The sequence below is a fragment of the Filicampus tigris genome, chromosome 20 (assembly GCF_054856515.1).
Source record: "Filicampus tigris isolate MCC_2025a chromosome 20, RoL_Ftig_1.0, whole genome shotgun sequence".
Classification (NCBI taxonomy): domain Eukaryota; kingdom Metazoa; phylum Chordata; class Actinopteri; order Syngnathiformes; family Syngnathidae; genus Filicampus; species Filicampus tigris.
The window spans coordinates 12,976,298-13,219,893 of NC_141236.1; the positions used below are offsets into that span (position 1 = coordinate 12,976,298).

Sequence of the window (243,596 nt, forward strand, 5' to 3'; positions counted from 1 at the left end):
GTATCAGGAACGATATGAGAGAGTGCTATTTTTCTCCTTAAAAAAACTTTTTGTTGGCGTTGTTGTGAGTGGGGCCGCAATGGTTGAATGGTGTGATTTGAGAAATTTGAGAATTTGAAAGATGATTTGAGATTTACCGCGGCTGGACTCAACTCGCAAGGCGCGTTTGAAGGCTTGTTGACGACGTGCGTTTTGAGATTGGGCTCTGCGGTGTCGTTTCAGCACAGCGGGTCCGGCTTCCCATCTCACTGCAATGTCGGGACCAGCCAGGCCCAAACATCCTGACACGGAGCGCCCCCACCCCTCCTCGCACCTCCACAGCAACCTTATCAGGCAGGAAACACCGCTCCTCCGCCACATCCTCTTTACAAGAAGCACGACTCAAGCTTTCCCAAAAAACCCAGGAAGAGCAGCCAGACTCCAGGATTTGTCAAAAGCCCCCCGCCAACACCCTCCACCCCGAATTCCTTTTATCGGAAAAAATGGGGCGAGTTTTGCGAATATAAACGACGTGCTTATTTACGTATTTTCTGCATGGACAAGATAGAAGGGGGTGAAAGAAACACGGAATTGTGGGAAAACAAAAGGACGGTGGTAAGGGGACGGAGGCGGGCTCGCGTGGCTTTGTTGTCATCTCTAATCCTCGGGGGGGAGGAGGGGTGATGATGATGATGATGATGATGGTGGTAGTGGTGCATGGTGGTGGGTGTACGACGAGCACAAACAGAGCAAAACATGTTCCAGTATGCACCGGCATTGGCTTTTATTGACAAGTTTGCTTTGTACAGGAAATGACAATCCATCAGTTTTAAATTACAATCTAAATCAGCTTACATTTCACCCTAGCTTTATCATAGACGTGATTATATTTATAGAGATATTTATATTATTAAGCATTTGATAGGGGGCGTACTGGGGACTAAAATCTTATCGGGGTGACAAGTAGCGAGGTAAGACTCCGCAAGAGCCAGGATTACAAAAAACATACAGGTTCAAATGAGCTCCTGGCGAGCGGCCGTCGGTGGTTCTGCATTTACAAAGTCCAGTGTCTGAAATGTACACGGCAAGTGGAGGGGCCCCGATAGCCTTCCCTGAGGTGCCCCGTTTCAGCGGGCCTCCCACCAAGGTTTTTGCGACACCAGCCAGTCGGATATGTCGGTCTGCGGCGTCGCTGCGGCGCGGCGCGGCGCCCTCGTGGTTGGCAGGTCCGCCTCGTCGTCAAACAGATTCGGGTTGGAATCTGGTGCTTTTTTGTCCGCCCACGCTGGTGTTCTCCCACATGCGTTTGGGGAATTCAAGACTTCAAACTGCTCATATGTGTGAATGTGAATCGTTGTTTACGTGTACGCTGTGATTGATTGGCAAACAGTTTAGGGTGTATCAAGCTTCTTTCACCGTAAAGGAGAAGTCTCTTGGGAGAGTGACCTGCTACCTTAATGAGCGGGTGGAAAAAAACGGTTGGATGGATGTCTTTTCATCTACAGTACGTAAGCGTTTTAAGTAACAACCAACCGGTCCAGATTTGACCCTGCTTCTGTCACCAAAACTGTGAAGTCAGCTTGGGGAGCCTCCAGTTACCCGCAACTCTGTAAGCGCGGTGCCAGACCGGCAACCACTTCTGCGTGTACGCCGCTTCTCTCGCCAAAGGTCTGCCGGGATGGACTTCAGGCTACTCGTGACTCCAATGACGACAATCCATAATCGTTGGCTGGATATGTGTGCTGTATCGGGATGGCTACCAGTTCGGGGGTTGCCCCACTTCTCTCGCCGAAGGTCTGCTATGATAGGCTCCAGTTACCCGTGAGTCAAGGCGGTAGAAAATAATGGCTGATTGTTTGTGTACAAGTGCCTTCTGACAGACTTGTGACCAATTTAGGGGTTGCTCCGCTTCTCTTGCCAAACAGTCTCCAATCTGCTGGGACCCTAATGAGGACAAGCGGGATAGAAAATGGATGGCTAGTTCTCTGTCTATACGTGCATCATGTCGGGTGTACCCTACTTCTCACACCTAAAGTCGGCTCAGGTAACCTCCAGTTCCCAACAAACCTTAATGAGCACCGCGGTATAGAAACTGGATGGATGCTCTTTGTCTATACAGTATGTGCGCTGTGATTGGCTGGTGACCAGTTCAGGGTGTACCCCGCTTCTTTCGCCAAACTCTCTTGGGATGACCTTCAACCTACCCGTGACCCTAAACGGGAGCAGTGCTCGAAAATGGACGGACAGATGTTGTTAGCGTCTTTGATCGCGGTCGCCCCCGAGTTCACGAGATGCCGTAGTTGTTGTAGTAGGCGGCGGTGGCGTCGGCCAGAACGGAAATCAGACTGGTCTCTGTGGTGGTAGTGGTGGCGGACACTTGGATGTGACCCGTGACGGTGACACCCCCGACCCCGCCCCCGCCCCCACCTTGCTCAGGATGGAAGCCGCCCCCTCCGGAGTTGAGGTACTGGTCAAACTCGTTGCGGTCCACCTCGCCCAGGAGCTCAGCCTGGCTCAGCTGATCCAGAGTCTCCAGGTGGCCTTGTGTTTCCGGCGGCGGGGACAGCTGGCCCACGTGGCCGTGCTGGAGGCCGTGGTGAGGCAGGGGGAACGGCGAGGTGCCGTAGTACGAGCCGGGGATCAGGCCGCCGTTATGACCGGGGTTCATGTGGGACATGTGTGCGCCCCCGCAGTGGATTTGGGTCTGAGCATAGTCCAGGTGGTACGGCGGCGGCGGCGGCGGGCTGCCCATCTGGCTCTGGTGGTGGTCGTCGGGCGAAGAGCAGGAGATAGTGGGATAGTACGACGGAGGCGCGTGCTCGTGATCTACGGCGTCCAAGGGGGACATCTCGGGAGGGGTGGGAAGGCCGTAGGGGTACGTGTCGAATCCGCCGGATGCCGAGGGGTCCCGGAAGCTTCGCACGCCGGGCAGGGCCGGGCCGGGGCCGGAGAAACGGACGCCCACTGCCGGGTTGCTGCCGTCGTCCTTATCCAGGGGGCGGCACAGGGCCCGCTGCTCGGGCAGAGCGTTTTGGTCGGGGGCCAGGCCGCCCAAGAGGAAAGCGGGGTCCACACGTTTGCAGATGCGCTTGAGCTGCTTCTTGCGGCGGGGCCGGTATTTGTAGTTGGGGTAGTCCTGCATGTGCTGCACACGCAGGCGCTCGGCTTCCTCGACGTACGGCCTCTTCTGGGGTGGCGTCAGGGCCTTCCACGACTTCCCTGATGGAAAACAACCACAAGCGTGATTTGACTGTGCTAAAATACTCCACAAATGGCCATAATGTGTACAGAACACATCAAAACTCCCAAAACTAAATTGCGCAGGAAATGACCATCTATCATTAAGTTGTGAAAAAAGCTTGAAAAACCCACGGCAGTAATATGACGCTGGGACATGAAGAACTAAAGATTGAACTTTTAAATATTTATTTGCATTTATTTTAGGTGTGAGTTCAAACTACGACTAAATGTCCACATTCATTTGAATACAATTGCTGCTCTGGAATTTGTGACAGCAGAACATTAGGTCATTAATTCAATTGCAGCCAAAACAAAATTGCAATCTGTATTTATAGAAGTCTTAAGTAAACATTCCGTTTTCACACTTCCGACACTTATAATGCGAAAGCATAAAATTAAGGAATTTGCTCAATTATGGCTTGAAAGGAATATGCCATTCATATAAGTCTTTATTCTGTGTAACATTCACTCTCCAAGGTTTGATTTGCTTTTAGTTCTACAACTTCAATTTCACTGATTGGTTAAATATAATATGCTATAGAGATTTCTATAACAACTGCATAAATTCAGGGAATTTGTCAAAATAATACCTATTCATAAGTCTTTATTAATTGAGCGAGTTACAAAGTGACCAAGATCACTTTTCCATCGAGAGCGAGATTTGTCAATTAACAGCATAAAATTGAGGAATTAATTTAATGTATATGTCATATATTAACATTAACGGTATTTTATTCATGTGTAAATTTAACTTTTAAAGATTTAAATTGGATGCTTTTTCACAAAAGTGCCCAGGATGAGTTTTCCAATGTAAGCATAAAACAGTGGACGCTGATTTCAATTGTGAAAAAAATATATGTATATACACATATTCATGTCTTTTCTACCTATATGTGAGGTAAACCATTTAATCTCTAAATTGGATGTTGTGCACTAAAAGTGCACAGTGCCCAAGATCACGTTTGTATTTATATTACGCTTTGCGTATGTAAACAGAAATAAATAAAGCGACAGCGTAAAATTAGGGAATTGATCTATTTACTGCTTACCATTTACAAGTCTTAATTCATGTGTAATTTTCCAAACATGGAAATGGGAATTTTTTCCCCCACATAAAAATTGTATTTGAACTCTGGATTGCACAAGCTCTTTGATTGTTTTATACCGTAGACGCTCTAAATATAGAGATACACACACTTAATGTTTACTTTAAACGAATATTAAACGAAAAATCTTGAAGTAATAGTTACTTTAAACAGGCCTGATTGAGGTAGAAACGTCCTCAACAACAGTTGGGCTATTCTTTTGAATCATAATAATCATAATAATGACAATAATGTTGATGGACTTACCGAGCATCTTGCTGAGCTCGGCGTTGTGCAGGTCTGGGTTCTGCACGGCCAGCCGCTTGCGCTCGTCCTTGGCCCAAACCATGAAGGCGTTCATGGGCCGTCGGATGCGGGGCTCCGGCGCCTTATCCGCGCCGACACCGGCGCCCCGGTGCGCGTCGGCGGCGGCCGAGGCCACGTCGCCGTCCGCCGCGGGACACTCGAACGACTCGGGCCACGACGAGTAGGCGCTGATGAGGGCGGCCATGTGCGCGCCGCCTGCCCGCCAAAGTTGCGGAGTTGCGCTCTTTCGCTTCCAATCAGCCACCGTGTGACTCGGATTGGGGGGGGGGGGGAAATGAAAATGACACAAGTCGGTACTCGGTGCGAAAATACGAGTTGCTGGAAATCCAAAGGACTACACTGAGGTGTGAGCTCCTCCTTCGGCGAGGTGTGCTCCAGGTTCTCCTCCGGCGTCGCGAAGGGGGCTTTATATTTGAGGAGGGGGGCTCCTCTCGACTCCTCCTCGGTGAGTCCGAAGCCAAAAAAAAAAAAAAAAAAAAAAAGTGACGCACGCACCAAATATGCACACTGCGCTCACTTTGCTCGAGTCCGTTTCAGAGCGGAGGGGAAACTTCTTTTTCGGTTGACATTCCTCTTTGGTCTTGGTGGTTGTGGCTGTGGTGGCGCAAGTCGCGACGCGCCCAAAAACCTATCAGACCAGTCGCTGTGGGCAAAAAAGCGCCAACCTGCACGTGCAGCGCACATCAGGTGGCGTCCGCTGTTGGGTGGAATCCTCGCATCTCCAAAAACCATCACTCTCCAAAAGAAAAAAAAAAAAAAAAAAAAAAAAGGAAAAGAGATGGCCACCGATATTGGCAATTGCTCAACATGAACCCACATTTGTTAAGTACAGTATACTGTACAGGATATATTCAGATATTTTCAGTGTTTCATACATTGAATTTATTATAATACCACAACTTTCCATTCTCAAAAGTTGCACCAAGCTTCAAAGCTGCACACTCAGCCTATCATATAGAGTGAAGGATTTTGTGTGGTTAGCTTATTTTTAGACTTTTGAGAGATAAAATGCTGAACATACACACACGACACTAATCAGCTTCCTTCTGTGGCTACAAGCGACCGTGTATCAAATCTGGGAGTTCCTGTTGACAGGATACTCTTAGGTTGTCGCCAGAGTACCTCATACACACACACACACACTCCAAGCTACTGCTGACAGCAGGTCAGAGGCTAGCTTGGTTGACAGATTTAAATCACAAAGATGACTACACCAGATGAGTCTCCCAACATTTCCAAATCAAATGAATATAAAAGTGACTGAAAGACATTATATTGGCAGCATGACACAAATCCATTTTTTGGGGGTGTTCAATCCAAAGATTTACTTTGCAAGTTTTAATGAATGTTCATCAAGAAGCTATGAAATTAAATTGCGGTGTGCCGCAGGGCTCCATTTTAGATATACTTTTACTCTACTTTTTTTCCCTCTCTCTATATGCTGCCACTCGGCGACGGCTTTGGAAGACGTTAAGTCATGGATGGCAGAAAATTTTATGCAACTCAACCAGGACAAAACGAGGACGGAAAAAAAAAAAAAAAAAAAAACATTTCAAACAAGAAGCACTACAATTGCAAGTATGTGATCAAGTTAAGAATCTAGGTGTGGTGTTTGACTCAAACTTAACCTTTACCCACCACGTCAGATATAACCCAGAGTGCATCAATTTTTGACTAACTCCAACGCAGAGACAATATTTATTAGCTGTACAATTATTCCTGGTCTTTCTAAAAAGAATGCTTGTAGCATTACTCCTCTGCACAAGGGCAGAGACAGCTCACGTTGCGATTGTTAAAAGTCATTCCATCCCAATGACATATTTATATTTCATTTCACCGAGGGTTTGAAAAAGTCTGCTACTGAATGCGTTAATATAGTAACCTGGGCGCACCAACGTGGCGCCGCCGGCCCGCTCCACAACGAGCTCATCAGTGATGGGCCATTGTGATTTTCTCAGAACGATCATTTGAAAACGTAAACACTGGCTTGGTAGATTGGGTACGTCATACTTCAACTTCAGAGCATTTTGAGAATAATGCAAGTGCATTTCTTACCTGGGAGCTGACTAAGGTGCACTTGTTGATTTTTGACAGACATGACAAGACGATGCGGACGACTGCATAAGCTTTATCCAGTTTCGGCATTTATCTGGGTTTCCGGGTTGGAAAATGGAATAAAAGTCAATGTTACAAACACGAAAGGGCAAAACGGCAAACAAACGTCAAACTCTTAGTTAGCACTACTGATTTCATATTTTTTATGGGCAAGTAATTCCCATACCTTGGAGCCGATGAATGCGTTTCGGTTGACTTTCGAAGGATTTCACCGACTATGCAGACAAACGCTTAGCTTGACCCACAGCCTGGAAAGCAAAATACAAACAGGCCTATGCAAATATCGCTCCAGTGAGCATGTTAACTGTGGTAGCATCGCTGGCTAAGCTTGCCTACTTCACATTGGTGGCACATAACATTAGCCTTTTAACCAGGTAACAACATAGCAGAAAAAGTGAAAATGTTGAAAGATGGCACATTTATTTCTTTTCAGCATGAATGTTTCTAGAGATCACACTTTTTTTTTCAGCCCAAAGTCCGGATTTATTTGTGTCCATTTGGGGTCTGTACACACACACACACACACCAGAAAAAAAATGTGGCCATCTTTCCCAGAAGAGTGTAAGCACACACAGAGGAAGAGGATACGGCACCTGACGCCCCAGATTGTGCCTCCCGCAGACACATCAATGATGTATAGCCTCGCATTTCCTCTCAACACACTCATTTGGAGTGAAAGTCAGCGTGTCGGCCACATTATGCAACTTGACCATCGGACCGCCCCCACAGAGCTACAAAACAATAACATCGCTCGCTTCATCAAAGGGCACGAGGGGCGAAAACAACAACAACAAAAAAAGAAAAGCAAAAGAATGCAAACATGAGTCAAGTTCAGCATGAAATTTCATTAAAGGAGGTAATGCGTTTGCTGGCATTGTTTTGGTCTGTCTGCAAACAACAAAAACTACTTGAGTAGGTTGAATGGAGCAAATGAAGCACCAGCCAAAAGGCGGAGGTCACAGAACAATCATCTCATGAGAAATGAGTAGAAAATCCGGCAAACCTACACGGAATGCTTTTGGGTCTCGGGAAATTGGCAGAAAATGAGACGAAAAGTCTAGGCCTGGATTTTTATCAGGAAAAATCAGGACGAAATGACGGCATTTTATTTTTTCCCCATGAGAAACGTTGAAGTGAGACTGAAACATCAACCCTGTTTTTTTGTCTTATCGTGACAAAATTGTCAAAAAATTGATGAGTTTTTGTAGTTGGGAGAAAGCAGAAAATTGGCCAAATTTGGGCCTGACACTTTTGCTTTGTCATCAGAAACAAAGAGAAAAGGACCCATATGGTTGACTTTATTTTGTCATGAGAAATTGGTTGAAAATGTGACTATATTTAAGGCTTATCTATTAATTTTCTAACGGGCAATTTGTAGAAAGAGTGGACGCTGAGCCTTTTTGTTTCTTCATGGGAAACTTGTAGAAAATGTTGACAAACACGAGGCAAAACTTGAGCCCTATATTTGAATTTTTCCCATAAGAAATTAGCACAAACCCAAAATTTCTTGAAAAGGTTAAAAAAAACAAAAACAATAATTGGACAAAACCATGAGCCCTAAATTTGAGTTTTCTCAATGAAGAAACAGGGCCCAAAAAACGAAGCCTTCTAATTGTGGATATGTCACGAGAAATTCAGGTGGTTGAGCTGGATATGATGATTTTTTTGTTTATTTCATGAGAAACGCATGTCAAAATACAAAATATTCGGATTCCAGTGGCTCGTCCCATCAACCGGATCTGGGTGCAGCATGTTTTTTTATGTGTTTTTTTTGCACATATAAAACCTGACTGCACCAAGTCTGTTCATGGTGGTTAGCATCTCAAGATAAAGCATAAAGGAAAAAAAACTTCTAAGGCATTTCCTTGATACCGTAAACGATTAACGAGTGGCGTTCTTTTTGGAATGAACCTTTCCTCTTTCCTCGTTTGACTCATCCCGACCGATAAACACGTCAGTCGTGTGTACACGAGAAAGGATTTCCTCGTTACTGCAAAGTTGGTCGATCACGATGCATGCGCTCGTGACTGACACAAGTGGTGGGCGTCTGTCAACGGAGGGAACCTGGGCGACAACAGCCGGCATCAACCACAACTTGGATTTACAGTACAGTGGTGCCGTGAAATACCAGTTTTTCCTTGACCACGCTCGGAACTCAAATCACTTGAAGTGCAAATCATCTTTCGTCACGGAAATGAATGGAAACGCCATTAACTCATGGTCCGAAAAAAAAAACTAAAAAAAAAACGTTTTTTAATGAGATCGTTTAGAGGTGCACCATTCAGCGCTCCCATCTCAAATTTGCGCTAGCACGTGAAAGCAAAAATAAATAAAGTCCGCCAAATGACTGCTCAGAAAATGTTCACGTTGGGTCACTTGTTTCTCAAGGAAACACTATTTTTGAATTGTTTGTTGTTGCTTGAAGTCGGCTGGCGACTAGTCAAAAGTCAGCTGGGATGTTTGCGGTCGCATGACAAAATTAGTCAATCATCCAATCAGTTCATAGTGGTCACAATTGCGTGACGTGAATTAAGTGGGTGCTAAAATAAATGACGATTAAAAAGTGGTTATGCGGGTGGATTAAAAGTTGTTTGAGTGCTTCATTATTTCAATTAATGTAATCAGTTGGGTTTGGCTAATATGATGACACTACGAGTGGTTGAAGCCACGCCCCGTGATAATGCTTCTGAAGTGGCTTAACCAGTCTGCTCGTCATCACAGCCAACAAAATGTGTAAAAATGTGATTCAGTTCTTTAAAAAAAAAAAAAAGTTCCCATTTTTTATGGCTCTGGTTGATTTCACAGATTGGAGATTTTGATTCCTAAATTCCTCACAAATCTCGCTGCTTCTTTTTGTGCTTTTTGGATTTCTTCTGCACTACAGCCGTCTCCTCCTGTTCCTCGACCGACGTCGTCTCACGTTCAACTGCCGTCGTTTCACTCTGCATCTCCATTTTGTGCTTCTTTGCCTTCTTCTTTTTCTTTTTGGAAGGTTTTTGCGCCTCACAGTCCTCCTCAGTTGAGTTTTCATTCACAGTGTCCTCATTTTCTCTTTTCTTCTTTTTTGAGGGCTCACTAGCTTCCTCCAAACCGTTCAGCGTTTCCATCTCCTCACAAGCCTTCCTGTTCTTCTTCTTCTTCTTCTTTTTGGGCTCTTCCGACTCATCCGCGGTGGCAGTGGCCTGACCGCGGCCCATTTTCAGCTGGGCCATCCTCTTTGCAAAGTACTCCTGCATGGTGAGGGTGCTGGTCACCGTCTTGGTGATGGACTCCGCGTCAAGTTCGTGAGAGGAGGAGGCGGCGGCGGCGGAGGCCGGGGTGTTTGGACACTTGCCGTTGTTGCTGTGAGAATCGCCGCTACTGCTGCTGCTGCTCTCCTGAAGAAGATAAAATTAGGCCGGTCAACTTGTGAAGTACATAATGGATTGATATGTGTTCAAGGATCATGTTAAAGCGCACTGGTCCTATCTGTCACAAGACAGACACATTGGGCTGGATGATAACGTTAAATCTCCAAATATCAAAGTACCTGTAAATGTACTTTGAAAAAAAACAAAAAAACAACAACAACGCAAAAAAAAAAAAAAAAAAAAACAACGTCAAACTATGAAAACTCAAACCATTGTGTCAGCTCTCGAATGCTGAATGTTCAAACAGCGTGTGTGGGCTGCTTTTGCAGTTTTACAGGTAAGACGGGTGATCCTGGCAAAATGTTTGCGTCTTGGAAACAAATCAAAAGTGCCGAACGGCGACAAATCACCGATTGTGCAACGACGATGTTTACACTGGTTACCTTTAGTTAAAAATATTACAATTTATAGTTAAATAGTTTTCTGTAGGCCCACTTTGACCATGAAACATATTTTGAATTTTGCATTACTTTGCTCTTGGGGAACATTAGGGCCAAACAAATTTTTTTAAAAATGCCTTTGAATGTTGTATTTTTAATGAGCTATCTTATGATGAAATGCGCTGTATGAACAAAGCTGCCTTGCCTTGCATCTGAACCTGCACTACTCGTTTGAGAAGAAGCAAAACTTGCTCACAAGACAGTTTGATGTCCTGCATGGTGACAGTTCAACAAATGTATTTTTGACTTATTTTCCACAATATAATGGAGGAAGGCAACCAAGTCCAAAATGACCGTACAGCATTTTGTAGAGATTACAGGAGCATATGTAAAAGCTGCTGTCCTGCAAAGTGCTTCTCTAAAAGTGTTTTTGACTGTAACAGACATACCTAAAATAACTGAAGACGTTTTGACTGAGTGCAATATTCAAGGATGGTTGACAATTGGCCTGATAATATTGTCCTTGATGACAGTTAGTGTATTGGGGCTAGAGCACAACCGCAAAATGGTCTCAGCGCCTTAACTCAAGCGCTTGGGGCTATGACGGTGTACATTAAACCTGGCCGACTTCATAACCGGGCAGGTCGATTTGTCACCTGGCGCTCGTGACCCATTTGTCTCCATTTTCCTAATAGCCTACTCAATGCATAATGATTTGCGCAGAAGAATACGCGACTTCCTCCTGAGGATCGCGCCAAACAATGCGGCCGCCGAGGCCACTTACCTCGGGCGGCCTTTTAGAGATAAATTGAAAAACATCACGTCGTGTCCAGTCACCCTGCTGTTTGGCCTTTAAGCTTTTCTCCTTCTTTACACTGCCATTAGACCACTTTGACTCTCAACGCTGATTAGGACGGACAAGCTAACGGATGGGCTGCTCGCACAATATGCACGCACATTCAAAGCGGGGGCCTGGGAGACTGAAAGGGGCCACACAATAGGTAGGCGCATCTGAGACGTAACAGAACCGTTGCCGTGTCCTTTTAATATCAAAACAATCATGTCGCAATTTAGAGAAATATGGCAGGCAGCACACAGCTGCGCCACATACATCAACTGAAGCAGTTTGGAATCAATGGTTAACGAAAAGACACGGCGCCAGCCAAGTGAAATGAATTAAAAAAATTTTTTTTTTTAAAAAGTCAAAATTAAGGCACTGTAATGCGCTTGCACATGAGTGCCACAGTCCTTGAATCACTTCCAGTAGTCAAGAATAACTACAAAATGAGAACAAATGAGCAACTGCGACCACAGCTCCTGGTTTCACTTGCTAGGCCACGCCCCTTAATGGCACATGTCCGACACAAACGCTACAGTACGTATTGTAATCAAACGTTGCAAAATCCGTTCAAAAATAAAAAGCTAATTTGGTATTTTTTAAGAGCTTGAACCAATGAATGTATAGCGAGTTGGCCATGAAAGGAAAAAAAAAAAAAAAAGCATCAGTTGTATTCAAATGGCCACAAGGGACTTGGACGAAAGCCTCCAAGCTATAAATCTAAAACACACTAAAAGCACATGGTGGCCAATACATTTCCATAAGGGACGAACCATTGTTTGATGTTCGGATATATTGATCAAGGCGGCGCAAAAAAAAATAAAAAATAAAAAAGATAGAACAATTGAGGGATTCAACTGAAAAAAAAAAATCCAATCAAATCAAACATTTCATGGCAATGATGATTGAGGTTACAGAGTTCCTCGAGGTGAACAGCAAAGTTTTCAGGCTGACCAGAGAAAACCTTCGGACTTCTTCAGCCATTAAACAAAACTTTCACAACTTGAGAGAAAAATCTATACTCGCACAATGGCCGCGGCGACGGGGCTTTGGAGCGAGCTGACAGCGCCAAACGACGTGTTAACGGGGATTTGGGGGAAAGATGGCTGGGGGCCACTTTACAAGTGCCTGTGAAATGACTCGCTCTCCAGAGAGGGCGGGCAGGCGGGAGGGCAGTGGAGGGGAGGGGAGGATAGGGATGGAAGCCGCGAGGGCGAACGAGGCAGCACAAAGGAGAGGCGAGTGGCTGAGAAACATCTCCATCAGGTGAAAAGTGGCTCCAAACTTGGTATGTGGTCCTCGCCGGCTGCCTAGGGAGCTCCATTAAAAAGACGCACGGGGGAAGAGCTGCGCCGGGCATTGGACCTCCACCAACATTTGCAGTCAGCACTATTGGCAGCCTGACAGAGTGTTGATGGCAACAAGTTACTAGGAAACATGTTGGCATGTCACGGTTGGAGGATCTTGTTTCCTCCTTTGAGCAGGTCTACTGGTTTCCTGTGACCTGTAATAAGCAGTCAAGACTTTTGCTAGCAACAAAATAAAAAAACAAAGACAAAAAAAAAAATAAAAAAAAATTGGAAATGTGAGTACCGTACTGTTTATAATACCGTAAGATCTGTGCTAATTACCTTGAACCCAGCTGCATTGTGTGTAAGCTTTAAGATGGCACTTTTTTTTTTTTTTTTTTTTTTTTAGACAATAGTTTGAAGCAAGCACACCTTGCCTATGATTTGGAGAACTGTCAGAGGGTGGTGACAACAGGCGCCAAGGCATACTTTCAAAAGTGTGTTTGAATACAGTCGCGTGTGTTTTGACAACTTTTAAAAAGTGTCGGGACACAAATGTTTTTTTTTTTTTAATAAAGCTTGCTGATTTTCACCTCCAGCAGGTGCGTCTGAAATGTACACTCCAGCAGTTCAATTGAGCAAAAGCATTCCCAGATTAGTCACATTTTTGGGTGAGGATTGGAAAGGTTCGAGAAAGCGCCCGAGTCAAACCACCATCTTCCTCCTCCTCCTTCCCGGCCCTGAACCCCAGGAAAAGGATGCGTTCAGCGCACCGCGTGCAGCCCTGAGATAAGGCTCCTTCGGCAGAGGAGCGCCCTGGCTCGCTATCGGCCCTTCCTGCGCCGCGCTCTCCCCAGGTGGGGGCGGCGGGCGGGCGGGCGGGCGGGCGGGGCCGAGGCAGGGAACACATGGAGGGCCCGCGGAGGGTCCATGAGAAAAGGAGAGCGGGCGGGAAGGCATTCAACAGGCCGCCTCCGACAAGAACATCCAGTTTTATCTCTCGCAGCTAATGAAGCCGAGGGTACGCCAGTCGGCGTGCGTGCCAAGAGCATTCAAGGAGGCGGGGAGCGGGCCAGCTGAGGGACGGTTTGGCTGCCGCTGGATAGCGTTTAGCACCCGTCACGTCAAACCTTGCCCGACAACATGCGCACGGTGGAAACGTCTTAAAAGGACAATATGTAACTATTGCAAACTCATTCACTGCCTCCGACATTTATATTCGTCAACTGGAGCCCGGCCGTTTACTGCCAACGGGGGAACACATTTGCCGTATGTTTGTGACGAGTGGAACGCACGAATGCGCCGAACGCCTCCCAATTGCCGCGTTGTCAAACACATCGCAACTACGCACATAGCAACTATTTTTGTTTGTATTCAACCTGTTTGAGCAATTTCCCCCGTGCTTTTTTTTTTTTTCTTGTTTGTTTTTAAATATCTTGAGCATCCCACACTTCTAACTGTACACAGGAAGGCCAGGGCCACGATTCAAACCCAGAACTTGAGAACTGCGAGTCGGACGCGGTAACCACTCACTCACCGGCTACATGTCCTGACTCGTCTTCCTGGTGTCAATTAAGACCTGATGAAGTCGCGGTTGCCCATTTATTTGCTGGAGCGGAGGGAACAAAAATGCTTTTTTGCAATACTTCCTGTTTTTCCCTTTTTCGATAATTCGCAGCCAATATTGCTCGGGTCGGTAATTGCGCCGAGGTGCCCTCATTGTCCTGCCACAATAATAAATTTGGCGATACTCGAGGTCTATGGATCAGGCCCTGATTAGCCAGCTGTCTCTCCCTGATGAGCGCCAGGGTCCAGCAGCCCCATCCTTCACGGGCTTGATGTGGGCGGACAGGAGGGACAAAAAAAAAAAAAAAAAAAAAAGCAGTCGGATGCTTTACTCCCCGGTAAATAAGATAACCTTTCACCGCATCGCCATCAATATCTTCACTGTAACGTTCCCGTCACTTTGGACATTATTTACACAAAGTACATGGAAGGATTCCGCAAAGCGCGAGTGTGTTTTCCAACAAAACAAATGGCTTTCGGATAACGGAGTGTTTATCATAAGCTAAACAAATGAAGACGGCATTATGCATGCGGCGCGTCCACCTCATTTGCGCGCGCCGTCGCAAACGCTTGGCGAAAAACGCCCACCCCAGCCCGCGGTGGGACGGCGCGGAGACCGCGACGCTCGGCCGTGATTTATTCAAGTCGGTGATTAAAGCGGGGGTCTGGGAATCTTTGGCCAGTTAGCTTCAGTAGACACTAATTAGCCTGGCCCCAGCTTAACTAAGACACAGAAACCTTGCTGGGTTTTTTTTTTTTTTCCTTCTTCTTTCCCCCACTAGCACTAATCTGTAAGTGTCAGCGAGCTGGCGCGGCCTGCCGAGGGCGCTGGCAGGAAAGTAGGCGCTAAACGTGCGGCTCATGTACGACCGGCGGCGGGGAGCGTCGTGTTGATATGTTGCGGCGCGACGGGTGATTGGGGGGGGGGTGCGCCGGACAAAAGGTTAAGCCTTCAATTAGATGTTATCTGAGCGTGAATTAAGAGTGGTTCACTTAAAGCATGACGCACTCGTCGAGAGCGCTGGATCGAGTGACTGCCATGGTGCTGATGCCTTTAACCACGCAAAACTTCAACACGGGAGGGGCGATGACATTCTGCCACATATATATGTACACGTTGTCATGTAAAAACAGCAACATTTTAGTGTTCTCCTCACTTCAAGTGATTCACCTCAGTCATAACGCAGCTTTTGGCTTGCAACACAAAGCCACAAAAGAAATAAAGATACTTTAAAAAAATTTTTTTTAATGTTTTAGTTTTTGGAGGTCTTTTGAATTGAAAAAAAAAAAAAAAAAAAAAAAAGATACAAAATGTTGCTCTGCATTGGGCAGCCACGATGGTTGACACATTCTTTACAATTGACAAATTTCTGTCATTAGTCATTCAATTGATGTAAATCCATTCCAATAAAAACATGACTGAAAATTTGAAGAGTTTTGTCTCAAATCCCAAAGAACAAACGTGCCATTTAACAAAAATTTTTTTTTGTAATAGTTAATTATTGAACCACATCTTTGCTGTCCAATAAAAACAATTTACTTGCAAATTCTGAGAGTTTTTGTCTTGGTAGTCAAAACAATTTTGTTGGTATGCTTTTGATACAAAAAAAAAAAAAATGCGTAGATGACCTCATTCTTTTGTGGCTTGTCAAATGTTTTCTTCCACTACAAAAATAAAACATTCAACACACAAAAGCTCACTTGAATGAGGCCAAAGTGACTAACTATCGTAACTTGAGCTTAAACATATGACGACAACATTTTCATGGCCCGAAGTTCCCAAATAAGTCATTGCCGGTGGAAGACCCCGAAAGCTAACCGACGCTGACACGTGGGTGGCGGACCCTCGCAACAGGTGCCCCCCGACGGGGCTTAGCTCTCAGTCCTTTGTGACCCAGCAGGCGTGGGAGTGGGAGAGGCCGTCGGGTAGGGGAGGGAGGGGGGGGGGTCACGCTGACCCCGAGAGGGCTGGGCGCTGCGCCGACCGTCTGACTCGAACGAGTCCAAACAAGGCCTGTGCCAAATCATCTTTGAACCACTTGAAAAGTGTGGCACAACTCAGGAACAGGTCTTAGCAACAATCAGGTTACTTAATACAATTTTGGTATACTTTGGTATCAGTCGGTCGATTAGTTAAAAGTCAGGAACGTGTTCGTGGCATTTTAGAGCACAAATCAAGTTATTTTTCAAACCAGAGGAAATGAAACTGTAGTCAACTAAAAATGACGCCCTTTTCCTTAACATGACAATTAAATACAAACGAAGTGCGAACAAAGAATTAGAATCTCATGAGAAATATTTGAGGAAAAAGTCTTATTATCGGCCAGATTTGAGCATGTATGAGAAATGTGTCATCACAGATAGATAAGAACGTGTAGTTGGGCAAATAAAACCGTGGCTTGTTTCCACCTTTCAACTGAGCTGGCGCTTTTAAAAAATGACTAACTTTTGCTGATGTATGAATCGGCGGGGAGTCTATTTATCAGCAGGCCCCCTGCGCTCGCCCGCTTGGGTCCCTCAAGTCAGCAGCCGCCATGCTCCCCTTTGACTGATTAATTAGCCAATCAGAGGACATTTTTCACTGGGCGGCAGAGTGGTTTATTTCAGCTAATGCCGGGCTTTCCAGCCGGGGGCCCGCCGGAGCCTCGTCGGCTTTTTCCGCCGGCCTGAGCGGACCGGGCAAGAGGTGCCGGGGAGATAAATCAAGCCGGGCCGCAAGCCTCCGAGCGGCTCCTCTAACGAAACCCCCCGAGGAGGTCGAGGTGGGCCGGCGGAGGGATACGGGACGGCCAGGGGCGCTGCTCGCCCGCCGATAAGCACAGGGGGGGGTTGGGGAGGGTCGACTGCCAGAGCGCCTTCATTTAAAAAGTGGCCGCCTCGTTTTTGAAACCTCGCCGGCCTGTCGTTTGTCACGCGGTGAGTAATTGTGTTGAGGGGGAACAAAAGGGGGAGGTGTGAGTGCGTGGGACGGGTGATGGATAGCAAAGTGGCGCAGATGGACAGATGCTTCACCATCAGCCCGACCGGTCAGGGACTGGAAATGATGTCAGACATTTGCAACATGAAGGAAAGTGGAAGACATCCACATATCACGGATTTCATTCTTACTAATGAGGGTGCAGACATATACCGGCCATAACGAGTGTAAATACGGGTGATGAGGACTTCATGGTTGGAATAACATTTTAGCAAGTTTGGGTTCTTTACTGGTAATTCATAGTCGTCATCACCATTGAAAGTTATGGATGTCTCTTTACTGTACAGGTGAGTACCTACACTTTGGGTTGGGCATCGTTTCAATTTGAACAATTTCGATTCCGGTTCCAAACGGTTCTTGATTTTGATTCTTTTAGCGAGAAGGGTCAAAAAAAATCATAGTTTAAATTAGGGGTGTCCAAAGTACAGCCATCCATTTTGTATTGTTTTCTATCCTATAAATGTTACTTCTTTCAAATTTGTTGTTTTTTTGTTTTTTTTTTACATTATTTTATATGGTCTCTCTAGATCGCCGATTTTCTCCAATCGTGCATGAGTCTGGTACGCATCCCCCGGTTCACTGTCATCAAACCGGAGCATTGGCGTTGTTATAAAGGCAAATTTTTGCAGGATCTCAGGTGTACCTAATGTTGTGGCTACTCCAGTCCGTCTTTCCTTTGATGAACAGAGGCGTGCGTGCGTGTTTGTGTGTGCGTGTATTTCGGGGGGAGCGTTGCGAGCTGCGATAAGAGGCGAGCAGGAAGCACATCACTGCAGAGGAAGGAAAAGCGCCCAGCAGTGGGCGAGTGGACAGGAGGCTGGAGCGGGACAGCAGTGGGCGGAGGGGTGAAGCGCTTGAAGATTCATGAGGGGGGCGTCCGCGGGTGGATGGCTTGGTGGGGTGGGGGGACCCCGAGAAGCCGACCTAGATTCGGCCGCGTCTCCTGGCCTCACCTCGTCTGGATGCAGTCGCGCGATAAAGCTCTCGGACGGCGATAGGAAAAGTATTTTCAATTTGGTGAATACACGAGCGGGTCGTGCATCACCCGTGTAGCTCAGACACTGCCAGGCTCAGACACAAGGCCTCGCGGGACGCCATTGTAATTGTGTTGAATTTTTTTTCGATACGGTCAATGGCATCCCCCCCTGGCTGAAAAATAACAAGCCATAACCAAGCGATTAGGGAGCGAACGCCGTCGTGTGTTTCCAATGGTAATCAGCCGGGGAGCAGCGGCCATTGTGATGCGCCGGCTCGACACCTGCGAGGTTTTTTTTTTTTTTTCCCCCTCCTGCAAAAAACACATTTTGGGATTTACTGATGCCAATTTCTTCAAGACAAATGTTGGAGATAACAAATAAAGCCAGCGAAAAAACATGTGCTATGGTGCCTGTGGATCCTTCGACATTCCAGGAAGCCGTCATGTTCCCGTCATGGCTTCTCATGCAGCTAAATAACTTATTGAATTATTAGAATTTTTTTAAATCATTAGTGCTCATTAAATATCATGAAAATTTGTGAAGGGGTGCAAGGCAGAGTGCATTACATTTTGGTGTAGGTTAAATCTTTTCACCCTTTTGCTAATTTACTTAAAAGTTTTTTTCCTGCTACATTTTCCTTTATTTCTGTGACCAACATGACAATGAATAATCTGGAAATTGAGATGACAAAGGTATGCATATTTCTATCAATATATGCCATACGGAGGACGGTCCATGTCAATAAATAAGAATCGCATTGAAAAAGTAATTTGAGGACCGTAATTCAAGTCCAAAAGTGAAACGTACTGTATTTCATAGAGTCAAGTGATTTAAGGGACAGCTTTAAGGTCGTGTATCAGTGCTTATTTTAACCTAAAATGTGCAACAATATAAAAGATGTATAAGGACATATAAGCTTATTTTTTTTGTATTCTGTTTAGTGCATTGTATCGTCCTTAAAATGCTCTGTAAATGGTGACTCACTGGTTCACATAAAGAAAATGTATTATTTTCGGTTCGTGCGCAAAAAGAGCCGTCTTAGAAGGGGTGTATAAACTTTAAAAACTGCCCAGAGCAGTCATAAGAAACTGTTTTGCGCAAGCATTTATTTATTTTATTTTTTTTGCAGAACTAGACCATTTTCATCAGACTTTAATAACGTCGCACCTGAGGAGAGGCCTCATAGACACGAGTGTGATGGCAGAGGATGGACGGCCAGGTGGGGTGTTGACGGTTCGGAGTGCAAATCCTTTAAGTGGATTTAGGGCGCTGTGGCCACCCATCAGCGGCCCGCTGCTGGCGACGTTAAAAGCCGCACGCTGTGACCAGGCTAATCCCGGGCCACGGGCCGGCTCATGAGGGGAAACACTTAGCGCAGCAAACTCGGCGCCACTGGTCATCACCGGTAATTACTGCCACCCGCCACCACTGCACTTCAGCTCAGTTCTGGCCAGGTGGTCGAAGGGACGCCATTTTGTGTTGACAAAGATCAGAGACCAGATGAGGAAGGTCACGTTTCATGTACAGTCATTCTTTGGCTTAAAAGTGCACCAATGTATCAGTTTGACGAGTTGAGAGTCGTAGCTTTGTCGATTTTTTTTTTCAAGTTTTTTTTTTTTTTTCCAACTTCAAGCAAGCAAAAATAAATAAAGGAATGTCATATGAACCACGCCAATGTAAATCCTGAAAATTAACTCATATTACTTAATAGATTTGACCAGTGAAAGGTCCTGCACATCTATCGATGTGCTACATTGGGAAACTTCCACCCTCTATCGGATTGGATACTCTACCGTACTCGATTACTTGAACTGAACCACAATAACATGGTGTGCTCTTTAAAGGAAGAAGAAGGTGGCCTCAAAGAGAGGTGCAAAAGTAAATTGCGCATTTGGGCGTCTGAGACCGCACGCTTCATCATCTCAACCATGTCAAATTATGATAGTTAAGTTTTGTTGTAAAACAATATACGTACATAATACTGTATTTATATTTGTCTGGCTCCGTGCCACCACGGCAACCCAGAAATGGCGGCCGCTCATAAAAACTAGATGCCGAACGACAGTTTATTTGGGTTCGGCGGAACCGTTCTGTGAGTGGCGGGACTTAAATGAAGGCTTTCATTTTTAATTGAAGTGCTCTCAATTAAAATGACTTGCGTGACATACCTGCTCTGGATCTGTGGCAGATTTTGCTCTCTTTCCAAATACACAACTGAGGTCCGTTGCACTTCGAGAGGAGAGGTCCTTCCCTGAAAGAACACAATACGTTTTTTTTTTAAACATATTTAAGAAAGAAAACATTTGCCGTGCCTAAGTGGACTTAATGAAGCCTGCCATAACTTTTTAACTTTGCAGGGAATGACAAACAAAAGGACAGATTTAAAAACAAATTTTATAAAAACATTGGTGCAAAACAAAGCTAATAACGCAAGTTTGGGCGGCGGGGCGGAACTGAAGTGATGCATCTCCTGTGGCTATTAAGCGCTGCATATCCCATTTACGAGCATGTGAAGTGCGGAAGGACGTCGTCAGGCAACCGCGTCTGTCGCCAATGTGGAATTATAAAAATGCACACATCTTAAGTGAGTGTGCATGGGGGGGGGTGTAGTTGCAAACTTGAAGAAAGGCAAGCTTTGCTTCTGTCTCGGGGGATAAAACGGCAAAGAAAAATAAACTCGGGCCACGCCTCCAGACTCCCACCACTCTCGGGGCCCGGGCCTCAAAGACTCGCGGAGCGCACACACTCGCCCGTCTCGGGCCCCGGGTCCTGTTCGTACAGCTGCATCCTCTTCCTTCAGCGCGCCTCTGATAACATTTGGTTATTTATTGCTCTACCAGCTCTATCTCCCCGCACACCCTTTGGCTTTTGGAAGTCGGCGTGCACATGCGAGAGCCTGAGAAGCTAAACCAAGAAAGCGAGGTAAAAATAATAAATAGGCTGGGAGGGAGGAGGGGGACGCGGTGGTCAAAACGGGTCCAGCGTGACCTGTCGGGAGGTTTAGGAGAGGAAGAGGCTGTCAAAAATGGCTGGCTGGCAGGTGAAAGTGCAAATTATGTCGTGATAAAAAGCCCACTTTTCCTTTGTGCGTTCAAAAGGTGGCCGAGAGCCCGACCCAGCTTGAGGGGGAGCGTGTGTTATTCAATACATTCGGTTGCCAAGGTTTCCGATAGGTAGTCCGACCGGACTTGAAGATCAGCGACGGTCTTACAAAAGTTATTTAAAAAAAAAAAAAATAAAAATTAAAGAGGTGATTACACAATGTTACACAATACACACAGCAGCAAGGAAGAATACAAGCCAGGCCACCGCGGCCATGACAGGTGACAGATGGAGGTGGCAATTAAAAGTGGGTTATGCTGCGGGCCTGCCACTAAGCAGCAGAGATTTGAGTCTCCCCCGCCCCACTACCAAACACACACAAAACCACCGCAAACAAATGCCATCAATCCTAGCAGAAAGCGAGTGCCAGCGCCAACAGGAAGTCGATACCGAAAAAAAAAAAAAAAAAAAGCTGCAGAGTAAAAGTGGAAGGCGGCCGCCGAGACAAATGGAGGCTTCTCTGATAACTTTTGGCATTTTCACCTCATTTCCAGTCAACATTTGCTAATCAGTCATTCACGAATCAGGTGAATGCAAAGAGATCTTGCCATTAGTGTAGCAATTCATACACCTCAAATCGCAATTGGCTAAAATCCTCAATATGGAGACAATACAATTTTCTTCCTTCCACCTACATTTTAATTTACACACTTTTGAGACACAATTTAAGTTTATAGAACACACACCAAAAAAAAACAAAAACAAATTGCATGCAAAATAATGTACATATTGTAAAGTTTGTTTACATCCATATATGCCTTTAAAACTTAAGGAAAAAAAAAAAAGTAAGACGGTTTTATTGTAAGGAAGGCAGTGAACATGTCCCCCCCTACGTTAACGTGTAAATAGGTTAAGTCGTTTTTGGTCATAATCCCGCTGACTCGTGGACATCAAGCAAAACATAACCTCTCTGGCGGAGGTAATTAAGACTTCACCGCTCGGCTTCTGCATAGCAACGCACAGTAGGCACAGCGAGCCGCACTTGACTCCACCGACCTCCCGTAACGAGCTTAGCAACCGCAAATCTTTTAGCGCGCATGAACTTGGCAACGGCTCCGGGGTGGGGTGGGGTGGCGGAGCGGCCACCGTTCAAAGAAGGCATGCAAGCGGGCACGGCGAGTTTCCAAGCCATTGATGCAACTCTGGATTCCCGTAGGTGATCCAGAGTCCACGTCAGAAATAGACAGTTAACAAATTAAAATAATTACCAAACACACGAAGGCGGTAATTTGTTTTTGTAGCGGGCAGGGCAACCCTCCAGAAGAATCACACGAAAATCAAGTCAGTCAACTAGGGAGGACGGTAAAGAAAAAAAAAAAAAGAAAAAAACATTTGCACATTTCTGATCACGTTAGAAGGACAAACTGGGAGCGAGCGTCTCCCGGGTTGCCCGACAACGCGACATCCATCACGTGTGATGCCGCCCGCAAAAACTGGAATCTTGTGAACGCGCGCAAACTAAATTTCCCATGATGAGCCTTCCGTTCTCGCCACGGAAGACGAAATGCTTTGACATCTGCCATCAAGTCAGGTGCTTCCTTTTTTCTTGATGGTCCCAAACAGCTGCTCAAGAGGGTCTCCTCCAATGGATTACTTCGAAAAAGTCCCGGGGGGGCATCACGATGATGACAAGTTGGGGGGGGGGGGGGGTACAAATGTGTCCCGGGGCAAAGACAATGAAACGAAATCAACACAAAGTGGACATGCACATTCATCACAGTTCAAAACTCATGAGAAGGCTATTGTTAGAGGCACTTGTCACGGGGACTATTTTAAGGGGGAGACAAAGATGGAGGTCCCCTATAATGGGGTTCATGATTTCATCCAGAAAATATAACATCAAATCGGAGCGGACCCTCGCGCAGGTAGCCGACATGCAGCGGACACAATCCGCTTTTAATCAGCTGGGGTCATCTGCTACGTTCACATAAATGGACACGCCAGATGCCCCAAACAGGAAGCAGGAAGCGGCTGCCGAATGACGTGGAGATGTTCCACATCCAGATGTTTACCGGCTACCGCGAAAATCAGCGCTGATGAATGACTTTCACAAATGTCAAATAGGCCGCAGGATTGCGGCCGTTGCCAACAGAAATAAAAACACTTTGCTTCGGTATCATGACCTTGTATAGTGAGATGTCCGCTTTGAGAAGAGGTTATCCCGTTGACAGTGCCCCTCAAGGTGTCTGACAATGAATCTTGAAAATGCGACCAGTCACAAAATAGAAAATAAAGTGATTTCTTTTCAAATGATGTTACGCAACAAACTCATCCTAATACAATATAATGTGATTATTTATTGATTAATTGAAGATTTATTGAGGAAGGTCCGACAGCTATTACGACAACTACATTGTAATCATGCGAAATCAATTATTTAATGAAGTCTGGAAGTCGGAACTGGAATACAACCACTTATTAACATTGATTTATATTTATGTTAAGTAATTTTTTTTCCCAATGGGCAGGCATGGAGGTAGGAAATTCAGATTTGTAAACCACGTGCGGACGTGGCAGCATTGCATCACTTCGGATTTGAGCTAAGCACAGCTTTTGAGTGGTCATCAAGAGTAGGCAGCGAACCTCAGCTTGTCACGTCGATTATGCGAGTGAGAACCGACAGCTCGATGGAAGTCGGACAAGCTTTGACGCCTCAAAGTTGAACAGAGTATACATAGTAGAAAGAGTATGTGTTGCGGTGAGGTAGTAGAATGTGTGTTGTAAGCCTGAAAAAAAGATAGCGCATCTCATGGCAGGCTAAATGTCATTTGCATCATTAACGTGAGGCGGTTTCTGACATATTTTCCCCTTGAATCTGGACCTCAGTCAGCCCTTCATCTCGCAACTATGTGCAAATGGTAAGTGGCTTTGTGATGAAATATGACCTGGCGCTTACTCATTTTGCTCTCCAGTCATCCTTAACACAGAGTTCCTCCTTGTGCCTATCACTGTGTCGGCCTTGTCTGGCAAAACTTCCTGACATGCAAGAGGAAAGTTAAAAAAAAAAAAAAAAAAAAAAAAAAAACTCCCCTGGCAGTGACCGGGCCGAGTGACCTCGCACGGGCCGACGGAGTCCTGATGAGCGTCTGAGCCGAGAGCCAAGAGAGGGGGTGCGTCTGAGCGGATGGCATCAAAGTTTAACATTCATAATAAAGAAAAAATGAGTAGGGAATCAGTGTGAAGTGCAGCCAAAAGTTTTTTTGGGTCCATGGTGGAATTGTAGATAAACCGTTTTAAATCCAATTACTGAGAACTAGAGGGAAAAGTAGAAATGCAGCAAAACCTCACTATATTGCACTTCTGCTATCTCGGTTGTAGCATATCGCAGATTTTTCTGTTGAACATGTTTCCAATGTGTTTCAAAGGTGTCATTTAAAATATGTGGGAGAGGCAATTCAAGGTTTACACTATGACAACAGAAAGTCACATCGTCTCCATACATTGTGGACTTTAGGTCCAAACTGCAATAAAAGGTCACGCACCTTTTGCGAATTTCATGTAATGGACTCGCTTTTTGGACGTCTTGGATTTCTCTTCCAGGCTGAAGCCTTTTTGCTCCTCTGGCTGAGTTTCTGCAGGTCATCATACATGGGGAGTGGGAGAGGGAGCATCAAAATTAACAGTGTTAGTCTCTTCCTGCGTAACAGTAGCCGGGTTTACATGGAGCCATGTATTCCGATTAGAAAGGATCCAAATGACCAAACGGAATGAAAACGCTCCAGATGAACACTCCAATCGATATAAAAAGGCCGAATCCGAATGGAATTTCATTCGAATTCCAAATTCCGAAACTGAACGAGAGTCATGTAAACTGTTCAATCGTAATGGCCAGGCTGCGCCCGGTCCGCGCATGCCCTGTCTTGACGTAAATGCGTAGTGATGTCATTGTATACGCAATTTAAAATGGCAGCGTCTAACCAGAGCTTGTGTGCGACGCGAGAACTTGTTTCCTCCTAACTTGTTTTTATCAAGATGCTGCTTTAATAAAAGTGTTAACACAATAGCAAATACTGTGCTAAATACTGTAGATGAATGAACTCCATCTTGATAGATCATGTGATGTTTACATCGATGCCCGCCTATCACACGGCTGATCTGATTAACAGGGTGGTGCAAGTAAACGGCCGATCACATCACATGTAAACAGGAGACCAGCGAGCTTCATTCGGAATGATTTCATTTCCGACAAAAAAAGTCTCCATGTAAACCCAGCTAATGTTCTTCATGCACTACAGTTCCTCACAAGTCCCATATTTTGTACTGCAGTACCCTCTAGTGTCCCAAAAGGGTAAGATGTAGGCTTCAATCTCAATTCTTCTCATAAAAAAAAAAAAAAACATGAGAATGTAAAGAAATCAACAGATTTTTCTCTCTCTTTACTGGGGCTGTGGTGTATCTGAAGTCTGCCAAATTTTGACTCACAACACAAAGCAAAGCAAAATAAAAGTGTCTTATTACCAGTGTTGTTTTGGCCATGACAGTTATTGAGCTGAGCAAGGAGGTCATTGAAATCATCCTGGTGTGCGATCCACTTGTCCTGGAAACACAAGTACAGGCCATTAAATGAACATCATCATCTAAAGTGGAGAGTGCGATTTGAATTGGTTCAGAAATGCACACTGGGCCATTGCAAGACAACTTGCACTCACTAGAGATGATTCGTTTTCATGAAAGGAACACAAACAAAAGTCCAACAAAATAAGCTCACCTCATAGCTGGTATTGGCTCCTAGACCATAGCTGTTGTTTTTCACTTTGACTTTGATATGGTCGGTGGCGCCTTGCTCACTTCTGCCGAGGCCCTACGTACAGTGGGGAATCAAGTCTAGTCAAAGTAAATTTATTTATAAACACACATTTAATTATTTCAGATTGGATTCAAACTGCAGGTCCAACAAGTGTCCAAAGACATTTTTAGACAATTTATCGGTAATGTTTTGAGTGGCATACAGCATAACAACCCAAACTGCCATTTACACTTTGTTTTTGGGTTTAAGTGGACCTTATTTGAATATCAGAGGTGGGCATCTTATTAAATTTTGCTGGTCCGACATTTGTCATGCATGATGTAAACGTTGTAAATTTTATTTGTATTCAATTCATGGATTATTTCGCATACCACTAAATAGACCCCGATTGTTTTTAATAGATGACTTATTACAATTCACTTACTTACTCTAACGGCCACACATGTGGGAAAGGAGAGCCAGAGTTGCCGATGAACTTTTTCAAATACATAGTGCCACTATATGAGCCCTAACCCTAAACCCCCCGAGTCATCTTTAGTCGGGACACGCACCTTGCCCTTGGACCAGCCCATGCGCTCCAGCATCTTCTGCCCAAACTTGGACTCGTCATTGCTCCAGGCACTGTTCCGCGGGTCCACCGACCACTTTTGTTTTCTGCGGGCTGAAAAACAGCGCCAGTTCAATACGAATTAAATCCCTTTATTTCTGTGAAAGTCAACGCAAGTTATCACGGGGGGTTCAAATGTTTTGTGTTTAGTCGTGTTGTTTTTGCTGTAATCAAAACGTGTGTTGTATGTAACAAAGTGAAAACGCATATTTTCCATGTGCATTTCATTTTTTTTTCCACATTTCAGTCTGTACTTTGACTTATTGATTTAAAGTACAGACGTCTTGACGTCTTACGTCGTCTTTAATATCAACCTGTAACAATTAAGCAGAGTTGAGTAACTAGTAAGATAATATAACGCTGTATCCTAGTAAGAATTATGAAGGTATTATATAACAATTTTAAACTAGTACAGCCGACTTCCAATGACAACACACGTGCCCACTCTGACAGCAATGCTAAGTGCTAATGTTAGCTTTAGGAACTTTTCAGGGCTTTGTCGACAGACAGATACTATTATTGAATTAATCTCAACTTTTCCCACGAACAGACACACTGTTAAACGAAAGAAAAATGTAAAGTATCCATGAAAATAGCGCATTCTATAAATACATTTTCTTACGTTCGGCGAGCATGGACATCCTGACGCGGCTTCAGGTGTAGGAGTCTCACGAGGTGCCTGACGAGAATAACACGGTGCCCTGTTGGTTGCCTGTTTGAAATCATGTTTGCAATACGTATTGTTGTGTATTTAGCATAGAATGTCTGGTCATTTTAAGTGTTGTGTGTATTTGTACTTAGATTGGTTTTTAAATACATGACATTGTTAAATGTTTGTATGTTTTATTGAAACAAGCAGCAGAGGGTGCTGTAATCCAAGAAAAGAGAAACGCTTGTCAACATTAAAGTTCAATGACCCCGAAAACCCTTTTTTTTTGTCACATATGCAACTTGTTCCAACGTTTGTTTGTTTTATTGAAACAACAAACAGAGGGTGCTGTAACTCTAGAAAAGAGATACGCTTGTCAACAACAAAGTTCAATGACCACAAAAACCTTTTTTTTTGTCACATCTGCAACTTGTTCCACTTAAAAGTCCACACATTTACTGACTCAAAAACGATCTACTACTTTTGAATTAAAAACAACTAAAACCGACAACTTTGGCAAGCGTTCTATAATTTTGAAGCAGTTTATTCATTGAAGACTTGTACTTTGACAGTTTACAAGCTGCACCCTGAACGTGGCAAAAAAGTCCCTTGGCTCACAGCGGACCAGCCGGATTTTTGGGCAATATTCCTGTCCCCCTTTTTATGTAAGTGACTATTTGCAAGGCGACATGTTGGCAGGCTGGCAGCAATTATTATAATTTAAAAGTAGTAGATTCACAAGGCCAGTCCGAGGCTTATCCGTGGGAGCGCACTTTTAGTGAGACATATAATTTTGTGTTGTTTTGCAAGTTTGCGAGTCGAAATAATGTCTCTGAGTGGATGAAAATAAACGGCACCCTTGAGTTGTTCCCTATGAAACAAAAATGTTGTGGAGCATCGTACCAAGAAGCAGGTGGACAACAATGCTGCACAAAAACGCTCTTTGACAACTGAAAAGTTGGCTGTCGGTGGGAAAGACAAGTCAATGGAGCAAAAACACTTTCACTCTTCTCTTCTTCTTACGCCTGCAAAGAGTAACAAGGTCTTGACCTATTTTGGAGAGCTTTACCTGCGGTCGGATTACACTTTCTGTTCCCGTGTTAGAAACAACTGTTGCGATGGCAGTCCAGACCGGATATTATGTGAGCGACAAACTGACTCCAGATCTGTTTTTCAAACGGTCTGAATGATGGGATTAAAGCCACATTGTGTAACAAACACAATGCCATTGGAGCATTTTTTTCAATATCCTTGCTGTCACTCTTTAGGTCAATGTACTATTCACAAAATTCAACACACTGGTAGATCAGCTAGATCTTACTACTAATGCTTTGTCTACTACTATCCCATTAAACCTTCCTATTCTGTGTTGCACTAGTGACACTTCTTGCTCCATCTAGTAGACATGGCACATACACTAGAGCCTTCCAGCACCACTAGTATTTTTTCCTCACTAAATGCAAATGCAAAATGTCGTGCTGCATGGGCTAGATGTTCTACTAAAGCCAGTTATTCAACATTAAGGTTTATGAGCTAGTATACTCTTTGTCCTCACTATAAGACAGTTTTGGCATATTGTCATTTGTGAGGCAAAATTGTGTTGGCACTAGTGGCATTTTAAAATGTTGTGCAACACTTGGCAGTGAATCAGTGAGAAAAGGTGCCTTCATTTTGTTGCTTTCATAATGAGCAATCTTCTGTAACAATACAGCGCACAGGTCCTGAAGCAAAGACACATTTTTCTGACCTTCACGCCTTCTTCCGGGCCACAGCAGTCACCCAAAAATCATTATGACCTCGCCACAAATAGTATATAATAAAAGTAAAGTCCAAAAGAAAAGTGATGAAAACTCCTTGGTGGAAGGTCATGAAATTAATTTAAATGATGTGAGTGTATTGCACCATAAAATCTAGAGCTGCAATTGTGGGTTATTCTCTCTAACATGCAGTATGCTTTTACATGCAAACGCCTTAGGGGGTGGCGGTGGCCTCCGTTGCCATGGCAACAGGTCCAAGGCACACAGTTAATGTTATGGAGCTCTTGGCCCGCTGCTCTCCGCGTCTCGTCCTTCACCCCCTGCCTGCTCACATGTAAGCCTCGGCACACAGTGGGAATCTTCTTACGGCCCCCCCGAATGCTCCCATTGGCTGACAGGAGGCAAGCCTGCGGGTTATATAAGAGGCTTGAAAAGAAAGGACTCCCCCAACCTGCCCCCCTGTCAGGATGGCCTTTGTTGCTGTTTGAGAACAAAACCCACCTTTGCATCTTTACTCGGAAACCTACAGGACACATGTCTTGAGTTTTCGGACAGAACTCGAGTCCATTGGAAACCCGAATGCATGTTGGATTTTAGTATGTACAGTGAACCCCCGTTTATCACAGTTCCAGATCCGCCGAGAGGTAAATCCTTGATAGAGATGCAATATCAAAAGTCATTTTACACCTTTCACTAATTCAAACTTGTTGAAACGCAGTTTTATAGTTTTCCGTAGCACCTATTGTCACTCTGTTGCCGTCTAGAAATGGGACTTTTCTATAACATCACTTTTAAGAACTGAAAAGAAGACTCTTTTGCTCGCATAGTAGTCCAAATAAGATGCACAGCATGCTTGCTTCAAGCTATTCATTTGTTAATCCGTGAATAATTGATGCTCCTTGTAATTGCCATTTTAAAAAAATAGGCCAAATAGTCAATAAGCGTGGCACTGGGTATAATAAACAATAAGCGGAGATTTCTGCGAAAGATGGGGCTAAATCCCTTCTTCTCCCCCCCCCCCCAAAAAAGGGAAATTTAAACATGAAAATGTTCAACCAAAGCATATAATCTAATCAAATGAAAGTGTACTATCTTAATGTTAACACAGCGCACGAAATATATATCAACACACATACAGACAGCAGAAACACAAACAAGAGCATACAACAATACTCGCAGGCATTTATTCTCACTTTTGTGTGGGAACTATGACTGCCGTTTGATTGGGGACCTTCTCTGCATTGTGTTCTTTCTGTTAATTACGCAAGACGTCTTCCAGTCGACATCGGTGCTGCCCAGCCATTTAACGTAAAAAAAGTTGTAATATGTATGCCAGACCTCTAGTTGGCAGTGTTTTCAATTTTTGACTTTTTTGTTTTTTAAACAAAATGGTGTAAACCTGGTGGCGCGACCCCATCAGAACATGATTTTGTTATCATTCTAAACATTTTTCAAACATTGGTTTGGTCCAATGGCGGGAGACCACCGTCTTTGAGACAACCCCTTTGGGTTCACAGAGTTTCTTGGTCTAAACAACTCCCAACTCCCCACCCACATGCAGCGACTTGACACCGAGGAACCGAGAAGCCACGTCGAACGACTCCACTTGCTGCAAGTCATTCATCTGCTACTCGTGGATGCTTGGCTTGATATTGTGGCCATGTGGTTGGTGTGATACGCAAGTCCACTTTTTCACAACAGGAATTTGATCAAACAGTTGGAACAGTGGGAAATAAACACTTTTAGAAAAAAAAAAAAAAACATCTGACAGGTATTAAAAAAAGGGAAGGTAACCCAAATTCCTGTTTTCTTTCTTTTTTCAAAATTTCTAGATATTTGATCTTCTTTACATTTTTTTTATAAACTTTTATGGTTTTTTTCCCGGTCAGTTCAAGGCTTAGGGGGCAAAAAAAATAGACAAACATTTAACATTACTAGACTTGTCAATTTGTATTTATGTTTTGCTTAAAATGTAACCTTTTTATTCCGAGGACAAGAAAATAGACCCTTGTTGCTGTTGCACTCTGTGATATTGCATTATCACGTTTTGTGGTCGCAGGGGGGCCGCCAGTTGCACGAGGCAGATAATAAATATGACCTCGCCTAACGAGAAATAGACAAGACGCTTCGTAGCAGCAGTCATCCTGATAAACTACATTGTTTCTACATTTTTCGAGAAGTTTTGGGAATTCAAGGTGTTGTTCTTTTTTTCCCACACGTTTAGCTAAGTCCATAGTTGTCATTTCCTGCAAACTCGTCTAACGTCAAAGTCTCGTCTAACAGCATTAGTGCACATGGACTTCCATTTCCCTTTCAACTATTGCCGCGGTCACACCCACGTTTTGTTCTCATCCGTGGCGCGCGTTCCGTGTACTGCTATGCACACACGTGACCATGCAATTAAAGCCTCCAGGGATTATACAACATGCTCTGATTTGACTGCCAACTGCCACAAGATCAAAATAGCGCCACATGCTAAACTTTGTCAAAACAAGTTCTTGCCTGTTATGGAAAATGCGTGTAAGACGCACACTCACATGTATAGACACAAAAAAGAGGAGGGAAAGTCATGTATGGACAAAAAAAAGGGAGGAAAAAGTCAGGCTAAACTAAAAAGAGCATTCCATCGTTAGCCCAAGAAAGTCCTTCAAAGTGAGCAGTGTCAATTTTGCCACAAAGTCCAAATTTTGCAACTGAATTTTATTGATCTGTAGTAGTTCTATTCTAAGAAATAATAATTAAGAAAAAATAATTAAACAGGTATGCATATAAATAGCAAAAGGGCACGGAACTAAGTGTCAGGAATGTTTCCAGTGCAGTGAGTTCACGTCAGAGTAAGATAATCCGTTTATGTGCATATTATATTGAGTAATGTCTGTTCTAGTATTTCTGTTATGAGTTATGAATTTGTCTTTTTTGTCATCATGAATGTATTGTGACAGCTTTAATTTCAGAAAAGATGTCAACAGTCTTTGCACCATCTTATGAATGAGGTGGGAAAAAATTAGAAATAGGCCCAAAAAAATGCAGAAAAAGTGGTTTATTATCAACGCAAATGGTGTAACAGCAGAAAAAAATATAAAACCCAAACCAACACCTCATTGGTAGAATGTTGACATGCGGTGGCGCATCGTGCCGCGTTTTCCTTTCCATGTCATCCCACTATGCAATAAAAATAAAAATTCAACTGGAAATATTAAAGAAACGCTTTCACTGGAAACCAATAGAAAGAATAAATTATGTTGTGGAATAAACAGAAGAATTCTCCAAAACAATTTCTCACCACACCCCCTTCCTTGCACATGATTTGATTTCTAAAGGCTGCTAAAGTGTATCCAAGGGCACACTCGAGTTAGGCATAGGTTTGCAAAGGGTTGCAAAATTTCTGGTCAATTCCCACTAAAGTCAAACTGGGGAAATCTTTTTTTTTTTTTCCCTTTATGCAAAGTTTCCTACTTTGAAAATTGCCATAATTTTGCAACCCAAGTTAGGCAATCCTTGGTGATGCAGCGAAAAAAATGGTTTGCTTTCCCCGTGTAGGCGACTGGTTGTCCCGCGACTGCTCCCCACCCACTTGCGTGACTGAGCACAAGTCTGCGGGTAACTCGGCAGGCAGGGCGGCGTGGAGCAAGGACAGCCCTCGGGGGAGAGAGCGAGAGAGATGACTATGTACACAGTCCACCTAAAGTCCAATCCCTCTTTGGTCATTCTATACACTATGTACAAAAAGCTGTTAGCTTAGCACAGGCGTCCCCGAGCTAGTTGGCGTGGGCCATGCGCGTGTCGCCGCTGAGGAAGTTGAGCATGGTCTGCACCAGCTCGGGCAGGTCGTAGTCGTGCTTCCAGGCCCAGTCGCGCTTGGCGTTGGAGTCGTCGAAATTCATGGGCCAGGAGTCGGCTGCAAGGGAGGAACGAGAAACTGGTTAAGCAACATTTTGACTCTCGGTTAGCCTTGGCAAGCGTGGCGCGGTTGTGGTTATAGAAAGTCTGGCTCACGTGTTCTGGTTTTGAATGTATGGAGTTTGTCAACTTAAATGTGGTACACACCCAATTAAGGCTTTTGAAGCTGATGATCAATAATATCAATTGGAGATGGCCGTGTACAGGCGCCGGCCTTATTTTTAAAGAGTATTGGGTCCTCGTGGAGGCTGCCAATCAGATTTTAAATTCGTCCTCACAGGACCAGAGCGCTGGCCCTTGATTTCAGCATTTTTCTGTCCGCAGACTGGTTGGTCAGAGCACAAGTTCGACTAGCAAAACATATGATCTTGCGGTGAGCACCAAATCCATGGCCCACCACAACCGCGAGAGGCTAAGCTAGTTGAAACGGAGTCCAATTTACCGATGGCTTGCCGGACGGGGTCCACGTTGTACGAGACCTCCAGCTCGGGCATGTGCTTGCGCAGCTCCTGCGCCAGCTCGTCGGGCGTGAAGCTCATGGCGTTGATGTTGTACGTGCGCATGCTGAGCGTGTCGGCCGGCGCCTCCATCACCTCCAGGGTGGCGCGCAGGCAGTCGTCGATGTACATCATGGGCAGCCGCGTGTCGGGCCGCAGGAAGCACTCAAACTTGCCCGTCTTGATGGCGTCGTGGAAGATCTGGACGGCGTAGTCTGGAGGGCGGCACGGAAACGGCATTGATGATCGAAATGTTTGAACTGACTTGAGGGCGCACTGGGTTACGCCCATTCAAAAGCGATAGCGACAATTCATCTCTCACCCGTCGTGCCGCCACCGGGCATGGAGTCAGCCGAAATGATTCCAGGGTAGCGCAGACAGCGGAAGTCCAGGCTGTAGCGGTGGTGGTAGTACTGCAGGGAGAAAAAAAACCCAAAAACGTTTACACTGTGTTAAGCTGACAGATCAACATTGTAGGAAGATGATAATACTTCACAAAACCAACATTGTCTTCCCTAAACAAATATCTTAGAGACATAAATGATCCAATAAAGACACAGGTGAGCTGACTACGCCGTTTAACTGACAATAATAAATCTGCACGCACTGACCTTCGTGACTGACGTTTCCTTCTGCACTGATGCATTACATGTTTAACGTAAATAAATCTGCACGCACTGACCTTCGTGACTGACGTTTCCTTCTGCACTGATGCATTACATGTTTAACGTAAATAAATCTGCACGCACTGACCTTCGTGACTGACGTTTCCTTCTGCACTGATGCATTACATGTTTAACGTAACAGTCTTACTGAAATGCATCTCACCTAACTATTTTCTGTCATTGTTTACGCCCGACGACATTAGTTAAAAATCTGACCAAAATGTTCACTATAAATAACTCCCGTGAGCGTTCGCCATAAATTGCATTGACCATTTAGGAAAATGAGGAAATTGCTCAGTCATCTTACTTCGCCCATGAGCTCGGCGTGGACTTTGGAGACGCCGTAAATGGTGCGGGGCCTCTGCACGCACAGATCGGGCGTGGGGTTGCGCGGGGACGTGGGGCCGAAGGCGCCGATGGTGCTGGGGACGAACAGACGCAGGCCGTGTTCGGCGGCGATGTCCAGGATGTTGTGGAGACCTGATGACAACGACGAGGAGGAGCCATCAGGCAAAACTACCAACAACCAAAAAAAAACAAAAAACTTTCCCAGATTGCACATGAGAGCGCCCGTCTCACCAGTGATGTTGACGGATCTGGCCAGGGACACGTTGGCCTCGCCGACGGCGCTGAGCAAGGCACTATAGTGGACCAGCCAAGTGATGCGGTTGTTCACCACAATCTCCCGCAGGTTCTTGTAGTCCAAAATGTCAGAGTAGATGAACGGGCCTGGTGGTGTATATGGGAATTTAAAAAAATAAAACAAAATTGGTGAATTTTGCTTCATTAGGACGTTTTAATTGTGTTTGTGTTCGGGCCTTGAAGGATGCCTTGCTTGAGTATAGAAATGTATTAAGTTGCCGGAGTATATTAATTTTGTAATTTATTAAAGTACACATTTTATTAGACAATATGAAAACATACACTGTTGTATTAAAAAATCCATAATAAATTGATTGGACATTTATTTTGAATGTATCAAATTAGATTAAAGAATTCTATTATGTATTAAATAATGCACTAATTTTATCAAACCATAGAAGAACAATTCAATGATATAAAACTACATTACAAAATTAAATTGGTAGGATATTTATTCAAATGATAGAAAACAATGAAGATGCTCTAAAATATAATATTATAAAATATTAAAATAGATAAAGGATTTGGGATATAAGTTGTAAAAAAAATACAATACATTTTATAAAAAAATATACTAGCTCATCAAATACTTATTTTAAACAAATTCATAAATGCTTTGTATGAATCTTTTCGATATTCAAAGCTTGTTTGAAATGTCAATATTCAAATTCAAGCATTTCCTAGCATTCCAAATACCTGTTTCATTCGTATGAGCTAGTTTCATAATGATTAAACCGAATCTGCCATGTCATAGTTAGTTGTGCATTTCTGTGCGCAACTACCAGTAACCATGAATTGAATGACTTGTGCTGCTGTTTGTTGTTCTTATTAGTCACTGCACTTCGGTAACACATTAGCCTAATATGCCAACCCCCTTGTGGTCTTTGGGACACATCGGCTCACTAAATAAATGTCACCTTACTGACTGAGGTGAGATGGAATGAATTGCTCCTTAGACCACAACGACGTCAACCAATAGTGTGACAAGTTGGAGGCCGAGCTTACGTACCGCTGTGGAAAACGTTGCTTGACGGCTTCCTGATATCGGAGAGAATCACGTTGTTCTTTCCAAACTGCTTCCTGTTGAGCGATAAATCAAGTTAGACGAACCAAACACACAAACCCCACCCCAAAACCCAAAAAATCCCGTGAAGACTTCTTACCGTAAGAGTTTAGCGAGCCCCACGCCGAGCTGCCCCAGGCCACCTACAATTGACAGAAGCGTTGATGGTCAAGCTGCAATAGCTGTCGTGAAATGTGCTACATAAATAAAATGGTATTGTATTGTATAATCATTCCACATCATTCAATGTCTTTCAGCTTTCAAATGCAATTCATCCAGAAATAGCATTCTCTAGTTTGCCTACGTAATTCCAATATTTGCAAAAGAAAACACATTTAATCCTTCAGATGCTTGTCGCGAACGTGCCCACTCACCCGTGATGAGCACCTTGGGGTGGTCCGTCTCTGAGAAGGACACCGAGTGGAAGCTGGCGTCGGACGTCACCTGGCGTGGCGAGAAGCTGATGCCGCGCACTGCCACCGCCAGGGGCCGGCAGCCGCACGCCGGGCCGCCCAGCATCGCCGCCTCCTTGGCTACCTTGCTCAGGGTTCTGATGATGGGCATACTTGATACCTGTGAGGGTTGATTCATATTTCATCACGTCTCATTTTTACGCCCGAAAATATATTTGACTGCTACCCAATGGTGCTTGGAGTCTCTGCATCTTTTAGGTCAATAAAGCCTCTGTTGTGTCCATGTTTTCCACACGGGATATTTTCCCGTCTCAAGTCTCAAAACACTTTTTCCGGGAATGCAAACACTGAGCTATTGATGATGCACAGGAAAAAAAGGAAACATGCACATCCACAAATGGCCAAGTAATGAAGAGTAGCAAGCAGTATTTTGAGCATTTTAACACATACAAAATGGACTCCAAAGCCCAAAAAAAAACTCACAGATTAGATTTGAAAATATGAATGTCAAAAATATGGTAATGCTACAAAAAATGCACAAAATTAAGTCACGCGTATACTACTCTTGATTTGGTGAGTTCATTTATATTTACACTCACTGTCACTGTTTTTCCCCAGAAACATAATTTGAATTGAGACATCCAATCTCTCAAAATCAAGTAATGAAATGTCATGTTTTTTCCCCCCCACAGTATGACGATTTCTAAACAATTATATGTTCATCTTGGAAATTTGGTGTTACATCATGTGGTAAATTACATACTGACATAGCTTCCTGTATTTCACCCAAAACCAATCAGGGATTTCTATAATCCATCCAATTCTTTATACAGGTGATCCTCATGAGACTAAATTCAAGTGCATTGAAAGGACACATGAAAGGAATTTAAGAGTTTTCCATTCTTTTCACATTCTAAATTTATACTGACAACATTAGTCGACAATACTAGTAGTATAACTCGTATTTATAAATGTAATTTCATGCATATTTTTTTTTACATTCAATACGATTTGATGATAATTTTTGGGGAACATTTAACATGCCTTGAAGACTTTTCACGCATCACATCCCGTGGCGTTTACACGGTTTCTTTGGTCGGACAAAGTACTCACCGTGCAGCTTTCAAAGAAGGAATGAGGGGAGCAAACTGGGCAGTTTTTATACAATGCTGCCCTGCCTTCAGCAGCGTCCAATCAGCAAGCCAGGGCGTTTTTTGAATCCAGTCCCTTACATTACGCACGCTCTCCCTTTGTGTTCTTTACCGTTTAGTGGGGCACAAGCCCGTCTAAATAAAAGCCTGACTCATATGACGCACGAAAGAAGATGACGTGCACCCGAGCCTGCTTTGGGTTATGGAGCATCTGTAACGGACACCACCTGCCCCCTCCACGCCATGTGCGCCGCATTGTTATGCCAACAACTCGGCTTGTGCAACGAGCTCCTCCTCGCGGGATGTTGGGGAGACGTTGCATGTTACAAGACTGCCGACGCGCTGCTGCTTTGTATGTGGAACGTAATGGCGAGAAATGTTGACGTAGACAACTCGGAAGTGGTTTAAAATTGTGGTTAAACGGGTGTTGGCTGCTCAGGTCGTACTTGTCCGGAGTGGGCGCGGTAAAACAAATAAAATGTGAATCAAAAAAAAAAAAAAAAAAGGCAAATTGTATCTCTCGGTGATATCAGGGTGTGTTAATATCAAGCTAGCTCACGAGCACGCGCGTTCCAATGCGGAAATGGTCCTCATTCCATTTAATTTTGACTAAAAAATAAAAGCTTTCTTCTTGAATTTCGGTGTACTCACCAGTTTGACGCAGTCCGACTGGCCTTGGCGAAGCTTGGTGGGTGGCCTGCCTGTGGCGTGTTGTGACGCGAAGTGATGCTTGTGGTGTTATCTGGAGCCAGTGTTGCATCAGCTGCATGCTATATATCCGAGGTCATCTGCATTCGGTGAAAGCCGGTCTCGTCGCTGATTGGTCAACAGCCGGAGGTGCGGCGCGGGCTTGGGCGCTGGCCGCGCCCATGTGACGTCACTGCAGAGTGGTGCGTTTGCTTGTTTACCCTTCGCGTCCGCGTGGCTGCCACGGGGGCTTTCTATTGGGTTAGCTTGCTCCTATTTAGGTCTTGGGTTATTTTCTCTGCTGTCAGACTATTTGCGTAGACAGAAGACCACTTCTTCGCCCCACGTATTTGTGTTTCTACTTTTTCCATCTACACACACACACACACACACATTCAAAACATTCACTTAAAGCCGTAAAGTTCAACATCCTGCCAGCCATTTTAAAGCGTTTTGACCCAGTTCTAAAGCGGAAGTCAACGCAAACATTTTTTTCCAAGCATATGTTCGATGCAAGCTCACTAGTTGAAAGAAGGCATTCTGATAAATATTGCATTTGTGGAATAAGTGTTAATCCACTCGTTTTTAGCCATCTCTGGGGGCGGCCATTTTGTCTTGTCGACTGAAAATGACATCACGACTGCTCACAACGACCAATCACAGCTCGGATTCAGAAAACAGGTCAGCCGTGATTGGTCGCTGTGAGCAGTCGTGATGTCATTTTCAGTCGACGGAAGACAAAATGGCCGCCCCCAGAGATGGCTTAAAAACGAGTGCATTTTGCTGCTTAAATTGTATTCCACAAACGCAAAATTAATCAGAATGCTGTGTTTCAACTGGTGGGGCTGCTGGGAACATATTCTTGAAAGAAATATGCTTGGGTTGACTTCCGCTTTGAAGTCCCACAGAACGTGCTCGATGGCGGAGCTACAGCTCTGTGAAAAGAAACCTCAAGCAGAATAGAAGCTTTGATGTGTTTGCATTTGTGACACCTCACATTATAAAACAACAAAAATAAATATGGTGAATTTCATATTTTTTCATAAATCGATACTATTTGTCCGTCCACACGTCCTCTGTCGATCTTACGCATTAATATAAAGTGTTGAAAATATCTTGTGAACAAATCTATTGACTGTTGAACACTCCACTCTCTGAGGCGTGTTGTAAAACTTCACCTCTTCCCTCACTTAGTGGGAGCGGTGCAACATTATATCACCTCAAGATTGAAAGTCTGGATTGATAAAATCGTTTTTGTTAAAAATGTAACACTGTAATGCTTTGGTCAAACACGAAGGCACATGCGTGCAGATCCCTTCGCTTGTTAAGACAGTTTAGTCATTGTTTTATTTCTTACATCACGATAAGTCCGTTGAAGAGTTTGGGAAGATGATGTTTGAAAAATGATGCCTTTGTGAAGTAATAAAGGCTTTTGTGTTGTTGGGGCATCGGCGTGTACTCCACACATACGGTATCTGTCCAGGAAAAAAAAAAAAAAAAAGGTTTGACATTGCTGGTTTGTTTGCACGTACTAGAGGACGGCTACAGAAGCGTGACATGTGGGTGAGTGGAGTGAACGAAAAGGGGCGGGAATCAGTTCCGTGCCAGCATGTGAGTGGACGAATCGGCACACCCATTTCCTCTGGTAGCAGGAGGAGGAAACAAGCTTGTCGTAAAAAAAAAAAAAAAAAAACCCTCAAGTTAATAACTAAACTGACACACTTTTTGCAAAAACAAAGTTGTAGAACAGTTTCCTATCATGACCTTCACACAGTCACTCCTTTGTTGTATCTGCAGAACGGATGTAAACAGCAGCCGTCACGCGCTCCAGCGCGGCAGCTGATACACGACTATTAATTTTACCGTCACCTTGTCTGATGTTTCGGTCGTCACACACAGAGGAAAATATTTGGGGTGGTGTTTCAATCACATGTCGAGCTATAAAGGGACGTTTGCTATTGTCGCAGGTATGGAGCGACAATCTCCCCCTCGCTTCATCACATCTCAATGTTGTTCATCATAGATTTTTTTTATGCGGCCGTTTTATTGTCAGAGTTTTTAACAGCTGAACTTTGCTACTTAATGGTGGCTTGTGTGAGTAAAAATGGTGGCAAAAGTTTTTAAATGATTTATGGTCTATGTGTTTTAAACACAAAAATGGCATTTAAACAGGAGTGTGTAGACTTTTTATACAAAAAAGTACTATATATGTAAAGACGTTTGATGACGTCCGTGCAGCTTTTCCTAAACTAAAAGAAACATTCCTCGACAATTCTCATCACTTGATGGTTTTATTAGCTGTGACAAAGCCAAGAGCATATGAGACATAATTACGTTGCATATAAACACATCACTACATTGACTTCTCTCTGTTCCATTAGTGTACTAACAAAAACAATTTTGGAAAAAACCTGATGTGCGTGTAGGAACTCCAAACATATAGTTTGAATTTAGAGTACGACTTAACATAGTGGCTCATGGAAATAAACGGAATGTTGTGCTACAATATTATAGTATTTTAAGTGTTTTTGCACCAGACAGACAATGCAATTCAATTCTATTTTAAGCTACAATATAAAACACACCAAAATTTAAATAGTCAAGTTGCAACACCAATCGCGGGAAAAAGAATCATTTTGAGACTTTCTTGTCGAATGGCCTGAACAGGTCAAACAAACAATAATAAGGACATAGTGTTGCACAGTGATGCCTTGAGATACGAGTGACCCAACGGAAGAGTTTTTCAAGGTACGAGCAGTCATTTGGATGTTTTTTTTTCTTAGACTTGAGAGCACAAACTTGTTAAAAAAAAAAAGTCTTTCAGCGGTTTATTACAACACTAACTTGAAACTTATTGTCAACCTACAGTGTACATCAAACTGCCAATTACACATGCATTTTAAACAATTTACCTTAAAAATGCCCAGCTAGCATAACGCTAACACGTAATGAGAAACGCCATCGACGGGCTCAAGATTAGCATCGATAGTCTCTGTGTTTTAACAACGGCTATTTGAACACAAACGCGTTGACAGACAATTTCACAATATTGGAAAAAAAAAAGGAACAATAATATTGCAGTTTACTGAGTCATAGTGTAGAGTGGTAACTCATCTGCCCCCTGGTGGCTAAGATATGCATACCAGAAGGAGTCACCATGTTTTGTTCACATTCAAATTAATTATGTTATTACTCACTTTTTATTAAATACAATATCATAGTATCCTATTTGCCTAATTAAAAATTCATTTTTGTTTTCTGGGAGAAAAACTGCCTGGAACGGATTAATGGTACAAGTATTTGGAGTGACGATGCCGAACTCGCATCTCATGGCACCCCTGTATAATGCAATCGCTTTTTATAAAAATTATAAAGTGAATGAAATCAAAGTGCATTGTTTTGCAAAATCAAAGATTACACTGAAGACCTTGATGTGTTACCATGGCAACAACTTGTCCTCCACTCATTGGACAATTTAGTAGGAACACCTAATGCGATCGAATACAAGAGGTGCATTAAGAAAAAAAAAATAGCGTGACTGTAGACCACAATAAGAGCCATATTGTGAGAAGAATACCTTAAAAGTAAGCATTCGTATCTTGGTAAAGGCAGAACATTTGGATGTAGCTCTTGTATTAGCTGTGGAATGTGAAGTCGTGGCTGTGATTAACACTCAACAATCAAGTTGCAGCATAAATCCACCCGCTCCCACTCACGGCGTGCGTACTGACCCCACCTACGCTTTTTATGCTTATCATTATGCCACTGCAACGTGCCTAACAAGTTGTCTTCTGCCTTATGGCAGGCACTCTGCTAGTTGCCACAGCAACCATGCGGCGCATAAACATTCAATAGGATGGGTTACACAATTGGCGCCCCAACCACTATTCAGCGGATACAGAGAGGGTGGGGATTTTTATTCATTTTTGTAGCCTATATACGTCCTGATCAGCAATACACATATTCATCAATCCGTACATATTTTTGTCCGTCCAGTGTAATGTGAGGAATGTATGGCTTTTTACAGTGGCAAATAAACAGCAAAGTTCATTTCCTCAGCAACGTAAAGTTCAAGGACACGTCAAAGAGTGGCCGTATGATGTAAACATAAAACGATCCGATGTATTTTGCCGGAAAGACCGATGATGCGCGTGCGTCTGCTTTTCTACCTGGCGGTGGTTCTAGGGCGTTTGCAGGAGCGGATCTTGGGTCTCCAGCTGGGCCAGCTGCCGGCGCAGGACGTTGACTCGGTTCTGCAGCTCCTTGTTGTACTCGATGATGTGCACCATTTCCTCGTGGGCCTCGTCCAAGCACTTGGACGAGCGGTTCCAGCGGAGGAACACTCCTGGGATTCAAGCCCACAACGGAGGTTAGTGGGACAGACACGTGTGGACGAGTCCATTGACTTTGGCGGTGTTTGATCAAGAATAGACGTGATGAGAACTTCAAAGTAGGCAATCCAGCATCAGAAAAACTTTTTTTCTCCCCTTTTTTAAATGTATTTATTAGTTATTAGTAACAAACAAAAATTAATAAATATATTTTAGATCAATGAAAAATGAGTACCAATTAATTCATTAACCAACCAAATAATTAATGAAAAAAATTGGCCACGAACAAGCTGAAAAAAATCAAACAAGGCCTGATAGTTAAACCTTTCTGAGTGTCAATCCAAATTATGTTGTACAAAAAAAAATAATTATCCCAATTTTATACATTACAAACACATCGACCAACGTAGAGAGTCAATAATCAGACAGTAGTGTGGCGTTTTATGCAAGCGGTCATTAATTGCACCTGTAAGTCATAAATTTGAGTAGAGAGCTATTTTCTATGTGGCAGCCGTAAATGTCAGCATGCGTGCGCTTTAAGGACCTGATCAGTCACACGTGGCAGAGGAGTCATGCCGGGTCTGCCAACAGGCAGCCATGTTTTTGTGCCCGCCACGTGCGGGTGAGAGGCTTGCCACATCTCAATGAGTGTGATGCAAGTCAAAATCAAACAACACAACAATAATTTCCATTGGGCGGGTGTGCCTTTATAATGACTTTATTGCAGCTCGCAGACCCACGACAGTCGCTACTGTGTTTTTCCAGCAAGTGGTGTGTGCCAGGCAGCGCCTTATTTACTCACAACCAGAATAAACACACAATAAATTCAGTAAAATGATACTTTGCGCAAAGGGTTGTGCATTCCTAGTAACGTTTTTTCCGCTACTGTCTGACATTCTGCACATTGAAAATCCTTACCTAAATTACAATTGTTCTTCTCTTTAAGACACTACAAGCATATTTTTTTCAAAAAATCCCTACAACAATAGCTGTATACTTAAATATATAATAGCCACAATTTTCCAAGGATTCAATGTTTAACCTGCCTAATATGTAAATAAGATGCAGATAAGACCCTGTTAAGGCCTGTTCTGTGTTTTCTTTCCATTTGATTTTATAAAACAACTGTGGTAATAATCCATCCATCCATTATCGATACCGCTCATCCTCATACGGGTCGCGGGGCGTGCTGGAGCCTATCCCAGCTGTCTTCGGGCAGTAGGCTGGGGACACCCTGAATTGGTTGCCGGCCAATCAATAATCATCAATAACATTGGCTCGAGGGACAATACTGACCCCTTGTGGAACATTTTCCGCATATCAAGCTGACACCTGGTCTATACGTTCTTGATGAGATTCAAGTATAAGTCGACGTGGGTTTTCACGTTTGGGCCTGCCAGTGTTGAACTGACTCAGCTGAAAAAGTCTTGTACATTCCACAAATGCTATTTTATGATGATGATTGACACGCGCACAACAGAATGCAAGAGCACCTGGATTGTTTTGTAAGGGACACGTGACGGAAAGCTGAATTTTAACTGCTTGTAGACAAACACAGCAGTCACTGCTGAGAAATTATATGGCCGTGTGCATTGCCGAATGCTCTGCCTATGGCTTTTCGCTTTATATGTTAGCATTAGGCCAACAGACTTATATTAGCCAAAATTATATGGTTTGGTCGCACCTATCACGAGTTGGTCTGAAACATATTTCCCGTGGTAAACCGGTGGGTTCGCTGTATGTTTTTTCTTTAGTTCATTATGCATCATGACAATCTAACATTGGACTTAGTTTGTGCCTTACCCTCCCACAGCAGCAGGCTCTGCGGGGCCACCGAGGGCCAGATGACCAGACCGTTGGCCTCGTAGAGCAGGTTGGTCAGGCGCTCCAGCTCCTGGGGCCGATTCACCCACGACCACAGCGAAACCGTCTTGTCGGACACGGACAGTTTGGCCCTGTGGGGAACAGTGAGGAGGAGGCGTGAAGAGAACAGAGTTGCAGCTGGCGATGGATAGCCTGCAGTGTGATTTAAGTTGGCTACGCAAAAAGTTGACTCAAGACAAACAGGATAACCAGTGACTTATTAACATGGCGATAGCTTGTGATTACTCACCAAATGTTCGGGATAGGTGAACTTTATGTCATGTAAACATTTGAATGCACATGTCCAACTGTTCACTGTCACTTTTTGGCACAACTTGCTGTTCTCCAAGCCAGCATGTGAACCGGGACTTTATACTCAGCGGTGGGTCAAATGACGGTGTTTGTTACCAACTCCAAATGAACCAGGAAGTGTACTAGTCCATTCATGGATGTAGGGGGCAGCTGACAACACACTTAAAGAATTCGGAACCCTACCTCTCGGCTGCACTGTTGCCCAGAAAAGTGCCAAATTGGGAAGCGTATGAGTGCTCAAACAGCAGCACCAGGAAGGCCTCGCCAAACTCGAAGGAACACGGAAACTGGCGGAGGATCTGCCACACGCAGTCCAGGAAGAGCAGGAAGACGGGAGCCTCCTGGCGAGGTTTGCCGCTCGAATAGGCCGACTGGGCGCAACGCTGCTGGAACGGGTGACCCGCCTGGATACGAGAGAAGAACACTCCCGTGTAGTTGCTTGGACGGTTCTGCATGGCGACTTTGGAGAAACTGGAGCTCACCTGGAGCCACTCGCGCTCCACCAGGCCCTGGAAGCCTCGGATGGTCCTGCAGCCGGGATCCAAGATGATCTGAGCCAAGGAGGTGATTTGGAGGGTGGAGTCTGTGCCTTCTGTGCCGTGGACGAGGACGGACGCTCCCTCCCTGGGACACAACACACGTCGAGTGATGCAAAAGCAAACCCAAAATCAAGATGGAGTCCACCCCAGTGGGACTTTGGAACCTGTCGATGCACTGGGCTGCCAGGCAGGCGGTGGTCAGGATCTCCTTGACGTGCCCCAGCCAGTTGGAGGCCTCCAGCTTGCTGAGCCAGCGGTCCATGTTGTGCGACTGGTCGTTACATGCCTCCACCAGCTTGATCAGACTCTCCTGCAGCACGCTGGATCTGATCAACCAAAGGGTGTTTCAATAAAGCTTGTTTGTTCATTTGGAGCCAAATGCAGCCAGCGTTTTTCAGCTGTTGATTTTCCTGCTCCGTCTCTTTATCTATAAAACAACTCATTGGCAAGACTCAACTTTGTTTATAGAGCACTTTAAAAACAACCACAGCTGAATACAAAGTACTGAACATAAACCAAAGATAGTTAAATGAACTAGCTTTTGTTTCGGCAAAAGTGGAGCGCCCGGCACCTTTCGATGGCCTTGTGGATCCTCCTCCACTGCGGGTAGTTGGCCTCGGACTCGAAGCCTCCTCCTTTGGCTTTGGCCTGCTGGGCCACGTTGATGGCGCGCGTGTCGATGACGTAGCCGCGCTTGCCCGGCCTCAGGGTGGCGTTGATGAGCTTCTCGTCTTCCTTGCACCGTCGCCCGTTGGTGCCGGTGAGGGGCTGAGCCGCTCGCATCATCACCTGGGACGCACATCCGGACGGTCAATTCGACGCTTGAGATGGAGCGCAAAAGAACTCACACTCTGTACTTTTGTAGATGCTCGCCATAGCTTTGCTAACTTTGTGAAAAAATGCTAAATTAGCATTAACACCTAAATACGGCCACAAAGCAGAAAACTGTGGTGCCTTGAGATTTCAGTGACCCAACTTTTTTTCAGTTTTTCAATCAGTCATTCGGTCCAAGTGTGGTGTATGGTGGTAGTGCATGAACTCAACTCTTTAAGCAACAGATATCTGAACAGTGGAACAAGACATGGACAATATAACGATACTAACAGCCATATATTCTTTAGCATTTGCAAAAATCAACTCATATTTCAGTTGACTGACTTATTCATTTGGGTCTGTATGACTGTGTTATACTGCCCCCTGGTGACCAAGACAGGCACAAGTATGTACAGTAATTACTAAGATGACTTGAGTAGTGTTTTGAGTTACAAGCATGGTCACGGGACGAAATTACACTCGTTATCTCGAGGCACCGCTGTACTAGAAGATAACAATTAGGCTGGATATCAAGGATAGCGAATACATGCTTTCCGCGGGGAGAAAAAGGTGAGATGTTACCAGAAAAATAGACAATCAAGTAAACGTCTAAAAAATCTACTCAAGCACAACAACAAAGTATTTGTAATTGGTTGCTTCTCCCCACTAGTTTGCTCACCATGCCGTTCTTCTTGTGGTAGTAGCTGAGCACGGGAAAACGGCCGCCGTGGCGGAACGTCGCCACCATTCTCAGCGCCTCGTCGTCGATGCCCTTGGGCACCGCCACCAGGGGAGGATAGGATGGACACACGCTGAAGTCCTTGTTCACTTCACTAAGCCGCCACTCGTCTGTCTGAGAGAGGAATTCAGTGGAGGAGTGTACTCCCGCCCTTAAAGGATTTTAATTGTAATATTTCATTGCTGTGTAATGCAGCACCTACCATGGACTCAAGGTCTTTAAAAGCATCTTGAGGACGGAAACAATTCCATCCATCATTGGCAACCTCAAACATAGGCCGGTAGAAGAAAGGGTACATCAGGGAGACGGAATCAAGCGTCGAGAGGGCCTTGAGAGCAATAAAGGATGACATAACAACACTTAATTCAAGTTTATTTTTATGAAATGTTTTTTTTTTTTTTTTTTTTACCTCTGTAGAGCTGACAATGTTGATACACTCCTCCATACCAGGAATGTCTAGCTGGATCACTCTCAGGTCTTTACATTTAACTATGATCCTACCAAGAGACCCCACAAACCTGCAAGAAGTCGTCAATATTTCATGTCATGAAATCTTAAGGAGAATTCAACCCATATTTTTTTCCAGAATATGTTCTATGCAGGCCCACTAGCTGAAACACGGAATTCTGATTAAAATTGTGTGTGTGGAATGTGAGTTAAGCTGCAAAATCCACCCATTTTTAGCCATCTCTGGGGGCGGCCATTTTGTCATTTCTGTTGACTCAAAATGACATCACGGTTGCTGTGACGTAATTTTCAGTCGACAGAAGTGACAAAATGGCCACCCCCAGAGATGGCTAAAAACAGGTGGATTAACTCTTATTCCACAAACGTAATATTTATCAGAGTGCATTGTTTCAACTAGTAGGCCTGCATAGAACATATTCTGGGGAAAAAATATGTTTGGGTTAACTTCCCTTTAAACAAGATATAGGCGAACCCTTTAAAAGACAATGCTCGGTTTGGACACTTCCAAAGAAAAGGGCAAGTGGAGAGTGGGGCTAAGAAGTATTTCTACAACCACTGTTACCTCTTCTCTATGGAGTCAATGTTGGAGTGAAGCAGCCACAGCTCCTCCGTGTTGTCCTTCCTGGAGGAGAGGATGAGGTGGTGGCCCGTCAAGCACAAAGTTCCCTCCACGGTGGGCATAAAGGGCCGGTGGAGGACCACCCCGTCCACCCGCGGTGTCTTGATCAGCTCGGCGAATTCCATGATGACGCCTGGCCACCGACTGGTACAAAAGACACACTAACACAGTGTATATGAACTAGCAATTACCGCTAGCTACAAGCAGGGAGCGAGGTGGCTAATGCTAACCAGCTAGTTAGTAGTGACGAAAACGGGAAGTAGGCGGCACAAATGGCCTAAAGTTTACACGTGAGGCTAAAATCACGCGTGTCGCTAACGTCCACGGCAAACACAAGCGCTTATATAAATGTTAAAGCGCATTTAATGTACAATTGCCACCTGACTGTTTTCGTTGTTTGCACAAACGAGTCAGGTGCGTCCGTCAAAAACAACACACCGACTGGAAACAAGTGCGGAACCGGAAGAAAATTCGACGAGGAAAGAAAAACGGTTAAAATATGAATTAGCGAATTTAATTACTCATTTTATATCCATCTATGATCATTCGCTATAGATAATTTTTTAAAAGCATGTTTATTACCAATTTCTTGTAACTCTGGCGATACCAATTATGGACACAAGGCAGTAGTATTGCACAACCTTTGTTATTATGACGGCTGCACTGATGAATTTGAAAATAAATGCACATTTGTGTGATGGAGACAAGTGGAAACATGATGTTTTAGTCCATTGGTTAGCGTTTTAAAAAAATGGAATCCATTTTGCAGAAAGCAATAGGACCAGAGGGGCAGCACAGTGGTCTACTGGGTGGCTAACACTTATGCCGCCTCATTTCTGAAATTTGGAGGGTCAAATCCAGGCCTTCCTGCATGGCTATTCTCCAGGTACTCCTGCACTCCCACTTTTCAAAAACATCCTTTTAGGTTACCACTCACTAATGATCCTAATGAGGACAGGCGCTATAGAAAATGAATGCAAAATGAAAAGAATTGCGCAAAAATCTTAATTGAATAAGAGAATATGAAGCCTCTTGTGGGCCTGTCTTCAGATCCACCATTAGGTTTAATATGTGTGAGCATTTGCTTCACTTGCAACCTATCTACGCTCCCCAATACCAATTGATTCATCGCACCGCTTGACATTTATTCCGGAACAGTGGGATTTGAAAAAAAATGCTGACAGTTTGCCCACATAGACACGCATTTGTTACTTGCCTGAACTCGGCTTGTTCTGTGTGAGTCACGTCTGTCCATTTGGCTGCCTCCTGTACTGGAGGTGATTCTGTTGGTATTTTTAAATCCTTTTTTTTTTTTTTTTAAAGGAACAAATTAGTACAGTGTGGTGGCGAAAGAATCAAATGCATTTAGTATCTAAATGAATCATTTTTTTCATCAATAAATCTTCCTTTTTCAGTAAGATTTTGGCTACAAAAACTACAAAGGTGCATGTGAGGTAAATTAGCGTAAAAGAACAATAAAATGTTGATGTGAATGAAACATTTTTAGTCAGGTCAACTAACCCCCCCCCCCCTCCCAGTTAGTTCGACACAACTGATGATGATTAAAGGAAGACTTGTCTATTTGAAAGATGTCAAATTCAAGGTCAAAGGTACAACATCACAATCCATCCAAAGTGACAAATTGTACCACTAAAAGTACTTGTTTGGGGGTGTATCATAGTGGCCAGGCGTGCTCTGATGCTGCATATGGACTTGAAACGAGACACTAGATGGCAACCACGTTGAAAGGGAGAAGTGTGTGTATGAGAGAGGGGATGGGAGGGGGCAGAGGTAGGGGATGAATTACGTCGGCGAGGGCCAGTGGAGGGACGCGGTGGTGGCTTGCAGCTGGAGGAGGGATGCGGGGAGGGCTGAAGCAGCAGCAGCGGCAGCAGCAGCATCAGCATCAGCACCAGCAGGAGGAGGGGGTCGACGAGATGGACGTTTAAACATTGTTCGCTCCCACTCTAAAGTGCTCGAATCCGCAGAGGGGCCAGCGGACCTGGGGTGGGTGGGGGTAATGCGCTGCGTCCGCGGCGGGGCTTGCGGCGGCGTGCGCGCGCCTTCCGAGCCCGGAGCCTGGGTGAGCTGCGGCGGCTCGTAGATGGCTCCGGGGCTCCGGGTGCAAAACAGGTGTCCGGGAAGTGTCGTCAGGAGGGGGACGAGGACGAGGAGGACGAGGGGCCAACGACCGGGGGCAAGATGGCAGCGAAGTCCGACGGCCGCGGGGTCGTCACCGGCTTTGCCCAGCTGCGCAACCTGGACGAGGTGGTGGGCACCGGGGAGGAGGGGCCCGACAGCGGCAGCTCCTTCCACATCTGCCACTGCTGCAACACGTCGTCGTGCTACTGGGGCTGCCGGAGCGCCTGCCTGCACTACCTGCGGGCCAGGCGCAGGGAGGCGGCGCGGCCACCGCACGAGGAGCAGCGCCTGTGGCTGGACTGCCTGTGGATCGTCCTGGCCCTGCTGGTCTTCTTCTGGGACGTGGGCAGCGACGTGTGGCTCGCCGCGTACTACTACCGCGGCCGGGACTTCCTGTGGTCGGCCGTGACGCTCTTCTTCGTGCTGGTGCCCTCGGTGCTGGTGCAGATCCTCAGCTTCAGGTGGTTCGTGCAGGATTACACGGAGGGCGCGCTGGGCTCCGTGCAGGGGCTGAGCAGCCGCCGAGCCGCTGCCAGCCTGCAGCGGGACCGATGCTGTCGGCTGTCCGTGTGGGTCTGGCAGAGTGTGCTGCACGTCTTTCAGATGGGACAGGTGTGGAGGTAAGAGCCGCGTCGGACGCTGCGTGCGCCTGCATGCGCTCCTGTCACCTGGAATAACCCGCACCGAGGTGCATATCTAAATCACTATAGAATAGAATAGAAAGTCCTCTTTGTGCTTGGATCGTGCAGAAACAATTCAACTGCAGATGGGAAGGGGGAGACTTGCATTTGTGTTCAAACACGAATGGCGACTTCACCACAATGCGCCATTGCGCTTGTGCGGGGAGTAAAAGTGCGTGTGTGCGTGCGTGAGGTGTCTTCAAATCCCACTGCCCCCCCCCCCCGCTCCCTTCCTCCCCTAGCTGCATTCAAGACTCCAATTATAGGTATTGCAACACTCCCGACGGAGCATCTGTTCTCACGCAGTCCACTAAACTACACTACCCCGAACACCCCACCTCCCAGCCACAGACATGATGTCATTGTGTCTTTGCAACACTCGGTATTTTTGACCCCCCATTCCCAAATTTGCCCACCCACAACTGAGGACAGATGTTGTGACACTGGTGGACAAGGTCTAAGCAGACATCTTGCACCCATTCAAATTGGTATGTAAATACAGCCCCTCGTGCCATCTCAGTCCTGACGTATTTCACATTATCTTCTTTTCGCCACTGATAGTTTTCGGCTGTTTGGTCCACCACTGCTTTTCCCGCTGTATGTTTTGTCGAACAATTGTGAGGACGTTTGTCGCCTTTTGATGGCGTATAGGTCGGATGAGCGTTTAAACTATAGGGTCACATCCGATACAAATCCAATTTCTAGGCCTTGGTCAGTTTTGGAAAAAATCGCAATGTAAAATCGGAATTGAGTTGCAGTATGAACATAACTTATACGTGCAGGTGCGATGCGGCACACTTGTGTATATGTGGGCGTAATCCCCCCCCCCTCTTTAATACCGTATCGTTTGCCGCCTGGCGTGGTGGTGGTCTCGCGGCCGGCCAATAATCTCCATATCGGCTTGTTAGCCTTTTGCTGAACTCTGGCCAAGCTAAGATGACACGAGCAGCTTTTGACCCTGCAGTGGGCAGCCAGGCGGATCGTGTCTGAGGGGCAGACAGCGGCCCTGGCAGTCATCCCCTGTGAGTGACCCTCTGTCGTAACACACACACACACACACGCACCCGCACTAGCCTTTATGGAAAACCGATTGAACGTTTGCGCAATATCCTTGAGCTCCGGCGTAAGGCCCAAGTACTAGTATGCTCGTCATCTTCACAAATTACACACTTCAGTGTACTCGTAAAACAACTAGGAGCACAACTGTTTCTTACTTGTACCATTTTTTCCACTTCTGATGCCAATTTTGGCCTACTAGCACACAACTAAATCTTACCAGTAAACGAATGTGCTGCACTCGGACGCTACTCGGCCCAACTGGTAGGCATGGTTCACACACTACTATTACTAGTGAGGACAAAGAGCATACTAGCACATCATTCGCATTCGCTATTTTAATTTTTTTTCATGACACTTTGTGTTCTTTTTAACAAGGCCTATCAGCTAATATGACAAGTGTCGCATCCACGTCCTGACATGCTCGCTCAGTATTTACAAGCGCATGCAGTCAGAAGTTGGACGTGGGGTGAGGCAAAATGACAGAGAAAAGACTAAATGAACCTACAGACGTTGTTTTGTGTAGGCGTAAAAAGCAGGATTAAAGGGAATTGCACATTCAATCATCTTCAGCAAAAACTAGAGTAGCTGAGCTGAAATGCTTCCTGTTTTCCTCCTCCTTTCAAATGTAGTGCCAAACACTGTAGTGTGCCTCCATCTTGTGGTTGACAGTGGAATTACACCAAAAAATAAACAGGAGGCAGAGCCAAATTGTTAAACTGCACAAAAAAAAAGGTTTATTTTCAAGTGAATGCGGTATGCTTCTGTAAAACTGGCATCAAATTTGGATGAAAAAAAAATGCATTCATTCTTAATAAAATAGTAAATAAATACATTGTACAAACAAAATAAAAATATCAATACACGTAAAAGCGAACCAATCATTGATTTTTCAGAAATGTTTTGGTCATCTTAGCATGTCTGCACGAGAAAGTCAAAATATTAGAAACATCTGTCAGTATGATGCAATGCAGCATATTGTGTCAGTTTTGCAGCCGGCTGTTGAGAGTGCAGGTGTCCCTAATATTGTGGCCTGCCCGCTTGCTGAATGGGCTCGTTTTCCCTGCCTGGATTTGCCACTTGCATCTCAGGTATCAGCATCGCTTAGCGGGAACGTTGCAACTTCATTAGGAGAGGAAATCACGCTCAAGAGCTGACAGGAGTCATGTCTCATTATTCACTTTTATCTTCACCTCCACAATCAATTAGCCGCCTTCCCAGCGTGCATTGCGGCTGGCCCACAGACTGGCATCACCCTTTTTTTTTTTTTTTTGATGAGCGAGGATTCCACTGGCGTCTTTTAATCCTGCCATGTTGCACACGGCTTCATCAGTGCAAAGTTTGAAGGGAAATCCCCGGCAGAACGGCCCCGCCCTGGGAGTCGTTCTTTTCTTCCCTTCCAATTTGTCACAATTGGCCGGAAACGCGGAATAATTGGCAATTATAGCAATTTCGCCACCAGAGGCTCAGTGGGCGAGCGAGTGGAGTCGGCGACGTCTCTCCTGTAAACACAGCGTGCTGCAATTTCACACCAAATAAACAAGCGCGCGCACCAAGCCCGGCCGATTGCTTTTAAAAAAGTCACTTCAACGGCACGCAATGATGTCAGCAATTAGATGGCTGGCAGGCCTGCAAGTGCCCAAACGAGTAGGCAGACTTTTGAGGCTGTTGACAAAGACACAACGTAAAGAATTAAACAGTTTCTGCCACGTTTTTTTTTTTTTTTTGCTTCAATTCAGCGGTCATTATGCTGCTCCTTCGAGTGTGCGCACCTTGGCCACCTGAGGGCAGTACAATCCAGACACACGCACATACATGGAGACGTCACAACTCCTCTGTAGTAATATTAGTCGTTCTTCGCAGAGGATAGAGAATATATGCCAGGGAGGATTGTTACGTTGTACATTGCGTCCCCTGGTGGTATGATATGGAAGGGCACACAAGTCCCTTCATTTACTTGCAAATGACTGCACACATTTGTGTCCCATCCAAAGTCACATGTGAGATCACATTCAATCCCGAGACCCGATATTTAGATACGACAGATCGACAAATTGCACATTTGTTTTATAGATTTGTGAATCTGGTTACGTATGTGTGAATTTTTGGCGATGCGTTTGTGAATCTGGTTTGGTGTATTCGTGACTCTGGTTATATATTTGTGACTCTTTTTACATATTTGTACTTGGGACTCTGGTTACACAGTTGCAAATGTTTCGCTACAATAATGGCATCGTACATTATGTGTTAGCATTAGCATTAAGGCAGCGGACTTAAAGGGCGAAGCTATATTGTTGTTTTTAAAAACACACAATGTACATCTGGCTTTTCTCCGCTTTTTGGTCTGAAATCGGTGCTTTTGGTGAAACCAACCCATCTTCTACTGCTGATTATTAAGGAACAGAAAAAGCTAGAAACAAACTTTGTTCGTTTTTTAGGGCGAAAGAAGAGAGTATACCCTTCCTTTTGTTAGGTTTGGTGCTTATATTGTGACAGAACACAATCTTCTGCGTAGGTGGCAATATTGGGTGAATTTGGGACTGCGAGAGGTGTTATTCATCAACAACACACACGCGCGTGCATTGCACCAGTCATTTAGCCATTAGCTACAGCTGTAATTACATGACTGAGGAGCCTATCAAAGTGGCAGGAAAAAAAAAAAAAAAACGGAGCGAGTATTCCCAGGGAAGCGAAGATGTCGCAGCTGGAGGCAAAGACGCAGAAAGGCATGAATGTCACCGTCAGAATGTGTGGCTCGGGAAATGATTCCTTCTTCTCTTCTCTGGAAAACATTTGCTCAGTTTTGATTGACGCTGTGACAGAGGTTCACTACTTACTTTTTTTTTTAGGGATTATTAACGTAAGGAAGCATGGTTTTTGTTGGTCGTTTAGTGGGAGGATACCAAAATTCCAATCACAGTAATAGTCAAAATGGTGTCGAAGTGTTTATACTTGTGTACCGATTCTGAACCAGAAAAGAAAAACAAAGGCTGCTGATATTTTGTCCCACAAACCTCCCCTAAGAAGAATACATTTATGCACTGTTCTATGATGTGCTTAAAAAAATAGAACTAAATTGAATCTGGACCAGATCCAGATTGCCCAGTTTCACACAGACAAAGTTGTTTAACACATCTCGATGTTACATTCTCAGGCAGAGCTCTTCATTTAAAATATAATTAATACTTAAAAAAGAAATACAACGTAAAAATATTATTGGAGTTATATTCTGTATTTTTTTGTGTGTATAAAGATGATTTTTCAATGCAATCAAAATGAACCAGTAAATCATTTGATGATTAATACAGAGTTGATGAAGACAATGCCGCTGTCTCTCCAATCATTGTTTGACACCTCCGTGTTTAATTCTGCCTAGTAACAAGCAACCAAACAAATGTATGGTGACTAATCAGACAGTAACATTATGTTCCAAAAACACAGATCCAGTAAAGCAGATCCCGTGCATTGTCCTATTTCCAAAACCAATCAACCCAAATTGAATATGAATATGAATCCTATATTTAATACAGAGTTGCTTCTTATCACGGTTCCGTTCATATGTTGTTGTTTTTTTTTGTTTTTTTACTTCAGGTGTAGCCTTGGCCAAGGTGTGTTTGGCTTGCTATATTTAGCCAGTGTGATTAAAGCGCTGATTGTAGACGTCGCCTTGACGCTGCACTCTCAAGCCGAGGCCAGCAGACAGACGCACAAGCGGCAATATTAAGCACAGATGGGCCTAGCAGACAGACATTAGCATGCGCGTCACATGCTTGGACTGTGTGTGCGTGTGTGTGTGTGTGTGTGTGCGCGAGTGTGCGCACACCTCATAGGTCAGGGATGCAACCGTGTGATCCACGCTCACAACACACGCGAGCTTTTCTCGGATTTCACATTTCCTCGCCCTGTTTCTGGAGGCGTTTGACATCAGAGTGGGAGGTGGTGCACAAAATGGACAATGAAGCCCCCATCCAAGCCCCCCCCCCCCACTTGCTGACTCCGGCCTTTGGAAAAGCAAGTCAATATGCCGCTTGCATAGCCCCGCATCATCCCTCAATTGTGCGGTGCAAAAGGGGCATGCGCAGTTATACTTTTGGAAAAAATGCGTTCGAGGTCAATAGACGGCCGCATTTGCCGTATTTGAAAGAAAGTAATGTAGGTTTGACAAAAAAAGGGGGTCAGCTTCAATTTCGTGGGTGTTATTTTTGTTCGCCTTATTGTCCAATATGAAGGGTTGAAAATGGCTTCCTCTCTTTGACGATGCAACGTTAATGGCTCAACTGACATGTCAGCGATTTTTTTTTGGGGGGGGGGGGCTTCCTGAAAAGTGATGCTTTTGGAAATACGAGTTCATCAGCGCTTTTTGACGTTCTGGTCCCCCCCATCAGTGCACCAAAACGTTCCCCCTCGACTCAATTTACCCCTTAACTTTCTAAATGTTTTTCCTAGCCAATCAGAAGCTTGGAGAAAGTCGTTTCTGGGAAATGATTAAAAACCACGTGGAATGGAACATGTTTGTGATTGACAGCGGACTAACTTTGTTTCATCGTACAGGCGTGAAAGTATTACGAGGCAAGCTCGCCGGTGTTTTCCAAACAATTCACTCGTGCATTTTGACTGACACATACGTGCATATTTTCTCAATTGGCTCGTGTGCATATTAGCGTGCTTACAGCAGCTCTCTGCTCTCATTACATTTGTCGCATGCACGCTTTGTGGAACTTGGCTGGTGATTTATTGACTTTGTAGTACGTGCTGTTTGTTCCGTGCGTGTGTGTGTGTGTGTGTGTGTGTGTGTGTGTGTGTGTGTGTGCGGGCCTGGTTGGCAGCTGTAGCGACTGCATCACTTCCATCCTCCGTCATCAGCAAAGCTATTGGTGATTCTATTTCCTCTCCGGGCTAAATCTGGAGTGTGATGTTTTTCTACATGAGTTGACGACTTCAACTGTGACTTTTCACTCATGCTGGTGCGTAAGTGCGCCCCCCCAAAAATCCGAAAACTGGAAATTGTGAAAAAAAGCTAGCTGTATCCCCACCTGGGGAACGCTGGCCAGATATCTAAATGCTTGGTCCGCCTTTGTTTTTTTATCCCCAAAAATGCCAGTGGAGAAGATAATGATCGGGCCCGGCGGATAGCTGCTGAGAGTGTGAACCCTTGCGCACAAAGGCAATTTTTCATGCTAGTTGTACTCGTATTATACATCCCATAATATGCTGTCTTGTCTGTTGAACGAGGTGCGGCTTGCACTCCCAGGTGTGCTCTCTGCTATGATTGTACCTCCTCTTCCCATCCATTAGCGCTTAAGCTACGGCGTTGCCATGCCGCCACGTTAACATACAATCGCTACCTGGGCTATCACTTACAGCTATTAATGTTCTCGGACTTTTTTTTTTTTTTTTCATATCATATCTGCCTACGTGTGACTGTACTGTACATCCTCCATCCTGTCTTAACCGTCCGTGTCTTATATTGTCCTCTCTCCACAGGCGTTAGCGCACTTGACCTAGGGCGAGCTGTTTGAGCATTTATTTAATACTCTTGACATCCAGCTCAAGGTCAGCGTACTAGTTTCCTCCTTGTCTTCACTAGTAAGACAACTTTGGCCGAACAGGACCATGAAATGTGGCTGGTGAGGCGAAACTGTTCAATCGTTGACAATTGCATGCATGCTAACACTCATCGTCAGACACAAATACAGCTTAAGTTCGGTTTTCGTCAGCCGTAGCATGCACTGTAATAACACAGTTTGGTCACACTTTTTGGGGCCACGTCATTGCACTCTATAAATAGAAAATACTTTGAGTGAAATAAGCTGAATGAAGTGTTTTGAAACTGTTATTATACTGCCATGTTTTTATTTTGAAGGCCTGACTTTTGACAGTTACGCTGATGGCGTCCCAACCTGTCCAAGTGTTGGCGAGCAGACCGGGAGGCTTGTTGTTATTATTGCTTTGAGTTGTTAATAAAAGAATGCTTTGTGGAATACCATCCGTTAAACCGTTTTTTTCAACAATATGCCGGAATGTTTCGAGTGGCAGCCATTTGATAAAGAATGTGAGAAACACAATAGAATTCGAGAAAGAACTCGGAAAATATTTCCCTTTTTCCCACTTGGCGTCTGCAATGGATTAGTTGGATTTAAGGAAATTCTGCGTTGGTTTTCATACAATTTGGTGACATGCAAACAAAAGTGCAAGGTTAGCAGAGCGGCGACCTCCGTTGACGAATCAGCTTTTAACGGCCCTCCTTGATGTTCCCTCGCGTCTTTTAAAAATGACTTCAGAATAGGCCGAGTCGACGGGAAATGTTTCCAAAAGAGGCGAGGTTGGGTGTAACATTTGACGGCTCTTTGATAAGATGTTTGATAAACGCGCCAAAGGAATGCTGGCGCTGCAACATGCAGGGAAGAGGCATCGCCTCACTTTGCAAAGATGGATTTTTTTTTTTTTTCCTTGGCATCTGGATGTTTAGGACGGGAATAATACAAGCTTTCATGTGTCTTCCGGCAGCGGAGCACAATGTGGCTCTCACGACGTATCGTTGTCTGTTACGATGCGTATCCATTTCACGATTTCAACGTCGTCTGCTACGACGCGGTAATTCCCGACGTATCGCTTTATACGTAATTGAGCCGTCAGTTGCCGCACTTCACAGCTATCTCCTCTCATTTTGGTACGATTAGCATTGGCGACGCTCCTGCGGGCGAGCCGTTACGCTCGCCGAGAAATCGCCAAGGTGAAAATTGGCCGCATGCGGCGTTAAGAGAGAGCGCTTTGATTTGGGCTGCATGTCTCGCCCCTCGTTGCCAGGCTCGATCATTGAAGGGCGAGCGCGGGTTGGCCCATTTCTTTATATGTAGGCCAGCGCACATTCTGGCCCGCATGCATCGTTCGCTCTTTCTCGTCAACCTTGCACTCATTTCCTCTCCTTTTTGGCATTGAGCAACTCAACTGACGGATTCTTAAATCTTTTTTTTTCTGTTTCATAGGAAAGGAAAGTGCATTGGCATTTGTTATTGCTTGGAGATATCTTTTGAAATGCCCATTGTCAAAAAAACCCAACTCAAATCTCTTCTCTTTAGGAAAGTGCAACATATAACGTATAACTCCTTTTAAGAAATGAACAATGGAGACACTTATAGACACAGTATACGGTTTCTCCGTGTAAAATTTTGGGAAAAAGTATGAGCAGTCAATGCAGTTCAAAGACAGGGGCCAGTGCTCTTTCGCTTAATGATTCCTCCACAGTGGCTTAAGGAGTAAAAAGAAAAAAATAAGGGAGAGAAAAGCATCAGGGAGATATTTTCAGCAAGCGTGTCTGAGTGGATTAGTCCGGCATTCCTTCAAGGGATATGACGGACCAAAACGGTCATTCCTTTCCCTGCATATCAATTAGTTAGCAGGATACAATTAAGAGAGGACAGTGTCAGCGCACTGGGCTGTCCAGGAACAGTACAGCACGCTTGTGCCAGGACGTATTTCAAGGTCGTGCGCCGTTCTGCTGCCAAAATGACCCATTTTTAACCTCCCAGTGCTGGCACATTCTCATTTTGTGTTTTGCGCCCGCACTCAAAACATTGGGCAGTAAGTGGATTTAGACTCTTCTGGGTTTCCGTGCGCCCAGATTAGCGGGATGTCTAATCAGGGCGCCTTTTGAAATGAGCTTAATTTATCGCAATGCTATCCCTCGCCTTGGAAAAAAAAGCGTTCTTTTGGGAATTGGATCATCCACGGCAGTATTGTCAAATGTCTTTAGTGCTACTTTGACTTACAAGTTAATTCCTTCCGTGACCAAGTTCGTAACTCAAATTTAAAGAAACTTCAACTCTGTGTATTTTAAACAACCACACACAGTAGCTTCGTCTTTCAGTCCGCTAGCTTAATGCTAACATAAAATAGCATCTATGATGTGGCGCTGAAACCCTTAAAGTGAGGGGATGAACACAAATGGTGCAGCAACACATGCAGACAGACAATTAGCATTACTCCCAGCCGTATATTCTTCATCCTCTGCAAAGAACGACTGATTATTAATGCTGTAATAATGAGCTGAGAGGAGTCGTGATAATAAACAATATAGTATATACAATGGCTATTCAATTGATGCAGTGTGATGATTTCATTCTGTAGAAACCACTTAGGTCGTTACGGTATGTTTTTATAAATTACAGTTTTACAGAGTGCTATTTTTCCTCATTAAAATATACATTCAAACATTTTTGTAGTTTTTTTTGGGGGGGGGGGCTAGACTGCATTTATGGCATTCCTGTGTTTTGAGTTACATGCATGGTCATGGAATGAATTGAACTTATATCTCAAGGCATCATTGTCTGGCGAATGAAATTGTTTCCAGCCCCCCAAAAAAAGAATTTTGGGAGTATTTTTGGAAAAAAATACAACTTTTGAAAAATACAACTCAATAATATGAATACTTAACAAACTTTAATAACTTATGTTTGTTGTTATGCACAAAAATAAACAAACATAAAAATACTAAATGTACTGTTACATGCTTTTTGTTTTAAATGAGCTCTAACAATAACATGAGCAAATATTCTTTCATATTGGATGGAAATAACAAAGATAGCTGTTAGCATTAGCATCATTTTTGTGCACGTTTTAATCTCAGAACTGAATTGTGCTTTTGACACTAATTGGATGCGCTAGTTTTCATTACACGCGTCACAATCATGATAATTTTGTTTCCCAGCCTAAACATCAGTCGATTTCCGACAAACGCGAGGCAAAGAAACGGGAAAGGCCGGCTGTCTGAGTCGATTACGAGGAGACGAAAGCGCCGACGGCTTTGTCTCGATTACGTGACTTGTACAGTAATAACGCCACGCCGCCTCGCTTTAATTAGCTCGCTGCGCAACATCTGCCCTTCAGAGTTGCAATTAAAATGATCTGGCAGCTCATTTTGCCGGCGTCACAATTTGCTGCGAAAAAATACAAATAAAAACTTGTCAGACATTTTTACAACACAGAAACACGTTTTCTTCTCTCGAGATGCCGATTACGCCAGGCGGAATATCGCTTTTCAGTACATCCCCGATTATTGTGATTGTCCATACATTTAAAAAGAAAAATGTTGTTTGTTTTATCCAAAACGCAATAACAATTGTATAAACGGTGTAAAAAATGCTATCAAAAACATGAAAACGTTTTACACATTTTGCCCATTGACTTCATAAGCATAAAAAGACGTGGCTGGAGTTAGCCCACTCTCGCAGCTCAATTACACTCACGCCCTGGTTTCGCTCGTCAAAGGAAGGCTAATGAAGACGAAAGACACGTCGGCCATTTGCAAAGGTGACCGCGGCCGAAGGCGGCCGAGCGCGTCGTCTGTTCCCGTCAAGCCGTCCGGCCTCGATCGGCCTTGTCGACGGGGCGACCTCTGGGCCGCGTCTGAGCTGGAGCGCTTCCGTCCCGGGCGACGTCTGTTCCGTATGTCTGCGCTCCGCTCGGGCCCTCTCGTTTCCACGACGCTTGACTGTGGCGAGGTCACTTTGGCTGCGGTCCCAACTGAGAGTTACAGCAAAGAAAAATAAAAAGGGAGGAAGGGAGGATGGTGAAGCGCCGACATTAGATTTACAAATTTATGAGCCGAATAGCAAGGCACATTTGCAATTAAATCAGCAGCCTGATATTTAAAAATAGTAACCTGATATTTTCTGACCTGATTTTGGAAGCATGTCTTTAAGCTACAAGTTTGTTTTCCTTGATCTTCATTCCTCCTTCTGTGCTAATTTGGCGCTCTGTGCGTCTTTTTTTTTTTTCATTTAAATTGAGCTTTGGGGCACAAATGATTATGCCCCATGGATTCTAGTAACTTTCAAACTCCTGTACTTTCTCTGCTGTGAGGGGCAGCAGAGCCCTCTGCCCCGAGTTGCTCGCAAAGTAACTTTGTATTGTTGTGTTTTGTTTGTTTTGAAATTATTTTACACTACACGGCTAGAACACCAACTGACGGGGAACTAGAAATAGTGTCTGGTTAAAAAAAAAAAAAAAAAAAAAAAAGAAAACGCCAATATCCTAGAAGAGCAAAGTTTTCCTCGCGAAACCCGGCTAACGCACTTGTGGCGAATGTTACTCGCCACTTTCACATGTTGTTGCCATAGCACCCTTTTGTCAGCTCTGAGGCCTCCCGCCGAGGTCCAAGTGGAGAGGTTTTTGAAGCCCTTTGCCCGTCTGGTCATTCCGAGACGGCGCCCAGCAGGCCGCCGATCTGCCGCCACTTACCCGACAGCCGACATCGACGGGTGGATTCTTTTGTTATTCATCTTGGTGTGCTTTTAAAGCAGAGTGGTGAAGGGAATAGAGCTGTCCTTCAGTTGTACTTCTTCTATACTCTTCTTTATGTTGACACGATGCACTACTCCCTATTTCCAACTGCGACGTAGCGACCAGAGTCATCCTTGCATCTTGTGTGTTGCCGCCGACAATTAGTGCCGTGGCGACTTCCGTTCTCCCAAGGTGAGCGCGGACAAGCGAAGCCTCGGCTAATGACTTATTGACCAGACGCTAGCGAGCATGCTCGGTCCGCGGCCTTCTTCAAAGCTTTGACGCGTGTGGGTCAATAGGACGCGTGAAATGGCGAGCCTCGGAAGAAATGTGGAAGAGTTCGGAACCCAGCAATTTATTAGGAATGATATTCAGGGTGAAGGAATGTAGGAAAAATGACAATTAGAAAGGCACGTCCATTAAAAAAAAAAAATGTGATTGCCATGTGATGTTTCATTACTAGTAGTAGTCATCGCATTGGTAATCGCTACTCGCTAGTTGTTGTTGTAGTCATAGTTGCAGTATAGTAGTAGCAAGTAGTAGTTGCAGTGGTAGTAGAAGTAGCGATCGCAGTATTTCATAGTTAATCATTGCAGTAGTTGGTACGCGTGGTTGTAGTAAAGTAATAGTAGGAGTGGTAGTGGCCATAGTAGACTGTGTTCAAATATCAGTTGTTTCAAGGTTTATAAGTTACCACAGCGATAGCGATGCTAGTTATGTTAGCCCATTTATGGCACTTTGCATTGTGCGCTAACATTAAGCTAGCGGACTTTTGTAAGACAAAAGTTATACACACAATAGAATTATCGCATCAACTTAAATGGTGATAGTGCCATTTAGAATTGATTGATTGACATTATGAACAATGGATTGATTATTTTGCCGATTTATTATTGCCAGCCCTCGTATAGGATCCCATTTGATTCGATTGAACTGTTATTATTTTCTTTTAAGAAGCAGCACATGTGATTCCCTTTCTGACCTGCATCCATTTCCTGCCTGCATTTGGGCTGTTTGCAGCGCTTGCAGGCCTACTTTAGTGAAGTAAGTGAAGCTTTCAAAGGCAATTTCTCTCCTGCTCGCTCTCGCCCGCGCGCTGCCTTTGATGAAAGTGTGTCACCCACCGCTAAGCTATTTGATGCGGCCCGCTCCCAAAAATTTGGGGAGGAGACCTCACGCTCCAAACGGCCTCATTAGCCTCTGGCAGATGTTTAGGTGCGCAAAATAGGCTCGCGTAAAACACATCATTATTGAATCGTTTGCGTAGCTGCCGACATGTAACGCTGAAGGCGCGTCGATTCAACTGAATACATTTTTGTACGGGCAATAGCAATAAGGGCGCAGAAGTTCACAGCTTTCTCCACTCCATAAATGATGTAATGTGCAAACGTTGTAAACATGTTTGCCGATGCGCTTGACCAATCAGGTGCCGAGTTGCCGCGTGGGTTCATCAGAACAGATGGCCAATGTTGACTCACGCTCGCCATTCGATGGAAACACTGTATTTGCTTCGTTTATTTTCATTCGGTGGAAATATGTCCCTTTAATTAGGATTTTTTTTTTGTCATATAATACATTGATTATTTGCAATCATTTGTATTGTTTGAAATGATTATTTGCATACAGTAGTGCTAATAGGACCGGCCACTACTAGTTAGTCGCGCTGCTTGTACATAGTTGGCAGCTATGCCAATAGTAGCAGTAGGAGTAGTAGCTACTAGTTAGTAGTTGTGGTAGTTAGTAGCGGTGGTGGTTGCGGTAATTAGTAGCGGTAAGTGGGTAGTAGTACCAAAATAGTTGATTTAGTGGTCGTAACTAGTATGAGTACCGTGTCTTTGCAGTTGTGATAGGAGTAGTCACTACTAGTAAGAAGTAGTCATCATAGTAGTAGTTGAAGTCATAGGAATAGTCACTACTAGTTAGGAGTTGTGTTTGTAGAAATAAATAATAGTTTTAGTTACAGTAATTAGTAGTGAGAAGTAGTAAGTAGTTGTCACTGTAATTTGTAATTTGCTCCATATGTCTTTGACTGATTTGTGTTGTATTTAGCGGCCTCACAGATTCCTCCAATCCGTCCGTCTCATCAGCCGTCCGAGCCCCGCTACGCACAGTGACTGATGCACGTGGCAGCCGTCAAAAGGCCAAGCTCGTCGCTCCCGCCGCAGCCTCGCGACTCATCGCACTCTTATCTTGGAATCAAAGTGCCACGGCTCACTTTTTCAGCGCACATCATCGCTTTGCCGTCCTCTGATGGGGTTGGTGCGAGCAAAACTCGTTGCAGCCAAGTTTGACGAGCAAAACATCCAACATTGTGTTTTTGCGTTTGATGGTTTTCCCTAATCGCAACGTGAGCTCGGTGGTCTGAAGAGGCGCATTAGTCGGGTGAGGCCACGCAGAAGGCCCAAGTACCAAATGCACCGCCCGCCGCTCAATTTATGACACCGCACACCCTCTCCCTCCTCCTCCTCCTCTTCCTCTTCCTGGAAGGTGAAGCAAAGCATTAGTATGGGTCTTGACCACCATCCCCAAGAGGACAGTGGAGTAAAATCAGCTGCTGGCGTCGTCCTTCCGAGACCAGGCCACGCCACTCTCCCTGTCCTACTTTTTACACTCTTACTCCAGGAGGAAAAGAAGAATTTGTATGATCCAGGGGCTTATAAACGTTGCCTTGCAGATATGTCTCACATCCAAGTGGAGAGGTGTCGAGATACAAATTACCCGACTTGGGTGTTTTGAGATACGAGCTGTCGTTCGGCCAATTATCTGCCGTCAAACTAAACATAAAACAAAGAAAATTACGTGTGTGTTTAAAACAAAAATACTACCCCCTGATGGCCAACCGTTTGTATTGCAATTGAATATTTTTCCGCTAATACTTACTTTATTGTTTGTCTGGGTCTGGGTAGCCGTGTTTGGTCAATGAAATGGATGCCTTGGCTCCGCGCCGCTTACATTACATCCGCCGCCGTGCTTCCAATTCATCACGTTTCCCAGACTGCAACATGTCGGAGTCCGATTACCACCACTTAGCAACCCCCGGGGGGGACGCTCTCGGCCCGCCGTTAGAACACAACGTTGCGGTGTTGTCCCACCGTTGGCCCAGCCACTCTTTCCGCTTCCATTAGACCTGAAACATACTTATTCTCTGCCATACTCCAAAAAATAAAACAGTCGGAACTTGACTTTTGAGTTTCATTTGTTTCTCAATCAGCTTTCGTCAATGAAATGCGAAGAATGACTACTATTACTGTTAAAGAGTCTGCTCGTCTTCTTTGTCTCCATGTTTATCCATATGTCTGTATTATACTGCCCCCTGGTGGCCAGGATATGGGCACCGAATGGAGCAGCATAGTGACCATTGAATTGAAGCAAAAAAAAATGTTTCATTCTTTACATTCTGTTTAAAGCAGTACTGTGTCATATGTCCGTTTTTGTTGATTATGGCGGCGCCATGTGGACAAAAGCGGTAGTGTTTTGACAAAAGTCAACCACATTGTCGTGTCGTGAAATCCTGAGCTCTCGCTGGCCTGCAAGTTGGACTGAATGACATTTCTATTTCCATTGGCTGTGTGAAAGATGAATAGCGATGAGGTAATGAATCTAAATTTGTCTAAAGAATACTTTTGGGTTTTTTTTGCCTGTTTTAGGGCTTCTGCCATGACACCAGTAATAGCGCGTAGACGTTCGAATCGACTTCCGTCCCTATAGCGAAGGGAGGAAGTGAGTATGCCGTAAAGCAATTCAGGACATTTGTATTTTTTTTTTTTTGGGTGCCAGGGTTGCTTCCATCCTCCTCAAAGTTGCTTAGTGCCTGTAAAAATGATACAGACCCCCCCAGGGCATGTCCCATTCAACTACTTGTAAGTCAATGTTTCATCAAAAGAGTTGTGAAAGAAAATGTATTAAGGTCGAATTCTTGCCCAGTGCTGCTTTAATGATTTCATGATTTTATGTACACTATAGAGTGCTTTTGAATGGCAATGCAAGAATCCAAAATTGAATGTCCTGAACTCCTTCTTCACAAGTCGACAATCCATTCCGCTGCATCGACAGAATTCCCGCAGCTACGGAGCCCGGCTGTCCCTTTTTGGCCCCGGCAAAGGCACGGTTACCTTGGCAACTCCTCCTTATTGCTCCTGCATCATTTTTTAGTACCCCCACTGCGGCGTGAACTGCGCGTGACCTCAGGCAACCCCGCTTCATCTCCAGACGTCTTCCTCACCCTCTCGCCACAGACTTTGTTGAGAATCGGGCTTGAGCTCACACGTAGGTTTTATGTGTCAGCGGATCCCCTCGGGTCAGCGCCGGCCTCTGGATTCCCCGGGGGTGGCGCAGTGTGATGATGTGTTACACCCGGGCGCATGATGCGAACGACAGGAAGCAGACTTGGTGCGTGACAGGGTCGTTTGTCGTGTTTTCAAGTGTCACATGCAAGGCTGGTGAATGCGGCGCACTTGTTTGACTCGAAGGGGACATCCTATGCAAAATCGACTTTTTTATGATTTGCATAGTGGTGCCTTACCTTGTTGTCGGCTGCGGAAGAGTGAGGGGAAGAAAAAAACCAAAGTCCGACTCTGCATCCAGAATGTGGACCGGAGTTTTGGCTTGGCATGGCCACTTTAGAGAGCCTCGTTGTTGGCCATGGGTGTGCGCCCATCATGAAAAATGAAAGAAAATCCAATGTGACAGCCAACGTGTGGACAAGGGCATCGCACAGGCATGGCCGATTTAGAGCGCCTCGTTATTGTCCCACGACAATCCAGTGGGGTCATGTGAGGACATGGCCACAGCGTCCGAGAACGGAGAGAACGGCATGATTTTGGTGGAGTTAATGCTTCCGTTGTTCCCTAAGATAAAGTCTTGTTTTATTTGCCGGCGGCTGTTAAAAAAGTGTTTTCGCGTGATTTTGAGCCGTTGTTTTTCGTTGTTAGTAAGAACTCTGAATGGTCCAATTCTACTTTTAAGGTTGTGCTGCGTTATCAAGCGTGTCCTTTGGAGCCTCCACGGCGACACTGGTGTCAATGATGATGGATGGGCTGACTTACACTGCATGTCAAAGTGTAGGGGGGCACACTGGCGTCTTGCTAATGCAGTTTGACAATGACGTCGCAGGTCTCGCCATCCTTAAACAGCGTTGTTATTACTATCATGATTAGGAATCTAATCTACCTTGAAAATTGTTGGTTATTCTTCTTCGTCAGATTAATCTTGTCTTTAGTGGTGTCTCCAATTTCTTTGGCAAACTCCTACCCCAAATGTTGTCATTCTTATTTGAATTTAGGTAGGCCCCAATCAGAATCCTGGACAGATGAGCGATGCTAGCTCACCAAACAGTTTTTCCGACATCGTTTCACGTGGTGAATCAAGGCCTCAAAATGTTATCCCCCATTGAAAAAAGGGGTGTGAGCACCCGTTTACTGCTGCTATTATTATAGCAGAGGCTTGTGTGTCTGTATTGTGTTTGTGTGTGTTGTGCCTGCAAGGGGCGCTGCCTCCTTGATTTGCATATCTGGTGCGAGCATCGATCATCATCACCACGCCGCTGCAAACTAGTGAGACAGGCGGGCGGGCAGGCTCGAGCTATCAAACGCTCCTCTAGGCCGACACACACCTCTGGAAAGCCGTTTTAGCTTTTATACGATATTTTTGATGCCCATCTCGAGGTCCATGTGCTAGTATGCTCTTGTTTCTCACTAGTAGATCATTCAGATTGAGAAGAATTGTGGGATTTCACTCCCCTCATCAATACTGCTTGTCGATTCGATTCCTTTTCGATTCTCAACGGGTGTGGGAATGAAATAATACAATGGATGTACAATATCATTGATGTTGTTCTCAGTTGAGGATAAAGAATGTAGTAGCAGGCTACGTGGACCTTAAGGTGGATGTTGAGGATAACCAAATAAAAGCTCAAATGGCTTTCCATAGACGCCGGTGGATTTGGCTTTTGCTTTCTACTCACCGGCTCCTGTGACTCGATCACTCATTCGCATCCGAACACCTCGGCGGCTCGATCCATTTGGGTGGAGCCGGGGGGGGGGGGCCTGCGTTAAAAAAAAAAAAAAAAAAGGAATGGGAACGGGGCGGCGGAGAAATGGTACGGCCTGATAGATGGAGCGGGAAGAAACGGCGTTTGTGAGCGGAATAGTAAGAAGACGACGACGAGGCCCTCAAGACGTGAGGCGGCGTGGTGGGAGGAAGCCGAGTGCGAGGCACAGAGCCAGAAAATTGCATTGCGTGCTCAGTGATTAGTTTACCTACTCCCCCTCGTCCCCGCTCGTCCCCCCTCGTCCTCCCTAGGCCTCTTTTTGTGAGCGTCTACCGCCGCCGCCTCCTCCTCTCTCGTCCGCTTCCACTGTCACTACATCACACTGTCACTTCTGCCGAGTCGCACCCTTGCCGCTTATCTCCGCCACACTCCTCTTCCTCCTCCTCGTGGTGTGCTGACTTGGCACTCGCCATTCCACTCTCCTGTGTTATCGCCAGGCACGGGGAAAGAAAGAAACAGGCACCAAAACTGCAAGTGAGGCACACAAACTACTAACGAATCATAAAAACAAAGCGAATTACACGTTGTGTATTCAAAAGAACCAAACAACCGCCTAAAGAAAGGCCTTGCTAGCTTAATATTAACACACAGTGTAAAACACCATTGACATGCTAACGATTAGCATCGATAGTGGCGGTTTTAGGAGCCTTTCAGCAGCTCATATAACAACAAAGATTATATAACAATACTCACAAGCATACAGGTTTTAAGTTTCTTTTTTCAGGCATTTTTTTTTCCAATAGAGAGACAATTCTTTTACCTTGCAGACAGTTTCTCTGCGCCTGAAAACGTCTTGCCTATTCACTGAGCTACGGCTACAAATTTTGGCTCAAAACACATAATTGACCGAGCGACGGCTCGTAACTTCAAAAACTCTTATTTGTAGACAAGACAAAAGCAGATTTTACATAACATATAAGAAGACATATTATGCTGAGTGTGAACAAAAGCCAGCTATCGTGCATTTTTTTCCCTTTTTTTTTTTTTTTTTGGTCATGCTCTCTTTGAAAAGCAACTGGGTCAAAGCCTTTTCTTCTTAATCCGCCACATAATCTGCTCCTTCCTCCTGTGGTGGAAGAGCACTCGCCAAACTGGAGCATGAAGGGAAAGATTTCACTCTTGGCTGTCCCCGACTGTTTCGCTCCAAAAGAGCAAAGAAGAAGGCTGGCGAGAGGCTGTGGTAGCTTTATGCTTTTGCAGTAATAAGACAACATATAACAACACAGTTGTAACGCTGCGATATACACAATATCAAGAGTCTCCAGCAAACTTCACCTTAGTCACAGAAACATCCCACAAAATAGCTGTTGCAAAACTTGTTCCATAACATGCCATATTCTATCTCTAACTCACTGTCATAATTAGAATTTTTTTTTTTTTTTTTTAGAAATACAGAAAATGTCAACTATAGCACCATAGCTAGTTATAACAACAACAATGCTGTCTGTGTTTATTATAAGTTTATCTGAATCAAAACATTCCTCTGAAATTTGCATAACAATCATGCACCTAGTTATGTTGCCCTTTAGGTCAATTTAATGAGGTTTACACCCCTATATTCTACGTATCGTCGCTGTCCTGTGAAAAACACATGTCCATTCGTTTCAATTTTCTTATTTTTACATGAAATGTGTTTCCACGTTACAGGCATTGCATTAATAGGAAAATTAAAAAAAATATCCCAAATTGCACATAAGTGAGTCAAAGCAGTGTTGGCATAACAACCAGGCACTTGGTTATGGGGCCTTGCGGGACAATTTAGACAGTTTTACATCCTTTTTGCCAATGAATGCCGTGTCAAGGCCACTGTGTGTGTGTGACATATTAATGGTACTGTACATGTAGTATGTTTATATTAGTCAAAACAATGAGTTGGCATAATAACCATACACCTGAGTATATATGTTATGCCAAAGGTTTGTGGGACGTAGTAAAGAGTAAAGGTTACGTGTAAAAAGATTATGCGAGTCAAAACAATCCTACTTGTGGGCATAACAAAAAGGCTGTGGTTTATACAGTTTTACACCCTGCAATGTTAATGTACTGTATGCCATGTCAAGGCTATATTTAAGATACGTGTAGTAAGTTTACGAACGCCAAAACAATCTTTCTGAAAGTGATGTGTTGGCATAACAACCAGACACTTGGGTTCGTGGCTTTATGAGATATATTATGCTACATCCCTGTTGTCAATGTGGTCAAGGCTACTTACTGTATGCGTGAGATACAGTATTGAAGCTGCGTGTAGTAAGTTCATAATAAGTCATTCCTTTGTTATGTGTTGGCATAACAATCAAACACCTGGGTATGGGTCTGTTAGTCATCACTATGGTATACAAACCTGAATTTCATAGACAAGCCGGGTGAGGGTTGATTGTATTTCTTCCTTTGGTTCCTAATCGTCTTGAAGAGTTGACTTTGGCTGTAATGTGGTGACAGGGCTAATCAGAGCTGCGCTGGGTTTTTTCATGTGTCGTAGGAAATCAGTCATTTGATTAAGCCTGACCGTCATTTAATTACTGGTGTGGATATTGGACAGCGCTGAGCCGTTGCCTTTGATAGCTCGTAATGACTGGCAGACATGATCAATCGCTAGAGAGATAGAGAGATTTTTTGGGGTTGTTGAGTGTCCTTGTCCAATCGGTGTTTTTCATCAATGACGGCAATCTGCGTTCTCAGATAACTGGCGATGTTCCCTCCTCGGCTTTTTTGTCTTGCGAGTCGATACGGTTTGGTTTGAAGAGATAGCAGCGGAGGGGCGCCCGCAGAGGCCGAGGCCTCATTTCCATTCGCCTTAACTTAAGCGTCACGTGGTCGCACGGCTTCCCGAGTGACGCTACCTGAGAGCGGTTGCTAATGGTAACAAATGAGCGGCTGGGAGGAGTGGGCGTGAGCGTTCTGCGTTGCTGCTCCTGAGATCAGGCTGAGGGATACAAGTCGGTCCTGAGCCACCCCAATCCAGGGCGTTTGGTTGGTGGGCTCTAGATTTTTGAAAAATTGTAATCATTGTAATAATGGATGGACGGATATTTTTAATTTTATTTTCAATTCATTTTAATTGTATTATTATTGTTATTATTTATTTTAATTAATAATAATAAGCAAAGCAGCGTTTTGTCATCCAAGTGAGTCTTATGGCTCATTCCGTTAGCGCTGAGTGTTTGCTGTTGTGAAAATAGCAACTAAACCAATATGTAATCGTATTTAATGATGCTGTCATTTGTGATTTATTCAACTTGATTCCATCAGTCATTTATAGTTGTTTTTAATTTTAAGAATAATCCCATTTTACTTACTTGTTTTTCGTGCAGTTACTGTGCATTTAGCAGGACACTGACTTGGTTGCTGTGGTGTAGTTGCCGAGTAGCTGTCAAGGCTCGACGCTCCCCATCATCCTCCCTCCCACCCTCTTTCGGCTCACATCACGCCCGCTCCATTCTATCTCTCCATCCATCCATCCCGCATCCCGCCGATGGCCCTTAGGCGCCGGTCACAGATCGTTGTGCGTTTGCCTGTGTTGGACTGACTGTGAGATTTGGAGCCGGGCTCAGCCAGTGTAGCAAGCATGGTCTAATCGCCGCCATAGGGAGGATGAAGAAGACGTATCTGATCGAGGAACAGCGGTACTATTAAAAAGGACACACGCTGAGCCACAAAGGCTGGATTGACACTGCAGGTCTTAACACCCCCATTACGATTTAGGGCCTGGGTAGCCGTAGGGTTAGGCTTAGTCTACAGTGTGGTCTATGCTAACATTTCACGGGAAAGGCAATTGACGAGCTAACGGAAAGTTGCATAAATGTCACGTGGTCATGGGTGGAGTTTTCTTTCTTTGGGGATTTTCGTAGACGGGCACAGGTGAAAATGGGCGTTTGTGCTTTGTGGGAGTGAACACGGCCGACTTGATTTCCGCCTAATCGAAGCGGCTCCCCTCATTCGCTTTAGATTCAGTGCAGGTGAGGTGCGCAGTCTAAATGGTGGAAGCGTAACGTGCTCACTGGTGAGAATCCATGCAGGAGATTGGTGCACACGCACTCCTGCAAGATCTCCACTTGCGGATGATGTAAATTTGGCTGCTGGGAAGTGGGGACTTGGACAATGTGACCCTCCCCCCCATGCCCCACACACATCCCAAGAGCGCACAATCTGTCTGCCGGCGCCTGGATCAGATCCACCAACATCGCCTTACACTGCCTGCGCCGCAACTTAGACCTACTTCCACCTGATCTAAAGTCGAGTCTACTTTCTGTCACCAAATTGTCTGGTGCGCTTGTCTGCCAAATTCCCCAAAACACTAAACTAGACTTGCCCCAACATGAAAATGAAGACACGCCAGTTTTTACGCCGAGTGCATGTGCGCCTGTCTCCAAAAAAAAGGGCCCATGTTGCTGATTTTGGCTTGGTGGTGTGCTCTGAGAATTTTCAGATTTGATGATTTTGCTCCTGCGCGACAAGTAAAAGGATCTCCTTCCTCCTTTTGAGGTTGAGTTTCAGACATATTGACGACCTTTTGTGAGGTTGCACCGCATTATCGGTAAACATTGTCGGAAACAGACATCCGGCTTATGTAAGAAGCGCTCATCCCAGCGGGGAAGGCGGTTCAAGCCCCGGGGCGACTGCCGATGTCTAGAATCGTTGCTGATGGCGGCGCTTACGTTAAACACACAAAGTTTATTCACAAAGCCTCGGGGCTTGCGTGCGTTGCGGCCTTTCAGATTGTACGTGGAGTCGGTTATGGGCTTGTGAATTTGTTAGTGATGTGAAAGGTTGTCAGCTCCTACAAGCTCAGCACAATTATAGTCGATTTATTTGACTTAAAAAAAAAACGTCATAAGAACAAGGCTGCAACTTCCAATCAGTCACTCGACATGGAGACTGGCTAACAGTTAGCCAGGTAACAGCCAGCCAACAATGTAACCTGATCCAACAGCCGATTCTACATTCTCATTTGTTGACTCCCACGTCACTCACCAGGCCCTGCCTTTTTAAAGCCACACACATTCAAAGTCACAGATACTTCAGTGGAGCGAAATACATTTTTATCCAATGACTTGAATAACACATGGGATAAACACTAGAATAATTTGATATCTTGAATTGTCTTCAAACATGTACTGTATAATGTATTTTATTTCGAAACAAATCTTTGAATTCACTTCACAGGGTCTGTGAACACGTAAAGTGCGGCATGCAAACAAAGCTTGTGTCGGCGGAGGTGTAGTGATGACGATGATGATGATGGCCGCCGATGTCTCGACAGCAGACGGCTGAGCATGGAGCACCGAGCTGTTACCACACTCACACACACACACACACACACGCACATGCACACGCACTGACTACGGATTTAACGAGCCGTGAGCAAAGGGCTACAATCGCGGCACAAATAATTCATGAGGCGCTCTATGGAAGAGCGGGCGAGACGGCGGGAGAACGGGAGGGGTGGCGTCAAGGGGGCGACCGCATCCAAGGAAATCCCCTTTTTGCCAAAAGCTGACAAGTGAGACGTGTGTGTCGAAATATTTGCGGGCGGCCATTTGGGAAAAGACACAGCGGGAGTGTTAACATGATACCATGGTGTTTGTGTTTGTGTTTGTGTGTGCGTGTGATGGAGCGAGTCTTGATTTTTCTGGCAGCATTGAAAGTGTTGAACTGTACAGCGTACCTCCTTTCTTTACCGTACGGTATTGTGAACTGCTGCTTTGCTTTTTTTCCCTTGTCATATTCTAAATGTATTATAATAATACATTTGATTTGTACAGCACCTTTAAAAAACATGTTTACGAAATGCTTCGACAAGACAACTGGAACGCAAATCCCGACGACCTAATCCCATAAAAGTAAGAGCAATAATCATCACAACAAAAATGAAGCAAAAGCCTCAGGCAATACATGAATCCGACAACCCAACTGAGACCAAAAGGAAAGATGTGGACCGGAAGGTAAAAATAGTTTCTGTCAATTCATTTTAAAATACAAAGTCCCAAAATAAAATCAATAAGAAAATAATTATGACTTGAGTCCCGCAAAACTATGTTGTTGTTTTTTTTCTCATATTATTGCTTTAGTAGTTTAGTCTCATCAAATTCTGATTTCATTGGTTTCATCAAATCTTTTTCTCATAATTTTATTTCGGTACATTACCACTTTTTCCACTCATAATGCTACAACTTCATTGTCGTCTTGTCAATATTCCCTCACACACGTCAGGAACGGTGTCCTCACTTTTGCACTATTTGCATACTGCGTAGAAATGCTTTTGCCAACGCTAATCTTCCGGGCCTACGACACTTGCCGTGTCAGACACGGGCGGTGGTACGGAGCAGTTGAGCACGCTGAGGCTAATGGAACTTAGTGGGTGGCGACAACGGGCTCATGTAAGGTCTCTATGGCATGTCATTACAGACAGGAATTGGGGTGGGGTGGGGGTTGCTTGGCTGATTCCATCTGACATTTACCAGTCCCAATGAAAATGTCACAGAATACCAGCCTTCACCTCAGCATACAGTGCCTTTCGCAGTCTGGAGCTACAGTAATAATCCCTCAAATTCGAACCAACCAGAAGCATGTTTTGCGCTTGTAATTGTTGTGGTTCCCACAGAACCGAGGGAATATATTCCTTACCTATTCTTGGCTTTTTTACCGTTTCGTATTGTGTAAAGAAGACGTTTTCTACAGTGCAAGCCTTCATTAACAACTCAAGGCAATAACAAGACTCCCGGTCTGCTCGACAACACTCTGACGAGTTAGGGCAACATTGGTGTGCTATTCTGTCAAAATTCAAGCCTACAGGCTTTTATTTTGAAAGCTTGACTTTTGGCAGGGTGCGTTATGCCGTTGTGTTCTGTGTTTTGCAGAGCAGACCAGCTGGCTTGTTAACTTGAGTCGTTATTCAAAGCTTGCACTGTGGAATGCACATTACGCACTGTCAAACGAGCATCGATTCTGAGAAACGAATGGCCAAGTCACGGGTTGTTATTGTTGTTGTTATTGTTGTTGTTTCGGTAGAAAAACCAAGCCGATGTACGAAAAGTGGGACAAAACGTTTATGGCAAAGATCGTCGAAAGACAAATCGAGTGCATATGAAAACCCGGGTTCCACTGTGTATTATTTTTCATCTGAATGGACGCCATCACGTTGGAGTGATCCGATGGCTTGTGTCTGTCTCCACAGGTACATCCGCACCATGTACTTGGGCGTCCAAAGCCACCGGCAGAAGGAGAACCAGCGGCGCTTCTACTGGGCCATGATGTACGAGTATGCCGACGTCAACATGCTGCGACTGCTGGAGACTTTCCTGGAGAGCGCTCCCCAGCTGGTGCTGCAGCTTTGCATCATGATCCAGAGCAACAAGGCCGAGTGGCAGCAGTGTAAGACCAGGGCGGGCGAGGGTGTCACCGTGAAGCGCTGTTGCTTTGGATAGTTACAGTAAATTGAGATGCGGATCTGATCTAGATTGGGTACGGTTGCTACCCTAAGGGACGGGTTAGCTCGCACGTTGCTGGATGGCAGTATAGCCCTCGCGCGATGGGTTAAAACAAACTTCGCGGGTTGTGGGTAGCATGTCGGCCACACAGTCGAGAGGTCCTAGGTTCACGTGGGCCAAAATCTGCTGGGTGGGGGATCCAGCTCACCAAATGCTCACCAAATGAGAAGAAGCTATGGAAATTTGGCCCATGTGACAAACTGAAGTATCTTTGTCTTGTTGTGTTTGTCAGGTTCTTCGGTCTTGTCCTCCCTCCTGTCCCTGGCCTGGGTGCTAGCGTCCTACCACAAACTCCTGCGCGACTCTCGCGACGACAAGAAGAGCATGAGCTACCGCGGCGCTCTGGTGCACCTCTTCTGGCGGCTCTTCACGATTTCCTCCCGGGTGCTCTCTTTTGCCCTGTTTGCCTCCGTTTTCCACATCTACTTTGGCATTTTCGTGGTGCTCCACTGGTGCGCCATGGCTTTCTGGGTCATTCACGGCGGCACCGACTTCTGCATGTCCAAATGGGAGGAGGTGCTGTTCAACATGGTGGTCGGGGTGGTCTACGTCTTCTGCTGGTTCAATGTGCAGGAAGGGCGGACGCGCTTCCGAATGGTGGTCTATTACACCGTGGTACTGTTAGAGAACGCCATCCTTAGCGGGCTCTGGTACGCATACCGTGACCCGGCCACCACCGACGCCTATGCCTCTTATGCCCTCTGCAGCGTCTTCCTGTGCTTTGCCTCAGGTGTGGCCTGCATGGTCCTCTACTACGGGGTCCTGCACCCCATGGGCCCCCGGCTGAGGGTCCTGGCGAGCTCCTGTTGCGCAGAATTGCTTTGGGGGCTGCCTTTACCCCCCGAGGCCGAGCCCATGGCGCCCACGCCGGGCCCGCGCGGCTCTCAGGCCACGCCCACGCGGGGCCTGGTGGGGGAGCAAGACGAGTCCGACGAAACCGCCGCCGACTCCTGCCTTCCGGTTTTCCAGGTGAGGTCCACCGAGCCGGTGGACGCGTCTGGCCGGCCCATCCAACCCGAAGGCCCCCTCATCAAAATAGACATGCCAAGGAAACGCTACCCGGCCTGGGATGCACACTTTGTCGATCGGCGCCTGCGCAGGACCATCAACGTGCTGCAGTACGTGAGTCCCAATGCGGTGGGCATCAGGTACAGGGATGGCCCCCTCCTCTATGAACTCCTGCAGTACGAATCGTCGTTCTGAAGGGCGTTCCCGTGCGCATTCTTTTTGACACTCATCCCTCTCGTCCTCCTTCGATCCTCAGCACTCAGTCCATTTTTGTGAGATCTGACAGTCGTGATTTATTTTTGGAGAAACAAAACAAAACAAAACAAAAAAAACAAAACAAAAAACACCAACTAAACACAAACACAGAGATAATATTACAAACCTCCAGTATCTTATATATAAAGAATCCCTCTGCGACTGTGTATGCGTGTATAGTTAACAAATGAATGTTTCATTCTGAATTTTGTCTCATGCATTATTCTGTATTGCTCTGATTGACTTGCGTATACCTGTGAAGGGCAAGCCGTACGCTCCCGTCGCGGCGCGTAAGCCCGATGGGAATGTTGGAGGAGCACGTCAGAGGGTGCAGGTCTTTTGCACATCCCGACTTTTACTGCCATTCTTTATGTAAATAATGCAAACATTGATCGTGTTTACCGAGACCCTTGGGCCGCACTGGGGAAAAACACCACGGTATCGCAAATGTGAGCTGGTGAGCTGGTCTAACCCGTCCTGTTGCTATTTCCGTTCCAAAATCCTCAATCGTAATCACATCATGTATGGTGAGAGAGTGGGGCTGTGGGGGGGGGGGAACAGAAGCACACTGACCTTCAATCAGTTCCGCCCATTCATGAAATCTTTTCATTGCAGACTGCCCTCTAGTGGAGGCAAGAGGGCGACAGCACAATTTACAACACAATGAAAGGGGGTGTTCAATGTAACAGAGAGAGCACATTTTCTGAGTGAGAGGTTGGGAACCATTATGTAAACGCCTTCCAAATGGCTTCGTCAGGCAAAGACGGCCTTCCGCAAAGCCTCCACCATTCCCTCCTCCAGCCTAGAGTACCCCCTTATGGTATTGTTCCATTATTGACAACCAAAAATAATGTAATATTCCAACTAAACAGTCAAATCTCTTGCTGTATTTTGCTGTATTGGCAGAAATGCAGCCACTAAACGGTGAGCTTCATTGGTCCTGATTGACGGCTCCTCTGCTTTTCCATGGCCACACGTGCCTGATAACATCGTACTGTAAAATGGCAGATGGCGTGTAAGTTTGGAGTGAACGGTGAGAGGGTTTTCTTTTCAAGCCGGGGATGGAAAAGAACTGTGTTAAAGGACCTGACTGCATACTGACAGTATCCTTTGAGGTCTAGAGACTTGTCACTAGGCTGGCACCTTAAGAAGGTCTTCTTCATTTGTACCCGTGAAATGTAAACCTTTAGAAGATACTTGGACCATTTTGGAGCCTGGTAAAGGTACAAATAGTAGACATTGGTGTCCGATAAGAGTCCTGCGGACCACGTTGGTGTCACTCATACCGTGAGGTGTCTTGACACAGAGGTGATAGTTTAACGGGTTTTACTGAAAGCTTACAAAATAACCTGTCCCTTTTTGACCAGGGAAATGGTATAAATACTTGACCTTGATTGAAAAAGCAGTGCTACCGGACTTGCATCTTCGGAAGTTGTACTTCATACTGCGTCAGTTCCGCACACTTCGCATTGTTTGACGTTTCAGTTTGAAACATACCTGGCCTAGTTTCCTTTGGGCGAATGCAACCCCATTGGGGGTTTATCGATCCGAACCATACCTTGGACAAGTGAAGTGTAATCTAGGAGCCCAGTAATTAGCCCTGCAAAGTACATTAGCGTCCATTGTTCCTGAGGGGACAGAAAGGGATTCCTCATGGATCCCAACTTATGGGTTTTTCTTTTGACGGGTTCCTCAAGTCTTCTTGGTCCTTTGCCACAGTTCTCGTAGATGCAGGGCCTTGCACTCTACAGTATCCCTGGTTGCTGCTGTATCCTCTCGCCGACTGATAACGCACCCCCGTGAAACAATTCCATGTCTCTGCCAACTGGGTTGAGACTGCATTGAGGTCCACTGCCAGAAAACTTTGTCTGCCTTCACCCAGAGGTTGAGTTCAGACCCGAATAATTGAGAACTGTTGAGTCACATATTTGGGATTAAACATTTAAGATACCACACAAAGAGCTCTTTAAGCATTCAATGGCCCGGTCGGCATTGAGGTAGAACCCTGTCAGTTTCTACTTTTTCTTTTTTTTTTGTTTTAACCATTGACACTTTTACAACACACCTGACCTGTACCTTGAGGTCCGGCAAGTTAGTCCAGAGAAGGCCCCCGTTTCAAGTGTAGCAGCCCAGAGTTGTTCCCACATGTTGCAGGTATGTTGTCAGTGAATGAGTTGTTAGTGGGTGACTGGTTTCATGAGAGCATTCAAGTACAAAGTAAAACAGACAATACAGGGGTTCCTCAGGACCAACAACCAAGACCACTAAAGCAGCTGACTCAGGGGTGTCTCGATGCAGTTGTCACCCCTGAGAATGTGCTCAACACGCCACATCTTGGACGGCACTTCGCCTGGTGCCCCTCACCTTCGTTTTGCATTTTTCCTTTTGGGAAAATTTGTGGCAATTGTTTTTTTGTTTTTTTTTGGCAGATGTTAACTCCCTGGCATATATGATTCATTTACAAACAATGCTGATGCTTTGCAGACAGGGACACATGTACAAATCAGGTGCAACTACACTGTGATTCAAGGGTTACTTTTACGAGTGTGAAAAAAGATGACTTTCAACATTTAACTCTCTCGGTGCTTCATGTTTTTATTCGTATTTTTTTTTAGAACGGGATTAATTCATTCAACTCTCTCGAAAACCGGAGTTTTTAGGACTTATACAGTATTTTACACAGTTCTACAGTGCAACCTTGTGACAAGGGTTCCAACAGTCAGAAACCGAGCACAGTATGCCCTTGACTTATGAATTCTATTCAAAAAGTTACGATCTTGGTCACAGAACAAATTACACTCCTAGGTTTTAGTTTATGATGTGTTTTACTCAACTGATTTCAGTGATAAAGGGAATCCAAGAGCTAAGCAAACGACAATAGACTGCGAATTGAAGCTTCTTACTGTACATGGCGTAAGGTTGAAGTTGTCGCGGTGATGGCGTTATGTTCACAAAACATTTCCAACGCCTCTGGGCAGCAGCTGCAATGCACAGCAAGAGCGTTTCTACAAGAAGCTTGTTCTTCTCAGTCCTTGTTGTGCCTTCTAACTTTCGGGGTGCTTCAGTCTGGCCGCGGCAGCCGCAAACTGCGAGGCCACCTTCTTTACTTCACTTTCTTGTGTCCCCGCCGAGTCTCATGTGGTTGTCTCCCTGAATTCGCCCCGAACCAGATGACGCCTTGCTCGAAAACCCTGTCGGCTTAGGCAGCAATTTGTCGACGACCCGAGTGTCTCTTGTTTCCTTGAAGGGTCATTTGCAGATGAAGAAAGCATGTTGTGTATCTGAGTTGAGCTTTTCCAGCTTTTTCACACATACAACGGAGCCTCTAAAGTCGATTCATTCTAGGATGCTGGTCAACCACTGATTTTTTTTGACTTCATAATAATACCGGTAATTGTAACTTATATGGCACCTTTCAAGGGACCCAGGACGCTTGAAGTTACTACCGCGTCGCAACACGATCTAACACGCAACTGTGCTAAGTGCATTGTCTGGATCAGGCAGAATCAATATTTACTGTATTTCATTAAAAAAAAACAAAAAAAACATAAAACATTTCAATACGATACATGCTCACCACAATGCTGATACAAATCGCTACAGACGTGTTTTGCTAGCTGAAGTTGGCTGTAACCAGTTTTGCGCTGACCAACCCATCAGGCGACCGACAAATGCTGAGGTCATCGAAGGCTGCCTCTGTGAGGATGAATTGGAAATCGGATCGGTTGAAGAAACAGCCAAATAACGGAAATAGTTTAGGTTACCGCCAGCACAACCAATTCTAAAGGCCTTGGCAACACAAAGACGACAATTTTATTGGAGAACGAATCTTAACATTCACATACACGTACTGGAAGCACAACATTGGTCCAAATTTAGAGGTTCCATTATATGTCTGATCAAGTAAAGATGATCCATTATAGTTGTTGTTATGTTATTTTCTCATACCAGATGTTAGCCACGCACTCTCAGTCAGTGATTGTTGACTATTTTTTTTTTATGCGTTTGTCTTTTTCTCCCGCTTCCAAAACAAACATTAGATCAAACAAGAAAGTGGTTCGCAACAACCTCATTTTGCCGCCATCTCTCAGCATGCATCTCCATCACCCTCTCTGATTTGTGCATTGATGTGCAGCAGCGGGGCACGGTGGATTAGCGCCACACTCTGATGTCACCACTCTCTCTCTCTCTCTCTCTCTCCGTTACAGTATAGCAAATAGTGCATTTACAACCCGGTGCTGAACAAACTCATCCAGTGGTGCTAACGCTGTGGACCGCCGAGTTCACTTTTGGGGCTTTCCAAAGAGCAACAAAAGCGAGACAGTCCCAAAAACAACAACATGTAATGCTCAAAAGCGCCAGCACCTCAATCTACACACACGATCTACCGCCAAACTTTATATGGTGCCGTTTTGATTTGCCACAGCTAGTCTTCACATGGTGTTATAATGTTCTCAGCATACAGCTGCTTTTTTTGGGGTTTGTCTGGAACAATGAAAAGTTAGATTTTGGAGCACAAACTGCAAATGGAATAAAAAAAATTAAAAAAAAGTCTATATATCTAGAATGTGATTGCTGTGTTGTAACTTCCTGTCATCTATATGTCCTTTTATCTGTGTGTATCTCTTTGTTTTGTTTTTATCGTAGACTTGGCTGTGACATTTTATCGGAACATGGATTTGATATTGCAACCGAGCAACTATGGGTGTGTGTCAATTGCTGCTAATTTACAAATTGTTATGGAAAAATGTTGCTTTTCTTGATATTCCCTTGATTTCTAGGTTGTGTTAGCTTGTGGGTGTGTATTTAAATAACCTCGGGGTTATATATGATTTTTATGGATGCCGTATTACAAAAAAATGGTACAGTGTGGGAATTTCATTGTGGTGGTTAAATATAAAACATGAGTAAACAATTAATGAGGAGGAGGCGGAGAAAAAAAATAGCAAGGCTGATGTCCAGTATTGTACCTTTTTGCCCTGTTTTAGGGAACAATATGAATATAACTAATAACATATGGTGCTAACGTTTATTTTGTATGTTTTTTGTTTTAGAGGAAATTACAACTATTATGCTGAAAATATAATGTTAAGCCTTACTGTAGATTCATATATGAGACTGTTCATCCCAGAAGAGAAAAAATAAATATGGTATTTGAAAGTGCAATACAGCCACAGTGTGTATTTTCACATTTTTATGTCCCAGTGTAACTGAAATAAAAATCTGACTTACATTGTGAATTTATAGAATACATTTTATTTGAAGTATAGATGAGGTCATGTTTGCGGGATTGTGATTTGTGTTTGTACACAGGGGGTGACAAGTTACCCCTGAGCAATGTCGTTTCAGGTTGTTGAACATCTTCAGCTTGAAGCCTTTGAACAAGCTGGAGTTGTGACGGGTAAAGCGTTCTCACGCTCTGAAGCATCCACTGAATGGAGCTTTTGTGGATGCTGAGTTCCAGTGCAGCCCTCGGGAAAGACTTTTCCTGGCTTAAGAGTTTGATGTTTTCACCAGTGGTGGTAGTAGCAGGCCTTCCGCTGTGTGCTTTGTCCAGAACAGACCCTGTCTCAAGAAGCCTGCCATGAAAAGCGTAAATTATACTTTGCAGTCAAGCAGAGTGACAGGCCGGCCACAACAAGCTTTTCAAACAGCTGCTGAACTGCAGTCGGGGAAATAAAATAAATGGGTAAAAGGTAGCTCATGTTTTGGAAAAAAATATATATTTTACAAACGTTATAAAAGACCATAATCATAGATATGGGGGAGAGCATAATTTTTATCCTGGATTTAATGTTTCATTTTTGTATATGACAACACTTGACGGTTTCTCGTGTGTCTCAAATCTTGAGCGTGCAGTGGGTGCGTGTCGCCACTTGACCACAAGGACGCGCTGCTGTGCGTGCTTGGCTGCATTCGACGCCCAAAATGGCGGCACGGTTGAAAAGTTTGGATTGTTTTGTCCGACTTTGTTACGCGAGCATTCAGCGCGGTGTGTAGCTAAACAGACGCCCGTTGGATTCGGTTTGGAAGACTCGTATGGCGCCTCCCCGCCTAAGGACTTCGGGACACGTCCAAAATTAAGAATGGCGCTTATCGCTCACGCCAAATTCGGGCTGACTTCACCCATGCTAGGCTAAGAAGCTAAGCTAACGTCGGAAGGAGTTACCACAAAAGCTTCGTTTTGGTTATGTCGCGTCGCGCTTGGACGCAAGAGGAGGAGGAGGCGGCGAGCAGAACATGAGGCAGAGGACTTCATCGTAGACATGGAGGAAGATGTGAAAAAAGTGAAAAAGGCAAGTCAACACTTTTTGGGGGGGTTGTTTTTACAGCCAGCCAGCAACCCATCACTCACTCATCATTGGCCGGCTAGCATGCTAACCCGCTTTTGCGCGTCGAACCAAAGTTAAGACCGTCTCGTAAAAACACTAATTAATGCGTCATGGCGTTCCGCTTGTACCAAATAGTACAACATTAACCGCGTGCACATTATGAAATAAAAATTGGGGTCTAGTACTGTGGCGCTGAGATTTAGCGTTACTTAGCTCTAGTAGCATCACACTCATCCAGCTCAATAACACAGTTATGTAAAGTTCTTCCCCGTGTACTGTAGAAATAATCCATATTTCCATCGGGATTAAAATGTATTTAATCGGTTGTGTTTTGTCTGCAGTCCATTGTAGTGATGTCACTGGTCCTGCACTTCTCGTCTGTGCCACTTGAGGGTGATAGTGAGTTGTGCTTTTTAGAAAAATGACCAGCCGAGGTAATTGTACAGTTAAAACTATGGTTTGAGTTGTGTTCTGAATTATTTAATTATTCTTTAATCAATATCAAATTCACACACCGGTCGAATGTAAAGTAGTTTTCAACCACTACTCTGGTGCAACGGATGGATGGATTTTTGTCAAATTTTGTGCCGCTGCACTGGCTCAAATGGAACCGTCGTGAGCTCACATTTCTCTAGCAAACATACAATGTTAATGCACCTGTCGTGTGAAGCCACACTGTTAAATAATGCAGTGGTCATCTGCAGAGTTGTTCCTTGGAGTCTGCAGTCAAGTTTGAGCGCCAGTGTCGTCACAGGATGCTGCGGCAGTCCACTTCCTCTTCACGCGTTATCGTACGGCGGCGAGGCGCTTCCCCTTTTCTGTTGTTGTGCCTCACGTGTCGCGCCGTGAAACATTGTCACTTTCTGCGAGCGTAGCGCGAGGTAACAGGTGATAAGAGTAAAACAACTAAACAATCACGGAAATCTGCTAGCATCTGGTTGCATGGAGTACGAGGTAGGGTCTTGAAATTCGAACCAATAGACTTGTTGAGAAGCTTGCTCGGAAGCTTTTATGGTTAATGTTTTGATACAGTAGAAGAGAAAACTGCACTTCGTTTCCCATTGCATTAATTGGCCGATAATCGGTCTATCCCTACCGTGTATTACCGTAAGCGCCTCAGTGTTTTCTGAACTTCCCCTTTGCGCTTACCCCCTTAGCCTGGTATCGTGTCGCCCTTCAAGCGGGTCTTCCTGAAGGGTGAAAAGGGACGGGACAAGAAGGCACAGGAGAAGTCCGCCGAGCGCCGGGCACTCCACACGGTCTCTCTCTCACAACCCGACCACCGCATCGACCCCGACATCCTGCTCAACGACTACATCGAGAAGGAAGTCAAAGTGAGGCAACAACACAAAGAAGGGTTTTCTCTCATACTAAACTTTATTGACACTGTTCGAATCAACAACTCGGCGCTGTGTTCTCTCTAGTATTTGGGGCAGCTGACATCGGTGCCAGGATACTTGAACCCATCGAGCAGGACTGAAGTCCTCCAGCTCATTGACAATGCAAGAGTAAGTCATCTGAATCACCGGCTTTAGAATAGGTGGGGGTGGAATCGTTCACGTTTCAGGGCCCCTTGTGATTCTTAAAACGGGCGGATGCACAAGGTAAAATGGCGATGTCCATTTTTTGTAAATGTCAAGTTAATGAGGGCAACCGCTATAGAAAGTGGATGGCAGTGAGGTACCGGATAAGCAGGACTATCCCGTGTGCAGAAGTCGCATCAGTTGGCGGGCCAGCTGACGTCGGAGCAGGACGCCGTGGTGAGCTTGTCGGCGTACAACGTCAAGCTGGTGTGGCGCGATGGCGAGGACATCATCCTGAGGGTGCCCATCCACGACATCGCCGCCGTCTCTTACATCCGGGACGACTCCCTGCACCTCGTCGTCATCAAGACGGGTACGAGCGAAGAGCGCGAGTGCGGAAACCAAGAAGGGCGGATATGTTGAATGACGGAGCCTTTGTCCGCTTCGGCACCGCAGCCCAGGAATCCGGAGGCTCTCCCTGTCCTAGCTCCTGTCCCGATCTCAACAAATCTCAGACGCTTAGCTCCTTGTCGGAGAGCGGGGCTGTGCTGGTGGAAGTGTGCTGTCTGCTCGTGCTCGCCGTCGACGACAAAGTATGCTGGATTGGATTCCCTGGTTATCATCAGTTACCATGGGGGGGGAGGGGGGGGTTGTCAATATTATTCATTGCTGTTTTGTGTGTCAGGCAGCTGCAGAGGAGCTGTGCCTTCTGCTCAGCCAAGTCTTCCAGATTGTCTACACCGAGTCCACCATCGACTTCTTGGACAGAGCCATCTTTGACGGAGCCACCACGCCCACAAGACATCTTTCCCTCTACAGCGGTAAGCATTAAAAACTGAGTGTCAGGAATGAAATGGCTAGCTGATAAATAAATGTTCAAATGTTAGTATCGCAGTTTCAAATTTTGAGGACTAATACCGCAATTTCGAAGAACGCATGTGCCCTGTGGCTGCTTTAGAGCGCCTCGCCGTCTGCCATGAGTGGGCACATGTTAGAGGGAAAGAGTGAGGGGAGGGAATTGTACTAATTGTAACTTTTTTTTTGTCTAACTCAGATGACTCGTCAAGCAAGGACATTAAAGAAGCATTTGAAGGCGAGGCCAGCCCTTTGTAAGAGCTCACCTTCTCGTTTTTCCTCACATTGTACATGAAAGTAGTTGATGCTCTTGTACAACTCCCCCCCCCCCCCCCCTTTTTTTTTAAGTCCGTTCCAGGCATCGATGGAAGCAGACAGCAGCTCCCCTTCAGCGTCCGGCCCCGCCTCCCCTCAGGCCAAGACGGCGAGCGAAGGGGAGCTGAGCACCACGGCCGCCGAGCTGCTACAGGATTACATGACCACGGTATGCCTTCACTCTTAAGTAGGCCACATTATTAGCATTATGCTGTCGGGGCAAATCTTTTGACAGCTTGCAGCATCTCATCGGTAAAAACCCGTGAAGAAGTTACGTCACGTTAAACCAGCAGGGATCGAAGCGTGGCGAAGAAAGTAGCAGCTTATAGTGCGGAAAATACGGTAAATTGCATTCTGTAGTTATAATTAACGTGCTCGTATTTCTGTGCCGTCCAGCTGCGCACAAAGCTGTCCTCCCAGGAAATCCAGCAGTTTGCCGCACTGCTGCACGACTACCGCAACGGCTCCTCCATCCACGAGTTCTGCATTAACTTGCGGCAGCTCTATGGAGACAGCAGGAAGTTTCTTCTGCTTGGTATGACTTCTTCTCTTTTTCTACTGAAAATATTTCCATGTTAAAAATTCCACTTTAGTGAGTTTGGAAAGGCTGTTAAAAGCTACATCGTTCCGCATTAAGCCGCCTCGGCACTTTACACAGAAGCCAGTGGGGAGCCATGCAGGCTTTTCGGAAAGTGCCGTAGTTCTTTATCACGTTAGTACAGTCATAATTACAATAAGTCTTTGTTAGAAAAATATTTAGACGTATTGTTACACTGCTGTGAAACTAGTTTATTGCACACCGTTTATAACCTCAATGTTGTGCAACAACATCTGTGGCAGCTAAGTAATGCTGACATACATTTATGTATCGAGCCTAGCGGAACACCACCAGTTTCTCACTGGAATGCCAAGTAACATTTGTGAAATTTAGATAAGGTATATTGTAGAAAACCTGAGGATCTAGCATAGAGCTTGGTGGAACACCACCAGTATCTTTCTACTGGGCTACAAAGGAGTTCCTCTCCTATGGCAGTGACATAACCCAAGTCGAAAGTTGCTGTAGTCCATCACTAACCTACGCTAATGTAGTAGTAAAGTAGCAACAAGTACTCCATTTTGTGTGCCTTCAACATATATTCATGTTGTTACCCGGCCGTCATAGGCCTGCGTCCCTTCATCCCCGAGAAGGACAGCCAGCATTTTGAGAACTTCTTGGAGACCATCGGTGTCAAGGACGGCCGCGGCATCATCACCGACAGCTTCGGCCGCTACCGGCGGGCGGCCAGCTCTGCCTCCGACTCCGCCGCCAACGGCAACGGCGCAGCGGGAGGCGGAGACGGCGCCGCCTCCGACGAGGGCCCAGAGGACGGGGGGGAGGCCTCGGAGGGCGACGAGTGGGACCGAATGATCAGCGACATCAGCAACGACATCGAAGCGCTGGGCTGTAGCATGGATGGCGAAGGCGCTACGTCGTAACCCCTCAGACTGAACTGATTGATCACATGATCACACTGAAGGTTAGTCGTCATATGAAGTCAATCAAATGCACTTAGGGCGACATGCAGTCAATTTGTTGTTATTTTTGTACTCACTTACGGGCAGTATCTGCCACTGCTGTCAGCAATGTAGCGACAACCCGTTCCTCACAAGTTTATGGAGTCATGACTGACGCTTTTATTATCTATTATTGCTGCCTTACTTTTTGCCGATGTGTGTTGTTGATTTTCCGCTTTATTAGTGTACAACATTCCCCCACCTATTTGCAATTGGTGGATTTTTGTGTTTTCAAACTATTGCCCCTTTTGTGCTCTCTGAAACACCCTAAGATGCCTCGAGATGCTGCCAAAAGCCATGGTTTAGTGCCAAGGATATGGTATTTAAAAAAAAAAAAAAAAAAAACACTTGTAGATGACATATTTATATATGTTATCTAAGTAATTTTGACATTTATGAGGATGGACCAAGCTTTGAGCCTTGTGGAACACCACCAGTTAAAGAGACAATTATAAACATTTTTAGGGATTGTTAATTACTTGTAATCACAAGTTGGTTTTTTTTTTTTGCTATTACAATGCTTGGTGCTCTATCGCCAAAATAAGTCAGCCTGACTGCAACTAAAAGTTTGTAATTGCCTATTTTATTAGTTTAAACCGCAATGCACAGTGAACCCCTGCATATTTAGAATTTGTGGATTATTCTTTCTTTGAGGTGGTGGAAAACCTGTCCTCTGTTATTCACACACAAAATAAATATTTTTTTCGTGCTCAGGCCATAACAATGTCTAATATAAAATGTGTGCTTTGGCACCATCCGGTAGCATCTTGGTGCCAAGGCACGACAATAAAGTTATGTTTATAGTTTCCTATACTCATTGTTTAAACTAAATATACCAAAAACAGTGGTCCCAAAAGAGTTTATTACCATTTCAAACTGATCTTACATTAACCTTAAACATAAATGGCTTCTAGATGATTTGATTTCTGAAATATGTGCACAAAGACTCTCCATAAAAACCCAGGCTAAACTTAGCTCCTCCCCAACATACAAAGCTTATCTGTCAATGGAGAGCTATCGTTTCAACTTACGTCCTTGGACCAATTACTGTGCTACTTTACAATTTCAACAGTGCTTTGGCGTTACCTTGTGCGTAGGTTGGTTCAGAAAGCACAACAATTGCAAATAGGTGAAATGTCAGCTAATTGTGGAGGTTCCCAACAAATGCAAATTTGTAAATTTACAGGGGACTCCCATACTCCATCCTACTTTGGGAACAGACCACCAAAATGCTGCCAACAACAGCCCTTTTTCGTCCAAGCGGTAATTCCCAAATTGGGGCACGGGGAACCCAAAATGGCCGCTTGATCATCAAGCAGCTTTTCTTGACGTAAAGGCTTTTGGATTCTGCGCGTATAATCAACAGTTGATGTAAATGTTTTGGCAATATTCCACTTATTTTTTTTGTCCGTTAAGGGAAGATTACCCATTTTTTTCTGGAAGAATTTGGGAAACCCTGGGTTCAAGTTTTGTGTTATTTAGCTGGCGTTGATCCACAATTGTGCCTTTAAAACTGCAGCACAGTCGCCCCTCACAAGGACACGCGGTGGAATCGTGCAGATGTTCATTAAAAAAAACAGCTACTTTTGGAACATTTTTTTGCAACACTGTCATTCATATCGACTTGAGCACAGTTCGCTTCATTTTGGCGGTGTGATCGCAACGGTGGCGGTCTGTGCGTTTTCTACCCGGGCTTTCCGCGGGGGCTGATTGTGATCGCTTTTGAGCGATCATGTGCTCGGACAAGCCTGGAACGTCACTCGGCGTTCCGTCACAGGAAAGCTTCCTAATGCCATCAAAGTTGGGAAAGTTTCCCGCTTGACTGGAGCACATTCCACCCGGTCAGACCCTCACGGGGTCTGTGCTACATTTGTTGAGCCAATCTCATCTCAGTAACGCGCAAACGTGGGCCGCTGGTGTGCTACCGCCACTTAACCTAGCCTCCGACAACGACAATGAAGAATTTCCTGCTGCAAGTGCAACACGTTTCTTATCGCACGCAATTTGCCCGCAACCACGCATCTTAATTGGATGGCGAGCGATCGTCATGAATTATTAACAACGCGGCGTGAAGTCCTTGAAAGCATCCTAATTGGCCTCCCGTAACGTTAATCCTTAATCCCATTTGTCTGCGTTGACGGGATTGTTCTGGCACTTTTATATTGCCGCAACTTTATTAAAATGATCACCCGCTTGGACGGACGGGATCCTGAAAAGAGCCTTTCGTCTGTGTTCGTGCCCCCCCCCCCCTCGTGGGGCGCCGCTGTCAGTTGGCGTTAGCGCGAGTGTTCGCCGCGTGGTTATCCAACCGCAACTTGAAGTCTGAGTGTTTGTTTTTTTTTTTAATTTGCAAAACCAAACACAACTGAGCTAACTTCTGCTGTAGCTCATATTTCTAAACACCGGTAATTTGTAGCAAACGCGCAAGCAAATAAGGCTTGCGTTAGCTTCTCTACGCCACACGAGAATGACGAGCTAGCACAGCGAGAAACGTCGCGAGTTGATGTTCATCTTGGTGACGCCGATGAGCCGCAGCGGCGCCGACAGGCCCAGGCCCGGCGTGACGGGGCACTCGCACAGCAGGTCGGCCAGCTCGTCGCGCTCCTCCAGGCCGTAGGTGGCGTCGTTGAGCATGCGGCGGTGCAGCTGGCACGCCTGCTCGATCCGCAGCTTGCTGATGTCGCCGCGCAGACCAACCAGCTGCCTCGCCAGATGCTGGTCCTGCGCGCGCATGTCGCTCTGAAAGACAAAACCCGTGGAACGCTTGCTTGTGAACTCTGCAGCCATTTTTATTCCTGCCTAGGTGGGCTGCAATAAAAACGGGGGGGGGAAAAGCATAAGGCTGATTAGTCGGGTCTGTCTTTAAGAGCATCATTAGGAGCAGGTTTCGTGGGGTTTTTAATGATCACATTTCAGAACTTGGAAACCATCTCACCAGTTCTTTCCTGAGCCAGCCGAGAGCCTCGTCTACGTTCTCGAAGGCCTTCAACACCCCCGAGCGCAACCTGCACCGGATCACGCCCGAGTCCTCCCGTTTGCGGCTAGCTTCCGATTCCGCTCCTCCGCTACTCGAGCCTCGGAAACTTTCTGTCTCCACCCTGGCTTTCCACTCCAGGTAGGAAGGTCTCCTGGTCTGCAGTCTCAGTTTCTCCGTCAAGGCCTTCAGGGTCAGGAGATGATCGCCCGAAGACGAACGCTCGTCTTCCTCGCGTCCCCCCGCCTCCGCCTCGGAAGTGATCGGACTGGCTTCCATTTTTGGAGAGCTGCTTCTCCACACTCTCTAGAACATTCTGAAGAGTTCCTCAAGTTCTTTGGAACTCTAGACGAGGGAGGGAGAGAGAGAACACAAGTCGTTCAACGGCCAAGTGAAAATAATTATCACGATAGTTAGTGGCTTGTCTTTCTCCAGTTTGGTGATTAAGCCAATTGACTTGTCACATATCAAATGATGGCAGCTGCGCTTCTGTTGCCATAGCAACCGCATTGGCAATGCATGGCTCCGCAGTTAACCTGCATTCCCTATGTCAGGTTTGTTGCTCACTTTGCTGCACTGCGTTTAACAGTCAGTCAATGTCAACATTTCTTGACAGAAAATAAACGTGTCTCCAGATTCGTGTTTTATTTTGGTGACTAAACAGGCTGCCATAAAAGAGGTTTTGCTTCTTCAGAAACACATTTGATATCTGTCTTATTTCAAAACCGACGCATTCATTTTTAAACATGACGTTTTCCTCCACGCTAGTTCAACATTAATGAACGAAAGCAGTCATTCAGACCCAACTAGTTTCCTGCGTGAATAGGCTGCCGGACAAAAAAAGAATCACAAAGTAACGGCAGACGGAATATTTGATCCTTGTCAACGATCACCATATCAATCAATGTTATTAGCTTGACTTGTTCGCCGCCTCAACGGGTTGCCAACTAAAAATGGAAAGAAAGTGAAAATTGGATTGCGGTTCTGCTGTCGCCAAATTCAATGCCTTGCTTGACTTGGTATTTGGAAAGACGCATGAAATCCACATCGAAGCCAGCCCAAACAATGTGCATGTTGTAGTAATAATAATAATAATCAGTCAAAGTGGTCCCATAATCCCATAATTAGCCATAACAGGCTTGACCGGCAGTGAGCTCATTGCATCTAATGATAGGCTTGCATTAAGACATCCAGCCGATTATTATGGGTTGCCAAAACCTGACTGCTCTGACCGATGTCTTCTAGGAAAGTTTGGCTCATTGCATTCTTTTATACAAAATAACTTATTCAGCATATTTCCCCATAAAAGAAATTTATTTACAGCCATCCCTCCGTTTTCTGTCCTGCTGATCCTTGTTAAGGTGAGCTGGAGCAATCCCAGGTAACTTTTGAGTTGAGAGTTGGGGTACAATTTTGAGTCGTCGATTAACCTAACATGCACTTTTCTGGAATGTGTGCGCCAAGATTCGAGCCCCAAAACTATGAGGCAGACATGCTAACCACGGCTAGTTACATTTATTTCACAGGCGTGTGTTAATAACGTTTCATGAATTGTATCATTTTAATTTAATTTAAATGACAAACGCTTAAAAAAGAAATATATCATACTTATCATTCAAGCAGGCGATTTTTAACATTTTGTATTAACAGCTGACAGGTAGTTCTTACCACGTGACTCGTCTTGGTGAAGCGTTCAAAGGCATCAAACGCACTTTCTCGAATGGAGCTCGTTCAAATGTCCTTTCATCGTCTCGACCGTGTCCCTAACTTGTCGGAAGCAAAGTACTGTACATGAGTGAAGGGCATCGTACGGAGCCCCTCTTTTGGGGGGAAAAAAGACCCACTCGCTGCGCTTAAATTTAATTCCCTCCCCTCCGTCCCACTTCGGGTATTTGCTAGGAGGAGTCCGCTTGTTTTGGAGCCGGCAGCTACCGGCGGAGGGGTGGGGAACGGTTGCCCGGGGATACGCCGCCGCCTCGAGTGGGTTGGCCCGTTGCTGGCGTATGACAGCCTGTTCGCCATGTTGGGTGTGTCAGACCGGCCCTGAAACTTACTGCATGTCAATCGAAGATATGCGTTGCTAGCTTGCTACTCTACGTTGGTGTTTCGCCATATTGAATGTGTCTAATCGGCCTTGCACTCTCAGGATATATTTTCGGAAACAGGCTGACACTAAAACAATGTACGTAACTTTTTCTATCAAGTAATTAAAAATGATTACTCCCATATATATTTTAATATTTATCATAACCGTCACATACATTGGTAGCTGTGGACACACATTACTCACACATGACTCTTCTTGGTGTTCACATACTGTATAGCCTAAATTTTGTTTAAAGCATCTGGGAGGTTTGAACCTATTTTTAAAAAGTGTGTTCTCTAGATCATGGATTCGAGTATGGAATGTATCTCCCACGATAAACTGGTTCACTGTTAAATAGGTTTATTCATAGTTTAGCCACCCACCACCCACCCCCGTATACACTTAATTTTGGTCTACATTTTATTCTAGTACAAGCATACCTAATGACAGTCCCATTATATTTAATGAGACTTTGTCCTCCAAAAAACATATCAACACGATCATTGAAAGGGAGTATATTTAATCAGGAACTAAAAATACTAAATGTCACAATAAATACCCCCCCGCCCCCCCCAAAAGGAGATGTGAAAAAAAACACACTTTGTCCTTGTTTAGTGTGCCATGTGCAATAAATTACCCGAAAAGTGCCACTAGCACTGACAAATCAACAACTAGAAATCTGATTGTTGGAAACAATTGAAATATTACTCAATATATTATTGTCCATGAATGTCCGCTCATGAAAAAAATAGTAGGGTGCAACTACCATTAAAAGAAAAAACAAAACGCAAATTAGTCATCCACCTGAGTGATCCGTCAGCTAATGTTCAAACCCGAGCTACAAGGTGAGCTCCTCGATGTCGTCGTCAAAGGAGGGGATGGCGCGGACGGCGGGCCGGCTGTCCACCACGTGCCGAGCACTCAGGGAAGCGGCCGGCGTGCCGAAGCCGAGGCGCCCCGCTGCTCGCGAACCTTCCCGCGCGCCGCCCTTGCCCGTCATGTCGCCCAGTAGCTCCGCTGTCCGGGTGTCGCCCGAAGGCGCCGCCAGAGAGCCGAACAGCTGCTGCATGAGCGCCGACTTCTTGTTCTTCTCCTCCGCCCCCTTGAAGCTGAAGACGCCGATGGCCTCCAGCGCGTGGTCGCCGTCCTCCCTGACCGCGCTTTGGCGGGGGTTCCCGATGGAGGGCGCGTAGCTTCCGAAGACCAAGTCGTCGTCGTCGTACTTGAGGGAGCACAGGCTCCGCCGCCGGCCTGGCGACGGCGTCAACGACGGTGGCGTCTCCGTGGCGGCCGCGTTGGACTCGGACGAGTTGACGAAGACGGGGTCCCGCGTGTCCTCGTTCTGGAGGTCGATTTCTCGCATCTTTGCTAGCAGCTGGTCTTTTCTGCGACGCACCTCGCCGACGTCCACGCCGTCGTGGTGGTTCCTCCACCGGTCCGCTTCCTCTTGGACGTGGACGCTTTTCCGCGGATTGGTCAAGAAGCTGCCTATCACTTCCTCTTCCTTTTCTTTCTCCCAGCCTGTGGAAATCGGATGCGCAACATCAAGTAGGACGGAAACTTTGACCCAAATTTTACGGGAAATAAACCGCCAATACAGTGGTCGGTGCATCAACTCAACAAGTGCCCTAATTTACAATTTTGGGGAAAAAAAAGTGGAGGGAAAAAAAACCGGAGCATTTAAGGTGGAGTTGTACCTTGAGTGTGTCTACATTTGACCCGTGACCGACTAGCTGCAAACGCTCTCAAAAACATCTGGTTTCCACTTCTTACCATCCATGAACATCTTGGCCTTCACTTCGAGGAAATCCTGGGTGTTTTGTTGACGTTCCTCCTCCGTCTCCTTGGCTTCCCTTGAGCCTTTTACGCCTTCGCTCGTCGTCTTCTGATGCTCCCGGTTTGGTTTGGGTCCACTGTCCACCCCATCCGCTTGCTGACCCTGTCAAAGCAGAGAAACAAAAACTTTGGAATGGCTCCCTGCCCACAATATACTTCTCTATGACGTGAATGATTCTAAACGCAATTTATCATTCGCTCGTTCCCAACTTCCTGAATCAGCAAATGGAGATTTTTAGGGGACTTTTTTTTTTTTAGATCCAAGACAGTATATGAAAATCTCTATAAAGTGATATGGTTGGATGTTACCTTGAGTGACAGGTATCCGTCAGGGGCCGGATCGCTGAACTCCGCGAAGGTGGGTGGAGGCGAGGGGAAATCGGGGCCGCTGCTGCTGCGCGCGCGCGTCTGCACCGCCTTGGAGTGCGTCCTGCTGTAGACTTTTTCCCAGACAAGAGATCATTTCAGCGACCAATTCTCTTTTGTAACCGTCTGGTCGAAGGACGTCTCCGCCTCACGTTTGTGTTTCGGGTCGCCGTCGGTGACTTTCCGCGGTGAGATTTTTCCAATGCGGTGAGCGTAGATGTTGCGGGTCTCTAATTCCCGTTCTTTTTCCTGGAAAAGATGACAACGTCGTCGCTAACGTAGCCTTTCTACGTAGTGTATTTGTTGTGTTTCAGTGGCGGTGGTCAGAAGAAACAACGAAATGAAAAGAATAAGACTGTTGGGAATACATTGTATTGTAAGTATGTATTTGTGTTTCTAGCTTAGCACCCTGAGTTTATTGGCCAGTTGCTCCAGCTCTTTTTGCAGACTCTTGATCTCTTCCTGTGCGCTGAGCGTCTTCTTCCTCTCGGCAGCCAGCTGCCTCTGGTGGCTGCCGTTGCTCAGCTCCATGTTCCTCTCCAGCTCCTACGCGCGCACACACGGGACGAGGTGGCACAAAATCGCAGTCTTGACCACCAAACTACATGTGAAGGTAACGGCTCTTTTGGCACACAACAAGCGCCGCGAATTGTGATACGTTGTAAATAACAACTGCCACAGGTTCAAAACCACATAATGAAGTCATGCGGTTAGATTTAAAAGACACAAAACAGACTCGCTGTGATTTGCCCTGTTCATAATCTGCTTAAAATTTAGAAAATTTCAATTAAGTCACTGAAAATTTGGAATTGTAATGATTAATTACTTCATTTGTTCTCTACTGCTTGCCTATTCAGAGTCACGGGTAAAATTGCATAAAATAAATACTAAGAAATGTTCAGCTAAATACTAAAAATAATGAAAATGATATAAAGACAATAGAAATGTGATTCGATTGTGCAATTTCAATTTTCTTTTGCCACTTGTTCCAGTCGCAAGTAAAATACAAAACTATTCTAATTTACTCATTAAAAAAAAAATCATTCTCAGGTAAAAAATATTTTAAAAATCTGACAAAATATTATAGAAAAATTACAAATTTTAATGCAGTTTACATAGTTGTGCCCCTCCTCTGACTCATCATAAAATGTATGTGGTTTGACTGTAATATACTGCCCCCTGGTGGCCAAGGCGTGCAGACAGTACAGTACTGTAGCGTGCTATTTCTTAATTAAAAAAAAAATGTTGTTGGTGTTTTCAGGGGGAGGGAGGAGGGCATACCGGTTTAACGGTACCTTAATTTTGAGCTCGGCCTCATGCGTGCGCGCCCTCTCCTGGTCCAGCTTGCAGCTGAGCTCCTCGCGCGCGCCCAGCTCGCGCTGCTCCACCAGCTTCTTCATGCGTCCGACGGTGGCGTGGCTCCTCAGCAGCTGCTCCTCCTTCTCCTTCAGGCGGCGCTCGGCGGCGCGCTCGCGCTCCCGCGTGCGCCGCAGCCGCTCGCGCAGCACGTGCGTCTCGTTGGCGTGGCACGACAGCATCTGGGAGATTTTGCTCTCGGCGTCCGTGTAGTTCTGAAGGGCCTTCTCCTGACGCGTCTGAAGCTGCCAGCGCAAAATACAATAAAGTCGTCGGCATCCGTAAATTGTATTCGTTTTTACTTGCTGTTTCAAGACGAGCGCACCTGCTTGAGAATCCGATTCTCCTTCTGCAGCTCGGCAATGCGCAGCTGCAGCTCGCCGTGGACGTTGCGCAACTCGTTGATTTTCAGCAGGCGGCCCGACAGCATTTGCTTGGTCAGGGGGTCCAGGTCTTTGGGAGGGAGGGACTCTTTGCTGTGCGACCGCGTCGCGCGGCTGCAGCCCGGACGCGGCGGACGGGCCCGGATCCGCTTCTCCATACCTGACACGCATGTATTTAAAAAAAAATAAAATCAATTAAAACCAAGGATAAAAGATATACAGTATGTTCAAATAGTCAGCTTCTTATTACATGGAAAAAAATTGTAAAGTAAAAATAATTACTCAAAGAATTACAAATTTTACTTAAAATTTAGTAGTAGTAGTATTTAGTAGTGTGTGCAACTGTGCATGTGGTGTGCCACACGTGTATTTATGTACATTACATCATCACTTCTACTTCTAAATTCGAACAATCTCCATGTTGTCTCTCTTTTGTGACACTGTCTGCAAAAAGATTTAACGTGGCAAACACTTTGATCGATAACCAGATGCTTGCAAGCGTCAACAGTGCTCAAGAGTTAAAATGACAAAAATAAATAAATAAACTAAACAAAAAGCACACTAAAATTGAACTTCAAACATCTCCTATAGAGTAAATTGTTTACCATGAAACACCTTTTTAACAATGACGTCAAATGTAAATGTGTAAAACGTTGATCTCCTTCCTAAGCGCATGGCAAACCTGTATTGTAGGGCGAGCTGCTGGAAATCAGGTTTGCGCGCGCCGGCGGCGTCGGCGACCGCATCTGATCTCGCGAGTACGGCGAGAGCGAGCGCTCTGAATCGTTGTCATAGTCGTCCGAGTAAGAGCCCTTGCTGCGGCGCCCCTCGCCGTCCGACACCTTGTCGCGGTCAGGATCGCTGGGGTAGATTTCGGTTTTGGACGCCACCTTTTCATCGTGGATCCTGTCTCGGTAGTTCCTGTAGTGCTTGTGCTTTTTGCTGGAGGTCACTCGGCACTTCCGGATCCTGAGGGAGCGTCGGCTCCCGTTGTCATCCCAGTCGTCTTCGGACACGTCGCACTTGGACTCCATTTTGTTTTGGCTTCACCAATGCAAGACTGTCATGAATGGTTTGGGGAGGGGAGAGGAAGCAAATGTTTTTTTTGGGGTTTTTTTTTTCCCCCCCACAGTTAAAACCTCTCGCTCACAGATACACGTTCAGAAATAGGCAGCTCACTAAAGATGAACATTGATTAGCCAACCTCAATGTTGCCACTAGGCAACTGAGGCGAGACACTCGATACAAATGAGATCAACAGGTTGCGTTGACGACTTCCTGGTTGCAAAATATGGTCTCTTAGCAACGACACAATGCGCTAGAGGCTTAAAAACCATCAAAACAACTCTTGCACAAAGTGTATTTTTGTCGCTATGCAGAGAAGGTGCATGTTTGATCTTGGGGCTGGACACACAAAATGTGAAGCCACTTTAGAATGGCCATTTCGAAGGTGCATGTTTGATCTTGGGGCTGGACACACCAAATGTGAAATCACTTTAGAATGGCCATTTCGACTTGAGTACAATGCACCCAGAATTCAGGGTCGTACCAAATTGTGTTGCAACATGCCTGGCCGTGAGAGGGAACGTATTACTTGCTTTATAATTACCTCAACACCTGTGCTTATTTCCATTAGCCTGTCTATGGCATTTTGCATTATATGGTAGCTTCAAGCTAGCAGACGACATCACTGTGTGAGTTTGAACCTTTTCTTATTCAAATGTACAACGCGTAAGTGTCTTTTCTCTTTTTTAGCATCCCCAAATTGATCTCATATGATTCACTGACATCGAGAAAGTGAGAACCGATGCAAAAGAACATTTTCTCTCGTTCTCAGGTAGGTCGGGAATTGCATTCCCCGCAGTAAACTGGGGTGCACTGCACATGGTACTAGAACAAAATCGGACGTGGGCAAGCGATTCGAACTGCGATCCACGGTGTTAATCCAGCCAAAACAAAACAACCCCCCCCCCTGACAGAGCAGCGTGATGGGCACGTTTCTATGGCAACGCAAGCCCACAAAAGCCCAAATCAAGCTTGTAATCACCGCGACGAGCCGTGCACTTGTCCACCTCGGTGCAAACATTCATTCCTAGCAGCACGATTTAGTTAGCTTGCTATTAAAAGTATCTGTAGTGCATTTGCAAGCATTGGGAAACTGCCCCATCTTTGACAGGATTAGGCTTAACCTCGCCGCCGTCTGCTCTTGTCGGGTGCATTGTTGTCACCGCTGACACACACAACTGGTTCTCAAGCACCGATTCGTCCACGTTCAATAAGTAATGTGTGTGTGATTTTTTTTTAAGTCACCCCCACAGAACATTTGTATTGGATGAGCTAACGGAAAGCTAACCGGGCTCCACCGTTAGAACAACAAAACACTGCAACAGGTGAGGCGTGTCTTACCGTTAGGTGCCTTCGTCTTCCACCTTCACGGCCATGAACCCCCGCAGCAATGCTCGAAGTTTCTACGTTAAATGTGACATTGCTGGTGGACCGTCTCGGGAATGGGAAAACTCGCCACAAAAAAAAAAAAAAAAAAAAAGGCTACAACTTTTGGCTAAGCTAACACCGTTAATGTGCAACCAAGCCGGGCCAGATAGCGTGCCCACCGTGTTTATTCGTCAAATTTCAACAATAGCGTCTTGTGAGCGTGGGTAGTTTGCGTGGATCTGCCGAGCTTGTCGATCGAGATTGAACTGAGGCGGGAGGACGCAAAACAGGAACGACGGCCATCGCTGGCTGACTGCCGTTGCATGGGAACCGCTTCTATGACGTCACCAGATCGTCTTGCAATGCAAGGGATGGGCGGATCGATACCAAAATATCGATATTTCGATCCCATCAAGGTGCTCCATTTTAAGTATCAATCCTAAAGCTAAAGAATCGATGTTTTCAATGAAATTATATTTTCTTTATCTCTATCTTTTGCATAATTTTCTGCATACTAATTACTTATGCTTTCCGCCTCCTGCACGACACGTAGGCACCGGCGTCTGCTCCCGCCCACTCTTCCTCTTCCTCTTATTTTTCTAGAACGATCTACGAGTGGAAGCAAAGTAAAAATCCAACAGGCGCAAATACGAAATAGTTTAATCTCCATACACAACACACGCACAACATGTTGATGCAGTTTGTTTCCTTATAAACACGGTTCGGCGCGACACATTCAAACGACACACTTCCTGTTTTGGTCACGTGATTTCCCCCCCCTAAAAGCGATACATGCACCGATGCGGGGTTTCAGACTTGTGTACTCGGCACAGTGCTGACGCACCAGTTTGCTCGTCCCATCACTACCTGTCAGCATAACGTGACTGTAGCTTAGTTTAAACGCTGCCGTCGTCTGTCATGCAATAAACACTTGGCCGTTCAAATGTTGCGCTTCTTTCGCTGTCTTTGAGCGATAACGTCGGTTCATCTTGGTCTTCTCTCTCTCTCTCTCTCGTCAAACCCGTAATGTGGGATTAAAAATGGTCATCATCAAGGTTTACATCGCCTCGTCAAGTGGATCTGTGGCGGTGAGTTATTGGGGATTTCCTTTTCTTTTTTTGTACTCCAATTGTTGGTGGATTATTGATTAAATGCAACAAGTAATTAGACTTTAAACAGCGCAATGTCTTTGATCATTGACAAAATATTTGAAGTTCATCGCAGACAAGGAAAGTCCAGTCCAGTCAGTCACTGTACGACTGAATAAGTTGACCATTCGGGTCAGAGATGCGCGAGCGAGGCTTTTGAGTGCAATAATTGGCTCTGAATGCCTTTTGAATTGTGACTGAATACAGGGGGGAGAAAACGATGGGGCCTGCGATGCGTGAGTGGCTTGGAAGTATTCCTGGGGAAATTACATTTTTTAAACAGCCTTTAAAAATGACTTTGGCTGAAGCCATGAATGGGCAGTTTGAAATTGTCAGCACCATAAATTGTTTATCAAGTGCCCAAGCAATGTTTAAAGTAACGTGACTAACAACATGCTTCCATGGGGTGTGTCAAATTTACAAGACATTTATTTTCACTTTACAGCAACTTTAACTGTCAAGTCAGCAAAGCAATGTTTTTTGTTTTGTTGTTGTTTGTTGTTTTTTTGCATAGTCCATTTGTCCTCAGCAGTCGTGTTTTGTCCTCGTTCGTCCTGTAATGAAAGGATTAATCCAAATTAATCCCTTCATTCAGAGTGCAAACAATACACTTGCATACTTGTATGCAGCGTGCTACATTTGTATTCATATTTAGGGGTGGACTATTTTTGTAATTCATCCACAAGTGTTGAATCTGGCACCTCAAAAAATCACACTCACTCACTCACTCACTGACTCACTGACTCACTCACTGAATTGTTTCCCGTCAGACTGGTTTTGCTGTCACTTGGCCACGTTGCTCTCGAGCGTGCACTGTCGGGTCACATTTGTTTGGGTGGTGTCTGCGTGAGTGTACCAATGGATCCCCGAGTGGCAAACAAAGGCACCATTGTGGCCGCCGTCCCTAAATGCAACACGCACGTGCTCATGCCTGGATATCTGCTTTACTATTGTTTTGGCAGTGTTAATGGAAGAGCACCCAGGCTGCTCTCTAGTTTGCTGCAGGCAGCAAAGTTCAAGCTGCGGCTGATTTTTTTTTTTTTTTTTTTTTTGAGATTGGCTAAAACTATCAATGTTTTATGTCTGTGCTGTATATGCCATTTAGAGGAATGCATGACATGTTTTTGTAAATGTGTGTCCGCTCATGTGTGTCCTGGTAGGTGAAAAAGCAGCAGCAGGCGGTGGTGGGCTTCCTGGAGGCCAACGGAATCCGCTTCCAGCAAGTGGACATCGCCATGCTGGAGGAGCAGCGGCAGTGGATGTACCGCCACATCCCATGCGACAAGCGGCCGCCCAACGGCAACCCGCTGCCTCCGCAGATCTTCAGTGACGATCGCTACTGTGGGGTACGACGGAGAAATAACGCTTAGAGCAACGTGGAACAATTGTTTTCGATGATGGTCCTTCAAAGAGAACTGATTTGAATAATATCCGATTTGGTTTATTTTTATGGATCAATGTTTTGATCCCATAGTTTAGGCTAGGATGTCGATTTTTAACTTGATTACATGCCAGGTATGAAAAAAAAGAGCTTTGTGTGCGAATCGGAAGCGATTCTAATAGGTCCCCTTGTGCTTTTATAGGCACATGAATGAATGAATGAATGAATGGAACGCGTCCAGAGGGACATGACGGCACAAAGTAGGTCAACGGCCGTTGAGCTGAGTTCAGCGAGGGAGACCTTTTTACTGGCTATTGTGACTTTAGGCTCAATCATGTATCGAAACTGCACGCCACCTCTGTAATCCCGGCGTAATCCCGGCGGGGATTACGTGGCCTCACTCTCGCTGGCGTGGCTAATCCATAGCGACATGCTGGTCAAATTGGTTCCAGAATGGCAGGCAACCTTGACAAGATGAAAGGGGCGGTGAAAATCTTCTAAGACACCGGCCCCCAAGGGTTCAAAAGGAAGCTCTAACACACCTTTCCCGTCCCGGCAGGACTATGAGGACTTCTTCCAGTCGAAAGAGAACAACACTGTGTTTGCCTTCCTGGGCATCACTCCTCAGGCCTCGCTCAAAGTAAGGGACTTCCGCTTATTGCAAACATTACAGTCCTCCTTTTTGCCGAATCGCACATTTTTTAAGCCGTCGTAAATCGTTAGCTAATTTAATATAGGCTACCACCACTGGTTACAACTAATTGTTGTCCGGCTACAGAGGGTCAAAGATAGGCACAGCTGCAGTTTGAATCACTTTATACAGCGAATGCTTATACAATTAACACGTAACAAATCTCAGCATTGGCTACAAATGGCGCCAAATCACTCAGTTAACAGCCAGCTAACGCTACGCGTCACTCGATGGGCCCGCCCTCAACCTTGCAAAGTCACAGATATCACAATGTAGAACAAGAGGATGGCGACCCCAAGTGGACAGAAACAATGCCTGTGCCTCACATGCATATTTTGTATCGGTACAGTAAAATATAATCACATCGATATAACGGTTGCTGCTTTTCTGATTTATTTTGTTTATCGCAAAGGGGATGAACACCATTCTGAGTCCTCTCTTTGGTGGCTATTTGACTTATTTACTTCCACATCTCATCCTTACTGTCAAATTGGATAAGGGGGTTTGTAGAGATTTGATTACATGGCCTTATCTGGTTTCGTGTCACTTAACGTGATAAGACAAAAGAGTATCTGATTGATTTCCTACTCTGTCCAAATAATGAGCGTGTTTTTTTGTTGTTGTTGTTGTTGTTGTTGTTTTTAATCGCAGGAGTCTTAGAGGCCAGTACCGAACAGAACGATCAAAGCTCCAAAGCTCCTCTTGTGTCTTCTTACCATGGATGCCAAACGTGGGATTCCCTCCAAAAACGTCTTGTTTAACAAAGAGACTTTTTGACCCCAGAAAAGGGGGAGCACTGACAATCCTGTCAATGTTTGCGACCTCGCGTGCTCAGCAGCCACAACATTAAGCACACCCACACAGTTTCAACGCGTCCAATACGAGGGTTACAAATTCACCATTTTGTTGTTTTCTCTTCTAATTGTGACTTTTTTTAACGTTAAAGGCTTGCTAAAACTGCAATTCAGTAACTTGGCCTCTAGGTTGCGCCACTGCGCTTCAGTCATAATCATTCGTGAGCTCTCAGTTTTCCTGGTTTGGATGTCGTTAGATTAGGTACAGGTGTGCTTAATGTTGTGGCCACTCAGCATGCGTATGAGTTGTCCATTTTTGCTACTGTTTATCATATTTTCCAAGTGCTGTGCAATCATGATCAAGATATATCACTGTGACATTTTGCCGGATGATGTCCTTTTGCCACTTTGCAAAATTAATAAAGTTTATACATTTACCGTATGAATGTAATTACTCAAAATTATGATTAAGTACGCATTTGGAAAAAAAAAATACCCTAACCAGTTTTACGCTTGTGTGGCAAAGCCTCCTATCTGTCATGAAAGGGTGAGCACATTTTTTTTTTAAAGACAAATTGACATTCTTACAATGCACAGGCACCACAAGTTTGGCAATAAGTCGCTTGCACTTTGACTGGCGCATGGCATGGTGCCCTCTTGTCCCGCAACACTCGTCATTTCCCATCAACACACGCGTTTGCAATGATTTACCCGCAAATCAATACAGGAGTAAATATTCATATATCACAATGAATTTGACGGCATTTTGATGAGAAAAAGTTATTTAATGTGACAAAATGTCTTGAGTTTTCCGAGAATACATTTGAAATTTCTCCAGGGAAGCAATTGTAATACTACAAGAAATACCGTGTAATTTTATACGAATGAAGTTGAAAATGCTGTTGTGATTTTAGGAGAATACAATAATTGTGTGTATATATGACCATGTCGCATACAGCAGATAAAAATCCGAATTCAAAATTGGGACAAGGACGACACTTGGTGGGCTTCTCCGTCCGCGGGGTGCAGATATTGGGTCCCAAAAAAAAATCCCCTGTCCTGGTCCGCCTTTAATGATTGATCTTAATGTCAACACGCTTTTGCGGTCCGAGTCCACGCTCTCATTTGGAACAATTGCTGTATGTTTATGTGGGGCGCCCGTCCCGCAAATGATTGGACTGAACAGGTATGTTTTCTACTTTTGACTTTGCACTAATGCTGGCAGTCGTGCCTAACTATTTATGCCCGAATTGTGGCAGGCTATCAACTACGTTGAATACACATTATGAACTCCATTTGTGACAAAAAACTTCTTTATCTGTCAATAGGTAAGTGGTTTTTTTTTTTTTTCTACCTTTGTCTCCATCTCATTAACTGTGACTGCAATAATCTACATTGTAAGCTTGTAAGTAAGGAATTTTAGGAGGGAGAAATGATCCCAATCTTCCCAAATCGATCATGAGAAATCACTAATTACATGCAAAAAATGTTGAGTATTTTTACCGGTGTGTGAGAATATTGGATGTCACGAGATGATGCAGGTGTAGCTAAACTTGAAAATGTTCAAACTCATGTAAACGATGAATAACATCTCAGTTTGTCATTTATTTCTGCCTCAGGTATTGTACATCTGTTCATCTGTGCAGGTCAGTATTTGCCTGAAACAAACAGTGAAGCCGCGTTTATCACGAGGGATGTGATATGTTCCAGAGTGACCGAATGATTTAAAAAAAAAAAAAGAAAATACAGTTTATCAAATAATTTTGTCTACCGAAAGTCTGCTTGCTTAACGCTAGCAAATGATGCAAAATGCCATTGACAGCCTAACGGAAATTAGCACAGAAGTTCGGGTAATTATAGAACTTCAAACGGCGGTTATGCAACACATTCTCGCAACTTTGTACGATCACCATGCACCTGATTCCAGATCTTCAGACGGCACTGGAATTATGATGTCTATTTATGTCTGTGTTAAAAAAAAAAAAAAGACTTCTATACATACTATGTAGAATATTTCCTCTGTAGGTCAATACAATTTAGCTACTGGAGCAAGCTAGCTAGCTCACTGGGCTTCTTGCTCGGTAGATAGCTAGCTCGCTATCTATCAATCTTGCTATCTTGTTTATGTATTTTCTTAATTGCTATAGTTTACTCGAAGACCTTCTTTGCCTCTTTTTCTTGCTTCGTAATTATGCTGCATCTCTTCCAGTAGAGCTCAGTGCTGCCCGGCACGTTGCGGCGCAACGTGGTACTGCGCTGAAGGCGCGCAACTCTAAATTCGGACTTGTAAACTGTTAAAAAAAAAAAAAAAAAAAGACGATCCGCGATATAGCGAGGCTTCCCCGTATTTCCCTAATAGCCAATTTGAATTCCCAGAATGCTACAGCGGCACGGTGAGGCTGGCGGGCCACGCGTCGTCACGTTGCTCCGGCCGCGTGGAGGTCCTCCACAGCGGCACCTGGGGCACCGTGTGCGACGACGAATGGGACCTCGCCAACGCCCAGGTGGTGTGCCGCGAGCTGCAGTGCGGTTCAGCGCTGGCCGTCCGGAAAGCCGAAGCCTACTTTGGCCACGCCGGTGACCAAATCTGGCTGGATGACGTCCAGTGCACCGGAAACGAACTGTCCATCCTCAAGTGTCCGCACAAGCCATTGGGCAAGAACAACTGCGGTCACAGCGAAGATGTCGGAGTGGTCTGCTCGGGTAAGACTGGCCTTGCCATTGCACGCTTGGCGCTTTATTCGCTGTGTGTATGTTCAAGTCACATTCAATGCAAGAGCCATATCGAGATATAACTTTCAAACGATAAAAATGTGCTTGCAAAGCCAGCTGTTGCTAGGCAGACTTTGTGCTGACATTTTACAAGGTGAAAAAAGTTCATAATTTCAATCATTTCAATGGACATAGACATCATTTCACTGGAGTAAAGTTGTCATTTTACATTCCAAAATGACGGAACCGTATGAAAAGTCATAATTCTGCGACAATAGGTGTAATAGTACAAAAAATGTTTTAAAAGCATTCCATACAAATAAAGTTGTCGTTTTCCAAGTGAATAGATAGCCATACATTAGAGGAAAAAATGTCATTTATTTTCATAATGAAGTTGTAATTTTGCAATGAAAAATGTTTATAATGACGAGTAAAACAGTCATTTTTGCTGGGGGACAAAAATGTTTGGAGTGAATTGACCTGGGGGGGGTCATGACTAAACTATCAATACTACAGTTGGTGTTTTTCACCAGAGAAGCCGAGAATGTCGTCATATTTCCTCCTATGAAATGATGCCGCTTGCAGAGCACATGCGAGTGAGCAACGGCAGCAGTCGGTGCAACGGCCGACTGGAGGTCTTCCTGGACGGCCACTGGAGCAAAGTTTGCAGTGAGCTGGGCCTGGCCGAGGCCAAGGTGCTCTGCCAGGAGCTCTACTGCGGTAAGCCTCTGGTTTCCGCCGAAAAGCTGGATTTTGGTCAATCCCGTGAAGTCTTGGCGGTGAAAAGCACATGCTTGGGCAACGAGAGCTCCATCTCGCAGTGCTCTCATCAAGAAGTCAAAGAACACTGCGTCGACGCTACCGTTTCCTGCTACAGTAAGTCCACCGTCTCGACAGTGAGAGGAGAGGCGCAGTGGTGCCTTGATTTACCGCGATTCGCCGATAGAGGGCGCCAATAGACAGATTGTGAATCGTCAAATGGCTTTTTTTTTTTGGATAGACAGCCAGCCGGTTCGTCTGGTCAACGGGACCAACCGCTGCGCGGGCCGAGTGGAGATCTCGTACTTTGACCAGTGGGGTACGGTGTGCGACGACAAATGGGGGATGCAGGAGGCGAGCGTGGTCTGCCGCGAGTTGGGCTGCGGGGCTCCCCTGGAAGTCAAGTACAGGGCCTTCTTCGGCGCCGGCGAAGGCCAAACGTGGCTGGACGATTTGGAGTGCACGGGCCACGAGAAGTCGCTCGCCGAGTGCTCGCACAGAGGATTCGGGGAGCACGACTGCAGCCATTCTGAGGATGCAAGCGTTATATGTTCAGGTGCTTACTACGCTCTCCCACCAAAAGTATTGCGACACAAGACAATAACTCGAGCTGCAACCAAAAATAATTTGGATCATCAGTCTGTCGATGATTTTGTCAATTAATTAATCAATCTGATTGAAAAGCATGTTTTGATTTCCATACATGGGAGAAAGTTGGCAAAAATGTTGGCTTTCAGAATAAAAGCAGATGTTTGCAAATGTCTAATTTAAAAAAAAAAAAAAAAAACGCCAATATAATCAAGCTGCTTGACTACAACAGAAATCTGAGAACATTTACTGTTGAGTGGCAGAAATTCTGAGGATTTGAGGAATTTTACATTAAACAAGGTAGCTAAACAGTTCATTGAGTATCAGAATATTTATTGGCTAATTTGCTGATCAATTAATCGCTGATAAATCGACCAATCGTTTCACCTCTAAAATAACATAGCCTTTTTTTTTCCTTTTTTTTTTTTAATCATCTTTTTCCATCTTGTTTTGGCAGAAACACTCCGACTGACCAACGGGAGCACACAGTGCTCGGGCCGCCTGGAGGTCTTCCACCACGGCGCGTGGGGCAAACTGTGCGATGACAACTGGAGCACCAAGGAGGCCAACATGGTGTGTCAGGAACTCAACTGCGGAGGTCTGTCCAAATCCGTGGAGTACTTTGGCGAAAGCCAGCTCAGGAGCTACAGGGGCTCCTGTCCGATGGGCGCCGCCTCCTTCTCCCAGTGCAGCCTCCAGGAGACCTCCGACACGTGCCGAGGGGTTTCGCTTTCATGCGTGGGTAAGACGCATTTTCGACTGCCGAGCAATAAGACGTCACCTGCCGTAGAATAACGCAAATCCCTTTTCCCCCATTGAAATGGATTGAGCTTCAAATCGTAATTCAAGGAACCGCTAGTATCCAATCGATGGAAAAACTCAATTTCACGCACGCGCCTTTAAGAGTTTCCCGCAACCTTGTGGAGTCAAACCAATAGGTGACTGCGTACACGCCGTCCACAGGCACTCCCACGCTACGGCTCGCCAACGGCACGGACAGATGCTCGGGCCGAGTGGAGTTCCACCACGACAGCATTTGGGGGACGGTGTGCGACGACTCGTGGGACATTCGAGACGCTCAAGTGGTGTGCCGGGCCATGGACTGCGGCACGGCCATGACGGCCAAATCGGGCGCCTATTTCGGCGAAGGCGTGGGAGAGATCTGGCTGGATGATGTGGAATGCGTGGGCAACGAGTCGTCCTTGAGCAAGTGCCCGCATTCGTCCTTGGGCGATAACAACTGCAATCACGGCGAAGACGCTTCGGTCATGTGCTCAGGTGAGCAAGGTGCCCTCGGATCCGTTCTTTGCATAAGCCAGGATGATCCTGTTGATAATTTGGACCCGATTTCCTAAATCTCCCATGTTTGAAAGGACGCAGGAAGTCAGACGTTTTAGGGTCATTTTCACCACCACGCTAAAGACGAGTGGATTCAATCTTATTCCACAAACGCCGTATTTATCAGAACGCCTTTGTTTCAACTAGCGGGCTTTGCATAGAAAATAATCTTGGAAAAAAAAAGATTAAGTTGGCAACATGAAACTTATTAGCCGCATCTATCATGCGTTTCCCCACAAAAAAAAAATCTCAAGAACCCATGCCTGAAAGGACACACAGGAAGTCTGCCATTTTGGCGTCATTTGAGCTTTTTCGAGGGTCCCTGCAAAACCCGTGCCTGAAAAGGCGACCATTTTGTTGTGAACCTCCCGGTTTGAGCTCATTTTGTCAGCTGTATTTTCAGCCAACTCATTCCCAGTGGGCCTTCTCTGTCTTTCTAGCCACCATCAGGCTGATAAATGGTAGCAACCAGTGTTCAGGCCGGGTGGAGGTCCACCACCAAGGCCACTGGTGGTCGGTGTTCAACGTCCAGTGGGGGTTGCACGAAGCGGCGGTGGTGTGCCGGGAGATGAACTGCGGCGATCCTCTTAAGGCGGCGGGGTCTTTCGGGCAAAGCGCAGACGTAAGCGGGTACAAGATCGGCTGCAACGGCAGGGAGACTTCGCTCACGCAGTGCTCTCTGCGGGAGTACGTCCGAAGCGGCCACGATCACGCCGAGGAGGCATCTGTCCAATGCTCGGGTAAATAATCATTCTTGAAGTACTTTGTGTTGTGTGCCTCCTGTCGTTTTACTCAAACTTGTGGTATTCTTGAGACCAATGTGGTTTTTTTTAGAAGATAGAATAGTGCGGAAAACTATTTTATTGGAACGAAATGAAGGAAGAAAATAAGAAAAGAATCGGACTTTTGTATTGTAACAATGGGCTGTCGCTTTTCTAAAAGTATTACTTTTCCCACTTACGGTTTGTTTGTTTTTCTTACTCTTAAACATTTTGGATTACCAAGGCGATGTAAATATCTTCACAAAGAAACATAAGTAAAAACAAAATGAAGTTTCTAAATGAAAACACCTGGGCCAAAAATAAAAATCTAAAGGTATCCTATCGCTGTTTGGAAAAGAAACTGCATTTTGTTTTGACTTGGGTTGCTCATGTTAGATGTTAACTCCTTTTCAGACCCACTTCAACACTAAGGTTTGATCAAAAAATAGAAATAACTTCCTGGGATTAAATGTCTGGACCGGGAAAAGTCAATTTGTCAATGGCAGCGAATGAGTTCAAATTAGCTTGATGATCGGAAACGAATTCATATTCATGGGTAATATGCCGAGAAAAATCGGGGAGAGGGCATGTCACGCTACTGTCGGGCGTCTCTTCCGCAGGCAACGTTCGATTGGTGGGCGGCCACAACCGCTGCGCCGGCAGGGTGGAATTCTACGACAAAGGCCGCTGGGGGGACATGTGCGGCGAAATGTGGGACAGCAGCGACGCGGCCGTGGTGTGCAAGCAGCTGAATTGCGGCAAGGCCCACGCCATCACCGCGGGGACCGAGTACGGCCACGGCTCGGGACACATGTGGGCCACGCAGATGGAATGCAGCGGCATGGAGTCCACCTTGGCGCAGTGCACGCAAAGATCCTTCCAGGAGAGCTCGTGCAACACCATGTCGCTCGCCGGCATCATCTGCTCAGGTGGCGGCAGACGTCTTGAGTTGCCGCATCTGGACGTCGTGGATCTTCATTCATTTGCTCCTGTCGTTTGCGTCCCGCAGACAGCTTGGAGGTGCGCTTGGTGAACACCGACAACGAGTGCACAGGCAGAGTGGAGGTCCAGCACGACAACGTGTGGCACTCGGTGTGCGACGCCGACTGGGACCTGGCCAAAGCCGACGTGGTGTGCGATCGTCTGCAGTGCGGCCACGTGGTGGGCGTCTACGGCGGCGCCCGCTACGGCCAAAGCAGCGGGCCCGTGATGGGGGCCGGTGACGCCTGTTTCGCCAACATCACCTCTCTGGAGCGGTGCTCGCGCAAAGGTTTCGCCGGCTCCACGTGCGAGCACGATCGCGACGCCGGTGTTTCCTGTGCAGGTGAACTAGTAGTTTGACTCGTGAGCCATCGATTTGTCCTTTTTTTTTTTTTTTTTTTTTCTCCCCCTCAAAATTGAAAAATAGAGATGTTTTTTCGACAGTAACCGCTTCACTTACAATTCACGTCAATTCAACTGCTCGGTTAGCTCATTGTTTTGGTTATTCGCTTCATTCGTGGCGCCAAGTCCCTGAGAAAAAGTTTGGAAAGATGATGTCACCAAAGTCGCTTGCCTTGGGGAAGTCATTCAAATTGTTTTTGAGACGGAATGTGGAACGTGCCCAATGACGGGCAGGCACGTTGAATGTTGTCAGTTCAATTCCATGCCGGCAAAGCAATCTGGATGAGGATCCGCTCTGCTAATAGTCCGTTTGTGTTCCCACTCACAGCAAAACTTCAGCTGGTCGGCGGCTGGAGCAGATGCTCCGGCCGGGTGGAGGTGTTACACGCCGGCCAGTGGGGGACGGTGTGCGACGACGAGTGGGAGCTGAGCGCCGCCGACGTGGTGTGCCGACAGCTGGGCTGCGGCCACGCCGTGTCGGCCCCCTCCAGTGCGCACTTTGGGCGGGGCAGCGGCCCCATATGGCTGGACAACGTGGTGTGCGAAGGCCAGGAGTTGGCCATCACGCACTGCACTCACCAAGGATTTGGCGAGAATAACTGTGGCCACTCCGAGGACGCCGGAGTCATCTGTTTGGGTCAGAAGCTTGCAAAACAGGACAAATAAATAAGTGTGGACATTTCCCTTTTAACGTGGAAACTCGCGGGTCGAACTTTCAAAACAACATTCGTACCTGAGGACGCCTTGTAGATACTGGTAGTGTTCCACATGGTTCTGCAGTATGTTGGCTCCGTCATTTAAAAAAACACAAACCGCATAAACGTCATAATTGCCTGCTGTTCTTGTCGAAAACTGGCGGGGGTCCACAAGGCTCCCTACTCAGTCCAGATTTTTTTTTTTTCGTTTCCTGGCAGTACAGGAGAAAACTACTGTAGTGGTGATCCTCAAATCTCAATTCTTAGTCCGCTTCATTGCTACTAGGAATAGCAGATGAGCGCGATCATGAAACCGCCGCGAGACGCGAGTAATCGGCGAAAAGCATGAACTGATGACCGTACCTCTCCCCGTTGTCTAAGGTGCTCTGGAGAAGCCTCAGATCGCGGTGAGTCCCTCGGTGGAGGTTAACTGGGGCGAGAACGTGGAGTTCACCTGCACCATCCTGAGCGAGCACTTCGGCGGCACCTTCCTGCTGAAAAGGTTACAGGGCCCCTTCAAGCTTCACAAGTACAGCGGGAGCGAGGCGGCCACCTTCACCCTGCCTCGAGTCAACTTCAGCCACCAGGGCTCGTACTTTTGCGAGTATCAGAAGAAACTGGAGGGTAACGTCATGTACTATCCTCAAGGGGAGCCCGTGGAGCTCACCGTCAAAGGTGCTCGCTTCTACACGTCCATCTTCTGGATGCGAGCTACCTTCGCTGGAACAAATGTCTCGGTCTTTCTTCCCAGTGTCTCTTGAGAAGCCGCACATCGTCATGACCACCTACCAGGTGATGGTGATGTACAGCCCGCAGGAGGTGTCGGTCACGCGGGGCAGCAGCTTCTCCGTCACGTGCTCCGTCCATTCCCTGTACCCTCACGGCATGTTCTACCTGAAGAACACCAACACCAACGCCACCAGCGCCAAGGCGGCGTTCGGACACACCGTGTTCTACGTGGCCTTGTTTGAATTCCCCGACATAGAGGACGAAGACCAAGGCGCTTACGTCTGCATCTACTCCGTCAACTTCTCCTCCAAGGCTTTTTGGTCCACTCCTTCCACGCCGCTGTATATCAACGTAGCCGGTAAGAACCCAAAGAGCTCCGAACGGTACACACACACTTTTCTCCCTGGCTCAAATGTGTGTTCCGATGGACCGCAGCAGCTGCGTCTTCATCAGTGGTCTCTGGAATTGTGAGCGGGTTGGTGCTGTTGCTGCTAATTCTCGTCGTGGGTTATCTGGTCTGGAGAAGAAGGCGGCAGCATGCTGGTAAGCACGTGTGCTCTCATTTAGAAATGAGTACGCTTTTTTTCAAGAATATGTTCTATGCAAGCCCACTCGTTGAAACAAGGCATTCTGATTAATATTGCGTTTGTGGAATAAGAGTTAATCCACCCGTTTTTTTTTTGCTATCTCTGGGGCGGCCATTTTGCCACGCCTGAAAATGACATCGCAGTTGCTCGGGTTACGACCAATCACTGACCTGGCCTGTTTTCTGAAGCTGAGCCGTGATTGGTCGTTACCTGAGCCCTGAGCAATTGTGAAGGCATTTTCAGTCGACACAAGTGACAAAATGGCCGCCCCCTGAGATGGCTAAAAACGGGCGGTTAACTCACATTTAAGTGTGGACAGGACCAAATGTCATTGCATCTGGCTCAGCGCATTTTTTTAGAGTTTGCTCCATTATCTGCCGCTTAAAACGAACCCGGTTAATGACTTTCAGCTGGTTGTGATGTTTTTCTGTCCTTTTCAGGCACCTTGATTCAGTTCAGCAACCAATTCGGAGGAGCCAGGAAAGCCGACTCGGAAGACGCGGGCAACGGCGGACTCGAGGGCGGGTAGGGAAAAGAAAAGATGCTTTCCAGCTAGATCTCCCGTGGCTGACCAAAATGTCACCGTTTTTTTTTTTTTTTTTTTTTTTACCTCCTCAGAGATGGCGGCACTGCCGCCAGCAAGGCAGGTGCGCGGAGCCCCCCGGCGGACATGTCAGCCGAGGTGGACTCGGAGAACTCGTTGGAGACGGTCCCCGAGGACCTGGCCGGCCGAGTGTGTTATGAGCTGGAACCGCTCGTTTTCTCCTGATCGCTTGCCTTTAATCATGCCGCATTAAACAACACAAAAAACATTAACAGAGATGTTTGCTTAGCTTATGATATTGTCTTTATATTGCTGGATTGGTTGAAAGAAAATATTTTATTATACTCTTATCTTCAACGGTCAACCCCCGCATACTCATCCATCATTCAGATTTGTTTTTTCAAATTTTTTTTCTCAATATTTTTTAAATATTTGTTTTAATATTTGGTTTTTTTTTTATGTGGTTTTCTTTTCTGTCTTTGTACATGCCCAAAGCAATAAAACCTTATTTCTGACAATGAAGCACATCTTCGTGTGCTCGCGTGTGTGTGTGTGTGTGTGTGCGCGGGTATGTCAACAAGCCACAACTGGAAAGAGAGCTGCACACAAAGTGGGTGTGCCTACTACAGACACAGGTTAATCATGTCCAAACCTGCTTACCTTGACTGCTTTCTGACACACACACACACACACACACACACACACGCATACGCATTCTGCCACTGGACGTGTTTTCTTGAAATCATTTTTTTCTGGGTTAAACTTGCAGCCATGACAATCATAGTGTATTACTCCAGTGTGAGCAGCAACCTTGAGGTATAGTATTGTTCCCTTTTCACGACTTATGCCGACTTTGTCCCCAAAATGTACATTATTGGTTTCAATTGTGTTTTCTTCCAGATGAAGAAAAACCAACAGAAAATCTTCATGATCCTTGAGAGCAAGAAGATCCCCTTTGAGAAACGTGACATTGCAGCGGATGAAGCGGATAAGAGTAAAATGAGGTTAATTGCACAGGACTCAAAAGCATTGCCACCGCAAATATGCAATGGGGAAACATACTGTGGGGTAAGTCATTTTTTTCTTTTTCTTTTTTTCTTTTCCTGCAATTCCTCCCCAGTAGTCGCATCACAGGTGTGGCAACATAGAACTAAAATCAATATTTGAAGTATTACAGCACTGCACAGACACAGTAGTGACACACACTCTTAACTGTAGTCTTGTCCATCAAGCATTTCCAGTGGTGCCTTGAAATACCCATTTAGAGATACAGGACATCGTTTGGGCTATTTTTTTTGCTTTGACCTGCGAGCACAAACTCAAGATACGAGTGCTGCGTGGTGGAAGCAAACTTAATTCACAATAAGCAGCGCTTTGGCAAATAGTACACAATGTGTCTTCAAGCTGTTTAATGGCACTCCCATTTCAAGTTTACTGTCAAAACTAAACATAAGGTAAAGAAAACTGCTGGTTGTGTTTTGAAATAAATCACATAACTTGCTTACAAAATGTCACTAGCTTAATTCTCACATGTTGCAAAACGCCACAGATGGGCTAACAAATTGGAGCAGTGTTTCAGTATAACCCTTTGAGTAATGATATACAACTAACAATCACACGCATCTATTCTTTATCCTCTGCCAAGAATGGCCAATATTACTGCTGTGTGTTGAGGAGCTGAGAGCGCCCCCGTGTACAGGATGTCAGTATTTCTGTGTTATACTGCCACTGGTGGCCTAGGCGCACGCAAAGTGAACTACACGTGTACAACAAGCAAATTACTTTGCCTTAAGAATGATGTCTGACCCAAAATAGGATAGTAAAAATAAATGCCTCCTCCACAATAAACACTTCATAATAAATGCCCCATAGGCTACTATCTGAAGAAAAGAGGTGAGAAATAATTTAATACATGTGTGTAAATGACAAGCATTGTGACTCGTTGTTCCATGTTGTCTTTTTCCCCTTTTCCCCGTTCAGGACATGAATGCATTCGACGAAGCCATTGAGAGTGAACAACTGGAGGCTTTTCTCAAAATCTAACTCTGAGAAGAGACTTGACCTTTCCACGGGACTCCACTACTTTCTTGATTTTTTTTTTTTTTTTTTTTCTCAAACACACGTTGTGTTGAATGATACAGTGATGTTTCCATTGTGTTAGGTGCTATCACATTTAATTTGGCTACTTAATGACACAAATCAATAAAGAACAATTAAACACGACTTGATCTCTGTCTACTTCATCCATATTTTGGTTTACAAGTATATACAGTATAGACAAATGAACTCTGACCAACAAACACCACCCCACAGTGTGTACTTTTTAAGATGTGTGTCATACTTTCTTCAAACAACCCCATTGATTAGTAATTCTAAACAGATTTATTCTTATTTATTTTTAAAATGTATTATTTTTTTTTCAACCATGGTAAAATTGGCTGGTTTTGAGAGCCATGAAGTAATTGCAGGTGCTTAATTCATTCTATGACCAACCTTGTCTTGTACATCAAATCAATTTTCCCCGTTGTAACATTCATTACATTTTCAATTTAAAGGTAGTGTAAAGAAAATAAAGTAGTTTATAATGTTTAGGCAGTGCTAATTTTGTGTGCATTTAAGGTGCATTTTGTGTGGAACTTTATTACCCTCCAAATTCCAAAATAAAATTTTTTGTACAACTTTTTATATCTCAGAACCACCTTTTCTTCCTCATGCTTTCAAAGTAAAATCTTTCTACATGCAGCAGAGGCAGCTGAATGTATTTTGTTTCCCTCCTTGGTCAGCAGATGTATGTATATGCCCATTGTAAATATAATAAACATGATCAAAGTCGCATGTTTAGTTACATATTTATAAATTAAATGTGAATTTAAGCAGGCAGTCCCCGGACGCCGCTGTTTGTGGGGGCCTTTCTAGCGCCCTTAAAAGCGTGTCGCGGACTGATTACGTCCTCTTCACCCGCTACCCGAAAGGAGGAAGGGTGTGTTAACTCACTTGCCTGACACAATCCATTCGATTAGTCTTCCATCCTGATTTCTGATACCCCCAAAGCAACTCATCAGCGATGGAAAATAACTACTATGTGTTATTTGTGCTTTATTGCAGAAGTTTAGGTCCGCCGTCCATCCCTAATCAACAATGGCCGAGGAAGGGTAAGCATAGCGTCGCGCTCATGTGAGATGTACGAACTGAGACATTATAATTGGAAGGTGTGTGTATAATGTACTACATAGTTGGCTGTGTTTCGTCCCCTCCACCGTACTGGTATTGTTTTAATTCAACGGAGAGCTTTTTTGTATTTGAACGAGGCTATTCGCTAGTGTAGCCGCATCACGGAACATGTATGCCAACTAATCCAAATTCATATCGTTACTAGTTATGTGTTGTGTTGTGTTATGTTACACTGTGAAGGTGCACAACTCTGAATTCAGACTTGTAAAACCCCGTTGAAAATGATTGCTTTCAAATTCATGATATATTAGGGGATGGCGTGAGCGAACAGGGATGGGGGGGTCACTCCTAGTTTTCTAGCATAAAATTCCAAAGACAACTCAAATGAAGCAGTCAGTCCTCTTCAACTGAGCTTCCACGTGCGTGAATGATGACTTTGCATCTTTTGTCGGATACCCCTTCACTCTCCAATGGGTGACATTCCTCGTCTGACAAACTGGAAGCTCACCACTGACTTTCCCATCGGATGTTTTATATTTTGCATTTGTTGATGTTCTTCCTCCCTTCATTGACAGCGTTGCCGCCGGAGGTGTGATGGATGTCAACACCGCTCTCCCCGAAGTGCTCAAGACCGCACTCATCAACGATGGCCTTGCCCGCGGTATCCGTGAGGCTGCCAAAGCTCTGGACAAGTACGTGTGACATTATAAATGTACAGTGGTACCTTGACTTACCAGTGACCCAACTCACCCAATCCTTGGCCAATCGACATTTCCTCTGAGGCGAATCAACAAAATCGTGTTGTTTAGGTAACAAAAGCACATAACGTCTTATGAAATTGTCGGTTTCACTGTAATAAAACGAAAGGCTGTAGGTGAGCTAATGAAACTAGCATCAATATTGTGGTAGTTGGAAAACTTAAAAATTGGTTTACCACCAACGGTGAAAACATAGCATGTGCACAACAGTACTTAAAGGCCTATAAATTTAGTCCCCCCTGCGAAATACTCCTCCAACTGTCTTTTTTGTGTTTCATCGAATTTGTATGCATTATACTGCCTTCAGTGGCCAATGTATGCACATAAGGAGGAGCAGCACAATGCCAATTGAATTAAATGAAAAAGTTTAGCACTTTAAATTTTATGCGTTTATAAATTCGTTATTATACAGCACAACACTAAAATACTATTATAATAAAAAGTTACCCAAAAAAATTTTGAGCGGCCCGGAATGAATAAAAGCTATTTCTATTGATTTCAGCGGCGAAAGTTGATGAACGCACAGCAACGAATGAAACTGGTAGGTCAAGGTGCCACTATTTTCGGCCAGTGCAAGTATCAGTGACGATATCTTGGCTCCCTCTTCTGAACACCCTGAGGAGAAACGCCATTGTTACCCAATTCTGTCTGAGATGTTAGCTGTTTAGCAAAAGTATCTTTGAGACTTTTCATTGCAATTTTATGGACTTAATGCTTGTACCCTTGAATGAAATTCAGGCGCCAGGCCCACCTGTGCGTTCTCGCCGCCAACTGCGACGAGCCCATGTACGTCAAGCTGGTGGAGGCCCTCTGCGCCGAGCATCAGATCAACCTGATTAAGGTGAGCTTGCCATATTCAAAAAAGGTGACAGTCTACACAGTCAGAGAAAACACCATTTTTAGCAAGCACTTTTTAAAAAAAATTTTTTACGTAGCGATAAGTTAAAAATGACAATGTTAAATTGTGAAACATTTAAAATGTGATTCCAAGGATTTTGTTTACCAGGAGGAAAGACTTCCAGATGTTTACAGTTACGAAAAAAAGTTATTTATAATTCTGGAATTTGATGCCAATGTGTTTTCCATGTAAGATTATTGGGGGGAAATGGATTTAAAATGTGAAGATGTTCTTTTGAAGGCCTCAGCCCACAGCCCTTGGTTGCATCACTGATGATAATCTGGCTCCCTCTACTGAAAGCCGTGACGATATTGCCACTGTTACCCAATTTGTGTCTGAGATGCAGCCAAGTTGCTACGTTTTTCCATTCTGCTACATTGTGGTTCACACCTGCTTTGATTGGATGATATGCAGATGATAACTTTGCTCGCACTCTCTCAGGTTGATGACAACAAGAAGCTTGGCGAGTGGGTCGGTCTGTGCAAGATTGACCGTGAGGGCAAACCCCGCAAGGTGGTGGGCTGCAGCTGCGTTGTTGTCAAGGTAACGACTATGCATAATCCTCCATTTTAAACCTAAAAATGTGAATATTTTTGGGAAGTGTTGAAAAAAGGGTAGGTTATGGCCTTATTTTTTGTTCAATGCATCTAAAATTCCATAATTTTGCCAAAGTATGCGTTTAACTCATGAACAAAGTCCATGAAATTGTCAAAGTTACGGAGAATCTAAATGGGGGGGGGGGGGTGAGCATAAACCACATGAAGTTGTCTTGTCCAACGTTATGGAGAATCTAATTTAAAAGGAGAAAAAAACGAGCATAAACCGCAAGTCAAAGACTGCAGATTTTCAATTGCTTCCTGCAGAAAGTGGACAGCGTAAACCGAGGTATGGTGCTGCTTGTTGTATACTGTCAATGATGTGTATTCATCCAGTCATGCTTCAGCTGTGAAGCTTAAGTTTTCAAGACGTCATAAAGTATGCACATGCAAATAATGATCCAGTCTCAATTAACTCATAAATCTAACTAATGGTGTGACGTGATGGGGTCTGTTTAGTTAAACACTACGTTATTCAGTTGTAAAATGTGTAATTGTTCTGTCGGGCACTTTCTGCAATAGAGCAGAACTCATGTCAACATGCATGATTGTACCGGTGGACCACGAGCATCACCATTGTCATGTACGTCGAGCTTTCTATGCCAGGCAAGTCCAGGTGCTTTGGCCCTGCCATGCCACGCAGCTGTTGTTTAAACTGGCTACAAGGACCGCCACGATACGAGCCCCGTCTCCTCACCTGTGGTGACCGGGGTCCCTGAAAATGGCGACAACCTATTGGAATATGGCATCTGCGTGATCTGTGGCACTTGTTTGTCTATCCGTCCCTCCCCAAAGGCTTCCGTTGGTTACACAAAAGAGCAGCACAGTACTAACAGCCCACCTTTTGGATTAAACGATTATTTTTATTTTGACGTTCTTCTGAATTCCCGCCACAGGACTATGGCAAGGAGTCTCAAGCCAAGGACGTCATTGAGGAATACTTCAAAGCCAAGAAGTAAAAGGAGACAATAAAACTTTGGAACTGATTACTTTTGCCTAGTGTATTGTTTCACATTCATTGTGTGAATGCTGAAGAACATGTTAAAGTACGCTGCTCCCTCCCAAAAATGTCCTTTTTTTTTGCCATAAAACAGAATATGCAGATCTATTTTCTACATTGCATAAATTCTCAGTTCCACTGTTCATAAAATTTAAAAAACATGAGAGATTTGACATGTTAATCTTTCCCCATTTCAAATTCAAGTTGTTAAACACATATTGGGAACTATCCCCAATTTCCACAAAATTCCCAAATTTATGAGTGTTCAGATGCACCACTTGATTTCTTGACCGATACTATGAAACCTTCCAATTTAAAATCTCACTTTTTGCCTTTTTTAAAACTGTTTACTACTACATAATCTATTCAGCATTCATTCAAGTAATTTGTACTCCTAATACTGTTCTCAAGTTCAGTGTTGCCCAAACTCCAAGCTGGCGGACATTTGTGGCCTGCCAGCCATTTTTCGAGGTCTGTTGCAACATTTTTACATATAACATTTACGGATATGCAAAGGTGCAAATGTATTTAAAGCGTAAGCCAACCCAAACGTATTTTTTTCAAGAATATGATCCCAGCGGCCCCACTAGTTGAAACTGCATTCTGATTAATTTTGCGTTTGTGGAATCTAAGTTAAGCAGCAAAATGCACTCGTTTTTAGCCATCTCTGGGGGTGTCCATTTTGTCTTCTGTTGACTGAGAATGACATCACAACTGCTCACAACGACTAATCACGGCTGACCTGCTTTCTGAATCTGATCCGTGATTGGTTGTTGGGAGCAGTTGTGATGTCATTTTCAGAAGACAAAATGGCCGCCGTCAGAGATGGCTAAAAATGAGTGCATTTTGCTGCTTAATTTATATTCCACAAACGCAAAATGAATCAGAATGCTGTGTTTCAACTAGTGGGCCTGCTGGGAACATATTCTTGGAAAAAATGCGTTTGTGTTGACTTCCGATTCAAAACTGAAATAATAACAAAGTCTCTCTTTGTAACACCCCAGTGTATAACAATGATTCATTTTCAGTAGTAAAAGTGGTTTCCTCCACCCGTTTGTCAACTTCAGGTTTGGGAACACGTGACCTTGATCCTTGAAACTGCTTAAATAATTGCCAGCTTGGTACAAATTTCTTGTTTTGGTTCTGAATGTGGATATGTGCTCAGTGCAGGGACGGCTCTTTTCTGGCATACAGCGGCACGGACCATCCCATCCTAAATTATTTGCCTAAACATTTAACAGTAAGTACATTTTCCAAATAAGTAATTTATAAAATTGCTTGGTGGATTGGTTTTAGCATGTTTAAGGATTTCGAGTGGCTTTTGCAACTTTTCATTTTTCTGTACGTGGCCCTCGAAGGTTGAAGTTTTGTACACTTATCATAGAGCTCAACCATGACTCCGTTGTTTTGTCCTTGTTTTAATATTTACACTTCTGAAAAGAACAGACATGAAAACACATTAAGGCACAACACATGATGCACATACTCAACACCCATTAACCACACCCAAAAAAAAACCCACCCAAAAAAAAAAAAAACAAGAACAGAACTTCAATAACACACCACCCAACCTCGCCCCTTCACTTTTATTGCAAATAATTTACACAGGCGTCTGCATCGGACGAACCAGAAAGAAACGATAAAAATGAGCTGGCGTGGCTACGTGCTGCCTGTACAGAAACCCCCAGCTTGAGTCTGGACAGTCCTTTTTCTTTTTTGTCTTTTTTCTTTTTTATTTTATGTGGTTCCTCGACCACCTCTCAGTCCTCCATTGCTGCTTTTAAGACCATTCAGTTTGTAAATCCAGGCGTTTGGAAACAAAACAAAATTGCAGTGTATAGTTTCTTCTTAAATAGTTTTACAAAAAAAAAGTATGGGCATGTCCATTGTGACTAGTCCTTAGTGAGCAGTTACAGGTACTCGAACTCCAGTGCTTGATGTAACGCCAGCAGGTCAGAGTGGCTCGATATCCTCCAAAAGGGCATGTTGTGCTGCGGATGACATTTTAGAGGAGGAAAAAAATTAGTTTGCTACAAAATCCTTGCAGTAGGACAGACACTGCAAATGAAATCCATGCAGAGGTGCATGTGGGGGTGGGGGTGGGGCTGAGGGGGGCTGAATTTGCTTTCTTGTCAAGTGGTTGAAGCAAAGTGGACTGCAGGTCCCCACCAAGGCCTCATGTTGTACTTTGTTGTCAATAATCCTGACATGTATGAGAAATGTGAATTGGGGAAAATTCTGAATGTGTTGTAAATGTATTTTTTTTTCTTTTTTTAAATAAATGTACATACAATCTCTACCTATACTAAAAATTAATTTTGGGGGAAGAGTTCAGACAGGAATGAAACATACCCCCTCCCCAAAATCATGTTGAAGATTAAAGCCACATCAATTACATATACCAGATTTTAAATAATTTTGAATTTGATAATGGGGTCAAAATCCTGAAACCATTATGAATATTCAAATGTTTCTTCCTTTTTTTTTTAAATATATATTTTGATCGGAACCAAAAATAAATTCAAATGACTGAAAATGTACATTTTCCATAATTTTCATTGGCAAGAAAGCAATCCAGCACTTTCTTTGAAACACTTAACTACTCCCAACACCCAACAACTAATTCAGGTCTAATCCTGAAAGTATTCTATTGAATATGAAATGCAAATATTTTCTCTACACAAGCTACAAATCAAGAACCCGCAAAGCTGTAGCGAACAGGCATTGTTCAAACAGTGGAACCTCCCAAGTCGGTACACAAAATACGGGGGGGAGAGAATATGGGTCAGTATCTCAAACCAGTACTTCCACAATGGTTTACTATGGCTTTTGAAAACCTCAGAGGGATACTCGTGACTTTCACAGATCTTGAATCAAGCAAAAGTGTTTGTCTGCTTAGTATAATATCAGCAATGTAAAAAAAATGTGAAGTACACAAGTTTAAGCAAGCAGATGCTTAAGTGTATTTGTCTATTCCAATAATGCCTATAATACCACTAGATGGTACTGTTTGCTTTGCAAACACCTCTCAAGCTTGGGGAGTTGAATTTTACTTTAATGCACACAAACGGTTCACACCTCTTAATACGTGTATGGCAGTTAAGAATGTCCAAAATTTACATGACATATTTTGAGGTTAAAGGCTTTATGATGCTGGTTGGTGACGATGGAAAGCTCTTTGGAATACTCACATGACAACTACATTTTTACAGTGAGGCAAAACTGCTTTAGTCGACGTCACAGTTTTCCCTTAACTACTAACATGTAGTTGTCCCACTAGTGAGGACAAAACTTGTACATGGACATCAAACATATTGAATAAATGCTCTAATGACCTTATAGAAAGGTCCGTAAACGTACGCGCTTTGTCCCCTCACCAGTTAGGCCGTAGTAAGCCAAGGGAAATAAATATTGCTAATGAGATGAGTTGTCATACTAGTGAAGACATGCTAGTAGTATGGACCTTCGGCTGGATATCGAAAAAAATCCTCAAACAGCTTTCCATAGGTGACGGTATTAGCCTGCAATTAAATTTGATTCGATTTATTTTGCTTGGTAAATTGCTTTTGAATTCGAAGATCTAGTCAACAAGTCAACCGTTGGGATTGTTTTGGACTTTGGAGCTTTCGTTTCACTAAACCTTCACTGTAATCGTACAGACTTGGAAGAAACCATCCACAGCAAGGACCACCAGTTAAAAACCTCTAGAGCAAAGACAGGCAGGCGCCATCCAATCAGAGAGCTCACACTGCGCCAAGTCGAGTGGGCGGGGCCACAGGCGGCGAGGTCCATTTACCTTTTTGGCCGCCTGCTCCTCTTCCGCACCGTCCCCCACTACAACATACACTACTTTCCTGCCAAACCTTTGCATTATGCGCTCAAAGCAACTCTCTTTTCCTGCAGAAGAAACAAGGAGGAAGAAAGGGTTGGGTGAAAACAAAAGGAGTTGAAAAGTCATTTACCTGACTGGCTGCATGCTCCTCATCCTTGCCATCGCCAATCACAACATATGTAATGTTAGTGCCAAAGCGGGACACTATACGCTCAAAACAGCTCTCTTTGCCTGGAGACACAGAATGGCTTTCACATCTCTGCCTTGTTGTTTGGCTGATAATTCCATTAAAAAAAAAAAAACAGAAAACAAAACAACAACCGTGACATCTTTACAAATACGTACGGTGCTAATTGTATAACATTGTAGCGACGGTGAAGCCACGCACTTCCCGGCATGCTTGTAAAAGTTGCTCTTTATTTGCTTTGACATAAGTGTGCAGGTGATGCCTTTGAGATGGAAAAACAACGCTCCATTGCAGATGAAAGGGTAGAAGTGCCATATAAAAACTTGAAGGTTGGCTTAAGCAGTCAGTCAGTGTGTTGGGTGACTGGGCGCTAGCTGTGGCCGATAGCAGCTCCCGAATGAATGTGCATTCTGTTACCGCTTGTGGGAGTAAAGCAACTGAAGAGCACCTGCAACTGTGTCGTCCTTTAAACACAAACGAGGGCGTTACAATTATGCACGTCAACATTAGCCTGATTTCTCAACCGAGTTTGGACCGGCTTCTTTGTTTGTTCCTCATCATGACTTGTGCTTATCAATACGTTCACACGTCTTACCTATTTTTGTCGCGCTGTAGATGTTCTCGATGGGGAATACGGAGCCCAGACTGTACAGGAGAATTTTGGCCAGTGCCGGGATGAGCTGCGTGGTGGTCACCAGCACGTTGACGCAATTGCTCCTGCGGCACCGGAGCACAATTGAGTCACAGTAACGCTCACAGTTCCCAAGCGCAAGGTCGGAGCCGGTACCTGGAGCTGATGATGGAAAGCGACTTGAGGGCGTGAGTGAGCCACGAGTCGGTCAGAGCCTCCACCTCGGCTCGCAGTTGCAGCCAAGCGTCTCTCTTGGCGGGACCCAGAAGACCTGCGACACGGCGTGGACGCATTACGACCTCGGGGAGTCAAGTGCACGGGTAATGTAGACAATAGCACGTTCGTTCATTGTATATATGATTGTACTGTATACACAGTGGATCCCGAATATACAGTGTCAAATGTTGTGCCCGTAACAAATATAAGCATCCCCTGACTTCACGTCTGTCTGCCGGTCTTACCCCCCACATTGTTTTTGTACGTGCTATACAACTCTTTGACCCGTCGATAGCGGAAGGCCAGCTTCCTCATCCAGTCGACGCCGCCGCGGACGCCCGTAGCGAGGCACAGGTTGGCGCTGGTCGCAGCTGCATGGAAGCCATCAGTTGCAAAACTGTAAGTACTGCCGGTAACAAGAACGACAACAACCAAAAATAAGTGAATTATATAGAGCAGCATAGGGACCAAATTTTACATTAACTACTGTTCGTGAATTTCAACATTCAATAGGTTAAAATGTGAAAATTTCCCCTAACTTATATTATCATGAATATTATGTGTGGCAAAAGATTGCAAACTTATTGATGCCAGTGGGAGTTATCCTCACCTTAAGTCCTGCCCGTTATCATCAGATGATACATCATCAATATGTACCTGATCACATTCCTACACAATGACATGATAGCATTTGATTACAAGACGAACAATAAAAAAAGGGCATTTAAAAATTCACGCACACAATTTTTCTTTTAGATTATTTGTTAGATACCAACCTTGTTTCCACTCAGAAAAATACAACTTAATGTATTATGCTTTGTGAATAAAGTTGACTTTAACCCAAAAGTCACAACTCCTAGTGTTTAAATTTAGGAGTTGAAATTTCAAGATTACGAAAAAAAAAAAAAAAGACAGATTAAATGATTAGTCTGTATTGTGGCATAAATGCATTGCATTTTTGTGCAACTCAAAAATCACGCTTGGGGATGATAGTTGTGTCGCAGTTTCACATTTCCCCGCTAGGTGCCAGTAATGGCTTTGTTGCTCTCCTGCTGCTGTCACATTGAATGAACAGTTTGCTTGAACCAAAACCATCACAAACACTTTGAAAGTGCACTTCAGCGCCTCACCTCCAAGTCATTAAAGAATAAGTGCGAGTCAGCCAAGTTGAAGATCATCTCCTCCATCCGTAGGCCCAGCGTCACCGCCATGGGGGGGTCCTGAGCGAGGACAAAATAGCACCATTTTGAAGATTTTGTTCACACAAATGATTTAGAGGCACGCGCGCTCACCACCACGGACGATGACAGACAGGTTGCACTTGTTCTGTCCCATCAACATTCCCTCTGGCTTGCTATGTGTGTGTGAGGCTCAGCTGCAAAAACCATCACGCGCGATAGGTCGGCGGGGGTGGGGCGGGGCGGGGGTGTTTTGTCAGTGCACCAGAATAGACGCAAGCCAACTGACGGACAAGAGTGAAAGTGGGCAAGAGAGAGAGGCTGGGCAATCCCAAGTGTGAGAAAGTGACATAAAAAATGCTCCATTAAGTTTTCCAGCTTGTCTTCATCCCCGTTGAATCTGTGTGACACCTCAAACTATTAAACAACAACAACAACAAAAAGACAGAGAAAGAGCTTCTGGCAGCAAAACTATCATTTATTTACACAACTATACAACTAAGAAACGCACCATGAGCGACACTACCGCTGCATGGCAAGTGTGGCTTTTTTCCCATGGCGTTGGTCATTCACTCCATAAACCGTGTCACCCTTTTTCTTTTCAACATACAACATTCTCTTCATCAAGACCGACGGGATAAGCCGAGATTCATCTCTGAATCTTTCTCTTCAACTCAAAAGTTGTGCTGATCCCAAATCCAAAGCAATACCACGCCGCCACCTACAGGGATCTGTTAGTCATTGCAGTGCTCTACAAACTCGGTATTCAGTTCCGCCGTAATGGCAGAGTGGATAGATTTGTTTTAACTTCTTTTGATAACAACTGGAGATCATGACACAGTGTGAGAGTGGCGCTCGTCTCTATTTGTCCTCATAAAAAGGGAAACGTTATACAGAGCCAATGCATCCTCGCGGCCCGTGTGAGAGAGGCTACTCAGGTCCTGTGGTTGCTATACCAACAGCATAAACACTATTTTGGGAGAGGTGTGAACAGACACAGCTGCCACTATATCTCATGCAAGTGGGTAGGTGGGGTGGGGGGGATGCTCTTATTTTAAGGCAAACATTCAGGCGCATTCGTGCAAATTGTTGGCCAGCTCCCAGCCGGGAGACGCTAAGTCGACTTTATCAGAAGGACGCGTTGTAGTGATGACATCATGCGACCCTTTTGTTTGTTTACAACCGAGACAGGACACGCAGTGTTCTCCACTTTTGAGCCATGACTTGACTTGTCTTATTGTCCTTTGTTATCAAGCGTTACTTTAAAACACACACTCAAGCACAGATCCAATACAAGAGCAGCATCCGTGCTTCCAACCTAAATTTAATTTTTTTTTTTCATTGTATTAATTTACCCAATGGTCTCTTCTCTTCATTTTCTCATTTTTCTCTTGACTACACTGCCTCCAGTACATGTGGATGTTAGATTTACTTATTTTTTTGCCCAATCACAGGTGTTGCCAAGGCAATTTAATCTGACCGGGGCCTTATGAATAAGTAGTACTGGCCCATGTACCTTAAAATATATCAGCAATCGGAATCCATTGCTGATATATTTAACATTTTTGTCAATCAATCCGATTTTAAATGTATCCTCACAGGCATTTTTTCCGTACTCTGGTTGGTCAGAGCAAAACTGTTCGGATGCAAAACATGTCTAGAGTGATCTGCACACGTCAATACATTTAAAAATCAGCATTTGTTGTGAGTAGCTATTAATGTATTTCATTGAAAGGTTTTGTTTTGGTCATGTTATTAGATATCCATTCCAAACGGTTGATGTATGCAGCACAGTTGCGTTCTGTTAAATTGCGTTTTCGTTCATGTACTACCAAAGGGCAAGTTACCAAATGCACTGACCCATCAAATGTTGTCAGGATGTTGATTGTCTTACCTTGCCGTATTTCTGTGCATAGGAGCCTGTGAGCAGAGAATGGAAGACAATGATGGTCTCGTCCAGATCCCACACAAAAACCCTCTGCGAAAACAAAGCAAATATGCACATTACAAAACGGCAGCCATAAAGAGGAGGTAAGTGCTCTTCAAAGATGCCCTTCGCGTTACCTCCAGGTCGCTGTCGGGCGGAGGCGAGGGGTTGTTCTTGCGGCTCCTGCCCCGCGACTTAGACCCGCCGCTCCGGCACGCTCGCTCGTCCAGGTCCTTGATGGGTGTCGTGGGCCTCGGCACTGTGTCAAAGTCTCCTGAGGTTGCATACGAACAAGTCAGATAATGGCGCATGACTGTCTACTGTCCAAATCTACAATATGCATGCTAGCATGCGCACACAAGCAGCAAAGGCCAGATGCTTCCCACCACACTGCGGTAACTCGAACCCGACCGAGCTTGGCCTCTCTTATTGTTATGTCTCAATCAGAACGGGGGAAAAGAGGGGGGCGGAAGGCACAAGAAGAGAACGAGTGAAGAGCGCAACGATAAGCTCAGCCAAGATAAACGACAGCGGGTCTGCACGTGTTCAGATGGGCAAAAGTATTGGGACACATGGAAGCGATGATGGACGAAGAACTCCAAACCAGACAAAAAGTCTTTTATACTTCACAAATCATCTACCCCAAAGTCTTTTAACAAAACACGCTAACTCAAATGTATGTAACCCATTTTCACTTGTCGTGATCAATAAAACATGTGGATCTTGAGTACAAACATTTGCCCAAGCCCGCGATAAGCGCTACAGAGAACGATTGGAAACCAGCGGCACCCACCTGGGTGAAGTTCTGCCGCCTGGCCCGTCATGGCCGGCGCGGGGTCCTGCAGCTGGTAGGCGGCAACGGTGGTGCCGCTGCCGTCCACGCTGCTGGGGGTCATATACGTCCCGTACGTGGAGGCGGAATAATACTGGGCGTACTGGTTTTGGCCAAAGCTTGTATATGAGGGATATTCCTGCAGCGAGAACAAGATCACAAGGGAGGCTTTGTGGCTTTTTTGAACAAGATAGTGTTCCCCACGATCTTATCTCGAGTTCCCTCCATTCGGATTTCTTTTAGGTGCCCAAAAGCCCGGTTTCGATGGCTTTTACTGACCCGGTGGAGAAGGCGCTTTTACGAGTCCTCCCACTAGATCTGCAAGGCTTTGTAAACGAGTGCGTGCCACACAAACACGCGCACATTAAAACCCCCATTTGAAGCCCTTTTACTGCCAAAGATACAATCCATCCAACAGACACGGCCAAATATTCCCAACAAAGTCTGTGTGTCTCTATTGTAAAATCGTTGTATTATTTGATTTCCGCGTCTGTAAAAATACTTTTTGGGGGGTGGGGGTCTTAACTGCTATTGCAAATGTGCCTTTGAGGAAAAACAAAGCTTTAGCTCGTCCTATGACGTTGCTTGGATCCACTCGTGTAACATCTGCTGCGACGCTGACAAATGCCAAGGAGAGTTGCGTGGGAAAGTTCATTTTTAACATCTTATTTAAGTTATGTTTCAAGCAGAAGTAGGGAACAATTGGTTAGTTTTTCTTTGTATTAGCGCTACGGCTCAATTTGATATTAAGCCACCGTGGTGATTGATTGGTCAGTGTTAAGAGACCAACATGTGCTAAAGAAGCTAGAACCTGGTACCTGCTGAGTTGAGGTGTAGTTGGCGGGACTGGACACAGAGTTGTTGGTGGCATAGAGGCCTGAGGAAGGTGTGAAACTTGAACCTGGAAAGAGAACCACAAAGACAATAAGTGGGAAAAGAACAGAGCAAGGCCTTGTCTGATTTTGTTTTCTTTTCTTTTTTTTTAGGCAGTGTGACCTGGCATCTGGTAGGGCGAGTAGGCCGTCTGTCCGGGCTGGGGCGTGGTGAAGCCGGGGCTGTAGCTGAGGCCCGTCTGGAGAGGAGACTGACTCTGGGCCAGGCCACTCTCCGTCTTGATGCCTGGCAGCATCACACCCAGGTCTAAAGGTAAACAACAAATGAGAGACAATCTGTCATTCCGTCATTTACTCAATGGCCAAATCAGAGTGTGTGTCATGTTACCATAGCTGGACAGTCCATAGGCCTGTCCCGTTTGCGAGTATGTGTAGACGGTGGACTGCTGCATGTTGCTGAACTGCGGCTGACCCGCGTACGCTGGCATGGATGAGGCGGGCGGCGTGGACAGGATGTGAGGGTACGGCCTTAAGTAGGAAATGAACCAGTAGACCATTTCATAATGTTTGTAAACAGTTGGCACTTAGGCACTTAAGAGTGGCAGAAAGATAATTGACTTCTGCTGATATGGACTGAAATGGTGGCAAAACTAGTTGTGTTTGGGCTTGCGCCACCAGACAAACACCAAAAGGTTTACGTTTGTTAAAAAAAAAAAAATGAGTCAAGGCGAACGTTTGGTTGAGGGTGATAAATCAAGTGGATTTGGTAACTAGCTGTACCGAGGAGATCGCAAGACAGCCTTGTCAACAAGAGGCTACTTACTTCGAAGGGTACAGGGGAGGAGAGTACTGGTGCGCCGAGCGAGGACTGTATCCACTGCTAGTAATGACTGCAAACAAATAATAATAATAATCAATATTATCTTTGGGTCTAATGCACGGCGACTAAAACAATCCGTTTAAAACACGGAATTAGCCATTAAAACCTAGTATAAACCATGTCCCTCTAAGACTAATATAGCTGACATTTACAGGTGTTTATCAATAAAATTGAATGTTGTGAAAAATATGACTTTTGTAGTTCAATTCAAATTGTGAAACTCCTTATAAAGAACCTGATTTACAACTACTACTAGGTGCAAACTTGATTGCTCAAGCAATCAGTTGTGGAAACTTATTTGCGAACTGGGTGGACGCTGTGTTGCCACGCAGTTCATTTTGCATGTTCTGGAAGGACCGTATGCAAAAAGATGAACCCGGCGCATGGCTGATTTTGCATCTTTAAATAGTGTGTCTGACAATTTATGGTCACACCGATTATTTCACAGTTTTTTATTTAATTATTATTTCAAATCAATCAACAAATAATTGAATGAAAAATGATTAAAACAATAATCCACTACAAATGAAAAGCTAAACGTGTAGCCCATAAGCCATACTCCGTTCATTACGCCGACCCCGTTCATTACACAGTTACAATAGGATGGATAGGAATAATGCCAAATTATTCTCTTTATACAATCTAATATGGGCAGAAGCTCGCCTTAAAATACAGCATTATATACGGCATCATTAAAATATTATACCAGTAATCTGTCTGTATGTATTAGCTAAGTGCTATACAACAGAAAAACAATAAGGCTACACTGGTCTTCCCTTTTGGCCACCAAGTAAAAAATGTTTGTCATCGAGATGTCACACTCCATATTGTGTGTGTGTGTCTCCCCAAATGATAAAATGTCTGTGCTCCCTCTTAGCAGCACTGTGGCCGACGTTATCCAAGGCCGAGGCGAAGCGTTTCGGGATCAAAGTTTTCAGCGAGGCTGCCGCTCGGCTCCAATTGATGACGATGTTTGCGCGTGCGCCAGACGACACCTCGCTTGATGGTAAGTTCCTCACACCCTTGCAAAAGTGTGTGTGTCTGTGTGGGTGTGTAGACTGTATGCGTGTGTCACCTGAGCCGGCGTACGAGTCCAGTACTACGTCGCCTGTCGTGGTCACTGCATCGCTGTTGTTCATGGGCTCTGTTTTCACTTTGAAATAAAGTAAAGTTAGGAATTCAAGTCTTTGGCGAGGCACGTATAGAGGAACACAGACAAACACACGCGCACATTCACATGTTCAGCCACATTTCCACCAAGCAATGCCATACAATTTACAGAAGTTTTGTATAGTCCTACCTATACTGAGAGTGTTCTCATTTTTTTTTCCACATTTTTGTGTTTGATTGTTTGTGCCATTCAAAAACAGCTGAGAACCAACTGTGGCTCTCCTTGCCCACTTGCGAGTGCATTAGAGTATCTTAATTTTTATCCGTTTTTTTCACTTCACTCGCAACACAAAGCAAAAAATTTACCAAGTGAGGGCTCACAAGTTGGGGCATGTAAATCAAGGTACCACTGTTGAACAAAAATGTGAAATTATTAGATCAGTGGTGGGGAAACCTTTTTCTCATCTGTCGGCAAAATTATGTTTTTTATTTTTGATACAGCAATTAAACACATTAAAATGACTACTTTTTCAAGGTTCTTATAGATTTTAGAATAACATGGCGGGCTGCACTTTCCTCACCACTGTCCTAAAGTCATGATAACTGTGCCAATGTTTCATTCCAAAACACATGCACACAGTATCACAGTCAGCATACAATCCAAAAAACGCTTCCCAGCAAACTCAAAAACAATCCAAGCCAATTCAGCAAAAATATACACGCAACATTAAAAGTACAGTCTGAACTGTATGTAGGTAAGGGCTGCTGTCACTTCACACACATGCACCTCTGTACCATAGTCCTTGGAGGTTGGCGCTGGGGGCGGGCTGCTGCAGCCCAGCAGCCAATCCGCCGTGTTTAGAACGGTCATGTTTTCACCTACGAAATGCAAGGCGGGGAAGACTGTGAGGACATAATGTCGTTTTGTAACTGTATAGTGAGCCACAGTTTATTGCGGGGTGTTGCTTCAAACCCATTTGCGATATACAGATTACAAAGAGAACATCTAAAAAAAAAGAAAAACAAATGTCAAGAAATGGTAGACAAATGTATAACATCACTTTGGGGAAATGAAAAGACTCAAGCTGTTAAGCTCTTTTTGTCACTGAGTCCCAGTTGAAGTTCACTGTGAAACTGTCACATAAAATCTATTGAAACACTAAAATGTTCGAAAGTCTCTATGTATAACACTAAATGCCAGAGACGGGCAAATGGAAATTACCACGAGGTTACGGGTTGCGGTCCCCCACCCCTCCCCACGCTACTTCCCATCCAGCAGGCCAGAGCCGGCTGATGTCAGGTGAGGGGAATGCGAGCGATGTTGTTTGTTTTGGCCGCCGGTGCGCCGTCCCGCCTCGGTTCGGCTTCGGCCCCGCTAACTGTGAGCTCATCGCCAAATGATTAAAACGTGTCGGAGTAGGATGCAAAGGTCAGCGGCGAGAAGGAGGAATGAGTTAGGGGGCCTACAAGAGGAGAATATGGTGGTCTGAAAGAGCTGAGGCGATGACGGACATGATGCTTTAATGCTCTTGTCGGGGAAATAGTTTCCAGTGGGATTTTGGAGCGTTTCATCCGCGCCCGCTGCCAAGTGGTTAGCGGCAAAAGTGCCTCAGTGTGTATTTACACTTCACTGCTTGTGCCAGCGTTGTTGGCACGTCAAGGGAACGGCAAAAATGCTCTCCGACTGATGACTTTGCAATGGATTTCATAAAGTTCTATTGTTTCAATCACATGCTTTGGTCCTCAGCAGAGGAGCAGGAGATGGTCGTAAAAAAAAAAGAGTATTAAAGTAGACATCAAAAGTAAAAGATGGGCCCTAAAACTGTAGCAACAGTGCACCAGATGGCACTGCTTTGGCACTGCTTTTCTTACATTTTATAGTTACCGAGCAATGCGAAATTACCAAAAGGCCATAATTGTACGGACCAAGTACGTGATGTAGTTCAATGTAATCATGTACCGTATTTTCTGAACTGTAAGCCGCACCGATATATGAGCCCACCCACTCTATCTAAAAAAATAATAATGAAAAAACGATATATAAGCCGCACCTATCTATGTTGAAAAATTTGATATTTACTGCATTTACAGAACGATGTTGAACTGAACAGATTCTTTCCAAACAGTGCCTTTTAACATGGTAGCAACTTTGCTGATTAAAACGGAACAGAACCAAAAGAAAATAAACAGTACTTATCTTCATTTCCTTGCCGGTTGCCACTCCAGTTTGTCAGTTAACGTCCACCTTTTATTGCTCTACTTCCGCATATCACCTAATGCATAACATCGCCCTCGCCTGTTGAACTCCTCCAACTGCAGTCACATCCCGTTAATGGCTATTGTACAGTATTGTATTGTAATTCCGGTTAGAGCGGCCCTTAGCGGTGGAAGAAAAATCCACAGAATAGCCGAACCTTTATATAAGCCGGATGGTTCAAAACCTAGGAAAAAAGTGGCGGCTTATAGTCTGGAAAATACGGTAATGAGTGCCCATAGAAAAGAATGGCGTTCCACAAGGCTTGCTACTCAGTCAACAGAATTTTACAGTTTACCGTGACTGAAATGTCAAAATTGCTTGGTGTCGCCGGTCTTAGAAACACAACTCCGTCATGAACCGAGCACTTCATGTAGTTGGGGGAACCCTTGGACCAAATGACCAACAATGCTGTTTAAATGCGAATATATGATGAAGTGTCATACAAGCAGCGTATTTTTTTTTCCTAAGCGCAGTCGATCTACTGTCACAGCAACACGGCCGCTCACCTCCTGTTCCATTGGCGGTGACTGCGGCGGGGCTGCCGAGGTTGTTCTTGTCCAGCTTGGAGCCGCTCGAATCGCCGCCACCCACGCGATTATGAGGACTGGCTAGGTCCTGCATTTCCATAGACCTGTAAGGGTTCGCAATGATAGGAGACGACAGGTGAAACGCTAGCAACTGCACTAATGGATGATATGCGTGTCCGTAAACCCTTTCGTCCAGCAGTTTTGTTTATAAGTCAGAAATAAACATAAAAAAGAAGTAGGAGAACAAACATAAAACACTTGCTGATGACTTTCGCGTTACACGTTGCCGCAAAACCCGCAACCACTACGTGTGCCATGGCGGACTGTTGACTCAAGTGTGTGTAGTGGGTCTGTTCGGCTGGCTGCCTGTGTGTGTGTGTAGTGAGTCACGTCGCCCGCAGGCAGGCTGGTCACACTTTTTTTGTGGCACATCAAAGGCAGCAGAAAAGATGGTAAAGATGGAGGGAGAGTTCAAACAAACGCACACGTGTGTCGTGGTTCAGGAAGGCGGGTCCAACCCTGCCCGTCTCGTCTCGGCCCGGCTGACAAACCCGCAAGTCAGACTGACAGCTTTAAACATTTCACTCGCACCAGACCAGACTTGGCTCGGCTTGAGAAAGTTAAACATTCCAACTCGGCTTTCACTCACTAAATTCGAGTTTTTTTGTTTTTTTTCCGCGAACGTATCTAAACGGTACATCTTAGAGCTAATCAGTGTTCCGGACCGGCTCTTTCTAATGGGTCAAAAAGTGCTTTTTTTTGTCTTTGTCTTTCAACAGAAGGAAATGACTCTTCTCCATACTTAACCTTCTTTTTTGTGATGGCAGCGGTTGGTGTTTCATAAACTCTTCTTCTCTGCTATTCACATTAAGAGCGCGTATTGAGACGCATTACTTGATATTTACGTGTGCAGATGTGGAAAATGGACCACAAGGATTAGTGTCAAAAGAACGTGCCCGCATCCCACCCTTGGCACAGCACACACTGAGGTCTTTGTGGTGAGCAGAAAAGTGGAGATTCATTCCCTTCATTCAAAAAATGTGGACTTGATGTGAACCACTATTTTTTTTGTGTGTGCATACTCTTGCTTAAATGTTCATTTACCTGCTGTCGGAAGGGTCTGGAACATGAGAGTCACTGTTTGATTTCTTTACCTGTAAATGACGGAAGAGCAGAAACATTCGGTTATTCAACATTAAACAACAAAATCACTTAACCTATTTAGATTTTTTTTTTTTTAATCCTTCCTGACCTGCTAAATTAAGTCCTTCTCTTTGGTTTGTTTTTTATTGTTCGACCCTTCCTTTGCAGAAACGTGCTTTTCTGTCTTCCTTCCTTCAATACCTGTCCGATACTACTTTAAAAATCTACTTTTGACTGTATGCACTGTAGTATTTGTGTTGGATCTGTGCCTTTAAGGGGCGGGGCTTAGCGAGGCGATTTGCTAATTGGCCAGTTAGTCTGCGTGTGAGCGTCTGGGTGTGAGCTGTGACCTACAGCAGCTCCTTGCAAGTGTTCTCATTTTGTATTCACGCTTGACTGTTCCATTCAAGAAACAGCTGGAAGTGCACTGGCAACTGTGGTTGTCCTTGCCCACATGTGAGGGTATCACAGTACCTTAATTGCTTAGTTTATTTACTTCACTTGAGTGGCGGCGTGTAAGCTCACTTGTACCTTCAAAATTTGGCTCGCAGCACAAAAGCACAAACATGAGGTGAAAAACTCGTAATCTTTCCCATTGTTGGATGTATGTAAACCAAAATTGACAGAGGAGTTAAGTGGCTTCTACGTTTGGACATTAACTTTCTCTTGTTCACCCTTGACCCTGAACCATGCCCGCTTCGAGCCCCTTACTCTCCTCTTTAAAAGGCTGAAAGGTCACGGTGGGGTCATGTCAGGTCACTGGGAGCGGGGGCCTGTCTTTCACCTCTCTTAGGCACCGGCACTATAATGAGATGTGGCATTCGCTCACGTCAATCAGAGCGCGCCGGAGCTTGTATACTTTATGAATGAAAAAAAAAAAGAAAATGCAGCCAAGCCTTAAAGTGCACACAGGCCGCATGTGTGCGCGTGTGATTGTGTGTGCGCGTGCAGCTACCACAGCGGGTCTCTATTAAAATTCCTCCCTCTTATTTGGAACAGGAACTAATTAGGACAGTAAATGGAGGGAGGAGCCACAGGCAATATGTACCAGCTGCCCCCTAATCACTGTGTCAACACGCTGCTGAGGTGTAGGCCACGCGTGCTGGACACACACGTGGAGAGACACACGCACACACACGCACGCACACACACACACACACACACAAAATCGACATAGGTGGCGTGTGTTGGAGACATTTGCAAATGAGCGCAATCACGGTCTGTGGGAACAAAGTGCCGAGCAAAGCAGCAATCTGGAAAACCGGAGCTGCACATTGTCAATAAACATCCACATTTTCAAAAAAAAAAAAAAAAGCCTTTGAAAACATCTTAAAACATTTCTAAATTACACCAAGTTATGTGCAACCTTCATTTCAGCGCACATTACAAAACGGATGGCATTGCTACTGTCCGTGCGCTACGAGTGCTAATGCTAATAACAGCGCTAACCAACAAAGCTTGTGCTTCTCAGGCACAGGCCTGTATAGACACACAACCACTTAAAAAAAAAAAAAAAAATTCTACTGCTACCAACCAATTTTAACCACTCAAACTTGAGTGGATTCACTAAATTCTGGACGTTAGGAAATATTTTTCCTATTTGCCAGATGCCAACATTTTCATTTTTTCCACATTTTCCGGGACAACGTTCCTAAATTCAGAGACAATTTACCTCCACCTTCCACATTTCTGACTGATTCAAACCATTCCTTTTTCAAGCTGTTCAGACAATTCAGAACATCCTAGGACGCATTGATCACATTCCTTGAATTCCCAAAATTTCACTATAAAATTCCCAAATGCTGCAATATTTTATATACAGAATTGACCTCATCCTTGTTCATCTCATTAAGTACATCTTGGGAACAATTGATTGCCCAAAGCCCTACATTTTCACAATAAAATTGCATTAATTGTGAGTTCAGCATACGCTCTTCAGCACTCACATTAATTTCTGCAGAAAGTGCATCCTTGTTTGTATGTACTTTTTCTGTCAGTGTGAGTGTGATCGTCAATGCTGTTATTATTTGGGTGACATGTTTCTGATTAGAGGTTCCACGCGGAGAGCCCAATAAGAAGCGGCACTTAGCTGTTTAAGACGGCCGAAGGGGCCGACGGGGCGAGGGGGCCCTCGAATGGATCACTTTACACGCACTTTCATGTCACGTTTCATGCTTTGCTGAAATTTAACAAGGCTGTCAGTCACGGCGTCGGCGAGAGCGCGGCCGTGAGAAAGTGAACACGCACACACGCATGCACGAGAGGGAACAGGCAATCCTGGCTGTTTCTGTCTCGACACGACAACCGCGACAACACAAGCACACTTTGATCCCCGGCAAAGCTTATCGTTCATTGTGCGTGGACACTTTGGCCTCAGTGACAGCATCCCTCAGACACTCACTCTTAGATTTAATTCTAAATACAGAGCATGCGAACGTCTGCCTTTGCAAAGAGGGAATAATTCTCTAATCATTTAATGCTTTCGAGTGTGGTCGTAGAAGTGCACGCCGTCAATACTGAGAGGCCTTCTAAGACTTTGACCCTCACGTTGAGCTAAATGAGGCAGCCAAAATACTTGAATTGGCTCTCGGCCCACTGTAAACTGCAACTACAATAATACATGTTGTTAAAGTAATACCTCTCTCACTGCAACCATATTTGGTACTTTTTAAAATCACTACGAGGCCGCATACATAGAACCATGGGAATGACTAAACAAAATTTTGCGGTGTAACAAAAATGTAAAAATGTCTATGTATATTATCAATCTCACGATGAATAAGAACTACATGCATGAGATTGAATTGTCACAGCTGCAAAATTCACCCATAGACTTGCATTAAAAATGCAGTACAAAAAACTAAATCCATGGGGACCTTTGAAAGGTGATGCGTAAATCTAAGTTTATATTTTTAATATAAAAAATTGAGCAAGTTGAAATTATAGTACTTTGTCCACAGCATTGTACAGAAAATATACTTTTTGGTGTTTATTCAAAATTAAAAAGGTCTTAAAAATGAGGTTGCAGAGCAGGCTAGTGGTTGGTGCGGCGGCCTCCTAGTTTGGAGGTACAGAGTTCGAATCTGGCGACCAGCCTTGGGTGTTTGATCCCCATAAATGCTATAAACAAACGGATGAATGGTATCAAAAAAGGTCCAAATTCTGATTCCGCAGTGGTTATTGATCAATGAAAATGAATGCAAAGTGTGCTATCAAAGAACAATTCTCCTTTGCATTATCTTCTAGAGACGACCACCAGGCCTGAAAGAGCCATCTGTGTCACCTGAGCCACTTGGAAAAAAAAAGGGTCGACCTTTGAACCCGACGGCCGGGTGAGCGCCCGTGAACACAGCATGCCTGATGCTGCGTGGAGTCCCTCAAGGGAAGGAACAACAACAAAAAATAACTCCAGGTAATAAGTGCTAAATTAATAAGTAGCATTTATTTAGAGGAATGACTCATAATTAGTTTAGTGTTGCTGTTCAATGTTAATGTTTGTCCGTGTGTGTGCGTGAGAAATGTACTTTGTCTTCATCTTATTTTTTGCATTTACGTGACATGTTAAAGAATTTAAAACACAATCGGGAAGGTATGAGGCGAAATGAGATGTTATGTTGTTGCTATACACACGCGCACTTTTAGAAAGTTACGAGAAAAAGAACCGCAATTTACCCCCTTTACCACCTCAAGATGTCATGCCACCTTTAAATGTTTTCCCCCTTTTTAAAATTTGGACAATTTACATGACATACACTCTACACTTCATCATGCCTGTAATTGTAAAATATGATTTCATATTTCTTATGATGGACACTGACTGACCTGCGCAATACTATGAGATCCAATGCGAATAGTCTGCCTACAAATCCTGCTCATTTTTGACAGAGATATTAATTCAACGTTATTACTGCAAACTGCATCATACTGAGAGCTACTTCTAATATGTTGGCTACTGGACTCAGCAACACGAGGGGATCAAAATATTAGGAACGGTAGATAGATACCTCATTCATCCCTAAGGAAATTTATGAACAATCTCTCAATAATCGTCTTGTAGCCTAATCCTAGAAATCCAACTTTTAAAAAAAACAACAACAAAAAAACCCTTTCAATTTTAAGATGAGAACTACTAGACCAAAAACATTAAAAAAAATCAAAACTATTTCACATATTGCCAAACATCGACATATTCTGTGCATAAACCAATTAAAAAAAAAAACAATAAAACAACAACAACAACATGAAAGACCTGAAACGACTATACAAGCGAGCGTCTTACCTCGAGAGTGAAGTCAGGTCACTTTGCAGTTGTGCACTTCTGCACATTACAAAGCGGTGTCATCCGCCGGTCTGCTTACACACACACACACACACGCAAGTGAGCGCACGCACACAGACACACAAACACTGGGTCCAATTAAAAGTGTGTTAATGGTCCCGCAGGTGCCAGCTTGGTCTGTATCTCGTTTTGCGCTACAAACAGCCGTTAATTCCCTCCTTTCGTCTTTTCGTACCCGCTTTTCTTAAAAAGTCCTCCAAAGTTTGGAAGCCCTCAATAAAAAGGAAAAAGGCAGCGTTCAAAGACGCTTTTGACTCCACGTCCTCCCAGGCGGTCCATCCATGCACAGCTGCTGTCTTCCTCAAGTCCACTAATGGAGAGCGTTTCACTCACCCTTGCTATCCCCTCCTCCTCTTCTTCCTCTCTGGTGCTCCGTCCCTCCCTCGCTCCTCCTCACACTCGCTCTCTCACCTGTCACTCAATTCACATTTTTAGTCACTCAACTTTCTAGGCATTCAGTTCAAGAATGGACAACCGAAATGGCCAAGTTACTTCAACTGTGTTTTAAAGTCCCTGTAAAGTGAAAATGAATGTCTTTAAAAATGTGACATGGCACTGTTAACATCTCACCCTCATTTGAATGATTGAAGAAATGATATATAAATGGGGTTTTGAAGTGTAAAAAAAATCAAGCCATTCGCTAAGCTCTTGAATTCTGCAAGCGCCTGCTGAATGCGCTGAAGCCACGCCCCGCTCAACTGTCACCATTGTCAATCAAATGCCACTTTTTACGGCCTGGAAAAATGGATGCTTCTTCATCCAGCATTTTTCTCATGCCTACACATATCTACATGTTTGAGTAGTGAAAATATATCCGCTTCAAGGCTCCAGTGGCTGGAATGTATGATCAGTTCTTCGTGGGGCTTTTCCACACTACGACAACGAGGCGCTCTGATGCGGCCTTGTCAACCCAGCAGAAGACGCATTTTTTAACTGCACGTCACAATTGCGCTGGATAACCGCTAATGGGATCGCTCAAGTTCTTATACAGTGGGGGAAGGGTGACTCATGCCAGAGCCCAAGTCTATTACTGGGATCTGTTTTAGCCACACGTACAAAAAAATCAGGAAAACTGAAATGCAGAAAACCTCTTTCATTAATACCTCTACAGTTAAGTATTATATATTTCTTAGTCTTTGCTTCGAGCAATTATCTTTAAACATGTCGAATGTATTTAGAAACAAATCCCTGAAGTCAATTTACAGGGTCTTGAAGTTGAACTGTATTTTGTGTGCGTGTGTTGTGTGCGTGCGTGTGCATGTGCACATAATGTACTCGCGTGAATCTCATCCATGCGATTACAAGATCTCACCGTGTAGTAAAAAAGTGTAGGTCAAACAATGAAATTCTCACCATGCAACACACAGTCTTTTATGAGCACCTGAACACCCCACACACCAGTCGGTGTTAAATGTAGCCACCTGGGAAGCATGTGCGTGTGCGCGCGCGGTATGTGTGACCACCAACTACAATACAGTGGTACCTCAAACAAATTTGTAGTTGTTTTTAAATAAAGAAAATTAGCACTGTATTGTATAAAATCATAAACCAAAATACAAGTGACTGTAAAGAATAGAATTTTTTTTATAAAGTGTAATTATCGCACATAACAGTTCTATTTCTGTTGGGTGTGTGCCTTTAAGGGGCGTGGTCTCGTCAGTTATGTCAGGAACTGAAGTCGGGTGTTATGTGTGAGCGACTGGCCGTAAGTCGTGGACGACAGCAGCTTTTGTCGGGCGTTCTCAGTTTGTGTATTTGGTTGTCCCCTTAATTGAAGGCTCAATTCTCCAGAATTCCTCAAGCTTTATTAGCGGGCTTGGAGGGTTTTTGGTTGCGCTCCGCCAAGAATCATGTGCCTCCGCCTAACAACAGGATCACCTTGGAATTTTCGGACAGCATACTTGAGGCCTAAAAATACTGATGTCACTCTTGTGTGCTGCGATGAATAGCGAGTCACAATGAGGAATCGGATATGGGTTTTTAAAGCGACCATTATTGAACTCTATTGTGTTTTTCTGCATGGGATGTTCCCCAAAATTCCGTTCAGAGTTGAATAAGTTCATGAGAAAAAAGCAGAAGTTGGTTTGCAATCTGAGAGCCCTACAAAAAAAAAAAAAAAAAAAAGAAATCCACTGCAACTGGCTACTTTTTTCAGTGTCACCTTCATGCCCAGCGCAACTCATGCGCAAAGTGCAACGTAACTGTGCACGGGGTGGCATTTTTATTGTTTTGGTATTTTTGTAGATGGGGGCATGCAGAAACGGCCGGTGGTGCAGTTGTGGGAGTGAACACAGCCGACTTACTAAGTGGCCAATGAAAGCGTCAATGAAAGCGTCGTCACTCATTGTTTTTAAATTCAGCGCAGCGCCCACATGGAGACCGCCTTCACCCCAATCGTTCATATCTGTGTGTGAAAGCGAACCCCCCGTTTATTGGAGGGCAGTGATTCTCAACCAGTGTGCCGTGGCACATTAATTTGTCGTGAGAGATCATCAGGTGTTATCCATTGTCAATTATTTTGACCCCCCCCAAAGTTTTTTTAATTAAAAAAACCTGTTTTGTTTATTTATGCCAACCACGTATAGAACCAAGGCAAAACAATAAAATGTTCCTCCACTAGATGACAGAAGTTACATAATGACACTGTATAGTCACTTTTTGTGAATTGTTTTGCTAAGTTTTGTGCCGTCAGATTTTTTCCGATGTGAAATGTGTGCCTTGGCTCAATACAGGTTGAGAAACACTGTTGTAGGGGATACATTCCAGACCCAACAGCCATAGGTGGGTGGGGGGGGGATTGTTTCACCCGTCCCACATTTCAAATGCATTTATTTTTATAAAACAGACTTTAAGAATACATTGTAAAGATATTTGCACTGCATAAAAACAAATTGCAAGTGTAAAACGTATTTAAAAATACTATACATACACTGTACCGGTAGTAGTTTCTGTACACATGCATATGCCTTGAAGAAAGTGTGAACTTTTCTTCTGCTGGCTCTGGTGGGTCTCTCCCTCACTTGGCCTGAATGTACAGTAAGTAGACCGCAACGGGCGAACGCTCAAGCCACCAAAGGGACAAGGTAGAAATGTGTAGCATGTAAAGTGAATTTCCCCTCAGGGATGGATAAAGCGAAGTAAATACAAAATAAAAGTAAGTCCACAGACCATTTTGGAAGCATGCCACCATGCTCCACGGTGGGCCGTTACGTACCCCCAACCCCAATAAACACATTGATTGATAGAGTGTGCGAAGACCCTTGTGCGCATACGCTTTGGCGAGGCCGTCACGTGTGTGCACGGAGGACGATGTGTCAGAAGAGATTAGGGGTGTCGGTGAAAGCGCTGGACAACTCAAGCACTTTATTATTAGCCGGGCAGGAGCCCTTGTGGAGGGAGGAGGGGTGGGGGGAGTCTGGCGGGGTTGCCTCCCCTAAAAAACATCCCTGATGAAATATTTTCACTGCAAGTGGAGAAGGAAAGCCAGGGAGGTGTCCTAAAACATGCCTGAATTAAAAAAACAGTAGCGCGGCGTGGGTGTATCACAGGAGAGAAAACAAAACGGGTCATATATTTGACAACTAAGTGACAAGTGGACTCGGGCTTTTGTTGACATTTTACCATTTCAAGTGTCTGTAAGAGGCGCCTCTCCGCCACGACAACAACATGGACACGGGCGACCAAGTGGAACAACGACCGTTTGTCTCCCAGCAGACCGAAACGCACTTCTTCGCCATTTAGCACCGCTACTAAATCTAGTGGAACCTTGTCTTACGAATGCCAACTTGCGGGTTTTACGGTCGATTTTTCGCTTTGTGACACGAGACAAAACTTGAGGTACAGCTGAACCTTAGTTTTCGTGATTAATCCCTTCCAGAAAGTCTGAAAAAAGCTCAATTATTTCAGCAAAATGTTTGTTTTTTTAAATTTTGCTGAAATATTTTCCATTCCAATTCATCTATTCCAGACACCCACAAATAAGCATTAACAAAGAAATACATTTGATAAAGAATTAATCTAGATTCATGAATAAAAATGGTGTAAAATAATATAAATGACTCATGAAGTAAATAAATGAACATTTAACGACTTTTTCACCTTCACTGAAGGTTGGGTGGGATGATGCTCACTCAACAAGAAACAAAGGCAGATTGAGTCATAACTAAATGGCATCGCGCATTGATTCCGGGAAACGAAAAGCCGAGTCCCATTTTTTGGGTAAGAAAACCTAGCGGACGTACAAAAACTTGCACAAAATTTTGACGAAAAAACAAATGATACAAATTGTTGTTCTCAACACAGTTCCATCATTTCTGCCTGTCCTACATACTGTCCCCCTTCATTTTGTCTCTGGCACACACGTTTACCTGTCCCCTCCACCCCCTGAGCCTCCCTCGCTCAAAGCACTCGGTTCTCTCTCCCCATTTGTGTGAGTGCTTATCACCGCGGTAACCCTATCTCCTTCCTTTCATGTAAAATACATTGTGCCTCCACTGCCCCGCCCGGCCCCCAGCAGTTGTGCCCCAGCCCGGGGAGGTGTAAAACTATCCTTCGTCTTTATGTCTCCAAAAATGACCTTTTTTCCCCCCCCCTTCAGGTGCACTAGGACTCTATACAAGACAGCAAAAGAGGGAGGAGGTTTATGTGAATACCCTCCAAAAAAACAACACCCCCGCCTCCCCGCTCTCGCTTTAGTCGGCCCGAGCTCGCTTTCGCCACTGACGTTCACACGAATGTGCCACCTCGGGAATGTCACGGGGAAAGAAAAGAGTTTTTACCTCGGCGGAATCAAATCTTTTTGCCCTTTTGTTCGCAAATTGCCCCGATGAGGATGACAATGGAGCTAAAACTGTCGTCAAACTGGCCTGTTGCCAGACAGTGCTATGTGACGTAAAGAAGACACCCACCAGTCACAATAATAGGAACAACCTTCATTGAAATGGTTGAAAACTATTCGAATAGAGAGTACCTGGAAAAAATGCGAATGTATTTTATCATGAATATATGGATGCGCTTTGTACCGTTGAATGAATTGACTAACGATCAAACAAATAGAAAATGAGAAGACTCTCAAGAAGCTGCTTTAGGCCACAACTGACGCTCACATGCTGACACTGAACTAGCCGCCCTCTCCAGCTCCTGATGTCACTCACTAGGCCACGACCCTTAAAGGCACACACAAATATTACAAAACGCAAAGTAATCACACTTTATAAATCCGCTTTATTACTTTACATTCTCTTGTACTATGTTTTTATGCATGTTTTGTAATGCAGTGCTGTTGTTTATCTAAAAACAAAACAAAATGAATCGTGCTGGTTTGGGGGGGCTGCAGTGGATTAAAGGCCTTCTCACTTCAAAAATAGATTTTAAAAATGAGTAAATCAAGTGAAATTGAAATGAAAGTCAAGGTGCCACTGTGCTGTTGTTGGATGTGAAGCTCATTTACAGATCTACCAAATTGACAATTTGACTGTCAAAAGGAGCATTCAGTCGATTTGCGTGGGGGCGGGGGGAGAAAGAACGCTCTTCATCCGCCGCATTGCCCCGGTGGTCTTCGTACGCGTCGCTTGATTGGGCCCCAGAGAGTGAGCGGATCAGCGACATGATTTAATGCCGCTTTACTCAATGGCCACAAATGAAAAGTAACTGATGGATGTGTGTGTGTGTGTGTGTGTATGCGCGCGCTCACCAGTTCTGCGCTGTTAATTGTGAAGCGTTTGGCCTCGACTGCCCCTGCCAGGCTAATCTGATGAGAGTGATTAAAAAAAAACACACACTGGGAGAAACCTACACCAGCCCACGGATGACTAGACACACTCACACGCGCGCACACACATATGGCAGCAAAGTCAGACAGTGGGAGAAACATTTGCAGATTGAACAGATTGTCTAAATTTCACAGGACATGTTGATGAATGACTCCATTGTTTTCCTCCATTTTGTCTCGCCGGTAAGAGTTACATTTTAGATCGTCACCTCGAAAATGCCATGACACTTAACAACTAGCGAATATCAATTAGCGACTATGAAACTTCTAGTAGCTAGTAGCGGGATGTCAAATGTCAAATTCATGCAAAGTGGTACAATTACGTCCCTTTACACACGCTGGATGTCCAGTCGGACTTTTTTTCAAATGTCTTTCTTCTGATCTGGCGCGTCCACCTTTCTCACCGTGTTGTGCGCAAACTCGTGGCTGACAATGAGGCGCTGTAAAGCAGCCATGTCCAATAGGGGAGAGCTAGCTAGCTATTTTTTTTCCTGTTTTTAAATAATTATTCATTGCGAAGCGCTCCGGATGATGTACATTGTGCAGTTGCGTTTTTGTAAGTATCGATGGCTTCTATCGTGTAAGTGTCACCACTGAAGGCCCAGGGACTAATTTGGGACGCTCAAATGCGTGAAAGGTTAAAAGAGAAAGTGTCACATGCTCCAATGAATCAAAATCAAAAATCCAAGAAAGAAGCAGCCATGTGGCATGATGACTTAGTGGAGTGGAACTGTCAGAGCTCCCCTCTTTCTCTGCTGCTGTTTGGAAGCTGAGGAAACACAACACCACTCTTTCTGCGCCCCCAACCGCCCCCCCGAAAGACCCCCTTTTCCCCGAGCTGACCACAGCCACTGCACAAGTTCCACCCCCACGCACCCAAGCCAGGACCCCAAACCACATCCTCCCACCCCAAAAATCTAACAAACCGCCCCGTGAGCACCTCAAAATCTCATCATGCAAACCTCAATCTGTGAACACAACCTTTTGCACACGAGTCAAACATGTTCTGCCTTGCATTTGGCACTGCGTGATAGAAAAAAAAAGTCTCGGGTTCGGAATGGCGGACCAACCTCGCAATAACATACTGCAATATTTTCATGTTAAAATCACAATTATGTGATAACAAAACATCTTCTGTACATCAGTGCAATTTTAAAACCACCCTAAATAAACAATGTGACAGTGTCAATCAAAATTAGCATTATCTTTGTGAAGGCCCATTTTTTTTCCCTTTTTTTTTTCTTTCATACACCTCATGTGTATCCAACGTTGTGGCCAATGGAGTCAGGTAGTGACTTCTTATTAGTCAGAGCTATGTCATAAAATGTGTCATGAAGGTCTTCCTTGTGTCTTTGTGTGCCTGTGGCCAAGTGGCCAAGGTTCTATTGTGAAGACGGCAATCCGATACACAGGCAGCCCGCCAGCGTGTGTGCGTGTGTGTGGGGGGAGGGGGGTAAACGATGAAGAAGAGCATCACAGAGGATGGCGGGCGGGCGTTGTTCTCATGGGCAGGTCCCTGCTGTCTGGAACCCCCCCCTGAGGGGCCCCTCATACCTGGCTGTCTGCTCTACCTGTTGTCCCATTTTTGGACTTTCCATCCTTTCCTTCTTCTCCCCTTTCACACTAACGTACTTCCTCCCCTTACTCCTCGACCCCGTTTTAACTCGCACACACACTCTATTTTGAGTAATTTTATAAGGAAGACGATATGAAGTGTTTTTTTAACAGCCTGCTATGATGGCGCAGCTGGCTGTTAGCTTTTTTATTGAATCTTTGCTGAGAGCAGATGGTGCGTGCGTGCGTGCGTGCGCGCAGCGTAGCGAGCTATCTCCTGTCTGTTGCACCCAAGCCTTCAAAAGATGGTTTTAAAGGATATCTACCTTATGTCGTGATGTCACAAGCAGCATTATTTAACAGGCAGCTAGGAGGCCACTCATCATTTAATTAAAAGGCGTCTGAAAAGGAGCTCAGGCCTAATGACATTAGCTTAAATTATTGATGACAATGCTGCTGGTGCTGCAGACACACGTGCGCACACCCCTACTTGACACACACACAGGGCAGAGACTTGGTCCTCAATCATATTGGACTTTATCTCCCTAAGGTGTCATTGGAATTATTTTAAAAAATGTCTTCTAAATTTGACACACGTGGGGGAAGAGTTTTGTTAACAGCGCAGCCAAATTTTAATCATTAAAAAAAATTGTCAAAATGAGGCTTCAAAATTGTCAAATGCTGTGGGCGTACGACTTGGAAAAATGGATGCTACTTCATCTAGCACATTTTTCTTATGCCTACACTTAACTACATGTTTGAGCCGTGAAAATCTATCTGCTGTATGTAATATATCCCACCAGGTCATTGTGGGGCTTTTCCATGCCGTGACAATGAGGCGCTCTAAAGTGGCCCAGTCAGCATGAAGCTCCTGTCCACACGCTGGCTGTCTTGTCAGACTCCCCCCCCCCTCGCTCTTCCATCTTCTCTCTGTGAGCGACGTGTACTCGCGGCTGACAATGAGGCGCTCTAGAGCAGCCACGCAATTAGACTCTCCGAAGGGAAGACGTATTTTTGGGTTGTAAACATGGGTAACTAGCTATCTGCACGTCATAATTGCAGCAAATGACAGCTGTTGTGAACAAAGGCGCTCAAGTTCTTATATAGTGGGGCAGGGGAGACTCATCTCTGACTCCAAAGTCCGTCAAGCTTCGCTGTTTTAGCCACGCCACTCCCCCCAAAAATCTGCAAAACAAACAGTTTAAGGCTATATCTGAAGAATTAAGTATTACACAGCTCTCAGTATTTGCATGTTTCCAGTAATTATTTTCAATAACATGCATAATGAATTCAGAAACAGAATTCAATTGACTTTTTAAGGTCTTTACTCTATTGCACGTAAAACATTAGCTGCTGTTGCGCTGATGATGGGGAAAAAAAAGTGCTAACATTTGCCACATTGTCTGCATAAAGACTCAGGTCAAAGGCAAACTGGCCTCGACATCCGCTCCCGATACCACTCGGTTCTGTGCCGTACAGACAGAAATCCAATCCCCCAGCAGCAGAGCAACAGAGGAAGTTCTCGCTACAGGCAAGTCGGTCTGGTTCCTCCGTAACCAACGCGCCATTGTAGCAATTTGATTTCCCTCTCAGCAACAAGAAAATGTGCTCTTTTTTTAGTCTCAGATGAACACTTGGCCAGGTTTAACATAAGGTGAGGCCGGAATAAAATCGCAATCTGGCAGCACGTCGCCTAAGTCTTGAAAAGTCTTTGAGTAATCAATAAAGACGGGAATCTTCGAGACAGTCTCCACTCGGATGACCTCAGCCATCCCACGCCGCCGCGAACGTATGCGTAAAACAGAGAGCCAAACACCTTGACGCACTCAGCAGACACTCGAGTGCAAATATCATGCGGTTTCCTGTCTGGTGCGTTTCTCTCGAAAGAAAGCCCACGCTGCTTTTCTCCCCGCCGCTCTCGATGGATTCTCCAGTCCGTTTGGCGCGTCATTCGCAGACTTTGGGCTTGACGGTCGACGCTGACCCGTTGACCTCGCGCCTCCGCGACGCTCTAGCGCCTTCGAAAGCTCGCCAGCGCCAAGCTAATTATCATGTTACATCTTTTATTCTCGCCCCCCCCCCCCGCTGCAAAAAAACGAAGCGAAAGACTGACAAGGTTGGTTTTATAGGGTGTTGTGTCAGGTTCACACGCATGCACACACACACACTCGCCACTGGGGGGGAAAAAGAGTCCACCTTTGAACACAAGCAGGCTAAACGTTCCCCGTCCCAGGAGGTTTGCTAACACGGCAGGGGGGCATCGGGAAACTGGCAAACCAAAACCAAATTTTTCTGTTGGATGCAACAAAGGCAGCATTGATGGATTGTTGATGCTGCCAGGCTGTCCATAAATTCTCATCCTCACATTCCTCAGAAGTATCTGTAACTTTGGTTGTATGGCTTTAAAAGGCGCAACCTGGACCAGTGAGTGACATAGGCGTCAGCAAATGCGAGTGTCGAGTCAGTTATTAGTCAGTGAGGAAAATTCTTTAGACAGCAAATGAATTATTATCAAATAATTATGTAAATCCCTTACTGTGACTTTAAAACATTAGACAACAATGATAAAAATGGTCCACAGGATTGACCAAAAAAAAAAAAAAAAACGCATTAATATACCTACCTAGCCCCTAATGAGCTATGTCGTTCCTGCATGATCTTGCTAACTAACGGCATTCAAAAGATAACCAACAAGATTGTTAACATTTACAATACAACCTTCATTTATGGACTTGTAAATCATGGCACCACTCTATATGGTAAACATTTTAAATGTACTCTAAGATTAAAAAAACTCCCTCAGATTAGCATGGCTGCACGAAGGCCGACTCTCAGCTGTCAGCTAGGCATCAATCTTACGAGAATCACTGTACACAAGGCTGAAACTGAAGCGCGGCTCTTGTGCCATGGCCAGGATGCCAGCCTACTAGAGGGATGCCAGGATGTCGCTGTGACACTCCGCTCTCCTATCAAACGCCCGCACTCCTTGTCGTTGGGCAGATGAAAAAAAACATTTAAAAAAAAAAAATGGCGATGACGCCGACGCAATTCTGGCGAGCAGGGTCGGCCTCGCTCGCATTTAGCCGCCGCCGCTCCGTGTATGTTTATGCGAGTGTGACTGTATGGGGCTGTAAGGGTGAGAGAGGGGTGCAACCTGACCCCCTTTGCCTCTTCTAACTTGGTCCGCGCAGTCGCTCGCTCGCACACAAACTGGGACAGCTGCCATACTGCGCGCCTCTCCCAGCATGCCACGGGAAAACTGCTACAACTAAAAGAGCCTCTTCCCACCCGCCTCCATCTTGATTACTTTTTTTCCTTGTGGGAGCCATGGACTAAGACAAATACCTAGTCGGAACAAGCTTCATACAAACATTTATTGTATCATCACTACGCCGTTAGCGTGTGTTCGTGATAGACGGCACCTCTCGGCTTAGGTACAAATTTGTGTCATGTGGCTGCTGTAGTAATGGAACTCTATTGTAAACTAAAGACCCCTGTAGATGGACACTGGTGGCCTTCCACAAGGCTCACTACTCAGTCCACGGATTGTTACAGAATACTCTACATTAGTGTTTCCTAGCATTTATTGAGCCAAGGCACATAATGGACATCGAAAAAATGTCATCGCACAGCACCAAACAAAATTGTCACAAAAAGTATATATACTGAAATAATGAGCTTTTCTCGATTTACTCACAAATTTACTTACCCAGTATAAAATCGTTGCACTATATCACTGTATTCCAAAAAATAATAGACTTCAGAACAATTAAGTAAAATTGGGTACAATTCCATTGAACTGCTTCACATGAATCCCAAAATAATCTGGTATCACAGTCGAAAACTATTGGTGTTCCACCTCCACCAAGTCTCAATACTAGATCCTCTCTACATGAAGTTCGACACAATTACTTGGCGTTCCATTAGAAAAGTTAGATAAGACAAGAAAATACAGGAGGTCTTGGGACTGTCCCGTTATATGACGTTTCGACGATATGAACGCCGCGAAATCAAGTAGCTTGCGCAGCAACATCAGAACTCATTGTTGCGGCACTAGAAGGTACACTCAGTTATATCGGTATACATTTTCATACAAATACCGGTACTATATTTTACTGGGATTACAACTTTACAATGGCATTAGCATTGGTCAGTGATAGACGGGGACTCAAATACGAATTCAAAGTAAAGTTGCCGTCATAGGAACAGCGTGTTGTCAAAGTAGCCGAGACTGTATCAACAACAGCTACATTTTGTTTCAACTGCTTCAAAGATACGATCAATCAACAATCAAATCATCATTTCTCAGTTTTAACCTGTTTCGTTTAAACACCCGCTAAACTCAGAACACTGGAACACTCCCTGACCCAATAAACACAAAAAAAGCCCTTTCAGTCGAGAGAGAAGATACCTTACACACTGAGCGTATGTGTGTATGATTTCTAGCTCGCGTCAATGCTAAATCAAACTCATAGTTGACACGAAGACGTCATTATCGTCACACGGTGGGGGGGAAAAATTGTTAACACCATTTCGCCACAGCTAAACAAGTACGTGACAACAGGTGGAGTGGGACAGTTAAACAGGCTAAAAGTAGCATTAGCAACCACTTTTGGCTCGGACCCAGGCTCCTTCTAGGCCACCCCGAGGGACCCCAGACAGCAGGTTGGCCCTCGGACCGCAAGCCAGATGACGCGCGGCGGTGGGAAATGGAGGGGAGAGGGGAGGAAGTGAAGGGACTTTAAAGGGTAGCAGGGAGGACAAGGGGGGTGGGTTTGGAAGTTGGGGGTATCAAGTATCAACAGACAACTCCCCGAAACTTTGTGTGTGAGCTCTGTTTTCTTGGTCACCCGAGACACGCCTTTTTCAATGAACGAACTGGCTACTTTCACTATGAATGTTAAACCTTCAACGACGGAAAAGTGCAGTTTCGCGCACTTCATGTTCCGCTTAAGTGAATTTCCTAAAGTGCCGCTCCTAATTAGTTCAAATGAAAGAAGGCAAGACGAAGCAGGAAGTAAGTCAAGGCAAAATGTCCAGTTAACTGCTAAAATGTCATTGCGGAAACATTTCAACAACATGTTTACAGAAAGCTGATACTGTAATATGATAAGTATACATTGTTCATTTGGTGAACGCTTCCTCTGGCCTTGGTTAACATTTCCACAATGCGGAGGATTTTTTTTTTTCCTTTTGTCGCCCTGCCCCGAGGCGACCTGCATACAACTTTTACCCGACCGTTTACATCAATGTGGTTAAATGCGATTGGACGAGCCTCCCAACCTGCGAAATACACCGAAACGTCTCGAAACATGTACTGTAGATAATAAAAGGCAATAAATTGGCTAGCTACACAAGGTATATATATATATGAACATTAGCATAATAAGACTATATTTATTACTTAACCACCTACCAACATGCAACCTCTTGATGATTTTTTTTCCCCTCTTGTTTAGATTGTCCTTCGCTGGCTGTCGAGGTAGCTAGACAACTATTTGTCTATCCCGAATTACCATACCCATCCAGATAAAATCTATGATTTCCACATTGCTAATAAACATTCCAATACTGTTCTTCAGTCAGCCTTAAAGCTCAACTTTGTAGGAACAATTGAAATCCGTGTGCCGACGCGATATCTCATTTCTAACAATGAATCAATGTAGCCGATGCCAAGCTCAAATTCACATTATAAGTGATGTCACCGGCCTATTTAAAGCAGGTGAAGAAACTGAGGAATATAATGGCATTAATATTTAATAATGCCACAGTGCAAGACAAGACCAATTTCTTTCCCTTTTCTCCTCCTATTCCTCTCTTGGCCTACTGTAAATTTGAGTGACAGCGGTCCACCGGGGTCGGCCTGTAATCCACACCGCCGGCGTCTCGCAGCGCAACATAAAAAGTGCAGGAAAAACAACATAGTTCATGTGTTGTGGCCCACTTTGCGCTGTTATTACAGTGCAGGCTGGCAGGTCAGAGCAGGGGGGGGTGCCGTGTCGGGGGCGGGGGTCCTCCGAGGCTTGATGGAGGGGATGAAATTACACCTGTTCTGGTAGCTGACTAACGACTTTGAAATGTGAGCACACCTTGTTCGCCGCCAAAATCATTTTCCCAACAATACGTGTCCAATCATTAAATAAGCAAAATGGGAACGCAAGCGCTGATGTCACGCACAGATTGTAGTGTGGACGAGCGCTTATGTACTTTTGTTCATTTGCGCACACTAAACTGACGGACATTTCTTCATACCAGCAAAACCACGACTTTAAAGTATTTACATTTTATATTATTACTCAAATAAGTTTAGAATGTTTTCTTTGCAATATTGAATTCATTGTTCAACACAATTGTGCCAAAATCTCACACCCACTACATACACACACCCACACGCGCGCGGGGCAAATATGAAATAGTAATCATTTACCATTTGCTCGTTGAGGTCCTGTGAGGCCTCCATGGCTTGTGGCCTTCAAACCTCACCCGCTTTAACTGCAAAAAAAAAAAGAAAAAAAAAAAGGAACAATGTGTATCAGTGGACACGATAACAAAACACAGTGAACCACTGCTATATTGTGCAATTTTAAATGATTTATTGGTATACAACAGTAAAGTCGTAGTACCACATTGTGCAACATGCCGGGCAGCACTGAGTTATGCTGGAAGAGATTTAACGTACGTGATTAACAGCAAGAAGAAGAGGACACAATTTCAGTATAAAACATTACAATATATTTTGCCATTTTAATATTCCCACGGAGCAGAAAGAATTGTATGCTTTTTGTATGTGCTGCAGCTCTATGTGTGTTAAAGTAACAGTCTTCTATACTAATATCTGTTAGTGTATCGACAGCGTTTTGCATTATAGGTTAGCATCAAGTTATTTGAGTTAGACAAAATTCTATGTTTTGCTTAAACATTTTGGCCTTCAAATATACAATATTTAATTATTTTATGTGTCAATATTATTGTGAACTTCAGCTCGGAGTGACAAACAACTTGAAGCAAGCACACTTGGCTATTATATGGAGAACTGTACGAGCGAGAGAGTCTTCATCAAAGTGATGTGATACAATGGTACTTTAAAATTGTGTTTTAAAGGTGTCTTTTAATAAGGGTAAACTTGTTTCAAGCATGAGGCGGGAGCAAAAAAATTGTGTTTCTCTATTGTGGATTTCTACAAATCGTGGGTGCATGTGGAACTTATCCCCACAGACACTGGTCAACAGCAAATTTTAATCAGAGATGGTTTTATGTGTACCTTAAAGTATTTTTGATGCCGATGTCAAAAATGTCTTCTCAGGCACACAGGTTGTTGAGATGTTTTCACTTTTTGTAATTAAGTTTGACCGTTAAAAGGTTGTACAATTTTACCATGCTTTGTCATTTATAGCTATGACATTTCAGTAAAAAATTCCACCTGTTGCTGAACCTGTCCCCTAATTCATAAATATATTACTATATTACATATTACATTGTTATTATTGTATCATTATTATTATGAAAACCTGAAAAAAAATTAGGGCAGATTCGGAATCAACTCCCAAACATATTCCACAAATGTTTAGTAGTGTTTCTAATTTTTAAAAAAAGTAGTAAGAATGTGTTGACCAGTAAGCGGAGGTTCACTGTAATAAAGCCATATGTTCACTCCACACAACATGGTTGAAACGTGCCAAAACACTTATCTTCTGTACGTGTGTGTGCGCGCGCGTGTGTGCATGCATGCGTGTGTTGATGTGTCAGTCCGGGGTTCCATCTGTGTGTTTATGTGTGAGCAACAGGAGACTGACGGGAGGTGGCTGTCCGGCCGGCCGGCGTATCGTCTTCAGCCGAGGGCCAAGCGGAGAGATAATTGCACAAGTAAATATCAACAATGAAAAGGGAGACGCGTAAATGATCCGTGCGCTTGGCCCACAGACACACTCCAGGACAAGAACACTGACCGGGCGACGGCATTGTGACGTGATTGTGTGACATGGTGAGACGGATAAGAAGAAATGCTTGCATTGAAAACAAAAAAACAAAAAAAAAACCTAAAAAAAGTTTTCTTATCTGTATTGTGGCGTGACAAAATGCCCGCTAGCTTAATAGCTATGAGGATGTCACCACCAGAGAAAGACCTCCACCAAAGCCTGTGGCGAGTCAAGTATACAAACAGTGGAGCAAAACATATAGACAGAATATAACGTTACTCACGGGCATATATTTTTTATCCTCTGCGAAGAACAACTACGGTAATATTACTGCAACACATGAAGGAGCAGCATAATTTCATTCTTTCCATTGATTTCAAGCAAAGAATGTGACAAAAACTTTAATTTCTTGCTGAAATTAAAGAAATTACATTAGATATTTTTATAAAGTACATTATTAGAGTGCTTTTTTTCAAATTTTTTTTTGTTTTTTAGGGGGGTGGATTAATGGCATTTCCATTCACTGCAAGGGGGAAAGACGATTTGAGCTGCAAGTGTTGATTGTCACTACCTCCCGTGACTAATTTCACTTGAGCAGTGTACATAAATGTGATTGGACTGACATTTGCCTGCTCGATAAAAGTCACAGTCGCTGGCATCCTTTTAATTTTTCATAGCCGCCCCTCGCCTGAAACCCAAGACAATAATGCATCTCTCAACCGAATTGATTTGCGCACTACCACCGCCGATACTGCTACGACACACCCTCACCTTTTTGTGGAGGACAGTCAACCTCCTCTAATGAAATTCCCAGGGCATTAACATTCTATTAAAAGTTTGACTAAATCATAGGCTTACATTAGTTTCATTCCTGCTGCCTCAATTTGGCCCGACGGGGATTAGAGGTCACCTGACACTGTGCGCAGAATCAATGATGCCTGCCATTTCCTCCCCAGTCCCACAAGAGAGAATTCTATTTCTCACTGTAAGGTACGCTGATTGAGGTGGGGGAGCAAAAGGGGAGCAGGGTGGGGGTGCATGGAGGACTAGAAGGTGGCCTACAATGTGATCATATATGTTGAACAAACCGCAGGCTGGAGTTGCGGTGAAAAGGCAAGCGTGGATGTGACTGCACCTACAAATTGAAAGTCATATTGACTCACCTTATAAATGTCTTAATTATATCAGACGGAAATGAGGGCGCCTTGGAATTAATTGAAGGGATGACATCAAAGCATGCACAGACATGCCATTCTATCAACTCATGGACAGTGCCAAAGTCTAACAGAGGCGGAAGAAATTACAGTATATATTGTATCTCAATGGATATACCCTCATGATCCAATACGAGGTCATGGGATAAGTAGAACAAGAATTACATTGGGACTGTCCCGATCATATTTTTTGCTCCCGATTTTAATTGATTTGATTGTTGATTTTTTTATGGATTGATCTGCCGATGCATACCAAGGAAAAAAAAAGTGAATCCAAATTGTCTCAATTATCTTTTTTTTTTTTCCATTCAAATAAAGGTATCCTGACATGATACCTTTCTTTATGGCTACAAATCAGTAGTGGTTCAAATCAAGTAAACACAAAAAACATTTTATTCTTGACTTCAGAAGTTAGGAAAGTTTCAAATTTTTCAGCCGACACTGCTATCAAAACTCCAATTTTGTAAAAACATCCCCTTTCCGTAAAAGTGTATTTTATTCTTTTTTTTCAGTGCTCAATCGTATTCACATAAAACTAAATTGCATTCGTAAAAATGTACAAAAATCTAATGGATGGATGAATGTTATGTCTTCCTTTACATAGAGAATTATTCTCAATTCTTATTGAACGCATTTATTTAACTATATGTGTAATATTAGAAGTAGTATAGAGTGGCAACGCATTTTTCTGAGAAGGGTTTCTAATATTTTGACAACAAAGCAAACTACAACCACAACAATAACCATAATATATTAATACCTCTAAGTAATAATTTAGGTATAGAATTACTATTTTGGTGGAAGAGCTCAAATGTGTTCATTAATGGTTAAAATAAGACATTAATACCTTATTCTGTGTTGGTTTGGAACAATAAACCTCTCCCTTATATCACACACACATAAAGGTAATTTATTCCAAATAGTCCAGCAAGTACAAATCATATTAGTACGCCACACACTAATTTATTTTGAGAGCCGAGGAATAACATCGGCATAAGTCATCCTGGTTATGCGTCTATTGCCCTTGAATTTATGTCTGCTCTGTACGCATGTGAAATCTCATCTCGCAGCATGCGGATTAAGACGCGGTAGCCCCCTTACAAGCCGCCATGTCGTCGAGGGCAGGCCAAAGAGCCCGAAGTGTTCCCGTTTCCTACATATCAGGTAGGAACACAAATGCCACGTGGGTTGAGAAATGACCCGACGAGGCCTGTTTCTCCTTGTCCACATATTTTCACTTATACCGAGTGTTATCACCCAAAGTGGATATGATTGGTGATATGACCACGTAATACATAGCTACGGTATAATACACACACTTCCATTTGACCTGCACAAGGTAAATAAACAAAAACAAAAAATAACCTTAAATGAAGTGTAGTTGAAAAGGGCTATTAACCAGTTATTTATGATTCAATTATGAGTTAAAATTGAACAACAATTAAAAAAGTAAACATGAAATCATTCCACATGATAAACAGTGAATTCTGTAAAAAATAAAACAAATAATTTAAATATTTAAACTAAAAAAATAAAAGAAAAAAAGCGGTGTCATTGTTGTTTGTTTATTAAAGGGTTTCAATATTGAAATGACCATTACAAAATATCTTTTGGAAACAATCATTTCAATGAAAAATGAAACAAAACATTCAGCTAGATAAACATAAGCGTCACCTCTAATGTCCAGTACAGAAATTCTGGGAATTTGTCTACAAAAAAAATATATTTAAAAATATATATGTCATTAATCTTTTCTCTTTAAAAGTTGTCATTTAAATCTTTGGGCATTTTATGTATATTTTTAACTTTGAAAAAATGTAAATATTTAAGTGGTCACTTTTAAAGTTTCTCTCTTTCAACATAATAAATATAGCTGTCAGCACTAATTTCAAGTAAAAAAAATGTTGGTAAACACTATAAAATAGATTAAAAACTTTAAGTGGTCATTTAAATAATTTTTAAATATATAACAAAAGTGTGAAAGTTTTTGCCCCAAATACTTTATAACGTAATTATGTAAGTGACTACTTGTAAAGAATGTTGCTTTTTTTTTTTTCATAAAACAAAAAAGCAACATTCTGTGGATATTATAAATCTTTATGATATATTTTTAATAAGTACTGAAATGAATATTGTGATTTCTTTTTGTTTATTAAATTACGTTAGTTAAAAAAATTTACTTGCCATGCACAGAGGTTTATTAATTATTATTATAAATACACTTTTTTTTGTAGTATCCAGCACACTTTTATTAAACTTTAGATGAATTAATAAATGTTACTATATACCTGTGCCAGCAAGTAGTCTGGTCCCAGGTCCGGTTTACTTGCTGGTGCAGCTCCTCATAATGACGTGCTGCTCGCAGGCTGTCACTGACTTGTTTACAACATCGCCGCTAGGAGCTGAGTACCCAAACAAACTTTGAACACGCCAACAAGCTGCCAAAGTCGAACTTTTGAGAAAGAAGTGAGCTGACAGCAGCGGCAACGCAGCGCAACTTTGCTAGGAGTCGACAAGTCCAAGTTGGAGGAGGCAGCAGAGGCGCCCGGGCTGCTTGAGAGCCATTAGAGCCAACTTCATTATTGACCAAGCGAGGAGTCCCACTGCGCGTGCGCACTGCCGACCCCGACACTGACGGCCAAGTGAGTGATGGGCTCAAGATAGAGGCAGGAGGGAAGGGAAGGAGATCACCAAGATGATATAAATACACTACTTTTATTCTTTAATTTGTGGTACCTATCTAGCCTTCTATTTAATGTTATTGTTTAATATCGTGCATAACACGCTATACATATAATTTTACTCCCAATTTTACTTCAGTGGTCCATTTTATTATAAAAGCTGGGTAGCTAGCTTGATAACTGCATGTTCAGTATCAGTAATTTGATAAACAAAGATCATAGCAGACCGCTCAAAGACAATTTTAGAGAAACTAATGCAAGTGGATAATTGTCATTTTGAATGACTTCACTTCATTTAAGTTTACAGTAATACATTACTGTAGACATCTTTGACACTTACGCCACTTTGAAAAATTGTTACAGTTGGGAAACATTTTTATGTTTTTTTATTTCAAGTTAACACTCTTCCTCCAAGTTATTGACTGCACTGTTAACATTAATTTTCAGACCATAGCTGTTAACCAGGGTGCGAAGACTCATTTGATCTGAGACGAGGCTAACGGCAGCAGTGGAGACTATGGAGCATAATACTGCAGCATCCACAGCTGAAGCACAGCAACAGGTAATGTTATCATGTACTGTATGCACAGGTGGCAAAAATACTTGTGAATAAATACTCTAGTAAAAATAGAAGTACTCATTAAACTCCTTTACTTACTGAGAAGAAGGAAAAAAAAACTGTCATTAGACACGTCATCAAAATGAGTTCCCTTAGCTTTAAAAATGTAAATAACAGTGTATTTGAGTTCAACAATAGCAATAGTAGTAATAGCTTGTGCAAAAAAAAAAAAGTAGATAATGAGCAACGGTGTCTGCATTTGACTATTCAAATATTGCAGGTTACATTGGTATTGCATGCTGTAAACCTTCAAGTGACCAGGATTACAAAAAAAAATATTGCACTGTGTGGCTTGGACATCATGATGTTTTATTCAGGAGTCTGATGGTGTGTCGATATGGCCATGTGTTCATAACAGTGTCTTATGTGATTACAAAAAAAATTACTTTCTGTCTAAAAACCCGGGTCCATCTCGATTGACACGTTGTAGCCAAATAAATGAGTTGCACAATCCGTGACAGAGCCCGAAATAGCAGGAAGCCGCAGTGGCGACCCGCCGCCTCGGGTGCCGCGTGTCAGGCGAGCTTAGAACACTTGGCAGAACACGATGCGCAAAGGAAGCACGTCCAGGTGTTTTTAGAGGTGTCATCCAGTGGAATTTCAATTCGGCGGCAGATGCACCCCTCTATTTGTGAGGCCAGCCGTCGCTTGCAAGGGGTGGGAGCTATAAGCCCACCCCAGCCCCCCAAAGAAAACGCCACAAAGCAAGTGATGGCACCCCCTCTTTTTGCCGGACCCAAAAGAAAATGGCCGCCAGCTCGCCGGTATTTATAGATATGCACGGAACTCGTGCTCGCGCTGGCCCGAGGTGCTGACGACGTAAAACGAGAGGACGCTTCCAGAAAGTCCAGAGTGTCAGGGTGCAAAGATAAAAATACCCGGTGAAAGATGGGCCCGGCCATTAGTCGCGCAGCCCGGCATGTGACATGGCAGCGTTTCAGACGTGATTTATGAATATTACTACCGCCAGCCTGGACCGCTCCCACCCGCCAGCCCAAATTCATTTGCCAAATGAGGGTTATTTCAGGCACTCATGCATGGACTTCATACCTGGCTGACATTTTTGTCATCTGCCCAGAGTTGCCTTTGGACAATGGTCACAACATTAGGTTAACCTACTTAGTTGAGTCAGAACCAGTACAACAGCTCTAGCAAAAATAAAGTCATGAGACTTCCATCCATCCCTCTTCTACAGTGCTTGTTGTACTCATTTGGGTCGCCGTTGAGCTGAAGTCTATCCCAGCTAACCTCAGGCGAGAGGCGGGATACACCCTGCACTGGTCGCCAGTCAATTGAATTCACATTTATGGACAATTCTTCAGTGAAACCAATACGGAATACGGAAGCCATGTTAATTACGTAAAATACATTCCAGACTACTACTTTCAAATCCACAATATAAAGACACAACATAGAAAAAGCATTTTTAATAGTTTTACATTTTACTACAAATTGAGCGTCCGTCATTCGTCATCCGTCAGCAGTGTGGGTACTCTTCCGTCGTACATCATTTGCCTTTTTTCCTCCTAGGGGGGAAAAAAATAGTACCCGTCTATAGGCCGGTCCGCCTCAAATTTTAAACGGGCTTCCGTCGGCGAGTCCGACTAAACTTTCACCAGCACCCTAGGAAGGTCGGTGAAGTTCTCAGCAGGTGAGAGTGGAAGAAGGCAGGCTGACCAAGAAGTTGCAGGCACGCAGATGAGCGCTGAACCAGAATTGCGAAATAACTTGCTTCGTGTCTACTCAGTACGCAGGGAAATTGCTCACACAACAGCGACACTGTAAAAAGCCAGAAAATGAAGCCTTTTACAGTCAGTGTAAAAGGGGCTAATGACTCCCCTAATTGTCGGAGTGAGCTGCCGCATGCAGGAACAAAGGGAAACATTTGACACCTCGTAAATTCCTGCAATGTCCTTCCCCGAAGCGACCTCTCCAGTTACACTTGTAACTATTTTAGGGGACCTTTTGTGTGCAAAATAAGATATCACGCTGTAATGACGTCCAATACAACAACCGTATTAGTAAAGATATATCAGCAGCTCAACAACCACAATAAATGGTATTCATATTACGCCTCTGACGGTGTCAAGCCAAAGTGAGGCAGAATTTTGATCTCATATTGGATCTCATTACATACCGTAGTGTTGGTGCAGATGTGGCAAAAATGCTCTGTCCAGGTACATCCAGATACAGTGGTGCCTTGAGATACAATACACCTTTTTCCAGATGCCCTGAAATGTACTTAAACACAAGAGTAAAAAGTTTTAATTTTGCTTTAATCAGCCACTTTTCTAATCATGCGTTTCCGTGTCACATTTGTGAGTTTTTTTTTCCCCTTCCGTCTTCTTAATAGTCGCCAGGGGTTTTACTGCGATACTCTCGGGGAAGGTCTGGAGAAAGGGGGGAGCTACTGCAGCCTTTTCCAGGACGCTTGGCTTTATGTTTTATAGGAACAGACATAATGTTTAAGTACGTGAACAGTTTCCGCAAGAGTCCACCCACGCAGGGGCGAGCGGCTGGCTTTGACAAAAAATATGCAAGTAGCACTGTTTGATTTATTCTTTATAATTAATACAGTTAAAAAGTATACTAAAATACGGGTTTTATTGATTTATTTTTACATTGTGGAGGGACAAGTGGAGTGGTGCCCCATTAGATTCAGCAGCCGGTGATGTGGGAGCAATTTGAAAGTCAGCAAGCAAGTTGCCAAAAAGACAGCATTTTGATCACGCTATTCCATTTTATCCGCCGCAAATTCTGCCTAGCAACAAGTGACCTTTTGCAAGCATGTGACATGAATTCTACTTATTACTCAGCTAGCTTGCAAACGGGGATTCACTGTATTACAGTTGTGAAGTTTTGCAATGCATCACTTGATTATGTTGTTGTCTTTGCAAATTCATGTCGGAGGAAAATTGTGAATCAATAAAACACACACCGAGGAAGAGAAATGGCTGCAGTTTTCCTGATACCAAAGTTTCATATTTAAAATAAAAAAAAGTCAGCTGGCAGGATACAAAGTGCCGAGAAGAGAGAAAAGGAGGACAATCTGTGTGAACGTACGAACACACTTGCCGTGTGCTGTCATGTTAAAAACGTTAAATCCTTGATTGCTATGGTTGAGGTAGTAGAGAGGGCAAATCACTTGTGATTTTCACTGCTGCGAATCGAATATACGCACCTTGCACTCTAGATGTGTGTGCGTTTGGCCGTGTGTGTGCGTGTGTGTGGGAAAGAGATTGAGTTCCACCACACAAGTGAGTGGTTACAGTCATGTTAATTCATATTCACATGTACAGTATATGTACAGCGTATATTTGTAGCTATCCAAATGAAATCATTTTCTCCAAAGTTTTTATCCAAAAAGCTAAATCGTTTTTGTTTTTGAGGTTGAGAAAAAAAAAGAGAAATAAAATTTCTTGAATTGATTTTCATCGTAGTATGAAAACATTTGATGGAAAGTCATGATTATGGCTGAATACAGAAATCCCATACTGCTGCCTACCGTTGGACTTGTCATGACGCCGATTTGAGAGTCGCATGGGACGTGTAATTAAGGGATGAATCATTATAAGACAATCCTAACATGGAGAAAGGCTTTCTCGCCCGCCCGCCCGCTTGCTCTCTCTCTCTCTCTCTCCTTCTCGCCACAAACCCCACACTGACACTGAATCTCAATGGTATTACAGCTGGAATGCTGGCTATGTTGTTTCAACTAATGAAAGAATAAAGCAAAACAAACAGAGAGGGACAAAATTAAAAGAGAATAAGGAGCGAGGGAAGAAAACGTGGCAATGAGGAAATGGATGATAACCTAACCTCCCGGTCAATTCCTATTCATCCCCTCCATTGTGGACCGTCTTTCGGGCTTGTTTGTTTTTACACAGATCAGGCATTTTTTAATGACAAAAAAATAGAAATGTAAAACATATCAGCTACCCAAAAGTAAAAAAATTACACATTGATGGAAAGCGACGAGAAAACAATATTAACACTTTCAGAAAGTATGTCTCGCCTGTGGTGCGACATAAACGTACTTCAGTTTTTGTGTTGCCACTTTTGGTGGTGTCCTTTTCGCTCACTGTGATGTGGATATCCACAAGAAACGATTTCAACACTTAGTCGAAGCACTCCTGAACGCCTACCCGACTTTTTCTATTGTTTTGTTTGGCGTTCGCTTTTCGTTTCGAGGCAGGCAATTTAAGCGTCCCGTGTCCTCACCAATCATAATCACGAAGGCCGCCGTTTGCAGACACACGCACGCACACACACAGACACATGGCCTGATTGCTACTCAGTCTGGTCTTTGTAACGTTATGGACGCAGATTGAACGTGTCACTGTGCACCTCACAGAAAAAAGGACCCAAACGGCTGTGTGTGGATTGAATGCAGGCTTATCTTCATCCATCTATCACACATCAAAATGGCCAAGTGCTTAGATGAAGTGCTGTCTGCTGTTCTCTCACTCTCCAATCCTCCTGAGAGTGGATCGATACTCGCTCAGCATCAGGTTACCGTTAATGTCTTCATCTTTTTTAACCAGGCACTGAAAGTGCGTGCAAGTGTGCGTGCGTGCGTGTGTGTGTACTACAATTAAATGTCCGAGTTGGCCCCTCATGGTCCTGACTCACAGCACCCCCTAGGGAGACTGTTGGAAGCATTGAGTGAGTTTATGCAGGAACAATTAATTAACTTGAGCACGGATGAGCCTTTTTATTTATTGTCTCCAATGCCCTCCTCTCCAACCTTTCTGTATCATCTGATGGCACCCGGGCTCGTGTTACACGTGTATAATTATGCCAGGAGATATTTATCACTTTAATAATACATGTAATGTCAAGGCGAATGAAGGATTGCGCGTAAACTTGAATGGATGCTGACACAGACACGGATGGTTGGGACTGGGGGAAGATTTATGCAACCACGCAAGTGTTGACTTCATAATGGCGCGCAGCACCATAGTGGCTAGCACGTTTGCGCCACACTTTGGAGATTCTTGTTTTGGCATCTGCGTGTGAGTGTCTGGGTGTGAGTAGCGGCCTACAGCAACTCCTTGCGGGTGTCGCCGTTTGTGAGTTTGGCCGGTGCTGTTCACGAAACGGTGAAATCAGCGGCTGTGGCCACCTTCAATTAATTTCAATGTGAAAAATATTTTCGATTCACAAATAAGTTAACAAGTAAATTGAATTACAAGCTTGGCCACGGAATGAATGAAACTTGTAAGTCAAGGTACCATTGTACTAGTATCGAACTATTCAAAGGACTTCTCCACTTTGAATGACGTTTAAAACAACAAAAAATAAAAACAGCGTCCTCGTTCTCCTCCTTTCGGCACTCGTCATCCCTCCGTCCCAATCAATCTCCCCCTCCCTCCCCCATCACTAATGCACTCTTTCATGTGCTCTCCTGTTACCCCAAGCTTGTCCCCCCTTCCACCCGGCGGCCCTGTCTCCGTCACCCTCCTGTCTCATTGCTCTTTTGTAGGCCCTACGCATTTTTGGGGAGTAACGTGATCCCCCGCTCCCAATTTTCTCCCCAGGGTGGTCCCGCTCGGCCCCCATTCGAAGGGCACGCGGGACCGGGGCCGAAGCGAACAGAACGGCTCGAGACGGGAGGAGAGACAATGGGAAGATGATGGGCACGTAAATGAAGTCTCCTAGAGCTTGCATATGTTTAGACGCGCGTGCGTGAGTGTGTGTGTGTGTGTGTGTGTGTGTTGTACCTGTGCCATCTGTTTGGTCACATCTCACAGCTGTTGTTCTTGGCCTTGTTGTCATGCATGCATCTGGTGTTTGGGTCTAAAATTGAAATTTTTCAGATTCAGTTCAAGTGATATTGATGGGCGATATCTCAATTTGGATGTCGTCGTTTTATGTTTTTGTCTCGTTGATGGTCATGCTTTGGAGAAGAAATCATAGTGTACTCACCGATTACTCAGTACTTGAGTATTTTTTTCCTCTCAACACTTACTCAAGTAATTATGTAGGGATACGCTTTACTTTGTTCAAAAGTAACATTGCCCTTACATTGAGTACAATTTGTGTTTACTCCACCCACCCGTGATGATAACCATAGAATCAGGAATGGACCACCTTGACACGTAGCAGTAGCATAGTAGCTATGGAGCTGTAGCGTGGCCAAGAAAGCGGGCTGCTCAGCACAGTACACCTAAAGTCGAAATTAAGCAATCGTCCATCCCTTCAAGAAATTTAATAGCACGTTTTATTTGAATTGTTTTGCTTTTGTCGCTGTATTTTTTTTATGATTCTAAATGATAATAACTGATCTTCACTGTAAACCTTTTTGTAGCCTTGGTGCATAATCCCCCCCGACTATCAGCATAACCCTGGCGGACCTTGTGTAATTTGTGTAACTCTGTCTCCTCTACCTGCCGAATGCTGTCTCACAAAGAAGTCTACACGCACACACGCGCACGCGCACACGCACACACACTAAAGACGCAAATTGAGCAGGTATCCAGCCAAACGTCTTTCACTGCAGGCTCCAAATTGAACCCTATCACAAGGACAAGGATTAGGAGAAAGGAGGGAAGAATTGAAAGGCAGGCTAATGTCCTTACATACCAACAACGAAAAAAGCTTCAATGCTCACCAAGTTCGTCACCGCGCACACACGCTGGTAAAAATAGAATGAGGAGAAATCAAGGCTCATTTGTCATCTGTATCAGTGCAAATGTGTTGGCTTGTGTTTCTTCTTCTTTTTTCTTTTTCTTGCTCACAGCCAAACTGGAGCTGAACTTAAATGTTCCAGCCAATGATAACAAATTCAAAGTCACATTCTCCACGCGCACACACACATGCGCACACACATGCACACAGTCAGCGGTTAGTTGAAGTGCATGGAGGGAATGTTGCGGTCACACCTGGGAATACTCTCTCGGCCAACCTGCCCAACGTTTTTCTCTCGCGTTTGCTGTTTCCTCTCTCGCAGAGAAAAATTGCATTGATTTTACTTTTGTTTGCATCTGGGTTTTCAAGACGGATATTTTGCAGCCATGGAATTTGTTTTTGCACTTATACCTTGACAAACACATTTATGACCTGCCGTGCATATCTACAACAAATCAAACGTCAGAGGGAGTCTTTTTGAAAAAATTCTGGGGCACTCCACGTGATGCCCCACTGCAACTTCAGGGAAATGCTTCCGGCACAGTGAAAAGATCAATGATGCTTGATCATTTCAAGCAGATAAGTGCAAATATTGACTACTATGTATTCAAAAATCAAGACCGTGTTGACTTTATCGTATTTAGGGAAGAAACGCGTACTGGCGCAGTCGGGCCGGCGTCAGTGAACTTAGGCTGGCCCGACAGTCACGTAGTGGCCCCGGGCCATCGGGCCGCTGTTAATGTAGAACTCGGCTTTGCAATATGACCTATTGTGTAAGGTCAGGGGCACTCCGCTGTATGCCCCACCATAAGATTTAAATGTCATTCACGCCCCCGTTTGGCGAATGGTGTCCCATTGATCAATAGCCCTTGAATTCTACTCGTTTTCTTTATCTTGGCACGGTGACATTTGTATGCCGCACGTGGTCTCACAAAGCGAATTTCAATTTTGATTTGATTGGGATTAAAACAGGTTTTAGAGCGGCCGTTAATGGCTTTCAGACCGGCTCTAATCCTCATTTAATGAAGGCTTCGGTGGGCTGGCAGGACTGGACGCCAGCCCGTCATAACTCAAGTGGACATTTAGGCAAACACTCCATGGGAAGTGGAGGGACGTGTGTGTTTGTGCGCACACGCACGCGTATAAGAGCAGTAAGCATACATGTATAAGTAGCAAAAACACCGGTGAATGGCAAGTTTTCAATGCAGCTGATCTTATCAAGGAGCTCATTCTTGACTCTGTTTATGTGTGTGTGCGCGCGCAGTCTTCACCCTGCTCACTTGGGCGCGCATGCTCTCACTCGCTATCATCCCTATGTAACAGGAGCCACCCCCTCCACCCTGCCCTGTCAAAAATAAAAATCATTTGTCCGCTGCATGAGCGTGCCCATTAAAAATGCATGGCGTTCGGGGGGGTGGGAGGGCTTGGCTGTGGGGGATGGAGGGGGGGTGGAGGTGGTCTGTTATCCTCAGGGAAGGAAAGCTGACACTCGGCTCTCCGGAAGGGCATCAGTAGTACCAAGGTGGACAAATGGCATCCAAAGAGGAAAAAGTGGACAGAAAGGTGGATCGATATGTTAAAACCGCCAAGATGCACCAAAAAACTGTCCCAGCATCCATAGATCAATCTTCATGCACCAGTAGATCAAATTGTGTTACACCTTTCTTTTTAAAGGCAAATAGATTTGGAAAAAAAATCAAAAATACATGACATACAATTTTTTTTTTTTTTTTACAGTGTAATGACTTACTGTAATGCCATCACAAATGGGAAAAGAGAGCCGCAGTCGCCGATGCACTTTTTATTGAACACCGGGAGACCAGCAAAACACTCACTCATGCAGAAGCTGCTATTGGCCACAGCTCACACACACGTCGCATGCCTCTTGAAGACATGCATGTAAACAGACTCTACAATAGGCACTTGCGTTTTCTTGTAAGAGGTATACAACCAACTGAGTACCATTCTTGGTCAGATTACAGGCCTGCACAACAAGTTTTGGTGTATGGGATAATGTGTGAAAAATGTTTAAAACAAAACTGTCGCGGTGCCAATTGTATTGAGTGTTGTTAAACGCCGGGCGATTTTGGTGCTCTTCCCTCGTATTCACGCTAATTTGTGTCCCCGTGCTCTGTTTTCCGTTCTGGTCTCTTGTGGAAATCACTGTTTTCTTTCTTTGCTTCACTCCATCTGCTTCCTATAAGCCATTTGGAGGGACCGCCGCCATTTATTCACACACAAGCAAAATCCCCTCCCTGGCCAAATAACCCAGTGCCTTTTCAATAGGGTGGTCAAATCTGGACCCAATTAAACGGGGGACCCCCCCTTTAAATTTCCTTCACACCCAGCTTGAGGAAGACCCCAGATTAGAGGAATATTTTTCTTATTGCCGACTACTTTTGCGGAATTCCACGGGATAATAATTGAATCCACGTGTAGAGCGTATTCAGAGGTGTTACCGTATTTTTGAAGCGTGGACGGCAGTGGTGGGCGGTCAAGAACAGTGTGGCAGTCTGCTGTCCTATCAAACGCACTGACCTACATTTACAACCTAAATTTGAATATTTGTACTTTTTTGTACATTTGTTAAGTGTTAGTCAACAAGTGTTACTCTTGACTGTACAGCATCCATACATGTGTGCTAGTGGTCGATTTAATACAGAGATTTTTTTGTCCTATCAGATTTCATTGTCCATGTGTTGCCATGCCAATCTAATCTACCCAGAGTCTTCACATTCAGTAGTAGAGTATGTAATTCAAACCATATTAACAATGGGACTGTTTCTTTGACCAATCACATTTCAAATTCATCCACACAGGGCCAGAGCGCTGGCCCTCGATGATGTGAGAGCTTTCCCCTCCTCTGATTGGTAGGTCAGAGCAAGACTCGTTACATATATCGTTTGCGATCTGAGCGCACAGTTAACGACAAGAAGACATGGCTTGCCCTTGAGTTTTCCGTGGCTACTTTCTGTCCAAACCGGCTTGAAAAGGCACCAGGTGGTAGCTAAGCAACCAGCAACAAATATGGGCACACTTGCGCCAGGCTGCCGTCGTCCTGTGTTAGTTAGTTTGGGTGCTCTGGCTCTGGCTCTGGCGTTGGGAATTTTTAAGCGACTTTTAATTGCCGGCGTGGACGTTTAATTGAGATCAAATAAACAAATGTCACCTGTGAGTGATTTCGGCTAGTTGCTAACGCTTGATAAGCACTAATGCAGGTGTTTGCGCAGCACACCATGCCGTGCTCCTCCATACACAGCGCCACTGGCTTCTTGTTTAAACACATACGCACACACGCACGCCCGCACACACACACGCACACACAGGGGGATTATCTTCCTCATAGGACTCAACAGTGAGAGCTTGTGTTCTGCGCTCCTATATACGCGCTGACCCGTCGCGCTTTGGCTTCCTGCGAATGTCGTCGGGGAATGAATGGCCACTTGTTGGGACACTTGTATGGAATCCCGCTTGTCTGCGCCCTATCATTGTAAGTGGCGTTATTAAGAAGGAAAGCATCAGGAAATCAAGTCATCTGGTGTCGCGAGTGGGCTGCGGCGGGGGGAAAAAAAATGGAAAAACACACGGCAGGTGATTGTGATTCATGTCTTCCTAATTGTAATGGACTTCAATCCCGTAAAAACAACACGCGGCGTAATTCTTGTGCACGCGGAGAACCCCACGCACCGCGTAATTGTGCCCACCTGGTAAAACATCATTTAGCGCGGCGCCCCTTTCCGTCGACTAACACTGCTCTTACTACGTGGATGTGTGTCGCGGGAGTGACCTCCTTTACCCTTGGCCGACGCTTTGATCGCCATAATTAGATCGGACCATCCCAAGAATCAAAGTCTCGAAGCAGCTATGGACAAAACTTGAGCAGCTTTGAGGTACCGGCAGTTTGGCAGAACAGAACAACTCTTCAAAAAAGAGATGCAAGGATGTCAAACTAAACATAAACCAACGATAACCATGTTGTGTATTTAAAACAACAACGACTCTGCTAGCTTAATGCTAGAACATAAAGGTAAACGACATACACAGGCTAACAATTAGCATAATGCTGTAATTAAAGGATATTTGAACACAAACATTACATAAACACATGTAGACGTACAATATAACAATACGCTCAGGCATATATTCTTCATCCTCCGCAAAAAAAAACACATTTTGCCGCTTACTGAATCATTTCCTTTGTGTCTGCATGACTGTATTGTCCTTCCCCCAAGTTGCATACACTGTAACAACAAAGAACAAGAACAGCAAGCAATTAATCATGATGCCCAAACTGTTACATTTTTTTACATTCTATTTCATCGTTTTTTGACTGTTTTTATAAAGTCCAATATTATGGAGTGCTATTTTCCTTATTGAAAAATATTTAAAATATTTCGTGGGATTTTTTTGGGGGAGCCTGGAATAAATGTATGTCATTTATTTCTATTAATTTTCATGGAGAAAGATGTTTTGAGATACAACGATCTCATATGTGTAACTTGTATCTCAAGGCACTATACTCCCTTTGCAACGGGCCAGTTTCTGAAACTAATCCAATTTCAAATTCATCCTCATAAAGCCAGCGTGCTGACCGTTGGTGATGTCCACATTTTTCCAACCTAGTTAAACTACACAGGACACTTCTGCACATATTTATACATTACTAATGTGCATCACTGGTGTGTTCAATGTATATCATTGAAATCTTTTTTTAGGTCAATGTTAGATGCATATTGATTGTGAACTGCTCCAGAAGTTGTGCGTGGCACAGTTGCATGTTGTTGAATTGTGGTTTTGTGTAGTGTTGATGGTTTGTATAAGTGCGACTTGATGGCGGTGTTATTAACAGATGGATTGAGTATGATAAGCCCCCACTGAAGGCCCAGATAGCAAATGCACAAGGCACCACTGTGAATGATGAGCCTCACATTGTTCAGATGTTATTCCATCTGGAATCATCCTAATCTCTTCCAGTTGGATTTTTCAGCGAGGAGCCCTCAGCCACCACCTTCCGAATGTGATGCTGCCATCTTGTGCTTGAAGGGGGAAAACGTCAGCTGGGGCTTGAGAACAAACATTCCTAGCGTGACAGACGGCCTCCCAGCAAAAAAAGGACCAGTTTAAAAATACAGTAGGTCGAGAAAACATTTTAAAACGTACGTGTCGCCCCTCTGTAATGTTCCAATTGTGTCCTTTTCAAGTGAGGCTTCATTGACTGCGGGGAAATATCTATCGAATGATGCAGGGCCAGTGTGACAAGCAATTCCCTTTGGATTCTTTCATTGCAAGGTATGTGCAACATGGAATTTATTCTTTTTTTTTTTTTTATTTTGCAAACACGTGTCGTTTGTACATTTAAATGTGTGATGGCCACCAACTTACATAACATAATCATCATCAGCCTTTCATGTCTGTCACTGCTTTTGCCATGAAATGAAATCAAAGCAAAGCCAAAATAGCTTGAGAGTGCATTTTCACCTTTTCCCAAGAGTGTGCACATTTAATCTTCTGAAACATAAAAGGCACATTTTTCTGTTACGTCTCCAGAATTACATGTAATATACAGCTTGCGAGTTCTTGTATAAGAGAAAGGCCACTAGATGGCAACGTTACAATGTATGCAGGCAAAAGGCCTGCAGAGCTTGACTTTTGGGCTTGTCTTCCATGTCCAGTCATTCATCCCTACACACATTCTTAGCTAGGTGAGCGATTCTGCGGTTTTGAACAGTAGGACTATTATTTATTTATGTACACTGGTGGGGCTACTTTAGAGCAGTTTGTTGTTGGCTGTGAGTGCATGCACATCACGGAGAAAAAGCGGATGAGTGAGGGGAAGCAAAGTCTTAAACAGCCAGTGTGTTTGGACAGGGTCTTCATGTCCGTTTTAGAGTGCCTCGTTGTCACAGGGTTTTTCCACGCCGGGATATATTCCAGCCACCGGAGGCATAAGGAAGATGGTAGACAAAGTAGCGTTCATTTTTCCCGGTTGTAGACGTGGTATTTCCTAGTTGGTCGGGGCGTGGCTTCAGCATATTCACCGGACATGTCCACAGCATTTAAGAGCGGAGGGAAGGTTTTTTTTTTTTCTTCACACAATTTTGAAGCCTCATTTTATATACTGGGTGAGGTTTTTTTTTAATACATATAGTTGTATATGTAACATGGTTTTTAACACTTTTCTGTGCTGTGTTAAACTTACAAGACATTATTTTCATGTTACAAGGAGGTAACGTTTTTGTAGGACTTCCACCTAAATTCTCACGGGAACATGAAGTGAGTACAACAAATGACAGCATCAGCTGCCACAAGATGTGTGTTCGTCCCTCCCTCTTGCCTTTTTTTCCCTTTTGGGCTGAGGTCCAACTAAACTATTAGCAAGTATGGGAATACCTCTTCCACTTCTCCCCCTCGGGGGGCAGACGGCCAAGTTTATTTTCTCCCAGGTGGTCCCTCAAAGGGTGGTGTTGGGATGGTGGTTGTCGTGGGGGGGTGGCGGAGTCCAGGGGGGTGGAGGGGTCCTGCCACGGCACCGCTGATGTATTAGGTGCGGACCCTTGAAGTGACATCGGTGCATCTCTTTTATTGCGGTGGTGCCGACTTGTTGAGGTGAGGTGTGATGAAACTTAGCAGTGCTGATGGAGCATTTATTCCATATCCTTGATATCCAGCTGAAGGTCCGTGGACTCGTAAGCTCTTTGTCCTCACCAGTAAATGTTTTTTTTTTTTTTTGCATTAATTTACTGACAACAGCATTGCCAATCAGTTATTTTAAGAATCTTATGAAATGTCTAACAGTGTAACGTAGTGGAAAAAATGTCACTGCGCTTACTAGTGAGGACAAAGACTGTAGGCTACGAATACAGAGATAAAAAGTGTACTAATACACGGACATTACTGTACATGGCGTTGAAAGCCACTGCAGCATGTATTTCATATCATTCCTAGCCAGCTACTCGTATACTTTTTACGCCTCCACGGGTGGTCAGACACTGCCACCGCTGCACTGCTTTATTGACCAAACGGTAACAAAATAAACACGTCACAGATACTACAGTGAACAGTATGTCTCCTTTAAGCTCCCAATGCTTAACGGTCTGAACTTTTTAAAATATATTTTTTCCACTTTTTGACTTAATAGGGAACTTTCGCAATCTAGAGTAAAACTCATCCTTCACTTTGTATTTTTACACTTTAACTGCTTGAGACCAAGTTAGTGCAGGTAAACGTATTTGCCATGTGAGCCAAACATGAGCACAATCGCTCAACAAGAAGCCAAAGACCGACAAAGACCGACAACTGGCCTGAAAACAGTTTGGCGGGGTTATTTGTGTACACTTGCTTTTCTGGAAGATTTAAAGTGTGTGTATTTGCCAACAAAATAGGGACGAAGGGGGGGATGCTATCAGAAAGCGAGCTGAGAGAGAGCGAGAGGCCTTTTGTCAGAATGCATAAATAACTGTCTGCAGGATGTAAACATCACCGGTCATAACCCAGCAGAATTAAAACAAGGGCTCTGGGCAGGATTAACGCACATTTTCCCCTTTTTCTTTTTCTCCCGTCCCCCCCCCCCCCCTTAATTTATCATTAAAGGAAAAAGCAACTTCCCTTTTAGGCCTTTTAACTCATGTTTTGCTATTGTTGGGTTCAAACGCCCCAAGTATAAGCCTTTTACATTTCTTGTTTTAAACGTAATCTTTTGCAGGCCAGCGTTTGTTTATGCAAAGGCAACCGCATCCAGCGTTATCTTTTAGCAACAACACTGCCACTTATCTGCTCAGGTTTGGCTATTATTCCGAAAGGGGTGCAGGGATAACAAGAGGTGAGGTCACAAAACACACACACACACACGCACACGCACACACCCATACACACACAAACTGAAAGGACAGCAAAGTGTGAAAAGTGATACAAATATATAATGTATATTTATAGCATCTGTACAATTTCCGAGCCTAAACAAGACATAAAACATGTTTATGCAGAGTACATATTACAAAAAGAACACAATTTGTCTTTGGGCCAGCAAAGACAATAAAGGGTGACTTATAAAAACAAAAAAAGGGACAATGCATTTAAATAGTTTCTTTTTACGGGAACGAAAGAAGGAGGAGGACATCCCTCCCCTCCAAGCCGCTATTCCCACTCGAAAGTCTGCGGAGATGAGACGTGCATGGGGTTCACTAGTCCCAAAGGTGACGAGGCATCCAAAGTGTGTTTGGTCACGATGCCGTGGTGCCACATAACCGCGTGGAGCTCAGCATTTCCTTCAACTCGTTCTCAGGCTTGCCTGCAACCATGAAGGGCCACGTCTGTGGAGGCAAAATGAGCGCATCAAGGAGTGCAAAAGAGACGTTTCCAGTTTATGGGCGCACAGGGTTGAAATTCAAAACTAGTGTCTGATTTATTTAGTCTAGTTCAAATGCATCAATGCATGGAAATATTGCAGAAAATATTAGCACAGCAACTATTTCTATCTTCACCTTATTTGTGTACTGTGCACGCCTTTATTTGGGTTCTACAGTGGCAAAGGTTGTTGTGAAATGTCAAACTCTTCTTTTAAAAACAGATTTCACTGAGCACTCGTGGTCCTTCTTTATGTGCTCCATTAATTGGTTGGCTACATTAGCATGCCACAACCAAAAATTACGCAACTATGATTTATGTTGTCGATATATCAAACTATAAGCTCATCATGACACACTTCATTACATGAACAAGCACCAAGGACCAGACTAATAAAGTTAAGATTGGCATGCATTGATCCATCAGGGTTAAAAGCACTCATTTTAAAACACGTTTTTTTTGCGGGCTGGATTTTGCAGTGACGCGTCATCAGCTATTCCTAATATTATGCAAGTGCATTATTCAGTGAATAGCAAAAGTGAGCATTGTTATCTCTTGATGCTGCTCTTAGTATTAGAAGCAGGGCTAATAGTTGTCAGCTTTGATTTGTGAAGATGTCATATTACCGTATGACGTGTCATTTAATGCATGATAAAATGCAATTTTTGCATTTTTAATTATGGCACAAAATACAAGATTATCTTAACTGTAACCGGCACTTTTATTGTTATTTTTATAGTGTTTTCCTTGTGGATTTTAATCTGTAAACCAATTGTGAGTTTAAAATGTTTTAAATAAATCATTTTGATGCAGTAAGATTGTATGATTCAAAATGAAATAAATGAAATAATAAATACTCGAGTCAATGTCAATCCAAGCGAGCAATAATGAATTAAAAAAAATTTTTTTAAGGAGGTTGAGCAGTAGCACTATTAATAAAATAATAATAAAAATGAATGCAATGCAAGCAGGCAAGCGTAAAGACAAAATTCCCAAGCTGGAAAGTAACAAAATACAAATACTTTGTTACTGTCATTAAGTAAATTTTTCAGTTGTGTCTGTACTTTACTTGAGTACTTTTTTTTTTCTTTTAACCCTTATATAATTGTATCTATATTTCAGAGTCTGTACTTTTTTTAACTTAAAAAAAATCAATACTTCTTCTAGTAGTCTTTTTTTTTGTTTTGTTTTGTTTTGTTATATAACACTAGTATCTGAAAATCCATTCTACTTTTGCCATCTCTGCAAAACCTAATTTAAGTCAGGGTTTATCCCTGCATGTTGTCTGCCAGGCTCACCAGGTTGACAGGGTGGATGTATCCGCTCTCGTACTTGTCGTTGGCCAGCACCTGCCGCAGGTGCGCAATGTAACTGGACGCCAGGCGCAGAGTGTCCAACTTGGACAGTTTGGTGTCGGCCGGCACCCACGGCAGGGACGTCTTGAGCCGTGAGAAGGCCTTGGACAGCACGCGCATGCGGGCCCTCTCGCGAGCGTTGGCCGCGTTCCTCTGCACCTGTTTGCCCTCCCGCGGGGCCCCGCAGTCGCCGCCCTCCTCCGCTGCGGAGGCCTTGCGGGACGCGGCCTTGCGCGACGCCTTCCTGCGCCGTTTGGCGGCTGGCGCGGCGGCGGCGGCCTGCCCCTCGCCATTGGAGCTCTCCTCTGTGCTCTCCGCCGAGGCCAACTTGAGGATGCCGTCCAGCAGCAGTTCGTCGTCCACGTCGCTCAGGGAGCCCGTAGACATGGTGGGACCGGTGGCGCTGCTGCGGGTGGTGTGCGGAGGCCGGCTTCAGGACGTGGGCTCCCGGGGGCTGCGTGGGTGTGCTCATGAGTGGTGGAGAGCATCGCCGCTGACTTTGTTTTATCTCCGCGAGCAGCGAGGGCGGCGGCCTGCACGGATGGGAGGAGAAAAGGACGTGCATGGACCTCCCAAACGTTTCACTTTTTATTGGACACTCACAAAAAAGTGCCTGCTATCTGACAAAGTTTCCCAACTTATATAGGGCCAGTGCTCACCACACTTTGCTGGTGAAGATAGATGAAAAAAGATGCATTATTTGTAGGAAATAAACAATTCAGTGAAATTGGATACATTTTTTGCACTGGTTGGGAATCACAGCTGTATACTGGACGCAAAGCTTGAACCCCAAGTTTTTGCTCACACGCTTGACTCAGGTAAAAGTACAAATACTTGTGTAAGATAAAAGACTGGCGAAGCAAGAATTTGACTCTGTTACATCAGTAAAAGTAAAAAAAAATTACAGACTCTGAAATATACTTAAGTAAAAAAGTAATGAATTTTTACTGCCAATTTTATCCAATACTTGCTTTGATAACACAACGAAGCAAAGTAGGGCTTGGACGATACACGATTTGTCCAAATCCGATACGGATCCCGATACTTGGTTTGCAATACTTAGATATACATAAAAATAGTATTAAAAAATAATCTGTTCCAGTAACTGTTCCTGATACACAGGAATGCAATAAATAAAACTCCATTTACCAAGCTCAACTTTAAGGACCCCAAATGTTCCAAAAGTATGTTATACAACATGCATGGTGATTGACGTGGGTGTCAACTTATAGAGCATAGCGTTAACTGGCTGTTGTCTGCATGTACAAAAACCTAATGTAATTTACACAAATAATTTTGTCAAAAACGGAATCATACAAAAACGAGGACGTACAAAAACCGAGGTCCCACTGTGTTTTCCCTTTGTTGCCCCCCACGTCTGATTTATGCCAGCAACTTGATCAGACTTTTAACAGGAAGTTTCCTCATGGTTAAATGAAGTGTACTTAGCACGCAGCCCCTTCCACTCGCACGTCGCACATAACTTTCAGCACATTGTGCCAGTTCGCAGGGTGGAGTGCAAGGACAAGTAGTGGGGAGGGGGGCCGGGCTTAAGGAGGGGGGGGGGGGGCTCACGTCTCAAATGGCAAACTGGCGCCTCGGTCCCCTCTGATGTAATGGATATGAGGTACCCCACAATCCCCTGTTTGGCCTTCCACATCATTCTGCACGGATGCGCCACGCCACGCACCTTGCAAGAGTGAAAATTGTGCAAAAAACGCAAGCAGATTATGAGACAGAAGAAGAGAAGAAGGCAAAGGGATAGCGACAGAGAAGGCCAAGTCCCTCCTGGGTGGGCTTGGATTCAAAGCGGAAAAGTAATAATAGAGTCGGCGAGATTGATGATGCACCTCTGAGCCGCGTTTGTCCACCAGAGAGACGAAGGCCGAGGGAGAAGGATGCAAATAGCTCATGAAAAAAAGATGTGCACGTCCTCCTTTGTTTGCTGACAAAACAACTACATTTTACAACCGTTACTTATTTACACGCAGTGCAAAGGCCCTCTTGAAATTGCTTCATTTCATTGTCATTGTTATTCCTAGGCCAAATAAATTGGCTTGCGAGCGCGCTGCAGTTTTTTTCCCCCCAAAATTCAGCCCCTGAAGCCAGTTAAACATAGTGACAAAATTGGTAGACATGTCAGTCATGTGCAGAACCACAAAAAAAACAACAAGATGCCGTGCCCGAAAAGATAATGTGGATAATTCCAGGAGTTTTGAGAGAATTCACCACCCAAAGCTAGTTTGACTTAGCAACATGAATTTTGGTAGGCTCATCTGTCATGAGTCGTCCTAGAAAAAAGTCTCAAGAACCCATGCTCAAAAAGACAGTGGAAGTTTGCCATCTTTGCTCCATCTTTGCTCCTTCAAAGACTGTTTCTAGTTCATCTCTGCTCACCGCTTTAATGCTTACTTGTGTTTCTCATGAGGGAAGCTAAAATAGGCTATCGATGTTGCATTGTGATGCCGAGTCTTTGTGGTGATGTTAAAACAAAACCCAAAGCGCTCCCCCTCTTTCCTCGCCGGCTGTGACACAAGGCAACAGGTGGAAGTGGGGGGTGTTGGCGGCGAGGGTTGAAGAAAGACAAAATCGGGGGACCTGGGCCCTTATGGAAGGACGCGCTGCTAATTAGCCGGTCAGGTGTCAAAGGTCACTGTGGTGGTCTGATGTCACCATTAAGGGACAGCTTCCAGATGTTGCTCACAGGGCCACAGAGGGGTGCTTGTAATCATCTAATCGAATGAGTTTGTCAAAATTTCGGCCTTTACAATGCTCGCTTTTGAGCAACACTGTCATTGTGTTATGTTTAGCATTTTATATTCTTACTACGAAGTTTGCTTTTTCAGTCTATTTTTTTTTTTAATAGGACATTTGCCAAATATCGATGCAAATAAGAGCCCAAGCCACACAACACGATGAGCGATGTGGCCCAATGCGACTGAACAGGACAATCGTGAGCAAATTCCCAACCGCAGCCCTGACGATTCACACTCGCGCGCACACACACCAATTCGCTGCATCGTAAAAAGAAAACTAGTGTTCCGATCCCTGATGATGTTGTCGGTAAACGTTGCGAACTAGTCATACGGTAGAACCCTGCACTTGCGCGACGGTCCAGTCGCGCTATTTCGCTCGGCGTACGCCAGGCTAACAAGAAACCTGATTCGCCATTGGGAAAACATCACACATGTTTTTGTCAAACAGAGAATTAAATCATAAATATCAAACAGGAAAATGACGAAAAAAAATCCAAAACGAAGCAGTTGCCGGGGAGGCTGAGCGAGGAATAACAACTGTAATCTGCGAGTGAAGCTGGGGCGAGAAAAACATCATCCATCTTTGTCCGAGCGCTCCGGCTCTCTGTCCATTATCATGACCCCTCCCCGCACTCCCTGCAACCCCCCACCACACACACATCCAACATACACACACTCATGCACACACGCAACATGGTTCTTAGTTCAAGTCCATCTTGAGGACCAAAAATCAAAGTCAAACACCAGCCACAAAAAAAAAAAAAAAAAGCGAGGTTGCCGAGAGTGCAAAGACCCAACGGGGAGTGACGGGGACAGGATGTGGCGGACAATAAGAGAGAGTTATGAACATGTTTATTGCATTGAAAATATGATGATGATTATTATATTTCAAAAAGACAACAATGCCTTTGATATTTGCTGACAGGAGCATCCGGAGGCGACTTGTGAGTCCTGGAAACTAAGACGGATATTCAGGACACGATGCGGGTTAATGGCCTGGAAGTCTTCTTCCTTACAGTGTGAGGGAGTTGGAGGCTCTTGTTTGGAATGTACACACACACACACACACACGCGTTTATCTGCATAAGCATGTGATGGATGGATGGATGGATGGATGTGAAGTTGTGGTGTCTCTCAGAAAAGTTGGAAGTCAAAGGTTCAGAGGGTGTCACAAATGCACCAAACTGTTTTGAGTCCATTTCATGATGTCATTATTCTGTTTTTGTGAATGTGCGATATTTTAGCGCGCTATTTTCCATATTAAGAAACACATGACAGCAACTTTGTCCGGCATGTCACGCAGCATGAATTTGAAGCAATACGGTCATTTTGGCCAGGATCAGACTCGATACCGATCCAGTGGGTCAAATCGAACCATCCCTAATAATTAACCAATTTAACGTGTCAAAAACAGCTTGAGAACAAATCAACTATTAGCAGTAACACTTTTGAATGCTTGAACTGTCCAAGGCAGGGGTCACCAAGTCCGGTCCTCAAGGGCATGTTTTCCATCTCTCCCTGCTGCGACACACTTGTTTCAAATGATCTGTATCGTTATCAGGCTTCTGAAAAGCTTTCTGATGAGCTGATCATTTCAATCAGCTGCGTTGCAGCGGGGAGGGATGGAAAACATGCAGGACGGGTGCCCTTGAGGACCGGACTTGGTGACCCCTGGCCTAAGGAGTGTTTTGTAAAACTCTGCCCTCGTCCCTCCCTCAATGGGAGCCGTGCAGCATTATGTCGCCTCAATACTGAAAGTCTGGATGCTTTTTGTTAGACAATAACTAGTACAAATAGTTAAGTTAGATACCTTTTAGCAAGCCCGTTTTATTAAAAAATAGATCTGAAGCAAGTGGCCAGTCACAAAAGATAAGATAAGTTGCTAACCGATGAATTTCGGCCTATTGCTCTGCTTAGTCAGCTAATCGTTTTATTCATTGCATCACTCGTGGCTCTAAGGTCTTTGAGAAAGAGTTTTGGGAAGATGAAGAAAACCTGGTTGTATGAGCACATTATGTGCCTGTTTGCTAGACTGGGCGGTAGGTCCCAGAAACAGCGGCGTGTTCCAGAGTCCTGGTCTCTGTCACCGTGAGTGAGTCTCCAGTTTATAAACAAAGCAGAGGGCCACTGCTCACTTTTCTATCTCCCATTGAAGCCTTTGGGTGTGTTTATGTGTGTGAGCCTTCTGCACTCCACTAAATCCTTCGTTGCAAAGTGACCCCCCTCCCACCGCAATCCCCACCCCACAATCCCACCTCCATCCTCTTCTTGGTCCAAGCCGAAAAGTCCAGCCACAACACACAGAGTCAAAACAGTAGAGCGCAAACAAACTTTTACAGCCAAGACGCAAACAACTCACAAGCACTTTATACACTGCAAGTGTGTTGGCCTATACAACAAAAATAAATATTCGCCCAAAAAAAAAAAGAATTTCACAAATTTACATGCAGCTGGATGCAATGATGTCAATAATGGCATCATATCACTATGTATAAAATTTACATGAATTAGATGCCAGTGAAATTAAGAAATGATTTACCGCTAATGTAATTAAATATGTCCTTGTCAACCAATTTTACAAAACAAGCAGCACGGTAATTGGTGGCACCAACAACTGGAACCCCTCTCCTCTTCCGAATATAGTCGTTTGGATCTCAAAATCACTTATTGTAGACTTAATCGCTCACTAACAAGTACAAATATGTATACATATTTGTTGTTGCTAATGGTCATTCACTGTCTGCTTGCGCCTTTTAAGCTGTTTGCCAAGTCAAATTGTTGTCTACTTGATGCATTTGGTGAAGGAAAGTGATTTTGTTGCTGATGAATGAATCTATTATGATTACATTCATTATTCTTTTATTTGCATTTGTACTGCAAAAACGTGATCAAGTGTACCTAATATTATGTGTACTGCGTGTCTCCATTTAACCACGCTTGCCAATCTTTCTCAACCCCCCTCCCCCCCCCCCCTCTTAAATTATGATCTCACTGCATCATATCTCGTGAGTTCCCAAACGGGGCACTGATACGGACCTACGCTCATTATCTTATTTGGTTGCGCTATCAGAGAGATTCCGTAGGAGTCGTCCCTGAACGCAGCGTTGTCCGCCTTCCTGCGCGCTGGCCCAACAAACACCAGGCTCGTGTGAGATGCGCCTGGCCGGCAGTCTGCCGCCCATCAGCGGATAAAGCAAAAGCCCAAACGGCTGATATGGCGGATGTGTTGACTGGGCCAGAGACGTTACCCACATGACCCGTCTCCCTCCCTTCCTCCTCGCAGGTCCCGTGGGGAGATGAGCCCACGATGGAGACCCGTCCTGGGCTACTACCATCCACCGCTACCGCCTCCTCCTCCTCCTCTGCCTCCTCCTTCGTCTCCAGGGAGTGAGCCTGATGCACAGGGAGGTAACTTGTACAAATATTTGACTTACTGTATGCATGCTTAAGTGTTACATGCCCACAGGAGTGCATGGCCTGGAGTCTGGCCAGTCGCTTTATGCTTTATGTATAAACATGACATAAAAATGGAATTAGTCTACAGTGAACCGCCGTTTTTCACAAGGGATACATTTTTACAATAGGTGAAACATATTAACTTTGCCAAGACCTGCTATGGGGCCTAACCAAAGCCCTCACATGACAGCTCAGCTTAATCTGTGTTTTCAAGAGAGCGTGGCTCAGCCGTCCCGTGAGACACCGACATAATGCTACCGGAGGCCAACAGGAGATGACTAAGAGGTGAGATGTGACTCGTGATAAAAAGACGCCTCAGTGTACACACACACGCACACACACACACTAATCTCCAGGGAGCCCCAAAAATCCTCTGAACCCAGAGTCCCACAGGCAGGAAGCAGACAAGTGTCTGTCCCTGTGTGTGTGTGTGTGTGTGTTAGCTCATTAGTGTGTGCACGTGTTTGTTTGTACGTGTGAGTGGGACCTGAGCTCCGGTCCACTTAGTCGCCGAGGACAGATGCTAAAGCATCTCACCTTTGTGGACTAATTGCAAACAGATGTGTGCTAACCTTAGCCCTTCGTGCTAATTACCGAATTGGTTTTGAAAATCCTTGTGAAAACGAAAATAAGATAAAAATAAGATAAGTAATTGTTAATAAAAAAAATAATGTAAACAATAAGAGTTTAACAATTGAATAATTTGGGGAACTAGCACATTGGGAATCACAGTTGGGTCAGGTTTATGAACATTTTGTAGAAGGGTGCTACTGAGCCATTTTGGGGGAAAATTACACAAAAAAACCCTTCTAAAATGAGGAATTTTTGGGCAGCTGTGATGCGTGCACATTTCTACAGTAGTAATAATAATACAAATGCTGATAAAAAAATATATATCTCCTTTGCAATTGGTGGCGGTAATAAAGAGCCAAAACGAGAGTTAAACCGATGACACTCTTCTTCTGGTCTTTTTACAACACTTTGTCTATTTCGGGGGCCGGGGGGCCAATACAGTTCACATCCATCAGCTAAATGGCGCTCCTTATCTATCTTTTCCACCTCGGATGCTAATTAAAGATAATAAACCGTGCGGCTCATTTCTCTGCTGCGCCAAACGGGACGTCACGTCTGTCCGCTTGACCTCGCACTTGCGCACATGTGGCCACCCCGTGGGCGACACACACACACGCACACACGCACACCCACATGGCTCTTGAGCGTGCCGCCAGCGCAGGTGCTCGCCGCACATCGAAAGTTCACGCCACAATACGTGTTTAGACAAGTCGTGAATGATAACGTATCAACGGGGATACACAAACACGTACATTCATTTGTCTAACTTAGCTCCTTTTTTTTTTTTCTCACCCAATGTTCATTCAGTATCCAAGACTTTTCAGCCTCACTGATAGTTTTTTTTTTTTCTTAATTTCCTTGTACAAACTAATGCAAAAGGACAAAACTTTTTCTTACACACTGTTGCCATCACCTTTTAACCTTTAATGATGCCGGAGGAATTTTAACAAAATGGCTGACTTCCAGGCTCATTTTAGGACATGGGTCCTTCAGACTTCTTTGTGTGTCCTAGTACGATAGACATCAGAGCTGTGTTTAGTTCACAACAATTTTTAGCCCAAAAGTCAAAACAAAAAAATCACTTGAACTACAGCTCGTACCTTGAAAAACGTAAGTACATTTAAGTAAGTGGAATCACTCGTATCTCAAGGCGGCATTGTATCATATTCGCCCCTGTCTCCAGGTCACATTAATACATCCTCTTTTCCTTGAATCGCCATTGTTGTTTCCAGTAGTGGCTTTCTTTCGGTTTCTGATTGGCCGTAAATCTGTAATGGTAGTAGCGCCACCTGCTGCTCTGACCTATTGCATTTTTCACCTGGACTAAAGCCACCGGAGAGACGGCAGTTCTTTTACTTGACTTTTTATTGAGCGCCAAGATAAAAGCGCTAGCTCCGCTCTGTGTCCATTAGTGCTAAATCGACACAAGAGCTGAAATGGAATAAACTGTTGTGGTTATCTCCTCTGGCTGGGGCCCACCGAGTGATTGCGTTGCATTGTGTGCATGTGGAAGGCTGGTGAGGACGCACATGACCACACACACACACACACACACACACACACACACACGCACACACAAACACTCACCGAGTCATCTGTGCGCTTGGTGTGGCTCTGTATTTATACTCCAGCATAACTCAGAGGGCCGATAATGGCTGATGGGACAGTCGTAAAAATAAGCGGGCGTACATTTGTTTGGATGAACTAACCTTCCTTCGCCTCCCTCCTTCACGATCCCAGCGCTATCTGCTTATCCACGCGCATCATATAGATAAAAATATTGGGACAGCAAGCGAGAAGGGAAGAAAATATGATTGGTCACACCTTTGTGGCTTCCACTCTTCTGGCGAGACTTGACAGCTCCTACCATCAATCGTTTGCTCAAAATAAGCGTTTGTTTGCATGAAGTGGATTACAAGTCTGCTTGCTAACACAAAATGGGAAGCACCACAGGCGGGCTAACGGATAGCATCTATGTGGCGATGTTTCAATGCAGCCCAATACAACAATACTCACAGGCATATATTCTTCATCCTCAGCGAAAAACAATGAATATTATGAATATGAATGTATTCTGTCCTGTCGTGGTCTGCACACATTAATTTCAACAAAATCTCTGCTGAGTCTGACACATTTTATTTCAATATTTTTGTCATGTTATCGTTGTTTTGTTTTTCCATAACATAATTGCGATGCTGCCGAATGCACAACCCACCACTGCCAAGCGTGCATTCGGTGTTCAAATCTGGTTCTAAGAATGCGGTGAAAATAAGCCCGAGTACAACGAAAACAGCATACATCATCACAAGTACTTCCTTTGCACAGGCTTGGAATGGAGGGTCGAGGGGGACTCAAGACAGATATGCGCTTGCATACTCGCACTTGAGAATAAAGCGTTAATGTAATCGTTTTCCTGGAACACGGCTCACAATGTTGAAATAAGAGCATGAACATGAAGTGACCCTGACAAAATTGGGAAACATTGCATCCAAAAGACAAATGGGCGAGTGCTCTCGTTGTAAATCACTCAGTATTGTTCATTTGATTTGAAAATACATATGCAAATTATTTTAACTGTATTACAAATTAGCCACACTTTTTGCATTTGTCCTTTATTAAAAAATAGTTGAATAAAGGTTTCTAAATCTGAAACTGAACGTAAAATATGCTCTTTTGTAATTCTGCAGCAACCATTGCTTTGACTCACTTTTGCCTCGTGTGGTTCGGAGTTATATTACAAGTCAAAACAGACTCCTTTACTACTTTATATATATGCATTAAAAAATATTCAAATGAACTATATACAGTGGTGCATCGAGATATGAGAGATCCACTAGCTTAATGTTCTCACCAGAGCTGGGCATTTTACTAAAAATTGAGCCTTTTTTGGGGGGGGGGGAGACTAATACCCGTCTATAGGCCAGTCCGCTTCTGATTTTAAACAGGCTTCCGTCAGTGATTCCGACGGCAAACTTCAATAGCCCAGCTCTGGTGAACACATTATACAAATGCCATAGACACATGCTAATGAATAGCGTCTGTGTTACTCTTTAAGCAACTGATATGTTTTAACAAACTGTGGACACATGTAGACCAAAATGTAACAATAGTCTCAGACTTGGCATCTTTATTCTCTGTGAAGAACAACTAATTTTATTGAGGCTTGCTGAGGAATTGGAGTTTTTCTGCTTTATATCGCTTTGGTTTGTCTTATCCTGCTGCCAAGTGGACAGGGGCCACATATAAGATGGAGCAGCATATTGCCCATTGAATTGAAGCATAAAATGTGGCAAAAACTGTTCCTGTTTTTAAATTCGCGTTAATGAAGTCACTACTGTAACTGAAAACGCTTACATTGTCCGTCATTGTGAGTGCACGACCCAACATTCTTGTTCAAGTTCCAGAACTTAAGTTGACACTGTTACCCAGGAAGGCTTTTTTTCTTTCTTTTTTTTTCATAATGAAAGCGGAAACATTGCTGTTGAAAGCCAACAACTCAATAGGAAGAAATGTGTGGGCCTGTAAATTGCAGCACGATGAGAATTGGGAGTCCAGTGCTTGGATTTTACATGGAGGCCCGTGGTGATGTACGTGATATATCTGACATGCTTTTATTGGCGCGCTGTTTAATGGCTTCCTGCTTTGGAGTCGGGCGCAAGAAGAAGCTTGAGAACTTTTTTGTTCTTTTCTTCTTCTTCTCATCTAATCTTTTGTTTTAGGCTGAGCGAATGCCGCAAGTTTGACATCGTTGGTGTATTTGGTTAGCGTAATAACTCCCCCGCCCCGCCCCCCTCCACCCAAGTGGACCCCTGCCGCCCACGCCTCACTCTCGGTGGACGGCTAAGATGTGGTTAGCAATGAGCAAATGTTTTGATGATGAAGCCGTTTTCCGAGAATCTTTTCTCCCAAACGCCCGTGGCCTTTGGATGACTCCCCGAGGAGGCCATTAATTTAGATATCAGTATGTGTGTGTGTATGTGTGTCTGTTGAAAAGCACAAATCTCCCATGCAAACCACACACACACGCACACACACGCACACAGTATGATCAAAAGCAAATCGATAGGGATGGACACACATGCACACGCACACAAACACACCCATTTGTGCACACACATTCACACACCCTTCCGACCATCATTCTGCACCTCAGCTCGCCCCCCCCAAACACTTAGACACACACACACACACTCACACACACACACCCCCCAAAACATCCTTCCTTCTATTTCATCACCTCCCACACCCCGTTGTACCCCCAATTCAGACATTTCCTCAAAGTACACACAAACACACGCACACACTATTGGGTTGGAAATCATAATTCCAATTTAAAGATTTCGTTTCGGACGATTCCATAATCTAACTTGTAGGAAACATTTTGGTAAAAAGACCCATTTATTTATTTATTTATTTATTTATTTATTCATGTATTTATTCATTGAATTATTATAAAGTGAGATTTTATAAACTAAAAAATATTTTAAAATAGACATAATCAAGAAAATACCAATGCATTTTTTAAGTATGTTTCTCTAAAAAGTATATGTTATTCATTTTATTATTATTATTACTATTATAGTTTGTCATTGTTTACCTTCAATATATATTTAAGTTTCAGCTACAGTTGTTTTTTATGTGCTTTATTTAGTTAATGTAGTTCATGTTAGTCTTTTTTATGTACTGCAGTGCTTGGAGGCTGGAGCTTATTTGAATACATTTGATATATTTTTGCTTATAGTGGATGGATGGTTTTTATTAATTTGTATTTTTAACAACTTAAAAAAATCATTTTTGCATTCATGTCTATTTGTTTTTACAAAAATAATTCAAACAAGAAAATAACAATTGTTTTTTTGGGGTGTAATCCTTCAAGTGTACAGTTGAAGAAAGAGGACCATTAAACAAATAACTCCCCCCCCCTCCAAAAAAAAGAGCTAGTTAGATCAAGAACTGATAAAAAATACCACACAACATTAAAATGTCATCTTTTTAATGTTTATTAAATACAACCGGCCTTAGCCACAAGCCTATTTTGAGGGATCTCTACTTTGTTGCGTAATGTTCCTGCTGAACTAAAAGATAAAGTGGCGAAATGCTAATTGACACAAATCAAATCCATATCCATTGAGGTCAGAAATAAAACTGTCGGTGATAAATTGTGTGATGATGTTTGAAGGGCGTGGCGGAAAACACTCAGAGGATGACTCAACTTTAAATAAACGATGGCCAAGATTTCGTGAAATCAACATAATTTCTGTGATAAATGTTGAGCAGGTGGGCTTGGAATACAATCGCCATCATACAACTCACTAATAAGAAAAATCCTAAAGATATCCCGGCCAGCTTGAAGTCGCGATGGGCCGTTATTCCTTTTTAATCGTTATTTTGTGCGCTTTGGAGCCAAGCCAGCGATTGGTCATGTGTCAGTGTTATCGTTTGCAATGCTAGTCTAAACATGGCTACGCACTCCTCGACGTTTGTGCAGGTGTGTTAATGTTAGTGCAGTAAATCTGCCGCTATGACGTTAGCACCATTTGTTCCCTGCACGTCGACTCCTCGTGAAAGGACGTAACTTTATATTGTTTTCTTTTTTGTTGTATCTGTTCTGATCTGCCTAGCTTGGCTCACAAACCTCTCGCATTTTGTAAATATTTGATCTTTTGATGGGACAACACTGAAGAAATAACACTTTGCTACAGTTATTATAGTAGCTATTTTTGTGTTGTGAAATATTAATGTCAAATTAATCAGACAATTTAGTATACAGTATAATATAAAGAAATAGTGTGATTTTTTTGGGGGTGATGGATGGCCAATCTTATCTGAAAAAGCCTTACTCGAAATAATGTGCTGTAAAACTTGAGCGTCCGTTATTCTTCATCCGTCTGCAGCGTGGTTGCCCTTCCGTCGTCCGTCATTTGCCTTTTTTTTCAGGAGGGAAAAAAATAGTACCCGTCTATAGGCCGGTGCGCCTCTGATTTTAAATGGCTTCCGTCAGCGATTCCGATTGCAAATTTCAAGAGCAATATTTTATTTATTATTCAGAGTTAGAATGACATAAAACAATCAAAAGCAATGGTTAAGTATTAATCCAATGGATTATGAGCAAGTGAACGAGGTGATCTTGACTTTTACCACATCCACTAAGGCTGCGGCGCCGACGTACTCAAGATGGCGTCTATGCATATGTACTTGCCAGTGTTTGTCACAAAGGGCACCATTCAGAACTATTGACTGGGAGCAGCAGTGATGCGCTAATAGAGTATGGTAGCATCGAAAATATGGAGCAAAGTGCTCTCTGTAGGGTAGCTAATGATAATAATGGAGCCCGCCTTAATGCTGATGTCTGGGAATGGGTCCGTGGGTAGGTCGGTAGCTACTGGTCCATAAATATGAAACTGATAATAAAGTTGCAATTTGAATAGTGCATGCGTGTGCGTGCGGTGTGCTCTAGTGGTCCCACTAAGAATGGAAATGATGTAAACAGGCTCGGTCGTTCCCACGTCTCTGTTTACACTTGGCAGATCCCAGAGCTGCACCGGTCCGGCATGCTGCTGGATTGACTCACACACCGTTCATCTTTGTCATGAGCGCGCATGCACGCACACAAACACACGCACACACACACAATCTTTAAAATGACAGCCATCTAATTGTGCATATTCATTAGGGAACCAGTGTAGTTAACCTCCGCTCCAGGGATCCGTTCTAGTCCCACTTGCAATTGGTGAAAATCCACAATATGAAGGGACTACAGTGTCCCAATGATGGACCAGTTGTTTATTCTTACACATACTATATCTGCAAGCAATGCTGTGCAAGTGCTCACATCTGCATGTTTACTTTCTATGTGGTATGACCCAAGGAAAAGGTTAGCATCAGCACCCCCCGTAAATCTTGGGACATCTCAACGACATTCTTTTGCAGATTGAATGTGAATTATAAAGATAGATTTCTCTTCACTACACTCATTCATAAGGCCCAATTCTCTCATTGAGAACACAAACATTCCCACTGGCCTGTAAACAGTATCCCCGCTCCCCTCTTTGGTTTTGTAGCCTCTCCAGAACCTTTCCAGAGCAGCTGTTCCTCCCCACTCCCCCCCCCCCCCCTTCGGAGATGTAGTTAAATCGCCACATTTTAAATGTCAAGTGCAGAGTAAACACATAACGGAACGCGCCACGTTGTTGTTTGCCAATGTCGTCAACGCAAGCCGGGCTAAGTGTGGTATTGGCATTTGAGAAACATTTGTAAACACAATAACTCACTTGCACTTCATTTTATTAGGAGGAACAACACACATTCAACTACTTTTTAAAAAAAGATTTAATTTTGTACATGTTAAAAAAATGTACTATACTGTATTTATATACTCTGTATTGCGGCTTTTCACCTATTGCCAGTGGGTCTGGTACATAATATCCCGTTGGCTGTGTCTAGAGTGAATTGCTTGTTTAAATCCTTTAAAATGAGAAAGCCAAGTGCTGTTATTCTGAAGGCTGAGACCGGAAGCCCACTTGCCGTTGGCCACGTTCGTAACTTTTACTTTGTAAACGACACCCGGAAGTTGTTTGGCTAGGAGGTGGCGCAGTCATTTGTATTTTCTTTCCGCAACCTGCGCGAAGGGAATCAACAATCCGGTTGACGGGGCTGGTTCAAGTTTGGGCGCTCCCGCATTGACAAGCGGATGAGGTATCGAAATCGATTCAAAGGCAGCATGAAAACAAACATTCATCATGGACTTGGAAAATCCTCCGCGACATCTGAAGGCGGCTAGACTGCTAGCCCCAGATGCTAACAACTTTTCATTCATACTTCGTAGCCCTCTAGTGGTTTTATACGTTCGTTTCTGTCAATTTTTAAGTCACAACGCTACGATCATTTGTGTCCGGGGTGTTGCGTCGCGGCTAGTTTGCAACTGGATAGCGATCACAAGATAGATAATACTGCATCAACCCCCCACCCCCCTCCTCCACAAGCGAGCTTAGCCTAGCCTAGCCTCCCAGCTAACCAATACATCAAGCCCGAGTTTGACGTCAATGTGCGCGTAAATATGCGCAATTCCGTCCCGATTCGACTATTACGTTTATTGATCAAAGCGTCTGTCGTGATTAATCGGACGGGAGGGTCGCGATAGCTGCCCGTGAGAGTTCCCACAAAGCCCAACAGCCAAGTGTAACACAGTCTTTGTGTTTGGGAGCTGAGGAGACGAAACGCTTTGGCTAAATGGACCTGTGATGCACGCTCACTGCTTTAATTCGCTTTGCGTTGAGGTTTTGTAGTAAAGGGACGACGGTCGACGCGCGCTTGTTGTGCTGCCGGGCTAGGAAGTGACTAAGCATCAGGGGGAGCTGGATATTCAAAAAAAGATTTTAAAAAAAAACATTTACATGTCTAGGTAAGTTGCTATATTGTTACTAGTTATGCAGGTTAGATGATAGGTTGGTGGGTATGTTAGCAGATCTCAAGTTTGTTGCAAGAAGGTAGGAATGTTGTCAAGATAGGTCAAGTCAGTCAACAGCAAGGGAAGTCTGGTTGGTCGGTCAATCGCTGGATGGGTATGTTGCTAAATTGACCAGTCAGGTAGGTAGGTTAAGGTAGATAAGTCGAATAGGAAGGAAGGTGGGTTAAAAGTGAACCTGTAGAACAACATCGGTTGCTTATCGTAACTTCCCTCTGTAAAAAAAAAATATATATTTTTCCCCTCCAATGAAGTTGTCAAGTGTATATGTACCATTATTAGTGGAAAAATAAATGATAATAAACTATTATTTTTTCCCCCAGGCTTGAACCCGCGCGACGGGCGTTTCACGTCATGATAATGGCGAATGAGTGAGGTGTGAGCCCCGTGTGGTCCTCTCCGTGCAACACGCAATCACACACGCACACACTTCCTTCATGGATTCCAGCAATGATGACACACTGGATATCATCGTCACCAACGTGGTGGCGACATTCAGGACCAGGTGCCACCTCAACCTGCGCACCATCGCCCTGGAGGGAACCAATGTCATCTACAAGCCGGAGGTGGGGGTAAGGATGTTTGGGATTGAATCGCTCAAAATAACTGCACAGGGTCCTCCTCACTTTGAGTGTCACACGATGTATTGTAAGATACATGCTGACGGTTTTTCCATTTGATTGCACTCGAAATGTTTGCTGTGCAGTAGGAGTAGAACTCTGCTGTAAACAGATGACCCTAGATATTGGTGGTGTTCCGCAAGGGTCTATGCTAGGTCCACAGATTTTTTGCTTCATGCTCTTCAGTTGATTTTTCAAAAGGGCCATGTGAGAAATTAGAACTGTCGTTTAAGGCCACAGCAACATGTTCACCTTAAATGTGCTCCATATTTTAAGTATGCATAGGATGTTGAAAATGGGCAACAAAAGTATGAGCAGTTACTGTTTAGTAAAAGTATGCAGTGGCTTTTTAAGCAAATAAACCCCAAAACATTTTGTGTGTTTCAGAAAGTCCTCATGAAGCTTCGTAAACCCAAGATAACCGCTTCCATCTGGTCCTCGGGGAAGATTATCTGCACTGGAGCAACAAGGTAGAAATGACTGGTCACAAATGCTTCATGTTAAAGCAGAAGGTGCTGACCTGCATGGAAAGAAATGTAGATCGAATTGCTTTATCAGGGATTTTGCTGATCAGCATTGACCTTTGGTGTGACAAACTAATCGCTTTCCGCACTATTCTGCCTTTCAGCGAGGAAGAGGCGAAGCAAGGTGCTCGCCGGTTGGCACGATGTCTGCAAAAAATTGGCTTCAAGGTGGGAACCGTCACTTCTACCACGGACGAATAACTGATCAATATTCATCCCACGTTCTCCACTATAATTTTCGACTTTGATAAGTAAAAGCAATAGCAATAGCTGCACATTTGATGTTACCGAGTGTTGTGTTCAGGTGAGGTTCTCGGCCTTCAAGGTGGTGAACGTGCTGGCCGTGTGCTCCATGCCCTTTGCCATCCACCTGGTGGACTTCACCAAGAAGAACCGGCCTATTGCCAGGTGGGTGGGCAGCACATTCACGCACTTTTCATCCCCAGCACCGCGCTTTGTAGCTTTTGTAAATATATGGACTAAGTGTGACCTCTACTGGCCAGATCGGAGAGGAACTTTGAAAATTGGTGCACCTCTGAAAAGCCATCTATTGGTTTATCCCTGGTATGCAGCACAACATCCATGCTCTAATACGCTCCTCGTTCTCACTTGTAAGACAACTCAACACGCTAGAACTGCTCGGTTGCACCAGTGGAAACTTTTTTCCCCACACTTTCCCCCATTCTGTTGACATCCGTGCACTAATAGAATTTCTAGTAGAATGTTAGAAAATAAGTCGTCATTTAGCACACATTTGTCAACAAGTGCAGAGTTTTGCCTCACTAGTAACTTGTTGTCTGACTAGTATGCCAAGGTTTTCCCTACTAGTGAGGACACAGCGTACTAGTACATGGATCTTAGGAAGGATATCAGATAGAGTAAATGGCTTAAGGGAAACCAGTTAGATCGTTTATCGGATTTCAAGGGAGATCCCCCCCAATATAAATCATGTGGATGTCCTCAGGCTGCGTGGAAAATACGGCTAATGAGTGAAAAATGTTTTGTGTTAGTTATGAGCCCGAGCTCCACCCCGCTGCCACCTACAGGATCAAAACCATCAAGGCCACCATCCAGGTGTTCTCCACGGGCAGCCTCACAGTCACAGGTACCTTACACGCACACAGCTCAGTCATCAACATGAAACTCACATCTCAAGCATGCAGGTCACATTGCATCAATAATCCTGATCCCTGGAGGAATTGTAGCGTGGGATAATTGACTACCAAGATGCCACTGCGGTCTTAATTTGTTGCTCCTTGTCACCGTTGACCCCGCCAGGACCAAACGTGCAGAACGTGGCCACAGCGGTGGAGCAGGTGTACCCGCTCCTGTTTGAGTGCAAGAAGCCGCTTTGCAAGTGAGGAGCGCTTCCAATTCAGCGTAGGTCTTCTCTCGTGGATTGCGGGTTTTACAACTGACGCCAACACGGACCGCTTCCTGTGGACTCGCCGTCGGTATAGAAGTGAAAAAAACAAAAAAAAAACAAGGTCGCGTTCAAAAACTGGTGTCAGCCCATCAGAACAGGCAACCGGGAAGTCGACAATTTTCTCCGTCCACGGAAAACGATAAACCTCCCTGGATCTCTAATGTTCAGCTCTTCACTTGACAGCGGTGACATACACTAAACTCTTGTACATTTTGACACACTCGCTGTAAATTGTAAATATTATTTTGTATTATTATTCCAGGATTGACCCTGTGTGTGTATAGGATAACATTTGCAGGTTGAGAAGGTTTTCAAAGCTACAAACTGCAAATTAAAGCTCCGTTTCAGTTCAAGTGGTGCTGACATGACGGGCGAGATGACATTTTAATTGTGCTCATGTGAATCTCCAAACTCACTCGACTTTTATCCACAATACTTTTAATTGCGGTCGACGTCATGCAATCCGTGAAAAATTGCTCGGAGCTATCGTGTGCGACGACGTTCTTGTCTCGGCTCCGCTATGTTTTTCCACCACCTAAAGATGTGTGACTCTTTTGTATTTTATATAAAAATAAAGATGTCATAAATTAAGCAGCTGTCTGTTAGAGAGAATTTAGAACATTTAGATGTAGGAATCCAGTTAGGCAAGACACAAGTGCAACATTTTCTAATCAAAAGTTTTAATGTTGTATGGAAATTTGCCTTTGTAACTCATTCACTGCCGCAGATGTTGAAATTATTGATCCGGAATCCAACCGTAGTCTGTCACCGACGAATATATACAACAAGTACAGTCTGGTTTTCAACAGGTAGGCGTGGAAGAGGGTCTTGCCCAGTTTGTGAAATTCCGTTTTTGAACCACTGCAAAGATGAACACAGTCCTGAAGGTGGTGGTGTTGAATCACTTTTGGATTGAGAGCAGCACAAACATTTACATCAAGTACCATAATGGCCAACATAAAAAATACAGTTGCGTAGTAGGTCTACGCAGTCATAAAAAAAAAAAACTTGTTTTTTTCAATCCTAAAAAGTACATTTCAAAATATAAACCACTGTAACATGCAGTTTGAACATTAACACTGCCTAAATATAGGAAAAGTTAAAAACATTTTTTTTTAATGATTTGATTAAAGGGATTGCAAGTATTTACCTAAGTTAAAAAAATCAGTCTGCATACACGTTATAAACCGGATGCGTTGCGTTGTCATAGAAAGTGTTAAGATAGTGGCAGGATGATGCAGTTCATGGGACTATTTTCCCCTATTGAATAGTCTACTCTGTGTTTTAAGTAAATTCCAGTGCTTTTAGTGTCACAGACGGCAATATTGTGCGTGCCATGAAAGGAGAGAAAATGCTCTAAAACGTCTGCTGGCAATATGCAGAACGCAGCATTGAAAACGACCGGCAATGAATGAGTTTTAATTCATGTCATCTTTGTTGCGTGGAGTGCGTTGAATGTTGTCCGCTTCGGTCACAGGATGTTCGGGGGCATCTCCCTGGACATTCTGCTCTCCTGATTTTGGACCTTTTTGCACAGGCTGAATTCAAAGTGCTTCCTGGGTAAATGAAAACCACAGATGAGGCCACTTGACTAGTAGCGCCGGGAGCTGTCGAATCCAGCGGCAACTCACTTTTTTGCCAGTTCTTTTGAGATTTCCTCCAGGGTGCGTCCTCGGGTGTCGGGCACCCAGAGGATGACAAACACCAGCAAGACGAAGCTCATGGCGGCGTACAGGAACATCATGTTCGGAACGCCTACCTTCTCTGGAAAAATACAGAAACATTTACGAGTGGTATGCTTGCCTCGGGCGTGTACACGCGTGTAAAAAATGTACTTAATTAGGAACGGCTGTGCAGTGTACTGCAGTCCAATAATGTATGGAACATTCTGCACTTGGCCAAGATAGTAAGGCTTGACTGTGAGGAATTCGTCCGTATTAAAGTGGTATAGCACGGTCTAGAAACGGTACTGACATTATTTATAGATAAAGTAACCAATATATTTGAAATATTTTCACAATACTTGTATTTGGAAAATACCCTTTAAAAAAAAAAAAAAAAAAAACTACTACAGTATACTGCAGAGTCATTTGTTTGTCATGTGCTTTGACATTGCGACCGTCAATATGTTGACGGCGGTATCCGATGATGAGCAGCTCTGGAGATTTGGAGCGTAAACGCACCCGTCATGGTGAGGAAGGTCATGGAGATGAGCAGGTTGGTGGCCCAGTTGACGGCCGACACCGCCGACACGGCTCGCCCTCGGACGCCCATCGGGAAGATCTCGCTGACCACCACGTACACCACTGGCAAGTCAAAACGCGCACACACAAACCAGCGTGTGAAGTTGTGCATGGCAGCACCTGATGATCTAACACGGCTGTAGTTGTTGGTCGATAACGTGTGTAAGTTGCTCACAGCGCAGTACAACAAATGCTTGCGGGTTCAGTGAAATAATGCACGATTTGGAGCCAACGGACGCTACTCACTTGGCCCCAGGCCGATGGAGAAGGCGGCCACAAACACCAGCAAGCTGATGAGCGACGCCCACTTGAGCGAAGAGGACTCGTCGTCCACGGGCCCGCTTCGCCCCGACCCGGCGCCGCCGTCCTCCGTCCGCCAGACGGGGGCGCTCGTGAGAAAGAGTTGCGTGTCATTGTCGCTCGCGTCGCGGTCCCACGAGACGGCGGTGCGGTTGGCCGGCGGGTGGCTGACGCACAGGCTGGACAGTTGCGTGTGACTCTGCAGGGTGAGCGCGCCCAGCGCCGCCAGCGACATCCCCATGGCCGCTGCGCCCACACACAGGAAGCTCTTGGGCCCCACGCGGTCCACCAGCAGCACGGCCGGGATGGTGCCCGCCACCTTGACGGCGCCGAAACCGGTGGACGCCAGGGTGGCGGCGGCATCGCTGCGGAAGCCCACGCCGCGCAGCAGGGGCGACGCGTAGGACAGGATGTTGGGCTGCCCTGTGGCCTGCTGGAGGAAAACCAGCGCCACGCCCGTCAGGAGCCGCGACCGCAGGTTGGACTTGGCGCCGAAAAGCTCCACGAAGCTGTGCTCCGACTCCTCCTTCAGCCCCATTTGGATATCCCGGAGTTCTTCCTCCACCTGTTCTTTGGCGCCGCCCCGCATGCGCGCCAGAACCTCCCTGGCCCGCTCCGGCTGGCCCCGCGCCACCAGGAACCTCGGACTGGGCGGGAGGAAGGCGAGGGCGCCTATCTGTACCAGCGCCGGAGGGATGACCAGTCCAAACGTGTACACCCATCCGTGGGGCGTGGCGGCGAAGGCGCAGCTGCAGCCGAAGCCCAACATGACGCCCACCACCAGCATCAGCTCGTACAGCGTCACCAGCAGGCCCCGCCGCTCCCGCGGCGAGATCTCGGCGATGTACAGGCACGCCGCCGTGCCCGACAGCGACGTGCCCATGCCCACCACCGCGCGACCCAACGCCAAGGTCGCCAACGAGGTGGCGACCATGAGCAGCAGCGTACCGCCCACCACCAGGGCGGCGCTCAGCAGCAGGGAGCGGCGGCGGCCGTAGCGGTCCAGGACGGGGCCGCCGGCCAGGCAGATGAGCAGCGCGCCCAGCAGCTGCGAGCTGACCAGCAGCTCCTGCTGGCGGCACGACAGCGACAGGACGCCGCGCAGCTGCAGCAGCACGCCCGACGTCAGGCCCATCTCGTAGCCCAGCATCAGGCCGCTCAGCGACGCCGACGCGGCCGCTGCCACCACCAGCCAGCTGCAGCCTGGCGGACGACAAGCGGAGACAATATGCGCCTGTGAGTCGTGCTTGCATGCTCTCTTTGTATGTGTTGATGCTCCGTGTATGTTCAAAAGGCTCATTTCCGTCGCCAGACCGTGGCGACTGGCATTATAGGTTAGCCTCACGCTAGAAGACAGACGCTAGATACCAACATTATATGGTTTGGTTGAATATTTTCATGTTTGAATAGACAAATGTTCGAGTCTCTTTTATCAATTTTACAGACAACTTCGACTGTGAATGGCAATGAACAGCTTGAGGCAAGATGCCTCACCTCTTATTTGGAGAAATGTGCAGAAGTTTAAAAAAAAACACACAAAAAAACCGCTTTTTTATAATATGACGCAACTTGTTTGTTTTGCCGCAGGTCGTGTTGGTCGGCGAAGGTTTTAGGTGGTGCATATTTTGTGTCGTCAGAAGCTTTAATGCATGAATGAGCAGGCAAGTATGCACTTCGATTGGACTTTAAACGCCGCCAGGCTTAACTAGCACCGGCGCTTGACGGAGTGAGGCAGGTGTGTGTTTGTTTTGCGGTTTTAGTATTTCAAACAGGCACGGTTGTAGCCCATGCATGTTTGTCTTTACTGTTGTGTGTAATGTGTTCAGTTTTTTTTTTTTTTTTTTTTTTTTAAAATCACCTGTCAAGATTCATCTGCTTTGTTCCTGCATGCTAGGGGCCAAACATATTGTACCTTTTGAAATGAAGACAAAATGTTCTACCTTGGATCTGTTGCACCATAACAAACTCCTAAACACACGTGGGAGAATGTGGAACTCTGGCGCGTTGGACGAGGTGAAGGGAATTATGACCAGTTCCCATTAACAGTCAGTGTTAGCACAAAACCTTCAGGCTTCTGCTAAAAAAGCCTGCAAGAACATCTGAACTTTAGTCGCGGTTCATCAGAGGCACTCAGAATGGTGGCAGGTGTGTACCAAGTCCCATTGACACGAGTTGGAATTATGTGATTAGATGATTGAGTTACAGGAGAGAGTGCACACTTATGCAACCACATTACTTCACTTGATTACTTTTACCTCCCCTCTATTTTTTTTTTTAATTCAATGGAGTTGTAGTTTATAGGTCACATTAATGATGGGAAAAAGTTGTAAAATGATTAACATTTGTCTCATTTTTTTTTTTAAATACAGTAGTACAAATACCTGGCATTCAAACAGGGGTGTGTAGACTTTTCCACTGTGTGTGGAATAACATTCCAGGACAGTTCATCTTTGCTCTTAAAGGTGCTGACTGAGCAGTAACGAAAGGCCACAGAGTAAACAAGAAGCACGCTGTTGCAATCATGTGACTTGTGCAAGTCGCTAATGAAGAACTTCGAGAACTTCACCCCCCTCAAAAAAATTATAAAAATTCCTGTGATCCATTTATCCCAGTCGCTATTTTATTCCCAACATACGTGACTTGCTGTTTTCGTACACAACGTAGAGAAAAAAACGCTGCAAACTTTTTTATACTCTTCTGCTTTCACAGACAAATATTTGTGTTCAAATGCGAATGTACTGTACTCCTGCTACCAATTGAAGCAGGGAGCAAGATTTTTTTTTTTTACATTCATGCATAAAATAGAACTTTTTGCATAAAGTATTACGACTATTATTGGTTTATAATACCACAATAATAAAAAATATTCACAATCAACAGCATTCAAGAATTACAACTAAATGAAAAAGTGCATCTTTTAAGTTGGCTCCATTACTTAGCTCCAAAGCTCCTAATATTAAAAAAATAAAAAAGTATAAGCACAAAAAGTATATTAACATTTGTATCGATTGTAATGGCATATATTTTAAAATTTGGCTTTAATTATATATTTGTAAAAAGTCATTTTCTTTATGTAGTACGGTACGGACACGTTGATGAGTCGTCAACGTGCGGAAAACGTGACAAGACGGATTTGTGACATCACTCCCACAGGCGGGAATGTGAAGTTAACAGCCGAGCTGGGCCGTGCGTGCGTGCGTGCGTGCGTGCGTGCGTGCGTGCGTGCGTGCGTGTGTTGAAGAAGCGATTGTGAGCAGAACGTTTTGATGCGCTGCGTATTACCTGGGCCGCCCACGGCTCTTTTGCTGTCCTTGCAGGACGGGTTCCCCGAGGGCTGAAGGGACATCATCTTGGTCTGGCTGTTGGAGTCCATCTGTGAGCAGCGAGCAGCGGCCCTAACACATGTTAAGGTGGAAAACCCAATCATCCATTCATTCAGCGGCAAGTCCCCAGACTGACAGCTGTTTTGCAGCACATCTTTCAAGACCCTCAGGGGCAATATTAGCACTTTTTCGACGGGACTTCTAAGCAAGGCACACTATGATTGGGTGCTTGCAGAGTTCAATAAACAAGCCGCCTTTTTGAAGTTAAATGCGTCCCTTAATTTTTTTTCCCTCTTTCTGGAGAGCAGAGGGGAGGGGCGAGCAGTTACGCACTCAGGAGGGAGAAAGATTGGATGCCTTTTTGCTCTGTTGATTAATGTGCATCATTCTTTTTCCTTTTTTTTTTTTTAAATAGTGACAATGGGGTACTAGTTATTCCCAAAGACAGCATGAGTAGCTGTAGTGTTTCAGGCTTTTTTTTTCTTGTGGAAATTATAGGCAAGTGTCAATAATTTGCCCTGTGTAATTCTGGAACGTCTTTTGGGAAAATGTTTATGAATCGTTTTTTGTTGTCATTACTGTGATTTGTGTTTTTATCTGGGAAAATATATGAAATTGGAAATACTTGGTTTTTCATCAGTCAGTGATGAAAAAATCAATTAGTGCACAACTTTTATTGTTGTGGTGTTTTTCAGTGGTTGACCTCTTTCGCCCTGGTGACCATGTTTAGAAAATGAGTCTTTTTGTGTCTAAATATTGACAACCATTAACTTATTTTGACAGTTAAGGGTTACATTTTGATCATATGTTGGAAAATGATTTATGAATTTTGGGGCGGGGATTTATTTTTCCATCATAAACTAAAATTTTTAGATGCATGCTGTTAAATGGACAGCTATAAAAAAATAAAAATAAAAAAAACTTAAGAGGCCTAACTTTCAATGGTGAACCACACCTGGCCCTTGTTTCTTTTTGATTCTTTCTACTGTTGAGCAGTGGTAGGCAAGGTTGAAAGACGATCCCAAGAGTTACACATTATCCCTCAAAAAAAAAAACAAAAAAAAAACGAATAGTGAGTCGATTTCTGACGTCACGTCGTGACGTTTTCGGTGGTTGTCAGGCCAAAAGCTTCCAAAAGTGACGACGAGAGTTGACGGTAAGTTTAAAAAAAGAGTAAAAAAAAAGCGTGTTCGTCGTCCCCTACCTGCTTGTTGGCTTGTTTAGAGTCGCGTGTGTCGCTCCATTGCCTTTCTTGTAACTTTTTTCTCGACTTGCACCGCTGCTCGCTCGTGGGCCCTCTTGTTTTGGGCAACCTCCGTGGCCGCGCCTCTTTTAGTCGTGAACACCAATAGGAAGCGCGGATCGACGCCCATGCTGCGTTGCTATTGGCCTAGATGCCTTTAAGAGTCATGTCGATGCTGCTTGCTCATAAATTCATAAGAATGTGGCCACTTTACAGAATGTGTGATATTTTGCGTGGAACCCGTGACTTTTTGAAGCCATTAACGTTGGAAATTATCATAGTTTAAGGTTATTATTTTATCATTAAGACTATTATATCATCATGCATCTGTAGCAACACTCGTGCAGACTGCAACTACAAACAAGAGGCCTCATTTGAAAACCCCCGGCCTGCACTTGTCTCAAGTTAGTGTAGGGTCATGTTTTCAGAACCCAGCCATTAGATTCCCACTGCGAGCGTCTTATGTAATGCATAAAAACGGGGCTTCCTACTTGTTCAGCAAATATTTCCTCAAAATAGATTCATCATGTCATATCTGACTGTTTCTTATCTGACATTCTTATTGCAGGAAGCATATTAGCCTGCCGTCCAAAGGTCACGGCTCATTTTCATACACAAGCTACTTTATTTTTTCCTAATGGAACTTGGTGAAAATGGTGCAGTCAATAAGTGTGGGCACATCAGCTTTGTGAGTGGAGCAAGTTGGTGTGTGCGAGGCAGGCAAGTGGTGAGGATCAGCGTTTCGGCTAAACAGACTTTAAATGAAGAAAACGGACAAAAAATTGGTTGGTCTTGTCTGAATACTGTATGCAATCGATTTATCTTTCCAGTGCAATGTTACAACCAACAACAAATAGACATGAAGTCACATAAACGTGTGTCTTTCTACTTAATATTATTGTTCAATCACTTGGTTTAAAAAAAATCTAAGCTGTTGGCCCTTGACATGAAAAAAATATTTAATTTGGCCTACTGGTTCAATAATCATGCACTGTGAAAATGTTTAGGCCCAACATTTCCCACTGTCTAAAATATATTTTATAAATGAAGTGTAAAGTAATTCAAGCATTTTAATAGTCACTGTTCTGCATTGCTCGTGTAGCCGTGTGCAAATAGTTTGAAATCAATTGTACAGAAAAGACAGGAACTCCCAACGAGACATTTTTACATCGTTTTAAAAACCAATACACAATCTTCCTAAATTGTATTAAAAATATTACTGCAAAAACGTGTACACGATGTACTATCGTGGTTGTCAAAAGTCATGAAAACAGTGACATCTATTGGAATATCTTTGGTACTCCATTTTTGCTGTGAATCAAATATCATCTACGGAACTCCGAACTAAAATTAAAAATCAATATTAGTCTAATATGCTGAATACTGACAGGAGTTTTTATTATTTTGCTCCTCTCGTGCAACATTACAAACAGTGGTAGCACAACCCCAATTATAAGCGCGTCGTTCTTTGAGTTGACAGCCAACAGCGCGCTTTGGTTGATTAATGCCACCTTTGGCCAACAGATGACAGTATAGAAACATCAAAACATTTCAGTCAGTAGGAAAAAAAGGTAGCTACAAAGTCAAGTAGAAGGTACCGGTACTGATTTCTGTTTTCAAATGTAGAGAGTCAAAATAAACTAATCAAAAAAATGAATATACTAAAACAGTAAGAGTACTTTTGTTAACTGCGTTACTTCATTTCGTGTTACTTCACGCCGTTGCTCTTCGAAGATGCATCTGCAGTGCCAAAAACTTCAAGCTCTATTCGTTTTGTAAAAAATGAACGTAGGATTATAATACATATATATTTGTTTCCAATCGTAATGACATAACTGCCGCAGCTTCTAGATAGCACCAATCTTTCATTAACTTTGGCCCGCTCTTATCAGTGTCAATAATATTAACAGCCTAATAAGCGGACACGCACACACAACGCGTTGGTGTTGCGTAAGGCCCCCGAAAGGTGGCTTCAAGTGCCTTTGAATAATCGGTGACATGTTGGAAATGTCACAAGTTTTGAATTTCTTTTTTTTTAGTCGATCCGAATGTCAAGGGGGATAAAAGTAGGGCACTCTAATTACCCACACTGTACTTGTAAATGTAGTGGGCACCGATGTCCACTTAACACAGGGGTGTTAAACTCATTTTTTGCATTCATTGCAGTATCTCATATCTCATTGTTGTTAAAAGAGACAACAATTTGCAAGAAGTGTGTAGCTGACGCACATTATTTGCCTTCGCGGGCCATAAAATGAGGTTGCTGGCCGGATCTGGCCCCAGCGCCTTGACTTTTCACATATGACTGAACAGGTTAATACAGACCACAATGCATTGCGAGCTGGAAAACAATATGGCACAAGGGCGACTATCAAAGCGATATAGTAAGTGTATACGGAAACAATTCATTTTATTTAATTTGCAATATGGACAACAAAGAAAAGAAAATACAGTTTGAATGTGCGTCATGACAGGTACGGTGGTCCCGCGATATGCGACGAGAACAAGTCTCAGCCAATCAGAGATAGTGAAGGGTGGGACCCTGCGCTGATTGGTCGCAGTCCAGATACTCTGTTGTCACTCGCGCATGTGTAAACAACACGTGGAGCTGCTCCATTCATGCAGCAAGCAGACACAGCGTGGCGACAAAAGCAGAATTGTGTGTGGGACCAAGAGCTACGCAACACAGCCAGCTTCCAAAGCGGCCAAAAAAGCAACAAGGAAGCAAGGAAGTGTCCGTGTGTATCTGGTAAGTGCTCCTAACAGCGTAATCATTGCCTTCGTGTCGGCGAACATGCTAATTGCTAAGCTAACCTGTAGTATCTAGCGCGTTTAACACCGCAATTAAATAAGTGCTTTGGTGATACAAGTTCACTTTTCAGAGACGTCTGGCTGGAACCATGTTAATACAATACAATCAATACAATTTTATCTATATCGCGCATTTCACAAGAGCTACAGCTGTTACAAAGCACTCTATATACAACAACAAAATAGCAATAACCTAACAAGTGAAAGCAATAAATTGGAGCATAACCAAAAACGCCTGACTACACATGGTTGCCCCCCCCCCCCCCCAAAAAACCCGCCTTACTATACATGGTCGTTATTTTCCCCACAGAACGCCTTGCTATTCATGGTCGTGTTTTTAACCCCAAAAAAGCCTTACTATACATGGTCATTTTTACCCAAAAAACGCCTTAATGTACACCGTCGTTTTCCCCCCCAAAAAGCCTTACTATACATGGGCGTTTTTTTGAAAAAACAAAACAAAAAAAAGCCAACGCCCATGTACAGTAAGGCGATTTTTGTGCATTATTGTGTTTCTTCAGCCATCCACAAACTCAATATGAAATGATTTTTGGTGCAAGCGCATAATTTGATCGACGCATTCAAAATGTGCTATGCACCTGGAATGAAGAAACGTTCATTTTCTGGATGAATTTAATCAGATTATCGAATCGATTAATCAAATTCTCGAATCGCTTAATCGATTTGCCCCGGGTAATAGATTTTAAATAGATTTTTGATAAATCGTTACATCCCTAATAGTGTGCATGTTTTGTCCCAAAAAATGACCATGTATAGTAAGGCGTTTTGTGTGAAATAAATAATATGGTAAAGTGTTTTTTTCGAATAATTGGTAAGGGTATAGTAATGTAAGGTGCATAGTAAGGCTTTTTTTTCTAAAAACGTAAGAGTATGTAGTAAGGCGTTCTTTCCGAAAAATGTGGCAAAGCGTATAGTAAGACGATTTTTTCCGAAAAATGTGGTGTATAGTAAGGCGTTTTTTTCTAAAAACGTAAAGATATAGTAAGGCGTTTTTTCCAAAAAATGTGGTAAAGCGTATAGTAAGGCGTTTTTTTCCGAAAAATGTGGCAAGTCGTATAGTAAGGCTTTTATTTTTTATTTTTTCAAAAAACGTAAGGCGTTTTTTTTTGTTTTTTTTTTTCGAAAAATGTGTTAAGGGTACAGTAAGGCGTTTTTTCCAAAAAATGTGGTAAGGCGTATAGTAAGGCGTTTTTTCTGAAAAATGTGGGAAGGGTACAGTAAGGCTTTTTTTTTTTATTTATTTTTTTTCGAAAAATGTGGTAAGGGTATAGTAAGGCTTTTTTTTTCCGAAAAATGTGGTGATGGTATAGTAAGACGTTTTTTCCGAAAAATGTGGTAAGGGTATAGTAAGGCATTTTTTAAAATTTTTTATTTTTTTCAAAAATCGTAAGGCGTTTTTTTCGAAAAATGTGGTAAGGGTATAGTAAGACGTTTTTTTCTATAAACGTGGTAAGGGTATAGTAAGGCGTTTTTTTTTTTTTTCGAAAAATGTGGTAAGGGTATAGTAAGACGTTTTTTTCTATAAACGTGGTAAGGCGTTTAGTAAGGCGTTTTTTCCGAAAAATGTGGTAAGGGTATAGTAAGGCATTTTTTTAAATTTTTTTTTTTCAAAAAACGTAAGGGTATAGTAAGGCGTTTTTTTTTTTTTTTTTTTTTTCGAAAAATGTGGTAAGGGTATAGTAAGGCGTTTTTTTCTAAAAACGTGGTCAGGGTATAGTAAGGCGTTTTTTCCGAAAAATGTGGTGATGGTATAGTAAGGCATTTTTTATATATATTTTTTTTCAAAAAACGTAAGGGTATAAGGCGTTTTTTTTTCGAAAAATGTGGTAAGGGTATAGTAAGGCGTTTTTTTCTAAAAACGTGGTCAGGGTATAGTAAGGCATTTTTTTTTTTTTCGAAAAATGTGGTAAGGGTATAGTAAGGCGTTTTTTTCTAAAAACGTGGTCAGGGTATAGTAAGGCGTTTTTTCCGAAAAATGTGGTGATGGTATAGTAAGGCATTTTTTTTATTTTTTTATTTTTTTTCAAAAAACGTAAGGGTATAGTAAGGCGTGTTTTTCTAAAAACGTGGTCAGGGTATAGTAAGGCGTTTTTTCCAAAAAATGTGGTAAGGGTATAGTAAGGCATTTTTTTTTTTTTTTTTTTCAAAAAACGTAAGGGTATAGTAAGGCGGGTTTTTTTTTCGAAAAATGTGGTAAGGGTATAGTAAGGCATTTTTTTTTATTTTATTTTTTTCAAAAAACGTAAGGGTATAGTAAGGCATTTTTTTTTTCTCGAAAAATGTGGTAAGGGTATAGTAAGACGTTTCGAAAAACGTAAGGGTATAGTAAGGCGTTTTTTTCTAAAAACGTGGTCAGGGTATAGTAAGGCGTTTTTTCCGAAAAATGTGGTAAGGGTATAGTAAGGCATTTTTTTTTTTTTTTCAAAAAACGTAAGGGTATAGTAAGGCGTTTTTTTCTAAAAACGTGGTCAGGGTATAGTAAGGCGTTTTTTCCGAAAAATGTGGTAAGGGTATAGTAAGGCATTTTTTATTTATTTATTTATTTTTTTCCAAAAAACGTAAGGGTATAGCAAGGCAGGTTTTTTTTTCGAAAAATGTGGTAAGGGTATATATAGTAAGACGTTTTTTTCTAAAAACGTGGTCAGGGTATAGTAAGGCGTTTTTTCCGAAAAATGTGGTGATGGTATAGTAAGGCGTTTTTTTTTTCTAAAAATGTGATAAGGGTATAGTAAGGCGTTTTTTCCAAAAAATGTGGTAAGGGTATAGTAAGGCTTTTTTTTTTTTTTTTTTTTTCAAAAAACGTAAGGGTATACTAAGGCGTTTTTTTTTTTTTTTTTTTTTTTTTCGAAAAATGTGGTAAGGGTATAGTAAGACGTTGTTCCGAAAAACGTAAGGGTATAGTAAGGCGTTTTTTTCTAAAAACATGGTCAGAGTATAGTAAGGCGTTTTTTCCGAAAAATGTGGTGATGGTATAGTAAGGCGTTTTTTCCGAAAAATGTGGTAAGGGTATAGTAAGGCATTTTTTTTTATTTTTTTTTTTTCAAAAAACGTAAGGGTATAGTAAGGCGTTTTTTTTTTTTTTTTTTTTCGAAAAATGTGGTAAGGGTATAGTAAGACGTTTTGTTCTAAAAACGTGGTAAGGCGTATAGTAAGGCATTTTTTCCGAAAAATGTGGTAAGGGTATAGTAAGGCGTTTTTTTCGAAAAATGTGGTAAGGGTATAGTAAGGCATTTTTTTTTTTTTTTTTTTTTTTCAAAAAACGTAAGGGTATAGGAAGGCGGTTTTTTTTTTTTTTTTTTTCGAAAAATGTGGTAAGGGTATAGTAAGGCGTTTTTTTCTAAAAACGTGGTCAGGGTATAGTAAGGCGTTTTTTCCAAAAAATATGGTGATGGTATAGTAAGGCGTTTTTTTTCTTCTAAAAATGTGGTAAGGGTATAGTAAGGCATTTTTTCCGAAAAATGTGGTAAGGCTTATTTTTTTTTTTTATTTTTTTTTTTCCTTCAAAAAACATAAGGGTATTGTAAGGCGTTTTTTTTTTTTCGAAAAATGTGGTAAGGGTATAGTAAGACGTTGTTTCGAAAAACGTAAGGGTATAGTAAGGCGTTTTTTTTTTTTTTTCGAAAAATGTGGTAAGGGTATAGTAAGGCGTTTTTTCCGAAAAATGTGGTGATGGTATAGTAAGGCGGTTTTATTTTCTAAAAATGTGGTAAGGGTATAGTAAGGCGTCTTTTCCGAAAAATGTGGTAAGGGTATAGTAAGGCTTTTTTTTTTTTTTTTTTTATTTTCTTCAAAAAACATAAGGGTATAGTAAGGCGTTTTTTTTTTTCGAAAAATGTGGTAAGGGTATAGTAAGACGTTGTTTTGAAAAACGTAAGGGTATAGTAAGGCGGTTTTTTTTTTTTTCGAAAAATGTGGTAAGGGTATAGTAAGGCGTTTTTTCCGAAAAATGTGGTGATGGTATAGTAAGGCGGTTTTATTTTCTAAAAATGTGGTAAGGGTATAGTAAGGCGTCTTTTCCGAAAAATGTGGTAAGGGTATAGTAAGGCTTTTTTTTTTTTTTTTTTTATTTTCTTCAAAAAACATAAGGGTATAGTAAGGCGTTTTTTTTTTTTCGAAAAATGTGGTAAGGGTATAGTAAGACGTTGTTTCGAAAAACGTAAGGGTATAGTAAGGCGTTTTTTTCTAAAAACGTGGTCAGGGTATAGTAAGGCGTTTTTTCCGAAAAATGTGGTAAGGGTATAGTAAGGCATTTTTTTTTATTTATTTTTTTTCAAAAAACGTAAGGGTATAGTAAGGCGTTTTTTATTTTCGAAAAATGTGGTAAGGGTATAGTAAGACGTTGTTTCAAAAAACGTAAGGGTATAGTAAGGCGTTTTTTATTTTCGAAAAATGTGGTAAGGGTATAGTAAGACGTTGTTCCGAAAAACGTAAGGGTATAGTAAGGCGTTTTTTTCTAAAAACGTGGTAAGGTGTATAGTAAGGCGTTTTTTCCGAAAAATGTGGTAAGGGTATAGTAAGGCATTTTTTATATATATTTTTTTTCAAAAAACGTAAGGGTATAAGGCGTTTTTTTTTTCGAAAAATGTGGTAAGGGTATAGTAAGGCGTTTTTTTCTAAAAACGTGGTCAGGGTATAGTAAGGCATTTTTTCCGAGAAATGTGGTGATGGCATAGTAAGGCGTTTTTTTTTTCTAAAAATGTGGTAAGGGTATAGTAAGGCATTTTTTAAATTTTTTTTTTTCAAAAAACGTAAGGGTATAGTAAGGCGTTTTTTCCGAAAAATGTGGTAAGGGTATAGTAAGGCATTTTTTTAATTTTTTTTTTTCAAAAAACGTAAGGGTATAGTAAGGCTTTTTTTTTTTTCGAAAAATGTGGTCAGGGTATAGTAAGGCGTTTTTTTTTTTCGAAAAATGTGGTCAGGGTATAAGTAAGGCGTTTTTTCTGAAAAATGTGGTAAGGGTATAGTAAGGCTTTTTTTTTTTTTTTTTTCAAAAAACGTAAGGGTATAGTAAGGCATTTTTTTTTTTTCGAAAAATGTAAGGGTATAGTAAGGCATTTTTAAAAAAAAAATATTTTTTCAAAAAACTAAAGGGTATAGTAAGGCGGGTTTTTTTCCTAAAAATGTGGTAAGGGTATAGTAAGGCGTTTTTTTTTCCCGGAAAATTGGTAAGAGTATAGTAAGACGTTTTTTCCGAAAAATGTGGTGAGGGTATAGTAAGACGTTTTTTTGAAAAATTGGTAAGGGTATAGCAATGTAAGGCGTATAGTAAGGCGTTTTTTCCTAAAAACGTGGTCAGGGTATAGTAAGGCGTTTTTTTCCCGAAAAATGTGGTAAGGGTATATATAGTAAGCCGTTTTTTTTTTTTAATGTGGTGATGGTGTAGTAAGGTGTTTGAACCCTTACCTCTTTTAAGCCCTTTCCCTAATTTGAAGCCCTGACCAAAATCGTTCCCAAAGAAAACGGATGGTTGGATTGTCATCCTAAAATTTCAATTTTATTGCAAACCAGCCATGGTCACGCCACCAAAATCTCAACAGGAATCAACGTTACACACAATACAAGAACATTCTTTTTAGTCTTTTCTTTGTACATTACAATTCACTCTACTGGAAACAAACAAACTTAAATAGCGTACAACAACATGACACCGGAATGTCGGCTGCGGTAAGAAAATGAGTAGACACATTCATAAGGACAAAGTGGAAAAATAACAATTGGGCATTTTGCTCCTACTAGTGTCGGACACATTGCTACTGGTTAGCACATTGGTTTACTGGTGTGTTTAATGGCATAGTAGTAGGCCACTAGTTGTGGAAAAGGGTTACTTGGAAGACAGTCACTCTACTTCTGCGCCCAAGAATGATTCATCTTATCAGTGAGGACAGAGTGTACTTGTTCAAGGATTAACAAGTACTGTAAAAATGTTACTAGTACGACTGAATTTTCTCCCTAGTGAGGAAAAAGCGACGACCAATCAAGGATATTAAATAAATGCTTGCGCAGGAAGAGGTTTGTTCACCTGGCAGGGGGGAGAAAAAAAACAAAACATCTAGGGGGCGCTGTGCTCACACATTGTGACAACATAGCAGCAAGTTTCTCTTTTTGCGCCATTTCTATGTGCAAAATGATCAGTTGCCATGACGGCCATTTTGAAGGTGCCGCAACACGGGTCGGGGGCAGATGCCATCTCCCCACCCACCCCAAAAAAGGCACCTTTGACGACTAAACGGCCGCTCTGTAACATTCAGCTTGCTCCCTTTTCATCCAGTGACAAAAAAAAAAAAGGAATGTGGAGAAAGATGATGATGAGGATGGCTACGAGGACGAACGTTTAAACGTGTGCTCGGCGACTTGGTCGCAAACCATTTGTGCGTCCGTTGGAATATTTACACACAGAAGTTTGTTGCAAAGTGACAACGAGCAATTTCGTCCCTATAGGTACGAGTCCATGGAGGGTGCGTAGGAGAAGCCCACGAAGGCCTCGGCCGCCTCCTTGATGCTGGCCGTCACCAGCGCGCTGTCAGGCGAGCAGCCGATGGAGTTGGGCACCGGCTCGTCCGTGAACTCGGGGTCGAAGTGCCGCAGGTCGTTCGGGCCCGTCTGGATGAGGACAACAAACACAAACCGGGGGATTAGCCGCTCACTCGGCGGGACCAAACTTGGCAGCATCGAGATGCGGTACTGCGATTCCCCGCGAACGACGCACTAAAGATTCCAAATCCAGGGTCACAGGTGAGTCGGGCCACATTAGCACGCTAGCATTGGCAACAGCCGTTTGTGGAACTTACTACGGGCACAATGTTGTTAGCTATTTGGATATCGTAGAGTCAGCTAACGGTATAACGATTTGCGTCTCCCTGCTTAAGTTAATTACATGTTGGCTTTTCATGTACGTTACCGAGCGTCATGATGCTTTACAGCCACTGGATGGCATCATTGCACTCTTTTCTTTTGAGTTTTGTGCCTCATCTAAGTAAAAGTACAACTTTAAAAGCAAAGTAAAGAAAAAAAAAAGTAGCTTATTAAAATTGTGTAGAACATGATTCTAAAAATGACCTTAATCATATGTATGATCTAAAAGCATTTATACTTTATTGGCATGTATTGAATCTTTATTCATTTCATGCACTCTGTTAATAAACCAGCAAATCAAAAAACAACTTTTAACAGATGATTTGGGGGGCGTCTACTTTGTTCGATCAAACTATTAAAATCCTCCAAAAGTTTTTTCCCTGCATGTTGTAAAGTTTTCTTAGGCTGCATTAATTCTGAGTACCTATGTTTGTGGAACGTTTTTATCTTTTTGTCTTCAGGTTGGAGAACAATTGGACTGTTTCCTGAAGCAATCCGATTTGGGATTCGCCCCGGCATGGTCATTTTTCTGTCCCCAGGTTTGTCAGAGCTAAACTTGTTTCATCCACGTTCAATTAGTAAAGCATGCCTGTAGTGATTTTCATTTACTTGAGAGTATGACATGTTATTAGCTAAATGTTGATGTTTGTCATTCTGTCCACTAGTTGAAACAAGGCATTGTGATAAATATTGCGTTTGTGGAATAAGAGTCAATCCACCCTTTATTTTTTTTTTTTTCAGCCATCTCTGGTGGCGGCCATTTTGTCACCTGTGTCGACTGAAAATGACATCACAACCGGTGAGGGCTCAGGTAACGACCAATCACGACTCAGCTTCATAAAACAGGTGAGCCGTGATTGGTCGTTACCTGAGCCCTCACCGGTTGTGATGTCATTTTCAGTCGACACACGTGACAAAATGGCCGCCACCTGAGATGACTAAAAAGGGCTGGATTTTGCCATATTCCATCAACGCAAAATGAATCAGAATGCCTTATTGAAACCAGTGGGCCCGCATAGAACATATTCTCGATAAAAATATGTTTTATAAATGTAACTACAGCTTTTGGGGTTCAGTTTAAATGCATTTATTTCATTCTTGATTTACATCCAAAGCAGAAGGAAAGTCGGGTGTTTCACAATCAGAGTTTATTTTTGGCATTCAAGAAATAACCCACAGATTAAAAAGTAACTTCAATGTAGGCCGTTGAGCACGACAAACTTTCCTTACCACGTTGGGGTTGAAGGGCGGCGTGATCTTCTTGCCGTTGAGCTCGTCCCAATTGATGGGCGAGAAGAACATGTGGTTCTTAATTTCCACCTGAGGAGACAAAAGTCGCCCGGCGGTCAGCGAGAGAAGAGAGCGCTACGCGGAAGCGGGCCGAGCGAGGCGAGCGGAACTGACAAAGTCGTCGGCGCAGCCCAGCCGCTTGGTCCTGTCCTTCTGCAGGAGGCCCTCCAGGAGGTGGCGGGCGGCGTTGGAGATGTTGGGCTTGAGCTGCAGAGGCTTGTTCAGGATGTTGTCGTACATCTCGGCCGTGTTGCGGCTGTAGAAGGGAGGCTGCCGGGACACGCGGGCAAACGCCGGTTAGCGTCGCGCCGTTTGCTAACGTGCCGAGCGCCGAGGAAGCGGGACTCACCAGGCCGTAGAGCATCTCGTACAGGACGGCTCCTAAGCACCACCAGTCCACCGTGCGGTCGTACGGTTGCTTGTGGAGAACCTCGGGAGCTAAATACTGGCAAGGACAAACAAAAGGTTCAAGTCAGGACTGAAAAAAAAAAAAGAACTTGAGGTGGGTAACAATGCGGTTCAAGTCGGTCTTTTGTGACTTGTGGCTTTACCTCGGGCGTGCCGCAGAAGGTGGAGGTGGTGCCGTTGGGCTCGATGTTCTCCTTGCAGAGGCCGAAGTCGGTGAGGACGACGTGGCCCTGCGAGTCGAGCAGGATGTTCTCGGGCTTGAGGTCGCGGTAGACGATGTTGAGCGAGTGCAGGTAGCCCAGCGCGCTGGCGATCTCGGCGGCGTAGAAGCGCGCGCGCGGCTCCAGGAAGCAGCGCTCGCGCTGCAGGTGGTAGAACAGCTGCGTACGGGGACAAACGTTTCGTTATTCATCTGGAATGCAAATGCAGTAAATAACTACAATGGAAATCTTTTCTCAACCGCATTACAGTGTTAATATCACTTCGCATTAGCATTTTTTTTACTCAGTCTTATTTTCCTTCCAGCAACTTCACGTCACTAAAAGCATGTGATTGATTAAACTAGAACGCTTGAAAGAATGAGTTAACACTTTGTTTCAAATCTTAAAGATGCCTAATCAACAAAATAAATACAAATCGGGCTTTTGCAGAACAATGTTGGGATTGCAGTGTAGGTCTGCACTCCTCATCTAGTCGTGATCATTAAAACCATCAAGACTTTCAAATGTGGTTCTTCTCCTCGCAGAGGGATTTCATCGTCCGACAATGCCAGGAAACAACGACGTGCTAATTGTGGAGACGTGCCTTCCTTCCCGACTTCCCCCTTAAAGGCGCAGGCAGGCGAGGCGCCGCGCGACTCACCTCTCCACCGTTGATGTAGTCGAGGACGAAGTAGAGCTTGTCGGCCGTCTGGAAGGAGTAGTGCAGGCCCACCAGGAAAGGATGCTTGACGTTCTTCAGCAGCACGTTCCTCTCCGACATGATGTGCTTCTCCTGAGCGGCCGCAGGCCGTGCCAAACATTACGAGACTGTTGATTGGTTCATTTCGGCGAGACGGCGGCTCTTGGTCTCCTTACCTCCTTCTTCTTGAGGATGGCCTTCTTCTGCAGCACCTTGACGGCGTAGAAGCGGTCATCTTGGCGGTGGCGGGCCAGCAGCACTTTGCCGAAGCTGCCCTTGCCGATCACCTTGAGGAAGTGGAAGTCGTTGGGCTTGGCCGACGGGTTGGACGACGGGCCCAGGTTGATCTGCTGCGTCGGGCTGGGCTGTTTTCAAAGCAACGCGAGAGCCGCGTTAGCGGCGCAAGGGGTTCGAACCGGCCGATTAACTGCAAGTGCCTCTCATCTGTTCCAGCCTCCCGCAAAATAATGTCATGTTTGCAATAAAAGAAACATAGCCTCGATATTGTACTCTACGAAAGTTGTTGCCTAAAGTGAACGGCTATTACGCTGCTGCTGCTTCTGGTGTGAGCGTCTTGGCCACCTGGGGGCAGTATAATATCATGTAGAGATGTGTCTATGTCCAAAAACACAATTCCTGACTCGGTAAGCTGCTATCATGTTATTCATTTTCTGCAAATGATAAATGATATATATATGCCTACGAGTATGGTCTTTTGTCTGTCTGTGTTGTTCCACAACCCCCCCCCAAAAAAAAACAACTAGTCTGTCTGTGAGCCCATCTACTGTGCATTGTTTGTTAGCAGGAAGCTCAAAGGACTTGATTAAGGCAAAAAATGTGTAAACTCTGCGTTTGAAGAATTGTTGACTAGCTGCCAAACTGCTGCTTGGTGTGCAGTTGCGTTCACCGCCGCCATAAAGCGCTCACGTCTCAAATTTTGCTCGCAAGGCGCCACTGTATATAAACACTTGGAAACGTTCTTTCTTAATTACAGAGGACAAGCAAATGTTGTTGGCTTCCTAGAATATGACAAACTTTTACGCCTTAAATGCAGTTACGCAATGAAAAAGTGCTTTGCTAGCAGGTGTACCGAGTGTGATAATTGGTCGCTGAAGGGACTCACGGGAGGGGAGGGGTTGGTGTTCATCAGCTCAGCATCCTGCGGCGGACTCAGGTTCAGGATGGATTGCACCTCCGCACTAAAACAAAAGCAAATCACTAAATATTCAGGGGGAAAAACGGACAATTCTATATTTATACCATGTATCATCAAAACAAAATATGCATAATATAATCAAAGGATTCAAATAAAAATACATGAAAGAATACTTATATTTACATTGAATCGTTTAATTAAGAAATGTTGTTGACTGCAACTTTGGGGCCAAAAATATGTATTAAATACAAAAACAAGACAGTATCCATTTATCTAATACTGTACTAGCATTTTTTCATATAACCACAATGCAGTATATTAATGGCGAATTGCAGATTAAAAACAAACAGTACATCTACCCCATTACATTATTATTTTAAGTTGATGTCATGGACTTAATATAAGTATGAAATATCTACTATGTCATTAATTCAAATAAAATCGTAGGACAAGTTCAAGGTGGACTACACTTGTGCACTATAATAATAAATAAACAAATCCTATCACATTTAATTGTGATCGAATTGAGCTCAGGAGGAAATCAATGCAAGTGATTATTTGTCTAACTTTCGAGAGAATCAAAGTGAGATGAGAGGCGTACTCACTGTTTGCAGGTGTAGGCGTTGGTGGCGAGCCTCTGGATGAAGTCGTTCAGTCCCATCCTCCGCTGTTTCATGAAAGCTGAAAGAAAATTCAAAGTCACCCTTGCATTAATCCGTCGGGGCACAAAACACGGTGCAGTCATCGCGATGCAGCTCCGTACCGCAGACTAAGGCCACAAGCCCTTTGGACTTGGAATAAGTCATGTCGGGCTGTCCGGTCGCGCTTTTGATCGTCATATTTAGCGGCCCCAAGGAAAGTAAGCCGGACAAGACGGAGGGAAGCAACTCTGACAGCTTTCAAGTTTGCCTCTTTGCTTTTATGACGATGCCGGAGGGAGGCGTTTCCGGGTGGGCGTGACTCAAAGCGACAATGTCTCCGCTGCGCTTGGACGAGCCGTGCCGGGCATGGACCAATCAGAGGCCTCAAAGCTCTTTTTGAGCCCCTCGCTCCAGCGTGCTTGCGTCAAATAACAAAAAGAAAGTGTTCTGTCTATTTGCACACTTTTTTTTACGCAATAACTCGCGTCGGAACTTCAGGGGAAGAACCTCGTGTGACGTCAAGAGCGCGGCTGGCTGTGGAGTGACCACCGAGACTACGCTCCACTCTCCAGACGTGTCCGCAAATGCAACACGGAGCTCCCCGACAACGTAAAGCGCTTCGGCGTTGAACGTCAAAAAGATTTTGCTTGCTTCGAACAAAATGACCGATTGTTAACTTTGGGCTATGGTTTTGCCTCAAATATTAACAGTTCACCATAACACTTCGTAAAAGTTATATAAATCGTGGGCGAAACAAGAATTCGTTACATTTCGGTGCAGATACGGTTCGATTATTTACCCCCAACTCTGCTCACGTGTAACCCAATTATTTTATGCTTTAATTTATTGCTTGTGTTCAGTTTTTGGCCAATGATTGTGCCTCAAGTGGTTACAGTTTCCTACAACGTTTCGTAAAGGTATGAAGCGTGGGCAAAGTGGCAATTCCTTACATTCTGGTGCACATAGAGCCTGGTCATTGCCCTTCTTAATATAAGTGCAACTATTCATTTTGACTTTGATTCGTAAATCCCCCAAACTTGCCTTCGCAAGAATTTAGGTGGATTTGCAAGTAATTAAACCCGGCCGATCAGTTACTGCTCAATTATAACGGCACCGAGTGACACAGGTTCACAGGGGGAAAAAAGTGAGCGAGTGAACAGAGCGCTCAGTCAGAGGGAGGGGAGAGGGTCGAATGTTTAAAAAAAAAAAAAAAAAAAGCGGCCGCTAGTGGAAAAGTACAGAGCGAGGGAATACACACTTGGGGGGCCTGAACATACAAAAGTTTGATGCACAAAAAAACGTAGTCATTGCGTAAGACAGCTTTAGTTTTATCTCGAGTGGACCCACTGACAGACATAATCAGGAAGGCCACGTCCACTTTTCCAAACAGTAAATGTGATAATTGGTTAAAATGGAGAGAGAGAAAAAAAACAGACAAATGAGTCATTTATATATTTAAAAATAAATACTTAAAGTGGCTTCAGTCGAGAAAGTTGCAAGGAAGCAAAACACACTTTGCACTGACACCCTACACGGATTTGGGAGGGAAGGGGGGGGCATTCTAAATGATACATTTTGGATATGAAGCACGCTTATAGGGGAGGATGAAGCAAGCCTGTGTTTTCCCCAAAGCAGGTTAGAGCTTTACGCTTACGTAATGCAAGACCCCCCCCCGCACATACGTAAGTATACATCCTCCTTAAGTTAATGATTGCCCTCTTTTTTCCCTTGGTTCTTTGAAGCGAGACGTCGATGCGGATGTTGCGTTCATAGGCGGCTCGTACTCACACGTCCAAGCCGTCGTTGTGTCTTTCATCGAGACGTGACGCTGTCGCGGGCTGCCAGTCAAGGTGGGCTCCGAGAGGTAAGCACACTGGGGCGCATTCCTCAACCAGCAGGATTTTCATGTGACGGCTTTTTGGCTCTCTCTCCCCCCCCCCCCCCCCCCCCCGCCCCCCTCCTTGCTTCTTTCTCCGTGCGAAGGCGGAGACGTTCCGCCTTCTTTCACATGTGCTGCATTCAGGCGCTCAACGGAAATGTCGGGATTTAGAGTAGCAGCGTCGCTAGGCGGAAAAGCAGGGGTTTCCACGCAACTTTTGGGGTAACTAAACGGTGAGTGGTGCCATGCAGTAGCGGGCAAAGCACAGTGGATAGTTGGGGTGAAACCCCAACCCTAGTTAAAACTCTATTTTGAAACCCTAATAGTTTAAAACCCTAACCGTAGTTTACCTCGTCAATACACATTCAAAGGACTAACAGGACCATGAAAAATGTCGTCGACTTCACTGGGGTGGGGGGCTGTGCTGTGCTATGGAGACCCCCAATTACCTCATATGTGGAGGTGACATAATTTCAATTTTAAATGTAGGTCAGCGCTTGTGGCTTGCCCAATGCTTTTGTCGCTCTCCAGTTAGTCTCTGATATAAAAATATCCGCATTCAAACTGTGCCAATTTTCCCATTGTGAAATTTGGAGCCTCCTCGCGAGGGGCGGCGCGAGCGACCATTTGTCCTTGCGCAAACAGCAGCCTGGCCTCGCTCAAAAAAGAGCGAGCGAGCGAGCCCACCGGCGAATGAAACAAGCCGGATTGCAAAAGAACACAGTGAGTTTGTTAAGACGAGCGTCCTGTGGAACAACGCGTCATTGTGACAATGATGACTGAGCGCCTTGTTGTCCCTCACAAAGACTGTGAGTAAGCGAGCGAGCGAGCGAGCAACTGGGAGAGGCACTCGCTCATCAACCCGCCACTCCAAGTGCTGCAAAAACAAGGAGCCGATTGCGATTTAATGGGGTCCCACACCACACGGCCCAAGGTCAAAGGTTGAATAAGCAGTGTCACACGGAATGGGAGACTTTTTTTTTTTTTTTTTGCAACAGAACATCGTCCGCCTGTGTGGACATGTTCTTAAGGCCCAAACAAACACGCACGCCCACGCCAGACGGCTCCACAATCGACGACGTGACATCAGTAACCGACGCGCCCATTTAGATGTCTTGACATGTTTTTCGCCCTGATGCCACCCAATTTAGCCGCAAACACTGTATGCCGTGGCACATTGACCTAGGCGCGCCCTAATGTTGTAACAAGTGGGCTTCCACAGCTGCAGGCTTGAGTCACAACATTGTCGACCAAACAAATGTCGCAATTCAGCTTCCATAATACAAAATGAGAAGACTTGCAAGGGGCAGCTGTGGACCACAACTCACGACCAGACGCTCACACACAGACTAACTGGCTGGATAGAATCCAGCTTGTGTTGTCGCTCAAAAGGCCACGCCCCCTAAAAGGGGAAGTCAACTCAAACATTTTTTTCAACAATATGCTCTGTGCAAGCCCACTAGTTGAAACAAGGCATTCTGATCAATATTGCGTTTCTGCAATAATATTTAATCCACCTATTTTTAGCTGACATTCTGCTGCTCCAGATTCATGGCTTTCCATTTAATTTCCATGTCATTTTTTTTTAATACATTCTTTGACTTTTTTAAAGCTTAGTCGTGGGACAAATTCAACTCGTAAGGCAAGGTGCCGCAGTTTAATGTCATGTCTGGTGGCGAGCTTCGGGAGACCAATTTGACGAGGGTCGTCGCAGATGGCGTCCAAGCTACTTTTTTTCACTACACACACACACACACACGCTGACGGTCCACTTGGGTCCACATAAAAGCCGCGTGTGTGCGTGAATAGAGCGGTCTTTTTACGTAACCACTCCAGCCTCATTCACATTCATCGGCCGACAGCTCGGATCAAACACCGTCAACCCCCCCCCCCCCCCGCGCTGGGCCGAGTGACACAACAACCACCAGAGAGATGGATGAAAATGTTCATATGAAGGGCGGGTAGGGGAGGGGGGAGTGACGGTGTTTACACTACAGCGCTATCCGCCGACTGGCATCGCCTCGCCGCCCTTCCTGCGCTCTCACGAATCGACCTGCCAGTGTGTGTGAGTCACACAGGCCTGGCATCCCGAATATTGCCACTAGTGGCTTACATAATGCGCACGCACGCACGCACACTCACCAAGCACACTTGAGGAAAACATGGGAGTGGATCTTTTGTACGCGTTAAGCCTTTCAAGCGTTGGGCTGGGATTATACCACGTTTCAGTGAGAAGTTCACTACGAGGCAGCAACTATGGGAGGGGGAGCATAGCAAGGCGCTAGTGCGCAACTAGCACGCCACATTTAAAGGAAATGAAAGGAGCCGCTTTGAATGTCATGACTGGAGTCTGCCGTGATCACTCCCACAGCGGCGCAGCCCTCCCTCTTGCAGTTCCGCCAGCCGGCGCTCATCTGGTAAATGACCAACATCCAGTCTAATTTAGAGTTACCCGTGGGAGGTTCAAATCGCGTGAAGTCCTCGCTCTAAACTTCGCCTCGCACGTCAGCTCTCGTCCTTTCCCATCTGTCCCGCAGGTGGCGCTCCTCGCTGAGTGGACGCCATGTAGGGGTGAAGCTCCTAGCGGTTTGCGTTGCAGACTAACAATATTCTCCACAAATACCACCGCTAAAGCGCTGTCATAGTGCAAACTGTTTACCACGACGCAAAAAGGACAGAAAGGAGAGTCGCTGTGTGCGTGTGGCTGGAAGCCCGCGTCGGACGGCTGGAAACGGCAAAAGGTCAGCGGGTCACCACCGGACGCATTCTGCACATGATCGGGGCCGCCGCCGCCGTGCCGTGCAAAGAGGCAGCCAGACAAAAACACAAAAACATAAAAACAGAGCAATTTTGGTTTTGGAAGCAAATAAGAACGGGATGAGGTCGGGAAAGTCGTGTCGAATCTTGCTGAATCATTTGACAACAAGCGGGAGAGCCAACATGTGCAAATGGAAACATCCAAGGCTGTCACAACATGACAACCAGCCGTTTATTTCTGTTTGACCGGCCTCTTGCAAACATGTGAACCAACCCCGCGATGACGACGCAGCCGCCAGCGACACAACAGCATAAACGATGAAAAGGAGACGAGAGGCGTCTTATTAGCAGTCGACTTACCGTTGTCACCGAGGCAACAGCGGCTGTCTGGCTCCGACTCGTTGTGATAGTAAAGGTCCATGGCCTGCTGGGAAAACATTTGGCATCACTCAACGGAAGACACATGACGCAGAACCTCGGCTACCTCGCTGTTCATCCTTCGCTCCTCTCATGATCGCTCCTAGCTAGCTACACATGTACGCATCGTAGGGCTGCCAAGATTAGCCGACTAATAACGACGACCGTTGGTGGTTAGTCGACTAGCAAAACAATAGTTTGTGGCAGCCTTAATATGCATATAGAGTAGATACACATCTAGACGGTTCGGATAAAGGATGGCTATAGAATATACAAACATGAAAATGAACAAACGGACTTATTATCGAATGAACAAATGGAACTAACTTAATGGTGAAAACCTACAATTGTGCTTGATAGCATTCCTCTCAAGACCTGTAGGTGGCATCAGTGCGTACAATGAACACCCGCTATATAAAGCATATTAAAAAAAAACGGGGTTTTTTTTTATGCTTAATTGCATCGCCACCACGCACCTTCAACTCATAAAAACGATATTGTTTCGGAAACTGTTGAATTTGCGCCAGGGCGTCACGATGCCAAAGATGTCCCTCCACAAAGTTGAGTGGAACTGCTTTAGGTGCTTGCGTTCGTGTCACCCTCAACTTGCAAAACAAATAAAGCCACGCTTATCAAAACATTAGCTTCCTTCTTGTGCTTACCGCGAGAGGTTATAAAAATAAAGTTGGCTAAAGTGGCTTTCATGTTTCAACCAGTTGTGGGTCACACATTCCTGGCTCCTCGCCACCATGAAGGCCCCTTTTCAAAAAAAACGCCGCACCCCAAACCAGCACTTGGCAAAAGACACCCAGACGCCTTGCTGCCCCACTTTCCCCGAACCCGATGTGCCTTAATGAAGCAGCGTCGCCACGGCAACGCTGCCTTAAATCACTGGCCAGAGACCCCCTCCCGGCAACCCTTCTCGGCCCCCCCGCACGGCGCCATGTAATTTGATGAGCCTGACATCTGTTTCTGCGAGTGTTTCTTTGGCGCTGTGCTTAATTCCTTATATTTGGAGAAGGTGAGTCATCACAATCGCAAACTGACACCTTCACCTTTTAATGTGCTAAATACTTGTCAGGAATGGAAGAAGGCTTTAAGAGAATCATATATTACAAGAATGAAGTTGACACAGAATAAAGTTAAAGTAGTGAGAGTCAAAAGGTAAACGAAAAGTCGAAACATTCCCACTTTTCGTCATATTCTGACGTAGTTTTCCAAAGTTGCCGTTGTCACGCGATAACGAAGCGGAGTACTGGCCTGCGTGCGCTGTCGCGGCTGCCAGGCGTCGTCCAGCGCGTAGCCGATGTAGGGCCCGCTGCACACGGCGCACTCTAGCATGACGGGGCTGGCCATAAAGGGGGGCGGGGCCTGGACGCCGGCCCCCCAAGACTGGCAAAAGCCGCTGTGGGCACCGGGCACGTCGCCGTCGTCCTTGGCCTTGCCGTGGGGGCGAGGCAGCATCTTCCACTTCCGCACCTGCAAAATTACATCCATGTTGGTGCTATATACATAAATGGGATTTTTCAATTGATAATATTAGAATATAAAGAATTAAACAGTTTGTGTGATTAATTCATTGTGGTCTGCGCAACATGACCACTGGGGGCAGTATAACTGACTGAAAAGCGACTCAATAAGATGCAGCAACAAACGTTTTGTCACAGAGGATAATAACTGCAACATCACTGCTCTCACTTAAAAGGTGATACGAAAAAACAGGTTAGGGGTTTGCGGTCAAATGCTTTTAGTGTTTGCCACGGGGATGCAAAAAGTAGTAGTTTGGACACACAAAAAATGGCTAACGTGATCAGCTATGTGATTGCGGTCAAGCTGAGGGAAGCGGAAAAGCCAAAAGATGCCGTGGGGGCGCAACGGTGACCCAAAACGGCGCTTACGCAAGCGCCCAAATGGCGTCCTTGGCAGCCGGAGTGGCTGCGCTGGGATTTGAACGTGCGTTATCAAGGCCGCTATCAGGGGGGCCTCCGTGCTAACTCAAGCGCGCTCCTGGGATGCTGTTCAGCTGTACCTGGACTTACAAATGGAGCACGTGCGTGCTTGTAGGCCACGACTCACGCCGAGACGCTCACGTCGCGAGGCCGCACCCCTAAAAGCCACACATCGACATGCGAATGCTGCGGGACATGCCTACAATACAATGAAAGGCAAATATCGCAAACAAACATTTTTGCGAAAGGCGAACGCGCAGAATGTGAAGCGCTGCACCTCTGTTGCACCGACACGCACGCCACTTTGATCAAGCACATCTTTGCTCCTTTGCTGCTTTTCAGCCTCGGGCACAACAAAGTTTTCCACTACAGTAGACAGAGTGTTAGGCACACTGCGCGAGCGCGCGTGTGTGTGTATGTGTACCTAACACACACAAGATACGGTATGTGCAGCATAAACATAACACACATACGAAGGCCATTTCCACACCGGGCTTCCTCTTGACCACTTTGACATATTGTTATATGTGCTCAATGACCCATTAAAGGTAACAGGGTTATATAATGCACGTGTAGGGATGCGGAGTCTGTATAATGTGCATTTATCAGCTCTTACATTCTTTTTTTCCCCCCCATAACATGAGTAGAAAAGGACATACATACAAGTACACACACGCATGCACTGTAAATCTTGACAGGTTTGAAGAATGTTTTCGGTTCCCGTGGAACCTCGCAACGTGTCGTCGTCTCCTCCCATTGTTGGAGTGTATAAACAGAGGAGAGATGTACATCGACATGACACAGATCCCATTTACCCTCTGCGGGGAAGCTTAGCGGGACGTCTCACTAGCCCCCGTGTCGCCACAGCAACCCAGTTTGAGTTTGAGTTTGTTTGACTCACGCTCCGTTCTGACAGAGCCTGTCAAGTGAAGGTTCGCGAGCTCACGAGTCCCGTGCGCGTCACATCTATTTCTAGATTGGATTGCATTTCTTTCAAGCACAGCAGCCTGACATTTTCGTCCATGAAGCGTTATCAAACTCGGACCATCGGCCGAGAGACGCTAAAAAGGTGCATTTTCTCGCAGCTGTTGGACGCACCGCGTACGCATGGTGGGGGGAGGGGGGCATACGCACAGCCTTCACGCGTGACGGGCGAATGATTAACGCGCCGTCTACGGGGAATATGCGGGCGACGCGATGACATCACCAAGGAGTGCAAAGGTCAAAGCGGCGGTAAAACGTCTCACGGGCCGCTAATAGGTCAGCTCGGCTCGCCGGGAGTACGCGTGAGGGAGTGCATCGGCGAGGCTCGGAATGGAATCGCTCGACGCGGTGAGGCGCGGACCGAGGATTTGTCATCGGCTGTCATCCTCGCAATTCCCTCAGCACGGGAGGAATGAAATCTTGCTTTTGGTCATCTTGCTATTTGGAAATGATGATGCAGTTGCGTCTTAAGTGATGCATTGCTGCCATTGAGCAAGTCATATAAGCCCTGGATGCTCATCTTCCACCATTCCACACAGGACAGGACAGGACAGGACAGGACAGGACAGGACAAACAACAAAACAACCCCCTCCAAAAATATGTAAAAAAAAATAAAATAATAATAATTAGCAAATAGGTGAATCCGCAGGTGCCAAACTGCAAGTATGCGGGCATCCACTGTAGTAGTGTATAAATCCCACCCCCAATAATTTTTTTTGGGGGGTGGGGTTAATAAATGTGTTTTTATGTGAGTGTATGAATGTGTGCGTAAACGTGTATCCGTGCACTTGCGCCTATGCATGTGCGTGCGTGCGTGCTTATCAGCAGGGTTGATGCTTTTAGATTGTGGATGGCTTTGCTTTGACCTGCTGCTCCAATAAAAGCGCCCACTCAGCTTTTCTCGTCTCTCTTTATCACCGCTGCTCTTCCTCATTCTTCCCGTTCTTCCGCCTTCCTTTCCTCTTTTATATCCTCCATTCACCTTCACTGTTTACTCTGTGACCTTTTTTTTTTTTTTACTTTTCTTCAATCAACCCACTTTCCACCTTCCCCCCCAACCCCCCCCCCCCCCCCCCCCCCCCTCCCCCCGGCGTTGGTGCCATAAAGGCAGCATGCTGTTTTTCACAGCGTCATAAAACGCCAGTCGCATTTGGAGACTGGCCTCTGACAGGCTCGTTCAGGCCGAGCGAGGGGTCAAGGCCGGCGACCCGCCGACAGCGCTTTTAATGGCGATGAGACATCGCGGACATCGCTGGAGGCGGTCACGGTTTCAAACGCCGTGTCCTTCTGTGGGGCCAAGTGTTCAACACGGCCGACACCTGCACTTTGGAATGGAGCCACAATGGCTAAGGCGTTAAAGCGCAGATCTTCTACCAAGGCCACTTCGTGGGGTTGCATTCAGGTCCCAATGCGAGGAACAAGAGTAAATGCTGAACTATATTGACACAAATTCAATTTGTTTAGTGAGAAAGCTTGTAGCTCATTTCATTTAATTAATTTTTTTTTTTTTTTTTTTTTGGGGGGGGTTGTGGATGCTAAAAAAAAAAAAAAGCATGCATGCTGGTAATGAATGTTTATTCCTATTATAAGGCACCGATGGAATGTTTGTTTGTTTGTGCATGTTTACACAAGTACATTTTTAGTCAATCATTTGACTAAAATAAACACACTTGACCCACATTCAAAATCACTCTCACATTCACAAGAACATCTCACGTTATTTCTGTCCATGCAAACTCATTGTACTCACGCACTCATCTTCCTGTCATGCAGGCACTTTGTTTTTCGTCCCCTTCCGGCATGTTGACGCACTCACCTTGCAGCTTTTGCTCTTGTCGTAACTTTCCGACGGCTCGGAGGACGCCTCGGGGCGGTAGCGGTGGGCCGCGCAGCCGCGGTAAGGCGCGCCGGCGTAGCGGCGGCAGCCGTACGGCGAGCGGGACGAGGCCGAGCGGGGGTGTCGCAGATCCTCGGCCGGCGGGCACTTGGCGCACGGGTACGGCGCACATTTGCCCTGCGCCTTCTCCGCGCTCACTTTGGGATTACGCATCCATCGGCGCACCTCGGCGGGGAAACACACAGCAGTGTCATTTGAAAATATTCCGCAAGAATGTAGATGCAAACATTTTTAAAAAAAATGACTGGAAGAATGTAGTGATTTTATCAGGGGGGGAAAAATGCTAATACAAAGATACAAACGTCACAAAAAAAATGAAAATGTGTACACGTGAAATAATTTTCAGACGAAATTTGAAGAAAAATAAAAACGCATGAAAAAATAAATATGGCAAGACTAGTAAGACAAGAAACGCACGCACGGGCGGGCACACAAATGACGATGCCGCAACGCCGTCGACGCACGCAACGGCAGGCGACGGCACGCAACGGCATGTGGAAATCAAAATGAGCTGCAAGAGTGGAAAACGTCCTGCGACGACAACAACAAAACGAGCACATGACAGAGCTCGTCCGTCCGTTTGCGCGCTTGAATGGCACTCGGCATGGACTGATTTCTTTTCTTCTTTGTCGTCATGAGAGCAACCAATGTCTTTTCTTTCCCCACACTCGTGGAACAGCTTCAATTTTAATGACAAGTGTGCTGTATAGCTGATCACCAACTCTGGTCTACAATAATAAAGGACAACTCCCAACCTACTTTTAAAATACTTTGGCTGCCGCAGAAATATTTGCTTCCCTCCAAATGACGGGGCGGATGAGACTCGCCACTTCAGGTGATCTCTTGACGAGCAATTGACGATTAAAGCATTAGAGGTAATTACGGTACCTTAAACTAACACCATCTAAGTTTTGTAATACGTTGAACAGCATCCAAACTGTTTCCATAGTGACCTTAGCTCACCTATTTTAGCGTTCTATAAGACGCGTGGGACCAGCCAGGACACGTCACCGCTTTACGGTAATCTGGCTGGATGGAAAATGTGTTCTCAGATGTCACCTTAAAGCATTATAGGTAATAACAGTACCTTAAAGGAGGAGCTTCAAAGTCTTGTAATGAGTTGAAGAAGCCGAGATCACCTAACTTTAGCGTTCTCCAAGATATGTGGACCAGCCAGGTCACCTCAAAGGGTATTCTCGAGCCTAATCCTGCTGCAGACGAAAGATGTGTTTACATGGCAAATGTCGAGTCGGGTGGATGGGTGTCATTTCAACACGAAAGCAGCATAGCTAATAACGCCACCTTCACAAAACAGGGAGAACGGCATCCATCCTGCAGCCAAGTTTTTTTTTTTTTTTTGGGGGGGGGGGGGGAATGTTTGTCTTTGTGTCACGCTGCGGCACAAAACAGACCAGTCCAGCTAAAAGCAGGGAAGCGGTTCCTAAACCGATGATGTCATTGGCGGTTGATTTATTCAGCCAACAGACACTTGTGGTGCGCAGTAAAACACAGATGGGGGCACGGGGGGAGGAGGGGGGGGGGGCTCTTCTTCGGCAGTGACATCATCTTTGTGGTGTGCGTGCGTGCGTGCGTGCGTTTGTGCGCATCACCCCAACTCACCTTCCTCTTGACAAACTGAAAGGCCGAGCACTTCTTGAAGGAGAACGCCGCCTTCTCTCCTCCTTCTCCTCCTCCTCCTCCTCCTCCTCCTCGTCTTCCTCCGTTCACCAGCTTCATGGCCAACACTGGCGCTCCGCTTGCCTCCGTTGATCCCAGGGTGACTAACGGGGAGCGACGATGGTTTCGGGGGGGGGGGGCGCTGGCGGGAGGGAAAAGAAAAGGCGGCGGGTGTTAGAGTTGGCTAAGGCATCGGCGGACGTCGGGAGCCATCGTGCGACGCAGCAAGGATGCGAGGGGGAGAAGGAGCAAAAATTGCGAGAGAGCGGGAGCGTGAGAGAGCGAGGGAGGCGGGACGCCGTTGTGTCGGGAGGGCACCTTAAAGCAGTGCCGCTCAAAACGTTTCGAGCTTTCACGTCGACATTTGCGACGCGCGGTCAACGTCCAGACAATTTGGCTCGCACGCTTTAAGAACCGAGAAAAGTTTGCTTCTTGCTTTTTCCGTTTCTTTAGTCAGCGGCAATAGAACATGGGTTGCTTTCAGCAAAAAACAACCGTTTCCGACCACAAAGCAGAGAAAGGTTTATTTGGTGATGATGAACATATCAAGTAGAACGATGGTTTTATACAAACAAGACTGATAAAGGGATTTGGATGGAAACTGCTACGCCAATTTGAGTGGTATGCAAAAGAATCATTGCCTGAATACAGTTCAGTTGTATTTAACTTTTGAGTTCAATAGGTTTGCATTTCATTGTTAGGAACAGTTGATTTATTTAGGTAGAATTTTTATTTTGCAATAAATTTAAAAGGAATAATTACTTCGATGCATTTTTTCCACAAGATTTTTGTTGTTGTTTTATAGTTTGAGGCGTCACAAAGGCAAAAAACATTTGCATCACAATCACGGTTCTTGATTTCTCCCCCCCTAAACAAAACAACAACAAAAAAATTAAAAAAAAAAAATTAAAAAAAATGTCTCCACTTCACTTTTGATGAAACCAACCCATGCTCGACTGTTGACTACCAAAGAATGTAAAAAAATAGGAGCAAGCTTTTTTTTTTTTTCTTGTTAAAGAAGAGAGTCTACTCTTTCTTTTTGCCGGTTTGGTGGTTATATTGTCCCGGAAGACAATCTTTTGTGGATCTGGAAAGAGGTCAAAATGCTCAAAAACTACTCAGCTTTGAAAATGTCTGGCAGGAATAAGTTGAAGTAACACCTTCGCAATCACCTGAATGCTCGTAGCAACGACAATAACAGCAAGGCCAGATTACGCAATTGAGTCCTGTGGACCAGCCAGGACACCTCACAGCATTCCTCGATGCTAATCAGGCTGCAGCTAAGAAGGTTTGTTGACAACCCATGTGATCTCGGCTCCATTGATGGGAGTCACTTAAAGCGACGCTAGGCCCGAACGGCAGCACAAAGTAATTGCTTGTTTGACGTCTTGTAATAAGAGCGCCTCGGTCTCGACTGCCTTCTTTCGTCGGTCTTTCTTACCTTGACGCAAATGTGGCTGCGGCGGGGACGCGTTTACATCCGAGGGGGTCGCAGGTGCTGTTCCTAAACGAGTCCAGCTGAGCTGAGGCTGTTTGGTTTTCCGCGCGGCATTTTCTGTGGCGAGCGGACACAAACAAAGTGCGAGCGCATGATGACGGCGAGCGCGTCCTGCTGCAGTCGCGCCACTTTATCAATGGAGACGCTGCGCAGTGATGCCTGTTTCGCCCTCTCTCTCTTCTTGCTCTCTCTCGCTCTCATCAGCACCTTAACTCCCCCCCCCCCCCCTCCCTCCCTCCCCCTTTCATTATCCTGCCCCTGCCTCTCCTAACTTGCCTCAGTCCTCACATCTCTCAATGGGAGCGCCGGTGCGTTTAATATCCATTCCCTATCCACATACTCACGACTCGGTATTTGCCCTTGACTCACAACCTAGAGCGGCTGGCCAGCCTCCATTTGCAATTACCGTCAAATGCCCGCACTTAAACCCATCGTAAAGCGCAACGGTGGTGAAGCTCCCCCACGGCCAGGGCCAAACGATCATCTTTTGGATAGGCACCAAATTGTGCACATCGTCTCCTGAGAATGACACATTTCTGTTTAATTACTGCATTTTGATTGAGACGTTATTAGAAATGTGAAAACGAATTCTTTGATCCAGTGACCGAAAAACATGAAATTAACTCCTTTAGTGGAGGTAACTGTTGTCTTCAGGAATAACTGACCATCCCTTATAATTGCCATAACAAAGGAACATTTGTGGCGACGAGTGTATATATATAAAAAAAACAAAAACAAATAAACTGAGGGACGGTGTAAAACAAAAGAAATAGCGAATAAGTGACTTAATGAATGTTGAACTGTGAATATTTTGGGGTCTACTGTATAGCAACCAAGTGAAGTCTCTTATGCAAATTGTAGCCAACTAGCTATTTCAAAATTACGCACAACAGTGCTACAAAACGGCTGTTGGCGGACTAGCCTGTGTTAGCTTCATATTTCGAGCAAGCAGCTCGCATGACTGTTTGCGGCCAAAGTGAAGGCCAAGCTAAGGCTAGCTCAATGCATATCCCATCTTTAGCCTTGCCTGATTTAGCATAGCCTAGCATAATGGTATCGCATGTAATAATCTGTTTTAGCCTAGCAGAGTTTAGCTTGACATTTCCTTGACAAGTTGCTTTGAACTCACCGAGATTTAGCTTAAAAGCGAACCTTCTTGCGGTGATACAACATTTTAGCATTGGGGTGTGGTTTTGCTGTTAAAATCTAAAAATTGAAGAGTGAGCATAAGAACAAAGTACAATGTGGGATTCTGCTATCACAGTTGAATATGTACATTTTAAGAGCGGGGATGGCGATCCAGGTAATAATGGACAATCTGTGCATCCATTCGTTATTTACTTAACTGTATTCAGCCCATAATCAATCATAGCTCATTTCCAATAACATAAGACCGCAAGCATGGCTGTAATACGTGGAATCATTACACAGCAGGTTTGCCTCCACTTGAAGAAAGGGGAAGCTTCTCTCCTCAGCAGTGTGAACAATGACTCTGCACTATTCAGTCTAATCACAGCCAATCGGAGGGCCAATCACACTGCTGACTCAGAAGTCAAAATAGAGCAGCAAGATGAATGGGCACTCAATTTTACACAAGATGGCAATGGTGGTGGTTAACTCTTGGCTCCTGAATAAGAAGAGATAAGAAATGTCGAAATTGCAGCGCAAGACCTATTTTCACACTAGTATTTGGTTAAACCGAACCCACTATGCTAATTTTGCCCTGACTTACCCTGACTAACATCTGGATTTTGGCCTCTTTTAGTGCCACTTCTCCTTGAGCCAAACAGTCAGGACGCTGACAACAGGGAAAAAAAAAAAAAAAAGCCACTTTAGCTGTTAGCATTCATGTTAGCGCCATTGATTGAGTGCTTTGAGAGGAGCAGAATCGTCCTCTCTTGCTGGAGCTAAAAGCACATCTCAAATATAACCAACAGCATCAATTATTCTGTGATCTGGAGCCAAAAGACACGCTGCTCGCTGCGCCTCAGAATTCCAAATGAACGGGCCATAAATAATTCATGGGACCGTTTCTTAAACGCTTCACGGCGCTGCTGATAAATCTCTTCCTATACAGATGCAGTAAAAATATCACGGGCATCCAGTCCTTTCTAAACAAACATCCGAGCACGACGTTAACACGCGTCCCGGCACCGCTGATTATTATTACGCAATACGCAAAGAGAGGGCGTCCTTTGGAGGCGTTTGAGAACTTTTAATCGAAAAGCCAAGAGGGGCCCTTTTAAAGCAGCGGTGTGATGGTCAGGCCGTGATTTACGCTCCGCTAATGAGTTCCACTGGGCTTGTTTTCATCGTAAGCCTGACAAAACCTCGGGAAGAAACTCGCCTCATCTTTCACATGCCAATTTTTTTTTTTTTTTTTTTAAATCTCTGGCGAAAACTCTGTACTGCCTGTAAACATGAAATTATAAAAATGCTTCTGTGGGCTGTCAAGCGCATACCAGATGGTGGCGCTATGAATCTTTACCTTATCATCATTTTAGCCAATTTGGATCATATCCCCTTGTCACACATTTTGTTAAACTACCTTTATAAACTGAGGATTCACTGTGTCTCTGTCATATCTAGTTTTCCCTTCTGAAACACCACACGATGTTGACAATTACAGTATGTAGCATGGACCTAGTATTGAGACTTGTGGAACACCACGATGAAGTGTAAAAATTTGTGGACTGAATAGCGAGCCGTGTGGAACACAACCAGTAGAAAGCCTTAGAACACAACCTGTCTTTCTAGAAGGGGGTATTCGTTCTTCCTTTTTTATGAAAAAAAAATTAAATAAAATCCCAGCTTTTCTGATCTTTGCTCACCACTCACTATGTATGGACGATGTTTGATGATACATTTAAGTGTAACAATATTTCATTTCTTCAATTTTGGGTATGCGTAATGTGCAAGAAGGCTGTTTCTATTGAAAGTTGCACATGGATCATAGATAAATTTCAATTATTGCCAATATATTATATATCTGCAATATATTGTATCACGGAGTTACTCTCCGATCCCTGCTCCTTGTTTAACAAAAAAAAAAAATGGCAGTCTTGCATGATTATCCTCCATGAACAAGAAAGTAGTCCACTAATAATAATAGGGCAACATATTTAAAAAATATATATATATAATTGATAACAAAATTAATATATTAAAAAGAATATTGGGCACGCCGACTTAGACCACCAAAACTTACTGTGGCATACACACGAGCAGTGACCTCACCTGTAGGTTTACCAGCTAGCTAGCTTTCGAAGTTCAATAACCTAACAGGCATTGTTTTTGGCCATTGTGTAACCTTACGAGCGCATATCGACAAAATAATGACAGATCTGCGAACCTCTCATTGTGGCCATTGCCACGAGATATGACTCAATGTGGTTTGTCGCTCATTTGGTTTTGACCTGGTAATTACCGAACTAGTTAAACGTCATCAAAACACATCCGCCGATTGGTTATCGACTGAATATATGTCCAGCAAGGTTGAACATGATTTGATGGAACATTCTTTGTGTGTTTGACTGTCGCAACGGCTGCAGAAATACTAAAAAAAAAAAAAAATCAGCAGAATCGGGCACGTGCGGGATACTGCCTGCTCTAAACACACACACTTCTGCCTCCCACGCATTGCATCACACACACACGCACGCACACACAGGCAGCAGGCACGTGTCTCCGCGTGTGTGCGTGGCGGCGCTCATTAGTTGACGACAGCTCCCGTCGGATGAAGTTTAGGCGCTTCACGTGAGCAACAAACACAAACGCGTTCCCGCCAAGACAAACCGAAGGTTTGCTTGTCACGCCGATGATTGGTTGTGTCACACTAGATTAATGCTGTTCACGCGCCTGTCAAAATAAACAAAACAAAACAACAAAAAAAAAAACAGGAAACGCAGACTGGCGGCTGCCCATCACTCATCTGGCAAAAAAACAAGCGCATCCTTGAGTTTATTTACGCTGGACAAAAAGCTGTCAGCTTTTGCATCCAGGCAAACGTGCGCACCTCTGCTCCACTGACTCCCGTGTGGGGAAATTAACGGCAATACATACACCCAAGGAAAAAAAAAAAAAAAAAAAAAAAAAGAGAGAGAGAAAGAGACACTATTTACAGCCTGGAGGGACGAGTGCAGCACACGAATATGCAACTGTGCTGCACCAAAATGCTTATTTTATGAGGGAGACGTGGAGTCAAGAGGTTCGGACTGACTGTTTTCTGTCTTCTAAAGAAAAAAAAAAAAAAAAAAAAAGATATTAACATTGCATGTCTTAGAGTTATGTATTTTACATAATAACAAAATAAATATAAGGGAGCAGGACTAGTCAAGTTGATACTTTTCCCTCCTTTTCGAACATGTGCAAACAAGTAAGTTATCACCTATGTTGTATCGATTATTGATTGTTTTTTTTCCCCCCACAAATCACTGTATTATACTGTGCTCTTAATTTTATGCATGTTGGAAATATATATGTATATATATATATATATATTTTTTTTTTAATTCTACCATAATCCCCGACACTTGATACCTAACCCCAGCACAAACGAATCTGTGGATTCACAAGAGGCTATTTAGTCAATGATTGACATCAATTAGAGATCCCAATCAGCAACAGGGCAGGAAGTGCATTTTTCACGAATGACACCCAATGACATAACACCCCTTTTTAATCAACAAGTCGGAACACGCTTCCAACTTACATAACATGACTAGTTTGCCATTTCCATTCCGAGTTAACTTTCTCTCCCTTGTCAACACTCGGCTCGTTCCACCACGCAAGTCTTGTACGAGCCTTAAACGGTCATTTTCAAGATGGCTTGTGTGACTAGCATGCGGCCTTCGTTCCAGCACATACCTGCTCGCTAAGGTTTGCGCAGTATTATCTTATAATCTTTCAACATCTTTCAAAACAACGTCACGCTGTCAACGTTCGGTCATCTTATATTCAGTCTCGGTTCAGAAGGTTCATCAGGATAAAGAATATGGTCTGAATAATCATCGATCGCGTCGTCAAAGAGCGCAAGCCATTTTTGACACTTTAGAACACTGGTCAACAGCAAATGTGAATCAGAAATAGCTTGATGTGTCCCAAAACATATTTTTGACGCTGATGACAAAAATGCCTTTACTTTTTTTCCAAGCACATCAGGTTTTGGAAATATTTTCATTTTTGTTCTTTAAAGTTTCACCTAAAAATGCTTGCGCAAATACGGACTTTACCCTGTCTTGTAATTTACGGCGGGCGTTTCAGAAAAAAATGAGTGAAATGAGTCGAGTCGCGTTCACTGCCACCATACGGCGATCGTTTATCAAGTTAACTAAAAAAAAAAATGGGCCGAACGACGTCTCCTATCTGGTGTCATCATCGACGTTGAACATATGACGTCTCTGACGATTTGACTTGTGCTGCCTTGTGACTTGGCTGCATTTATCTCTGCATACTTTTTTTTTTTGTTTGTTTGTTTAACGGATCTGGCAACGCGATGGGCCGCACGAAGGAAGCGGGCCGACTCGGCCCAGTGACATACCTGGCCAGGGTCGGAATGCGGAGACGCCATGTTCTCGTCAAGACAAACATTGCGCAAGCCAAGAATGCGGGGTGGTGACTTCATCGCGCTGTGAAGGCGGAAGGCTTTTTTTTTTTTTTTTTCTCAACTGACCTTTTCGAGAATATGCGCCTTCTGGAACGGCTGATTGACGGGGGACGGCTTGGGACGTCATCTCACACAAAAGAAGAAGAGGATGCGGCGAGAAGGGCATCCCATCTTATCTTCTCATCATCTTGTCGGGATGCTTGGATTAATTCTCTTAACAGTAGCACTGCCATTTCTGATGCTTGACCCTTTATATAAAAGAAAAAGAAAAAAAAAAACGGCATAACATTAAAAACGTTTATTTCTTCTTTGAAGGGGGACTCTGTGTTTGTTATTGTGCCTTCCCCACAAATGCCTTTCTTCAAGCTGGTGTTGGACTAAAACGGTGATTATTTTAGTTGATCTCGTTTCATTTAACGCTATTTTATACTAATGCCTTTCCGTCAGTACTTTTTACAGGCTTCCGAAATGCTCAAAATGAGCTAATGGCAGTTATTTCATGATCATTTAACCCAGCTGCAAGTCCGTTTTATCATTCCATTTATTTTGAGTCAGTCACCCCACTTTGATTTTCTTTCGTCGTTATTGAGGAGTGAAATTCTTGGGGGTTCTGATAGGCTTTCAATCTGACTTTGAGTAACCCCACTTTTGTTGGCTTTGCCGAGCCTTTTCCCAAAACGACTTTCTTCAGGCTTCTAAAAAGCTAAAATAGACATATAGGGAATTATTTTATGATTTAGCGCAGGTACAGGTGCATGCATTTGATTGGATTTTAAAATCAAGCCCCCTTTTGTTATTCGACTATTGTGCCTTTTCCCCAAACGACTTTCTTCAGGCTTGTCAAATGGACTCACGCTTCGACGTGACAGACAAGCATTTGCTAGACTGCTTGCAGGCGCCTTCCCATGTGGATGAAGATCGTTTTAAATCATTTTGTGACCTAAGAAAGCAGAAAAAGGCAAACATTTGCTTTGAAAACAAAAGTTAGCGTGTGCTTTGTCCCCTACAAGTATCACAAAGAAGTCCTCATCCCTTCTCCCCCCCTGTCCCAAGCATGTACTGTACGTCGAAAATCAACCTGAGCTGTCAGTCCCATTGTAGCGGCTTGGAGATTCCAGCGTGAGCGGGAACAATGGGAAGCAGAGACTTCAGAGGGCCGAATGTTGGCGATGCCGCGGCGATAAGGAAGTCTGCGGGAGCTGCACTATTTACAGACGAGCCAGCACACGCGCTTTGTCCCCCCGCATGCCAATCATTTCCCTTTTTCTTTGCAGTGCGCAACTCTTTGTTTGGTTTTACCCTTTAAACGGGGCGAGGTGGGTTGCGCTAAACATACTGTGATGACATATTAACATATGGTGAGAATGACATCTAGACGCTAGCTTAATGCTTACGCATAATAGGAAACATCGTCGACAGGCTAACGGATAGCATTGCTGTGGCTAATGGAGGCTTTAAGTTATGGATATTTGAACAATAAACGGTGGAGTATCATGTAGACAGACCACAGGCATATATTTCTTATCCTCTGCAAAAAGTGACCAATATATTGCACGTTACAGAGTCCGTGTAGAGATGACTGTCTGTATGGCTGTATCACACTGCCTCCGGTGGCCAAGGTCGGCACACCAGAAGGAGCAGCACAATGTATTAAACTAATGAATTACCTTATGATACACAAACAGATTCTTTTCTTTTCTTTAGAATTGTTTTTACTGTGTGTTTTTATAAAGTACAATATTATAGAGTGCTATTTTTTCGTATGAAAAAAACATTACACATTTTTTTTGTTTTTGGGCGGGGAGGTAACACCAGATGATTTGTGTGTTTTGGGTCACTGAACGAACTAAACCATTGTATTAAAAAATAATGCAAAATTTGGCATAAAATAGTTTTTCTAAACTCTACTAGCATGTTAGTATGATGCTAAAAGCTACTATTGATCCTAATTCACACAGTTGGATGTAGCGTGTCTTGTTTGAGTGAAGTTTTTCATTTTCCAGTCAACTCCAAAACTTACAATTTGGATTTGCATTTTTCTTTACTTTCTTGTATGATATTACTTATTTACTACTTACTAATTTGCTGAGAAGGACAACTTGCCAGTGTCCCAATTTAGGATTTTTTCCAGTTACATGTCTTGAGTTACATTTTGCCAAGTCAACGTAAGAATACGTAGCTGGTCAACTTGTATGCAAAGCACTACTTTTGAGGAGAGCCAACTAAGTGTCCAGAAGAATGAGCTAAAATGCTCCAAGCTAACAGTAAGCGCTTATAACATGTTCTGGGCACTGACCTGCCAGATGTACATTGTCTGGTGGTAGACATCCAAAGCCTACTTTTGTCCCTTATTGTCCCCTTCCTGTAGGGCGGGCAGCTGCTTCCTGGCGCCACGGCGATGAGCAAGCCGTCACCCGCCGGGGTGGGCTGGTGAGGGGCGAGACTACGAGGAGACACAACAGATGAACTTGGATGAATGATTGGAGTGGCATGTTTCCAAACAATACAGGCAATACGTGTACAGTAAGGAAGGCTTTTGGTTATGTCGAGGGGAAATAGAAAGTCTACACACCCCTGTCAAATGGCATGTTTTTGGGATCATTATGTGAATTATTTCAAAACGTTTTCCATAAGTCATGTGACCGATAAACCTTACAACTGGAAATTATTATTTTTTTAAATCTTTTATCGGGAAAATTAAAAAACAAACAGGCAACAGTGATCATGTGGTTGTAGAAGTGTGTGCACCCTTTCAGAACTGCTGCTCACAGTCACATCCCCCCCAAAAACCTTGACAAGTTAGGGCTCACAATGGCAGAAAATGTTTGAAAATGAAAATCTTGGTCTATTTTTTTTTTTAGATCACAAAAACCTGACATTTGAATAGGGATGTGTAGACTTTTACTATCCACTCTACACAGAAATCATATACAGTATTACAAAACAGTTTACCATGCTGTTTATGTGTTTCTAATCAGGATTTTAACACCGCTATCATATTTTTGCAGTCTCTTTTACACTTTTTTTTTTCCTTTATTTTCGCTAGCGGGCAAGAATTGCGATGACATCACGGATGCGACAGGAAGGCCGGCAGAGAGCGCGAGAGGAAGCACATCAAAGTCAGCACAAGCAGAAAGAGCTCTGGGAGAATGGCAAAAAAGATGAAGAGCGATGGAACATGAAGGGAGTAGTGTGTAGCAAAAACAGCATTGCTGATGAGCTCCACTCGCGCTCCACGGGGGATCTTGGCCTGCTTTCTCTCATAATCCACGTGCACGCATACACACACACAATGTATGTCTGTTGTGTGTATTGAATCAGTTTGTGTATTTATTTTTTTTTTTACTTGTTTGATGATATTATTGAAAAATTGTTAAATTACATTTTGACCTGTTTAGACAGTCACGCTGGTGTTCCACAAAGGTCTGTTTTGGAACCGCTGCTTTTTTCTCTGTTCATTAACATGCTACCAAACTCCTGTCGGAACATAAACATATATTTGCGTCCCAATCCTAAAGAATCGTATTTTGAAGCTACATAAGAAATAACTAATATTTTGAAGCGATTGGGTTTTTTTTTTTTTTTCATAGGTTTTTACAGTATACGTATTTCACGTCATGCCCTGGTATGTGGGAAAGGAGAGCCACAGCCACACCATTAATGAAGACCGGGAGAATAGTCAAACATCATCTCATGCTCGCTCAAAAGAAGCTGCTGCGGCCACAGCTCACGCGAAGAAATGACAGCGCTCACCTGACCAGGCTCCGCCTCTTAAAGACATATGCATGTGCACAGACGCAAACATTTGAACAGCTTTCACTTAGTTTTTACTTCTCAAACACGTTTGCAGTAAGTTTAATCAATTCAAATGTGTGTAAAGTGACCCAAAAATGTTGCACGCGTGCAGGCTTTGCTGACTTCCACTGTTGCCACATGACTCAGCATTTGACAGCAAGGTAAAATGTCGGATTGCTCCTGGTGTCATCATCCTGTTTCTGACCAATCGTGACCGACACGCTTGTTGATGAGCACGCTCTTTCCCCTACACACACACACACGCACCGCAAAATTGATTGCACGCATCAGCGTGATCGTAAAAGTCTTGCCGCGTTCTCATTGGCTGAGGCGGTGCGTCCACCAGCCAATGTGCGAGAGCGAAGGGGCCTGCCGACTGGCAGCCTGGTAAAACTACTCGGCGACTGTGGCGCTTGTGCGAGGACGCGGCAACACGCGCGCACACGAAGGGCACATGAGGGGAGGGAGGACGAGTCTGGCATATAAAGGAGGCAAGCGGTAAAATGGCACTGCAGTCGACGCATCAGTCGGAGAGGGCGCAAAAAGCAGCAAACGGAGGCAGGACCAGGAGGGAATTTGAGGCCCGCTGCAGCAAAGTGGACACTGTGGACTGAGTTTGGATTAGCGCTCATAATAACGACTTTCATTTTTGGTCATTTTCACAAAGGATTGAAAAATATTTTTCGGCCTTTCCAAAAAAAATGTGCCCATTTTTCTTATATATTTTTCTTCCTTCCAATTTTTTGAAAATTTTCTTTCAAATTTTGCTTTCAAATTTCAAACCGTAAGGTCCAAGATTGGCCAGAAATTCAATTTGTTTTCTCCAAATTTGCAGGTCGTGATCAATTTCCCAATATTTAAAATTAATGAAAAAAAAAAAAAACACTTAAGACTTTGTGTCAGTTCTGAACTGACTTTTGTCAAGGTCGATTTTTGACATTTTTTTTTTTGTGCAGCATGTACTGCACAGTCCCCGTACGCGTTGTTGCTTGCGCGTGGTTTATTAACACGGGCTGGCGATCATCATTGGGCAACTCAACCTTTGAGGCTCGCATGCTGACAGACGGACGAATGGATGGACTGAGTTACATAAATGCAAGTGGATATAGGGAGAGAAATCCTTTGGGGGGAGGGGGGGGGGTGGGTGGAGGAAGTGTGCATGACATGAACTCAGGTTAACTTTCTCCTCTCCTTCCTTGGCAATTTATTAGCTGTCGGTGGTGCCGGCAAATGAGTTCAGGATGACAAACGCGTGCAGAAAAGATGATAGGATATCGTTGTGGATATGAACATTAGATCATCATTCAGATGTTGCACTGGGTCACAATGCTCTTTGGGAAAAAGGCCAGAGCCACAAACAGGAAATTGCACTTCTTCAGGGGCTTATTTTTTATGTATTGAAATATAATTATTCAATGAAAAAATTAGGTTGAGGAGTGTGTGGGAGCCGTCCACATCTGAACTACTCAAGCTTAACACAATATTTCTTTCATTCATTTGTGCTCTTTTGTTTTTTGTTGAAAAAAAAAGCTTGTTTTCAAATTTCCTCAATTTTGACAGGAATGTTGTAAACATAGATGCTTTAAAAACAAAAAAAACAACAAAAAAAAAAAACAGCAGCAGCATTTTTGGGCCAGAACACATGGTTTGATTTTCATTAGAGGGACTTTAAACAAAGTGTCCTGCATGTACGCATTTCAAGCTGGTATTAAATTAAATATTCTTTATGTGATCAGCTACTACAGTATATTCATATTGTCAACAAATTCAACACATCGCAAGGGAAGCATTATGTTTAAAAAAAAAAAAGGTGAATACTGGCATGTTGTGTCCCTCCTTACTTGCGGTATTGTTCTTGTGTGTACAAGGAGAACAATGGCGAGATGGTAACGATCCACTGGTGCGTTTCCCGTGCGGTGCCTCGTTGTCTGCGAGTGTTTGCCGTCCACGACTGTCCGGCGAGCGCCGCTGGGGCGGGGTGGAGCGCACGGGATCAGAAAGGAAAGGCCGCAGCACTCATACATTTTGCTATTTCCAGAAGCTTCCTGCACCTTTGGCCTGAGGCCAAATGTGTCCCGCTCCCTCTTTTTCGGACGTCTGATCACAGCGTGACTCATTAGAGGGATTATGAACTTGGACTGGACTGTATGTGCTGGACATCACTAACGTCTGCCCGGATGCTGACTCGGCATCTCTGACATACTGCCTGGCGCCAAATATGCAAGATAAACTTTTCCAACACAATTGTTAGCCGAATCATAAATTGTGAGCATTTTCGGTTTGCATTGTAAGTGTTAACAGAAGTACGGGTGTAGAAGTATCATTAGGATGAATACTACTACTACTATTGTAGTAATAGAAGCAGTACTGTACCATTACTATTAGTATTACTACAACTACTGTCATGTACTACTATTATTAGTTGTAGTATTAGTAGTAGTAGTAGTAGAGTCATTCGAATTAGTGGCATCATCTGTGGTATTAGCAGAAGCATCATTAGCAGTAGTCCTATTCGTATAAGTCATAGTGCCATTTGGAGTAATACTCGTAGTTACTGGATTGCTCATTTGCACTGAAAGTAAGTAGCAGTGGTACTACACGACAGCGTCAAACTGAGAGGGACTTTTGAAAAATTTGGACAGGGCCAACTTACTTGGGTCACACAAAAATCAATGAGACCAAAATATTTGTATATTTATTTGCGTGCACTGCAACTTCACGAGCAACAAAGCGGCACGTCATCAAGAGCCCTCGCAAAAAAAAAAAAAAAAACGTGTGGGAAGCGGACCCAATGTTGTCACCAGATGACCCAAAAGGCGCCAGCGAGCATGTGTGCGTACGCGCGCACGTGGTTGTGGGGGGGTCAACGCACTGTTGAAGTCAAACAAGCAATTGGCCTTGCACTACTTCCATTTGTAAATAGTAGACGAGACATTCAGGGTCATCACGTTAGAACGCATTTGGACAAATCCTAATAAATAGTGTCATAAATGCCAAAGTCGTTTTTATTGGTCACAATACCAAGAAAAAAAAACGAAACTGCTTAAACTGATTAAAGTTGTTGAATGCGCAAGGGTTACATCAGGGCAAGTGGACACCTCTTGTGTGTTGAAATTATTTTTTTCTTGTTTTACAAAAATGTTCAAATACGTTTAAGGCAACAATGCTAACGGTAATGAACTTTTTTTTTGTTTTTTCTGTCACATTGTGTGCCAGGTCAGGTCAGTGACTCTCTCGTGCGTAGAGAGACAAATTGTTTGCTCTGGAGGGGGCGTGGAGCCAAAAGCGGTGTGTCTCAAAGCGGCCAATAGGGGGCCAAGCGGACGTCAATGTATGAAAAAAAACAAAACGATTGTGACCATCATGATTATCACGACGATGATGGTGAAGGACAGTTGAATGAACTTTGGGGATTGTTACCTCCACCAAGGAGGTTCAATTTTTGTTAACTGTTTGACAGTGAGTGAGCGGGATCATTCACATTTTTATTATTGAAGCATATTTTTCAGGGGAAGAAATGTATTTTTTTCTCTTATGATAATTTGGTTACTTTTTTATAAATGTTTTGAAGTCATATTTCTATGATTTAAAAAGTCCAAAGTTCTCGTGGCTATAACCTTATGAGGCGTCCGATTTTTTATTTTATTTTGAGGAAAGCTCATCATGTTATTAGGCCACCTGTGAATTCCTTGTTGGACCCCCAAAAGGAGGATAATTGTAAGTTTCAACAAGTCTGGACGCAAGCGTAAAATGAAAAAAAAAGTCCAGTTTTTTTCTTTTTCTCTGTTTTTAAATGCACGTGTTTCTGTCAATGTTCAGACTTGTTATTGAGCGACTTGTCAATAAAGAAAACATGTAGTATGTGTGCCACAGCAAAAGCAGGTAACTCCAGGTTACTACTAAAATGATGTCCTGTGATGACCTCAGGAAAAGTGGGCTTTATATTTGACCAACTGAAAATGTCCATCCATCAATTTTTAGGGGGGGGGGGGGGGGTGTTCTCATTCAGGTCAAAGGTGATCTTGAGCCTATCCTGGCTGGCTTTGGGCAGGAGGTGGGGTACGTGCATCCTGGACTGGATGCCAGCCAGTTGCAGCTAGCTTAATGCTAATATATAATGGGAACATCGTTAACAGGCTAACAAAGGGCATCCACATTGCGGTGTTATAACACTGAGTTATGGATATTGGAACACAAATGGTGAAGCAACTCACAGAGAGAATATAACAATACTCACAGTCACAGGCATATATTCTTTATCTTCTGTGAAAAACAACTAACATTACTGCAGATTACTGAGTCGGTCCAATGACACTGGCTCATTTTTTTGGATGACCGCATTATACTGCGCCCGGTGGCCAATTCATACGCGCCGAAAGGTACCGCAAAGCAAAACGAGGATGGGTTGACACTTGTTACTGGGATTGTAGTTTGCAATGCTGTGCCTAATATTTTGTGCCTAAAGAATATTAATCATCATTATTATTATTATTAAGAATAAGCTGACCCAAAGTATTTAGGCAGTTGTTTCTTGTCAAGCTGAAGTCTGAACAACATGTCTGACATCATTTGCCGTGCAGACAAACAACAGTGTGCCTCAAGTGCGAGCACAAGTTCGCTTTTAATTCGCCTCTCTTACGTCAGCGAGTCAAACAGCTCCGAGGGGGGAACGAACTTTACTGGACATGAAGCGATGACGCTAAGCAGAGGGAGAACACGGTGACGTGGGAAAAGGGCCAAAGTCTTCCTGCCTGCTTGCTTGTGAACATCATAAATTCATAACCAAGCAGCCGGCGGGCCTCGCTCGCGACAGCATTGTCAGTAACTCTTGATATCACGTCTGATAACAGCATGATTGACCGTGACATAACCTCCCAATCATATACGACTCAATAATAGTACTTTATAAACTGGCCGGCCATAATATTAAGTAGAGCTGCATAAACACAAGGCAATAATGCCACGCAGTGGTGTATAAGTGTACTGCACTCGTGTTTGCATTGACCAAGTGTCCTAACACAAGAGTGTCATAACATTGTTTGTGACAGTAAAGCTCTTGATGGACCTTATTTTGTGAGCATGTGGTGCATTCATCAGGATTTTGAGAATAATTACTTTATACTTTTTTTTCCCTCACAATAGAGCACATTTTCTTTCTAGTGGGATTTTGAATATTTATATCTTACATTACAAGTTTATTATAAAAGTGCATGGATTTTTAAGAAAATCATTATTTTGTGGTAAAAAACAAAACAAAACACATTTTACTCACTCATTTAAAAAAAAGAAAGACTTCCAAATGCTGGTGTGTCCTCTGTTGTTGACTTGGCAGTGTCAGACCACTACTGTGTCTATTTTAACATCGCCAGTTTTAACCATCTAGCAGTCCCGGTCAGAACAGTGAAGAAACGCTACCTATCTTCTGAGGTGGCAGCAAATTTTATCGAGATCTTAAAAAACACTCCTGCTGACATTTTACCTGCACCCTGTGATCTTATTGTTGACAATTTTAACCTACATCTTAAATCATCATTAGATTCAGTAGCTCCACTTTTAATTAAAACAACAAAAACAAAGACTGTACCCCCGTGGAGAAACAATGCTATCAAAATATCAAAGAGAAAATGCAGGAGTGCAGAGAGGAGGTGGAGAAAAAGTAAACTTACAGTACACTATGAAATTTTATGCGAACAACTGAAATCTTACAATAAAACAGTAAAACTGGCAAGATCTTCCTATTTCTCAAACCTCATTACAGTCAATAAAAACAACCCCAGGGTTCTCTTCTCCACCTTTGAACTTTTAACTAGTTCTGATTTTAATAAGTCCCCACAGAGACCAACAGATGCTCTCTGTGAGGACTTTGCAGACCACTTCAGAAGTAAAATCGATGACATAAGATCCAGTCTTTTAGCCCGTCAAAACACAAGTTTTAATAAACCCGGACAATCATATTTACATGAGGAAACACTGGAAAGTTTTGCCCTGGTTGATGCAAGGACACTTGTTCGAGTTTTCTCCCAGGTAAACCCAACAACCTGCCTTTTGGATCCAATTCCCACATTTCTTTTTAAGACATTTTATGGATTTTTTGAAGAACAAATTTTAAATATAGTCAATTGCTCTCTTCAGACAGGCGTCTTCCCAGCTGCCTTTAAAACGGCGGTGGTGAAGCCCCTTCTGAAGAAGAGCGGTTCTGACCCGAGCGTTTTTAATAACTACAGACCCGTATCCAACTTACCGTTTTTAAGTAAGATTTTAGAAAAACTGGTTTTCATCCAGTTGAATCATTTTTTAAATACAAATAATATTTTGGAGAAATATCAATCTGGTTTTAGGATGAACCACAGTACGGAGACTGCTCTTTTAAGGATCTTAAATGATATTAGGTGCACTGCAGACGTGAGAAAACTCACAGTCTTGGTGCTACTGGATCTAAGCGCTGCTTTTGATACAGTAGATCACCAAATTTTATTAAATAGACTTAAAAATCTAGTGGGCATCTCTGGTACTGTTTTTGACTGGTTTTATTCCTATCTCACAGACCGATATTTCTTTGTAAGTATGGATACTTGTTCCTCTAAAACTCATGAAATTAAATGTGGGGTTCCTCAAGGTTCGATTTTAGGCCCCTTACTTTTTAATCTTTATATGCTTCCCCTCGGGGATGTCATCAGGGGACACGGCATCAGCTTTCACAGCTATGCTGATGACACGCAGCTGTATATTGCCGTGTCTCCTGATGACACAGGACCCATTGATACCCTTTTAAATTGCATTTTAGATATCAAGTCATGGATGGCAGATAATTTCCTACAGCTCAATGAGGACAAGACTGAGGTCTTAGTTATCGGTCCCGAAGGTCAGAGAGAGAAGCTTTTACCAAAACTACACATTATTAATCC

The 243,596-nt window shown here is 44.2% G+C and overlaps 17 protein-coding genes, 2 long non-coding RNA genes and 3 other non-coding genes across 47 annotated transcripts; 12 read left to right on the forward strand and 10 right to left on the reverse strand.

Moving 5' to 3' along the window:
• Positions 1-746: 746 nt before the first annotated feature.
• On the reverse strand, positions 747-7,479 carry sox7 (SRY-box transcription factor 7). Of its 3 annotated transcripts, none has more exons than XM_086018640.1 (4): positions 7,340-7,479; positions 6,913-6,994; positions 4,572-6,757; positions 747-3,198 (listed from the first exon to the last, which is right to left on the reverse strand). In XM_086018640.1, exons 3-4 carry the CDS (start codon positions 4,813-4,815, stop codon positions 2,264-2,266), a joined length of 1,179 nt encoding a protein of 392 aa, XP_085874766.1. In that variant the 5' UTR covers positions 4,816-6,757; positions 6,913-6,994; positions 7,340-7,479; the 3' UTR covers positions 747-2,263. The 3 variants fall into 3 exon arrangements, with proteins under 3 accessions (XP_085874766.1, XP_085874765.1, XP_085874764.1); XM_086018639.1 differs by having other exon boundaries at positions 4,572-6,780; XM_086018638.1 differs by lacking the exon at positions 7,340-7,479 and having other exon boundaries at positions 4,572-6,780; positions 6,913-7,055.
• A 919-nt stretch (positions 7,480-8,398) lies between these two features.
• pinx1 (PIN2 (TERF1) interacting telomerase inhibitor 1) lies at positions 8,399-27,350 on the reverse strand. The gene is made up of 7 exons (XM_086018641.1): positions 27,262-27,350; positions 26,584-26,693; positions 25,994-26,086; positions 25,744-25,822; positions 24,768-24,857; positions 20,352-20,434; positions 8,399-10,123 (listed from the first exon to the last, which is right to left on the reverse strand). The coding sequence occupies exons 1-7, from the start codon at positions 27,278-27,280 to the stop codon at positions 9,578-9,580; spliced, it is 1,020 nt and encodes a 339-aa protein (XP_085874767.1). The 5' UTR covers positions 27,281-27,350; the 3' UTR covers positions 8,399-9,577.
• A 4,720-nt stretch (positions 27,351-32,070) lies between these two features.
• Positions 32,071-38,187, reverse strand: tdh (L-threonine dehydrogenase). 2 transcript variants are annotated; one of them, XM_086018648.1, is made up of 9 exons: positions 38,028-38,187; positions 36,187-36,385; positions 35,913-35,955; positions 35,759-35,829; positions 34,687-34,836; positions 34,415-34,587; positions 33,765-33,855; positions 33,388-33,657; positions 32,071-32,943 (listed from the first exon to the last, which is right to left on the reverse strand). In XM_086018648.1, exons 2-9 carry the CDS (start codon positions 36,374-36,376, stop codon positions 32,804-32,806), a joined length of 1,128 nt encoding a protein of 375 aa, XP_085874774.1. In that variant the 5' UTR covers positions 36,377-36,385; positions 38,028-38,187; the 3' UTR covers positions 32,071-32,803. The 2 variants fall into 2 exon arrangements, with proteins under 2 accessions (XP_085874774.1, XP_085874775.1); XM_086018649.1 differs by lacking the exon at positions 38,028-38,187 and adding an exon at positions 37,339-37,889.
• An 86-nt stretch (positions 38,188-38,273) lies between these two features.
• mtmr9 (myotubularin related protein 9) lies at positions 38,274-48,209 on the reverse strand. Of its 6 annotated transcripts, XR_015083836.1 has the most exons (12): positions 47,691-48,209; positions 47,070-47,178; positions 46,863-46,988; positions 46,601-46,774; positions 45,680-45,897; positions 45,273-45,434; positions 45,052-45,193; positions 44,753-44,973; positions 44,198-44,349; positions 42,233-42,408; positions 39,421-39,538; positions 38,297-38,434 (listed from the first exon to the last, which is right to left on the reverse strand). XR_015083836.1 is itself a non-coding variant. In XM_086018646.1 (11 exons), the coding sequence occupies exons 1-10, from the start codon at positions 47,870-47,872 to the stop codon at positions 42,245-42,247; spliced, it is 1,650 nt and encodes a 549-aa protein (XP_085874772.1). In that variant the 5' UTR covers positions 47,873-48,209; the 3' UTR covers positions 38,274-38,421; positions 42,233-42,244. The 6 variants fall into 6 exon arrangements, 5 of the variants coding, with proteins under 5 accessions (XP_085874772.1, XP_085874771.1, XP_085874773.1 ...); XM_086018646.1 differs by lacking the exon at positions 39,421-39,538 and having other exon boundaries at positions 38,274-38,421; XM_086018645.1 differs by lacking the exon at positions 39,421-39,538 and having other exon boundaries at positions 38,293-38,434.
• On the forward strand, positions 39,399-45,481 carry LOC147128463 (uncharacterized). The gene is made up of 3 exons (XR_015083837.1): positions 39,399-39,626; positions 42,249-42,432; positions 44,208-45,481. It is a non-coding gene; the product is annotated as an uncharacterized LOC147128463 (long non-coding RNA).
• A 1,595-nt stretch (positions 48,210-49,804) lies between the features above and the next one.
• Positions 49,805-81,864, forward strand: xkr6b (XK related 6b). Of its 2 annotated transcripts, XM_086019475.1 has the most exons (4): positions 49,805-50,509; positions 75,130-75,326; positions 75,675-76,092; positions 76,173-81,864. In XM_086019475.1, the coding sequence occupies exons 1-4, from the start codon at positions 49,950-49,952 to the stop codon at positions 76,615-76,617; spliced, it is 1,620 nt and encodes a 539-aa protein (XP_085875601.1). In that variant the 5' UTR covers positions 49,805-49,949; the 3' UTR covers positions 76,618-81,864. The 2 variants fall into 2 exon arrangements, with proteins under 2 accessions (XP_085875601.1, XP_085875600.1); XM_086019474.1 differs by having other exon boundaries at positions 75,675-81,864.
• Positions 81,865-82,583: 719 nt separating this feature from the next.
• On the forward strand, positions 82,584-88,876 carry ccm2 (CCM2 scaffold protein). 2 transcript variants are annotated; one of them, XM_086018020.1, is made up of 11 exons: positions 82,584-83,001; positions 84,195-84,371; positions 84,462-84,545; positions 84,750-84,933; positions 85,017-85,153; positions 85,246-85,381; positions 85,615-85,669; positions 85,764-85,899; positions 86,127-86,265; positions 86,893-87,247; positions 88,471-88,876. In XM_086018020.1, the coding sequence occupies exons 1-10, from the start codon at positions 82,972-82,974 to the stop codon at positions 87,204-87,206; spliced, it is 1,392 nt and encodes a 463-aa protein (XP_085874146.1). In that variant the 5' UTR covers positions 82,584-82,971; the 3' UTR covers positions 87,207-87,247; positions 88,471-88,876. The 2 variants fall into 2 exon arrangements, with proteins under 2 accessions (XP_085874146.1, XP_085874145.1); XM_086018019.1 differs by having other exon boundaries at positions 86,893-88,876.
• Positions 88,877-89,605: 729 nt separating this feature from the next.
• Positions 89,606-92,426, reverse strand: fam167ab (family with sequence similarity 167 member Ab). The gene is made up of 3 exons (XM_086018022.1): positions 91,927-92,426; positions 90,220-90,603; positions 89,606-90,023 (listed from the first exon to the last, which is right to left on the reverse strand). The coding sequence occupies exons 2-3, from the start codon at positions 90,535-90,537 to the stop codon at positions 89,760-89,762; spliced, it is 582 nt and encodes a 193-aa protein (XP_085874148.1). The 5' UTR covers positions 90,538-90,603; positions 91,927-92,426; the 3' UTR covers positions 89,606-89,759.
• Positions 92,427-92,911: 485 nt separating this feature from the next.
• lca5 (lebercilin LCA5) lies at positions 92,912-99,070 on the reverse strand. Of its 2 annotated transcripts, none has more exons than XM_086018017.1 (9): positions 98,692-99,070; positions 96,967-97,345; positions 96,228-96,453; positions 95,842-96,147; positions 94,955-95,092; positions 94,699-94,795; positions 94,490-94,620; positions 94,118-94,283; positions 92,912-93,865 (listed from the first exon to the last, which is right to left on the reverse strand). In XM_086018017.1, exons 2-9 carry the CDS (start codon positions 97,317-97,319, stop codon positions 93,183-93,185), a joined length of 2,100 nt encoding a protein of 699 aa, XP_085874143.1. In that variant the 5' UTR covers positions 97,320-97,345; positions 98,692-99,070; the 3' UTR covers positions 92,912-93,182. The 2 variants fall into 2 exon arrangements, with proteins under 2 accessions (XP_085874143.1, XP_085874144.1); XM_086018018.1 differs by having other exon boundaries at positions 92,913-93,865; positions 96,228-96,445; positions 96,968-97,345.
• Positions 99,071-99,498: 428 nt separating this feature from the next.
• Positions 99,499-103,174, forward strand: sh3bgrl2 (SH3 domain binding glutamate-rich protein like 2). Its single transcript, XM_086018024.1, has 4 exons — positions 99,499-99,806; positions 101,027-101,212; positions 101,807-101,887; positions 102,590-103,174. Exons 1-4 carry the CDS (start codon positions 99,759-99,761, stop codon positions 102,596-102,598), a joined length of 324 nt encoding a protein of 107 aa, XP_085874150.1. The 5' UTR covers positions 99,499-99,758; the 3' UTR covers positions 102,599-103,174.
• A 597-nt stretch (positions 103,175-103,771) lies between these two features.
• LOC147128469 (scavenger receptor cysteine-rich type 1 protein M130-like) lies at positions 103,772-113,350 on the forward strand. Of its 2 annotated transcripts, none has more exons than XM_086018016.1 (17): positions 103,772-103,918; positions 103,992-104,060; positions 104,352-104,378; positions 105,109-105,435; positions 106,030-106,320; positions 106,445-106,759; positions 107,249-107,533; positions 107,755-108,069; positions 108,570-108,869; positions 109,511-109,819; positions 109,900-110,214; positions 110,602-110,910; positions 111,350-111,643; positions 111,720-112,055; positions 112,136-112,240; positions 112,725-112,809; positions 112,903-113,350. In XM_086018016.1, exons 2-17 carry the CDS (start codon positions 104,018-104,020, stop codon positions 113,051-113,053), a joined length of 3,807 nt encoding a protein of 1,268 aa, XP_085874142.1. In that variant the 5' UTR covers positions 103,772-103,918; positions 103,992-104,017; the 3' UTR covers positions 113,054-113,350. The 2 variants fall into 2 exon arrangements, with proteins under 2 accessions (XP_085874142.1, XP_085874141.1); XM_086018015.1 differs by having other exon boundaries at positions 103,774-103,918; positions 112,133-112,240.
• Positions 113,351-113,398: 48 nt separating this feature from the next.
• LOC147128470 (SH3 domain-binding glutamic acid-rich-like protein 3) lies at positions 113,399-115,051 on the forward strand. Its single transcript, XM_086018023.1, has 3 exons — positions 113,399-113,644; positions 113,729-113,896; positions 114,809-115,051. Exons 1-3 carry the CDS (start codon positions 113,399-113,401, stop codon positions 114,869-114,871), a joined length of 477 nt encoding a protein of 158 aa, XP_085874149.1. The 3' UTR covers positions 114,872-115,051.
• A 654-nt stretch (positions 115,052-115,705) lies between these two features.
• rps12 (ribosomal protein S12) lies at positions 115,706-119,237 on the forward strand. The gene is made up of 6 exons (XM_086018000.1): positions 115,706-115,808; positions 115,934-115,980; positions 116,575-116,691; positions 117,496-117,598; positions 118,097-118,198; positions 119,148-119,237. The coding sequence occupies exons 2-6, from the start codon at positions 115,967-115,969 to the stop codon at positions 119,208-119,210; spliced, it is 399 nt and encodes a 132-aa protein (XP_085874126.1). The 5' UTR covers positions 115,706-115,808; positions 115,934-115,966; the 3' UTR covers positions 119,211-119,237.
• On the forward strand, positions 116,421-116,496 carry LOC147128472 (small nucleolar RNA SNORD101). Its single transcript, XR_015084089.1, has one exon. It is a non-coding gene; the product is annotated as a small nucleolar RNA SNORD101 (small nucleolar RNA).
• Positions 117,333-117,415, forward strand: LOC147128473 (small nucleolar RNA SNORD100). Its single transcript, XR_015084092.1, has one exon. It is a non-coding gene; the product is annotated as a small nucleolar RNA SNORD100 (small nucleolar RNA).
• On the forward strand, positions 117,918-118,000 carry LOC147128474 (small nucleolar RNA SNORD100). Its single transcript, XR_015084091.1, has one exon. It is a non-coding gene; the product is annotated as a small nucleolar RNA SNORD100 (small nucleolar RNA).
• Positions 119,238-120,081: 844 nt separating the features above from the next.
• tbpl1 (TBP-like 1) lies at positions 120,082-193,635 on the forward strand. 7 transcript variants are annotated; one of them, XM_086017994.1, is made up of 22 exons: positions 120,082-120,491; positions 123,886-124,221; positions 124,413-124,516; positions 127,212-127,326; positions 129,041-129,200; positions 129,281-129,408; positions 130,645-130,773; positions 138,051-138,216; positions 154,252-154,448; positions 156,668-156,761; positions 157,997-158,239; positions 158,726-158,840; positions 170,502-170,658; positions 170,729-170,816; positions 181,265-181,389; positions 181,652-181,722; positions 190,798-191,046; positions 191,482-191,564; positions 191,723-191,786; positions 191,923-192,026; positions 192,629-192,723; positions 192,897-193,635. In XM_086017994.1, the coding sequence occupies exons 17-22, from the start codon at positions 190,912-190,914 to the stop codon at positions 192,977-192,979; spliced, it is 564 nt and encodes a 187-aa protein (XP_085874120.1). In that variant the 5' UTR covers positions 120,082-120,491; positions 123,886-124,221; positions 124,413-124,516; positions 127,212-127,326; positions 129,041-129,200; positions 129,281-129,408; positions 130,645-130,773; positions 138,051-138,216; positions 154,252-154,448; positions 156,668-156,761; positions 157,997-158,239; positions 158,726-158,840; positions 170,502-170,658; positions 170,729-170,816; positions 181,265-181,389; positions 181,652-181,722; positions 190,798-190,911; the 3' UTR covers positions 192,980-193,635. The 7 variants fall into 7 exon arrangements, with proteins under 7 accessions (XP_085874120.1, XP_085874119.1, XP_085874121.1 ...); XM_086017993.1 differs by having other exon boundaries at positions 170,515-170,658; XM_086017995.1 differs by having other exon boundaries at positions 130,648-130,773; positions 170,515-170,658.
• eya4 (EYA transcriptional coactivator and phosphatase 4) lies at positions 120,721-158,171 on the reverse strand. Of its 4 annotated transcripts, none has more exons than XM_086017984.1 (20): positions 157,886-158,171; positions 152,895-152,959; positions 134,766-134,815; positions 133,641-133,765; positions 131,673-131,756; positions 130,843-130,920; positions 129,711-129,777; positions 129,276-129,415; positions 129,051-129,194; positions 128,873-128,955; positions 128,016-128,193; positions 127,360-127,496; positions 127,190-127,273; positions 125,248-125,337; positions 124,728-124,786; positions 124,363-124,523; positions 124,058-124,172; positions 123,866-123,987; positions 123,048-123,148; positions 120,721-121,242 (listed from the first exon to the last, which is right to left on the reverse strand). In XM_086017984.1, the coding sequence occupies exons 2-20, from the start codon at positions 152,925-152,927 to the stop codon at positions 121,162-121,164; spliced, it is 1,932 nt and encodes a 643-aa protein (XP_085874110.1). In that variant the 5' UTR covers positions 152,928-152,959; positions 157,886-158,171; the 3' UTR covers positions 120,721-121,161. The 4 variants fall into 4 exon arrangements, with proteins under 4 accessions (XP_085874110.1, XP_085874111.1, XP_085874113.1 ...); XM_086017985.1 differs by lacking the exon at positions 123,048-123,148 and adding an exon at positions 123,214-123,314; XM_086017987.1 differs by lacking the exon at positions 131,673-131,756.
• Positions 173,434-175,728, reverse strand: tcf21 (transcription factor 21). Its single transcript, XM_086017999.1, has 2 exons — positions 175,169-175,728; positions 173,434-173,836 (listed from the first exon to the last, which is right to left on the reverse strand). Exons 1-2 carry the CDS (start codon positions 175,610-175,612, stop codon positions 173,747-173,749), a joined length of 534 nt encoding a protein of 177 aa, XP_085874125.1. The 5' UTR covers positions 175,613-175,728; the 3' UTR covers positions 173,434-173,746.
• A 68-nt stretch (positions 193,636-193,703) lies between the features above and the next one.
• slc2a12 (solute carrier family 2 member 12) lies at positions 193,704-200,222 on the reverse strand. Of its 3 annotated transcripts, XM_086017990.1 has the most exons (6): positions 200,115-200,222; positions 198,870-198,982; positions 195,534-196,790; positions 195,228-195,350; positions 194,676-194,808; positions 193,704-194,600 (listed from the first exon to the last, which is right to left on the reverse strand). In XM_086017990.1, exons 2-6 carry the CDS (start codon positions 198,958-198,960, stop codon positions 194,516-194,518), a joined length of 1,689 nt encoding a protein of 562 aa, XP_085874116.1. In that variant the 5' UTR covers positions 198,961-198,982; positions 200,115-200,222; the 3' UTR covers positions 193,704-194,515. The 3 variants fall into 3 exon arrangements, with proteins under 3 accessions (XP_085874116.1, XP_085874117.1, XP_085874115.1); XM_086017991.1 differs by lacking the exon at positions 200,115-200,222 and having other exon boundaries at positions 194,676-194,803; positions 198,870-199,087; XM_086017989.1 differs by lacking the exon at positions 200,115-200,222 and having other exon boundaries at positions 198,870-199,087.
• A 2,504-nt stretch (positions 200,223-202,726) lies between these two features.
• LOC147128479 (uncharacterized) lies at positions 202,727-213,137 on the forward strand. Its single transcript, XR_015083978.1, has 4 exons — positions 202,727-202,902; positions 209,424-209,717; positions 210,299-210,376; positions 212,281-213,137. It is a non-coding gene; the product is annotated as an uncharacterized LOC147128479 (long non-coding RNA).
• Positions 208,458-225,897, reverse strand: sgk1 (serum/glucocorticoid regulated kinase 1). Of its 3 annotated transcripts, XM_086019205.1 has the most exons (13): positions 225,737-225,897; positions 224,036-224,281; positions 220,546-220,764; positions 219,229-219,292; positions 214,197-214,272; positions 213,559-213,634; positions 212,612-212,800; positions 212,397-212,528; positions 211,679-211,915; positions 211,477-211,572; positions 211,242-211,397; positions 211,068-211,157; positions 208,458-209,585 (listed from the first exon to the last, which is right to left on the reverse strand). In XM_086019205.1, the coding sequence occupies exons 1-13, from the start codon at positions 225,851-225,853 to the stop codon at positions 209,418-209,420; spliced, it is 1,866 nt and encodes a 621-aa protein (XP_085875331.1). In that variant the 5' UTR covers positions 225,854-225,897; the 3' UTR covers positions 208,458-209,417. The 3 variants fall into 3 exon arrangements, with proteins under 3 accessions (XP_085875331.1, XP_085875333.1, XP_085875332.1); XM_086019207.1 differs by lacking the exons at positions 219,229-219,292; positions 220,546-220,764; positions 224,036-224,281; positions 225,737-225,897 and adding an exon at positions 216,021-216,172; XM_086019206.1 differs by lacking the exons at positions 219,229-219,292; positions 220,546-220,764; positions 224,036-224,281; positions 225,737-225,897 and adding an exon at positions 214,355-215,431.
• Between the last annotated feature and the right edge of the window lie 17,699 nt (positions 225,898-243,596).

Excerpts from the sequence above, each read along its gene's own strand:
- sox7 (XM_086018640.1), bottom strand. The coding sequence starts at position 4,815 with ATGGCCGCCCTCATCAGCGCCTACTCGTCGTGGCCCGAGTCGTTCGAG. Across the intron at positions 3,199-4,571 it reads CGAGCTCAGCAAGATGCTCG|GGAAGTCGTGGAAGGCCCTG; the intron begins GTAAGTCCATCA and ends GTTTTCCATCAG.
- pinx1 (XM_086018641.1), bottom strand. Across the intron at positions 25,823-25,993 it reads GAGCCAATACCAGCTATGAG|GACAAGTGGATCGCACACCA; the intron begins GTGAGCTTATTT and ends TTGTGTTTCCAG. Across the intron at positions 20,435-24,767 it reads TTACATGAAATTCGCAAAAG|GGAAGGACCTCTCCTCTCGA; the intron begins GTGCGTGACCTT and ends GTGTTCTTTCAG.
- tdh (XM_086018648.1), bottom strand. The coding sequence starts at position 36,376 with ATGCCCATCATCAGAACCCTGAGCAAGGTAGCCAAGGAGGCGGCGATG. Across the intron at positions 35,956-36,186 it reads CCCCAAGGTGCTCATCACGG|GTGGCCTGGGGCAGCTCGGC; the intron begins GTGAGTGGGCAC and ends TGTCAATTGTAG. Across the intron at positions 33,856-34,414 it reads ACGCCGAGCTCATGGGCGAA|TACTACCACCACCGCTACAG; the intron begins GTAAGATGACTG and ends TTCTCCCTGCAG.
- mtmr9 (XM_086018646.1), bottom strand. The coding sequence starts at position 47,872 with ATGGAATTCGCCGAGCTGATCAAGACACCGCGGGTGGACGGGGTGGTC. Across the intron at positions 46,989-47,069 it reads ACATTGTCAGCTCTACAGAG|GCCCTCTCGACGCTTGATTC; the intron begins GTAAAAAAAAAA and ends ATTGCTCTCAAG. Across the intron at positions 44,974-45,051 it reads TGGAGCGCGAGTGGCTCCAG|GCGGGTCACCCGTTCCAGCA; the intron begins GTGAGCTCCAGT and ends TCTCGTATCCAG.
- xkr6b (XM_086019474.1), top strand. The coding sequence starts at position 49,950 with ATGGCAGCGAAGTCCGACGGCCGCGGGGTCGTCACCGGCTTTGCCCAG. Across the intron at positions 50,510-75,129 it reads CAGATGGGACAGGTGTGGAG|GTACATCCGCACCATGTACT; the intron begins GTAAGAGCCGCG and ends CTGTCTCCACAG. Across the intron at positions 75,327-75,674 it reads CAAGGCCGAGTGGCAGCAGT|GTTCTTCGGTCTTGTCCTCC; the intron begins GTAAGACCAGGG and ends TGTGTTTGTCAG.
- ccm2 (XM_086018019.1), top strand. The coding sequence starts at position 82,972 with ATGGAGGAAGATGTGAAAAAAGTGAAAAAG. Across the intron at positions 83,002-84,194 it reads ATGTGAAAAAAGTGAAAAAG|CCTGGTATCGTGTCGCCCTT; the intron begins GCAAGTCAACAC and ends TTACCCCCTTAG. Across the intron at positions 85,900-86,126 it reads TACAGGATTACATGACCACG|CTGCGCACAAAGCTGTCCTC; the intron begins GTATGCCTTCAC and ends TGTGCCGTCCAG.
- fam167ab (XM_086018022.1), bottom strand. The coding sequence starts at position 90,537 with ATGGAAGCCAGTCCGATCACTTCCGAGGCGGAGGCGGGGGGACGCGAG. Across the intron at positions 90,024-90,219 it reads GCTGGCTCAGGAAAGAACTG|AGCGACATGCGCGCGCAGGA; the intron begins GTGAGATGGTTT and ends TTTGTCTTTCAG.
- lca5 (XM_086018017.1), bottom strand. The coding sequence starts at position 97,319 with ATGGAGTCCAAGTGCGACGTGTCCGAAGACGACTGGGATGACAACGGG. Across the intron at positions 94,796-94,954 it reads AACTGGCCAATAAACTCAGG|GAAAAAGAACGGGAATTAGA; the intron begins GTGCTAAGCTAG and ends CATCTTTTCCAG. Across the intron at positions 94,621-94,698 it reads CGGCGACCCGAAACACAAAC|TCTACAGCAGGACGCACTCC; the intron begins GTGAGGCGGAGA and ends TCTGGGAAAAAG.
- sh3bgrl2 (XM_086018024.1), top strand. The coding sequence starts at position 99,759 with ATGGTCATCATCAAGGTTTACATCGCCTCGTCAAGTGGATCTGTGGCG. Across the intron at positions 99,807-101,026 it reads CGTCAAGTGGATCTGTGGCG|GTGAAAAAGCAGCAGCAGGC; the intron begins GTGAGTTATTGG and ends GTGTCCTGGTAG. Across the intron at positions 101,213-101,806 it reads GTGACGATCGCTACTGTGGG|GACTATGAGGACTTCTTCCA; the intron begins GTACGACGGAGA and ends CCGTCCCGGCAG.
- LOC147128469 (XM_086018015.1), top strand. The coding sequence starts at position 104,018 with ATGAACTCCATTTGTGACAAAAAACTTCTTTATCTGTCAATAG. Across the intron at positions 105,436-106,029 it reads TGTCGGAGTGGTCTGCTCGG|AGCACATGCGAGTGAGCAAC; the intron begins GTAAGACTGGCC and ends TGCCGCTTGCAG. Across the intron at positions 108,870-109,510 it reads GGCATCTGTCCAATGCTCGG|GCAACGTTCGATTGGTGGGC; the intron begins GTAAATAATCAT and ends TCTCTTCCGCAG.
- LOC147128470 (XM_086018023.1), top strand. The coding sequence starts at position 113,399 with ATGTCAACAAGCCACAACTGGAAAGAGAGCTGCACACAAAGTGGGTGT. Across the intron at positions 113,645-113,728 it reads GTGTGAGCAGCAACCTTGAG|ATGAAGAAAAACCAACAGAA; the intron begins GTATAGTATTGT and ends GTTTTCTTCCAG. Across the intron at positions 113,897-114,808 it reads ATGGGGAAACATACTGTGGG|GACATGAATGCATTCGACGA; the intron begins GTAAGTCATTTT and ends TTCCCCGTTCAG.
- rps12 (XM_086018000.1), top strand. Across the intron at positions 116,692-117,495 it reads GCTGCCAAAGCTCTGGACAA|GCGCCAGGCCCACCTGTGCG; the intron begins GTACGTGTGACA and ends AATGAAATTCAG. Across the intron at positions 117,599-118,096 it reads ATCAGATCAACCTGATTAAG|GTTGATGACAACAAGAAGCT; the intron begins GTGAGCTTGCCA and ends GCACTCTCTCAG.
- eya4 (XM_086017984.1), bottom strand. The coding sequence starts at position 152,927 with ATGGAGGCCTCACAGGACCTCAACGAGCAAATG. Across the intron at positions 123,149-123,865 it reads CTACAGCGCGACAAAAATAG|GAAAAGAGAGTTGCTTTGAG; the intron begins GTAAGACGTGTG and ends TTTCTTCTGCAG. Across the intron at positions 121,243-123,047 it reads AGGAGCAGGCGGCCAAAAAG|CACAACATGCCCTTTTGGAG; the intron begins GTAAATGGACCT and ends TGTCATCCGCAG.
- tcf21 (XM_086017999.1), bottom strand. The coding sequence starts at position 175,612 with ATGTCTACGGGCTCCCTGAGCGACGTGGACGACGAACTGCTGCTGGAC. Across the intron at positions 173,837-175,168 it reads ACATCCACCCTGTCAACCTG|ACGTGGCCCTTCATGGTTGC; the intron begins GTGAGCCTGGCA and ends TTGCCTCCACAG.
- tbpl1 (XM_086017994.1), top strand. The coding sequence starts at position 190,912 with ATGGATTCCAGCAATGATGACACACTGGATATCATCGTCACCAACGTG. Across the intron at positions 191,787-191,922 it reads TGCAAAAAATTGGCTTCAAG|GTGAGGTTCTCGGCCTTCAA; the intron begins GTGGGAACCGTC and ends TGTTGTGTTCAG. Across the intron at positions 192,724-192,896 it reads GGGCAGCCTCACAGTCACAG|GACCAAACGTGCAGAACGTG; the intron begins GTACCTTACACG and ends TGACCCCGCCAG.
- slc2a12 (XM_086017989.1), bottom strand. The coding sequence starts at position 199,014 with ATGATTGGGTTTTCCACCTTAACATGTGTTAGGGCCGCTGCTCGCTGC. Across the intron at positions 195,351-195,533 it reads CTCCATCGGCCTGGGGCCAA|TGGTGTACGTGGTGGTCAGC; the intron begins GTGAGTAGCGTC and ends TTGACTTGCCAG. Across the intron at positions 194,809-195,227 it reads GACCTTCCTCACCATGACGG|AGAAGGTAGGCGTTCCGAAC; the intron begins GTGCGTTTACGC and ends GTATTTTTCCAG.
- sgk1 (XM_086019205.1), bottom strand. The coding sequence starts at position 225,853 with ATGAAGCTGGTGAACGGAGGAAGACGAGGAGGAGGAGGAGGAGGAGGA. Across the intron at positions 214,273-219,228 it reads CTGTTGCCTCGGTGACAACG|CTTTCATGAAACAGCGGAGG; the intron begins GTAAGTCGACTG and ends ATTTTCTTTCAG. Across the intron at positions 209,586-211,067 it reads CGCCCTTCAACCCCAACGTG|ACGGGCCCGAACGACCTGCG; the intron begins GTAAGGAAAGTT and ends GTCCTCATCCAG.